Consider the following 261,266-nt stretch of genomic DNA (forward strand, 5'->3'; position numbering starts at 1 on the left):
GAAATACAGAGAGATTATCTGGCAGTGAAAGGCCTAATCAGCGTTGTGTGAACTTATTTGGCAAGGGCTTGAATGTAACAGACATTCATTAATATGTGAAAGTTCCACACTGCAGGTCTATACAAAGTTACCTTTAAGAAGATTACTGGGTACTTTACACTTTGTCTTTCTTCTTAGTTAGAGTTTCTTTTCTGGAACTTACTATGATCTTTTATATCGGCATTTCCACCACGCACGACTGAAAATGTACTCTTGCAGTGTGTGCAGAATGTAGCATTTACGTTGCCAGGTACTTTACGAAGGAAGGAGTAAGACTGCTGGAGGTCTTTAGAAAAGACCGACGCTCTCTTTGGCACAGCTAACCGTTAGCATACTGACAGGTTCTGTCAGAAAGAGCCGCAAGCATCGTTGGCTAGCAGCAGCCTCGACAACGACACATTAATCCATTGACACACATACAGACAAATCAGTGTCAAATTCAGATGCGTGGCACATTGTTTATGTTTTTATATTGGGTTAATTATTATTTTAATATGTGGTGAACACAGGGACAATTTGGTTGTGAATGTTGAAAACCGGCACATTTTGTGTTTTACAGATATGTTGGGACTCGGGACACCCAGCTTGAAACCAGGACAATCCAGGACAAACTAGACTGTCTGGTCACCCTATGTCATGTCCCAACTGAACACACATTTTCAAGTGGAACATTGCGTTCCAAATTAGTGAAGCAATCACTCTAGTGAAATGATATTTCCTTGTGCAGGACAAGAGTTGAACGATAACCTCAGTGTAGGCTTATTTCCATCAGCACTCGTTCATCATCGGGTTCAGGTGACTGCTCTTCATATTGTTACGTCTTACTGTGGTTTGGTCTTTTCTTCTGTCAATTAGGGCGTCATCAGCTGCTCTGGAGGGATTCCCCTGTGGTCAGTGTCTCCGGACCGCCCACCTGTGTTTGTGCCCCAGTCTGCCCCGTCCTCAGCTGGTCTTCCCTCTTTTTTTTTTTACTGGTTCCAGCCACAAATTGCTAGCCTGTCCGATCCAGCACTCAAGACGATAAAAGCCTCTTTGTGAAAATGCCAGGAGCTGCTGTGATTTAACCAGAGCAGTCCGTCTCTGTCTCCCCCTGTTGTAATGTTAACTCTTGTGATACTTAGCTCTGAGGTTAACTTCTTTCGGTGTGTAAAATAACGTTAACTCAATTGAAACGCTAGTTTAGTGGTTTTGGGGTCCGAGCAGTAGGCTTACTTTGTTTGTTTGATTTTCATACAACCATTATTTCGGCACCACACATAGGTAATTAGACTGTCTGGTTGAACACGAGGACTCATGGGTGGCTGCTAGTGTTTTATTTCGACAGGTAAGATAAGTGCAGCCAGTTAGGGTTTTATCGTGTTTCTTTCAGCTGTTTCCAGCTGTGGTGAGTCAGTGGGGATCTGTTGGGTTAGAAAGCACGTTTTGTTTTGTTTGTTTCATGATTTGGTGCTACCTGTAGCCCTTCCCCTTTGTTCCTCACCTCACTTGACTCCAATTTCTGTTGCTTATTCCTACTTAACTGTTGAGCAGAAAGCTTGTACTTTTGTAACTTTTATTATCGGTCCACCGAACAATAAATGGCAGTGCATGCCAGACTATCCCTTATTCGTAGACATCTGCAGGGCTGTAACACGGGCTTGAGAAAAGTCCGACCGACCTCTTTGAGACTGTGGGCCATCGACTGGTGTTTTGTTGTAATCCAATAATTATGCAGCGGCTAATCGCTGTCCATTATCCAGCCTGGGTTCAATTTCCGACTGCAACAAAGACCGTCATCTCCCAGTCACCTCCTCTCCCCATAATACACGGCTAGAGAACACACTCACATACACAGACATGATTATCTAATAGACTGCGGGGAGGATAATTGCATAAACTAATCGATACCACCTCATTAGGAGAACTGTTTGGGATAAAAGGTCAACTTCACCACCCATCAGAGTCATTTCACTGTATATAATAGGAGGAAAACATAATTTTGCTTGAACACCAAAATTGGTTTATCCAAGAACACCTCCGCAGTAAATGCATTTACAGAGAGACAACATGTCCAATTGAAGGACGTTACAGTAAAGTTCGGCTTATGTACTTCCTTGAAATGGCAGAGTAAAGCTGCTCTGATGGCTGTTTTGCTGCTACTGGAAGTCCTTCACATTTGCAATCAACCAGCACAAACCTTGAATAGAGGTACCTGTAGAGAGTTCAGCTACAAACACAATATGAAGATGATTCAAAAATGCGCTTTTCTTGCAATGTTTCAAAGCAAATCTGTGCTTATTTATTTCCTGGGGATGAGCACAGTTAGGTGTGATTCATCCAAATGACTGAAAAAACATATTTTCTCATTTACCTGTAGCGGTATTCAGCCACACAGGTACTTTTGCTTATATTTACTCAGCTTTCATATTTCTCTCACCAGCATAATACAGTGGAGGTGAAAGGAATTTTGAGATTACATTCAAAGCTCTTTCCAGAAACGTCCCTGTTACTCTGTATAATCCACTGAAAAGTCTGTCAACAGTCTTCATTGGCACTACTTTGATACTTTTAATGGAGATATAATACAAAATTCTCAATACCTGGGCAAAAAAAGCCCAAAACTATTTAAATGTCCACATACATCTTGTGGTTTGTGAGAACAGTAAGATTGATCTGGTTGTTAAAATGACTATCCCTGAACCAAAACGTCTCAGATACACAATGTTTTCAGCAACCAACATAAATCCCGAAGAAACGTCTCTCAAGACAACGAAATGTCTCTCCCCTGCACCTCCTGGCTATTTACTCACTCTAGGGTTGCATTCACACCAGGATTGTTTATCGTCTCTTATGTAATAGACTGCAGGGAGTCTATCAGTCAATGCAACTCTGCAGTTAAATTCAAATTTTGTCCTGTAAACACTCCAGAGCTCGGTTTGTTCAGAGTGGGAACAACACTATTCGCTCTGTGGTGGAATCAAATAACAATGGAGTTGGATGTTCCACTTAACCAAAACTCTGTCCAACAACTGAGCTGCTTTTCAGTGCATTTGACTTTCAAAGAGGCCGGCTGCCCAGTTCATAGTTAAGTAAAATCTGTAAGAGCTCTTTTAATTCAAGTCCATTCTATTCAGATAAATTCCTGATGGTTTGTCCCTGGAGTAATGAGACAGCAGAGAGAAGAGACTGTTATGACTAAGAGGCCCTTCATGACGTACTTATCAATTATGCTAATTTGGTTTACTGGAGGCATTGAATAATTCTGTCGTCATACTCACCTTCACATGGATGGTGTTAAAATAAATGTTCAATTACAGTCAGTAGCTCAAAGAAATTAAGATTTGTTCATTAATATAAACAGTTTATGAAGTGAGGTGCTTCAAAATGTGAAGGGATCATCTGATTTATAGGAGGAACATGGAGGTACTTTCTATTAATTCATGTTTGACATTATGTTCACATAGCATTATTATAAACCATGTGCTGTACTGTGACAGAGGACAAACATAAGCAAGATAATTATTGGATGAGTGTCTGTCCCAGAAAATTTGCTGCAGGTTGTACAGAGGGTGGACAAAATAAAAAGAAACACCTGTATAATAATGGAAAGCACTCGGAGAGGGTGTACCTCCACCAAGGCGGCTCAATGTTCAAAATATTATATTTAAATAATAGAAACTGTCTTCAAATGACATGACTGCTTTGTCTACGGTAGAAAAAGCAGTGACACTATAATGACATCCAATTATCTGTTTTTATTGTATCATATTTTTTTCAATATGCCAACTTTTCTACCTGTCAGTCAAGCATATGAACTTTTTTGAGACATTTTGGCTTTTTTCTAATTATCTGATGGTTATTTTGAGGAGAAGTTTTAAATGCACAAATTGAAAATGTGCCCAATAGTTGGGTGCAAACATCTAATGTTCAAGGAATAGTTTGACATCTTGGGAAGTGCTTTGTTTGCCTTATTAGGGGTTATGTCAGAACAGGATTGGCCAATCTACTGCCTGGGAGCCAAATCTGAATACTTACTATGGAGGAACGTATGGTACTGTAATGGCTTTGTGCTGCTCTTGATTGGATGAACTTTTAACTGAAATCTCTTTACAAAACTCAAAGCCTTCAAAAGGGACAGTTTGTCTGAATACATGTGATAAAGCATAAAACTGACTTTTCTGTGGCTTGTTCAAGTACGTGGAGTGTTCTGCCTTTGTTGTCTCACGCTGCTGTGCCAAGCTGTTAGAGGCTCATTGCTGCCCCTCGCGTATTAAAACAATGAGCATTGGCACTTTCTTAAGACTGCAATAGTTGTTTTTTTTCCCCCACTGGACAAACACTTTTTGGACTTTGCCCATTTTTAACTGATCTTTTTATACAACTCAGACAGCAAACAACCCAAAATGTTTTAGTATTCCTTTAAGAATTTTTTTTTTTTTTTTAAAATGCACCAAAAAACAAAAATCTCTTGTTCCTTGGCTGATGACCAAACTTTCCACCACTCCACTGACATGTTTTTGAGACAGCCTGACAGACAAACAAGTGGGACTGAAGACCTAACATCCTCGGTGGAGGTAATGCAATCCAATGTAACACTAACTACACTCACACAATTGACCACAGACTTAAATCAACACTTGGCTTAGCTTCTACAAAAACCGCACATAATAATCTTCAAAAAAAGTTAGTACAGTATAGGGTTATTGTATTGAATTGCAGTCCATTACACAGGAGTATTTTGACACATTCACCAGTGAGACACTTGCATCATATTTTTATTTTATTCCTAGTATAACAGACATACAATGGTATTCTGTGAGACCAAATTCATAGTAATTCAAGAGGCGAAGCCTGGAAATCAAACAGAAAAGAACATAATACTGAATCAATGAGACCCCGCCCAGATAAAATGTATTTACACCAAATCAAATACTGATAGAGCTATTAGAGGCGAGACCGTTCCCTCTCCTATACAATCTGTCACCGGCAGATTAAAAAAAAACAAAACACACTTCCACTCATCAAACACTAGCTGCAACAATTCCTCTTATGACACATTATGGTCATGACCTTAAATCAAGTTGGATGTTTTGTATCTGTTGTTCGAAAGGCTATTTAACGCTCTGCTGCCTGTTAATTCCTAAAATCAACTTTTTTTTTTTTTCCTTTCGACAAACGTGGTCGGCCGTATTTTCCTTCATTTACTGGAGTTTGAGTATGAATAGTAAACTTTTCATTGGGTCAAATGAGCTCTGGGAAATTTCAATCAATAAACACCACTTTTCAGATACAGTAAATAGCGTAGTGCTGTTTACACAAAATTGATCAGGGTTCCAGTCAACCGTGGCCAAAGTGGCTCTGCTGAAAAGTGCAACAGGGAACAGTTTTGAAGGTGTGATATTTCTGAGGCAGAGCCAATTGGCATCACCATCCCTGAGGAAAACCCTCAGCAGGTGTTTGGCGGCGTGACGACCCGGGAACCAGTTCCATGATCGCTTCCCAAGTATCGATCCTAGAGACAATCTCAGCTTGTCGGATCAGAGATCATTGCACTTCTCCGTGTTTCCACACATTTCCTAAACAGAAACGTTATCTCCATTCTACTTTATTTGCTTTCTTTATTGAAGTTGACACCTGGTGACACAGGTAAGTCCAAATCTACAGCAGTAACCATTGTAGAAGTCCAGTTTCACACTTTCTACCCAACAACACATTATGGTGGTGTATTTTTCTCAGCTATTTCTGGTAAATAAGAGCAAGAAAGTATTTGAATATTTATGAACATGAAGACCATATTTGCTGCATCCATCAGTAAAATGTGACTTCTACAATGGCTAGAGGTCTGTAGGTGATAACTAAAGAGGAACTGTGAACTGCTCCTTTAGAAATCCAAAGATATGCTAATGCTACTGCTAAGAGGAAAAAAAAAAAAGAATATGAAGTCAACAATGGCACCCAATGAAACCCAGTGGAAAGTGACATAATACGGAGGCAGTCGAACCTGAATATCTGCAGTCTGTGGCTGTCTACTTGCTTTGCCCAACACTCCCAAAAAAAATCTGCAGGCTCACACTTCTGGGATTAAGAAAAAAAAACAACAAAAAAGACAAATAGAAATGAAGGGTTTCATTCCAAAACACTGTATCCATTCAAAAATAATCTGGTGTTTAATGTTTCTAAAAATTAGATGATAATTTGTAGAAAAAAAAAAAAAAAAAGGCTCAGTATACAAGATATAACAAAAATACTACTCATTAGTGAGTGTTACAATCATACTCGCAGTTATCAATTTATCAGAACAGGTGAGAAAAAATTTAAATGACAAATATCTCATTCTGGAATGAAACTCTTCAAATATACAATAGATACTGTATGACACATACTGACGACCATAGAAAATGAAACACCTACAATATACTGTAGCATAGTAGCCATCTGAGCCCCTTGCATTAACCCCTACCCCCATGTCACACACTATTATTAAATAAGGCACACATTTACACATACAGTTAAAATTTGGCTAGTAATTATTCCTTTATTTACAACCAATAGCCACAAAGTTAATAATTATAATAACTGCAGTCCGTTCTATATTTTATGTTCATTCTCTCAGATGGCATGGCATGTTTGTCTTGTCCTCTTTGGGTCCAAAATATTTTAGTGGATACAGTATTATTTATTTCCATTTCAGAGGATGTTTAGACCCACTACATTTGTAGAGCACCAATCTTATAGAAACATTCTCAAGGAACTTAAATGGACCCGATTAATTCACCTGACATCTGCTGGGACGGGAAATAAAATAAAATACGAGTATAGCTGCTTTGTTGAAGTGTTTCCTTTTTTTTGTCAACACAAATAAATTCTGGTTCATTGTTTTTAGCCAACTGACAATGAGTTGTGTTGATGAAGTGCATGATTTGGTGTCCCTAAGATATTTCCTAGGGTAGGGGATCGTTTAATATGCCCAAAGATGAAAGAGTATAGTAAGGCAAAGACATAACTACTTTCAGGGGAATTTGCTGACTTTTCACCACAGGTTACATATACTGCATATGTATATGTATACATATACGGTGTGGATATAAACACACATATATATACACACACATGCATAATATAAACACATTCGAGGGTGGGGCGGGCAGGGACTGGTTACCAACACTACATCAGAAAAGGTTAAGCAAAAGCATGAATCTAAGCATTGCAGTAGCCTCCGGCTTATAAGTCTTCAAGATGACTGATGTGTAGTTTTTCCAACATCAATGCGTCCAAAAACTTAGTTGCATTGTAAATCCACACTGAGGACATTGGCAGCCTAATATAAGGAGGTGGCGTCACGTCACCCAAGTCAGCGGTTCTATAATAAGCAAGTAGCTGAGCAATACCAATATGGTACAAAGATATTCGTTGGACAAAAAGAAGGGGAAAAAAACAAGTTTGGTTGAGGCTTTTGTCCACAGTGACACTGGCTGCCACATGATTGGTTGTGTTTTCTGGTGAAGGTCTGAAACCTCGAACCAACTGCATTTCTTCAAAGGGAAGTTCCTTTAAGAAGACACAATGAGGGAGACTCCCTCTCTAGTCCAGGAGTTTACCTCCTCAGTAGTTGAACTTTCCCTGTTGGTTAACGGGGGACGTGGCAGGTATGAACAGGGGCTTGGGAGGGACATCGGGTTTGAGAGAGGAGGCCCGGCGAACGATAGCGCCCCTGTGTTGGATCTCCTGCTGCTCTCCATTGTAGCTGTGCTGGCGTGTCAGGTACCCATTGGGGATGAGGGGGTAGTGAACCTCGCAGGCACTTCCCGTTGAGTTCATCCGTGCTAAGAGGGGAGGTGGCTGGTGGGGCCCGCCATTTCGTTGGCTGAAGCTGTGCTGGCGAGGGATCATTCCTCCTCCTCCAACCCCTCCTCCACCTCCATTGGGCATCTTTGTAGCTGCAGCAATCAATGAGTGCCTCTGGGAGGAGTGCCTCCTCTCCAGGGTTGACTGGTGGTGCGGGGGGATATCCGGAGGAACATCCATGCGTCGGGTAAGGCTGTCTCGGGGTAAAGTGGATGAGCTGTAGTAGGGGGCTGATTCTGTTTCAGGTATCTGAGGTTGGATGCGATTGGCAAAGGCTAGCTGGCATCCACCACTAGCCATCAGACCCGACGGACTAATTAACTGGGAGTTCTTGCTGCTGCTTGCCTCGTGGATATGCTTCAGGAGCTCATCCAGTGAGGTTACCTCCATCACCTTCTGTGAGTAACCGGGGTAAGGCTGCTGAGATAACACGCGTTCAACGTTGTGGATTTTGCGTTCCTCTGGATGGAGGTGACTTCCTACTAGAGGCTGCCCGTTGGATAGGCTATGGGAGTAGGGGAAGACTTGCTGGGGAAGCAGTGCAGAACTGGGCCTGGAGCCAATGTTGTGAGACTTTGGCTCCTTAGCATTGTTGCAATTCTGATTCTTCTCCCACTGGTTCTTGAAAGCTTTCATGCTCTTGATAGGCAGTTCCGGGGTTGAGTCTGGTGTAGGCAGACCAGAGAGCTCAGAGGAATGGTGGAGGTGGTGATGGTGAGGATGGACCAGGTCTCCCATGGTCATTCCATGATGGCCGTTTCTCCTTGGTTGGTGATGCTCCTTGCCGTTGGCAAAGAAAGAGTTGTAGATCTTTGGAGATGACACCTCCAGCTTGTCGTCCTTACTTTGGCTGTCCAGGAGACCGTTAAGTTTGGCCAGGCTGCGGAGTGACAGGGCATGTGGGATTGGAGCCTCAGGATCTTTTGTCAACTTCTTGGTCTTGTGACCTGTGTGGTTACAGTAGCAAGAGACCAGGAAGCCAGAAAGGAAGGCGCCAAGGACGAAGGCCACCAAAACACAAGCGATCAGGAGCGTATAATGGACACTGTGATGGGTCTTCTCCAGCTCTGGAGGCCGCCTCACACCTTTAAAACAGAAAAAGATTGAGAAAAGGGTACTCAAGTTAGAGCTTTTCTGACTGAGCCAGAAGAAAAAAAACACTCATTTTCAAGAGCTAATATAGGTCAAGTAGCAGCTGGGACAGACAGGTTGTGTTTACAGGGGCTTCACTATGTGGGGAACAGCATGGGAGAGTTGTTTGAACTAAGCTCTTGGCTTCTTTTCCTTCCACTGTTAATAGATCAATACAGCCTTTCTTTCCAAGACCTGTGCTTTCCCTTCAGACTGGCAGAGGCCAAGAGCTCCCCAGTCAGTGAGAAATCAACTTTGAAATGAGTTGGAGCTTTAAATATTGATGGGAGGACAGCAGCAGGAACCTGATGTCATTTTCACAGACTTTGCTTTCCAATGCGAGGATCAGGGGCAAGAGCACCTGGTATGATGAACGAGCCAAAAATAACAGGTCTATCCAATAGCTCACTGAGTGTAGCGCCTTTGCCAACACAGAGTCAAATGAGATTGTCAAATTCTTTCAAAATGAAGCCGAGGGGACAATCTGTGCAACAGTGCACCAAAAACACAAGGTTATTTAGTTAAGGTAAATCTAGCATGTAAATGTCCTTGGGTTTTGTGACCCTATAACTGTGTTACCCTAATGGCATGAAAGGCAGCGATGATAACAGGAGCGAAACCTGCCACCTCTCGTAATCAGAGCTCATTTGCAAGAGGCTGCTGCCATCTGTGGTGTCAGACCCTTCTCTCCACCCTTAATGACAGTTTCTGTGAAACTGATTAGTTTGCGGAGGGGGATGGCTGAGCTGCACCGAGGAGGGAAAAAAATACAGGTGTTCCAAACAAGCTAAATTCAACAGCTAATTAAAGCTTCGTTGAGGAAGGAAAATGGAAAATGATGTCTAAATCAGGCTTAATGATAGTTCATGAGATGTTCAGAATGATGATGAGGATGGCGACTGGTGGATGAGTAGAAGTGAGACCATTTCAATAATTAGGTCTGCATTAATCTTTCCTCGAAAATAAGTCACCCAGACTTGAGAGAATGAAGGCTCTTTGCTCCAGAAAATTATTCTTGTGAAGAAATTTATAGAAATTCATGAAAATACTCTTCTGGGTGTATATGTTATGTATCTTGGTAGTGATATACAGTATACCCTGATGTGGTAAATTTTCAGGAAATTCAATTGAGATTGTTCAGCGATAATATAACCAGATATAAATGTCTGTTGCAAACCAACATAAGCTACTTCATCACACTGAAGCAAAAAAATCGTATCAATCAAACATTGCCATTAAGCTGTCCTGTTCTTTGATTTGTAATACTGTCCGCATGGCCTCATACAACCAGGAAAAACTGAAGGAAAAGCAAACTCTGGAGACAAAATGTAGAAAAATCTTTATTGTCTAAAGATATGCACAGTATAATCTTATTGTCCTACTCTCCCAGGTGTGTCAAGATTTTTCAGTTAGTGTTGTGATAAAGCTTGAGCACACTCTGAACTCGCCAAAAGTTATGAATTTCTACAGTCCTTTTGAGACTTAAAAGGATCTCATTTTTAGTGGGATGGAAAGGTGAGAATAAATGTGAACCCCTGAGACAGTGATATTAAAGGTAATGTGTGTGTGTTAGGACCAAAAAGGTCTTTCTCACTCTCTGTATGCAATTGGAGATAAATATTAAAATATATATTACAGAGGTAGAAAACCTGATCAAAGACTTGCTAGACTTCATTCAAATCTTATAAGAAATCCACACGAGACAAAAGCACAAATGAGTACAATCTAAACTCATTGTCTTAATCCTCAAAAGGCACCTGACACAATGGTAACTACACGACTCATAATATGGAAAGACAGCTCATTTACCTTATGTCATCATCAACCTTTAATTTGACAGAATTTTGTTACAAATGGGGCAGGCTACGGTAAAATTAGAATCAAACAAGGTTGATCTCCCTTGTCGTGACTGATCTGTATGTACACAGTTTCCGGCCATTCGGTTTTTCAAAAGTGTTTATTATTTAGGTCACGAAGTTGATGTGTGAAACGTGTTTAGTTCTTTTTTGCTCTTCATTATCTGGAGCTAGACTGTTAGCAGGTGTGCTTGTAGAGGTGTATCTCATTGTCATGTATCACTACATTCGTTTTTTTGAGGAGTGCTTTGCATCCGTTTTCCCAACAAAGACAGAGATACTGTGGTGCGCTATAATCTTTCTGGAAATAATGCTTTGAATGGAACTTCCAATTAACAATCCTCAATTTTCAGCCATTTATTCTTGTGATTGCCTTGACTTATGACCACATTAAAAAGTCATAAATCATAATTGCAATCCCAGTGGGAGAGGCAATCAAAAGTGATGCTGCAGTGAGCCTGTTAATACCTCTTCTTTTAATCTTGGGACAGTTTTTTGGTCTCATTACACAGGCCGCCAATCAGCTCTGCAGCATGTTCGTGGTTCCAAGTTTTTCGGTTCTAACCGATCAGTGTCCTGGTGGTGGCGGCGCTGTGCAGTTTTTGTAATGAGTGGCTGTTCTCATCTCACTGTGCTTTCTGCCTCCTGTCACCCCTGTAGCTCCCTGGTACCTGTGAGTCATCTGCTCCCTCTGGACCATGACACCCCCCCCCCCTCCCTCGCTGTGGCTACAGGCCTATTGAGGGGTCCCTCCGGGTTAAGGAGTATGAGTCAAGTGGCACGACGGGAGGTGAAATGTGCAGCTAAGGTAAACAAATCCAGAGCCTACGAATGACCTGTCACAACATGTTTCATGAGCAGGCTGGATGACTCAATCACTGGGTATGCGGGACATATGGTGCCACCGGTCACAGTGAAATTAATACCCTGTGAATCATACCGACAGCCTGGTGAGCAGCTAGGTGGCGCACAGGAGGTGTTGGCCGACTGCACATTCGGGCTTTCTTCGCACAGCTTGGATACTTAAAACTGGGATTTGCATTTACACAAATGTTCACTCTTAATTTAAAAAAAAGGTCTTTTAATGGGGGGAAATTGTCATCTCAAGGAGAGGCGATAATTAACGCTACTTTACACTCGTTTCACAACTTCCCTTCAATGTTTACATACGTAACTTCAGAGTCAGTATTCGTCTCTAACTTGTCACATTATATTTCTGTGTCAACTCAACATGGTCTCAGCTCAGCGGAGGCTTAATATAGAGATGCCCAAGTCTGCCAAAAGGTAAAAAAGACAGATGGGCTGCATGAGAGGAGGCAAGGGAGGGAAGGGAGTGAAGAGGGAGAGAGAGAGATGGTGACAGCCAGGGGGGGAAAAAAAAAAAAAAAAAAGAAGAGGGAGATGAAGGGATGAAATTCAACCTTGCTGACAAACTGGCAATGAAGAGGGGAGTGAATGTGAGGGGACTCAAAGATCCAAGAGAGACAGGGGAACGAGAGCAAAGAAAAAGAGTGGGGATGAAAGCCAGAGAGCAAAAAAAAAAAAAAAGAGGAGATGGAGAGAATGTATGTGCGAGGAGCAGATTTGAAGGAGGAGGAGGAGGAGGAGGATGGGGGAGAGAGGCAGAGTGACAGACAGACGTGATGGGGTGAGTGACAGACCGTCACTCTGCTGGGTTTTGAAGCCTGCGGCAGCTGTGATATCGTTGGAGAACAACCCTCATGCTCCTCCACAGCGCCGTAGGAAGAGAAGCACTCTATGATTGTATCCATATTGTTAAAAATAGACAGCGTGGTAGGTTATGTAAACAGGCAGGTTTTGTACAGCGTTGCCTGTGCCGCGTCATACTAATTGGCGATGGATTTTGCATAAGGGGAAAAAAAAAAAAAAGTAAGCAGGCCCGGCTGTTTTTACGCGCATGAGGTGCTTTTTTTTTTTCCTGCAGGTGATGAAGTCGAGTCTGAAAACAAATTACAATGGAAGTTACAACTTCTCTTAAGCATGTAAGTGATTAAGTAAATGGCTGCTGTCTTTTGCAAGCTCTCGCAGACATCTTAAATCGACTTCATTAACAATACAACACCCATAAGCTTTTCCATGACACCAATTACTGGTAATCTGAACGCTTTGAAGTTTCATACTTGCTCAATTGTATCAGAAATCTACAAAACCGGAATTTAAAATATTGCCAGAAACGACCGGCTACTTTGATTTCAGACAGCGCTTTCAAGGTCAGATACAAATCAATTTAAAACATAGGAGCAACTTTTTCTTTTCTCCGTAACTTTTCCCAGAGTACCCGGCTTTTCTCTAGGGTTTATTTAAATACTATGTAACCTGGAGAACTACTTGTGTACTACTTTTGTGCATCAAGTGAAGACATTCTAAAATAGCCTTAATTAGTTTCTGCTTCTGCAAGCTTACAAGTGCATGTAATTGTTCCCTTAATGGCTACTCCATCCCAATGAGAAGCCAACGAGACGAAATGGCCCCAGGCTTCGTTGGCGAGCATTACCCCTCCCCCCACCTTCCCCTCCACCCCTTAATGCTTAAGATTTACTTCTTCTACACTAAAAATAACAATTTAACTCTTGAAAGACAGCCTGAGGTTAAAGATTGGAACAAATGAATTATTTTCCCCTTTTTAAATGCGGGTAAAAAGCAGAGTAGCTCTGCCCCGTTGCTGCGAGCTTTAGCAATTTGACAGTTTTAATACCTGATGTCTGTGCACTGACAGACATGGTTAGCAAACGGAGCATGATTGTGCGCGTCAGTGTACATGCGCGCACACACACACACACACACACATGTGCACACAGTTTGAGTATATGTGCTGTATGTGTGCACGGTTCTGGCTGTTGACTGAGTGAATTCAATCATGTACACTTGTTATTAGGAATTTGCATAATATTCCACCTCAGTGCTCAGCCAATTGGATGCGGTTTAATATATGCACACGAGCTAAGGTGATATGGTGTAATGTAACAGATCCATTCCAATTGAAAAGTAGTGGTAATGAGCACTGCATTTCATTCCAGGTGTGCTGATGCATACAGAGCAAAGATTTCACTACAGTTTTTGATTGAATACTGGTAAATTAAGCGTGCTGCGGCATCTGGCAATCAGAACCACACTGTCTGCAGGAGTCCTTCAATATTTACACCTGTGCTTTGAAGGGAAAGTCAAGTTTTCAAGTAGTAGTATACATTTTGTTTCAAACACTCAACAAATAGTTGGGTTAAAGGGTCTGCTCAACACAAATTACAAAAAAAAAGCATATTTTCATCTAATTCTCATGCAGATAGTTTTGCTTTATTCGTCCAGATTTTAAAGATATCCATCTTTGAAATTTATGCTGCAACTTGGCAACTCTTTTAATCACATCACAAATCACATGAAAAACTCAAAAGCACTATGTCTATGTCTAGCACTATTGGAAAGACACACTGCAGCTGAATTTTTTGACTAGCAAATACAAATTCTCATTCATCTTGATTTTATTGGATGGAGGCAAAATTTTCAGAGGCAGATATCTCAAAATATCATAAAAATTGAAATAAAATCAAACTACCTGCTAGCAAATATGTTATTGTGTAATTTGGGTGATCGGACCCTTTTAAATGGCTTCTGATTAACTTGTCATGATTCCTTAAACCAGGCAGAGCACATGCATCTGGTTTTTTTATTTGTATTTTTTTTTTTTTTTTTACATGCAATTGCATTAGAAACTTAAAAAAGAAGAAGAGCTGTTTACTAGCCATTCAGTTACTGGTAAAGCAAAATGGTTCCAATGCAAACTTCCAACTGTTGCTGTGATGACGTACGTTTGAAGAAGGAAAGGCAGCACTGGAAGGATCTTGGCTTTTACCAACCAACTTAAAGAGACAGTCCACACCAAAGTCAGTTCTCTCAGATATGGTGACTTTTTACATTTTTTTTTATGTTGGTGCTGTAGCTTAATACATGAAGAACATGCACAGAACAAATAAATAAGGAAACTGCCCCTTAATAACAAAGGCTTTTTGTTCAGACACTGATACTGTTCATAAGTGTAATATGTATTTTCCCCAATAATCTTGTCTTTCTGCTAAGATCCACATCTATCATTGTGTCTTTGGAGTGAACTGCTGCTTTAAGAGATGGAGAAACTGCTCGCAGGCCACTCAAAACACCTGCGCACAGTTTCAAACCATCAGCTGTAAAACCCAGGAAGGCAGATCATAAAAAGACGGTGAAAAGGGTCGGTGAAGAGAGAATTCAACAAAGGAGGCAGGTACAGCTAAAGGGTTAGTCCAACTGAAAATTGAAAATAACAAAGAAAAAGAAAACAGGCAGGTAAAAATGGGAGAAATACTCCCCCAGAGGTCAATGAGACAGATTAAAGGGTAAGGGGTTAGGGCTAATAGCCGGGACAACTGCGTGGGTGGATTTGATCACTGTGGGCCCCGTGATCGCTGTGACGTCCATCCTGACTTTGAGCTGATCTTTAATAGTCATCACGGAATAAAAACCCATTAAAAAAGTGCTGGTTATGGAAAGTGAAGTATTCGGTATGTGTAATCCCTTTCACGTTAGTTTTTACAGCGTACTGCAAAGCGTGTTTTTGTAGCAAAACATGATGTCACCGATAATCGCCGTAAAGTGCTGGTGGGCCGAGTTGAGGGAAAAATGGCCTCGTCCTGTATGACCTTTAATGAGTGCCATTACACCACGACTATGACTCAGGGAGTCTACATTGGCAGTAACATTTCAAAAGCTGAGGTAAATGTGTGTTGTGTGTGTGTGAACATCACGGCCTGACTTGTAATAAATCATGTAAGAGTAGCCTGTCGGGTCAAGACGTTGACGGGTTGAATGGGTTTCCGTTGTCTGCGGTTGTATTTAACTGTCACAAGTTTTGGATACGCAGCTGCAATCTGAACCTTAAAGATCTAAAAAATGTATTCATTATTTTAATGTTCAACTTCACATGCTGTTTGAAAGAAGTGACAGCTGCTCTCACAATTACTGCTGACATGAAAAGCAAAGCTTTGGGAAATGTGGTGAAGGTCATTTTTATCAACACTGCTGAGGACTGGATGGTATTTATTTTTCAACTAGTGAGAGATGAAAATGATTATCTGATGCTGTCACTTTATTGCTTTTCTTTCTTGTTTCTTTGTGGAAACTGTGGTTAAGTGTGATTACTATTATACCCCCCCATGTTTTCATTTTTGTCATGTTATTAAAAAGGTAAAATAACAGATTAAAATATGAATCATAAAAAAAAAAAAAAAAACAGTGATGTGAAATGAGGTCTCTCTGAGAAGCAGATATTGTGACGGTGGTTAAAGGGGACACACAGTCAGAGCTCTATCAGTGACTGGATGATACAGGCGGTGTCTGTTGCCATGGTCTTTAGAACTATAAATAACTCTTTAGAAAACTAGCTGGCGTCGATGTCCCCCCCAGGACGCCAGCCCTTCTTCATGAAAAGGTTCAGCCCGAGTTCACTCTCTGCTCTCCTCCCGTAGTGTTTTAATGAGTTTGAAAACACCCGCTTCACTTGATTCTATTATCGAGCTATCTCCCTGTGCTTGTCAGCTAAATTAGCTGCTAGCCTGGCTTTTTAGTCCATCCCACGCTGGTTGATCTAAAGAGTCAAGGAAAAGGTCAAATCACAATAGAGGGCAGGGACAGGGGGTGAAAACAAAACTAGAGAGGTCTAGAACCAGGAGTCCAGTGCAACATGGTTTTGCTAACACACGGGTTTCTGTGTGTTCACTCACAATGGAGAGGTGGGCGTATTCCCCAGCCAGAAACTGTTCTAGTGGAACCTGACTGCTGGCATTTTTCTAAATAGCAGCAGGTCAACAGGTTCCCGCTCCTGCCTTTTAGTCTTTCCTGGTGTTTATATAATGTAATGTACCAACCCACATCTAAGCGAATATTTCACCTCATGGTTTTTATCTGTCAATAACTGTTACATTAAATATAAAAACAAATGTGGGTAGGATTAACAAGGTTTATGTGTTAAGTGAGAGACTTTGTACTTTTTTATTCACAGCTTATAGCATTTATATCTCGCTTGGCTTTTATAAAGTGGATTTACAGATAGTTTATTTCTACTCATATGTTCTTTAAGAGATGTTTGCCAAAGGAAAAATAACCTTCGGGGGAACTTTTCTGAGCAGCATAGCCGTTTCTAAACCTTTGGAGGCCAAGTTCAAGTCAGGTCTAAACTCTTTTCAAAATATCAGCTGGGCAAACATGAGACGGAAGACTGAAAAAAAACATGGCTGAGAGTGTAGACAGCGTGTAAGTGTTGAGTAAAGTCTCAAGTTCTTTATGGCGAGTCCAAGTCAAATCACAAAGTCTGCATTAGCAAATAGCAAGTCAGAATGCAAGTCTGAATGCTGACTATTAAGACCACACGGCATTTGAACAATTTTCTTTGAAGCTATCAAATGTTTTTAACATGACTGAGAACATTTAAAATGAAATATGCAATGCAAATATGTCACTGAAACTTGTTGATCCAGGTTCTGACCCTAACCTTAACCCTAACGCCCTAACCCTGACGCCCTGATGCCCTGACCCCCTAACCCTAACGCCCTAACCCTGACACCCTAACCCTAACGCCCTAACCCTAATGCCCTGATGCCCTAACCCTAACGCCCTGACGCCTTAACCCTAATGCCCTGACGCCCTAACCCTAACCCCTTAACCCCAACGCCCTGACGCCCTAACCCTAATGCCCTGATGCCCTAACCCCAATGCCCTGACACCCTAACCCTAATGCCCTAACCCTAATGCCCTGACGCCTTAACCCTAATGCCCTGACGCCCTAACCCTAACGCCCTGACGCCCTAACCCCAATGCCCTGACACCCTAACCCTAATGCCCTAACTCTAACGCCCTGACGCCCTAACCCTAATGCCCTGACGCCCTAACCCTAACGCCCTGATGCCCTAACTCTAACGCCCTGACGCCCTAACCCTAATGCCCTGACGCCCTAACCCTAACGCCCTGATGCCCTAACCCTAATGCCCTGACGCCCTAACCCTAACGCCCTGATGCCCTGACGCCCTAACCCAACTTTTCTAAATTTACATTTCTTCAGTGTTTGTTTACATTAACTCTTGTTAGTCTGGTAACTTCGCCTGATGGCTATTTGGTGAGCTAACTCTCTGTAAGTAAGTGCAAAGTAGTGTTTTTTTTTTTTAATTATATGTTTGATGGTGTTAAGGTGCAGAGAGACAGGAAACAGGGGCAGAGGGAAGGGGTATGATGTGGAATGTTTTTGAGTAAAGACTAAGATTAAAGACAAGACAGTTTACCTTCACGCTGACCCATGGAAACATTGCATATATCCAATTTAATTTAGTGTTATTTCAGCCACAGCACAACCTTGCTCAGGTATCTTTGTTTCTGACTTTGCTCTATATTTGGCCGCTAATCTGTGCATTCTTGTCTACCGGCCCACCTGCCCGGTGGCTGCTTGGAGATTTGTGACACAGCTGCAGAGCCTCTACAGAAGGTATAGACAGAAAAGCAGATATCTGGTGAGAAATGGACAGGAAGTGAGAGAGATTGGAGGCCCTCTTGGAACTGTGATGCTGTTAGTTCCAAACCGGCTCCTCTTCTGCCTTATCAACCCGCCCGCCCAGCTCTTCTGATTGAACCAGCAGGGTCACAGTCTCTGGCTGAAATAGATTGCGTTGCTGTTTCTATTATATCCTCCACCACCGCCTCCCTCCCTCCTCTTCTCCCCCCCCCCTGTTGTCTGACTCCCTGGCTCAGGCCCCTGCTGGTTATTTATTTGTTATGGGCTTTTCTCATTTGAGCCTGAGTAGCTCATCATTGCAGCCACAGAGTCTGTCTGCGTGAAAGGAAGCCTCTTTCACTCGCTGAGGATTTATGGACTTCTGACATGGTGCCTGAGCAAGCAAGCAAGCAAGCAAGCAGCATGGAGAGGACAAAAAAACCGCTTCCTGCTGCCTTGTCCTCCTTGAATCACATCCAAATCAACCACATCTTCTTCCTTAACTTTCAGGAATATGCTCTAGTCTTCCAAGTGGGGGGAAAAAACTCAAAACATTCTCTCTCTTACTCTGCAGCTGTTGTTTCTTTCCATCATTTGAGGGTCATAGAGACATTTCCTTGCACTTTCCGCTATGCTTATTTAGCTGTTTGACTTGCATTTCCCTACTCTTGGGTTCATGTTAATAAGTATGAGGGCTGTCAAATTAAAAATGTAAGAAATAATGAGAGTCAAACCTATGAAGATCAAGATCTAATTAAATATTCAAGAACTGGTTGGGATTTTATAGGTCACGCCGTTTATTTGGGCAGCTGGGTGGTGAAGTGTAATTGTTAAAAGAGTCTGTGGTGTCACTGGAAGATTAGAGGTTCGATGCGACGAGTGAATCGAAGGCTAAAGTGAAACCGGAATGTTCAATTCCAGAAGTAAGGATACCTCATTTAAAATCACTTTGATCATTGTAATTACACAAATTATGGAACCTTTAGCACTAAAATGATCAGTCAGTAAATTCATTTTTTTCCAGCAAAATGCAAAAGATTTGATGGTTCCACCTTCTGAAATATGAGAATTTGCTGGGTTTTCTTATCTAATATTATCTTGAATGGAATATGTTTGGTCGGATTAAACTAAATATGTTGTGCGGTTCACTCTTTATGTCTAGACAAGGTAAAAACATAGCTAACATTCAATATTGAGGCTAATTTATTCATGTGTTTAGTGGCCTTTTCCACAAACCCAAGACTGTCCTTGCCATACTGATAGGCCTTTGTTATTTGTTTTTTAGGGAATTCATCCATATTTTTGTATTCTAATAGAAGTTCTGTTGTAATTTATCTTAGAATATAGATCGTAAACCTCAGAAATACATTTATTTGATAACTTGTCATAAGAAGTAATTACAGAATCTAGTGTCCATGTTGGCTGCGCAGGTTAAAAACCTTTGCAGTATTCTCTATAATGAAAATAAAAAATGATAAATGTAAATGAATGAGCTCAGAGAGAGACAGAGATGCTACCTGGCTTGTGCTTTGCATTTTTTCAGTGTGTTGGAAGACATTTAGGGAATATTTGTGTGTGCTGACGAGCTAAATAAAAGATGAGGAAAGGGCTTATGGGAGCATGTGTTGTTTAGACTTAGACAGGTTCTCTACTTGATTTGAGGAGTTAATTAGAGCCAATGCAGTATCTATTTAAGGGATTAAATCTTTCACATTCTTGGCTGCTGTGCTGAGCACATCTAGAGGTATGGCTGAACATAATGGGACGTGGGAGATCCTCTGATGTTCTTCAAGCTCTTTAGACTCGTTCTCTGCCGTATCCAATCCGTGTTTATCTCCGTTTAGTGAATATACACGCTGCGCTTTTCTGTCACTTTGAGTACTTGTGATTCGGGACTCTTCCATCTAAACCACACTGAGCTCTAAGTCAGTGGAACCATTAAGTGAAGCTGCCTGGGATATTACGCATCACGTCATGTAAGGTTGAGTCTAATGGAGTGTATGGATTAAAAAAAAAAAATCAATTAGCAATACTTGCTGCTTTTCACTAAGAGATTGGTTTAACTAGAGAGTTAAGTGTTAGTGAGCTAATGAAAGTGATATTTCACCCTGGATGAACATTGACACACATTAGTATGACACAGGAGTTCTTTACTGGTCAGCCTTTACTGGTCTGGACTCATCTTCTCATCAACTATTTCAATCGGCTATTATCAGAAATAGCAAAGAGACAAATAGATTTTTTTGAGAACTACAATATTGGACAAAGAAGATAAATAATAGAGTTGATTTGAATTTGTCATTACTGTAATTTTTATATTAGCTGTTTGAAATGAGAGCCGTTGCCATAGAAATGCGTGCTGAAAGCGGGAGACTGTTTAACCAGAGTGAAACATCGGTTTTTGTTAGTGGTCAGTCTGGTTAGTGTATACGGTGAGGCGTTCGGGGCCCAACAGTGCAATCCCCTGCAGGTCAAGAGTTCACTGAGGACAGACATCCCTCCCCCTTACCCTCCATCTCCACACTGATTGGCTCCGAGTCAGGTGACCCTTGTTCCCCCACGGAGGGAGGGCCATCAGGACCTGTACCTCTTTCAGGGTCACCTGCCTCCTTTGGGAATGTTGCCCCATGATAGGTTGTGCTGGCGCTTGTGGGTGTGGTCTTCCCTGTGGTTGTAGCGAAGGGGGGGAGGAGGAGGAGGAGGAGGAGGAGGAGGAGGAGGAGGAGGAGGAGGAGGAAGGGGGCAACAGAGTGAGTGATTAGTGAAATGTGAAACTTGAATCAGACTGGAGAATCAACTTCAGAGAAATGAGGGTGAGTCCTGAGTGGGAAGAAAACCGTCACCAGTTAACATAAAAAGACCCCGAGATGATTGTGAGCAACATGATGAGCAAACAAACACAAGTTAATTCATCCATCCTCAATCCTGTCAGCTAAATTCCCCGCAGATATAACAAAGATTTAAAGCTCTGCGGTGTACTTTACCAGCTGCTTAACATCCACATTGAAACTCTCCAGGAAATTGTGATTTTGGGAATCCGACATTTGCGAAGACATATCCGCGACTGTCCAGAATATTTCTTGCTGCGCTTGCTGTCGTCTCACTCAGAAATAGCCGACATAGTTTATAAAAAAATATCTCACAGCACATTTTGTGACTGTTTAAATAACATAACACAGCTATCTGGCAGGTTTTCATCTCAGCTTAGCAGACACTAGACTGATAAGGTATACTAATATTCTTAAATGGTATTTGAATATTTAAAAACCACTGGCTTCCAGTTTTCAGACTTTACAGTTGTGTCTCTGAATCACACAGTCAGCAGGTTTAATCCAGGTTCCTGAGCAGATTTTTATAGAAACACACCCCCTCCCCCCTTTTTTTTTTCTAACATGGCCTTGAACTCTGACCACGGTTAAAACTCCTCTGCGTCCTCTCTGCTAAGTGTTTTCACAGATAAGTGGAAATAGATACCGGTGGTTGGCTAAGTAATGGTTATTTTTCACCACAGCTCTTTTCCACTACCTCACCCAATCTGTTTTAACAGGAAACTCCGTCACCTTGAGGGCAGACCGCAGCAAAACGTTATGATGGCCACGTTTGGAATCATTTCAAACATATGCCAAGAAACGCGCCGGGCGTTTGCTGCCACGGGCCTTGTATTATCAAACATATTTATCTTGATGACACACTCCACATCTTGATTGCATTATTAGCTCTCTGTTGTCCTTGAGGTCATGTGAGCAGCATGCTGCTATTGGCTTGTGCTCCTGCACTAATAAGCCAGCCATAATGTTAGCGTTCTGCAGAGCTCGCACCCAGACTGGAGGAAAAAAAGGGCTTGTTCTCTCTCTCTCACTGTGAGCCAATTGACAGCGTTCACTATGAATGAGGTGCCCCGTCAGTTCACCATCTGCGCTGGGCAAATTAAAACTGTACACCAGGGGGTGTTTGGCCCTGGCACCTTGGACAATAGCTCCAGGACTTCATCATTACTTTCATTTATCACAATTGTGTTTCTTCTGAGTGTGTGCGTAGGATCGTATTGTTTGTCCTCTTTTACTGTTGATAAAGTACAAAAAAAAAAAAAAAAAAAAAAAAAAGGTTATACAACAGAGGAACATTTGATTACCTACGCAGCCAAGCGTTTGTCTCACGCCCTTCCCTCTGCTGGCTGCGATTGTTTGGGTGACAGGGAAGTGGAAGAAAGAAAACGTCCCTGCCTTTGGTGTGCTTTCGAACAGGGAATGGAGCCCCCCGTGTGACAACAGCTTTGTTCGGCATATGGGGTGTTTTATTGTCTAGGAAAGCTGATAATTGATCTTCAGTGCAGAGACTTAAAAGGCTTTTTGTGTGAATCAACTAGAAAAAAACAAAAAAAAAAAAAACTGAAAAACAACAGAGACAGAATCTGACTGCGTGTTGAGAACTTCAAACAGTGCAGTGAAGCATTGGGGTGGTGAGAGCCCCGCAGGATTAAGCAGCAGGGTTGCTCATCAAGTCTTGCTACCAACTGAGTGGTAATTCCTTCAGCAGGGAGGCTTTACAGACTACTGAGGCACCGTGGGACTGTGGAGGTCCAGGGCCGAAGCCTCTGGCAGACAAAGTGGCCTCTGTTCTGAGAAAGAGACTGAGAGAGAGAGAGAGAGAGATGCAGGATGGATCGCTCTGCTGAGTCGTAATGGCCGACATCTTCCAGCGTGATGGGCTCAGCGCTGATACTAATCACTGTGTTGGATCAACCACCGCCATTAACTCCCCCGTGCCCTAATTTGTTCAGTGACAAAAAAGGGATCTGACTTTGTTCAAGTCTTAAAAACTTCTCAAAAAAGTTGAGGCGGGGTCGTGTGTGCGTAAAAAGCGAACGAGGCAGGCCGACGGCTATCTGATTGAAAATGACTAGTTTTGAATGTTGCAGCGTTAGAAAATTGTCCTCACACCACCTCCTCAATCTTATCTGAGAGCGAGCCAGCTTGGCGGCATTTCTATTTCTATTCCGGCCATGCCAGGGGGCTGCGCGGTGTGGCCGGCTGGGGAGTAATGGGACGTGACAGGGATGATGATCCCTCTTGATACAGGGCATTAGGCAGCCTGGCCAGCATAGCTCCTGGTCCATCAAAGGAGTGATGCTTCAGACAATGGCTTCAATGTTTAAGCTGTCAGTCTGGCTGAGAGAGAGAGAGAGAGAGAGAGGGAGAGAGGCGGCGACGGCCATTCGGCTGCCTTAATAAAATATACTGTAGCTTCCCATGTGTGTAGAAACATTTACATTTCAGGCATATAACTGAATAAAACATACAGTTAAAAGGAAAAGGTGAGCGAGTGCTGGAGGTCGAGGCTCAAGGTCGAGGAGATATTTAAAAGAGAAATTCAGTTAATTAGTTTTTTTATGATAGGGGCCTTATTCTTGTGGTTTCGACCATCGTTCCTCCCACGGATGATGATGTTTTACTCACTTTGGCGACAAATAATCAAACAGGGAAGCAATTTGACAGACAAGTTGTGAACAAACAAAGCAAACTATCACCTGATCTGGCTCAGGTAAAGGTCCGGTTTGTTTGAGATTTTACACTTTCTGTTTCAGCTTTACTCTACTGTACTGTTACTGTAGCTGCATGATTTACCTGCACAAGCAGGGGACTATAACACAATCAAATAAGACCCAGACTCCAAAACAAAATCTTCTTATTTCATGTGAATCGTAGCTGTTGACGAACACAAAGCAGCAGCGTTTTTGGTTTCAAGTAGCACTACCTTTCTTTAAAATCCTTCTTATTGTGTTCAGTTTGCTAGCATTTAGCTCGTCAGAGCTCAGTGGTGACCGGTTAAATGAGCTGAGGCAGTTGAATAAAAACATAAAAAGACATGTCCACTGACCATACGCCGAATCTAGCGCCGTGTTTTGCTTGCGAGTGGTCGCCAGGACATCTGGAGATGAGAAATACAAAACAGAATGGTTATTATTTGTTAAGATTACTGTTTTCTGGGTTACAATTCATTTATTTCTAATAGTAGATAAGTATAGTTGTCCTGTTTGTGCTTCTGATCACATCCCAGACTCATGCGAAAGAGCTATAAACAAACCCGCTTTGTCTTACAGAAAAAAAACCCACATCCACCAGCAAACGCTTAATTAACATAGAAAGATTGAGAACAGTATTCCAGCAGGGATTGTGAACGGGGGCGGACAAAACTACACTTCAAGCTCCTTCAACATGAACTGAATTGCTACCCTTGTTGAAATAAATACATCGTAATGTTCTATTATAATTCGTTAGATCCGCAATCACTTGTGCCTGCTGTCGCTCTGCCAAGATCTGATAACAGTCAATAGTTTTTTTTTTTTCTCTTTATTGCTTATGTAAAAAAAAAAAAATCACTGAAAATAAAAATGATGTTTCCATCTCACCGTGGCAGGTATCAGGGTGCTGACGGTAGCCGTTCTCCACGTCCTGATCGAACCCGCCCCTGAAGAGACAAACAAAGACAGACACAAAAACAACAAAGACAAAAGAGAGCCATTAGTAAATTTGCATCCGTCCATTTCACTGATTGTCCGTTTGTAACAAAGCACCTCGGTGATTCTTTTCCAAAAATTGGTTTTATTGAGGAGGACTGCTCGGAAACGGAGAGGATAAGTGCAAGGTAACGAAATTGAATTTGTTTCGTGTCTGGTCGAGGTCGCAGCGTCTGTGTCTCGGATCTGTTGTTGTTGTTGCTGAGACACAATGATGGTGGCCGAACCTGAAGGGAAAATCCACCTTTGGATCTTCTTACAAGGTTGTCTATCATCAATTTTATGGCATTCAGCGGATTTCAGGAGTTTATTTGTGATGAAAAGTTGAAATTGACTTGTGTGTCCTTACTTTCCCTTCTGCCTTCTCTGTTTGAACTGCAGTAAGTAATCCTCCTACATTTTCCAGAGCCGAGGTTTCTTCTTCTTCTCTCCATACATGACATTTTCTGTGGCTCCGCTGTATTTTAGTCTACTGAGGTTACTGCTGGTGAAATTGGTACCTACACTATACCTCCTATACAATGAATGTCCCGCTGTGTGAGTGTTGAATGTCAGTGTGAGAAATAGTCTGGAGGGGAAAGTGTGTTGATTCAGAGCGTCTGACACCGAAACATTCAGTCGTTTACCACTGATATTTTCAAGAAAACATTCCTCGCACACATTGCTGATGGCGTAGGAAATGTCTTGACAACTTTATTTTTCTTTCTGAAGGAATAAGAAAAAAAATAAAGAAATAAAGAAAATGAACCTAGAATTGCAAGTGACATTTTCAAAAGCTGTTTTTTTTTTTTTTTTAATAGAATTATTTTTGAGTAGATTTTCAAGAGGACGAGAAGTGCAGATTGAAGAAAGGAGCGTTAGGTCTTGTTGAAAACACTTTTCACTACTTAACTGTCTCATTGCAAGAGTCTAGTGACTGAAAAGTGAATAATTGTAAACCTTATGTAAGGATGTGCTGCTTGTTTTCTACATCTGTGTAAATGTATGGCCCCAGTGATTAAAACTTATCAACGTGAAAACAGACAGTTTAGCGAAAAGAAAAACAAAAGCTCAATCGTGTCAAATAAATCCTTCAAAAATGTTTTTTTTACTGTGCAGTTTCTCAACATGTTGCTCTGCAATCTTAATCCTCTCAATTCACCTTTTGAACCACTCCTCCAAACTGACAAGAACCCCAATCTGACAATTATTGATTTTCTGCTGCTCTAGTAAAAAATGTGCCTACGATTGATATGCTGTTCTCTCTCTCTCCCTCTCTCTCTCTCTCTCTGATAGACGAATCATCTTTCACCTTCGACTCAACCGGGGGATCGAGGCTCTTCCAGTCGCATCCGTTCGACGGTTGAGTAATGAGATTTAGCCGACGCGCGGTGGAGCGGAAGCCCTTCTAGCCGAGCGGGGCTTTTTGCGTTTCGACGCCAACAATCCTCCCACGCGTTGTAATGAAGCAAATAAAATAGACACGGGTTCATATGCTGCACACGAGCGTAATGATCCGGTATCCACGCACAAGCACTTTGTATAAGCATGCATGCACACCTACTCTATAACAAACTAATTAGTTCCTTATATAACCTAAACACAAAACCTCCATCTCACACAGATTATATGCAAACACACAGACTTTCCAGCCACCGTCTATAATTAGAAAACTCGTCTCACACTCACACGCATAAAAACTTCCATCAAAACACATGATCTTGCATATAAATGATTCGAATTCTTTGTGGAGGGATACGATACGATGCCAAACAAACATGCTTTTCAGCATCTCGGAGAAACAATAGTGCAAATTGGAAGCAGAAGCCGGTGAACAACCGGAGCAAGAACACTGAACTCAGCTGGAAGGAGGAGAAAAAAAAAAAAAAATCAGCTCAAAAGAATTAATCACTTCAATTTCTTCAGTGCGTGTTAAAGCAGAAATTCTGCCGTCGACTGTCAGGTTTAGAAAATGTGTGTCAGTGAAAGCTGTGAGGAGGCTGGTTGGTGCGCAGATACACACCTGGTGCAGTAAATTACACCCTGTGTTACTCCTCTAAAACCCCGGCTCTCTTATAGTGAGTTCCTTTACGTTTCCTGAGGGAGGAGGGATCAGTGTAAGACAGGAGGTGATTATCAAATCAAAAGAAAGTCAGGCTGATGCTCGGTGTTCGTGTGGAGAATGAAGTAGGTCTGGGGGAGAACAGACTTTTAAAAAACAATGTAATTCTATCTTTAGAGGATGTATTTTTACAGCTTGAGCGCTTGACGTCACAAGATAAACGCACCATAAATGGTCTGATCGCATCTACAGTTTGTTTTCTTTGGTACGAATCACTGTGAAAAGTTTTGGGTTTTTACCTTTTTGGCTTGTGACTCCTTAAAGCAATGTTAAGTCTGCTTGCGTCGTCAGAGTCTAAAAGGTTGTGACCGGTTCAAACAAAGAGTGATAATTTCTGTTACGTCCTGTGTGTGTGTGTGTGTGTGTGTGTGTGTGTGTTCTGTGTACCTGCCCTTTGTTAGAGGGAGCTGACACCAATCATTGCTTCTGTCCAATCAGTGGCAGCTGAGCAACCTTCCTCCACATCCTCAGTCCCTGTCTCTCAGCCAGCAGATACTGCAGCAGCAGCTGAGTCTCCTCCACACCACATTATTTGTTGTTTCCTTTGTTTGTGTATTCAATAAACCAACTTTTGTTTATCTGGTTCTGTTTCCCTTCGTTCATGTTATTTCTCAGAGCTGGGTCGTCAAAATTCACTCTTAGATTGTTTCATCTAACACCTTTTAAAGGACCGGAGAGGTCAGGTTGGGTCAGGGGCTTTAGTAGCCAACAATTTTACAGACATCTCTTTTATAACAGAGACGTTTATATAAATATAAAAAGCATTTTACAGAAAGACCGCCTACGAGGAAAATGCTTTTTGGTGCTGCAGGGGATTTTTTTTTTGCTGCAATACGGCGAGTGGCCACTAGGAGAAACTGGAGCGGCGCTGTATCCAGTTCTCTTAATACATCCATGCTTGTTGCACATCACCCTCTTCTCTATCACCATAGCAACTGATGAAAACACAGAGTGGATCAACAAGAGACAAATAGGTGGGAAGCAGCCTTGTTCTGATGTGTCAATCTTACTGGTGCTCAATGAATTATGTCATCTTGTACTCTATAATATATTTGATGGCAAAATGCACCAATTTCCATCTTCAAACTTTTGCTTGAAAAGTAAACAACAATTACCTGAAAAATAACTACTAGTACAATGGGTGACCGGTTCCTTTCAGCTCATCAAACTAGCAAAGCACTGAAAACATGGAGGTTTGTGGCCGAGCATGCTCAGTGACGTCTGCCAGATGTGGAGGGACTCTTAGAATAAAACACACTTGCAGGGTTGATAACAAAGAGGTTATACAACCTAATTCAACAGTTTGTTTCTGGAGCTCTACAGCATGAAGGCATGCCTACATATTTGTTAGCAGGATACAGATTATTGGTTTTAATAAGACACAATAACTCAGATTTATCTTTTAAAGATCACCCCAGACATGTTTTAAGACATTTAAAAATAAGTCCAGAATGTATGATATGAATATACAACTGTTTTTAGTTTCAAAAGTTTAATTGCTGAACACAAAATGTCTTTTATTTCACTGAAAAGTCCAGTCTGTCAGTGTTTGTGCACTGGTGGCTTCAGGTTTCCACATCACACTTGTTCAGGTTGCATATGTCAAGTCACACTCACGTGTCCATGTGTTACACAGAGAAGCTCTCAGCTTTCAGCAGATTAATGTGAAAATACCCTCCTAGTGTCAAACTCTGCACAAACATGCGTGATTGTGCACGGTGAAGGTCAACCGTCCAGGTGAAGGAACAATAAGAGAAACACGTTTCTGAACGGGAGGCGACTTGAAAGTTCACGCCGTGTGTTGGAAGCGAACCAGAGCTTGTAAACAAGAGTTTAGTTAACTAGCGGGATGACAGGTCACCTTTACGTTTGAAAGAGCATGCCAGACTTTTTTCGGCACTCTTCGCCATAATTGACCTTCTCTGTCTTTCTTGCACATGAATAAACACTGAACACGACCATCAGGCCACGATTCATTTTGTTCTGCTCGGCTTTCCAAACACAAGGAGCTGCTGGCTGTCAGATATGAACATCTGTCCGCTTTTACCCATAAACCCTTTCAGTCTGGGTTCATGTCCTGTAGCTGGCTCCGTTACGCTCTCACTCATAAAAAAACATCACAAGATGGTTGGGGATTTAAATTTTTTAGGTGCTGTTATGATGCCATCTGAGTATTAATGACCTTGTTCTCTAACAAACTGGAGTGAATGCAGTCTTTCCCTCCTGGTTTGATAGTTTTGGTGTGATTAGTTGTTATCTTGGCACTGATAATATCAGAGCTTTGTGCTTAGTGGCAATATAGATTTTATTCCACAGATCAGAGGAAAAAAAAAACTTTTTTTTGCTGCTGTGGCCTTAACTTTAACGAACACTGTTGGCTCAACCTTAAATAAAACGACACAAAGAGTCAAGGTGAGTATCTGCACAAACTGATCTGCAGATGAGTCCATAAACACAATAATGATTACATAAGTAGCCTACATGAAAACATGAGCATGAACTGTTTCAAAAATGGGTTTGGGCTTGAGTGCTAGAGATGGACAGGTTTTTATTTTTCCATGGTGTTTGTTGACAATAACAAAAATATTAAAAAAAATCAGCAGCTTAATCCTGAAAAGTGTCGACCGGCACCATGCAGCTAACACACTTTCCCTTCCAGGATCTTTATCCAGCTCTGTCCTTGGCTGTCTTTTCTTTTGGCGTTGTGGTTTTGGCGACAGCGATTATGTCAAATACATTATAGATGACATACAAATTATAACACCCAGAAACGGTATGAAGCTGAGCCTTTTCCGGCCACAATCTTAAGCTCCTTTCACACATTCACTGCAACCTTAAACTTATCCGGACATTACCCGGAGGGGCTGTACTTGAGAATGCAAATGTCCAAATCAGTTGGACCGGACATTAAAACGTACTTAATCCCGCTGGCTCCCGTGTAGAAAGTCTGTGTAATGTCCGATTGAGCTCATGCGTGAATACAGCAGGTCGTTTTCTAGGGGAATTCAGAGTGTAGGCGTGTTGATGACGTTTTCTATCGTGCAACTGGCGTGAAACTAGAAGAATAGACGGGTCATTTACATAAAGACGCCAACAAAAATCTCCCGACTGGATAGATGACGAGATTTGGGAACTTACTGTCTCTTAAGTGCCGGCGCCGAACTCATCAGACAGATTCAAAAGGAATGGCGAGAGACTCGGTTGTTTATGACCAAATTACGGACCGGCTACATGACCGCACATACCAGGCGCCATTCCTCACCTAAACCAATCCAGTTAGTGAGAACACGTCTGACATCCGACGATCTCCTGATGTGTGCCACATGTCTTTAAAAAGGCGGCAACTCCAGACAATGTCCAGACCTGATTGTCTGGACGTTTTCAGGAGTTTTGTATGAGAAAACGGCTTTTCGGTATGAGAGATGAAGAGAGAGAGAGGGCTGTGAATCCTCTCTCCTAACCCTCTCCTATCCTCTGGATCAGCCACAAATCAGTCATTAAAATTTATGCCACCGCTGGTTGAGAAAGGAGAAAAAAAAAAAAGGAGACTGATAGTCCATGAAAAGAGTGATGTGAGAGAGGAGACAGTGAGAAACAGACAGAAAGAGAAGAGGAAGTCCCAGGAGGTGGATGACTTTTGAGCTGCTTCATCTCAAACTCCGGTCAGACTCTTTTCTGCTGCTCGATTAACATCAGTTCATCCATTTTTCTCGTTCCGTCGCTGTCCTTTTTTATCATACACCTTCTTTTCTCCTCTTTCAACATCTATTCATCACCTCTTTTCAATGATCTATATATATATATATACACACATATAAAAAGGTATCACTTAATGCAGGTTTAAAATCTGATGTTACTTCAGAGCCACAGAGAGAGTCTAAGCAGACCGTTTCTTGAAAAGAAGAATCTAAATGAAAAACAGATGTTTTGTACTTTGGAATCAGACTGATAAAAATTCACTCTCCCCGTCCTCCCACTCTTTCTCCTTTCACCCCTTGTTCCTTTTGTCTTTATTTCTCTTCCCTTTAAACAATCTCTCCTCTCTTAAGATTCCTTCTCTCTCTCAGTTTCCATCTTTTTTGATCGTCTCTCTCTCTTTCCTTCTTTCTTCCTCTACTCTTGTTTGCTTTGTTCTTCTGTCCGTACATACTTCTCTCTCCGTCTCTGGCAGGGGCCTGATAGTTGAGTTTGGACAGGATATTTTGGCTGATCTCTCTCTAGGTTCTGTTCCATTGATTTCCAGTGTGTCTTTGTCCTGAATGCTAAACCTCCGGCTCATAAATCAAAGCTCGGCGAAGTGCTCGGAGCACCTCGCCAGCGTTAAGCCACATCGGCACTTCCTCTCTCTCTCTCTCTCTCTCTCTCCATCACTAATAGGTCTAAATGTACTTGTGAGGACGTTTCAGTGACAGCTACTAACTCCTAACCTCAAACCTCAACGGAGGAGGCTCATTCATAGAGGCAGAGGACGAGGCTTTTTGGGAAACAAGAGGGAGATAAAAATAGTTTTTAAAAAAGGAGTAAACCATTACAAAAAAAACCCATTATTGAAATTCTGATTAAAAAGCTTCAACAGCGACACCTGCAGGGCAGGTAAGAGGAAGAGAGGGCAGTCAGAGGAGGCTCCTGCTGGATCTCCTATATCAATTTAATGTGCTTCATTTTCGTCATGCTTATCTATGATTGGCCAAAACACATAAAATGATGCTACTAGTGAGGACGTCCTCTCTAACCAATCAACAACCAGAATACAATATTGACATTGCATTGGTCCAATGATCCATATTTCAATTCCCTATCATTGTATGCGGTAAAGCCATAGATAGCACATTAGAAAAGAGATTATAATGTGTAAATTGCGAACACATCAATAAAAATAACATTTTATTTCGGCCTTTTCAACAGAGTCCAAGTTTCCTGCTTTCATATATACATTTCCCTTTATTTACTTTATTTTTCGAGCAGCAGATAGCTTCTTATGTTAGGCAACACAACAGTTAGCTTAACAGTCTTTAACAGTCCTTCAAGGCTGCTACAACAAGCTAACGGATTTCAGCTGTCTGGGCTGGAAACACGGTGGGTCTACGGTGACGTGCTGCAGCCCGGCATGTTGCTGCTCTGAAGTGAACTCTTCTCAACAACAATACAAAGTTAACAACATAGTTTAAATGAAACAACCAGGAGAGTTAACTTGTTTGTCATTGTTGCTAATGATATCAGACTGGTTAACCAGCAGCCACAAAGTTCTGTTAACTAACAAACAAGATGACCAACAGCCACAAATACAAATGGATGTTATAACATGGATACTTCATCTCCATGATAGAAAGAAGAAGACGTCACTTCTCTCTCTCCGTCTCTTAAGTCGCTAATTTGTTCTTTGATGGTTAAATGTCTCTCTGTGTGGCTGTTGTGTGAATTTATTCTGCACACTGAAGCTGTTGAAGAGTTACAGTGAGCTGTCTGGACTCATTCATTCATGTGGAATTGATCCAGTTTTTAATTGAGTGGTTGTTCAGTCACCTGTTGATGTTGTGTGATTTATGAACCTGTATCAGATTATAAGCTTTGTGGTATTTTTTTTTCTGTATACTAAGAAAATACACAGGAAACACGTGTAAATCATGTGATATGTTGTCTGTTTTTGATGAGAACATAAATCTGTTGTCACAATAGAACAATACTATAAATTTGAAGTTAACTTTGTTGGTAAAATGAAACATCTGAATCACTTCAGGGCTAAAATGAGCACTTCTTTGTTTAGAAACAATATGTAGAAATGTCTTTAAAGGAGCATTTTCACCTCTCAGGGGTTTTTGTTTTTGAAAGCAAATTGTTTTATATGCCATTCAGTGAATATTTGATGCTATAATTCAACAGGTTATGCTATAAATTATGTTGCACCTGCCCCCTAAAGGTCTCTGCACGGTCCTGCATTTGAATATAACAACATAACTTGAACATAATAAAGAAGAGATAAGTAGCCGACTGGTGTAAAATAACATGACGCCGTTCTGTCCTCCTCAATTTTTTGACTCACCAGCCGCCAACTGAACCTCAGATACTGAACCCTAATCTTAATTACAGCTTTCAACCGATCCTAAGACTTAATTGTAATGCTTACCAATTAATCCACTCCTTCAAGTCACAACAAAATTAAAAAAACAACTTTTTCATCTTGCTTGCCAGATTTTTTTTATGCCTTATTACACACACACACACACACACACACACATTTTTAATAAACAAAAACACATTTTCTAACAAAATCTCATTACTTTCACTTGCTTGGAAGCAGTGCATCTTTAATGATTATCTCAGTTGTGTACCAGGAGGCATAAATAAAAGTTCCAACGCAACCATGCTGCCTCTCGCAAATTAAACTCTCTTACTACATGACATCCTGCTTGTTTTTAAATAATTAAATGACCTCTCACTTCACGTTATTCCACCTCAACAGGAAGTAGAGAGAATCAAATCAACCACTTCAACCCTCTATATGCAAAAAACCTTTTTGAAAAGTATCACAGAGCATGTTAAGCACCACTCAGAGGCCGACTCGTGGCATTTCCGGTTAGCTTAGCTTAGCATAAACTAGCTAGCTAGCTTGGCTCCGTGCAGAAGTAACAAAACCTGCATACCAGCACCTCTAAAGCTAATGGATCAACATGTTATATTTTGTTTGAATAATGCACACAAAAGCACAACAAGTTAAACAACAAGTTATGGTTTTATTGAGGTTTTGTGCAGGACTATTTCTTGACCAGGGTGCAGTGACTTCCTGGAATTTTATCATCATTGTGAGGTTGCCGAGAAAAAATACTTCAGGAAGTCACAGCACCTGATTAAGATATAGTCTGATACAAACCTCCCGTAAAACCACTACTAGATGTTTTTTAATTCAGTTTATGTTAAATATGCTGCACTCATATCTACCGTACATACATGAGTGGTATCAATTGTATTCTCGAACTCTCAGCAAGAAAGAAAATAGATTTGTAATATTTCTTTTAAGTAAAAAAACTGACTGTGTTAACTATATTGGTTGAAATTACAATAATCCAAATAGTAGATGCTCTCCAATGCATAAACAGAAGAGGTCACACAGAAACATACATCTAGAAAAAAAAAAAAAACAACATAAAAAAACAAAATCCCTCTGGCCTCTGTCTGTGTGAGGGCAGGGGAAGTAATATGTCTGGGTGACCAAGCAGAGCATATGCAATAATTCCAGGTCGGCACATTTTCAGCCATCAAAATAATCTATTGGAAGCCAGTCAACAGTGGAAGTGGTGCTTTGGGTGTGTGTGTGTGTGTGTGTGTGTGTGTGTGTGTGTGTGAGATGAAGGGGTAAGGTAAGTGTAGTGGGTTGTCAGTCCATAGAAAACTTCCACACACACACACAGTTTACAACCAATGTACATAGAGGTAAGAGAAGGAGAAAAAAAAACCCCAGCAAGGTGATTTAGCAGCAGGTTGTACGTCAACCACACAGGAACGAGCAAAGTCCTTGACTGTCAGGAAGCGCGTAGAATGAGAAAATAGTACTTTTAACTGCCTCTGCTCCTCCTCCTCCTCCTTTACCCTTTACTGCATCCATCTATCTGTCTACCTATTCATCTATCCATCTGTCCATCCATCCAACCACCCATCCGTCTTTCTTCCCCATTTTCCCCAGACAGCGCGGTACACTGCTGCGTGATTGAAACACATGCAGCTGACCATCACTTTTGATTTTATGACACAGGCTTTGAGAGAGTAGGAGGGAGAGAGGGAGGGAGAAAGGTAACTTTAGTGCAAGAACGAATCACAACCAAAGTCCAAATGAAAGGAAATTTCATTATCTTTTTTTTCCTCCTGCTATAACATTCAGATCTGCTCAGTAAAAACAAAAAAAATTCTCTGCTCTGTTTAGAGAAGAAGAAAAACATCAGAGATGCACCGACTGATTGGCCACCAACTGAAATCAGCTGGTTTTCAGCTAATCGGTCATGACTGGTGACCGGCCCGATCAGTCTCATATATCCCATCATATTTTCCTCACGGAGCTGCACTATGGTTCCTGTCGCGCACACAGCTGTTACAGCACAGACGACACACACACACACACACACACACACACACACACACACACACACACACACACACACACACACACACACACACACACACACACACACACACACATGTCACTGGTGTGGAAGTTCTTCAATGTAAATGAAGACACAAAGCCCCAGTGAACATGTCCGATATCAAGAAGAAAAATGTGAGTTATTTAAATAGTAAAATGAACATGCAATTGAATTTTAATATTTCATTAAAGAAAAGTTACAGAAATGTTTGTGTGTGCTGTCAATTATAGTTGTCAGAACTTCTTTCTTATTTAATTCTTATAAAGAAAGAAAATCATCAAAAAATCGGAATCAGCCAAGAAAATTGCAATCAGTGCATCTCTGATCAGCATGCAAAAGGAGGAAATTTACATATTTTATTCTTGGTTTCATGACAGCGCCCCCTGTCTGTGCATTAACCAGTCAGAAAGCTGCTGTTGGGCCGAAAAACAGTTTTCAACCAATAAAATCCTCCCTTCCCTTCTATGTCCCCCCTATTTCACTTTAACACTGTTATACATTGAGATACAGTATGTCAGGACAGCCACTGCAACCTTATCTACCTTCTCTTCTTATCTACAAACATGGACACACATCTCGTGTTGCACCTCTGCTTGTTGAACGAGTGACCGAACAAACCTCCACCAGAAAGAAAGAGCTCTGCTAACATCACTTTACAGACTAGATCACCAATTATCTGGTCAGCTGAACAGCTGAAAATCTCACCTGCAAATGTCAACATCAGCTGATTTGGATGCTAAATGTTGTGGTTCTTTACTCTAACAAAACGCTGGCTGTCTTTAGCTTATAAGCTGTAGTTACCAGCACAAACTGTATCTCTGAGCCGCCTCAGCTGGCGCGTCCGCTCAGAGGCCTGAAGGCTGAAGGAGAACTCCTGATATCTCTGTAAAGTCCTTTTTTTTTTGTGAAAAGGTTGACTTCTGTGACTTCAGTTGGACTTTTACAGTCACAAACATAAATTCTGCTTCTAACACTACGGGGTCGGTGGGTGGGGGGTCGATACCGTACTGTCAAATGGCTCCCTGACAGTTTACAGGAATAGATAAGTAAATTGGGTTCTTAATTTCCTCATCGACTTGTCTCCTCCTCCTCTACTTATCCATGCTCCCCCTCTGACATCCTGCTCTGCACACACACACACACACACACACTCACAGAACCAATAAAATTAGAAGGTACCACTTAACATGTACAGGCCATTTGTGAATAAACAAGATAGATTTAAGTTGTAGGTCTCAAAAGGGACCAGAGAAGTGGTGTTTTAGTAAAAAAACTGCGAGTCAGATATTCATCATGCTGCCGTTGAAACCATGTCTAATTCTAGATTAGTTATTGATTTATCAGGAGTGCATCGCCCCGGTGAGTGTATACAGGTCCGGTTGATCTGCACAGTGCTGAACAATTCACTTGAGAAGAGAGAGAAAGAGAGAGAGAAAGAGAGAGAGAGAGAAAGAGAGAGAGGGGAGATATGAAAATTATTGCTTTTTGCTCCTGCTTGGAAACACATTATTGACTAAGTTACAAATCTGTCCGCTGCGACTGTGAGTTAAGAGAACTAATCAGAGAATTAATTCAGATTGACCAAACACAACAGTGGCTGATCTCACTAATTAGCTGAACTTCATCCAGAGGGGAATGAACAACTGAAACCTCCTGCTGGAGTGTTTGATTAGAAAGCAAATCTGCATACTTTTTGTCCCTCGGTGCTTCATGAATAGAGACTTCTCAGTTAAAGGTTGAATCAACAATGAATCACATTGGGCAGAAAATCACTGCTGCAACCGTTAATGGGACTAAATCTTTTGAAGTATGTTTTACTTTTGGCTACGCCCCGGTCACTGATGTTAAAACGCAAGTGTTTGTTTTTTTTTTCGAGAGCTGAGAGGAGAAATATATGCTGTGATGTCACCGGTTGGAAGCGTGGCCAGATGTGCGAAATGTCAAAAACAAGAGAGCAGAGAGCGGCGACGGCTTTCTGCCCTCTGTGCTCGAGTGTTGATTGACAGTTTGGGATTTGTTACCAGATAATAATCACTTTACACCCGGTTTCTCCCCTCCAATTTTCATCTCAATCATCTTATTCCACCCAGTCTGGACAGGATCACATGTATATTCTCACTGGATTCCTCCGACTCTTCATTGAAACTACACATAGGATGTTTAAGTTCAGTGAAATACTCAAAAACAAAGACACATGGCTGCACCACTCCATCCATAGAACTACTCTAGATGTCTTATAATCTTATAATTTAGCCTGACACATCTGGTATCTTTGGACAGAGTTTGGAACGACTGACCTAACGAGCAAGTCAGCTGGGTTTTAAGAGGTTTATCTCTCCTCACAGTGAAATTTAATCATCTCAAACCACAAGTCTAAACATAATAACCTCTTAACTGTGTTCATAAACTTCACCATCTTCAATTTAGCGCGTCATCGTTCTCTGCACCTGAGGCTTGTCCACCTTCACTCGGAAATGAGTTTATCACTCGCTAAAGACCCGACGATGACCTTGTATAATGCAGAAAGGGTTCGGCGCTGTGACTTAGTGAGGTGGAAATGTAGATACTTAGCTGTCAGACACTAATCTGACTTTATGTGAGCTTTGCTACCTTTCACCGGGCATTAAAACCCGCTAAACACGGTGTGCCGTTTTACTGTCGGTGTGCTGTTAAAAGTGTTGCCCCGCAGAGTGTTTTCATTTTGTAAGATGAGAAGGAGAAGAAGAAGCAGTAAAACATTGTTATTGTTCCCAATATGAAGACAAATAAAACAATAACAACGGTGATGAAATAAACACCAAAGTGCTTACGTCTGTCAGTTTAAAAATGTTTAAAGCCTGTGTGGATTGTTATTCTTTATTCATCACTATTATTCATTATTACATGAAGATTTTTCTCACATCTGGATGAATAAGGACTGGTGATTTTGCAGCATGCAGGAACAGGAAGACAAACCTGAACAACCTGAAGGCTGTAGTGATGTCATTCAGCCTTCCTCAGATCTACACTGGGTAAGAAGAGGATACCCCGACTTATTACCTACTGTGTGTGTGTGTGTGTGTTTGTGTGTGTGTGTGTGACTTACTTGAAGCCAGGTGAGACTGTGGCACAGCTGCCTGACTTCAGCCAAATGCAGTAAGGGTCCCGCGAAGACAAACAGCTCCTGCACGACAAACAGAGAGACAGGAAGACAATCGGTGACGGAGGGAACAGTAGCGAGCACATTGCCACACGCTGAATCGTGTGAAATTTCGGTGCTTCATAAGGTGAAGACAGAGAGGTCAAAGACACCAACAAGCAAGAAAAAAACCCACATTATATCATCAAGTTTTGCGATTAGAGTTATTTATAAGCGTCTCTAATTGACAAAACAAAAGCGGCGTTATTGTGAACTCGCAGCATTAATCTTTACATCTCAACTCCTCATGCGACTCCTATAATCTTGTTTTTATGCAAATAAACTGATTAGTTGACAATATCTGCTGCCACACAGACGCGTGCTGTTTAAATACAGCACAGCTACATCCTTTTATATGACTGAATATCATACACGTGGCATTTTACGACTCACGTCGCCGTTTCTGCCGAGATTCTATATATGAATAAAATATGTAATTACCAATGTTTGCTGACACTGTTTGTGAACGCTGACTAACAAGTATCCCGACACCGCTGCGTTCTTCATAACAGAGATGAATGCAGACAGTTATATAAAGAGACAAAGGCAAGATCACTATTAGATTAGTTTCTGATTACAGATAGGACTGTGGACGTGTTTGGTTTACTTACTTGAACGGATTAAAAAGCGGAGTTCTCTCTCTCTTACAGGCTTTAAAGCATCGATCTATAATTGGTTTGACCATATAAATTACAGATATTTACTCCTACATAATTGAAGAGTTTAACTTGTGGATAAAATGTCTGCATTTTGTGATTCTCAATTGAACAAAACTGAAAAAAATAGACCTGTTTGTCTTTAGAAAACATACTGAAGTAAACAAACCATCAGCCTGAGAAAACAGAAGAATAAACTAAATCCACTTTTTCGAGTTATTAAATTACACGTAAACTCACTTCATCGTACAATCAATTTATTCTGGTCCTTGTCTCGAGTGTTCACTGTATTAACCTGCAGCTGAGATGCAGTCATCACTCCTGTTTGAGAAACATCTGATAAAACTACAGCGCTGAGTTGTATCAGGAATTTACTGAGCCATGAATGCTGCAGATATGGACGTCAGAAAGTACTGAGAGACGTTGGTTTTTGGTCTGTTCATGACATTTATTGATGATAACAAATAGAGCCTGATCCTTTAAAAGATCTGTCAATCAATCAGTGAATCGTAGCAGCTTCCAATCTTCCAATCTCTCTCTACATGTGGACTGTACCTTTAAATGAGGACCATTCTGGCCATCATAGTGCCTTTCTTTGACCTTTCTTTGACCTTTCTTTGAGTTTTGCCACCAGTCTCGTGTCAGCAGACGAGTCAGTCACCTGCTCCTACTAACTATACTCAGAACTGTTTACTTCCTCCCTTTAGGAAATTCAGCATTAACCACAATCAATAGACATTAGTCACGTTCCCTACGGTAGAAATTCCCGGCTGATTCACAGCTTTCGGTACTATGAGACTCAGACATGTCTGTTGTTGATCTGCTGATCGGTGCTTCTGCCTCATGTTTGCTTTTAAATCTGCGGTTTTAAAACGCTGCACTCTGAAATGAGTTGAAAGGATCCTCGTGGCCTTTATCCTGCAACTTTACAGCTGCAAAACAACACCGGTGTCAGTGAGAGAATTACCGTTATTTTTTCTTGCGCTCTGCAGGTCGGCAGCGTTCACCCAGCAGCACCGACATAACGAGCATAAAATACATTAGGAGAAAAGAAAGACTACCGATGCTTACCTGCTGCCTATCTACACTTACATAAGAGATGTTTTAACCTGATCTTTTAAATAACACCATCAGAAATAAAAGTTGCCAGATTGCTGGCAGTACTTCTGGGTGCAGCTCCATGTCAAACCCTTTATGGCAGTCAAGGAATAAATTGTGCTGAGTTTTAATGAGGACTCCTGCGATCTGTTTTTAAATATCTAAAATTATTTACTATCTACAACCTGAGCGCGCAGGTGTTACACCACCTTCACCCTCAGTCTGTAAACATTACAGAGAAATCCCACCGAGAGCAGATCAGTGTGTCACTCTTACAGAACAGAAGGGAAGTCAAAAGGAGCTGTTTGCAATCCTACACCGCCTGCAGCTGGGAACTCATATTAATGCAAAGTATTTATGAATAAAGCTACAGCAGGCAAGATCTCTCTTTTATTTTTACCTCAGTTTTCTACTGCTAATTGGCACTTTACGGAAACCTGTGGATGCAACTGACATATGTAACTAATCCAGACTAATATAAAGGGATGCACAAATCCACCAAAATGACAAAATACTTAAGTTTGTCATTTCCGCTCCTATTGGCAGGATATCGCTTGTCGATCCTTCCATACGCCCCGACCTCCATGTGCAGTTTGAGGCTCTATAATAATGTCTCCAACATCTGCCTTCGCTCCTGACAGACGACTCATAATTCACACACCTTGCCAAATTGTTTTGGACCTTTTCACAAATGAACTGTGCTGTCATTTTCTTGGAAGGACATTCTCTATGATAAAAATAATAATAATAATACAAAAGCCCTTCAATAAATACGCAGTTAGTGAAGCTCGTAAAGTTTATTGTTGAGACTGTCAAAAGGTGCTGATTCGACTTGACAGTAAGAGAAATAACAGGCCTGTAAGTAGGTGTGTTTCGGCCGCTGTTTGGTGAGGATTGTATTCCTGGTGAACAACCACAATATCCTCATTTTCAACAGCATGATCTTTGATTTTCTTGATTGTGAGTAACTTTTCTTATCCCAAAAAGGCAAAACTCATTTGCACCGAGGGCACGACTACAAGAGATGCAAGTCCTAAGCATATCAGAGAGACAGCAAATACATGATGCACCCAAACTGGAGGGAACATAATAAAAAGCGGGAGGGTTCAAGTCATTTCAAGTCAAAAAGGCGCGAGTTATTTGTGTTCGGGTCAAAGCTGCGAGGCTTTTTTTTTTTGAGTCTGTGAAGTTCAGTTTAAAGTTGTCAGATTTGGGACTGGAAGTCTGTAAAATTCAGCAAAAACTCTGTAACGTCTTACAACAATCAATCAAAAACTACTGTGAACTTCACAACACTGGCTTTTGCTGCTGGACTATTGTACCGAATGAAAATCATGAATTGATTTTTTTTCCCCCCCTCTCTCTCAAAGCATTGCAGACTGACAAAGGACCTCTGGGTATTAAGGTCCTAGAATGACTCTTGCCGCCATGTGTGGCTGCCAATATGTGACACTGCATAGTGTAGCTTTAATAAATTATTCATAAATTAGCCATAAGGTATATATGCATCTCTCTCTCTTTCTCTTTCTCTCCAGTCTCCCTCCTCCTCCTCCTCCTCCTCCACGTCACTGCATTCCTCTGCAGTTACAGGACAGGAATGAACCTCAGCACTAAAGCTCTATGGGAAAAGAGCCCAGTCAGGTCCAGCTGTGGTTTGTTTGGTAAGAGACACGTAGCAAAGTCATTTGTTCTGTGTTTGACATTGTTTTCATATGTAGAGTTTATACACGACGTATGTGTCCCTCGTCATTCTTTAACCCTTCAGACTTCTTCTGCCATCTTGCTCTCATTCTGACACGCTATGATGAACACATAGGTGTGTACGTTCGCCTGCAGCTACACTGTGTGAAGAACATCCATTAGCTGCTGAGAGGAGAAGAGATTTATCCATTTTTTGAGACCGATGCTCATAATTTCCAGTTTAGCAAACATCCTGGGAAAAAAAAACACAACACTGACTTACTGGAGATGTTTAAATTGATGCTGGTGAACAACTAAACACCAAGATGCTATTCAAGAAATTAAAATTAATGCAATAGATTCAATTGCAGCAGATGTTTGCTGTTATTTTATCATTAATCTTTTTGTTATTCACATATAAATTAGTAGGTTTCTTCTGTTTTTGTGAGAAACTGGATCTTATTTTCATACTGTTGGCCATCATTCTTATTGGTAATAATACTGTGACACTGAACTCGCCAAGTTAATAAATGAAATCCATGAATGTGGCGACGTTGCTAAAAAGAACACGCATGCAATGAAGCCATCAGACATGTTGAACAAACTCCCGGAGCAGCATGTGTGCACACGTAGCTTCCTGTACAATGACGGATTATTACTGACATTTACCCCAAATAAAGAGGTTGATATAATCCGGTGTTGTTTACAACTTGTTTGATCATCTTGACTGCTTGTGTTTCTTGTCCTGATTTCACCTTCCAAAAATCGCAGCAGTTACTATGACGAGTACAATGTTATCATAAAATGCTAGACAATGTCATAATAAACTGGAATTATCTGTTAAGGCACTGATGATGCACATCTTAAAATGAGCCAGAAATGCTTCATAAAGTAGGTGACAGTCAAAATAATGTAAATGAATTCATCCTAGACACTGAAACTGTTCATATAAAAAAAAAAAAGACATCTCCTCTGGAGTTGAAAATCCCTGGCTCTACAGATTTTCAGAGTTTGAGGTCTCTTCTGCCCTTTCGTTGTTTTTTTTTTTTATTTTTATTAAAATTCCCACTTCATACATTTCCTTGCTGCTGTTCAAAACAGAGTATTTTCTGAAACCTAATATTGGCAGCAGGGCCTCGAGTGAAAAAAGAAACCTGACGATGCAGACTAAAGTGACGGAGAGAGAGAGAGAGAGAGAGAGAGAAGCCAAGAGTGAGAGACACGCGAGGACTGAGAGAAAAGAGGCAGAAAACAGAGAAATGGAGTAAATCTCATCTGGAGTGAGAGACAGATTCATTGGTGTGGTAAAGGAGGATGTGGCGGCTGAAACCTGACCTCCTGGCCAGTGCTGATGAGGCTTACGGGGCCCCTAATCCCAGGATGAGGTGTGCTGTAGCTCTAGTCTCTAAAAAGGATCTGGGGGATGTAGCCGGCCAGTGAGTTTCACAGGCCCTATCCTTTCTCTTCCCCGTTCCTTCTTTTCCTCCTCTCTCTCTCTCTCCTCCGGCTTCAGGAAAAAAAAAAAAAAACAACAGCGGCCACTACTGCTGGCTCTTAGCCAATCAGCTGGATCCAATTTATGACTAAACGATGTTGAGAGCTTCTCCGGGTCTTTGCAATGAGGGTTTAGCATGCTATGGGTGTATATGTATTCCCTGGTGGAGATGAGGAGAAATCCTTCCTATGGGTTGGAGGACTTTTAGAAAAGGGGGGGGGGGGGGGTGCATGGAGCCAGCATTCCTCCCAGCCCCAAAAATAGAATCTGAAGCTGGGGAGCAAGTACATTAGCTGTGGCTAAAACATCGCCTGCAAACAAAAGCCTGTAGACAAAGAGAGATGGTTGAAGGCTCTGCCACGCTCTGCTCATAAACTTGCTTTAAAACATCATGTATGTAAACAAGCAACCTGATTTCACCTCCAAATAAAGAGGTTAATATAATCTGGTGTTGCTTAAAATCTGATTGATCATCTTGACTGGTTGTGTTTCTTGCCCTGTCTGACTATACTGTAGTGATTTCACCAAGTTTCCAAAATCGCAGCAGTTACTTTGATGAGTACAAAGTTATCATAACTGATAGAAATGATGGACAAAGCTGCAAAAATAAGACAATGTCACAATAAACCGGCATTATCCGTTAAGCCATTGATGATGCATATCTTAAAATGAGTTAGAAATGCTTAATAAACTAGATGACAGTCAATATAAATTAATTTATCCTAGACAGGACACAAAATGCTGGTAAAATATGCAAGTAGCTGGTAGATTTGCTTCACTCACAACCCCTCACCCCTCCACCCCCCCAAAGGTAATCTATTGTGGCTGGTAAAATTTGAATGTTCACAAGCCGTTTGGCCGGTGGACAGAAAAGTTAATTTTAAACCCTGATCCTGTTCATATGAAAAAAAAAAAAAAAAGAGAGACATCTCCTCTGGAGTTGAAAATCCTTGGCTCTACAGATTTTTAGAGTTTGGGGTCTCTTCTGCCCTTTTATTGTATTTTTTTTATTAAAACTCCCACTTCATACATTTCCTCGCTGCTGTTCAAAACAGAGTATTTTCTGAAACCTAATATTGGCAGCAGGGCCTCGAGTGAAAAAAGAAACCTGACGATGCAGACTACGGAGAGAGAGAGAGAGAGAAAGAGAGAGAAACAAGCCAAGAGTGAGAGACATGCAAAGACAGAGGAAAATGGAGGCAGAAAACAGAGAGATAGAGTAAATCTCATCTAGAGGGAGACAGATTCATTGGTGTGGTAAAGGAGGATATGGCGGCTGAAACCTGACCTCCTGGCCAGTGCTGATGAGGCTTACGGGGCCCCTAATCCCAGGATGAGGTGTGCTGTAGCTCTAGTCTCTAAAAAGGATCTTGGGATGTAGCCGGTCCGTAAGCTTAGGTAAGACAGACCCTATCCATTTTCTCCCTGTTCCTTCTTTTCCTCCTCTCTCTCTCTCCTCCAGCTTCAGGAAAAAAAAAAAAAAACAACAGCGGCCACTACTGCTGGCTCTTAGCCAATCAGCTGGATCCAATTTATGACTAAACAATGTTGAGAGCTTCTCCAGGCCTTTGCAATGAAGGTTTAGCATGCTATGGGGGTATATATATTCCCTGGTGGAGATGAGGAGAAATCCTTCTTTTGGGTTGAGAGGTTGGAGGACATTTAGAAAAAGGGGGGGTGGGGGGGGGGGTGCATGGAGCCAGCATTCCTCCCAGCCCCAAAAATAGAATCTGAAGCTGGGGAGCAAGTACATTAGCTGTGGCTAAAACATCGCCTGCAAACAAAAGCCTGTAGACAAAGAGAGATGGTTGAAGGCTCTGCCACGCTCTGCTCATAAACTTGCTTTAAAAGCAATTTCAGCCTCTTGACAGCAGTTCTTTCAAGGGTTTATTTTGCATCATTTACATAATTTACACACAACAGTGGTGTTAAGTTGATGATTACACATAATTGTTTTTAGGTCTGCAACTAATGATTATTTTCATAATCGATTAATTACTTTTAAGGGTTTTTTCCAAGTCACTGACTAAGAATTTACTCTATGAAATGTCACGAATTCTCAAAAATTGCATAGTCCATAGCGACATCTTTAAAGTGTTGCTCTGTCCGACCAACAGTTCATAACCAAAGGGTATTAAATTTACAATAAGTGTGTTCATTTGCACTTTATCTGTGTTCACTGGCTTTTGCAGTGACTTAAATGTCATGTAAATGAGCAACTTGGTTTCCCTACTCAGGGTCGAGTATTACTGATTTTCTCAGTTTCTTCTCTCTTGGAGAAAGTATCACTGTGACAGCAGAGTGGGAAAGGAAAGATGAGTAGATGTAGTAATGCATCCTTGTTTTCAAAATAGAGGGAGTGTCTAAACCGCACGGCTTATCTGCAGGGGTTCCTCAACAGTCAGTGCTCGGTCCCCTTCTCTTCTTAATAAACACCACCTCACCTGGTGCAATCATCCACTTCTATGCTGATGATACCCAACTCTTCCTATCATTCCTGCCGAAAGACCTCACAGTCTCAGCATGGGTCTCGTTGTGCCTTGCCGATATGAAGGAACGCCACCTTCAGCTTAACCTCCTCATCGTCCCAACCAAGCCTCTCTATACAAGAACAGATGAATAGCCAGCTCGAATTTGTCCAACACTTGCCCACAAAGTCTGCCTGAAACTTGGGTGTCATGAATGCTGACCAAGTAACTTTAAGGTTCACATGGCCTTGATAGCTTGGTCGTGTTAATTTCCCCAGTACAACGTCAGGAAGATCAGACTCTACCAGTTTGAGCATGCACCACAACTCCTGGTACAGGCTCTCATAATATCACGCATTGGCAGGTCTCTCCACATGCATGTTCATACCTCTGCAGATGATCCAGAACGCAGCAGTGCATCTGGTCTTCAACCAGCCCAAACCAGCATATCACTCCGCTGTTCATATCCCTCCCCTGGCCAAATTCAAAACCCTGACACTCACTTACAGAATAGCAACTAAAACGGCTCCCACCTACCTGAACTCCCTCATTCAGGTCTATGCTTCTTCCCGCTTACTACACTCTGCCAATGAAAGGTGCCTGGTACCACCACCAGAACATGGCCCTAAATTGCTAGCCAGACTTCTCTGTAGTTCCCCAGTGGTAGAACGAGTTACCAAACTCCATTTGATCTGCCGTCCCTCTTGATCTTTAAGAAAGAGCTAAAGACCCAACTCTTCTGCCAACACCTGATGGACTCATTAAAAAATAAATAAATTATCTGCTTCTATGCACTCTATGCATTGCCTGTTGGCACCTACATCCTATTGGACTTGGCACTTACACGCGTTGTTCTCTTCTGACTAGATCCTTGCTTGTGTTGTATTAACTCTCAGGTGTACATCGCTTTGGATAAAAGCGGCTAGCAAATGAAACTGTAACATTGTAACCATTTCGAAATTCACACACATTTGCGCTGTAGGGATACGTCGTGCGCTTTCACTACAGAGCTTGTCCTCTCACTGAGCCGTCAAACCTCCAACACACACAAATGAAAAAATAAATAAATAAATAAAAAAAATTCAGGAGGCAGTGTATTGTATCACTACTAGAGTTGAAGGTGCCCTGAAGAGTTTTCTTGTAAAGAAACAAGTTATGTTGACATTCATTGTTACTCACCAAAACTTTTTGTGCGTGTCCTTGTGATCTACAAATGTGTTGAATACATTTCCTTCCTCATAAAACATTTGCTGAACAAATTTTTTTTTTTAAGTATTTCTGCATTGTTTACATTCATGTTAACTCGCTTGCAGTCTTCTTCTTCTCTGCCTTTGTTGGTGCATAGATGTGTTTCTTGGTGCATTACAGCCATCTTTAGATCAGGGGAATAGTGTGAAATGAATGGTATGACTATGTATTGTGCATACAAAAACAGGGACCCACTCATAAAAAAAACTGCTCCATAGCGACACTAGAGGTCAAAAACTCCACAGGGAACCTCTAAGATAAGTATGTTGTGCTTCCAAATTAAGGCTGGGAGTTGGGGAGAAATCTGTATACTGACTTTCTCTGAGCAACCTGGTTTACTGTAAAAATACTGAATCATATAAAAACAAGAGTACTCCATTACTTACAAACCCGATGAATTCCAGTTTCTTTCTTAGCCCTTCGTACCAGTTAGCATCAGCTGTCATGCCAACTGTAAACCTCAGGGATATTAAACTATTATTCTCAAAATTGCACACTTAAATGCTTTTTATTTCAGCTGTATAAAAACATAGGATCACTTACACTCAAACATGAACTTCAGGCAGAAAACCGATCAGAATTGGCCTATAAAAACGTTCAACCTTGCTTGTAACCACAGCATATCTTACGTGGCAAGCACAGCATACATCCCCAGTGCTCGGTTTCATCTTACTCTCACTTACCTGCCAACACCACAAATAACCTCAGAGTGCTTTTGGGGGGAAAGTGGGCCCAACCAACTCTATGTAACAGGCAGATAACAGCATAACATCTGTTATTTGGTACGGGCCTTTGTCCAAAAGCTTCTGACAGCATCATGAGTGGACACATTTCTTAAATTGGTGGCTGGAGAGGAAATTGAACCAGCCTTAATTGCGTTACCTGGCAGTGAAACCTTTAAACCATGTAGTGTTTTTGGGCCGTCTCACTCTTCAGGCTGGTTTTGAGATGTTCCAATATCTTTGAATTGTTGTGTTTTTCTGACTTTTGACCATTTTCCTTCATCTTTACACATTTTCCAAAAGATTTGTTTTTTTTTTTTCCATTTGTATAATCTTTGCCTATTTCCTCCTAAAGTCTGCTGCAAGAACATCTACACAAACTTCTGATTTGTTTAAATTTCTGACAATGTACACACTCTTAGATGTCCTGAATAGAAATCCATTTGCTCCATTTTTCTAGGTTTCAACAGGGTTTTCATGTTTTTTTTTTGTTTTTTTTCACTCGACTAAATCTGGTCTTGAAATAGAAGACAGGTGTTCGGACAGTAACTTATGATTATTTTCATTGATACATCTATTCAATTTTTCCTATCAATCATTTCATTGTTTAATCTTTTGTCAGAAAATAGAGAAAGTTCCAAAAGCCTGTGTTGATATCTATAAATTGCTGTCCTACCAGCAGTCCAACAGTTTTAAACATATCCATTTTATCTCTCCTTCCATTGTTGGAGGTTTATATTATATGGGTCCGGGTTGCCGAGGCAGCAAGATAAGTAAGTGTCCCTCCAGTGTGTTGTGGGTTTGCCCTGGGGCCTCCAGCATCCAGGAGGCCTCCTGATCAGACACTAAACCGCCTCAACTGACTGAATCTAAATGTGACATAGCGGCGGATGGTTCCACTTGGGACCTCCTTCTATATGTCCAGGCCCTCACTTTGTCTCTAAAAGTGAGCCCAGCCACTGTGCAAAGAGACTCATTACCCAAAGCTCATGAGCATAGTTGACAGTTGGAAAGTCGATCAAAATAAAATAGAAAACTTTACCTCTAAGGCTCAGCCCCCTCTTCACCACAACAGTCCGGTGCAACGTCTGCACCAACGTAACAACTCCAGACAACTTCCAGTTCATCTCTACCCCATTAATGGACAAAACCCTGAGATACTCACGCCCAACCATAAACAATCCACTGTTTTCTACCAGCACCACGGTCACCAGTGTGTACTCACTTCTTGCAGTTGGTGTAGTCGGAGCAGCGGCTGAGCGGCACACGGATCACGCAGCTGGAGAAGGCCACGAACAACGCGTGATGATCCCGATCCAACTCGAGACCCAGCACCCTCCTGTCCTCCCCCCGCACATTGCATCTAGGAACACAGGGGGAAAAACATCAACTGTCACAATCAGACATTTTCAATTTTTTTTTGTTTCATTTTGTTAAAATCATCGCTACAGATGGCTGGCACAGTCTGAAAAATTATACAAAGAGCCGGCTGTGAATCGAACTCTATGCAGATAGACATTTCAAGCTGTGCAGTCAGAAAACAAAAGACGACACTGGGAGAAAAAAAAGAAAGAAAAAAAAAAACATCCCCTCGAGCTGTACAGGGTGATGCAAAGTGTTACAATAGACCAAAGAATGGGTGGGCAGGACAGATCAAGGCAGAACACAGAGAGGAGGAGAAAAAGCAAGAAAGGCGATAAAAGAAAAGATCAGAGGAAAAAAGTGAGAGAAACATACAAAGTAGAGGACAAAGAAAGAAAAAGGGAAACAGACATGAAAAAAAAAAGAAAACGAGAATGAACAAACAAAAGACGAAAAGAAATACAATTAAGGAAAAAAGATAGGGGAGAGCTTAAAACAGATCCGACACAGAAAAAGACAAGACAAGATTGTCTGACTTGTTGGGGTTGTAGACGTCAATGTCCTCCAGGAGTTGGGTGCTGAAGGACGCGTTGGTTCCCTCGGTGCTGGCCAGGATCTTCAACACGTGGCCGTTGTCTGAGCCGAGGAAAACCACCGTGTAGTTCTTGTTGGGCCCCGCCGACGTGTCCACCGCTATCTGGGTCAACTTGAACCTGCGTTATATAAAAAAAACAAAAAGAAATTATAAAACACAACTGTGCTAAAAAATTGATGTTTGTGGAAAAGAAAGAACGGAAACGCCGACTTATAGAATCACATTTCGAGTAAAGAGATCAGCTAAAATGAAGCAGACGGTTCTCTTCAAACTGACGTAACTTAGAGGGGGCTAACAATGTCAACGTGCTGCTTAACATGTTAATATTGCTTTGTTTTATCAAAGTCAATTTCCCATGGTAAACAAAACAAACAGTGGGCGAGTGCTGAGCTGATTGTATAAAGCATCGGCATGCAATCAATCACATCATCTAGCAACCCACCAGTCCCTTCCTCCATCGCCTACATCCTTTAATCCCTTCATCCTATAAATTCATCCATCCACCCACAGCCACTCAATCGATCCATCCTTCTTCTTGTTTATGGGACGAGTATCATGTCATGTTTAAAAATTGGAAGAAAAAAACCTTTGAAAGCTTGAAATTTAATAAAAAAGTTTTGAAGGCTTGCATAATGTTTTGATAGGATGAAAATAAATTTAAAATCTCTGCAAATGTTATTTTGTATTTGAGTTTTTCCTTCTTCACAAATGCTGCGTTACTTTTTAGGAGTGTTTCTCCAACACTAGTTTGTTTTCCAGGTTTGAAACTTTGTAAACGGTGATCTGAAAACTGCTGCTCGTATGTTGGGAAGAAAGTTTTGAAATGTTGAGACTTGAGTTTTTGAAAGGGCGAAGTTTTATTTTGAAACTTTTATGGATGTAGATATGCACCCGATGTACAGCCTATCAAAACATTATGCAAGCCTTCAAAACTTAAGTTTCAATCTTGGAAAACCTTTTTTATTAGATTTCAAGTTTTCAAAGCTTTTTTTTTTTTTCCAGTTTTGAAATATGACATGATAATCATCCGATAGTTCATCTTCGACTGCTGTCTCTTTGATCTCTTTCACGTTTTCTAGTTTTTGTATGTAATGATATCCAGTGAACTGCTGCTTCATTTTCAGCACCATCCTGCTTCATATTCATCCGACTCCACAGTCACACCCGGGAGCTTCCCAGTATCACCACAGTTGTCTCCTGCTGGCTCCACTGGAGCAGCCGTGGATTAAGAGCCGTGTTGAAGGGCACCTTGAGTCCGGCGGTTGTTGACAGAGGGATAAGCTTTACTTATTCATTTCCTCCGTCTGCAACTCTGGCCCCGGGATTCAAACAAACAAACTAACTCTAACAAACCCGGCATGTTTCTGGCGTCACGTTCCTTCTATAAAGGACGCCGGCAGAGACTCCTGTGCCCTCACTTTTCTCCCGCGGTCCCCTCCGTGTCGTTCCCATAGAAGCTGGTGTGTTTACCCACATGGGCTCGACCGGCACGTCGCCGCACAGGCTCGGTAGTATTGCGTGATGCACTTCTGGTTAGATTTCATTTATCTAGCTCCTCTCTGGGGAAAGACGAGGCAGATGTGATGTTTTTGGCGCCAGATGTGTAGCGGCGCATGTTTCCCCAGTGTGGAGCCACTGCAGTGTCTAGCTGGCTGTCAGCCTGGCTCTGCTTCAGGAGGCACGGAGGAGGCTCCAGTATACTGTGTGTGTGTGTGTGTGTGTGTGTGTGTGTGTGTGTGTGTGTGTCTCTCTAAGGCTGAATCTGTGATGTGTATCAGCTGTGTGTGTGTATATCCATGTCTGAGCTTTATGCATTACTGTCTGAAACACTTGTGACACTTATCACTGATGCAACATTCAACCCATCATCATCCCATATCAGTAGATTCTCAAATGTCACAACACACACACACACACACACGCACACACGCACACACAAACCGGTGACTTCTTCACTTCTATGCAAGCTGTAGAGGAACATCTGCAGGTCGAGTCAGCGCTCAAGGAAGATCCCATCCCTATGCGGCTTGTCTTTGATGTGGGCCGAGAGATCGACCGTTGGAAAAAAAAAAAAAAAAAAAAAATCCGATGGGTTTTAATGAGGGACAAGGTTGTGTGTTCCACCTGAGCTCACTCTTCGATACCAATCACAGCTCAGAGTGTGGAAACACTGCCGGTACATTATGTTGCTACAGAAAATAGAAAACAATACCTGCATACCAACCGTAAAAAAAAGGAAAAAAGACCCTGGTCTTTCCTGGTAATGGTCTGTTTCATAGCTGCAGCCAGCCTCTGAGGTTTAACAAAAGCATAAAATGCTTCCCCCTCACACCCATTTTTAAACATTTCTGTCCACCTCTTGTAATGTGAGCTGGGACTGGGACTAGTGTACATGAACTAAGTTTAGTCCCTGGTGTTCCAGTCGAATAGCAGGTTAAATTGAGGGCTTGTGTTCCTGTGGTGGAAATGCTCTATAAATAAAGTTTACCTGATGAAGCTTCTCAGTCAAAAGCTTTTGATTCAGTAAGGATTTTAAAGATTCGGCGAAACGTATCTGATAATTTCATCGTTAAATAAACCCCCGTACCTGCTGGTGGTGCGGGTGAAGTAGGGTCTGTCGTTGACCGAGGGGACGGACTCGTCCATGAGCGGGTAGGACTTGATGAAAGTCAGCGTGTCGTCGGGGAAGGTGGTGGACGACTTGTAGGCAGCTGCTGAGCCCTCGCCAGCGCAGCAGCCCGGCCTGTACGACAACAGCAGCAGTTAGAACAAACAAACAAAAAAACATCAGGATTGAATCCAGTTCCATGGGCACAGATGTAAAAACACTGGCAGCTGTTTGTTTTTGGGGATGATCAAGAGGGAAAAAACAGGTGTCTTGTGTGTGGCTGCTGTTTTTTTTTTTTTTGTTTGGAGATGTCTGTGCAGAACAATATCAGCAAGCAGCTGCAAAAAAAACTCCACTGTCAAAGTTAGAAAAAAAACATGTTCTTGGAAAGTGACAGTTTGCTATTTAAAGATGTGTCTCTTACCTCGGTTTTGGGACCTGCTCCTCTGGAACAGGTGTCCACGCCGACTCGCTGTTCCTCTGCTCTTTGAATTTGCCACTGAAGGCCTTCTCTATGTCGTCCATATAGAAAGCACAGACTGCTGAGCCGGTGATGCTGTTGGAGCGGCCGCAAAAAGAAGACGACGTTACAAAGAGCAAGACAAAGGTTTGAAATCCAGAACCTCGTCTCCAAGCCTGGAACAACCAGGCGATTCAGGAAACCCATATGTGGTCACATGTACATTAAATATTGCTTTTTTGTTCTTGTTCCTGTAATTTTCTTTTTATTAGTTTTGTTATCATTGTTAATGTGCTATTAGTGAAGTTTTATTGTGAAGGAGTGGAGTGTAGAGTAACCAGGACTCACTATAGATTATTTAAACTACTGTGTATGAAGGCTGGACTTTATCTTTATGTGTATGTAGGTTTTTTTTTTTCTTTCTCACAACTTGTTTCAGCTTGAATGAGTGTTTCATCGAGGTTACTGCCCACATAACACACTTGGTGGTCATCCACATTTCCTAGAACCATAGTTAAATACCAACTCTTATTGTAACATCTACATCAGCTGCCTGATAGCTGCGGTTTCACTTGTGTGTGACTCCGAGCGTCTTTTTTTACCGTTAAACATTGACTCAAAAACCGAGGTACATTCCTGACTCCACCTCAGCTTCACTTCAGAAACAAATAATACAAACCTGACACCCGTCTGTCCTTACTGACCTGTTCGCCTGTGTGGTGAAGACGCCGAGGACGGCCGGCCTGTGGTTGATCTGCAGCACGTTGGTCAGCGACTGCAGTACGTCAAAGTAGAAGAAGGAGTCGCCGGGGACGGAGCAGTTCAGCCGGGCTTTGAGGAACGACGTCCAGTAACGTTCTAGCACCCTCGGGGAACCGCCGTTGTCGTTCTTACAAACGCGTGCGACTCTGGAGAAAACCACCTGAGGGGGACAGGAAGTCCGAAATCTCTTACAGGTGACACAACTCATAGATCACGCTGTTTACCACAACACGCTCAGGCAGAGCTGATGTGGAACACTGACGCAGTTAAACATCTTGTAGGCGTGCGGTTTGCAGGGCAGGCTAGGGCTGTCCCGAATACCTTTTTTTAGGCTTCAAAGCTTTGGTCGCAATATTCAAATCTATTGGATATGAATAAAGCTTTGTGGAGGGGGGTGGAGAGAGAGAAGGAGAGACGACGGAGGCAGCAGGGGAGTATCACGGTGCAGGTACCTCCTCCTCCTCGGTGTCGCTCGTGCTGCTGGTGTTTTGTCGGTCTGCGTCCAGGAGGTACCTGCACCATGACTTGCTCTTCCCTAGTACCTCTATCTCTCTCTTTCTATTCACCCACCCCTCTTCCTTTCAAAAACCGGGGGGGGAGGCTTCAAAACATTCGCTACATCCCTAACGGCGACTAATGTTCTACTTCAATCCTCTCAGTGACCAAACACTCACCGAACCGCAAGCCTGACGAGCTTCTGGTCTGGTAAAGAAAGAAAGACTAAGAATCTCTCACCTTGCCAAGAGTGGTGTACTCCACTGCGATCTCGCTGAAGAAAAAGTACACGTAATTCCCGTACTCGATAGCGTGGAGGAAATGGGGCTCTGTGGGAGACAAGAAGAAAAGATGTGTGACAAACACACTGGCACTGATGCCTTATTTTCCTACATGACAGTGTATTGTGAGGAGGCAGGGAGTGGAGACGGGTAAACACAGATGCTCAATTTGGAAAATGGGTCCAAGGGAATGCAGGACGACTGTGTTCTAAATTTGCAAATTTGAATATTACTGTAGGATGGAAAACATTCTTACAGCCACAGAGATAATGCTCAGTTTTTTTTTTTTGAAATAGCAGAACTAGCGCCGCATCAGTGCTGATAAAAGCATCATCAGCTGAAGGCAGAATTCATACAGCTGAGGTTTTTATATCGTTGAATGCATTTTGGTTTAGATTTGAACATTTGTAAGTTACTAAAGTTATAAAACTTAAAAGACATAATTAAGAAGGTTGAAGCACTGCAGCTCAGAGTGTGACGTCGCCCCGCTTACACCTTATTTGTCGTGACCTACTTCCTCCGAATATACTGCCATGTCCTGATTCTGAACCATTAAACTGATATGCTTAAATGACTGATATGATATGGTTGAGCGTACGGCTGATGTGTGTGTGTGTGTGTGTGTGTGTGTGTGTGATTGCAACTACTGAAAATGAGGTGACACGATCAGATTGTTTTCCCCTCTCGCAATTACAGACGGGTGTTAGAGAGTGATGAGTCTTTCTCTAACAAATTATCTTTGGCCGAGTTCAGACACCAGCTTACAGAAAGCACAGTGAATAAATATTAGCCAAATTATATTGTGGACTTTGGGGAAGTTACTCATGGAATAAACTTTAGATCTGCTACGGCTAGGGCTAGCTAAACATGAGAAACCTGCTACCTCAATATTTTGCACATTGCTCTTTGCTGATAAAAACAAGAGAAAGGACAAATAAAAGATCTGATAAGAGATTAATTAGCATAAAAGTTTGGCAAATCTGGGTGTTTTGCACACCTAGAACCACCGTCACTGAGATGTGACGCTGTTGTCCATGAAGACTTCCCTGTTGGCCGTACCACGTGCCAAACTAAAAACCAAAGGCGACTGTGCTTTCTTTGCCGTGGCAACCAGACTTTTTTTTAGAATAGCTGTGTCTGTATGTGTTCTTGAATGTGTCTTTCATGGTTTTTGTGTCCTACTTTGTCCCAACGTCACTGTAAAGCACTTTGTAACCTGTGTTAAAAAAAAGGTGCTATATAAATAAAGTTTTACTTTTAACCACCTCACAATGTGCCACATGTAAGTTAATTAGTTAAGATGCCTGATTCTCACCTCGCAGCCATTTAGAGTCATACTTGACTGTACGTAGAACAGGGCTACTCTCTCCCAGGCTGCGATAAATCACTGCATCGCTCGCCAAGAAGTCAGTCATGGTGGCTGAGTAGAAATCTCCACCTGAGAGAAAAAAAAAAAAGAGTAATTGGATTTATATTCAAGGATCACAATTCCAAAGAACAACCAACTTCTCTTAAGTGTCTATTTTGGTCACAGGTGACTTTTATTGCCCTTTAGTAAAAAAAAAAAAAAGAGGCAAAAGGAGAACAGATGTAGGAGAACGTTTCAACTCTTAATATCAACCCCCGTGTGAACTTTGCATAAATGTCAGTGGAAAGCTGGCAGGATTGAGTGCAGGTTTGGCTCTCCCTTCACTCTTCCATGAACTTGACCCAAACGTGTTCGCAAAGTATCGGCTTCCTTCGCCGCTATGATTAGTAAGGAAGCTGTGAAATTTAACCTCAAATCTGAATCCATCAAGGGGGCAGATTGAGATTACACCCTGTGTTGATTTACATCATTTACAGAGAGACGTATGGTTAGTAAACATCTACAGCAATTTAGTCTGTTATTAGATTCTCATTTTTACGTGATATTTTTAAAAAAATCTTTTATCCGCATGTGTGAGATAAAGCAAACTGAACTACATCGCTGGCAGTGTGTTCCCTAAAGGATCATACCAGTTGTTTTTTGCATGTTTAAGCACATTCACTACAATTTATGTGTATTTAACATCATAGCAAATGATCTTGACAACCATGCTGCTGTGTTTTAGAAAGTTTGTTTTCCATTTCAGGCATCCATCCATTTCTATTCATTTCTATTCATTCCCATCCAGCAAGAAAATCAAAACAGGCTCTTGAAACTTTATTTATACTGTAATGGATTACACAACTTGAGCAAGTCTTGTTTGTCAAAAGTTACATTGTCATTATTATGAAATAATGTCAGAGCTTTCGAATCAATCTGCATTTAAACAGCATTACTGCTTAATAATGTAACATTGACTGAAACTGAATGCAGACTTGATGGGTCACTGTGATGGATCACAACGGTCTGCTGATTGCTTTTCACAACATATGAAAATTAATGATTTATTGTCCTGTCTGACACTGGTAATGGTGCTTTGATGTCCAGGAGGTTGCTGACCTTAATGAGATTTTACTTGGTTAAATAAAAAATAAAATAAAAGGAAACCAAATACTTAAACTGTATAAGCATGCATTTGAAAATGCTCAGCATGAAATATGGCATAAAAGTAATTTGTATTCAACGAGCTAAATCCTGCTAAAAACACTAGTAAACTACCAAACGTTCCACTGAGAGACACAGAAGGTCGTTTCTGCTGGCGGCCGTCGACTCTCTGCTGCAGAACGTCATATGATTTCCCTCTTCACACAAATAACTGATAACTGGTTAACAACTGTAATACGTAATTATTATTATAGTTCTGCACAATCTATAATAATAACAATGTTTCTATGGCACACCTTTTAATAATTATAAATCTATTCTTAATTTTATTTTTTTTATCATATTTCATTATATACTATGTATAAAATCATTGCATGATGGATAATAACTATTTTTATCTGTCTCACAACTATCATTTTATTATATACTACATATATAATTACTGCACAATGTATAATAACCTTTTGTATTTAACTATTTATTTTATTTTGTGATTTTTGCTGGATGATGTGACACTTCGATTCCCCTCAGGATTAATAAAGTATTTCTTATTTTTATTCATATTCAAAAAGTCCTTTACTTATAATCATACAGTATATGATTGATGATGTGTAATATACACACATTTTATTCTGTCCTTAATTCAAGACTGACTGTATTTTCAAACAATTACACAAGACTGCATGACCTGATGCATCACCTGTAGAGACTGAAAAGGTAAATTAGCTTCATTTGACTTAGAAAAGGTGTTTATGGTCCAGTATAATGATCCAGTTTGCTTTTACTGGTGAGAAACACCAGTTTAATTTTCAAACCAATATAAAGTGTGAACTGCGGTGAATTCTGAATCTAAATTATAGAAAGTGAATAATGCTGAAACTTTACGATCAGCCCCAGTAGGAGTTGAACCTGTAATGTTTGTTTTGTCGTTCTGCTTTATTCACCTGCAAAAAGTCCGACGTTGGACTGGCGGGACTCGAAGGGGCAGCGAGCCTGTCCCACCACCTCCTCCCCTTCCTGCTCCAGTGTCGACATCTGAAAAAAAAACAAAAACAACCTTCATGAGACCGACTGTAACGCTAACCCAACAGAAAAATTGGGACATAAAAGACAGAGTTACGACTGTAAACACAACAACAACAACAACAGCTTTACGGTTTACACCTGTAAACCCACAAGGTCGCCGCCTCTCCGACTGCAAAAAAAAAAAAAAAATCAATCTGCCTCAAACCTACAAAAGTCTTAAATATAATAAGTATTGCGGTTGAATGCGAAGGATGCACACACCGAATCAGTGATAATGAAAAGCAAACACATGCATTATAAAGATTAGTTTCTTATTTGATGTATTGTATGTGTGTCAGCTCCATAAAAGATGTGTGTGAAGTTGGGAGTCCTGCTGTCAGGACCAGAGAAGACAGTTTATCTCTCAGCCGCAGATATTTAGCTGCTATTTTCCGACCTGCTGTTAACAAGGTTGTAAACCTCAGATACAACAATAAACAAATCCCAGCGGTGTGTATACGTATGTGTGTGTGTGTGTGTGTGTGTGTGTGTGTGTGTGTGTAGGGACTGGAGGTCGAATGCATGCAGAGCAGCTTCAACGCGCTGTATCAACAAGGACACACACACACACACACACACACACACACACACACACACACACAATGTTAAGTCTATTAACACACGGCTCGGTTTATGTGATGCTGTGTCTTCTGACACGTGTTTGTTATTCTGTCAGAAAACTCATTCTGTACCTTCACTGCAAACCCCCTAATCAGGGCTGCAGCGGTAAATTAAAAAAATAATAATATTGCATAGAGTTAATTATTTCAAATGAGGATTATCACTAATCTTGTTATTACTGTTGGCAGTTTGTACATGTTGGTCATAATATTGTGTCTGTCCTGTCCTGTTTATTTAGCTGCAATATGAGATGAGAATCTCCAAATGTCAGCCGTAAACATGAGATGATTGGACTTTTTTAACAAACTTGTGAACACGTCTGAACAGAAGATCACAAGACGGGTTTTTAATTGGGGGGGAAATTTTGTACGAACGTCTTTATTTTGTATGTTTTTCAGTGCAAATTGTTCTCTATGTGTAAGGAAAGAAAGCAAATCTAAATCACATGCGTAGCCTTGCAGATGTTTATTTGTTGAACCTAAGAGAGGAGACAAAGTTCTTTGTTTGCAATGTAATGTTTTATGTAACAAGTCATGTTGTTTCACCCGCTGCACCAGTACCGCTGGTGTCATTAAGTCCATGTGGGCTGGAAACAACAATTACTAATACAACATGAAATGTCAATTGGATCTCCCGAAGGACTCATAATACCGTCATCTGCTCCCATTAAAATTTCTTACTTTATTAACAGAATACATCAATGCATCATCATCCCTTACACACGCACACAAAAAAAAAGATCTAAATTTCTTCTTCATAGGGTTCATGAAGTTCACTATTTCACTAAATCAAGTAGAGTTTAACTACAGAGCTCAAAACCGCTAGTTTGTCTCATAAACTAAAGTGTGTAAAACAAAAAGCAGCTGTTTTCATTATATTTGGTTGAGATTTAACAACAGTGGTCGCAAACTTTAGTAGCAAACGAGAAGTGATGTTCGGCTGATTAGTATTCTGATGCCGCATGTTTTAAATGCCGTCTGATCTGATGTGTGTCCTGTCCGACCACCGCTGTTTCTACCTCCGTGTGTCCCGCAGGAGGGACGAGTCAATTTTTTTTTGTGTGACAATGTCGGTGCAGCCGGGGATTCGTTTGTTTTCGTTTCAACCTTGCCCAAGTGGGTGGTTGGTTAATGGTCGCTCTGTGTGCTTATGACAATACGATGTTCCTGTGGAGGAGAAAATAATTCAATTCCAAACCTTACAATAGGACTTTGGCACATAAACTCTGCATAAATTCTCTGAGGGATTTGTAGAAAAAACATGTCAGATTTTTGCAAAGAGTTGGGGGGGACATGTTTACTCTCCACTACACCCCTTGAACCTGATGCAATCTTACTCAACAGCTCTGTCCTAAATATCACCACTCTGAGGTTTTAAGAGTTCACTTATTGTTCAGATGCTTGTTTGTGTTGTTGTAGAAATAATTTCAAATATGTGGAGCAATTGTGTGTTGTTGTTTTTTTTATTGTTTCCACTTCTTGTTATGAGCTTTGGTCAGATTTAGTGGAAAAAAAAATACTTTTCACACACACACACACACAAAAAATGGATAAGTTCAGGAAGTGGCAATGACTAAGTGCTTTTCCAGGTTTGCTTTTTACCACATGAAGCAGATACATGAGGAGAAGCAAAATATGAAACATGTCCAAAAGAAGAAGAAGAAACATGTGACCAAGAGAACACATGACAGCAGGGTATTCACTCAGATTTTAGTCCCACATGTACATTTTATTATATCAATGGGACATCCACCAATTCAGATTCTTTTTTATTGTGGTAGTTGCAAAAAGGGTAAGAAGTAATATTTTTTCCATATACATGTATTCTGCTAACCAGAGAGCTTGTTTGTTAAGTATTCTTGTACCTAGAAAAGTCATGTAGCTTTAAGTGACAAGTGAGAACACATAATATAATCAAGGTTGTGTCCACAGAAACAGAAATAAACACGGTTACGAAAAAAACCCATTCAGTCTCTAATCAGTAATCACAAGATGTGTGTTCTTCAAATAAAATTAAATTCTGTTTCTAATCTGATTAGAAAATCGACAATATTGAGCAAACTTCTTTTCCTTGCGGAGTGACATGATTTGAAGTGAAACAGCAGTCTGTTAATCGCAGAAACAGACCTCAGATGTCGGAGAGAGAGAGAGAGAAGTGAAGGATTCAACAAAGCTGGTGCCGGTGACTGCGGGATCGTTACCCCAGTGGGCAGATGAAGACAGATGGATTTGACGCTTCAAGGTTTTGTTGTATCGCAAACGAGTGTTGAAGACAGCCCTCTCTGTTGTCTACAGACCAGCTGTCTCAGCAGTCTGGTCAGTGAAGCTGCGTGTTCATGGCTGGGCATCTATTCATGTCTTAGACTAACACACACACACACACACACACACACACACACACACACACGCCTCTCACTCAATCCCCTCTTGTCCTCCACAGATTTTTTTTGTGGAGTCCCAGAGACAGATTCCTTGATATGATTTACACTTCCTCCCTCTCTCCCCAGCTGTCTGGATAGTCATCTCTTGTACTTTTTTTTTCCAGACAGGGGAGAGAGAGACGAGGGAGACGAGGGAGACGAGGTGGTGGGGAGGGAGGAGGGGAGGGAAGAGGGGAGGGGAGGGTGGGTCACAGCTGGGGGGCTACAGAGAGAAAAAATGTGTAGATGTGTATTTTTCGATGAAAGAGTAAATCAGCTGCTCTCTAGCAAAGGGAGTGGATGACGTGTGCATTTAGGTCAGTATGCAGTTCTTCTAAACAATTTACACGAACCTCACTCTGTGTATGAACTCTCAGACACACTGTGTAGATGATTAATGATACTGTATACGTCCGTTACGACACCCGAGAAAATGATTTGACCCTAAAAAGTAATAATTTAAGGCAGTGAGTTTGTTATTTAACAAAATTCTGTCACTTGAATTGAATAGTTCAACATTCGAGGAAATAAATCTATTTGTTTTCTTGCTGTGAGTTAGATATCACAGCGTCTTGATATCACTCATGTCACATTGTATGAAGCTGGAGTCAGGAGGCCGTTAGCTTAGCTTAGCTTAGCTTAGCTTAGCTTAGCATAAAGGCAGGAAGCAGGCAGAAACAGCTAGCCTGCTTCTGTCTCAAGTTCAAAAATACACCAACTTGCACCTCTAAAGCTCAATTAAAAAGGTTACATATCATGCAAAATGCACTTTTTCATGTCTTTTCAACATCCATACAATCAGACTTCTTTTTTGGAGCCGGTGGAGTCGCCTCCTGCTGGTTATTAGAGAGAATGCAGGTTTAATTCACTTCTGCGTTGGTTTCAGACCCGGAGCTACCTGCTTCGTTGACGACCATCAGTACAGAACTTTTATTTTTCCTATCCATAGTGGGAACCATGCTTGTGTTAATACATCCTCTCACTGTCTAAACCTTTAAATGATTTCCTAATTTCGCTCTGTACTTGACAGACTACAGTCCTCGCCTATCCTGACCTCCTTGATACTGACCAGAGAATAAATTTATAGGTCTGTAAGCTTGAAAAAAAAAAAAAAATCCACTGAAATGTAAAATCTGGAGTTATTCAGCTTCCCTTTGGGCTTCAGTCTCCCCCCACGCTGTTAGATTTACAGTCTGTGCTGTAGGCCCTGAACTCCATCCTCCCCTAATAGCCTGCTGTGAATCACAGTCCGAACCTGTGATGTCACCTGTGAGGCTCCATCACGACGTCATGACGGGTTTTATTCGACAGACTTCAAACTTTGGGAGCTTCTCCCTATCTGTGCGGTATCCGTGTGTTTCTAGAGTATAATGTTTTCACTTAGCAGGCGTCTCTCCCCCCGTGCGCTGTTATTTATGACGAGAGTGATGGAATAACCATGAAGATGAGGTACAGCTGAGAGCCTGCTCTACCGCTGTTGTTTCGTCTCTTGACTCTGTTGTCTATTCCCCATCGTCTTCACGCCTCTCACTCCCTTCCTCTCGTTCCGTCTCCTCCCTCTGTTTGTTTCAGAAGTGTGAAAGAAGCTGTTGTATTGTTTGCTTTCATTGGCGTATCACGTGTCCCTGTCACCAGATTGCTTCCTCTGTCTTGTTGAGCCGACGTGTTATTCCACCAGCATTAAAGCATTTGAAGTCAACTGGCCATGCGAAAAAAAACCAAATATGACAAACAATCACAGAGAAACAGGTCAGCTGCTGATATGTGATTGTATGGATGGTTGCCTGATGTCTAGTCAAGGATTTAACACATCAGATTCCATATATGTCAATAAGTATATTATACCGCACATTAGAGTTTCAGCAGCTCCTCTTTGTATATAGTTTTTTCTGAATTCTGCAAATATTCTCATGACTGTTTAGTCTGTCTCCTTTAATGCATTTTAAAAGTTTTTTTTTTTTTTTACATGTGCACCTGCAGTTTGAGCTCAGAGAGCTTTAGTCGTCATCATTGAAAACACAAACAGAAGTGCTGCCTGCCAGACTCCTTTTATAGCTGACAAATGCTGCATTCGACCCGGTATGACCCCTTCTTTGCAGCAGAGTTTGTGTAGGTGGTTTTTTTTCATAGTAGATGTCCTTTTTCCCCCCCCAAGTGCTGTTAACATTATGTCGTCTATTGTTCGGGCTCTTGTAACCGATCACATGTATGCTCCATCTCTATCGGTGTACTGGCAGTATTGAGAGTATTGAGACTGCGACATGAAGTTTCTAACCTTTTTTTTTTTTTGCCTTATTCAAGATATATTTACTGGTCAAAACTGACCTTTTAAATGTTATTGTTCAATTGTAACACTGTAAAATATTCAGCACAACCCTTATCAAACAACTTAAAGGGCATATTCGCTGCAAAACACCGATATCGGCCTCAAAATTCAGATATCACTCAGGCTCCGCCGCCTACACCCCTGCAGGTTTGCACGTCTCGCGGTGCATCTGGCCCAGACTGAAAGTGTAAAACTGTGACTTCATGCTACATTTCGCCCGTTTTTTCGCTGATGTATAAAACATCTGTTCCGCGTCGGCGTCTGTGACCTGTGTTTATGTGTGCGTTTATGACATGATATCCCCTGTAACGGCGCTTTCACTTTCAAATAAAGCCGGCGTGGTGTTAATATGATACGAGTTTCGTCTGCGGTTTGTCATTTCCATTAGCGACTTAAATAATGGGGTACAACTGGCTGAACGTATCTCATAACAGCTGTAATATGGATACAGATGATAGGGAAACTGATAATATCCCTTATCTGTAATTGAGGCCAGGAGGCATAAAAAAAAAAAAAAACAGCAGCGCGGTATCTTACCTTATAGTTACGGCAGGTGGGGTTGAAGGCGTTGGTGCCGCAGGCGAACAGAGTCTCGTCATTGCGTGGCACCAGCACTTTGATGTAGTTGTAACATTCGTCCTGTCAGGAGGAAAAACAGCTTGATGTTATATTGTACATCAGGGACAAGGTCCGTGTTGGCTCCTGGCACGCCAGCGACAGAATCAAAGCAGGGATACAATATGTTTTACCAGCTGAATCACAGACACACACATTTTCTCTGTTTTACACTCATTATCGTAATCCCCAGGCTGATTCTTGTGGTTTCGACGTAGCTCTGGGGGAGGAAAATGTGTTGCAAAAAAAAAGCCACATTTTGTCCCCCGACGGCCGTGGCACTGATTCTGATAAGCAACTTTTGCACACACCACCTTCGCTTATTGCAAAAAAACTTCACTGTGCAGGAAACGAAGGAAGAGAGAGAGAGGGGAAAGAGAAATAAAACCGAGAGCAAAAAAAAAAAAAACAGAAAAAGAGGGAGGTGTGTTAGTGTCTGGAAAATAATACTCACGCTGTTTTTCCCTCTCACAGTGCACTTCTCCACATCCTTCGTCTTCCAAGTCAGTTTCTGAAAAAAAAAAACGAACAGACAGCAAACTGTCAGCTCAAAGACAAGCTGTTTCTCACCATCCCAAAGCTTTTCTTGCTCCAAATCGGTCAAGTACTATTACGAGACAGCTGTGATGAAAATCTCATTAACTTCAATAAACTGTCGTGGAGAAAAACAAACAGATAGAGAAATATCAGGAATGCCTGCGGCGGAGGGCAGCTAAAGATTGTGGTTCCTCAGTGATAAAAATCACTGCGAGATAAGTCTGGATCTGAGAACACACACACACACACACACACACACACACAGGAATCAAAGAACCATAAATGATATTTGCATCGCTTCCTTGTCTATATGAGGAGCACTTAATTAGCCTCAACTAACCTACTGGGCAAAAGCTGTGCAGTCATCCTGCACGCACACACAATCAAGTGTCCAGTGGGCCGTTACAGAACAAGACAAGGTCAAAACCTAATATACGGCTGGACCGTGTATGAAACGCTAGAGGGCTTTTAATTTGAAACGACGGATACAGGAAGTGGCGACCGAGCCCCCAAGGAACTGCGCCGGGCTTTGAAGCCAACTTGACACGGAGTCTTTTCTCAATACCAAGCACGCCAAGTTCAGACTACTTGCTACTTCGCATTTGGCAAGTTGGACTCGGTAGTATAAACATCCGAAGATGAGAGGACGCAGCACGATTGTTCTGCAATTAGAATAAAATAATCTCAACTCAAAGCTCCACTAACACTCTTTTCTAACAAAAAAAAACAACCTAATTGACAGAGAGGTGAAGTAAATTATGTTATTCAGTCTGTAATGTAGCTGAAACAGATGTTGACCGGCTGATCATCTCAGGAATCGAGCTGCTAGCAGCTGAGATGACCGGCCGGTCTCGTCCTCACATCTATGAAAATGTCACAGCAGATTTATTGGTGTTACTGGTATATAATGGTTACTTTCTCACTTGAAAAAATGTTGAAACTTAATAAAAGTGACATATTAACAGTCCTACGGAGAAAACTACAGCAGCTTTTAGCCTGGCTCAAAATCTGCGTCATTGCTGCTAGTTGGTGTGAAATGCATTCTGGGATACTTCCCAAGCTTCATCCGACCAATGGTGTAATTTCACCACTCAGTCAGTGACTCAGGGACAGACATTTGTGTTTATAGGGCCGGTCCCTGCAGTCCAGCCAAAAAAGATCCATCAATTTGTTAACAAGCTCTGCAGTTGAAGGCTTAATGCGCTCCCATCCGCGGTCGGATAATTTACTGACCCCCAATTTTCTCAGAGCTCATCAATACCACTGAGGACGTTCCTCTACAGTCCCTGTTTCAGTTCGAACCCGTTCAGAAGATCCCCTTTTGTCCGCGGCTCCCGACAGTATGTGACTAGACTCGCTCCTGTAGCAATGCAGCAGCAGCAGCAGCAGCAGCAGCAGCCTTATCTGGTCTTTGTCTTTTTGTCTGTAGTCTGACCTGGAGGTAACTCTTCTGATGTTTCAGGCTCATCGTGTTTTAACATGAATGCGGCTCAGACACGTCCTGGTTTCAGACACTTTTGAAAGTTGATTCCAGTTTCTCCTGTAAAGCTAAAGAGTTTCAAATATATACCTCAAGGCTTTTTTTCCCCCAGACAGTCTACATTTGTTTTTTTTTTCTGTTTCTCATTTTAAATGCATAGAAGGTAAATGTTATGTATATTTTTATTCATTTTCAGGACACTGAGTCCATATTTGTGTTGACACTTGACGGGGATAAAGAGACCAAGATATTTGCATTTGTAAATAATGAGATATTTAATTATATAGAGTACTGTACCTTCTCTGTATGAATACTTTCAAATGTCCTTTATTTTTCATGTCCTTCTATCTCCATCGAATGAAAGAAATGAAAACAATGTCACAAAATAGAAAAAAAAATAAGTCAAAGTCTTGTGCCTCGGATGCTGAAAAGTATTATACAAAGCTGGAGGCAGGTTGTGAATTTGACTCAAGATGTTCTTAGCTGCAGGCTCACAATAAGCCGCCCCGTGGTGTGATACATTTTGATGCCTCATTAGAGTCGAGGGGTCAGTCCTGTTGGGCCATAGGTCCCCGAAACACAATTTGTCCAACAGGCCCCCAAGTGCTCCCGTCTTCTGCTGGCTTTCCAATTTCTCGGATGGCTTTAAATCTAGCAGTTAAATCTGAGACAGGTGAATCCACTCTACCTGGTAAATGAGGAAACTGGCAGTATTCCTGCTGAAGAAGAGGAACTTAATTGTGGAGGGCTTGTTGCTTTATATATAGAAACATAGTAAACCAACATTATTTGGTTTCCACTGCCTATAATGAACACATTAAAGAATATGGTTGGTGTTATTCTGTATTTTTCTTGTCCCATGAAAGGAAATTAGTTCATTTCTCGAACCATTCTGACTTCCTTCACTTGTCTTTGGCTCTTAGCCTCAAGGTGGCCAATGGTTCCTACTGAGAACATACGACCTCTATGGAACAAGCTACACATGCAACACTTGTTAGATTTGTCACTTCCTTGTTTTTATCCTTTTAATAGGATTTATTGACAATAAGAAACAGAATATTGTTTTATCCTTTAATGGGAGGCCTTGGTTTTACACATCCTCCGTCTATTTGATGGTCATATTATTATGTAACACATAAGATCTACAAATATTACAATCAATAAGCGTCTTCTGAGTGATTAGGAAGAATGTATCAATCATTTTCTGAGCAGTCTGTGACACCCTCCTTGTCGTCTCTGATTTTAAAGCCTGCACTCTTCCCTCCAGGGTCCATTCGCGTAGAACATCTCCGGCACGACTTTGTGAAGATCTGACATGATTCAGCAGGAGTCAGCATTATGGTAATAGTGCTCTGCCTTGTCCACGCTCAATTTGGTTTACTAATAATTACTTATGGCCACCCAAGCCCGGGGAGATCAGTGAAGGGGAGAATGTGAATGATCGCCCCGGTGTGAGAAATGAAGCCGGTTTAAAAACGAGTCAGGAGTGAAGGAATGGATCTGTGATGATGAGGACGCTCAACGCCATTTTCCTGGTGATACGAGGCGGTCGCACGTTAACGATCGAGCTCAGATGGATAACGGGGGGATAGGGGGGGGAGCGAGAATGTCACGGCGGAATATGGGGTAGAGTCTTCAATAATTTTCCACTCGGTTCCTCGCTGTCACGCTGGAGGCGGCGGAGTTTCGGGTGAATGGTTAAAAAAATGCATCGCACACAAACATTCAATATCTAAGTTCTCATAGAACATAACTGGAAAAGATGGACTAACATTGTAGTGCTCAGAAGTTCCCCCATTTCTTCTGCACCGCACTCTACCCAAATCAATAGTTTAGATCTCTTCGACATGGAGCGGTGGCCTTATCAGAATGAATATCCCTGTTTGCTGCTAATCTAAATACAAACAAACAAAAAGTCCAGGCCCCCGAGGGCTGTTATTTAAGTGCAATCATGTTTGACAAATGAGATTCAGATAGGAGGGAGCATGGCACTTCAAAAGCCACAAGAGCCCCCCCCCCCTTCCCCCCCCCGCTCCACTTGTATTGGATATATGACAGAAGAGAGATTGCTTAATCCTTGAATGGAAAGACAGGCAAAGGCTAGAAAGGAAAATAATGAGATAGAAACATTTTCTGTAAAACCAGGCGGTGTGGGGTTTTAAAAAAAAAAAAAGAAAAACAGAACAGAATTGCCATCTAAAGTCTAGAGAGCACTGCCTTGCATTTAACCCCTCTTTAGAACAGGTACAGGTCTACTACTACTAGTGATATATTATCCAGAATATCACTGTTGACATGCAAAACCCCCACCCCACCCCCCCCCCCAGTTACGTGAAAGATTTTGATCATATTCTCCTATCGTATATATTTAATGACCACCGAATCCTAGAGCCTTAAAACCTTAATCACAGAGAAATGTCAAGGCTGGGTAATTTAAAATCCCTGCTGGTAACTTACAGATTATTGGTATTGATTTCAAAAAGGATCAAGGAGGATCAAAAACTCCCTAAATGCCAGACTCTTAGAATAAGAATTCATCCTGGATGTGTGAGTTTTTTTGCATTTTTTTTGCAGAGGAAATCAACAGACTACGGTGCGGTGGTGAAAGCAGATGGCAGGTACAAGCTACACATGTAGAAAGAAAGGTTATACGTTGGACCGACATACAACATTTTGATACTATGTAGAGATTTTTCAGTGGAAACCGGACAGACTTTCCTACCTGCTGTGGGATTATCTGCTGAGACGAAGAGGCGAGATTGATGGCAAACACATGGTCCCTGCAAGAGATGAAGAGTCAAGACACCATTAGTGGGGCCTCATCTCTCTCTTTTTTTTTCCCCAGCCTTCAAGTTTTTTGTAAATTCAAAGCTCCACAAGGGATCTGATTGAACCATTTCACCAAAACATGCTTTCCAAAAAGATACTTCTATTTGGCTCGATAGGATTGATTGAAGCCGAGTGTATAAGGTGGATTTACCAGGCAAAAGTTTATTGGCTTTTTAAACTTCAGAAAAAAAAAAAACAACTTTCCAACACCGAGAGTTTTTCCCAAGTATCGACACAACCCGTATGAATCACTTTGTGAAGCGAGGCGTGCACTTTTGTTGTATGCAGCTGTGGAAAAATATAAGTCCATTTAGGTACATTAAGATTTTCCATACCTTTTTGGATGGGGCTTCTTGGCAGTGAGAGTACTGCAGTTTGGGACGGAGCCAAAAAAACTGTAGCAGAATTTATTTTGTACAATGAAAAACCGGCAGAGGAGGAACAACCTCGTACTATTTAGATAATTAACCTACGACATCTTGATCAAGAGTGGAGCAACGTGTAATTAGGCTGAGAGATGCGCTAGAAAAAAAAACATGGAGGAACGCTGCTGCCAAAACTGTGAACATGAAAGCGGCTCGGTGTGGAGGTTCTGCCTGAGATGCCTTACACAGTCATAAAACTTTAACTCTGGGTAGATTCAGGTGTGAATTGCTCACAACAATAATAAAAAAGGGATTTCTACTGAGCCTCTGGAAGGTTTAGATTCCCAAATGACTCACTTCAAAGCTCCATCACTTACACAAACATTCCTCAGTTAAAGTATTAATTCCTTTATTAACGCTTTCACGTGTTTTTATTACAGTCTCTTCTTCTTGCTTGTGGTGTTTTTTTATGATCTCTGTTGACATTGTGTTTACTGTTGTCTTTTGCTGACTGTCTGACTCGCAATTTTTAATTCACCTTATGCTTAGTTGGCCTTACTTTAAAATAAAAGGTGAAACAAAAGGCTGCGTGCATTCTTTCATCCGATTAAAGTGATTCTGGGTTTTTATTGGCTGCTGATCAAGCTATGCAAAAGGCTCCATGGATAAAAGTCTGAGCTATAGCATCCTGTGTGCTTTTTGAATTTCAATTACAACAATTAACTGAGGAAATTATTGAAATATGAATCAATAATAAAAGAGTTCGAGGAGAGCTGCATCAGATCCTGTGTAAACTATCAGGTGGGTGGGAACGACTGACCGAGCAGCGATGTAGAGCATGTGGTTGATCCTCAGCATCCTCTGGAAGTCCAGGCCGAGACGGACGGTGTCGTTGTCCGACATGAGTCCCTGGAAGCTGGGGTAGAGGTAGGAGGCTGTGTGGAGGAATGACAGAGAGAGAGAACATGTTCATGTACTCGTGATACCAGAAGATACCAGCTACAGCCTTCATATGACAGATATCCCTTTGAGGTCCTGGTCATGACATTTTTTTTCCAAACCAAGGAATAAAACTTCAAGCTTACATGCTTATTTCTGCAGGTTTGTAAGAACTTTCAACTTTCTAAAACTAAGCTGAAATGAGTTCAGTGAGAAATAATAAACTTCCAGCAGGTTTCCAGTAAATATAATTCATTTTGAGTTGTCAATATGTCAAACAGCTCAGTTGTCAGTTTACCATTTGTCAAGAGAAAGTAGGGCAACAGGGCTAAACATTTATTCCCAACAAACAAAGTAGCTTAAAAAAACCTTTACAGTTTAAGAAACACTAACCCGAGTTTCTAATGTGGCCTATTATGCTGAGAACTAAGAGTATATACACTGTATGCTAATTCAGACTTATGGGAGGTGGATGTGCAGGAGAAAAAAAATAGCATCTAAAGTTGCAAATGAGATGGTTGTGTCATAGAAGTCACACTCATTTAAATAAAAGGCTTCTGGTGAGCATTTTTTTTTTTTTTTTTTTTTTTTAAACAGACACGTCTGGAGACGGTGCCGAGTGAGGACAAGGAGACACATCAAAACCAACTGCTTGTTAAGTCTGTCTTGTCTGGTCAACAGATTCAAATGGCATTCACCTGTCTCACAAGTCACAGAAGACGAGGTTTGCATTGTCACGAGTGTCTTTCAAGTGCCTGCAACTGGCAAAACTGCCCTTTTAGATTAGACAATGATATCACGTGGTTTAAAAAAAGACAAAAATAAAGAATCTCTGTGACTGCAGGCGTTATACATACGAGTATACAATCCAATGCAAATCAGGTGTATTCACGCATAATAAAAGATGAGTTTGTGCAGCATGAAATGGCACAAAAAAACTGCAAGATAAGATGAACTGAGAGAAGTGGTGCAAAGAGAAAAGAGCGTGATATATTATCAACCTTTTCTGCATTTTAATTGCATTTTTTTTTTTCTCTTCTGCAACTCAAACAGTGTGACTGAGTCACTGGAGAAATACCTTAATTTAAACAATGGGAGGTGGTGTCCAGTATATTAAATAAGAGAGTGACAGCCAGTCAGCAGATGGACATGCCCTGCAAGCGCTTGATTAAAAAAAAAAAAAAAAAAAAAAAAAAAAGGGATGCTCAAGGCAGACATAAAATTAGCCTGCTCAATACTGACTCCAGACTGTTTTCCACATCACAGAGACTTCCCAGGCCGTTTCCTCTCTTTTTTTTTTTTTTTTTTTTTTTTTTTTTTTAAAGATTCAGCTCAAGGCCACGGCACTCTGGATCCGTAAAGTAGTGTATTAAGTGCCCTCCAGCCTCCCATCTGACCTGGGCTGCTGCTGAATTAGCAATCCCCGCTAGAAATACACCACAATCTGAAATTAGTCTCTCTACGGGGAGCCGTGCGTCCCCCCCCCCACCCCCCCCCCCCCTCACCCTTAACTGCTCGTCTGGAATCGACTGTTTAAAGATTTAAACGCCTAATGTCTGGCTCAGCTCTGGACCTTGCTGTGCTGTCTGGTGAAGAGACTCCCGGTGGCTCAAAAGCCCACCCCTACTATCCTCCTCCCCCCTGGCGAATGAGGATTTCTAATTACTCTTCAGCACTTTCACATCCTATAAAAGGTGGAGGAGGGGAGATCTCTGCCTCTAGAAGCACATCTAACGCTGACTGAGGACTGAATCAAACCTCAAGCTGAAGTAACATCAGCACTACGTCATAAAAAAATCGAGCCTCTTCATTTATTTTAATTGGACCACTGAACTGACACACTGAGTGAGTGCTCCGGCCAAAAAAACTCAAAATTTTTTACCTATCTCAACATTTGATGCATAATAAAAATAAATGCAAAGTCATGTCGCAACGTGCTTCGTCGGCTAATATATGCAAGTGCATATTGTAAAGTGAACGGCCAAGTCCTACATCTCCACATGAAGATGAAATGAAGCCGTCTTTATAAGCTTCTAGAGTTGTAAACTCCTGTCTCAGAGTATTATTATAAATTGTTGTATAGTGCTCTGGCATCTCATAAAACTGTAAAAAAAAAAAAAAATCATGGATGTATTACTCAAAACTGGACCTTCTGGATTGTATTTCATCTTTTCACCCAAAACTTGTAGCAAAAAACCAATTTAACCCCTTACCTACGTGCTACAGTTGAAGCGATATCCTGATTTACATTAGAAGCTACATAAGAAACCGTCTGTAAAGGGACAAAGTCAAACTGCCTTTTATATATTTATTATGACATGGTTCCAAAAACTGCATTTCTTTATTTATTTTTATTACTGCAGAGTAAATGACAAGGCTTATGGTGCTTTTAATGCATCCCGACTCATTAAAGAATTTCATGAGTATCGCTGTCATTGGAAAGTTAGTGTGGCGTCTAATGTGTCGTTTAAATCAAAAGTTCATGTTGAGTGAAATTGTCTGATACAGTCTTTGGGTTTTGATGAAAACTGTTTGATAGCAATCACCGGAAAATAATTTATGAAGCATATGAATCCTGCTAAGAATCCAATTCTAGGGGGGGGGGAAAGACTGAATACTTAAAGTTTCTATATGTAAGTTTCAGAAATTTCTTCTCATTAGTTACACTGGTGGCTGTTGAGTGAGCTGCGTTCAGCGTCCTGTTGCTCGTGCGTGTGCTCACGTACACTACATATAATTACATAAAAGAATCAAGAAATACAAGAAAGCATCTCTCAATCCCAATCAGTCAGCCCCTCCCCACTGCTGTACTGTACAAACACACACACACACACACACACACACACACACACACACACACACACACACACTCCTGCTGCACACCGGCCAGTAGTGATGCACGGGTCAGGCTTTTTTTTTTTAATACTCGCACCCACTGGACCCCGTTATCAGATCTAATACGCATCACCCAACCTGCAAAAATATGCATTAATCAACCACCTGAACCGTCAACTTTGTTTACCGACCGTGTTTACGCGCTGCGGCCGGGGGGGGGGAGCGATGCGCTGGGGCTGCATGATTGTGAAATGGGCGGTGGTCGACGGAGGCCTTCTCAACCTCACCGAAAAAACAAGAGACACCGTAGCCAGAAACGGAGATAGCTGGCACGGTTAGGCGGCTAGCTACCACAGCCAACCTGGTGGGAAACAGAGCTGGAGAGCCAATATCTGCTGGGTGTTTCTGGTCAGATCGCACCTTTTTTTTTTTTTTGTGGTGGTGGGGGCCGGTCGAAATCACTCCACAGGCTGTTATAAGAAACTGAGAAAGTCGGGAAAGGTCTCACTTTTAAAGAAACATTACAATCCGTTCAATCATTGGCAATAAAAAATGATTAATACATGTAAATTGCTTCACACTTCTCACACATAGCCCCTTTAATACATTAGACAGCTCTGTGCATTAGCAGCTTGAATATGAAAATGTTTTTACTGGCTCTCGAAACCTAAAATCGGTCAAACCTTCCACAAACTTTTCCAAAAAAAGACAAGATGCTGAGGCGAGTTTTCTTCCCACTTTCCTTCAAAAAAAAAAAAAAAAAAAAAAAGTAGTTCCTCTGGTAGGATCTCATTGACTTCAGCCCTGACAAAGTATTAAGATTCATAACGGACGTCGCGCAGAGCCGTGCAGGACCTTCTGCCATGCTGTCACCTGCTGGAGCCAGAGGTGACAAATTGCTCTCATTACACCTGGGACGGAGCTCCACATATAGCACTATTAGCGCAGCTATTTCTGCTAATGGTTGCGTTACACTGTTCCAGATAGATCAATTACAGTGTGTGTGGGCCATGGTCTCAGCCACCTCTTAAATTAATTACGGGCCATTACGTTTAGCGGACAGGACCTCTTCTGGAGACCTCCCCGGTGATTGGGTGCCGTAGATGGGTCCCTTTGGGTGGTCTGATGAAGAAGTGTCTTGAGAGTGTCACAGATGTTGAGGAAGCTCCTCAGTCAAAATCTAATCTTAACAGCTGGTGCTTGAATCTGGGGTTTTTTTTACTTTTTCATGCTGCGGTCACATGAAGAACTGGGTGATAATTTAAAATGATTGACTATCACCAGAATTGTATCTTTTTACTGAATTCTTTTGTTCGAATGAATTATTCCATGCGAATTGTAATCAAAAGCTTATTAAAATAGTTATTGACATTTTTGTTTTACATTTCGTGGTATAAATCAATATCTGATGACTCTTTCACACCTGGTAATCAGTTCAGTTGGGCCACACCAAGGAAAAAAAAAATGATGCAATGATCAATTATTGCGCTTTTAGTTCTGGTTCATGTCACGTTCACGACTTGTTGCAAACAAACCAAGAGGAGTGTTCACATGATGTCATACGAACGCACGGTTAACTCGTTCCTGACGGTTTTTGGTGACTCATCTTTTATCATCGGCATTAGATGCAACCGCAGAGGAAAATAAAATACTGGTGACTGTTTGGCCCGCAGCAGGATTTGATTGACAGCTTTCACAACTTAAACAAAGCCGGAAAAAAAAAAAAAAAAAAAGAAAAGGGCACCAGAGTTGGTTTGAACTGAACCAAAATGGATTATATTGAGTCACATGTGCTGTTTGTTTTCTTTGGTCTGAACTAATGTGAAAAGATTTCCTGTATACTTTGGCTTTAGTGAGTTTAAGTTCACAATGATCACTGTAGATGAAAGTGAAAGATATGTTGAAAAGGTTATAGCAAAAGGATTACATGGTTCCGTATTATACTCTCATTTTTCTAACAATCCACACCCTCGGGTCTGAATCAGCCGTGTGTTTTCAGGCATGTTTGTGCAATTCCTTCCTGAGTTGAAACAGCTTTTTTTTTTTTTTTTTTTTTTCACACCAAGTCAACAAACAGAACTAAAGGAATAAATATTCCAGCAGCACAATAAAACCTCTACAAATTTGCTTGCTGTGAACATGCCCTTAAACACACCCACCTCACTAAGCTGCGTTCCCTTGCAATGAGATATAATACCTTAGTGACCCCTCGCTTTACTTTCTTTTTTTTTTTTTTGTTACATCTACTCTTGCAACAAAAGATCACCATGGCAACGCAACAGATTTTGAGACTTACATTCTCTGCCCACGACGCTGATCGGTTCCAAGTCTTGGGGGAACGGCGTGGCTCCTGAGGACAGCTGAGGTAAGAAGGCGGTTAAGGTGAGAGCCAGGAAGGCTGGCAGGACGGGTCGAGGCGAGCCGGGCGTCAGCCTCATTTTGGCAGAAGATGAGACCTCACCAGATACGCATGGCCCACGGCGGATTCACCTCCCACCTGAAATGAGACGAGTTTTCAGGATTAGGAGGGTTAGCGTATCAGTCTCAAGTTTTAACAATACTACTGTGAGCAGACGATGCTAGAAGTACTACTGAAAAGTTTGAGTACATCACAGTACTCCGATGCCTATAAATAACAATATTCAGTAGATACATCAAGCAGCTAAGTTCTTATTAGCATGCAATACCTTATGTCAATGCAGCAATGTGATGGAGTGAGCATTAAACATGTGTCTCTCTGCACACTTGCAGACAGACGTATAAAAACAAGGTAGATGGAGCCAGAGAGAGAGAACAAGACACACACAAGGAGGAAACAAGGAGGGGAGGAGGGGGGGGGGGGGGCTCATTTACTGCCAGCCGCCTTTCACAAGTGACTTAGCATAATTAACCTTCGCCTACACCAAGGACGACGCCACTCTCCACCTGTACCGACACCGGGCATTACCTTTAACCAGCATCTTTTCTTTCAAACTTCCAAGTTCATCCGAAAGAATTTGACAAAAATAATCAAAAAAGGTGAAAAAGTGGCTGGTTAGCACTTTCACCACACAGCAAGAAGGCACACTAGGTTTAAATTCACTGGTTAGCTGAGGGCTTTCTAGTTGGAGTTTCCCTCCATAAGCTCAAAGACACGCAAGTCAAGTGAACTGGAAACTTCAAATTATCCAGAGGAATGTGGTATTCTGTCCATTTGTGTTAGCTGTGTGATAAACAGGGAATGAAGAAGAAAAGTACACAAATGGAAAAAAAAGTAAAATAAAAGGCAATATACTTCCACCAAGGCTGCTATTATTAGAAAAAAGTTTATATTTCTTTATCTGCATCTGAATATGCATCAAAATACAGCAAAGATTCCTGATATGCAGATCCTTTTCATTCAAGCAAGTGCGGTAGTTCACTGATTAAAAAAAACAAAACAAAACAAAACAAACTTATTTGTTGCACCACAGCCAGACTTTCAATTATTGAAAATGAAATGAGCGCCAACTATCAAACAAACCAACAAAACAGGATGAAAAACAATTACTCTCCCTCATGGTAAGCATGAAAGTAAGGTATATATATATATATATTAATAATATGAAAACACACACTTTCACACTTTATTATACCAATTATATTTGCTGCATTTGTTGTTCTAGACACCCGCTGCCAAATACATAGATGTACACGCCGTATACTTTCAGAAAAAGGTTGGCTGGTAAACAGGAAGTGATTCATTCATTTTGTTGTTCCTCAACAAGAGAGAAGAAGAATAATTACAGGAGCTACTCAGTAGGTAAAACACAAAGGCCAGTGCCAATAAAAACATACTTTTGTCAACAGGAAAGTCAAAAAAAATAAAAGATGTTACAAGAGCCCAGACTGTATTTGACAAGCACAGAAAAAACAGAACAAAACAAGCAAATAAAACAATGACAGCTTTATAACACAAGGATGTCGCAAGCTCACCTACATGAAGTCACCGGTTACTACTTACAATAAACTGTTTGACAAAAGAAACCAGAAAGTTATGATAAAAAGTTGGAGGAGTGGAGTGTGGGAAGAAATAACAGCTCCGGTCGTTGTGCAGCAGCCTGCAGAAATGTTAATTTTCACATCTGTCTGATATCTGAGAGAAGAGACAGCGACAGATGGATGGCAGAGGGATTGTCTAAACAAACTTCAAACTGCGATGACCTGTGCTGAACGCCAGCTTATTAAGGACAATGTGTCCTCCGCAGGGGTTCTTACAAGCCCTTCCCGAGTTTATGCAATGCACCGTTTTGGCAATGGAGACTTGTGCCACATGGTTTTAAGTGGGAGCAGAAAATTAAGTCAACAGAGACATGAACTGTCATCAATATTGATAATAGTCTGCTTCATTTAAATGCAGGGGAGAGAGCTGCATTTAGCAATGAGGCCAAGCGATGATCATAATGCCATAAATCGAGGGGAGTGGGCGGGTGTCTGCTTGTGTTTACTTTGTGAATTACAACAGCTTGTGTGGCCAGCCTTAGGCAATATACAAGGACAATATACCTGATGGATTAGCCTCATATGCCATGATTTGGCAGTTTTTTTTTTTTTTTTGCCTTGCCGAGAAGGACAGCCATTTGAATGAACAAATGATGCTATAGTGATATTGCTCCCAGAGACAAATCCATAAGAAAAATCCCTAAAATGTCAAAAACATTCAAGGCAACCAAGAAGGTTTGAATGAATCTGGGTCATTTAAAGTCTTATATTACCCACAAAACAGTTGTTAAACACAATGCGAAGAGTCTCAATTACCAAACAATTCACGTAACTTTTGGCTTTTTTTTTTTGGTGATGAATATGCACAGACAGTCGCACATAAACATAAGCAGCCGTGGAGGGAACGTTATATCCTTGAGAGGAAGGAAAGCATCATTTATTGACAACCTACGGGGTACTTAGCCAAAGGAAGGCAGCCAGCAGAGTGTGATAATGATGCATGCAAAACAAGACAACCATAGTACAAGAGTGTATGAAAGATCAGTCATATGCACAGAAACTCAAGCTAACACTTCCACTAAAAGCCAGGCAGTCACTTGATGACTTTATCATTATCCAGAGCTGCTGCTGCTGCTGAGACGTTTTTGAAAGCTTTACCACATTTAATGGTGAAAGTAAAAGCACTTCAGCCACGAGGAACTGCGCGATGACGAGAGGAGAGGACGGGGTTTTGCCTCTAGGCCGTATCAAATTCAGGATTAAAGAATTGATTTTCATAGATTACAACACTTAAGAGAACTGTGTCAAGTAGGCAGCACACTAAACACATACGGACAGAAAGTACACACCATCACTGAGGCAATGCTGTAAAAAAAACTACCTCCCCTGGTTGCCTGTTGCACTAGTACTGGTTAGTCTGAACTGTCATGGCCTTTAGCAACTTTCCAGATGGGTAAAAGGGGAAGTTGGCTAAATAGGAGTAAAGGTCTGTGAGTAAAGGCCTCCGGTCAATTCCTTTAACGGTGAGGAGAAATACTCTATCAGGATCAGATCCTTCCTTGTTGTCCACCTACTTCTAAAAGGGCCCAAATATTTACATGGTTACAAAAAAAATACAGTTTACAGAAATGAATCTCTATTCATAAACTGTTTGAGGGTTAAGAGTACTGAATGAGACTCCAAAAAAGGCTGACTTGAGTCATGGAGATGGCTGACCAACAAAAAAATATGTTAATCTTACATCTGAAATACACTGCATGCATATATTCTGTTTAATATGTCATTTGTTTAGTGTGCTACATATGAAATGTCTGCCTTTGCCTATGTTTAAGCTGTGCTGTCATTTATGTAGGTATTACTAATAGGGGACATGAAGTAAGTATGTCAGGCCAAGTGGTGTCCCAGGTGCAACATCAGTTCTGTTCTCATTTTAGACCTGCTGATAAACACTTATTAAACACAGTCTTGACATTTTAATTAGGCTCAAATATGCAATAAACAGATTATTTGACAAAACCTTAACAACACACATTAAAAAAGGTAAGACTAATTTGGTTCTGTTCCAGCTCTGGCGTCGTCCTGGGAGTACAACTGGAGTAAAATGGCTACGTGACCTATTTGACCTTCTCGGTACAAATGGATGCAGCAGAAACACAGATGCTGTCGCTGAGCTGCCATATTTACCTCCCATGTTAATGTGTCAACAATGCGAACTCCCCTGTTGAATTCTTTCTTAATTTAACCTCACACAAACAGTCTAATCGGTTAATGATTTTCTCTGACGTCTGACGAGAGATCGGACGGCTGATGAGCTGACAGGTGTCGACCGCTTATCCCGTCCCATGTTTGCTCTCTGTGTTCTAAGGGGTTTGGACGGGAGGGCTTAGAGATCATTTTGTTTTTAATGAACTGGACTCGTTAAGCCATCTGGGAGACATTGGCAGTTGGCCCTCTTTGGGTGATAGGGGTTTCTGGGACACTGGAGCGCTCCATTGATTATCTGACATTCATTTGGATTAAGTAATAGCGCCACATCTGTGAAGACGTATCCTCATAGGATTTTGGAGTCCCGAGGCCTTTTTACTGGGTTAATGCAGAAATGAAACTTAAATAAGAATAAGAGTATCTCGGCCTTTATTGGTTGGCACGGATGGAGGCAGCGGAGTCATTTAAATTCATACATAAACTCTCGCAAGTAAATTTTTAGGTTTCACAGTCCCCGTTTGGCCGGGGATAATGGCCTCATAAAGTCACACTTAAAATCTAAATTTTATCCTCAATCAACTGCATTGCACTGTATGCACCTGTCCACTCTAGGGACGTCTATTTTCTGCCAACACCTGCTGCAACACGACTAAACCGCAAGAGCAAAAGCCTAATGCAGAAATCACCCTCTAATATTCCCAGACCTCCACCAGTGCTTCAGTGGCAGTGAGGCTAATCCACTCGTTTTTTTTTTTTGATAGTCACAGAATAGAGCACACTTCTCATACCTCCCACCTCTGTGCACTTGGATATCTCAGAGCCTCTTGGCTGTGGACATTTTTAAGCCCCGCCATACTCGACTCTTGACATGTTTGTGGTACACACTGGCCTGCATAATGAGTGAGTGTATCTCCCCTCGGTCTCCCTCCATCATTTCAGACACAATTAGCTACATTAGCCCTTGCTCTCTGCAGACCATTGCAAAAACAGATTCCTATGTTGGACGGCATCATTACACTATAATGATGACGACCAGATAATAAGGTAGGTTGAGGACACAATGGTGAAGTTTTCTATGACTGTATTAAAGCAACAGAGATCATTGAATGAGACAAACATGGGTTGTAGAATAAACCAAGAAGGTAATAATGTTATAGAATTCCTAATAATCAACATATGAAGTACTATGGTGGTGGTTATGGAGCTTATAAATACATTAGTTGACATTAACGTCAACTAATGATCCGCTTCATACTTCAAACGACTTGCTTCAATGACACATACTCTTCCTAAGTGTGTTGTAAAGATATCTTTACAGAAGCTCGTACCTTTAAAGTGGCCGTGTATAACGCCACATATCGCAAAAATGAAATAATGTGAGAATTCTGACGACTAAAAATTAATTTTCCATTAGCATTAGGAAATAACAGGGTGTCAAGTTGTCAAGCTTTTCTTTGCTTTGCCAGGCCAGTATAAAAACCTGTCTGATGATTTGTTTGTTTTTGTCAAAACAACCTCATGGGAATTTTAATGTGACAGGAGGCAAAACAACACATGATATGAATAGTGCGTGGTGAGACAAACGTTTCGTTGTTAAGGCCTGAGCCAACATATTGTCCCCCCCCACCCCACCCCCCTCCCCCGAACTCCTTTTGGAAGGTTCATCAGACCACCGATCTCATTGCAGTCCCATGACACGAATCACACAGCACATCGCCGTCTGCACAGAGCTCGTTTCTCTTCCCAGAGTTCACTGCACAAACACTCATAGTTGACATTCTCACATAGAAGATGATGTAAGAAATAACATTTCTTGAGGGAGGTAAATATACTAGTTACATCAATATTGTTTCCACAAAAAAAAAAAAAAAAAAAAATCAGCTTAAGACACTTTTGTCTCTTTGCTGAAATTCTTCCCCCCCTTTTTTACCCGGCAGTTATTTCAACTCTGCACTCAACCCTCTCAGACAGGAGAAACTTTGCTAATTAGATTTCCAATGGCTAACCACGTAGACGTCGCCGCGGCAAATTGGAATTGGGATCAAGGAGCATTGGGCAATAATTGAGAGAACAACCCCCACAGGACACAGAGGTGGATGCTGTGGGCTAGTTTTCAGACGGGTGTTACAAGTGGCGCAAATGAGTTCATTCTAGTGTAGTTACAACCAAGCTCCAATTAAGAATGCCTTTAAAAAGATCACTACAGTTTATCAAGATCTGTAGACTTTAGAGCTGCCTGTGGCGCTTTTGGGGTTTTTTTTTTTTTTAATCCAGAGTATGCTGAAATGATAAGGGTTCAACATTTAGATCAAGAAGTTAATTTTACATTTCTACCTTGATGAGCTTCTAATAAAAATGCTCATTAAATGTTCTTTCAAAACATTGTGTCAGACCTTTTCTATGACAGTGTTTCTTTTCTATACTAAAGATATGGTTTAAAAAAAAAAATCATTGCTTGTTTGTATGGAAATGGTTTGATGATATGAGTACAGTACACCTGTAAACCCACATGCATAAACAGTGTGAGTAGCTTTCTAACATTATTTGGCGCCTTCCTTTCATCCTTAAATCAGACGTAGAGTTTAGACTTCTAGCGTTACCTGTCGCCTGACCGGGCAGACGCTGTGTATTAACACTTGACACAGCTGAGACATCGAAACTGGGCTGTTGAATACAAACATGTCAGATGAAGGAGCTCGGGGGATTTCGGTATACTTCAAAAGGCCCTGCAGTTGCAAAAAAAAAAAAAAACAGAATGGCTCAGGGGGATCCTGCAGCAACATTTTAAAAAGTCCATTAGCATCTCTAGTCAAAGTGGAGTGATGGCTGGCTTCTTGCCTTTTACCAAGAATAGAAAATCAATGGTCCCCACAGTCTTTTAGCTCTTGAATTAGTATGTCGGCAAAATGTAGTCTCATCCTCATAGTGTCTGCATTGTGGCATGGCAGGGAGAGGGCAAGATGGCATCCAAGATGAGATCTGTCTGTCAGAGGAGGTTGGGACCTCCTTGCCATCAATGCCACTCAGCTTGCTCCCAGAGGAACGCCGCCTTAACCTCAGCGCCCACAGAGTTAAGACAAGTGACGGGTTGTCCTGTCGCGGAGGCCATCGATTGTCACCCCGTGTCAGACTACTCTACTCTGTCCTCATCAAAGAATCCCCACAGATTAGAGCTCGGGTTTATACTTGAGCTTCCGTGAACGATCTTTAGAGGATTGATGTCAAAGTAAAACCAAACTGACAGCGAGAGCACACAAAAGTTGTGGAAATTAGAAATTCAGCCCTGAACTGATATGACACACGCTATCAGTTGTGAGAGCGAGGATACAGATATCGGTGTCTCAGTGTACACCTAGAATTCAGTGGAAATCGTTGGCTAACACCCACTGATTTGTGGGTAGCACTCTCGGAAAAATAAAGCACCACTGCCTCCAGTCGGGCCTACTCTCAGGACTTCTTTCTACAGAGGGCGAGTTGGCCAGACTTCAGAGGGATCTATGCAGGACTCAGACAGTGAGACAGCTCTCTGATCGATCTGAAAAACCGCTGCAGGCATCATCCATCGTCTTCATGTCTATTTGCAATGGGTGAAAAAAAAAAAAAAAGCCCAGAGGGCTATCAGTGGAAGAAGGATCAGGCTTGCACCAGTGGAACACTCTTCATCCGTCTGCCTGCTGTTAATTATTTAGATTCATCTTCAGAGAGGCCTATAATTCCCTGACTATTCTGTGCTCCCCTGTCAGTCAGGATCCACCTTCAATCTTCTGGGGTCCTTATGACATTTTCAAACGAGTCGCACCTCAGGTCACCTAATCAAACAGATCAGTTTAAAATATGCTGGCCGGCATTTCTGCGAACCCATCTGCCTCATCTCTCCTTCTCTTCTTCATACATAAAAATGAATGTTAACTACCCCCCCCCCCCCCACCCCCCCCTTCTCCTCTCAATCTCTCTGTCATCAATAATTCACAATGTTATTGAGAAACACTACCTGAACCCTGTATTGACAGAAATCCAAGCACTGTCATTCTCTCAAGGGCGTCATAATTGGATACCCCCAGAGGCTACTGCTGCGAAATGCAGAGCAAGAGGGGAAAGCAGGCTGAGTGTTGTTGTTGTTTTCTGTATTTTTGTGTGTTTCCATTTTTACCTCTCTATTTCAGGGATTCCAAATCTGACCCGACAGTCGGAGTCAGCCAACTTATCGACTCGAGCGCAGTCCCTCGGTTACGTTTAGGAGGGTGGGTGGGAGAGAAAATGTGAGTGTCCTAACTTTAACTGTAACAGGAATGACTAAGCGAAGGGCAAGTGTGTTATTTCATTACTTGGCATCTACTTGATAAAACTATATGAAATTTAAAAAAAATCAACATCACATAATCACATGTCATGCAGCTCTAATCCCCGAGAAAAATGAGACACAGCAGCCAAATTTTCTGTGGAATTAAATACGTCAGCGAGGATGATATTTACAAAGCGATGAATAATATATAGTGAAAAAGGTATTTCCAAGACACAGTTTCCGAAAATAAAACCCCCTGTATAGTGATAATCTGTATGCACGACATAGACATACAGCACTCTGATGCTGCACGCTGACAGTAAAACAATGGAGGAAGTGGCTGATATAAAACAGCAAAGAGCAGATATAATCTCCTGTCACGGCACACTTTACACACTATTGTGCTGCCTGGGCCTGTCATGATTCCTGCAGAACTGCTGACCCCTACAAGGGCAGAAAGAGAGGAACAAGCAAGCAGGATGTAGCAGATATTCAAGAGTCCAAAAAAAAAAACCCCTAAAAATAAAGTGTTTTAATATACTGAGTGTGGAAAGATAGGTGAGAGGAAAAGTGGATCTTTCTTGTTGCCAGGAGATGGATATTAAAACCGAACCAAAGCTAAGAGACCGCTGTCGGTTTAGGCTCTGAGTCAAAGCAAAGCAGGTGGTTAAAGGCTTTGGAGATGTTTGTTAGTCTCCTGCATCCCCCCCGGGTGTAGATACAAACCCAAGGGAAGGAAGGAGCACAGAGCCAAGTGGTTTCCTTCCTTTTGATCAGATTTGGTTTTGTATGAGTGCCTATACGTGTATGTGCTACTTACCGATATACCTAATTAATACTCTGATCAGGCAATGTGGAAAAAGGTTTTCTAGATGCGTTGCTTGGCAAGCCCTCATTGTGCTGTCAATACAAAAGCCAGAAACCACTCAAAATAAATCCTGGGCAAAAAAAACAAAAAAAAAAAACAGCTCCTCACACATCAGCAGAGCTGTGCCAGACTGGCCACAATGACAACAACTATTAGATGTGATGTATAGTTGTCTAAAAGCCAACTGACCTTATAACTAACCTTGAAGTGCGAGTGGGAAGCTTATCGTGCTTTTGACGCTGTTACCTGCGCCTCAGCTTGACTGCCAAAATAAAGTAACAGTATGGAGTGTAGGAGGGCTTTTACACAGATAATATCATCATACAACAGGAACAGGCGACATATCAAATAAGAAAGCAGAGCAGTGAAGACTCCCAAAAGGGAAGGGAGCTTGATCTTGTAATACACTGTGGCTGATCAGATATACAGTACAAACAGTATTGAATCAGCCAGGCCGATATATCAGCTGTTAATAGCTTATTGAAGATGTATCATGTTGGTGTATGTCGGCTAGTGGATAACACGAATTTGCAGTATAGAAATGCCAACTGTGTTTGGTGTAACAGTGTCGTCATTACATCGTTTGTCCACCAGAGGGCACTAACAAGTTGATTTTTCAGTAAAATATCCTGCCTGGTATGTGTCTTGGTCTTAATTAAAAGAAAAAAAAGAAACAAACAAAAAACCTAAGGGATCTGTATCAAGATTGTTGTTTATGTTTTGTGCTTATGTTTTTAGAAATGACTATTGGCTGATAGATCGTCATCAGAAACTCCCAAATATCAGCATCTACGTCCTATCGGGCCCAAACTTAAGCTTTATGGCACGTACTCGTGTAGTTGTCTCCTGACTAGATCCTTGCTTGTGTTGTATCAGTCTCATATGTACGTCGCTTTGGATAAAAGCGTCTGCTAAATGAAAAATGTAAATGTAAATATCGAAATCAGCGTTGGCCTCAAAAAAATCCAGTATCGGCCGTGTAAGTGCTGTAAGTGCACAGAAAGCTTTAAAAGGGTCAAAGCGAAAGCTCTCTGACAAAAGATGTAAAAAAAAAAACTAGAAAAGACCTCGCCGAGCACCTCTTCATAGCTTCCATTTACATTTGACTCAATCCGAGCCAATTAATACAAACCCTGCACAGGTGATACAATGAGTGGAAACACATGTAACTTTCTCTTTGCGGTTACCTCGGATGCTTCGGCTGAGGACCGCCACTTTGAGGACTTCATGGTGGCTTTGTGTCCATTCACTCAGCGGCACACACACACAAAAAAAAAGAAAGAAGTGAGACTTCTCTATTAACACAGAGGCTCTTTGATCTCTATCTCCCCTGTGGTACCAATTAGCTTGCTGCACCGTTTGCATTTCAAAACTCTGCGCTTCCTATTTTGAAAGATGTCCTGCATGAATTATCAATCTACCGGAACTTTTATTCCCTCTCGACGGAAAAGCGAATCATGAGTGACATATCTGTAAAGTTTGGCGCATTCAAAACGAGGGAACTTTATGAACGCTGAAGGGATGAGATACCTGGTTTTCCCCCCCTGTACTGATCGCTGCTGCCTTCACGCTGTGTGAAAATCTTTCATTTCGCTATGATGCAATGAGGAGGCCTCCTACTTAATTCTGTTAGTCTCGACAAAAGAAGAGGTCCCAGTTTCGAGAGTGCCAAACCAGAGCTTTCTACTAAAAAGATAAACACACAAAGGCAAGAGTAGTTGAGAATTGATCAAAGGGAGATAAATAGCTGTGAAGATTCTTCCACTGCCTTTATCCCTTGTTAGCAGAGGCAATCACACAGCCGTCACCCAGAAGATCCATCCCTGTCACATTACCACAATGAGATTATAAAAAAAAAGAGAGGGAGGGAGGGGAAGAAAAGCTACCAAGGGAACGTGTGACAAAAAGTACATTCGGTGAATTTCAGTTGAACAAGAACAAAAGCAGTGAGCCCTGCTTTTATAAATGAATGATTTTTGCAATCTGAGTGGTCGATGCTCATGAAGGGAAATATAAATCAAGGGTAAGAGTGAAGCTTCGCAAGGAGAGAGCCTCGCAAAGATAATGGCATCATCATGCCTGTGTGGTTCGCTGTTCCTGGTAAGATTAAACACTTCATCATTGTCTTTGGGACAAACAGTCTCTGCACGCCGAGCATGCATCCAATTATTAGACGCCTTTTCCACTCAAACCCAACATCCACGCGTCAGCTTCATCACACACACCAGAAGCTCTAAGAGGAGAGATGAAAAGAGACAGCGGTCTTATCAGGACACAGCTACCTTTCAGGGTAGTAGCCCACAGTGGCAGCTGACCTCACTTTTATTACCGCTGTCTCACACTGATGATATCATCTAAACACATACTGAAAGACCTGGGAGCTTTCAAGCTCAGTTTATCTCATTTTATGGCTCTAACAACTCTGTCTCTCCCAAGAAAAGTCAATGGCCACAGGCGATCGTAGCACGACGAGGAGAGCGGTGTGGCTCTTCTTACCTCATTCAAAGGCGACGCCGTGTCATGAGACGTGGCGAGGGAGGCGGTAGGAGCGGGGCCCATGAAACGGGAGGGACGGGACATGAAGGGTGACAGTAGGGAAGACAGTAAATCTAAATGAGGTAGAGGATGGGGAGGTGGTGGTGGTGGTGGGGGGGGTGACGGCGTCTCACAGCTCACTGGTCTGGAATCAGTCAGACAATCAATTCCACCACTCAGTTTCAGACTGGCACGTCCTGCTTCGACAGCACGGAGCGTCACAAGCGTCAACAGTGCTGAATTACTTTCATGATGAGCCAAAGTAGTCAAATGAGACAAATATATGATGATCCATGAAACACACTGCTCTTAAACTAACCCTTGTGTTAGGAAAGCCTGTATTTAGCTATCAGGAAACTGCCAAATTGTAGGGCTGGTCGATACATCAGTATCCGTATTTGTCAGCTGGCAGAAATGTCAAAAATATGTTAAAAGCAGAGAAGAAAAATGGCGGCATGATAGTCTGTCTACTAGTGAGTCATGAGTTTTAAGGGTTTTTTTCCCAGACTATAAAATATCCAGCTAAACATATGTGTTAGTCACAATTCATTGGATATATGTTAACATAAATAATAAAGATTTCCCACTATTGTTAGCAGATGTTTTCAAATTCTCAAATATCTGTTGCTATGGACAACTTTCCTAACAACAAACTGAGCATTACAGAGCATCCTCCAGTTGTTCAGACAGGACGTCAGAATGCAACGAAGCAGAATCATCTGTTGGATCGAACTCTGTTTTCTTTCATGAAATGATCCGTTGCTCTGCAGTTAGTATTAATCCCACGGTGAAACTTATTCAGGGTGTAGTACATACTGTTTATCCAGATAATATCTGACTAATGTCCCTCTGCACTTTGGGTAGTCTCACTTGTGTAAATACATATAAACACACAAAGTTAAAGTATTTCATGTGAAGCGCTGACACTACCTGTGTGTGTTTCTTTTCAAGTTACTTAGCGAGAGACGACCGGCGGAGGCGAGCAGATGGGTTCTTTTTGATAGGATTAGCCAATGTTTTCTGGAGAGCTGAGCAGTGTGTGGTGACTGCAACCTAAATATTAAACTGAATGATTTAACGGAAAATATATGTGTTTACATGAAAGTGTCGTCTTTGAGTCTTTGCTACAGCGTTGGATTTTAACCTGGCATTGCTTACGCTTCACAACTTCTCAGGTTGTTCAAACTATCTCGATACAACAAGCCCATAGACATTTATGCTTGTACTTACGCTGGGAGAGTTCTGGTTCGGCTGTGAATGAAGCGTCAAGGTAAAGAGACAGTTGTGAATTATTTTCTATAGAGGCAGTTAAATCTAAAGCAACACGACTCCCGAGTTGACAAAGCAAACGACTGTTAGATGAACCATCCGGAAGAGACCTAAATGATATCTGACAGATATAATCCAATTTAATTTCCTCGGCGGCGTCAGGGTGCAGTAGTCATTGTTGTCCATTGTTATTCTGCGAACGTTGCACCTTTTACCCTCTCGGCAGCACTGAAGTGTTGCTAAGTCAATGTTGGCTGCTTGTGTTCTTGCTTCTTTCCATCTAATGTGTCCGAGTTGTGTGTTAAAGCACAGCCCGGATCTCGGTTTAGATAATGTTGCCTTTCCAGCACTTAAGAAGGATAATCTCTTACGTCTGTCTAAATCCCCAACAGTCATTAGAGGCGGCAGGGCCTGCTTAGAAGTCCATCTAATTAGGGCTCAAATCGTCCTTCCCTTTCTTACGATATGAAGATCATTGCGTTGGAGTATTTGGGTTACTTCTACCTTGACTTGAGCAACTGCTGAACTCGTCTTTATTAAAAGCTTGAGATTGTGATTTAGGATTATAAAAAAGTAGATATCACATAAGAAGCTCGCCTTAATAGATCAATGTTTCCCTCTGAACCGTTAAATATAAGCAATACGCTGTCTAATCATTTGAAAATCCATGTTTCCTTGTCAGATTCTTCTTTTTAAGTTTCTTAAAATGCACGAGTCCTTGTGCAAAGCTCCGTGTCACCCCGCAAATAAAAAAAACAAAACTTCATAGAGGAAGATCAAAGCGGCGCATGTAGTATTTTTTCTGACGACTGCAGTCATCGTTCCTGAGCCGAAGCGTTCCACTCATCTGCATTTTAGGTTTTTTTTTTTTTAAAGAGATGAGTGACGCAGACACAAAGAGAATAAAAGAAGTTGTGAATAGAACCGATTCACGCTGGGAGGGCTGGGAAAAAAAAAAAGATGGACAGGAAGAAATAAGACAGAAGAAGAAAAACAAAAGCTCTCTTTTTGCCAGCAGACTTACCGCCGACTCTGATTCTATTCTTCTGCGCCTCCTCCTCCTCTACTCGGCCTTCATCTTTCCAATAGGTTTGACCGAGCGGCTATAATAATAGGAAAGCGAGGGGACAAACGGGGGCCATCTATAATGGGGCTACATACTGGCGTGAGCATGCTGTTGAGCCTGGGTGGCGGTGTCATTAAGTGTGAGTGCGTGATAAATGCACTCTGCTTGTCGGATTTGAGATTCTCATTAGTCTGTGTTCAGGAGGAGACCTGGGGCCATTACTCTTGTGGCTGCCTTGACAAGAGGCTGAATGTGTCTGTGTATAAGAGCGAGAGAAAGCGTGTTGCTGCTGTTGGGATGCTTGCATACAGAGAGGCGTTTTAGAGGCACCCTCTGACAGTTTTTAGCTCTTATGCAACAGCTGGTTGTATTGATAACATGACTCGGCAGTCTGGATAGCATGCAGTAGTCATGATTTGTATATGTGATGTATGTGAATGGGAAATTCCCAATTAATGTGTCTGAATTTTGTATTTATGCAATATGAGCTTGTTGGTGGCCATTGCTGCCTTGGTATGAATATCAGAATTTGTATATTCTGCTTTTTGACAGGTTTTGTCAAGTTAGAAGAAGAAAACTGAAGGTTGAATGAAATATAACAGAAGTATTTGCATGCAGAAGTTCATTGGTCTCCAGTTGTTTCCATTTGAATTGGACACCCAAGCGTTTCCTGTCTCTGAGGCGTCATGACGACAAATGAAAACATAAAAAAAAAAAAACCTTACATGCAGCAGTAAATGTTTCATCACGTTAGTGCCTGAAATTATTACTGTGCAGTGATAAAAAATGTTGCCGCTGCTGTCTTTTGTTAAGTTCAGGAATAGCTGCTGTTCGCCATATTGTAAGCACTATAAATGTAAACAGCAGCACATGTAAAACCGTCACCTTCAAGAGGAAGTGGAAACCATGTTTTTCTTAATGGATCCAGAAGTCTAATATGTTTAGAAATTATTCATATCAGCATTCTAGGACTTACTATTTAATAACCCCGACTCTCTTGGAGCTGTGCTTTGAGACCGCAGCCGACAACAAACCACCGCTTTGCTATGTCACGCTAATCATACCTCTTACTTTATTCCTTCCTAGCAACCTTAACTGAAATGACACCCACACCACAACAATCCTTTCAGCCTCCCTGCCAAGTTCTTACGCAGTTAGCCATTATTTATGTACAGCTTTCCCAGTGAACTGTGGCTGCCAAGAGGTTTGTGACACAAAGCCTCTACGGGGGGAAAAAAAAAAACAAGGAAACAAGCTGTGCAACATAAGCGCTGTGTGAAAATGTATATTTAAGCTGTCTGTGTGTCTGACTGACACAATGGGACTCGCTATCTTTTTTAAATGTGTGATAGCTGTATGTACACAGGAAACTTATTCCTTTGTCCACAGGCGCTATGTGACAGTGTCACAGATTTTCACCACTGTTCCTTTCAGCTGCAGCGGTAGTAGGTAGCCCACATGCCGGCCCGGCCCGCTCCGCCCGCCTCCCCCCGTGTCAGCGGCGGTTACAGTCGTCTGGACGTCTGGCCGGATCGATACTCAGAGACAAGCATCTGCCTCGGTCTCCTGTTACCGCGCCTCTGTCCTCGTGGCCTTCTCAAGACCGTGCCGCAGACAGCCATGTGCTGCTGGCTCATATCAGCGTCGGGGCTTATCACAGAACAGCACAGGAAATGTGATGCCACGTAGGGCGGCCACTGACACTTTAATTTGTCACTGGTGATAGGGTTTGTCAAACTATTCCTGGAGTTCATCAGCCACCTGGCCTTATTTTGCTCACTCGGCGGATGACTCTTTCAGCCCTCTTGAGAAATACTCCACCAGAATGACCTTGATGCTCAATCGCTGCATATTTTTCATTATGTCCAAGCCTCTGCGGAGCGGGTGCCATGTTGTTTTTTCCCCCAATTCAAGACTACGTGGTGGTTACTGATGAACCTGTGTGAGAAACGCTTTCAATAATTGTCTCTAAAAAGACGGGTGATGAGATCATACAAAGGTGTAAAAACTAGAAAGATGAAAAGCCCGCAACCTCAAAAGCCAAACTGAGAAGGGGGATACAAGCTTTCAGGTAATTCCACATAGACTGGAGAGAAAAACAAACAGAGAAAAAGAAAGAGAGAGAGAGAGAGAGAGAGAGAGAGAGGCAGACAGGAGGAACTCTTGGTGGTTGAAGGACTCCTGTGACTGTAAAATTTTGGAGAAATTTGCACATGGTAATTCAAGCAAAACAAAACAAAAAAAAAACAGTTGTGTATCCAAAGGGACTATGAGAGGGTTGCAGGTTATAATACATTTGCATTGTTTGTGAAGCATTAGTGCTCACATACAGTATTTACACTATGTTTTCTATGATGCCATAGTTTGTTAGGAGTATCTATTTCTGATACAAGACATATTTATCAGTAGTAGACATGATCTTCAAGGTTATTTATGCATGTACATGCAAAAATCTTTATATTCTATACCGTTTATAACCACTGCTAACATAAAAGAAGATTTTGGTGTTTAATATCGTCCATCAAGCTGATAAAAGCCAGATTTTATTGAGAGTTAAGATGCTGTTCTTTGTTAACTTGCTGCAATAGCGCCTTGAAATAAATCAGAAAGTTTAACGCAGAAGCAAGAAAGCAATAAAAAAAAAAGAAGTCCTGCCTGGACTCTGTGCGTGAGGAAGAACATTTGCAATTTATCGGTTTAATGTTTGCTTATGTAAGTGTTTGACAAAGTATCGTATATCATAGCACACACCCAGGACTCATAAACACTTACTCTCTTCAGTGTACACTGTTAAACTGTGTGGAGCTCTTTTGGTGCCCTGAATTTTTAAACTTTGTGGCCTGTGGTTTGGCTGCCATCCAAATCAAAACAATGTGGGTTTTTTTTTTTTCAGCATTTTCTTCTTCCAGCAGAAATAAAGAAAAACAAGAGACTTTAAAAAAAAAAAGAAGAAGATGCTGTAAATATCCGTACCATTTATAGCAACACCTGGGCACGATAACAGACGCTCGGCTTCTCCAAACAGGTGCTGGCGTATTTACAACCAGAAGAAGAACACAAATCTGTTACCGACTTGCTCATTTGTTACCTTGTAGGGTGTTTTTAAATACATTTACAAATTAATCTAACACTATGATTAAAAGTGTATGCTCAAACATTTGACTAATAACATGAATAACTATTTGAATGCAAGTGCTGGTATTCGCAAACATTTCTCCACAAGAACAATGAGCCAGATTTCCCCCTTTTTTTTTTAATCTGTGTGATTTCATTTCCTTGCTTCTGCCTCAGTAATTTGGAACTGCAGATGTCTTCTCTCTATGCTTAAGCCCTTCGGCCATATGCCACCGCCACCCTGACCGTGACACACTGGGTTGTTTTTTTTTTTTTTAATCAGTCTTCTCGATGACGGAGCACATTCTGTCATTTAAACACAAGCCTTTGAGGCTTGCTAGAAGCCTCTCTCGCCTCCCAGTCTTCTTTTTTTTTTTTTTTTTTTGGCTGCTGATCGCTACATGGCTTATGACGGCTACATCTACTGCTGCATTGGGGAAAAAAAACAAACAATACTCACTGTTAGGATAAAGAAAAGACCCTGAAGTCTATCATTTGATGAAATTGTCCCCCCTTTAGTTGCACTTAATTTGTTTCTGGACCTCGTTGCAGACAAAGATAACACTTGTAAAGCTGTTGATGCTACAAACGAGCTATAGCCACTAATCTAAAGCTAACTGGTGACTGGAAGCATTGGAGACCAGACTGGAATCTACCTGATTTGGCACAAAAAACAAACAAAAAAAAGAAAATCCCAGTTTCACTTAGGCAAGCACGTGCAGTGAGACAATGTCATGCTGACAAGTGCAAACAGCCAAAAGCTAAAAAACAGATCCTTTTTTTTTTTTTTTTTCAACTCAAGCAGCTATTTTGGATCCCGGCCAAGTGTCCAAATAGATCAATTTTAATGTGCGCAGGAGTTATCTGAAGGGTGAAACTGACAGAACTTTAACAGGCAAATATATGAACTTTATTATAATTGAATTAATTGGGTTTTGCCCTCAAAGTAAACATTATTCAATAGCGTAGAACATTACCATAAATTAAGCTTAATTCCAACCAATTCTAAAATAAGATTCGCTATCTTTTGACCTTTTTACGTGTCGTTTAAGACAAAAAATGTATTAAACTGTTGACCCTTTGGCTCATTTGAATTGTAATTATAAACAGCCTTGAGTCGGCTTTGGAGGGCTTCCTGACTTTCACCTCAACTTCCTAGTGATCCCCCCCCCCCCGTCCTCATTATCCAAATTTACTAAACGTTTCAGAAGTGCACGCGGGGATGAAATTGCCTAGGGGAAGACGGATTTAAGGTTAAAGTAAAGCACACATCCGCGGCGGCTGAATCTTGTTCCTGACACAAAAGTTTAGGGTGAGTGGCGTGCAATAGGTGCTGCAGCCATGTTTGCTGACATTGTAGAAGCAGTTATGCTCTTTTTTTTTCTCTTCCCATTACGGAGGAGATGATTTATTTAAACTCGGCTGCAGATTTGTTTTTGCACTCCATGTTCTGGGAGCTTTTTTTTTTTTTTTTTTTGTTTCTCTATGAATATGGCAAAATGTGAACACTTGTCCTGGTTATGGGGAGTTAAGGCCTGCAGATTGTTTGTGCTGACAGTGAAAGAGCTGTTATCACAAAACGGAGGGCTGTTTTTCTCCTCACAGCTTGCTGTCTCTCTCTCTCTCTCTCTCTCTCTCGCTGCTCGAGCGCAGACACGCAAATGCATTTATGTGTGTCCTTGTAACAAACTGGCTGCTGTCCAGCATCTCGGAGAGTCTGATAGCGTGTGGACATCTCATAAAACACTGCATGCTGTGCGAGAGGTTTGTACTTTTTTTTTTTTTTTTTTGCTAAGCAGGCTAGTTTAACGAGCGCCGAGAAGTTGCATCACTTAAGCTTTCCCACGTGAGGGTAATTAGCCGTTGATAAGCATGAAAGTCAGCAACAAAGTTTCGTTTGAAGTCCGAATGTTAGTCTGAAAGGCACGTTTCAGAGGAAAGTCGATTTGCTTCTCTCTGTAGTTATAAAGCTCATCAGATCGCTGCTGAATATCAGCTCGAATGGTGATCAATAACAAAATTATTCTCTTCATTGCTTGAGAGGAAAAAAATCCTCAAAAAGAGGAGGGAGGGGAGGGGGAGGGGGGGTTAAGCATCTGAGAACTTTGCTCTAATGTTTTCCCAGTTTTCTCCCATGTATCTTTTATGTTTGCTGTGGCAGCCTGAGGGAGGTGAAGGAAGCATCACAACTCCCACTCGGATGACTCCGCAGATGCCTGTTAGGAAGGCAGGGAATATATATCACACATCTGCTGATCGATATCCCCCTGCTTAGGACTCGCAGGTTGGCTGAATATTAAGCAACCGTGGGAAAGTTATCCTGTCACGTTCCAGGTGGGGAGAGATAAAGCCGGCAATTATTTCATCCTTCCGCCCACAGAGCTAATGCAGGTTTTTAATGAAAAGAGAATCTAATCAATTAAAACCCCCCCCCCCCCCCCACCCCTCCCCCTTCATTTGAAAACCTGTACTTTTATAGTTAAGTCAATTTGGAGCCATAATCGACTAGCAGACTGGTTTCACTGAAAGAGCTGGTGATGTTCATTTATGAGTATAATTTGTTGTTAACATGGCTCAGTATTCAAAACATATCAGTTACCCGAGACTGATGCGGAAACCTAAAACCTTTTAGTTGCAGATGTTGGCTTCCTGCCTGCGGATTGTCACTTTTGGTGAGCTACGGGAGGGTTTTTCACGCTATGAGTAAGACAGATCCACATGTGCACAACTATAACTATTCACCACTGTTCCCAGGAGCTGCACTGGTGGTCCAGTGAGACATGAAATACAAGAGAAAGTCCAGCTTGAGTAACAGATCCATGAGCCTGAAGGCTTACCAGAAGAGTTTATAATAGTCTATTCAGTAGTAATCTACCAGGAATGCACACTTGAATGAATGAGTTTGATTGGCCAATGAAGCGTCTTGTGGGATGATGCTGACTTGCGTTTTGGCTTAAGTTGAGCAATGTCCACTGTTACCGGACAGGAAATAAAGCAAACTGACATTCATCAATCGGACATGCTGCTTACTCTAAAGGGTCAAGAGAGTCGACATCAACAAGTGCTTTTGTTTTTTGCCCTTTAACAAAGTTTGTCTCTTCATGTTTCATCCAGAATCAGCTTTATTCTGTCCTTGAGTCCTTGTACGTTTACACATACAAGGACTCTGACTCTGGTTTCAGGTGACTCTCAATGTTCTTCTAACCTGACGCACCAGATGGTTTATTACACAGAACCATCTGAGAAGTCGTCCATGGAAACCGGTTGGAAAAGGGCGAGCGCTTTACTAACCAACTACTTAGAAGGTGATTGGATGAACCATCTGTCTATTCCTGTTTTACCTTGAGAGGCAGCTGGATTTGCGACGCCGATTGGTCCGAACCACCGGCGGTTCAGACACCATTGCATAACTTGAGGCCTGCGCAACATAAATGTTCTTCCACACCGTTGAAAGAACAATGTTTAGGGAGATACACATGAACATACAGCCAAAACAAGGAGTAAACACTGACATATCACTATTACATAAACAGGGATACAATGGTGAACATTTTTTCCCTTTCAATGAGATGTTCCCTCTCGAAGCTCCACATGATTTAACCTAAAACTGGTGTATTTTTAAAGATCCAGCTGTAAAGGAAATGCAATTAGGGAACATTTTCACATCCCAGGGACACAGCCTAATGAGCAACGCAAGTCCTATCAGACAAACTATGATCTTACCAGAAGTCATGTTACACTGAAAAACACCCATGGGGATTTTTTTAGTCAAGCTGTAGCAAAAACCTCATGGGTAAACATTGTGAAGACAGCGAGCTCTGTAAATAGAACCACCGCCCGGCTGACATGTACAGTACGTCAGCGATGGCATGCGTGTCTATAGTAGGCCATGTGTTATGGCTGGTGAGTCCCACCAGCCTACCATTAGTCTGAGTCTCTGTCTCTCTGTCAAAATCCCTCAGCATCCCTTCACCTCTCCAAGCGGAGCCAAGCAGTGAGCCTCTTGACAGTCTCGCGAGCGCCTCCGCTGCACACATCATTGATACTAATGGGGACGGAAAGGCTGGTGTAGGGTGGCATGTATGTCAGAGTTTGCTGGTGTACTGTATGTGTGTTTGCATGTATGTGTGTGTGTGGGGGGGGGGGGGGTAACCAAAGTCAGGATTACAACAAATGGAGCATGTGTGGTTGCTCTCTTGCAGCACTGAGATCGGTCCGTGTCACTGCAGCAAATGGCATGACAACCGGTCTCCTCCCCGTCACCATCTGCCTCCTGTGTGCCAATTTGTCACAGCACATCCAAGTGTGGCCATGCCCTCATTTAACATTGAGCAAGAGCACAACTCAGGGAGGAGGAAGAACAGGAGGAAGGAAAAAAAAAAAAAAAAAAAAAAAAAAGGAAAGAAGGAGAAAATAAGGGCACCGACAAAGACTGCAGCCCTCGGGGCGAACAGCGAGAGAGGTCAACCGGAGTTTATCAGAGGGCAAAGACAAGAAATATACGCAGGGGTGCGGTGGGAAGGGGGGGGGGGTTGGGGGGGGCTTCCTGGTGACTCAGCTGGCTCATGTGCAAAACCACATACCTGCAAAAACCCTCAGGTTCAAATCTGGACCAGGACCTTTGTCGCATGTCTCTCTGCCAATCTTTCCTTGTGTGAGCTCTTACAAAAAAAAAAGGTAGAAATGCCAAAAGACTTTATCTAAAATTAATCATTAAAAAAAAAAAAAAAAAAATATGGAGACAGCTGCATTCTCAGTGTGGCACTGCTTTGAAGGAATGTTTTTTTTTTTTTTTTTTTTAATTGGGTAGCTAAAAAGACAGGTGCTAAAACTAGATTCCTGTAGAGAGGTGATGGGGTGTAGAGCAATAAAAAAAATAATACATGAGATTGGTAAAATATACGACTGAGTGTCAATCAATCTCATTATGCAGGAACGAGAGTTTAGCTTGTATTCTTGGAAATCTGAGCAAACTTTTGGTTTCGTATACAAAGATTTTCCTTGTTTTGTTTTTTTTTTCTCTGTAAAGCATGTGGGCCGCCAGCGCACAATCATACATCCGAACTATGCATAAATCTATAGCGACACAGTGGCAGCATTGTCGAGAGAGTGGGTGACGAGATATGAAAGTTATGCCACTCCGTCTCTCTTTCTGCCTCCGTCCTCTCTCTCTCTCTCTCTCTCTCTCTCGCTCGCTCACATTTTTTGGCGTGATAATACCTCCATTCAACTCGGCGGTCTGATCATGTTTCACGCCTGTGCACCGGCATTGACTGCCGTTCTGTCCCGTTTCACCCCCGTCGATACGGCTTTGTGTCATCGATAATGACAGGCAGGAAACGGCTGTCCACGTTGGGTGGGGGGGGGTGGGGGGACCCTGATGCCACCGCCGTGCCAGCCCAACATCTCCTTCCTATATAGTCAACCTTCACACCAAACCATCGTGTGCTGTTTCCCCCGCTGCTGTCAGTGGAGAGCGGTGTGAGAGCGGTGGGCTTCTATTCACTTTGACTGACACTCGGTGGTCCACAATGGCCCCCGCGTCGCATGTATACACGGGCAGCCAAAAGGGGGGATCACAGCACAATAGTGGCGCTTTGAAAAGGTGTGGGGGGGGGGGGGGGGGGGTAGAATAGAGAGATGATCCGGTGTGAGCCTTCGTACTGTCAAATTGTTACAAATAAGAGCTGCTGGGGACAAAAGCTCGCCGCTAGCCCCGCAAAAACAATGTGTTTGTGTAATATAAAGCCTTTCAACGTGTTTATTTGACTACCTGGCTGTGTGTGTGTGTGTGTGTGTGTGTGTGTGTGTGTGTGTGTGTGTGAGGCAGAGCTGTGATTGAAAGCTCTCGAGAGTCTTTTCGCCACTTTGGAAGAACACTTCAAAACGCTCCGGCTTATACAATCAGGTATGGGTGTAATAGGGGGGGAGGGGGGGGGGGTGGGGGGGGGGGGAGGCCATTAACTGGCAGACGGTTTTCTCTCCATTACTGTGGACAATCTGAGCCTTGCAGGGTGTGAACTTGAAATTATAGAGCGCACAAATATGTCATTATTTCCTACATCTTAACAAGCTGTGTGGAATTTTTACCATTTTATTGTGCGAATGTGTATATAAAATGAGCACACACACACACACACACACACATATACACACATATACACTGAGGAGGAATGTTAGAATGAACATTAAACACTAAAAGCTTTGGTCAAGATATTGTGATAGCAGCTACATTGTGTTAGTAAGTTAACGGTAACATGAAAGGCAAAAAAGATCGAAACATGAAGAGGCTGTTTAATGCAGGCAAGTTGCCGTCAATATGAGATAAATCATTTTTGAAATGGAGTAAAAGAGATTCAACAAACACTATGAAATGCTATTATGCCTCTTGAAAATCAATTAGAGAGATTTCTGTGTTTGTGTGTTTGTCTGTGCTCTTCTCACTGGTTTGAAGTGGTCTGTGCTGGAAAAAGGTGATGCCATGAGTCTGATTGTTGGTTTGCTTGCTAATGTTGGTGAGAAACTGTCGCTGTCGATCAAATCTGACCAAACAAATTAGATTATTATAGAGAAATAGGTCGAAATGACACCAAGTTCAGGCTTTAAACCAGCATGTGATGTTGTTCTCACTGGTTTTTTGTGTGTGTCGAGTGTTTTTGCTTTCCCACAAGGAGGGAAATACTACAGAACAGTCAGAGCTGGGAGCATTTAAAGTGCAAAAGGAGGAAACAGGAGTAAAAACAGAACTTACAGTCAGGGTTTTTGTTACGTGCAATGATCCACAGCTCCCTCCAACTTCTCTTACGCAATGACCTCAGCCGGAGGGGATGTAGGAGGCGGGGTTTTTGAAGATGATGAGGGGGCGGCGGTCGGTGGGGCAACAGGGGTGAAAACCCCCCCTGTGAGGTTGAACCCTCTCGAAACGTTCAGTCTTCAACAAACTTCCTGTGAGAGCGAAATACAGAAAACAAAAACAATGAGAAGGGACAACAAGACGAGAGGGACAGCTGCGCTCTAAACAGGAAAAAAAAAAAAAAAAAACCTTCAGGGGTTTGTCTCTTTTGCTTAAAACAGGGGCCGCTGACCTACGGAGGCCCCCCGTGGAGAGGGGCTCTATGTCCTCTTAGTGTAATCTCCTCAGTCACTCTGCTGTCATAACATCACTGCTAACACAAGCAGAGAGGCCGTAAATAGAGCCAGATGTGCTGGGTTACAGTTGCAACGTGGCGACGATAAGAAAAAAAAAAAAGAGCCAAAGAGCTTTATGAATGTTGAAGAAACTTTTACTCCATCAATACTATGAAAATATGCTGAAATATATACAGAAATGATATCAAAGTGTGTGTTAAAGTCTCTCAGCAAATACAGACGAGCAATGAGTTTATGATTATTCAGCTCTCGTGTCCAAACCTCCACCCACAATCTTTCTGTAAAAATACACCAGGTGTCGGCTATTTTACTGCCGACCGAACACACCATGTGGTTTAACAAACCCACGCTGATGATAAAAGTGTGGGCTTTTCACCCTAAACTTGTTTTCATAACCGACAATATGGAAGAAATATTGTGCAGAATAGCAGAACTGATGTACCTGTTATGAAGCAAAAAACAATGCAGATTCCTCAAAAAAACAAAAAAAAAGAGCAAATAAAGTGAGCTAGAAAGCTGCTCACTTAAGTTTCTGACACATCTTAACCAACAACTTCTTTTAAAGCTACCTCCGTTCCCCCCCCCGCTTCACCCATGTCAACAGTTTTCCTCAAAGGCTTCTCAGGAGCTTATCATTCATCAGGTTTTTTTTTTTTTTTTCTCACACAACATATTTTTGGACTTTTCAGGACTTAAAAACTTTCTTCGTTCGCCTGAAGCTTGTCTCCGCTCTCAAGAGACTCATTCATGCGGCACAGCTGGGGTTTAAACCAGCTCCGCTAGCTCGTCGTTAGCTCCCCTCACTGACTGTACTGTCATCCTTTACCCCCGGCCTCCCCGTAGAAAAAAAAAAAAAAAAACCACAATCACACTGAAGAGAATTCATGACTGATGAACTTCCTGTAAATCTATTCTTGAGAGTTCAGTAACCCCCCCCCCCCAGAAACGCACAGATTGCCCCTGATGACCAGTGCTGACTAATGGTGACTGGTCCACGAAGATTACATCCCATTAAATGGATACAGACTTTTTTCCACCTACACACATACTCCTGCAATGGCAATCTAATGAGAAGAGGAGGGGAGGAGGAGGAGGGAGGTTGTGGCCACAGAGTGATGCCTCACATCCTCAGCCATAGATCCAGTTCACTGACTCACTCGCACAGCCGCAGCAGATGAGCCGCGTCCCTCCTGAATGGAGGGGGGGGGGCAGCTGCCTGTGAGCTCGACACCGCCGCTGACTCCCCGTCGTGGCTTCACGAAGCCGCGGAAAGGTCTGTAAAACACTTAACAACCCCGGCTTTGTGCAAATTAAGCAGAGCAGTGTGAGTGTGAGAGCCCTGGCACGGTGGCATATGGTGACTTAACCTGTGTGTGTGTGTGTGTGTGTGTGTGGTGTAAAGACAGGGAGCGGCGTTAAAGTCGGAATGCGTGGCCGGTTTGTGGAAAAAGGTTATGGTTGTTGTGTAAATTGACACCGGGTCTTAGTTATGGGAAATGGCCTGGTGGAGTAAAAAGAGAGTGATGTCACCTCTGAGAATGTTTTTTTTTTTTTTTTAAAGGCCACTAGGCTCCATTTACACACAACCTCTGACCGCTCATTTCCACCTTCTCACACACACACACACACACACACACACACACATACCGGACTCGCTGGTCACATTGTGGGCTTGTCAAAAATCATCACAGCCAACAGGGCTGGGCGATGTGGTTGAATGAATGTTACAAGGTTACAACAAATGTTTGTTTTTCCCTCAATACAACAAGTAAAAACCAACATAGAGTTTCTTAGTGAGTCATCATGAGCTTCCAGATCAGTTTTGGCGCTCTTAGCATATTAGCATATAGCTTTAGCATATATTCTCCAAGTCTGTAGAAAGGTTGAACATCATTTCTCCACAAGATATTCCTTAATTTGGTGTTTTGATGTTGGTGGTCGCCTCACTGAGTTGAGATATGGTGAATGTGAAGGCTGTAGCATAACGTAGCCTCTCACATAACTTTGATGACCATGGCCGACATGGAAACATTCGCCATTGTTGAATTTCTTCACTAAGTTCTTCAGGTTTTTTCTTAAATGCGTCTATACAATAAATTCTGAATTTTAAAATGCTACGATATGATCATATTATCACAATTAGATTCCGCTGAAAGCTAATACGCAATAATATTGAATTATTGCCCGAGCCTTAATCACCAAAAGTTTTGACAGCGTGTCCTCAAAAACAACATGTAAGCTGGATAACAACATGATTAACAGCCGTTGGCACAGAGGTTAGATAAATTAGGGTCAGAAGATTGAGTTACAGAGCACACACACACAGCATGACTGTCTGCTCGCTGGTAGCTGTTGCTGCCTTCCACATCTGACAGACAGACAGACAGACAGACAGTTTGTGTTGTTTTGTTCTGTTGTCTTTATTTTTTCTCCCCTTGCCTGCACAGAGTAGGTTGCAATATCGATTTTAGCCAATGAGATCAGCTGGTGTGAATGTTATCAAGCTCTTAAATTCAGCTGCTGGGGCTATTAGACCGGGTGCTCATATAACGCATGGGAGATGAAGTGTAATGTCGCCGTGATTGTTTCATTGCCACGCTGCCATCGTTGTGCCCCACCGTTAGTGGCGTCCTATAATTTTTAATCTCATTTTCTAGAAATTGTCCCGCAGGGATCCTCCCCCCTATCCTGCCATAATAGTTTGGAGGTGAGCCCCATTAACCAAATGAGCTTTTTCGGAGCACAACATTCCCATTAACACCACTGGTACAATCCCTCATCTCCTCCAAAACGTGCACCGTGGACTTCCCTGCAGACCCTAAATGCACCACCGAGTCGACGTCTCTCTTTTAGGATTCTTGCACGCTCACACTCAACCTCCCCTGAGCTAGTTTGGCATATTCCTTCCCCCCAAATTACCCTAAAGCCCCCTAAACAGATTCATCCCACACAGACTGACACAGTATATTCCCCATCTCCATTCCCACTATTTTATATTTCTCACTAGGCCTCGCAGTGCTCACTGGGTTGTGGTAGTGATCAATGGCCCCTGGCTGCGGGCGTCAGGGGGGCCCAGGGCTCCAGGAATGGAGGTATTAATAATGTAAGGTCCAGGCCTGCCATATCCTCCATTAGCACAGAGGAGGCAGGAGGCCCAACGGCTGATTGATTACTAATTAGATTAATTGCCGTCTTTTAGAGAAGGAGGAGAATGAAATAGACTGGAGGGGCCTGACAAGTACGAGGGTAGAGCCACTATATTCACTGAGGTTGTTTAAAAAAAAGGACTTTTCAGATTAGGAATGCATGTTTCTCCTCTGAGATGAGTGTACAATTCAGGGCAGGATAGCCTGAGTCTGTGTAATAAACAAGAATTCAATCAAAGTCTAACCGACTACCTATTACTTTAAAAAATGTCTAATAAATTGCTCAATTCTCTGCAGGCTTTCCTCTACAATGCATCTGCGTAAGCTAAAAGAAAACAACTCAGCTGCACACTGACCACGCCGCTAACTGAAGACGACACCGGTGTTATTCTCTGTTCTCATTTGAGACAATTCCCCCCCCCCCCCCCCCCCCCCCCCCCCCCTCCTCCCATTCCCACATTTGTGTCTTGTTAGCTATCACTATCTGGGAAACATGACATGATAAGGCCCACTACTCTCCAGTTTTTTCGTGTAATGTGTGTAATGATAGTGTTGCTGAACACAGTCATTTGCTAAAGGGTGCAGAGGTTTGTGGAGATGGAGTTCCACTTAATCTCCCTGCTGTCCTTTGGAGATAAAACTAATAAAACACACATCAAAGCCGTGCCACGCACACACTCTCACATATATTTGAGTCTAGGGGAGGGGAGGGGGGGAGAAGAACTTGTAAAAAGGTAGAGCTGCTGAATCAAATTCACATCATGTGTTAAAGTCAAAATGTTTAAGACACTAATTATTGTTCTAATTCAGAAATTGGTTTGGCCATATTTTAGATTTTGATTAAGAGTCAATTACTGGCCACTTAGTGTCATTGTAAAACCTCCAACATGATGAATGTGATGCATTTTTGTTTGAGGACATATTAATTGCAAAAAATGGATCAGGAGTAAACTTATGAATACATTTCTCTGTGAGAAGCACTTCAATTATCTTTCTTTATCAATGGACAATTCAATCGTCAAAAACTTTTTTTAGAGAAATTAAATCCAGATATCTAAATGATCAGAAAACACTAAGCACATGTTTTTTTCAAGAATATCAAAATCAGGTTTCAAAAATCCGAATCATTCGAGCTCAGTAACGACATCGCTGCTATATTTATTTCTGTCAAAATCACATCTTAATTCCCAACAAGTGGCGAGGCAGGCATGCATATGAGTTTCTGAGTAGGAGACTAATTGGCACATTGGTATGGCCACACTCATTACACACGCCCACACTCAACATAAATAGCCTCACACTTCTGAGGGGATAATGCCTTCCAAATAGGGAGCTGCATTATTTGTCTCAGCCTGCCTCTGCACCAGCAGACCATGGAGAGTTGTATCCTCCTCTGCTGGCTCCTGCCAACCTTGGAGGAGAAGAATCCCAGCATGCATTAATATATTTAGTGCAATAACTGTGCTGGGTTTTTTTTTTTTGACTTCTGGGTTAAAAAAAAAATTTCCATGAAGCATGTAGAGAACATGCGATTGGCTGCACTGCGAGGAAAACCTATTACTGTATGCCGCAATGCAGTCCGTCGTCCATCTCACAGTTCTGACACAGTTGTGTCATCTGTGAACCGGACAGTTGATGATGTGCTCTTATCTCATGTCATGAATCATAAGTAGACTGGTCTTCATCAGTAGAATGAGACGGGTCTTTATGTTTTCTTGTCACAAAGGCGCACTTGAGGGGTTGTCAGGATGACACAGAACATCAGACCAAGCGGAAACCTCCGGGGCTGAAAAATGAAACCAATGAGCAAGTGCCAAAAAACTGCGGTTCCTTCAATGGTCACATGAGGCTCCCCCCATGATAAAATGCCCAACTTTACAGCAGAAATAAACATGGTCTCTGTAGCTAAATTCCCCGTTCATGACATCTGTCCGGGGGTGAATTTCACCTGTTTAAATCTTTTTAAGGCTTAATTATGCATTATTAAGAGCGTGGCCACTTTGAGTGACAGTGGGTGCCATCACAGGCAAGTCGTTACCACGGCGGTGTTGGGAAATGTAACCATGGTACTAGCAAAGGCGTAGTCATAGCTGTCACTATTTCAGTGTGTTTTCAGTTCATGACAGTTCATTGTAACATCTTGTTCAGCCTTTGGTTGTACTAAAAGACCCTCTAAAGGAGTCAGATGTTCAGTTTTTTCCCGGTAAGTACATTTTATTTTAATGGTTTTAAGCCTGTTTTTCACGAGCTAAAATTAGCATTAGCATTATCCAAGTTAACTGCAGACTGTAAATGCACAGTGCTAACCTAGCTAGCAGCTAGCGTCGGGGTCAGCTCCACTCTCTCATCCAAATATGATCTTTCTGGCTCCAAAAATCCAAGATGGAGATGGTCAAAACGCAAACCAGTCCACAAACCAATGGGTGACATCATAGTGGCTACCTCTATTACTTCTTACAGTCTATGTATTAGACCCGTTAATTATTCCACTCTTCCATCCTGCTGGGAGGCACTTCTGAGTTCATCTCTGCCAGACTCCACTGCTATAGCAACAAAAGTCTAAAGATGGAGCTTTGTTGCGCTGCCATTACTGGAATATGTTCGCACATCATCCCGAAGGACAATATAGCAAACACACTCATCGGGTATTCAGAAACTGTCAAGAGTTGCTGTTGACCTTTAGATGCCTTTAGGAAACACAAAAAGGCTGAGAAGAAAGTAAAATAGCATCTAACTTCAGAGAATTGGGCCAAAATCATGAAAATCTGGAAAAAAAAAAATAAAAAAAAAGTCTTTGAAAGACGGCGGGTGTGACTAACCAGCTCCAACACAGACATCATCCACCTCAGCTTTCAGTGGGTCAATACTTCAGATTTGGCAACAGGCCAAAATATCTGATTTCCACATGTCACACAAGCAGCTTCTAAGCAAGAAAAATACATATATTATCACAATTTTTGTCTCAATTTGCACAATGCAAGATCTTACTCATCAATTGTGTAAAACAAACATGCATTTGTCTTTCTGCCTTCAGTTCTGTCTTCAGTCTTTCTTTCTTTCTCCTTCTCCAAGCTCACGGCTGCCCCCCCCCCCCCCCCCAACTCCTCAACTCCTCCTCTCAGCCCCTGTGGCTCACTGCAGTGACGACATGCTGTGCTAATTGAAAGCGACCCTGACTCGTCCTTTTTCCAAACCGCTCTGTCTGATGCCCCGTTGTTTTTCCCTCCGCCGGCGGTTGACAACTGGCCTTTTCGGGCTGCGGCGCTCCGCGGTGTGAACTCTGGCCTCGCTGTGTCGGCCTCTCGCCGTTCCTCCTCAGCAAACGCGAGACCGGGTCCAAAGTCACACAGAGCGAGAAGAAGAAAAATGCAGACTTGCACCTTTTTTTTTTTTTTTTTCCCCTTTTCTGCAGCGGTGGTTCCAAATTGTTCTGGAGAGAATTGTTCCAGAATAAATGGAAGCTGTCCTCAAGAGGTTAAAAACTTTTTCTTTTTTGGCTGCTTCATGCAAGTATAACTGATGCATAATACAGCGATGTTTATACAATAAAAGAGGGGTTTACGGTTTGAAATTCAATGAAAGATGAAAACAATGCAGAGCCATCTTTCCCCTTGAACATGCTCTGCAAACTCTGAAGGACAAAAAGCACAAACGCTAACTTAATAGATGAGCTACAGCTGCAGCACAAACAACATGATTAGATTATCCTCATACTTAATTCCTTTATCAAAAAGCAGTGATATTCCACTAAAACAAAACGCTTGTACCTGCAGTGTTTCAATAGAGGTGGGCTGTTCTTATCACTCTCACTGAATAGGACTGGGGCCCTTAATGTAATAGCTTAGCAGGGCACTCATAAATCACCTGAAGAGGCTGTATGCCACATGCACTGACACTCCCAATCTGCCAACCTGTGTCTTTATTAAACAGCACCCCCCCCCTCTCCCCTACAGTCACCCTGCTATAAAAACCTCAAATCATATATTTATGCAAACACGACGATACAAATACTTTCCTCTGCAGGCAAAAATTCATTTCTGTGAGCTTTTTCTATACAGAATGAGTGTGTGTGTGTGTGCGTGTGTGTGTGAGACACACAGACGTCGTCATTGTTTCTACATCTTGTCACCCTTCTTCACAATTACAGCAATTGTCTCCCTCCCGCTGTGAGTGACGCACCGATTTGGATGTATGAATATCTATTCATATCTGATTCGCCTTAGTAAATCTCTCAGATGTTATTGGCCAAATAGCGTTTACAATGGAAGTGTGTGTGTGTGCTGCTTTGTTGATGAGTTGTTTTTTTTTATTTTTTTTTATTTGTCCTTCCAGTAACTTTGACAGCTAAATTGGAAAATGTCAAAACCGAACGTCATGTGAGGTGACAAAGGAATAACGTCGAGGCGAGACGTGGCGTTGGTATCGAACCTATATGACGACAGAGATGAAACATTCGGTCCTTCAATTTGTTCAAATCGAGACTTCAGCGCTCAATCAGTTTCACAGAAGGTACGTTTCTGTGAAGCTTATGGTGGCTTTTGAAGAAGATCTCCGGCCTGATTAGCACCCTGTGAAGTGAAAATCTTTTAATAAACCTTTACTCTATTATCATAACCTTCATTTAAACAGGGAGCGCCATAGAGAGCGAGACGCCCTGATTACAGTAAATATAAAATGTAAATTCCCTTTATTATCAGATAGTGCATAGAGAAATAAAATGATGATACAGCATTTTGAATAACAGTGTTGTTATTGCCAATCAGAGGATGATTTAGTTGTTTGTAACTTTCTTTCATGCAACGTTTTCCTGTTTTTGACTCTGAATTTCATAAAATTTACATACCTGTCTGCACTGGAATTAAATGTTTTCATAAAATAATCTAGTTTGGATGAGGAATTGTCATGATAAACCCACTGTAGTACAAATCAAAACGAAAAAAAGCTTGCTCAGAAGTGTTTATAATTCCTTTTGACAGTGATACAAGGTTTGGGTCTTTGTAATTTCGTGTCACGGATGCATGCCGGTGGACAGTCGTCACTGAGGTCGGGGAGGAAAAACACCACTAGATTTATAATTGGTTGAGGTCTGTTGGTTTAAGATAATATCTAGAAGTGTGGCCTTTCCTGCATTTTTTGGGATCCGGCCCAGCAGGGGAACAAATAGGCTGTGTGAGACTGAATTCATTGCATAGATTTTTTTAGATGATCAGAAGCGTTAGATAAGCAGTTAATGTTCCTATCACCCGGGATAAGAACTCCTGAATTTTCATAGCTGGGTATCAAATCAAATAAAACATCTATCACACCCGCAGGTGCGGAGGCTGAACGATAAGACCCAATGACTAGTACCTTTCCAGGATTATTTTTCCCCCCTCAGACAAACACTTGCAGACCAGAGTTCAAACTATTTTGTTTTAGACACAGAGGAAACGACAGGGACAGATTAACAACTCTTTACAAAAAAAGGCGACACCTCCTCTTTTAGTTGGCCGATCACATCGAAAAACAGTTATCAAGGCAAATATCAGCATTTTTAACTTTGTTTGACAACCGTGATTCAGAAAACAAAAATGTCAGGGTCAGTTTGTTGCACCCACACTTAAATATAATCCATTTTGGATACAATAATATGCACGTTCATATGAACTATTCTCATGCCCTTGTGTTGCAAGAAGCTTTGCAGGCTAAAAATCAACATTTTGAGTTTCCTCCACATTTGAGTCACAACCTCCAGAGATGCTTTTAATAAGCTGAGAACATAGTAACGGATTATGTTCTCAATTCGGGTTCATGACCCTTTGATTTACTTCCTTCTGTGGAAAGTAGGGGTGTGTCCGAATACAAATACCTTATTCGGCAAAGCACAAATAGTGGGTTTTTTACGAATATTTGTTTCATACAAATATTTTTAGAATTATTTGTTTTTGGGAAGAAAGAAACAAAACATGTCAAATAGCAGCGAGCAGGTCAGTTATAGTCGCTATCTCAGTGTCTCTCCTCTGCTCTGCTGTTACGTCTATCAGCAGGTCTCAATGAGGGGAGTCACATCCACCCGCTACATGACGCACATTTCTTAATTAGGACATCAATTTAATTTTCATCTTTAATTTTCTAAAATTACAAGAGTAATAAAAAACAAAAACAGGATTTTTAAGCCTCTTTCCACTTTTATTCGAATACAAATACAAATAATTTTGCTGCCTCGACAAATACAAATACAAATACTGGGTCCTCTGCACATCCCTGGTGGAAAGCAAACTGTCTGAATCATGATCAAGTTAAGACAGGAGGCTGTGAGTGCCTGAAGAACATTTGTTTGCTGTAATCTTTTTTTTTATTATTATTCCCTCAAGTCTCAAAAACTACTGTGGAGGGGCTCTTGAGCAAGGCAGTGAAAGAGCAAATGGCCTACTGTTAAAAATAAATAAATAAATAAATTTAAAAAAGGGGAATTTGATGTTTGTGTGTAGATTCAGCTAACGCCACATAGATGATTATGGTTAACAGAAAAAAAAAAATCATATATTTGGAATAACACCACAAATAAAATAAAACCTGTAGTACAGCCCTGTGTGTGTGTGTGTTTTTGTCCCGTCTTTGAAGCCTTGAAGCCTGCTTACATTGGACTTGGACTGAATTAATTTCTTGCTTTCAGTACTGCCTGTGATGTTGTTTCTGTAGCATGGCTCTGGTCATTTGTTAAAAACTAAGAACCTTTATGTTCAGCTTCTACAGGATTACAACACTCAAACAAACAAAAAAAAAACTGCTATAGGCTTTGGAAATTAGATTATCAAGAAAAAAAAAAGCTTTAATCTGAATGCAGCTGAGCTTTATATGACGAATCAGAAAGACTTCAGATATTTTACGGCTAAATGTCATGTTTCATTTTCTCTGTTGGGTCTTTGAAATTACAAGGTCAATCTTTACATGTTTTGCTCCCATTAGATTGAATGAATGGTTTTCAGTGTTACTGTCAGTGTACTATTATTCTACTCAGCCTGAAGAACGCTGCTCATCAACTTCTGCAAAGGTTTTTTGTGCATGTCAAAAGATTTGACATGCACATATGATATATATACGAGTGACAAACAAGCCTTCTTGAAGGAATCCGAGATATCAAATCTCTGCCTGCTCTCGGAGCTATCCAGCTGTGTGTGTGCCAAGTAAATGCGACTACAAAATTCTGCAGGCTGCCGCTGTGCTTCCAACCGAAATCATGCAAATGATGAACAGGAAAAACACTAAATCCCTTTTCTCCCACTCAGTTCTCGCAAACACAAAACATACCCCTCAGTAAACACCTGCAGCAGAACACATCCTGCAGTGTTTTACGTTATATACGTTTTGCATAATGTCCTGCAGTCGCAATTACACGACTCTGCGGCGCCGTCTGCTTCACTGCAACTCACAGCGATCGGTCGTCTGCTCTCTCTTTCTGCTTTAAGGATGAGCGACTGGAACGGTGACAGGATGTCAATCACTCGCAAAGTCATGACAACCAAATAAACAACAGTGCTAGTACAGCATTTTTCTCCTCAGTCAGTGAGACAAACAAGGCTGAGGATAGGATGACGTTACCCGAAAACAAGAAAAAAGGTAAATTTAACTAGCTAACGTTAAGTTAGACAGATTTTACAGTTTGTATAAACATTTGTAATGTATTCTCCATTGATGTTTATGGCCAACTAATTATTATTAATATTAATAATATATCTTGGAATAATGTTCCAGCTAGCATTAGCGAACTGAGATTGGTAACATTACTGCAATAAACGGTAAAATGCTTGCTAACGATGTTTATATAAGCTACAAGCTACATGGTTTTGTTTACCCTGTTTATAATACTGTATATGACATTATTCTAATAATATATTTATTGTTCATTGTCTTTAACTGCTTTGTCTTGATGATATCTAAGTCCATGGAAGACGTTGTACAACACATGAGTTCTATCACACTTTGTCTACAGGATGGCGGCAAAAAATTAATAATAATTAAATAATAGCCTGTAATTAGCCTCCATCCTGAACGAACTGGACAGCCCAACTATGGAATGGGGAAACCTACAATATGCACTCTTGGGAAAATATTAACTCTATTCCACAATTGTATTATTTGGTATCCAACAAATTATTTGACAGCAAATATACACATTCAAATTGGAGACATGTTGTTAATAGCAATTCACACTGTAAACACTGAAGTCTGGCTCTGCCTACAAACCACATAATCTATTCAAGATATACAGATTAGATTAGCGTACTACGCCGGCGGCACGCACGAACCACCCAGGTACAACGAAACCCTTTTCCCCCTCCGCTGCTGGAAAAAAAAAAAAATCCTAAAGGAAACACTGAGGAAAACCTCACCGCTGAGAGACACAAATGTTAACAACTCACAAAAGCACTGTAGTTGTTACTCTATAAATACAATGTTAAGGATAGGGATTGAACAAGAGTGAGAATCAGGGCCTGTTCGTTGGAGCTTTTTCTTCTCCAAACTCTTGTGGCTGTAATCTGACCAGTGGCAGCAGTCCAAGCCAATCTCTGAGGACCGTCCTCACCCACAGAGCTGCTGATGTAGATCTCTCTGACCATGTGCACACGCTGAGACTGAAATATGTTCAAGTTTTCTCTCCATAATTTACTTGAAACTGATGTTTTCTGATCAGTAACTGCAAAAAGCTACACAGATGACAGTTTTCAATTCAAATAGCACCACATGGACCGCATTAATAAATGGAACCAAATTGGATTTTGGGGTAAGCAACCTCCAAACGACATACTGTACTTATTGACTGCTCAAGATGGAATTTAATAAAGTTGATATAAACAATATAGAAAAGGACACTGCGATATAATAAAGAGCTTCCTCAGGTCTACTTCACTTAACATTTGTTAAACTGAGGTCATCAAGTCCTGGTTCTATGTTTCTCTTTGTCTTCAGGTCTCTCTTGAAAGTCAATGGGACAACCTATTTCAATAAACTATTCAGGGGTTCTCTAGACTGGTACGGTGCATGAAAAGAGGTGAAAACAGAAGTAAACTCCAGCACACACAACTGGTCTGCAGATAAAAGTCTGGCTTTTTCAACGGATCCACATTAGCTGTGTTTATCTGGGACAGTTGACCAAATTCCTATGTATGCAGAATATGTAAATACCTGTCTGAACAAGCTATGTTAAATGACTGTCTACATAAATAGCGATGATCTGCTTGTTCAATAAAATGTTCTAGTGTTTGCGGGACCTTCTCTCATCCTTTTCTTCTTCTTGAGTGGTTTACAGATACACCTGCTCCCAAATATTTTCATACAGGTGTGCAGAAGATCAACTTTTGTTAAATGCTTTAACGCTGAAATGTGAAACAGTTGTGGCATCTTTTACGCATATCTCCTTTACGTGACTAGAAGAAGATAACTGCAGCAGATCAGGGTTGCATCTTTGAGTGCAGCAGATAAGATCAGGACGTAAACAAAAATCAGATATGATTAGTAATATGATATGGGCCGTGACTGGAGCAACACGTTCTTTCCGTCTACCAAAGTTGCCTCAGTCTAGCCTGTCCCAGCTATTTCAGGCTCCCTTTAAAGAAAACTGGACAGGAGAGGATGAGCGGAGGGAGGGTGAGATATCTGGGCTCCCGCTGCACATATTTTGTATCTTGACAATACAGATCAAACACAGTCTCGCAGCGGTTGAGGCTGAGTCGCTGTTTGTTATCTTGTCTGATGTGGAACGTGCGACACGCAGACACACGGCGAAGGAGAGCGAAGGCAGACAGGTAATCCAGGATTACAGCGCCGACATGTCATTTCCGTGGACGTGTTATTCCTTCTCAATCGTCTTTTGTGTGAAACGTAGGGTGCAACCCCATCTGTCTGCTCCAAACTCTCCTCTGGCACCCATCAATGGAGCACCGTGGACCAGCATAGACAACGAGATAATGAGCTCCTGTTGCCTTGTCAACGCCGTCCCCCTTTTTTTTTTTTTTTTTTTTTTTTTCCTTTTCGACAGCCACACTCTTAAGCTCCCGTTTTCCAGTTTCCTGGTGTGCAAAGCTCTTCAGTAAACACGGCATCTAGATGGTAGATGAAATTTCATATTGTCTTCAAATCCCTCCAATAGTCAACCACAGATGGACAATCCAGCCACAAGTAGTTTGTTGTTTTTGTTGGGTTTGAGTTGGGGAGATTTAACTGCTTATGAAGTACTTTTTTTTTTTTTTTTAACACCAAGACAATAAAAACATATTTCAAAGTTATTAAAAAGTAGAGGTCAAGGTTCACACTATATCTGAATCCAAGGGGCTGGTGATGTCCTTTGAGTTCAAAAGCACCAAACAGTGGTTGCACTAGTTCACTAAAGTCATTTAATGCTAGAAAAGGTTATTCTAAAAATGAGTCCTTAAGTGTACAACTCCACCAGCTTGTTATTAACTACAAAAACAGCCTGAAATTACAGACACTAGTCATCTTAAAAGGCTTTTAAAGGACAGAAATGGGCGAATGGACCCATTAAAAGTCACTTTACTCTTCGTGGAATCAGTGTGCTGTTAGTATAGTTCAGTATATGACTTTTACATTCTCCCCATCTTTTTCTGTTTAATATATGGTTCAATTCCTCTTTAGGTTTTACCTCTTAAATTTACCCCCCCCCCCTTCCTTTTCTTCACTTCTCGTCCATTAGCGCACAGAGTCTGTGTTCATTTGTGTAACAAATGTGCTGCCACTTTTTAGCCAGGACTCCATCACAGAAAGGATATTTCAATGTCAAAAGACCGTCCTGGTTAAATAAGGGTCAAATGGAAAACTTACAAGTTTAACAAATCTACTCCCAGAAAAATATAAGTTTCAGACTCAACCAGTGGTATGTATATTACATTCTTGCTAATGACTTCAGTGTAGTAACTGTTTGACTGAGGTTGTTGTTGAAAAATCTCTTTTTTGTTAACAGAACTAACTTCAAAGAAAAGATATTTACATTAATACGTCCCAAAACTTTATGTCTGAGAGATCAAGGTGGCAACTATCAATATATATTTTAATTTGCCCTGGTATTGATGGTGACATGGTTACATTTATTTACTCTATTATTTTTAAGGCTGCAACTAATTATTATTTTCATTATTGATTTATCTGCCAATTATTTTCTTGATTAATCGATTGTTTGGTGTATACGAATTCAGAAAACAGTGAAAAATGTCCATCACATTTTTCCATCATCAAACGCCTTGTTTTGTCCGACCAATAATCCAAAAGCCAAAGATATTCCATTTACAATCATTTAAAAACAGAGAAAAACATCACAGAGGAGATGCTGGAACTACTTTTTGCTTAGAAAATGACTGAAACGATTATTAGATTATCAGAATAGTGACTGATTAATCAACTAATTGACTAACTGTTGCATTCAAACTGTTGAATAGTTTTAAGCAACTACTGAATATTTACCTGATTGTGCTTCTTTGTTAATTTGTATAATTATTTTCTTTTTTTTATTGAATTGTATCTTGCTGTTTCTGGGCAACAAGTGCTGCTGTCCAGTTTATTTTTATGTTGGTATATTTCCATGAAGAGTCATCTCACTGTGGAAAGAACAACAGTCTAAAGTTCAAGGTTATAATTTGAGTCCCTGATTTAAAAAACTAGAAAATCACATTTCCCTTGTGTTCACGGTACACAATCATCTATAATGAGAGTTAAAAGCCTGCGACTTCAAGTAACGGCAAAGGTTAAATTGCTCATAAGCTCATACACAGCTATAGACTAAGTGCTCTAAAAACAGAGAAGACAGACATGATAAATAATTACTTACGCTTCTTTTTGGTGTTTTGAGCTTGTTTCAAGTCACAGAGGAAACACGTTTTATTCCACATGACGCTGTTACGGTTTAAAGCGCCTCACTATCGCTCATCAACAAACTCGGGTAGTTCGAGGAAGAGTCGGGCGACATTCCTCGCTCTATATCTACATGGGAATCGTGACATTTCCTGTAAAGTCGCATTCTCTCTCTCTCTCTCTCTCTACCTCTACCTGTGTGTCACTGGGGGTGTCAATCAACAAGAGTGTGAAATTCCAAAAATACACATCCACACTCACACTCACACTCACGCTCTGTCTGCAGCGATGAGGCAACTACTTTCAAAACACGACATCACACACTTCAGTTTCTGTTTTGTTTACCGGCTATAATCATGCACTGAAATGACGCCAATTTTCTCTTCCGTCTATAGCAGAAAAAAATTTCACTCCACCAGTCGATTCTGCACCCAGACTACCCCCCCCCCTCCCCCCCACCACCCCCCCGCCCTCTACCAGCATTTAAGAGCAGTGTTGTTGTGCTGTGAACCTAATCTTCAAACTATCAGCGCCGATGCTTTTCCAACCAACCGCCTTGTTAATAAAATGTAAACTCTCCCTCTCTCTCTCTCTCTCTCCATCAATATTTACACTGCATCAATCCAGATTCATCTTCGCTCAAAATGTCATTTTGGAGACAAAGTTGCGAAAATCAAAACATGATTTCCGAGACATCCTTGTAAACATCTCCTTGGTATATTCAGTGTTATTTTACAGTAACTGTTGCTGTAGAGTTCTGGCACATCATTTAGAGAAGCTAATGTTTCTCCCTCCTCCCTCCTCCCTCCTCCCTCCTCCTCCTCCTCCTCCTCCTCCTCCTCCTCTCTCCGTACTGACTCTTTATTTCTGTTTGAAAAAAAACAAAAAAAAAACGATATTTCCTTTGCAAAAGCAGCTGCTAAAACAAAAGACACAAAAGAAAAACACTGCACTTGCTGATGCCTACCAAACTCAGTCAAAAGGCAGTAAAAGCTAACCTCTCACCTTGTTTTATCAGAGAGAAGCTCAGAAAAAAAAAAAAACCTGTTCTGAGCCGGTCCATGCCGTGAAAGTATGATTCTAAATCAAAATTATTCCAAACTGGCAGATGTCCAGTAAGAGAAGGATAGTCGGAAGATGGATATGAGTGCAACAACTGCTTCACATGTGTTTTTAATTTAGCATGTGCATGTGAAGAGGGGGCCCTTATTCCAAAAAAACTTTACTTTGTCCAGATTTCAGTATTAATTATGACATCAGTCTTAAACTGTAAACACTGGGCGGTAAATAATAACATAATGCCATTCAAAGCGCATATTTTTAACTCCCGCAGAGCCCCTTCGCCAATTGCATGAGTCATGACGGTTAAAAGAAAAAGACGACCTCGACCCCCTTCTTGTTTCTTCGTAGGGTTTGTTCGTTAATGACTGGGGCTCGGCCTTATGTCGACACGCCGGGCCGGTATGGCGGCGAAGGCCAGAAAAGGACGTGAGGTGGTGCTAACACCTGCCGTCATGTCGCGGCCTGGCAACGGGCCTTTTGTTTTGGAACGGAGGCTCATGGAAATCAGTGGGGTTTGGCCCTGCTTCAGTCCTGCCTCTGTCTAGCTAATGGGTTTCCAAGTTTGGGGCTTGCCATTTGTCAGCTTGACTGATGTCCACGCCGCGATGATCAATCTCTTTCCATAATCCATCTCTTCACCATCAGAGGGAAAGTACAATACGCCGGCGTGTTGGGCCAGAGCGGAGCGGATGTGCTCACTGTAATCAAACTCCCCCCAAAAATGAAAAAAAAAAAAAACACTTGAGCTTCAAACTTGCAGGTAGAGCTGAGTATTGTGAGGATGAAGGAATTTTTTTTTTTACTGCAGCGACTGAAGTGAAGAAAAAGAGGAAACAAAAAAGAAACTTGGCATTCTCATTTTGTACATAATGCAAGAGCATCAGACATGGCCAAAAACCACAGAAAAGCAAGACGGGGCTGTTGAGATAGGCTGTTCCTATTCCTGGAACATTTTCAGTGGTCCATCTCTTCTTCTTCTTCTTCTCTCACTACATTAAGTGATTCTTATTGAAGCCTTTGCAAACCGGATCCAAACAGGAATCATTAACTCTCTGGAGGAAAGAGAGAGAGAGAGAGAGAAAGTAAAGAGATTCTGCCTACGTGAGAGAGTGAAAAGAGCAAGCGAATGAGGTGTGGCGAGCGAATATATAAAAAGCGGAGATGGAAAAAGAATAAAACATAGTCGGGGAGCAAACAGTGCGAAGGGAACAGCTGAAAGAGGTTGCGCCCCCGGGTTAGCCCTGCGGTGGGTCATTTCACAACCCTGTAGGCTGACTAACACTGACAGGTCAGGTGGAAGACTCGCTTGCCAAGAGAAACCCTCAACAGGAAGAACAGGGCACAGGGGCTGCACCTCAACTCTCTCTCTCTGTCATGCAAACACACATACCTTCCCCCCGTGCCTGCACCACAAAATCATTTCCTTTTCAATCTGCCACACAATAAACCGAGCCGCTGTTCATTGACCTTTACCGCTTTTTCACCAGGCGATCGCTTCTTTGGCTAGAGGCGCCGGAATAAAGCCCTGCGACTGTAAATCCGACGTTGTACCGCCAGCTTTCATACGTTCACAGCTCAGCATCCGCGTCGAGATGTGTGGCAGGCAACCCGGGGGGGAGGAGGGGGGGCGGTGATTGGATCATCAAAGAGACAACTTGATGTTATAACCGTCATTAGTGCGGTAACAAATCAATTAAAGAGAATCACAGCGCTAAAGGTTTGTGTAGACACACGAGTGCCCTGAGAGGAAGCCTGTACTCACAAAAACAACGTTAAACGGTCACAGTCTCTTCCAGACTGGAATCTGGCTGCTGCCGTCTAATTTCACAGCTGTAAATTATCTGAACTACAGATAATGACAATGAAGTAAACCGAAGAAGCAGGTCAAACTGGCCCTTCCTGAACAATCACAGGCTGCTTCAGTGACACACGTTAAGAGAATTACTGGTTTGTTACTGGTCTTCTTGTTACCACCTTTCTCTTCAGACTCCATACAGAGTCTGAAGAGAAAGCTTGTGTGTTTGATACCACTTATAGGTTTGAATGAAACTCAGAAATCTTTAAAAAAAGCATTAAAAGCATCATATCTGAGAATTGAAAGTTGCTTAACAACTAAAACGATTCATTAATTATCAAAATAGCTTGTTAATTTTCTGTTGATCGATCAATTGACCAGTTATTGCAGCTCTAGTTGTCAATTTTCTATCAATTTTTTACTAGAACAAGAATTACCCTGACCTCCAGACACTATACCAGCAAAATCTGGTTTGTTTGGTTTTTTTTTTGGAAAAAAAAAGGTGAAATGAAAATAAATTAAACATTTTGTCATTTCAAAAACAGACTGACAAGGAGCAATTTTACCACTCAATGGTTTGATTCTTTGGAGACTTCTACATTTGCTGTTTGTTTCTAGGAGATTTGGATGCTCTCCATCCTTCCCAGGGATGAGAATTAGAAGCGGTGAGGCAGCGGCGGCGGCGGCGGCGGCAGCAGCGGCGGATCCGTCGAGGTGGCAACCTTCCGCCGCCGTGGAGTGAATACCGGTGACAGCGCGAGTCCTATTTGGCTGATGAGCAGCAGGGAAGCAGGTGGGCAGGCTGAGGCTTATCTGCCAAAACAGCCGGGGTTACACCACACCTCCCGCCGCAAGAACTGCCACGACTCAGCGACCGCACGCAGAGAGAATGAGAGGGTAGCAACAGGAAGGGAGAGAGGAGAGAACACAGAGGTGGAGATATATAGCAGGTTTTTTGAGGAAGAGATCAGAAACCCACACAGAAAAAGAGAATGATTAGATCCTTTGAGGTGCTAAAAGAAGGTGCTGTTTGTAGAAAAAGACAGAAAATACAGGTGGAAGGAAGGTATAATAAGACAGAGGGAGGTGGGGAGGTGTGTTTGAAGATGAGGTGGACTATATTACTATAATCTATCATGGTATATGAAACTTTATATCACAGTAGTATTACAATAATACTCATGAGGATTAGGGTTGGGTATTGTTTTTCCCTTACGGGTGCAAATGTGATACATGAGTTTCTGTGTTGATACATTGATTTGAGGAATATCTAAATGTTTTTTCTACACAACCCTTTTTTTTTTTACATTGAACAAAATGTGCCAAACTTCTTTTTTCTTCAGTTTTTAACGGTGTTTTATTGTCAAGCAGCCATACGAGAACTTTACCTGCAACAAAAACACTGTTTAAAACTTTCTTGATATCCTGAGGATATGTCAGGATACATCTGATCAAATAATAAAAGACTGAAGAAGAATCTGATGAGACTTTCAATACTGACACGTTTCCATAGGTACGCAGTAAGCGCTCAGGTTTGATTCTTGGCTCTATTTGTTTAAAAAAAAAAACAACAATATTTCATTGAATTTCGTTTTCGTTCAATTGAAAACGTTTCTCAATTGAATTATCAGAAAAGGTATAATATTCTGTGGCAATTTGCTGCTGAGGATTTAGGAAACGCTTCATAAAAGAACACTCAAATAAGCTGAGAAAATTCAACTGTAACGGATCCTTAATGAGCTACTCCTGACAACAAGCAAGAGAGAGAGAGAGAGAGAGAGAGGAACACCACAGCCAGAGAAGAAAACAGGAAAAACTTCTTAGTCCTGTTCTGCTTTCTGTACCTGTCACCTGGGGAATGACACCGGCCTTGCTCACCTGTATTTGCCCCGTGAACCCCTCCGCTGCTCCAACACACACACACCGTCACTCAAACCGAGGGCGTCGTACCGAGCCAAACTCTTCTTTCGGGGTTTGTCCTGGCTCCCTGGCTCACCGTCAGGGAGCTCTGGTCTCTCGGTTTTTGTGACTAAGTGTGAATGCGAGATCCCCCCGGTGTCACTTTAATTGAGACCTTGATATTGCCGTCTGAGCAAAACAAGAAAATTGTAGGGCGGATATGCGGAAGTGGGGGGGGGGGAACTCTGAATGAAGCTCAAAATAAGAACTTTATCCAACTAAACGTTGCACTGATGCACTCTCCCAAGTCACGTTCCTCATCCCACATGGAGAGAAGCATTATCCAAACAGCTTAAAAAGAGAAAAAAGGGGGTCTGTCTGCTGCATATAAACAGAGGCTCCTCATTCTGCAGTGTAACAACATTACAGCAGTCCTTCCTCCACCCCCCCCCCCCCCCCCCCCCACGCCCCCACTCCTCTTCTGATTGATGAAAGTGCCATGTCTGCAAGCGCCTCTTTTACATAGCGGAGAGCCTCCACTGCAGCCCGCAATTCATCATCTGACAGTAGGACGGCTGCATTCATCTTAATGCATTACAGACCCAAACGGGTTTGAGGTCACACACTGCTGCCACGAATCCTTCTGTCTGATTCTAAAAAGGGAGGAGAGATCGCCATTTTTTTTGGGGGGGGAGGTAGGGGGAAGAGGGGTGCAGAGAGATATGCAATAACTTCAGTTTAATGTTTGTATCATCTCACCTGCTTCAGGACAGGTCATCGATACAGGCTGGTCTGAAAGGTTGGAATGTTTTATCAACATTTAAAAGGATGAATCCACCCTAAAAAAAAAACACTTTTATATTGTGACAAACTACCAGCATCAGCTTTCTAGTCATAAGGAACACTCCACAGCCTGCGAAATGTGTTGTGTAACTTCTTCTGTGGCCCCGATGATCCTGATGACGTCATTAATGATCTCGGATTAGGCTTGGAGGCTACAGCTACATATCAGAAAGCCTGTGTAAAAAAAAAAAAAGCCTGGGGTTGTGTGGAGTTGTGGAAAGACATTTAACAAGGCAGGGGAAGTTCTGATGAACGGTGTTTTTGTTTTCATTGTGGGAAAACATGTAAGATCGAGTGTGTTTTTGATGCTCGAGGTGAAACAAGTCAGGATCTCTTGGCATCTTTCAGAGACTGATTTTTTAAAAAAAAAGAGTATTGTTAAAAATCAAAGCATCAAAAACCTCAAACTTTATTGAAGTGCGGTACTAAAAATCACTGGAGGAAAGCTTTCATGTTCCAAGCAGATGAATGGGCGACATGGCATCACGCTGCCGGTTTTTCCAGCACGCCGTTAGAGATTACAGAGATGAAGGTGGCGGAAAAACATGGACGAGCAGATTTGCAGTGTTTTTTTTTTTTTGTCACTGCTGCTGTGGTCAAAATTTGCAGCTGGATACAGATGTGACTGTGTAGTGAGAACTGTACAGATCAGTGGCAGCTGCTGTGTTGGCCTTCCCATTTACCAGACCAGTAAAACACTCAAGTGCACAGTCATGATTGTACATATCTTACAACATAACAAGCTATTCATATTTACTCACCATATTCTCTGGAATTGTTGCACCACAAGAGTAAATTACTACCCTACAGCACAAACTAAGGGACTGACTGTACATGCTCTCTCCATTTTTAAAAAAAAACATACAACCAGGTGAGTCCAGGTGCAAGTTATTGGCTTCAACTGCTATAACAAAACCTGTCAAGAAAAGGTTTGAAAAAATGGGAGGTAAAGGAGAGTTCAAAGCCTCAGGGGGGAAGACGATGGAAGCAGATTATTGTTCAGTAATTCCTCAAAGTGTGTGAAAGCAGTATATAGCTCACAATATCCTAAAAACAAACAATTCTTTGCTGCCATGTGGATTTTCAATTCAGGATGTTTTCCCAACGCTTAACTTCTCATCATTATACAAAACCTGTGCGAAGCTTAACAGTCTATAGAAAATTAAAAATGGAAGACGTGATGAGAAAATATCTGGAGTGAAATTAATTCAACCCCTAAAAAGTCACTCTTGACATTCTTTCCATTTAGTTTTTTTTTTTTTTTTTTTCTCCCCATGGCTCTGCGGAGCGCGTACGAGGTAAACACTGTGCAGCGAGCTAAATAGTTTTAAGATAGATCTGAAGCTTATACTAGAAAAACAGAATAAATTGTCAAGATGTCCGAGATGTGGTGAATCATGCAGAAACTTCTGTTAACAATCTTAACAGCGAAGCAAAATGACCATGACGAGTTTAATTAAATGAATCTAGGGGTCGTCCGTAGAATATCACACGGCGTGACTATCCCCCCGCTACCTATGGCACTGAATAAGAACAACACTAAAGGCTAAAGTGTTTGCCTCAGCAAGTGAGCAAATACTTTCTTTATTTTCTTGCTTTGCCTGCTCTTCTTGGCAGGTTGGTGGGGGTAATTGGCATGCAAGCTCCGGCAGCGCGGTTAGACGAGCCAGGTCCCGAGCTCGGGCACAAAGCACAACGGCTCTGCTGTGCCCACAAAATTAGTTTAAAGCTGTGATTCAGCAACAGGCTGAGACCTGTACAGTGCCACTGATGCCATCCATCACTGCAAATCCATTTCTCTGGCAGAACAACTGAGCCACACTATCACTCCCACCTCCCACACACACACACACACACACATGGCACAGCAGGCAGGTAGACTAGAGATTCGACGAGAGCAGGTTCTGCAGATACAGGTTTTTTCCATATTGAAGCAGATTTTTTTTTTGGGGGCGGAGAAAATTGTTCAGAATCTTTAAATTTAACAATCTTCATGCCAGGATTTGTATTCGCAATATTAATTTATCGTTATCAAGGTGAAAACCTTCTACGACAGAATTTAGATTAAAACAGGACGCTGTTATACCTACTTGTTATCTTCTGATAATTTTGGGTACTGGCCGATTTAAAATTTGTATTTCAGAGTTTTAGAGTGAAGGTGGCGCCTGAAACAACAACAACCACCAACGCTACAACAAAAAACTAGTTCACTTTTATGTAATTTAACATTAATCTTAAAGGAAAAGGGCAGAGGAACTATTTCACACAGCAAATGCCTTATATTTGATAGGTTTAACAATGGTTTAGGTTGTCTTCAACTGATCACATGACAAGATGCATCAGGATCAGGTGGCTTAAAACTTCTTACAAAACCTTTTTAGAGGTTATTAGGTTTATGGAATTGTATTTTATTAAGTGTTATAATGAAATGGCCTAAGAAACGGTATTTAATGTGGATCAGCCACATCTGTTCAATATCTATTGTAATGTTGGAGCTGTTTACACTGGATTGGTGGATGATTAACTGAAACTCAGACAGATAAATCATTGAGTGCAGAGTGACCTCACTAAGATAACTTCTCAGACTAGATCAATGTGGTTGTATTCAGATAGAAACTTCCATGGAAGATGACTGGGGTTCAGGGCGGGAATGGAGATCAGGAGCCACTGTCCAACTATGTGAATGAGTCAAAATAGAAGTGGGAGGAAGACAATGGCAAGGTGAAGAGGATGGAGTCCAGGAAGGTGGGTGGAGGGGTGGTGGTGGTGGGGGGGAGGGGGGGGAAGCCAGCTGATCGAATCTTCTCATTAAGTTTGCCCAGGCCTGGGGAGAGGTAGAAAGAGGAGGAGGATGGAGGGAGGAGGAGGGAGGGAGGATTGGTTTAATGAAGACTCCTGCCGCGAGGGTTCGTCTCGCCTACTGTGCAGCCCTGTGAATAAACCTGGCAGACAGATGGGCTGAGGAATTGATCAGTGGAGACAGTCCACAGAGACTTGCGCGGGCTGAGAGACAGTGTTTTAGTTGAGGTGGAGTACACAATCAAGGATATCAAAGACGATGAAATGTCACCGGAATGCGCTACCAGTGGGAGAGAACTCCACCTACAGTAAGGAGCGCAAACTAACAGACGCACGCGGTCGAAATTAGAGTTTCATTTGAACTGACAGGAAGGGAGGGGTCCCAAAATATCAAAACCAAAAAAACCACTCATGCTTATTATTTATCAGGCTTGGATACTGAAACAGAGAGCGGGCTGCTGAACCAGTGCTTCAAAAGATCTGCTCAGGCCGCTGACTCTGAAGCTGTGGACATCTAGAGATAAACAGTATTTGGTATCTTGTCCCCTTGTCTCTCTGTTGTCCTTCTGAGAGCTGTCCCACTTTCCAGCCCGGGCTCTGTGTGGCATCCATCTTTCACACAAGTGACAACGCCCCCCCCCCCCACCCCCCCCCCAACCCTGCGCTGCCACTCTCATTTTCATCGTCTATTGTTCCAGGCTCAGAGATTCAGCCCAGCACAGCCAGCCCTGCAATTCTGTCATCTCCACAAGCTCAATACTTGCCTGCACTGCTGATAAGCAGCCAAACACTGAGGTGATGAATAAATCACAATACAGCACACACACACACACACACACACACACACACACACTTACTGACACCAGGAGACGGCCTATTTATCTGGTGTATTTTTGGTTATTCTGCAAAAATTCTGAATCAAATCTGGTGTAGTTTCATGCTGTATCATTTGGATAAGGTTCAAAGATCACTGCTAGTCGTAACAATGTGTGTATCACTCTTATTAAATGCTGCCCACACAGAAAGCAAGATAGCAAGCAAATATATTTCAACATTCTTATAAAATGATATCACTTTATATCATTTATTATGTGAAGGGTGAAAGAAAGGGACTTTTTCCACATGAAGTTCATAACAAATTTGGAATTTCTGCAAATTAACAGCTGGAAAAGTGAACCCTCCTCTTGAGCTCTGAACAGGGACGGGAACTCTACAGCTTTCATTTCGATTCTTCTGTTCCATCCTGCTGCCTGCCCACTTTCTGTATCATGTACTTCTTTTTTTTTTAATGCATGTATCACAGAAGGTTATCTGAATGCTTTTAACCTGTCCTGCAAAAAAAAGGCTGAGATGACATTTTTAGCTTCTAAGTAGCACACGTGTATAATGCTGCGCTCTACACAGCCGCCGTCCGTGTTCCCTTTTGTTGTCTGTAAATTTTTTTTTGACATGCCTTTTCTTTCAGTTTTGTACTCGTTGTCCTGTTTGTTACACAACTCTTGTGTTCAGGCGCTAAAATTATCAGCTGCTTGTGGACGGCAATGGTGTAAGTGAATGCAGATTTTTTTTTTTTTTTTTTTTTATTGGTTTAACAGATGTTTGATACAAACAAGGCAGAAATCAAACAGGCTCCGAATAAAAAAAACATAAAGCGCCTATGCCAGTTCTGGCCTGTGTGAAATATGCAAAAATGTTCATGTTTTTGTGCAGAAATTTGGTGTGAAAGAGTCTTTAGGTCTTCAAAATTGGTTTTGTGGTGATGTCAGCTGTGCAGAAAATAGCAGTAGGCATGTAATTAAATGCTCCTGTAGATGCACATATGGCAATAGTGAGTCAACCTGTAGCTAGTTCACGTTCAAGATTTTAATTTTACTGCTCTAAACATCTACATGGTCATTTCTGAGAGAGATTCTCTGGTGCGCTTCTTCTCAGATGCAGCGACAGCTTGAGATAAACAGTTACATGTGAATGATTAGCATGAGCGGCAATGATAATCGTGGCAGAACTAAAAAGAGAGCACCGCCTACGGTGTGACTACCTGTCAAAATTCATCAACAGAGTGAGGCAGGCTGTCACGCTACAACCTGCAGAATTCGACAGATCTCTGGGAAGTACAGTGTGATAAAGACATCAAATCACTGTCCGTTTATGAACAAAAGATGGCACTAAATTGATAAAAGAAAGGTTTCCATATGTGCTATACAAATGGAAAGTCATATCAGAGCTCTTAGGCTGCTGTGTTGAAGTACGGTTGAGGGCCTTGTGACACATTTCTTTGACTTTTGTCAGAGGACTGTAACCGACCTGGCAAAGTAAGTGTATCGAGCCCGACAGATTCTTGTAGTTAGATCTGTGGTGCCCCGGGGGCTCTAAGACCTCCAACAATTCAGGCCTAACACCGTCACCATGGTTACCACTGCCTGACACCTCTGGCAATGGCAAATAGAGTGACCACAGTGGAACATTTGAGACGACACTGACAGAGCCTGTGTGCGTCGTCACAAAATAAAGACCTCGGGGCGTGAGGGAACCTTCACCGAGGAGCCGCTTACATTTAGAGGAAGTAAAGAACTTCATGGACAAACACGTCCGATGGATGGAAAAAAAGGAAAGAAAGGGGACAGCGCTGGCAGGGTGTCCATCTCCAGCTGGCATATCGTGGAATGTTAATTAGGCCTGCGAAGACAAGACACCTCCGTCTTAAATGTCACATCCTCGTGAGAGCCGGGGGAACGGCGGTCGGGCTTCGTTGACTTCTGTCGACCGAAGGGTTGCTGTGGTTTGTTTGCTTTTCCAGTGGCAATTTTCTTTTCTGTTCTCTTTACCCCGAGCATTTTCTCTTAACATTCTCCTGCTCTTTTCTCTCGGCCCTTCTGTTATGCTGTTTACTCTGTGATGAATGGCTCTATTTCAAGTTGAGCTTTTTTTTTTTTTTTTTTTTTTTTTTCCCCTTTTAGCTGGAATAGATTACAATCTGTGCAATTGTGCGGAAACAAGATTGATCTAGCTAAGAAACATTGAGGAAGGGGGGGGTGAGGTGGGGGGGGGGGGGGCAGCAGAGGAAGGAAAACAGACTGTAACTGCACTTCACTCTAATGTAGAAATTTTCAGACCCATTTCTTTGATGAAGGCTTTTTAGACCGCTACGGTCCTTGCAGAAACAGGTCTTGATAAGAGAGCGGGAGAGGAGTGTAAACAAATTTCGCGGTGGTTTGTAATGAGACATGACACGGTGAGAATACTGTTGCCTTTTAAACGGCGGGCGTCGTTATCGGCCTGGGCGGGTTTCAAAGTCTCGGAGGGGCCGGAGATTCGGATAATGGGGCATCGTTAATGAAGGGTTGGACGGGAGACCCGCTGAAACTTAATATGAAAGGTTTGCTCGACCAATGAGTTAATGTTACAGAGAGACTGTACACAGTGTGCGGTTTTTACCACCTACATGAATCACAAGAGGTTCCATTCTGAGAAATACTTTTCTTAATCAGGTTTCTGGCTGTGCGTGTTCCAGCCTTGCTATTTTTCATGATTTATAGTTAATGTCTATAGAATGGCCTAGGGTAACCACTGAATATTAAGCAATACCTAAAATGACTTGAAATAATAATTGCCTCCCTTACAATTCACCCAAAATTAATCACACAGGGCAAGTGGATTGGAAAATGAATCCCTTCTGCTAAGGTGGAAAAAAAAAAAAACTTGATGTTCAGCAGGGATCCAGGGCAGTTTTGGTCGTGACAGTTAATAAGAAAACTAAAAGGAGAGGTTTTTTAAGTTTTTTTTTAATAATCTTTGTAGAGGCATGAGCGGAAAAATGAGTTTTTGTGCAACCTTTAATTGAATTACTTACTTAAATGAAGGAAAAGTACGAAGTAAAAAGAGGAAGGCGGGAGGGATAGTGGTAGTAGGCGTTGTCGGTGCAATAACTCACAAACCTTCAGGTTGCCTCTTCTTGAAGTAAAAGAGAAATGCTTTTACATTCTCCAGCTGGATGCCAGGGGGAGAGTGAAAGGAGAGGGGAATGAATCTTATGGAACTGTGAAAAAAAAAAAAAAAACTGTCCAAGGTCTGAGGAGTTGAATGGTTTACACGCTGGCTGCCAGCTTACGTTTCGTCTTAGTGTCACAATTTGTTGGGGAGCATCATGGGCGCTCTAAAAAGAGCGGGCTCTCTTCCCAAAGCCTCCCCGGCGGCTGAAGAGTTGCTAAACGTCACTCACAATCATTCAACCACCAGGGAGAGTGAAGAGAGTAAACAGAAGAGAGAGAGAGAGAAAAAAAAGGACAAAATGAAAGAAAGAAATGGAAAGACAGTGACAGAAAGTGACAAAGAGTGGTAGGATGGAGAGGGGAGTTATGGTGGAATAATAAAAAAGAAAGTAGACAAGGGAGTAAAAAAAGTTAAAAAATACTCATGCATGCTAATCCTTCTCTCCTGCGGCGCTCTCTTTCTACTGGTGAGAAAAAGGGCTAGTGAGCTGCAAAAGCTTGGAACCATCAAGGGATTGGACACGTTTGCCATCCGAGCGGGGAACACAAACAACAACAACAACAACAACAACAACAGGCCGTCCTGGAGTCTAGCAGTTTATGGACATCTTACAGCAGCGCCCAGGTTTCGCTGCCGTGTTCACGGTCGGAAACAAAGAAAAGAAAAATAACTTTGGGTTCTGTCAAACTGATGCCGTCTACAACAGCCGTGCCAATTTTTTTTTTTATCTCTCCTCCCCCAAGGTAGCAAAGAGCGTGGGAACTGCTTTCAGAGCGTTGAGCGGAGGCAGAAAACTGACCCTGACTTATCGACCGCTGCTCGCAACAGCACATCTTCATGGCTAATGTGGCCACCTGCCAAATACAGCAGTCCGTTTAAAAATGGAAACTATTGATTTGAATAAACTTATATACGTTTTCCCACCAGTATTGACACTTTAAGAACAAAAGTGATGTTTACACAACACAATGTATGCTTAAATTAGAACACAGATATCAGCAGATATTCAATATTGAAGAGCTTATATTCACTGTATGTCTCAGTCAGGCATGTGATTTATCATTATTTTCAGTATGAATATGGCTACTCAGATATTTATCATTTGGATTATCAGTGGTACTATTCATGAACTGTGAAATTTTTGCATTTTTTTTTTAAATGAGAAAAAGTTTTATGTAATAGAAATTGCATAAAACACATTAAAGACTTGTATATGTCTGCAAAGAGGAGCGTTCCAGGTATATATGAACCATTGAAAACCACAAATGGGACTTTTTGAACATTAGTTCTGTCCAAAAAGTGTCTTTTTTCCCCATTTGGAATAACTGTGGTACAAGTTTTAGCATTAAAGCTCCCATCATGCTGTCAGTGATCCAAACAGGAAGTGTCAAGGTCGCCATGGAGTCACTGAGTGAACTTGAGTGTTATTGTTTGCCTACATTTGTTTACATTTTTATGATTTTGAACTATATTTCGCCCCCTTAACATATGGTTAATGGGGTGGACAAAATATTAGGAACATTTCTCACTGTAACGCACTCCAGCCCACCACCACCATCCACTACAACAACATCACCAAAAACTGAAAATGTATACACTTCATAAAAGTAGAACTTATGCCATTTATTTTATATTTATATTTATATATTTATTTATATTTATAGACATGTATCTTAACAGACATCAGAGAAACTTCTATCTTGAAGGAGTAAGTCGGGTTGATTTCAGCGGTGAACGTTCCACTTTGCCTGTTCTATGAAACTCAGTATTAAGGGTGCAATTTGAGGACAAATGCATCAATCAGAGCAAAAAGTCAATACCCGCTGTGTCTAGGTGGTTGCAATTTAGCTTGATTCAGCCCAAATGTTCCCTCCAATCAGTCTTTAGGTTTGTGCTTCCAGAGGTGGCCTTGTGAACCAACACAGCTTGCCGGAGTTTTCCCTTCAGTCAGAGAGCAAAAGCAACATGTTAAACATGGCATCAATATTGAGATGCTTCTCTTGTAGCATCAGCCGCGGTGAATGACAGCGAGGCACTGAAGAGGCCCCTTTCTCTGAGCTGACACCGCTGATTTGAATATCAAAACATGATGTAAAATGGTGATTAAAAGCCAATTACAGCTTGCGTCAATGAGAAGTCAATTAAGTGTTTCAGGGGCTGTGAACGGGCTTTTACCAAGGTGATGACAGAGAGAGAGAGAGAGAGAGAGAGAGCAGACAACAGACAGGAAAGGGAGGGATACAAAAAGGAGAGAAAGGGAAGTTAAGAGGCTGAGAGCAAACACAGCCGAGCTGAGGCGGGAGCAGGAGCCAACATGAATATAACGTCGCACAGTCAAGACGTGCAAACATCATCTGCTATAGAGAGACAGGATTTCTTCCATTCCCGTCACCATGCGCTCACTCATGAATTATGAACAATTTGCTTAAAGGCAGCAGCCAATTAAGAGTGAAATCCACTGGGAGCATGAGTGGGAATGTTTTCTGACAAAACCTCAAAAAAAAAAACAAAAAAAAAAACAAAAGCTACTCACCCTCTTATTCAAATGTCTCCATTATAAAGTCCCAGAGCCTCCCTCCTGGCCAAGTTTCAGCTGATTGATCCTGCATTACTTATTTATACACCAGTATTGAACGATAAATATGAAAAAAAGAAGAAAAAAAAACAGGGGGAAAAAATTATTCAGGCACGGTGCGGTTGCCAGGTTTTTGATCACCCGCCTGGAGCCTGCTGGATCAGCCGTGTTTGCCGTGTTGAATCGCAGCGGCGGTGACACGCTGCTGCTGCTGCTGCTGCTGCTGCAGCCGTGACGCCCTGGGAGATGAAGCTGAGGTTGAACACGCTGCTGCCATACCTTCATACAATGAACCAATGTTTGGTCCCAACGGGCTCAACCGACAGGAAAAAATAAAGCTCTTAGAGGCGAGCTAGTGCTGCTTAACCCTTCGCTTTAATTATTGAGAAATGCCTGAAATTGCCAGAACGCACAGCGCTCTCAACTCGAGAGGCTTGTTAGAGTAATGAAGAGGTTTGGAACGAGAGGGGATCATTTTAGAGAGGTGCCAACCTGGGGAAGATCTCTGTTGAGAGGATCCGTGTTGTAGTGTTTTGTATCTTTTCTTGCTATTGTGCTGCGACTGACTTGTTTGAAAAAAGGCCCCAAAGAAAAGATGAGTAATGTAAAAAGCTTCGGTCCGGTCTTGAAATACAGTGTTACTCTACTCAACTTGGCAGTCAACGATTCCACTCTCTGACTCGATTTCCTGTGTCGCTGTATCCCTCCCCTCACTAATTCACACAAATCACCACCAATCAACTCGTGCACACAATCAGCAAGAGCCCATTCCACTCACACACGCACACACACACACATAAGTATGCGACTGTAATCAAGCACGCAACCCAGTGTTTACAACAGAGCGTTTTTTTTTCTTCGTCCAAGATCTGAGGCTCAGAGAAGGGTTTGGCAGTAAAGACTCGAGTTATTTAAAGGAAAAATTCGACAGCGTATCAGTTGGGGTCAGTGACACAGCGAGGGCCAGATGGTCATCTAGTCTGGCTTGTCCTCTCTCTCCCTCTCTCTCTCTCTCTCTTTCTCTCAACAGCTTCTGCCTCTGTACCCAATTTGTTCAGCGTTATTTCCAGGAATAAGAGCTGGATTGTTGTTCCATGCATTTCCTCTTCATGAACTCTTGGCTATGTTGCCCTCTCTCCCACCCCGAGTACAAGTAAATAAATTAGGAGTTTCATCACAAAATGCCTCGATATGATGTTCACCACTTTGTATCATTTCGTTAGGCGCTTCAACTGATTGACAGGTAATCGATTATGAACAGATACACGGTATTTGAATAAGCTTGGTGATCGGCCAAGTGCTGCTTTAACCGCTGGCACGCGAAACGTGTCTACGCTTGTTATTTATGCTCGACTAGAACTGAATACGAGCCCTTCGATTTCAATGTTTAATAGAGCGGACCCACACCTTCATAAACTGGTCCGGCTGGTTTCAAAAATCAATCCTGCCAAGATTATGTCAAGATAAGAGAGACAGACATCACTTTCTTTTGCTGACCGGTGTTGTTTGTGTTTTGTAATTGTAGTTCTTTGCCATTTAAACATTTAATAAAAACTGGAATATACAGTATATGTAGCCAAAACGCTGCCCTATGAATTTGTTTCCCTATATATGGTAAGAGTTGAATGCATCAGATAGAAGCCAAAGCCTTTATTGCCTTATTGAAAACCATCATGCACCTGGAAGTAATTTGAAACCTGAACTATCAAGTGCACACAAACATTTAACAACTGACTGAACCCTAACCCTAACCCTAACCCTGGCCCTAACCCAAAGCTATGATTTAGGAATTAAAGGATAGCTTCACAGTCCATTTATTTCTTTGTTCTGTGAGAAAATGCTTTCAAAAATATAGCCAAAGCTAAAATAAAAATAAAAAAAATTAAAAATCAAGTGGATACCTTCCAAGGTTACATTCTTTTTAGTATGAAATTCCTTTTTGTGTTTCTCTTGGCAGGGTTTCTGTGTTTAGTTGCAGTAGTGGGATAGTGACACAAAAAGGGAGTTTTGTTCTGCAACTATGGAAGATATTCACTTGATTTGTCTAACTCAGACTGCTGAAGCATCGCATTAGCTTCATCTGAACTTCAGGATGTGTTTTTCTACAGAGAGACTGAGGATTTTGTCCCCCCGCCCCCATCACTTACACTAAAAATCGCTTCAGGCAGGAATCTCTTCATGTCCAGTATGGAGAGTAGAACCAATTACAGCAACCTAAAAGTACAGCTATGTACACATAGGCATGTGACCTGAAAACATGTCAGCCTGTCCTCTGCCTAACATGAAACAGGAAGTTGTTGTACCTTGACTTCACATTGTCCAATCTGCCCCGAATTTCTCATGTTTGATAAAGAGTCCAGGCCTGAACTCATCTACATGTCAATACTGAGACATAGTCAAAGCACCAGCTACTGGCAAAAGGCAGTCAGCCTTATGTGACAAACATAATACGATTTACATGAAATTCAGTATACACAATATACAGAAACATGACGTATAATTAGTGGGTGTTCTCTCGCGCCACATAGTGGAAACAGGAAGTAATATTTTACCCATTCACACAGTGTCCGATAATCCTGAAAATTCAGAAGCTCCAGTAGCGATACCACAGCTGTTGCTCCCTCCAACAAATGCGTCGAACAAAACTTATGAGTTAGTTTTTGGGTATCACTTACCGTTTGTCTGTAATTAGTTACTTTTGAACGCGGGCCATAACTCTTCAATGCTAAATTGGATTGCAAACCAATTTGGGAATGTTGTACATACAGCCACACAGCACAAGTGTGTAATATTTGATACAATTCTACCCACAGGGAGTGCTACTATAATATTATAACATGATAACAGCATGGCACCAATAGCCCCACCTTGTGGCCATTAGTGTGTGTGTGTGTGTGTGTACCAGGTATTCCTCATGCTGTGGGAAAGTAAATCTGTTTACATAGTCATGTTGTGGGGTCTCACCTCCCTTATGAGGACAAAAAGCAAGTCCCCATAACATTAAACAATCATTTTAGGGTGAAGACTTGGTTTAAAGTTAAGGTAAGTTTAGGGTCATGTTAAGGTGAGGTTAAGGGTTGGGGTTAGACGTGTGGTGGTCATGGTTAAGGTTAGGATAAATCTCCAGGAAATGAATGCAAGTCAATGCAATGTCCTCTGAAGCAATGGAAACATGACTCTGTGTATGTTAGTGTGTATGAGAGACTGAGTGAGAGAATACCAACAACAACAACAACAATACATTTGCTGTTACCTTGTTTACAGAGTGGGTGTGCAGCAGGCAAACCCAGTGATGCTACTGGTCCCTTGACACAAACACTCCAGCAAGCATTTCAAAGACACGCTGCTTGTGTACCCAAATCACAAATGCTCAAGACCTCACTGCAGCCCTTTCATATTACATCACAAAGGACATGATGCCATTTCAAATCATTAGAGGCCTGGCTTTGTGAGTCTGACGAAGGTTGCCGAGCCTCGCTACAAAAGGTTCCATCATAAAGACTGTTTTCCAAGACCTGAAATCCCAAACCTGAACAACCAGGTTAAAGCTGATGTTGGAACCTCTAGATGTTGACCTCTAGACCAGTGAAAGCCGGACTGGTCAACGTTACATCTACTTCACTATCCGTTACCTCCCCCCAGACTGGCAACAGACTTTTCTGAGCATATGCTGGAAGAGTGGGTGATCAACAAGAAAGACCTGGTCTGCATAAGCACAAACAACGCAACAAACATGACAAACAAGGCTTTTGAAGACATCTGTGACTTGGGTGCTTTGGCCATAATTTGAACCTGGCCACCTCAAAGGCTGTGAAAATTCAGAGAGTTGACACAGCAGTCGAGGCCTGTCGTCATCCATGCAAGACTTCTCACGGAGCTGGAGGAGAAGGAGAGAATAGAGAAAAGCAGCTGCCCTCAACATGCCACAGAAGGTTCTGATCAATGATGTGGTGACGTGATGGGGATCTCCACAAAAGATGCTTGAACGATTCCTCAGCCGACAGCAGCCAATCTGTGCGACAATGGCTGGAGAGAGAGGAACGCGTCATCTGATGCTCGAGGATACAGATAAGTGTCATGAAGCAACTATGCCAGTTGAAGCTCTGAGCAAGTTTACAGATGCATTTGCCTCAGAAACATGAGTGACACTGTCAGCCATCAAGCCTGTCCTGGTCCACGTCACCTGTGATGTTCTGGTGGAAAAGGATAAGGAGAGATATATCCAGAGAAGGCAAAGAGAGTCATACACATGGCTTGTTTCATTGACCCACATTTCAAAACAAGCTTTTTAAATGAGCCTGAGGCTACAACAGTTGACAGCTGAGTCCAGAAGGCTTTGAAGCTGGCACCTGCACAAGTCAGAGAAGAACCACAAAGCACCAGCAGCACCTCCACCACCACCACCACCACCACCACCCCCCACAGCGACATCAGAGGGGAAAAGCCTGGCTGGGTTGCTGAGAAAGATTACCTCAACAAGGCAGCGGAGAGGTGAACAGGGTCAGATTCCGACTACCCCAGAAGACAGAGTGAAAGAAGAGATCAAGGTCTAGATGTCTCTGCCGTCCATTCCAGCAAAAGAGGATCCACTAGTGTGTTGGAGGGGTCACGCATCAGAGCTGCCTCTCCTTTGCCAGGGTTGCTAGGAAGCTTTTGTGCATCCCGGCAACCAGCATGCCATCAGAGAGAGAGTTCAGTGCCAGCGGGCACATTGTCTCCCCTCACACATCACTACTTGAAGTGGACAAAGTAAATATGCTGACATTTTATGTTTCAATCTCAAGTGAACAAAGATGCAAATACATACAGGATGTTAGGTCAGCAGCGCCTTATTTCTTTATGAAGGAGAGAACAGACATACAAGCAGTGCTGTTCATTTGATTTATTTACATATGTTTGTGTTGGTCTTACAGGCACATTGCTTTGTTTATAATGGTTATGTTGTTTTTATATGCACATTTAATTTGCTTACTTAAGGTTTTGTTCATTAGAACTTACACTGAACAAAGATGTATGTTGAGATGGACTGATTGCAATTTCCTGGCTGATTCTGACCTGCCGATTCTGATTTTCTTTCTTTATAAGAATTTAATAAGAAAGACAGATTTAACTTTCTTTATATATTAGCTTTCTTTCTAAGAACTTGACAGCATACAAACGTTTTTGTGACTCAATTGTCTGTTCATTAACTATTTAAATAACTTACATTTGTCTTCTTGACATCGGGCATGTTCACTGGGGAGACGGTTTTTTAAGTGTCTGATTAAGTCAGTTGTTCCAAATGTTTCCAAGGTTGTTCCTTCACTGCTTATTATGGACTTAAAGGTATTAGAAATTGCAAGCTTTGTGTCTTCTTCACTCACCCTGAAGAACTTCCACACCAGTGACTGTGTGTGCGTGTGTGGCTGTACTGTCTGTGCCGCAGCCGCCGCTGTGTGCTCAATGTGCATGTTGTGTGTGTGTGTGTGTGTGTGTGGGTGTGTGTGTGTGTGTGTGGGTACACTGTCTGTGCCACAGCTGCTGCTGTGTGCATGACGTGAACCACAGTGCGGCTATGTGCGGAAAATATGACCAGCAAAATATCAGCTATATGAGACTGATCGGGGCCGGTCAGCAGTCGTGGGCGATCAGCTGAAAACCAGCTGATTTTAATTAGTAGCGAATCAATCAGTGCATCTTTAGATGTATACGTGCAGGATGTTAGGCCAGGAACGGAAAAACAACCATTAAAAGAAATATTATTAGTCTATGTGTTATATACTGTGGTTTTCAATAAATAGAACCTGCAAGTATTTTCTTTCCTGTTTTTCTTGCAACAAGGTTAAAAGGTGCAGCATGGAGGATTTAGTGGCATTGGTGGTGATAAACCCTCTCTAGAGCCAGTGTTTGGTTTGTCCGTTATGGGCTACTGTAGAAACATGGCGGTGCAACATGGCAATTAAAACATACTTATGAATATTATATTCCATTTCTGCCAAGTCTGTTCTGCTAGATGCCACTAAAATCTACGTACTGCACCTTTAACAGATCACTGCCAGTTTTAAAAGCACTGCTGCATCTGTTAGAACTCAGCCTGGAAAAATATTACCTATTTATTATCTGGCAGCTGTACTGACAGCTGATGGTTTTGGGATGAACGGGCGAGGGAGTACTTAACAGAAGATAGTTGCATGCAAAATTATGATTCTTCTTCTCTCTGAAGTTGTGATCGTGTGCACGCTGTCCACAAACCAAACACATCCAGACAGCAGACACGCAGGAGCTCAGCTTTTGATCGTTATTGTCTGTTTCTTTGGCTAAACAAGCTTTGAGAAGAGAGATGGTGAAACAACCGATGATGTGAGCTGTTTATGTTACACAAGAGGCAAATTTGAATCGATTCACTTTGTCATAGTTTGGACGGTTGTCAGTGCGCTAGCATGCAAGCCAAGCAACAATCCCCACATACCATCAGTGGTTTTTGTCAGGCATTAAAGTGGGGAGGTGGGGGTATATAGAGGGCACAGAAACTGGATTTTGTTCCATTATGCATGATAACAATAGCCAGAGACCCGTGGTGTATTGCGGTAAGCTGCTGAGACTGTGGCCAAAATGATTCGGCCACAAGGAAAAATTCTCTGTGCCTGCTGGGCCAAACCTTAAAAACTCTGCATGACCATCCATAAATTCTCTTCTGAGAAGAGAGAGTTCACTTCTGGCTGAAGAGCTCCAGCATGGTTCAGTCCCATTACCATTTGAAAAGGGAGGAGATGAGTGTTGTAGAAAGAGGAGGGGGGTGGGTGTGGGGGATAGAGCAGTGTGCAGAGAGAAAGGCTGAAGGGAGCGCGGTGAGGGAAGTGTGGCTGACTTGTTGAACTTGGCTCACGGATGAGCTTCATTCGTCAACAGAGCACTAGAGCTACTCCCTATTCAGGTTTTTGCCCTTGAGACAACATCGGGCCTGGTCTAAGTCAGTATTATGCAGTTGGAGAGTACATCCAAGCTCATGCAAGGAACTGAGAAGAGACAGTAACAACCTTGGGAAAAAATAATCCTCCTACTGCATCAAACTCATAAAAAAAAAAAACTCCCATGCTGCACTTTTACATACTTCTACCCAACTGTAATATGACACAAAAAATTGGAATTTTAAATGATATCTTTATTGCTCCTGTGTCCGTTTTTCTGAATTATGCATGCAACCTTTGGGTAGGAGTAAAGTGATGGCTCATTTATGAGTTTATGGCTTAGTAGATTGCCAGAGATGTTAAAACTGGTAGCAGGGCCCGAAGGAATCAGTAGCAGCAAACAGGTCTGTGTGGAGGGAGGTTACAGTGCAGTCAGAAAGTATTAGGACGCTGATATGTTCTTCATTGCTTAAGCTCTGTATTCCAGCATACAATGAGGTTAAAGTGCTGAGTTTTAGCTTCAGTTTGAGCGTGTAGGTGAACAGCGTAGAGCCTTTAAAACATAGTGTCCCAATTTTTTTCAGGACAACGCTCCCAAACATGCAGACAAGGAATCCAAAGAGTTTTTATGGTCAAAACAGTGGCATGTTCTTCACTGGCCGAGTCTTTCACATGATCCCAATCAAACCGATCATGTGTTTCGCTGCTAAAAGATCAGACTTGAGGGAAAAAAAAAAAAGCTCCCAAAACAAGCAAGAAGTAAAGCTTTGAAGATACCGAGCGTCTGTTTATGTCCGATGGTTTTCAGAGAAATATATCAAATAGAAACTATGATGAGTTGTATTTATGTGCGGTTAACGTTTCCAGTTGCTTTCTGCTCCCTAATATTGTGTGATTATGTGTTAAAAGGAGCTATAATGTGGATATAAACACGCTCCAATTAAAGCTGAGGGTCAGCTTTAACACTCAGAAAAAAAAAAAGGAGGGAACCTGTCAGATGCAAAAACTAAGAGTAAGAGAATTTAATATGCTCAATATGTGCATGGATGCAGGCGCTGAATAGCATGAAGAACACAGAAAAGACTTGGATCAGCAGCTACACTGGATGGTTTCAAGCTTGGCGCTCTACCTCAGGCAGCATTCGGAGCTTTAACTCATAGTCACTGTTTAATTTCAAGTTTTCATTCCAACATGCGTGAGGAGAGAAGCCAATACAACAAACTAGAAACACCACCTCATGGTTGAATGCCTCCGCCAACCAGTCAAGTAGCAGTTTACATGCGTGTCTGTCCAGACTCATGTGATATTAGTGAAGACTTTGAAGGGTTTTAATAAAAAGTGTATTAAGTGTATTTTTTCCTCGTGTGTGTTCACACGCTCGGCCAATAAGACTTGGCGACAGACGATGCTTCAGATATGGATGTTGCTGCGAAGATGCTACAAATTCTAAAAACGTGGATGATTCACGCACATCTTCAACCCGGCGGCACAGATCTGTACTATCACAGTTTCCTGGTGGGCACCCGAGATCAGTATCCAACCAAATATGAAATATGATCACAATCACTTGTCAGACATTTGTGTTAAACTTTGTCATAATTAGCATCTGGATTCTTGAGTTATGGCCAAAAAACATGTTGTGACCTTGACCTTTGACCACCAACATCTAAAATCAGTTCATCCTTGAGTCCAAGTGGACGTTTGTGCCAAATTTGAAGAAATTCCCTCGAGGCCTTACTGAGATATCGCGTTCATGAGAACGGAACATAATGCCTCCGGCCAAGGCTGTCGCCAGCGCAGAGGCATCACGTGACGCTCTCTGACTTCATGTGCAGTATATATGTGTATATGAGATACACTATAGTCCGTATAATAAGTAGATGACAATGTTATGGATCAACTTTGGGGACAAATAAAGAATACACGCATATACACAGTTATGGTGAGTTTTCTGCAAGTGTCATTTCTATTCAAGCTGCTATTCAATGACAGAGTAAGTATCTACCCATTTTTTGATATTTCCTTAATACTAAATCTCAGGTATAACTGCAGTCAAAGTACCAGCAGAGGAACAAAATGAGGGGTCATTACCGAATCACCATCTATGACAACTGTGCTGAAACTGCAAGGTTCTGCAGTTTGAAATAGATTTTTACACTTTTATGAAGGAGAAATGAGCAAAAAAAAAAAAAAAGTGTCCTTTAAAGAAGCTTAAAGAAACTTCTCCAAGCTGGGAGGGGGGGGTTGGAAAAAGTAAAAAAAAAAAAGGTGAACTCCCTTGTGTTGCCATGTCTGTGTCTTGTTTTCTCAAGAACCAGTTTGTTTCCAGCTTGGGGGCAGGTGCTTGCAGCCAGGCAGGTAGGTAATGAAACCTGTTTCTACCTGCTGGGTCGAAGTTGCTCCCTGCCAGCAGTTTCCTCCCTTCTCCCTTTTTAGCACAGTCCCACGTCTGTTTGGAACCGGATGGAGCTACACATCACACATACACACACACACACACACATACAAAATCTCACACCAACAAGCCTGCAAATGTAGCCAAGCTATTTCATGGAACGCTGAAGCACAAACACTGGGCACAGAAGGTAGAGTATATGCTGCAGAAAGACTGGTGATAACAGTTGGTCAGTCTACAGCAGAGAAAATTTACTGAGCCTTTGGGTTACTACTACAGATTGATAGCCATTATGCTAACATTTAGGGATTCGTTTCAATGCCAGAAATAAATTCATAGTTTTCCTCAGAATGACAGAAAAGCCTATTTTTTTTTTTTTTTTTTAAAGGCATTCTGACCACAAACGGGCCCCCAGATTTACATTATCAGACTTAGCAGCTCTTTAAAGTACGATGACTCACTCTCTCTTTTCAACTGTACTGAAATAATACAGTGATATGAGAAGCCTTTTTTTTTTTTTTTTTTTTTTTTTTTTAAAAGAGACCCCCTGCAGACATGTTTTAAACCATAAAAAAAAAATCTTCTTTGACTTATAATTTGTGTTTAATACAGTTTTTCCCACCAAAAAGCTCAATTTAAAAAATTCTTAGAGGCACATCTACTCTTTCTCTCTTGCTCTCATTTAAAAATCCAATCTATGAATATGCAAATAAGTTTAACTACTGGTCACAAGATGTCTCCATTCTCAGATTTTAAGTTTCTACATCACACTGGACCACAGCTGGCTTCCAAACTAGTCGTGATGGATGTCATGCTCTTAAGTCCACTTTTTAAAAAGGATGTCAAACTCTGCACAGACCTCATTCTGCACAGTGAAGGTCAAAACTACTGAATGAAGTAACAATAAAGGAAAACAAATATTTGAGTGGAGGATGTAAATATTTAATTAGGGCCTTAGTTTCCGTCCTCCTGCACGCAAAGGTGCCGCTTCCAGGAGCTGATTTGTGACTGACAGCTGAAAAAAAAAAAAAAAAAAAACATGTTTTAGCATGAAGAAGCTGCGAGCGGATCCAAGGACTCCTTGAGAAAAAGCTAAATGACTCGTGACACCTCCTCAGCTTAAAAAGGCCTCATGTGTTGACGACTTGATCTGAAGGGCATGAACAATCTTTAGCCTTTAGTGTTGACAGGAGGCTGGGAGCCAAGCATTCGGACACCGCCTTGGTAAAAAAATGTGCCTGACAGGGCGGCGTGAGTGTAATAGATTTGAAGTTCTACACTTTCAGCTATAGAGAGAGAGAGAGAGAGAGTGTCAAATCACCATGGAGACCGAGATAGCTGTTTGGCAGGTTTGAGCGGCTTTTTGGTTTTGAAACACTTTTGCTGTTAGAGGGCTTCAGTTACGGCGCTACTCCTCTCGCACTTATATGAAAAACCTCCAATTGCACGCCACTCTCTTTCTCTGATCATCCTCTTTTTCTTTTTTTTTCTTCCGTCTTCCTCCCCCCAGCTCAGTAAAGCAATCATCACAGCCCCGCGGTGCGAGAGAGAGAGAGAGAGAGAGAGAGAGCGTCTTAGCTATGGCAGATAAAGGCTGGGAGATTGTCAGTAATGACGGGTCCACCAGCGCTGAAACTTCCCAGAGCTGCTTGTTTCAGCAGTAATTACGATGGAGGGGAGGGTGGGGGGGGGGGGGGGGGGGAACGGTGCACCGTGACTGGCTCTAAAAAGCTTACCAAGCCTTTTGCTTGTGATGCCATGTCAACTTTTTTTTTTTTTTTTTTTTTAACGGTAGGCAAGTCAGTCGGATAAGTAGGAAAAAAGGGGACTTAAAAGCTAAACAAAATGTGTGAAACAAAGAGGTAAAAAAAGCAGATGAGGCAGGCGAGGTAGAGAGTGATGTGGAGGCTGGGTGGGGGGGGGTGGGGGGAAGGGTGTGGGGGGGGGAGGGGAGGGGGGAAGGAGAGGGAAAGAAGTGCTCTGAAGTCTATGAATAGGGATGAGATTGGATCATTGGCGCTCAGTGTCATCCAATCACAGCTCCTGTTGAAGGTGGGGAGTGAAGTGATAAGACAGGTGAAAGGGAACACAAGTGAGAGGACAGAACAAATAATAGGGGAGGATGATGGGCTCCGAGAGGAAGGATGAGGAGTGATTAAAAATGACCGCAAACAGGAAGAAAAAAGGACTGATAAGTGTTTGTGCATGTCTGTGTCTGAAAAGGTTCTGTTGTACCACAAAGAAAGAAAAAAATCTATCATCTCTGCCACTTTCTCTGAAGCCGGCCCTCAGTAATCACCTTCTTCACCCTCTCGACGGCTTCATCCTCGCCTTCTGTTCTCGTCCCGTCCTCCCACTCTCATCCCCCTGATCTCTGAGCCACACAGGTGCTTATGGAGGAGAACGCTTAACCCTACCCCTCTCTCTCTCTCTCTCTCCATGGATCAGCCCCCGCCATAGGGTGTGTGTGTGCTGATGTGTAGAGAGAATCCAGAGAGAGGATGTGTACGGCTTCTTCATCCCGCAATTGGGCAGAAATTGGATAGTGAGTGCAGGGGCGAGGCCCGCTGAGAAGGGATGAATGAAGATGAACTAATTTGAAACTCCCACACACATGCAGTACGTGTAGGGGTATGAGATGGTCGATATTATGGAGAATAGTGGGAGTTAGAGAGGGGGGGGGGGGGGGGGGGGTCTTGGGACAGAGGGAGATTTAGTGGACGTGTCCACCTGTGTCGGCTAACATAGAGAAGTCATCTATCATGGGTCAGTCGCACCGTGCAGAGGGTAGTCATGATAAAAGGGCCGCTTTTTTTTTTTTTTTTTTTTCCTTTTTTCTTTTTTTACGTCCGACTGCTCTGCAGAAAAAAAGGCATCAAGATAATTGCATTGATTGCAAGAGCAGAAGTGCAAAACTAGGTAGTTATTTATAGGTTTACATGGATATAAATATACACTTTTACAGGAGTAAAAGCCCCACGAGACTCGGAATGTTTTTCCATACATTTAAATCCCATTAATAGGAGTTGATGGCATGTTTTACTGTGGAACTATGAGAAAAACAATTTAAATAGCAGAATACACACATGACCAAAGACAGAATCTGTGATAAAACACTGAGGCGACTCATTGACTACTTGTTCATGGTGCTCGGTGATACAGCCCAAAATCATATCTTTCAGGCTCAGTGACAATTCACAATTTTAAAATCAAATTTTTCCTGCAAAACGCAGAAAGACTAAAACTAAAACTTTATGTATTCATGAGCAAGTTAAGCATAGTTAAGCAAGAATTATAAAACATATGGTTATGCATATTCAATAAATACATGTTATCCTATACAGCTACTGACTGTCAGCACCAGATAGGTCAACTAAGTAGACCGACATCCACTTCAACTATGAGTTTCAGCACAGATAGTATTTCTCAACACCACGTCAGTCTGATATCTGCAGACATCTGTTAGCTACCGTTGGCTACCTGGCAGGTACATGAACTCCCACAGCTTCGCCTCTTATAACCACATAATGCTTCGTTACACTTTTCAAACAAACAAAATCAACATCGCCAGAGTTAGCTAGCCACCTGCAGTCAGGAGACACTGAACTCTCAACAGTCCTGAGCGCTGTTCTGACTCAAGATAATTAATAAAACCAGGCAATGTAAACATGTTAAACATGGTGCAAAGACAACGATTTGAATAAATTTTATACATTGCAGAGCCCTAATTAATCACTAGGAATGTAATATTTTCATAATAGATTAAATGTTTTAACAAGCAAGAACACCAAACAGCTTTTCAGATGTTGGATTTGCTGCATCTCTCTGTTAGTATCATTGTAAACACCGTTGTTGAATATCTTTGGTCAGACAAATCGAGCAATTTAAAGATGCCACCTTGTCGTCTCTGAACTAGTAATGAGCATTTTTCCATATTTACAGTAATCTCATATTTTAAATGAATTAATACATAGATTAAGTGAGAATTAGATTTCACCCCTGTGCTGTTTATTACTAGTATTAGTGTTCAACCTTTAATACGTCTCTTAAAAGATGTGGTTGGATAAATCCATGTAACTGGATTACCTGCAACAATGGGGGAAAAAAACGACACATCGAGTCCTTAAAAGCAGAGGGCATCACTTTAAGCGTCTTAATTTATCAGCAATAAACAAACTATTAAACCCAAGCTGAGCACATTAACATTCCAGCAAACAGCTTGCAATTACCCGTTTAGATGGTATACATTGGCAATTAATACAGCCTTAATGCCCCACCTTGGGAATTTGTAAACATCAATCATAAGAAATAGAAGAGCCTCTCAGATAAACAGCTCCATGCTCTGCAGCAGTCACAGCGTGATACTGGCAGTAAAAAAAAAAAAAAAAAAAAAAAAATTAAAAAATATCTAACTGGAAGCTAATGTGTTACATCTCCAAAATCAACCACCTCCACCAAATCATTTTCAGAGTGGGAGAAATTGTGGTGGTAGGTGTGAAAACTACCTGAACCTTTGCAACTAAATCAGCCTGGCGCTTTCTGACCAACAGATGGGTGGGGGGAAAAAAACCAAAAAAAACTGTCTTTAAGTAGGTAAAGAAATGACCCAGCTCTACTGCTCTGCTGCCAATAAGACTAATCAGACTAGTCCATCCACATGCAAACAGCTTCCGGTCAATAACCCACATTCAGCATCAACTGTGCCCATAAACCAGCGGCTTTATGGTCGATACTGTCACTCTTCAACGTCGTCCTGACCGCCCAGCGGAAGATGAGACTAGTGGATTGGAAGCCCGGATGAGAAAGACTCAATAATCTCTTAGAGGGCTTTCACGATTGATGGATCTGTCGATGACTTTATCCATCAATTGTTTTGTCTATAAAATGCCCCCCGAAAAAATGTCCGCTATAACTTCCTAGAGCGCAAGGTTAAGTACTGACTGGTTTACTATCATATATGATGAATAAAAGCATGAAATTCTTACATTTGAGAAGCTGGAAAGCAAATGTTTGGTATTTTTGCTTTAAAAATAGCGTAAAAAGTGACGTAAGACAATTAATTGATTATCAGAATTATTCACAATCGATTCATTGTTGAGATTTTTTTTTTATTTGTTGTATTTTTTCAAAAAATTTTTACAGTCAGCTGATTGTGTTTTCAGGTGTCAAAGACTAAACTGAACTAATCAATTAAATGACTTATACTTGTGTTACTTGTAGTCTATTGGCATCGATTGATGAGTAAAGCAATTCTAATGTGCTGAAACAAATGTGCAATTAATTCATTAGCTGACTGACAAATTTTTGATTTTACCATCAATTTTTTTGGAAAAGTGAGGGTTTTCTGCTTTTCTTTGTTTTATAAATCACTGCATCTTCACTACCTTTGCTCTGTTTGTCGAACAAAAACAAGTAATTTAAAGATGTCACCTTGGGCTCTGGGAAACTGTAATGGGAATTTCTTATAATTAACAGACTAAATTAATAATCCATTTATTGAAAAAATAATCAAGAGATTAATGAAAATCATGATTAGTTGCAGTCTCAACTCTAATAAAAAATGAAAAATAAATGGAAAAAGCACATAAAAGCTCATTTCTGTGATTGCGCTTAAAGGAAAGTTTGTAACGTTTGTTTACAACTGGTTGGTCACTGCTATTTGGGCTCCGAGTGGCTAAATGAACCGTACAACAAAAACAGAAAATGAAGTAAAAGTTTTCGTCTACGGTTCAGACTTGAGTAAACAAACTGAAACTCTAATTGCACCCCGAGCATATACTGATATCATCTGAAATCCATTTTAAGTAAGCGCTACTAATGACATAAGTTGAATGGAATAAGATAAAACTCCATCACAGCTGCTACTAAGGAAGCCATAGTTAATGACATAATCCTCCTTGTTGAGCTAAAGCTAACTAACCTTTACGAGGGGTTACCCCAGGGTGAAGATTTAAATGGCTTATTGACATCTTGCGCTTAAACGATGTGTGTGTATGTGTGTGTGTGCATTAAGGTCTGACTGAGTCACCGTATATATCTACTGCACACTTTTCCGAACATCAAAAAGGGAATTATGTATAATCCTTTACCCTTGGAGTCCGCTTAATTTAATTCAACAGATATACGTCTACATGTGCAACACATAAATGAAGCGAGGTGATGAATTCCTAGATCCGAGAACGTTGCAATCATGCTTCATTGTGATCGAGGCCTTAAATGAGTTGAACCTTTTGAATTGTTAAAGCAATTAAGACACTTGATTAGCTGTATTCAACGGCGAGACAATAAAAAGAGAAACACTGGGCGAAAGGGGTCGACGGGCTCTTAACGAGGAAAAGAATGCAGACGACCGTTTAATTTAGAAAACAAAAAGTGTTGGATGAAACTTCGAGTCACAGCAAATCGTCTTGTGTTTTAATTTCTGATACAATAAATAAGCCCTTAATGCAAATTATGTTCCCAATTCAGTTGCTAGTGTCAGAACATGCTCAGTACTTTTACACAAGGCGCCAAGAAATCCACCAGAACAAAACTCCATTATTATGCGCAAAAAATATATAATAATCAGAGAATTTTCCTCATCTGGCATGAATTGCTCTACTCATGCTCAGTGTTATCTGGAATTTAACAGGATCAACATCTTGTGAAATTTCCATCAAATTAGAGAGATTTGTGAAGGAAAAAAAAAAAAAACAATTGGGCCCAAAAATACTGGACTGAAACTTTCTGGCTGAATCTCTAACAAAAGAGCCCGAAATCTCAGACATCCAGACATCCTCTGAATCGAGCAGAATAATATTCAATTGATGAGACCTTGATAAGATTAGTCCCAGACAAAAAGGATGAGGTCAAGGAGGAGAGAGTTCAGAATCCGCTGAACTCTTTCAAAGTGAATTAACTTTCTGAACAATGGGAAGAAATTTGTCAGATTAATTTGGAGTAATTGACTCTTTCTTGCACTGTATATTATGACAGAAGCCAAAGTCTCTTGGAGTTTATAGAAGACGTAACACCGACTGCAGACCTGTCGGTGTTTTAACATTGTAGAGGGGAAAGAAAAAAATATGGAAAAAAGTTGTTGTTTCCTGTGTCATGCTTCGATGTTATAAATAGTATCTTGATGGTGTTTCACGCTGTATAGAGATATTTTTGTCTTAGGGTTAGGGTTAGGGCATCAGGGCATTAGGGTTAGGGCGTCGGGGCGTTAGGGTCAGGGCGTCAGGGCGTTAGGGTTCGGGCATCAAGGTTAGGGTTAGAGTTAGGGCGTCAGGGCATTAGGGTTAGGGCATCAGGGCATTAGGGTTAGGGCGTCGGGGCGTTAGGGTTAGGGCATCAGGGCGTTAGGGTTAGGGCATCAAGGTTAAGGTTAGAGCGTCAGGGCATTAGGGTTAGGACATCAGGGCATTAGGGTTAGGGCGTCAGGGCGTTAGGGTTAGGGCGTCAGGGAATTAGGGTTAGGGCGTCAGGGCGTTAGGGTTAGGGCATCAGGGCATTAGGGTTAGGGCGTCGGGGCGTTAGGGTTAGGGCATCAGGGCGTTAGGGTTAGGGCATCAAGGTTAAGGTTAGAGCGTCAGGGCATTAGGGTTAGGGCATCAGGGCATTAGGGTTAGGGCATCAAGGTTAAGGTTAGAGCGTCAGGGCATTAGGGTTAGGGCATCAGGGCATTAGGGTCAGGGTTAGGGTTAGGGCGTCAGGGAATTAGGGTTCGGGTAAGGGTTAGGGCGTCAGGGCGTTAGGGTTAGGGCGTCAGGGCATTAGGGTTAGGGTTGCGTTTCCATATCCAATATTGAATCTGTGTCACTTGTTTTGGACAAGTGTTTTTGGTTATTTTACTGTATATTGCTTTTGACATCATTAAAAACTAAACCAAAGTGAATTCATAGCTGGACCCAAAAGCTCAACACACATCACCACCACCACCACCTTCAGATCTTAAGAGACTGTTAATGGCCTTGTCTTTCCGATCAACAAAGTCTTTCCCTTCAGACCTCGAATTTCTCAGTGTCACCTCAGGAATGGCACAAGAAAAAAAAAAAAAAAGCTGAGGTGAACCCTTTGCAGTCTTTGCTTGCGGTGGACCTCATTTTCTCCCCACCTCTTCAAGTCCCTGTATCCCTGTAGCTTTGAAGTCCAGCCAGCAAAGGGCTTTGAAAAAGCCTGCAATCTCCCCCACCATGACCAGGCAGAGGATTAGCCAAGCCCTGCAGGACAGAGTGGAAAGAGGACGGAAGAGGGTTGGAGGAGGAGTAGCGCCATTTCCACAAGGGCTGTGTATGTGCGAGCGGCTCTCCCTCCGGCCGGAGCTGTGGGGGATTAACAAGCTACTAAGAAAGCAGAGAACAGAACTCCAGCCTCCCCTTTTTTTTTTTCATGAGTTCCACAGAAACCAATTTATAGCTGAGAACTGAGGGGAGGCCGCTAATTCTTCCCCACAACTCGCCTCCTACTTCCAATTCCAAAATCTTTGTTGTGTCACTCACAAAAATCTGATTTTCAGGATGTCCGAGTCAAGGAAGCGCGCATCAACGAAAAGCTTCAATTATTGATTACAGGAACTTCACTGACTCAAAAGTAACATTTCAATTTCCACAGAGCGGGGGGGGGGGGGGGGGAAATGAGCACTTAAGCTCCTAATCTCACCATCAAGACTGAGATACGATCAGTCACGGGGGGGGGAAGTCACCCTGGAAAGTTTGTTTTCCCTTGTGAGCCAAAACAAGAGAGATTATTCCTCTTTTATCCGTTCTGAGCTTCAATATTTGCCTACAATTTGAGCTGTAAATATTTCATAAATGTTCTGCTCTCGATACATTTCCAAGGCGTGCGTTTGCTGGCTCCCAACCAGAATATTATGTGCGTATCAAGTGTATGCTGTCTAAATTTGTCACTAGAATGGATAATGCAAAAATCTGTAACATCTTAAGGAAACAGGAGGAATATCTTCTTTTACGAAGAGTAAATGAATTCAACGACATTATCAACCAGTCAGCAGCTATGGTAAATATGTTACATTGTTGCTGGTGTGTCTCATTCAAGTGCAAATGAGTCAAAATCTCTCCAACATCTCAGGATACTGAAGGACTATCAATAAGCACTAGCAACTTTAGATTACCAGTCAGAAGCTGAACAATAGGCCTTGATTCCAAAACAGGCAGCTCCATACACTGCTGCTTCCCCATCAGTGCTTTTCAAGTAATGGGGTCTTTTGTCTTATCTGTGACTGAAAGGAGCTTGAGGACTTTGCCCTTCATCCCTTTGTTGTTACAGAGTCTCTTGTGGAAATGGAAGATTGGCCCATAGGCGTGGGTGTGTGCAAGGAAGAGCTAGGCGACCGTGCAAGCACATCAGACTTGAGCAGTCTTAATAAAGCTTCCCTCTATCCACCCCAGAGATCTCCTCACCCCAATTATACGCCTGACACCTCTACCCTCCTCCACCTCCTCTCATTTCTCACAGCCCCCCCTCCCACCCCCCCCACCCCCCCCCACCATCTCACCATCCAGTTCCCAGCTCTGATCATGGCTCTCCCTTTGCTGTGCTCTGAGCCCCCGGAGAGGCTGAAGAATATCAGGCTGCGGGTGGCGACTGCTTCCCAGTCTGCTGCCTGAGTTACTACGGGAGGGAGTGCATCTCTTCTAGTATTGACAAAAGATCACTACTGTTCAGCCGTGTGACCGTGTAAACTTCACTAAGTCAACAACTTCATTTGATGAGCAGAGTGAGTCTGGCTTCAGTGATTTCTTTAGTAATTCGTTTTGCAACATTTGTATGATTTTACATCTTTGCACGCGAACTGTCAGTTTAATCTAATCCGATAAATAAACATAACACCCTGCAGTAAGGTGCAAAGGCCTGCAGAGGCATGCCTTAATGTCTCTGAAACACTTTGAAATAATCAGAAGATCAGGTCTGACAACTCTTCTTCCATTATTGTCAAATCAAACCGCTTGTTCACATCGTTCATGTACACTGAAATGTTTAGTCACTAGCTTGTCTTGTTGTGGCTGCTGAAAACGAGAGTTAAAACAATAAGTGATTAACTGATTGACAGACAAACAGCGACAAGTCATCATATAAACAAAAATACAAAAAATTCACAGTTTCCAGCTTGTCAGATATTATAGTCCTCTGTGATATGAATCTGGTCTGTTGGTTGAACAAAACAAACAACTTGCATGTTTCAACTTGGGCTTTTGTAGATTACAATGGTCATTTTTCTGAAACTAATTCTAACTGATTAACTGAGAAAATGATTGTCAGATTAACTTTTAACAAAAATAATGGTGAATTTTCTCAGAAGTGCTTCATTTCTAAGAGACAATGTCAATGTTTTCTTAAAAAGTATTGTGTGTTCTCTTGTTTTATTGAAATCTTGAATCCTATTTAAATATGTATCTTTGAAACGTTGTTGAAAGGTGCTGAACAAACACACTTACCTTGCCTAAAGAACAAGGTTCACTGCAAGCAACAGCGGGAAAAGGTTTTTATGGATATAAGGAGGTGGCTCCTGACATCTGATAGTTACCAGTTCCTCATGCTTGGAGAGCCAAACATAACATAATGAAGCAAAGATGAAGCACACACGCTCAAATAATATTTATATTCAGCTGCAATTTCATCATGTGCTGTTAACTGGTACTGCATGAATACCAGAAAAGGTAAACTTTGGAAACAAGCTTAGATCATCATTCTGACTGCAACCTGAATAATTTGACCTCCTTGCGACACCGAATTCTCAACCGTTGCTGGATGAAAGGTTAGCAGAACCATTTCCAATTAGTAAAAGCTTTGTGAGTCCATTAATCTGTTGTTTACAAGCCATGGTTCACTTGCAGCTGAATGGTGTGAACCAAAACAAACCGAATTACAACATGCCGAAAAAATGTTAACTTCTCTTATGAGAAGGTGCACACCAAAGAAAATTAACTGTATGCATGATCACACCTTAATGCGACACAACAACAACAACTACCAGCATAACAAGAAGTTTATAATCAGAATAGCTCAAGAGAAACACACAGCAAAGCACAGAACTGCCACTCCTGATGTCCGTCGTCACTTGTTTTTGAGACATTTTTTTGCTGGTTTTACCTTCGGATGCTTTCAAGGTCACAGCAGGCCTGCATCTGGCCAGCCATCTGTTCCCAGCCTTCCCATGAGGCATCCTGTCATCGGCGCTCCTTGGCCCTGTCCTCTACTGTCCACATTCAAACTCGCTGGGGAAATGCCCCTACAGACACAATCGCTTCTCAGTGATTCTACAAGTTTCTGATGCTTTTCTGCTGTTGTTTCCTCGTCTAATACCCGACAACGTCACAAGGGCGCCCACCTCGCCGGAGAACCTCAACCTTTATACGCTTCATTACTATGCAGCGTACACACCAATCAATCAATGTTGTAAGTAGATTCTTCAATCTGCAGCGCAGAAAAAGCAACTGCAGAGGTATCGCTGTTACAGGACAGACGTAGTGCGTACAACAAATATAGAGAGTGAACAGATGTAGCAGTGGTTGAATTACAATGTGGGAAAACAAACAATATATACAGCACAACAAAAATACAAACTATTAGGAATGCAGAATAATAGAAGTATAATTTATAACCAATAACTGCACAGAAACAGAGCTGCATAGTAGCATATTTACAATATATCCACCAATAACTTCATAAAATAACCAAATTTACAATTTTGTAATGCAATTTTATGGAAAGATTTACACATCATCATACTTCTATGCAATCATGATAATACTTGTGTGATGCATGTATCATCACTTAGCTCTCGTCTCATAATAAAAACTGAGCTGAAAGCTTAACTGAAAGGAAAACTTTGGTTCAAATCATCATCTTCATCAAAAAAAAAGAATTTATTAATAACACTTAACTAATCTGTTTCATTAGGACTGTGTGTGTGGATGGATGAAATCTGATCAGGTTAGCGAGAAAACAACCCCACAACTGTCATCAAATTCTCATCCAAATGTTGCTAAACTCCAACTGGTACAGGGAAATATGTGACATCACCTTTTTTTCCGACCGAGCTTTGCCAACATCAAACCAGCGAGAAGAGCTGAGACAAACACTCGAATACAGAGATCTCTCGTGTGAAATAACCAAAACCGTTCCAACTTTGGCAGAAAAATAAGTGTGCTCATGCGGGACCTTATTGCACATAGTAAAAAAAAAAAAAAATGATTGAAGAAACACGTTTTCACAGCCTTTAAAGTGGTACTCCTCAAACTAATTCATGGCACTGCATATGTAGTCCTGATGTATAAGACGACCTTTTTTTGACCTTGGATTGACCAAAAAAAACTCTTCACAAAAAAAAAATCTGCCAAATATTTAAAAGCTAAATCCCTGACATTTGATTAAAAAAAGAGCAGATAAGTAATTGAGTAGATGATATTTAATTTAAAAAAGCTGCTTCAGTAGCAGTGTTTCCACAAAGCATCCATTAATTAAATGCTCTCTGTAGATTTCTCCTGTAAGTAGACCTTACTCTGTCACATTACATCCAATTCATTCTAAATACTGCAGTTGAAAGCTCAGAGACTCCGAGCTTCCCTCAAATCAAATCTTATTCAATTATTAATTACACAGGATCCACTTCAGAAAGAAACTGCATTGGTACCGTACCTTCGCTTCCAAAAACAGTCTGACTGCAACGATCCACCAAGGAGGTAAAGTATAGCAGGTCTGGTTCAGACAGCAGCTGTCATCTGTGTGTATCTGTGAAGGGAAATTAAGAGATCACTATAACATCTGTGTACGTCTGAGACATAATGCAGGACAGCTTACGGTGATGCAACCTAAAGCCTCTATGAGCAGTCGTGTTGTATTTTCCTTCAAAAGGACTCCAAAAGTCCAAACTATTGGTAACAGTGACAGACCATTAATGCTGGATATACTATTCACTTTCATCAGGAAAAAGCCAAAATCCTAACATCATAAAATGTGAAGATACTTTCAACCGTGTTGGGGGGGGGGGGGGGGAGATACTCAGTTGGAGAGGGTTTTGCATGACAACAGGTTGCCTTTCCAGTAAGTGAACAAAATCTTTTGACAAATCCGAAAGCTGGAACTCGCCAAATCTGATGATGGCATCTCAGTACACAATCTGCTCTTCCAATCTGCTCCCAGTAAAACATCTTCACCTTGCCAGTGCACAACGCTTAACAGAGCTTCATATGATATTACAAAAAAAAAAAAACAAAGTCATCTGCAAGCTGATATGGAACAATACCAGCAAAGTGATATTTTTTTTAAATAATTGACGACCTCACAGAGTCTGATAAGCAATTTTCTCCACTTTCGAAGAAGCTGACTCCTGGACGTATAGTAAATGTATTTCATTTCCTGCTCCACACGGCCACTGCTGATTAGTTTTCAATTGAACATAGAGCATAAAAAAAAGCCATCAGAGGTTTAATCTCATGCGTAACCTCAGAGGGATTTAAGTGCCAAATTCAAATTGAGAATGACGTCACAATAAGTACTTTTTTTGTGTAATTTGAGGAATTCATTAACCTGGCTGTTGCACTGTGAAAGCCTTGAGTTAGTAACCAATAATTGAAGACATGTTAGTTGGGCCATCATCATGCATTAAGCCCTTTTTTGGGTGGATGCTGTTAAAAGTAATGACCTAGTTGGATCCTGACCAGCACAAAGACTAATTCTGACAAATGGTGATGATGGAGGTTTTGACCTCGAGCCCAGCACATTTCCAAGTAGCAGAGCCCGGGAAGACTTGCAGAGGCAGCATCCTCTGGATTAGCGAGCACACCAGCTGGCAGCCACATGCTGATGACGGTTCAGTTAAGGTTAAGGCAAAGCCAGCTCGCCAGCATATTTTTTCTCCTCCTCACTATAAGTTCTGTATCAATCACTGCCTCTACCACGTTGCTCGATGCCATTGGGTATGTGGTCGTTATTTATTGTTTCACTGGTATATAAAATGAAACGCTGATCGACCAGGACTTGTGTGTACCATGTGTAGTAACTCTGAATAGATCAGCCCTGAACTTGACTGGACTGCCTGGGAAACAACCCAAAACATCAAAAAAAAAGGAAGATAAGGGCCTTGTGTGCAGTGAAAAGCAAATTCCAGTGCAGGCACAATGGACGTTCCAGATTATCTCTGAGGCTCTAAAAGTTCCCAGACCACAAATTGCCCCTAAACGCGTTGAGATTAATTTAGCAGAGTGTGTTTGTGCTTTATAGCAGAACCAAGAAGGGCTCCGGTAATGTGGATCAGCTGGCAATCAGCTAGAATCATGTCATCCATTTTTGATCTGTGTAATTTAGCATGTAGGGGGGCCACAGAATAAGGGACTGTTTAACTCTTGGGAAAGTCTTGATTTTGCAAGACTCAGAAGTCAGCACCATTGTGTAACCATTGGTGCCAACATTTCAAATCAAAATACATCTCGTTTTATGAAGTCTGTTCTCTGAGCTGCCACCAGAGGAGTTACGTTTGTAATTATAATTAAAAGAACAAAAACAGTACTAAAAGGGAAGCTTGCATGTTACGATGTTGGGTTAATCTGATCTGACCAAGAATGAGACATACTCCAGTCCAGCCCGGGCTCCGCTCTGACGAAATACATAAACACCATCCTTCAATGTGAACAATTTCAAAAACCACAAGTTGGAACCACAACTGAGAGCGTAATCAAATCAATGCTTAGCCTCTGGACCGGATGTTTGTTTCGCTTATTTGTTTTGCTTGGGCTACCTCGGGGGTTTTTAACCTAACGTAATCTGCAGAAATCGATTATGGATGCATTGACTCTTCAAAAACCTCGCACTTTGTGGAATGACTCGTATTGATTCGGTAAATGGATGCAAGCCGGTGGGACAAGAGAGGTTACCACAACCTCTCTGGTTATGCCAGCTTCCATTAATGGCTCAAAAAAAACCAAACAAAAAAAACACACACAACATGTATTCAGAGGAATGCAGGAAAGAATGATTAACTCCGTGTCAAGCAGCACTTGTTCACAACTGTTTATTTGAATATATTTAAAGTACCAGTTGGAGGTTTGCATGGGGAATAGAGCGCTAGAGGGAGAGATCCTCAAAAAAAAAAAAAAAGCTCCCCCTGCGCTACCCTACCCTATTAATACTACCCTGGCAGCAGTTTGATTAATCAACTGAGCCCAATGTAGGAAGATTTAGACGCTCATCATCCTGGATCAAAACTCCAGGGTGCCGATCTGGTCCGTGGATCAGCGTTAGAAGCTTCTTCGGATCATCCACAGCTCAAGACTGGTACACTATTACTGATCAGCCACTCTGTAAAGACTTCTTCCTTTCTTTTCAGCCCTTATTTCTTCTTTGTCTTTCTTAAAAAAAAACATTAATTAAACCATTCTGTGTCCACATGAATATTACCTCCCTGCTTTTGGATCCCTTTGCTCCTGGTTTCTTGTGATGTAGGAATTGAAAGAGGTTTTAATTTAAATCTAAGTTTGTACTTTTTCTTGAGTTTTTTTAATAGATATTCATGTCTTTTATCCATCTACAAACAAGACAAAGCACAAGGAACGGTCCAAAATACATTGCGTCAGAAAGAATGGTTTTGCTTTTGATCGATACTTTAAAATCAACCAACCAAAACCATAAAATTTTGGATATTTTGTGGACTGATTACAAGTCGGTCTGGATTATATCTTAATTTAACAATGGGGTTTTAAATGTCCTCATTAATCTGGGGTTCAGTGAAAGGACACGATGATGCCTCTAAAGTTTGGTGCTTCTTCAAGCAGAGAAAAGTTGAAATATCACAGCCACCCTGAAATTCAAGGTTTGAAGGTGACGGTTGAGTTCTCTGTTTCAGTCTTATTTGTGACCTTTTCTATTTCACTTGAGGAGATGGGAGACATTTAAATGGCATTGTGCCATCGCCGATTAACTTTTTTATTCATAATTATGGCTGTCCTCTGGAAAGGCATCAAAATTAGCCACATGTGAGCCCTACATCGCTGCTCAAATATCATGATATATATCAACGGCTCTGGAAAAAAAAAAAAAAAGTCAAACCTCTGAGAACTGCTGGGAAAACACAATCTGTTATACTTTAGTGGCTTCGTGTCTGACAGTGAAACAATCACCCTGACAGAAGACGATTAAGATTAAGTTCAATGCTGTGTACAATTTTCTGGGTAGAAATGAATAGCAATAAAATAAAACTACAAAGGGTAAAAAACAGTGACTCACTGCTGTCTTTTCTCTTTTTTTTTATTTTTCTATCATTTTAAATCACAGTTTAACTCTGTATCTCCGTACATTAGTCTTCCATTTCACTGTCTACGTGTATATTTTTACAGTCTTAATTAGTTTAAAAAGGAAACTCCCGGTTTATCGTTGTTTTGGCCATCATTTCTGTTGGTTATGATAACATGATACTCACCAACATAAATCACTTAGGCCTGGGAACTTTGAGACCGGTTGTAAGAAAGCCAACAGTTGAGTTTGCAGGCAAGTTGTTGCATCTGAAATGTGTAATAATCACTATAATTGCACTGAAATAACGTACTGTATGGCTGTTCACAAAAGAGTTAATAATTTCACTGATGTTTTCTTATTATTATTACTGATAGGAATGATGACCATGGTCAGTAACCCGTAAAGCTCTTTGAACTGCACTAATTGCGTGATTGATATAACTGACAGAGGCCACCATGGTTGTGCATTTTTTTGAACAACAAGTAATAAATCCAGCAGAGGGACTGGGGGAGTGTGGCCTCTTCTGTCTTCTACCAAATGCCAACAACCCAGTGATCATCTGGCAAACAGAGCACACTCCTGCCCTTTCTCCGCTCAGCTGTCTATTAAAAGGAAAACATGTGGTCTAGTGTCTTGTTTCAGGGAAAGTGAAAACACACACCCGCTGAGGTACACAGTCGAGCAGAAGAGCCGGGCGTGTTGTTACTCCCAGCGTCTTTCCCTTTGCTTTGTACCTCGTTCCCTCACTCCACATCACCACAAGGGGTAAGGGGGTGGGGGGGGGGGCTTGAAAGTGGCTTGACCCCTCCCTGCTATCACCATGCAAAAGGCCCCCGCTTCCTTGACACCCACTCAAGAAAAATCAATCAGTATTCAGGTCATGCCACAGGGAAACCCCTCCCCTTCCCACCCCCCCTTTAACACATGACCCCTGACCTGAGCAGCGTTCACCGCGGAGAGCGTGACAGGGATTTGTCTGTGCTGCCAGTGTCTGCTCCATGTCCGACGCTAACAAAGTCCTCGTGTTGAGGGGAGGAGCGTGGCCTGACCCTGTCCACCTCCGACACAATAAATCCAGCTGAGGAGTTCAAGGTGGCCTGACCTGTATCCGACCCCGTCCCTGGAGACGGGGCAACGAGCTCCAGCTGAGCCTTTCCCCTCCTCTTCCCCCCTCAATCCCCCACAGCTGAAGGGTAAAACAGAGGATGTGCTTGAGTTTAATGGGCACCACTGGTACGCAAACCAACACATTTCCTCACTCTCATTTCATTTTATCCAACTCTGTGACATCCAAACAGTTGGGAAACTTGTTCCTGTCATGGGAGGCGCATGGTTGGGGGTGTGGGGGGGGAGGAGGGGTGGCAGAATTAGCATAGCGTAATTACGCTGGGGAAAGATCTAGACTCCAAGGAGCAAGACATAACCCATAATTTGCCATTGTGCTCCCTACGCAATTGACAGTCGGTCTATGATATTGGAGATAAATGTCGGAATTCAGGATGTTAGTTTAACCGGTGGTGCATTCAGTATGATAATAACCACAGTCTTGCACAGAGTGAATCTGATGAGCAGTCCCGCAAAAGCTCTTCACCACTTTCCCTCCCCTCCATGAGGTATTATCATGCTAATCTAAAAGAGAAGAAGAAGGAGGAGGAGGAGGAAAAAAAAAAAAAAATACATTTTCAGTGAATGAGGGAATATAATGGAAAGCAGGGACCTCTGGAACCGAGGGTAGACAAAAGAGGGTATATTCACCCTGCTCTGCCTGAGCAAAGCAGGGGTGACAAATGGACACAGACATTATGCTGGCTGGTTAATTAAAAGAACATAGCCTAATTAAAAAGATCTTCCCGGTAAATGGACCGCTTCGACGCAGTAACTGACCTGTGTCTCCTGCACATGTTGGGCGCAAGAGCAGTTGGTCTCTTTTTCTATGCATTTAATTTTCACATCAGAGGGGCTCTGACTGACTGACTGACAAACACCGACGAGGACTGCACTGCAGGAAGTGTGGCCAGATCGTGGTGGGGGGGCTGTTGCTTGTTAAATGAGTCATGATTTCCATTAGGACAGTGAATGAAACTTGCACAAGAGATTTGATTATATGCAATGTCGTTTCTATTCGCAGAAAACCTTTCTTAGAAATGGTTTTTCCATCCAAGTACAGTTGTGGTATTTGTTCGGTTCAGGATTCATAAGCTTGGATATGCAGAACATTAGACTCTGATGATACCTTGAATTGTAAATACTGTATTTTAATTCATTCTGTGATGTCGACAAAGCAGATATTTTAATTTAATTGAGTGACAGATTGATTCTTTTAAGTTTGTGAAAGCTTGATAAGACAAAGAATTTACTGTTGGGTGAAAATTAGCTTGTTGTCTACCTTATTAAGATAGGAAAGAGTTTGTGTTTTAACAATGTTTGACTCATGAGATATTGATCCAGGAAGTCCAAATATGTGAATATATTTCCAACTTTACTGAGGTGCTGTTTGGCGTCCCCTCCGGCACTTGTACACACGCACGTAGCGGCGGCGCTGCATTTAAAAATGGATTTGTTTTTTGTCCGTTTATATTTGGCAGTTTAAATATATAATAATATATAAAGTATTGACATGATTTTTGCTCCTGTTGCAACATCGTACACTACATTGGCTGAGCAAATTCATGCAAAGATCCTACCCAGGTGAATTCTTTGTAGCATTGTGCTCATTTTACAGTTAACCTTGCAGGAGAAAATTATTGCAACAATCCTGCCTCAAAGAAGTATTAACTCTGCAATGTCTTTGTGCCAGATAGCCTTCAAACTGGACTTCTTGGCATTTCATCCTCTTGGTACCTGTAGCAACAAGCCCCCCCACACTAATGCACAGTGTGTGTGTGTGTGTGTGTGTGTGTTTTGCTGGAGGGCTGCTGTCAGCCTCAGACGTGGCCTAAGACTGAAAGTATGGGAGTGTGTGTGTGTGTTGCCCCCCCCCTCGCTCCTTTCACCCAGCCACCTGTCACTGAGCTGTGACATTAAAGCAATAACATGGTTTGGTGGTGGGTGCTTTGTTTACCCCCCAGTTGGTTTTCATGCCATCAGTCAGCAGAAACTGCCCCTCGGGGGAGAGAGAGAGAGAGAGAGAGAGAGAGAGAGACGGCGGACGCAGGGAGGAAACGCAGGGAACCAATGAAGAGAGATCAAACAGCAGAGGAGGCTTCATTCTCTGGACCGAGGAAGTGGCTTGTGTGACTGAGTGGGAGGTGTTTTGTTGTGTTTGTGTCTCTCTGGGGTGGAAATAAGTTTACAGCCTGAGAGTAAATTAATGAACATGTTTTTTTTTTTAAGGCTCCGAGCAGCTATCCAGGGCAGCACAATTATGGCAAAAAAAATTATAATCAGTGATTACTCTGAGATTGTGCCTGTGTTTGGAGGATCCCTGTTTGACAATGATCCAATTTCCTGACAAAACAAGTTGACCCTCTCCATCTACAAGCAGATATTAAACAAACAATAACATCCTTCAAAAGCCGCTAACACTGATAATATCAGATGTGGAAACTATCACAACGCACAGATGGAGATATAAACTCATACATGCGCTCGAGCTTGGAGCGTGAGTCATGTTTCGTTTCTGTATGCTTTCTTCATGTATGACCTCATTCGCAATAACAATCATCAATATCAAGAGAAAGGTCAGATGAATTTACTGCGATTATCGTTTTATCGAATGTGTAACAACTGGCAGGTTGAGGTTTGTTAACAACATGCTTCGTTGCCCGCGAGGTGTTTGACATGTGTTAGCAATTAGTCAGTAGACTAAAAAAATGTGTCATTTATCAAGCAAAAATGACAAACATTCCCTGCTTTGCTCTGCTTTACATCATTGTAAACAGAAAATGAATTATCTACTTTGATAATTGATTCATGGTTTGTGTAATTTTTCAAGGAAAAATACCAAACATTTCAATGTTCTGGCTTCTCAAGAGTCATTTTTCTCATTTATTAAGCAAAAATGCCAAAACAGCTTCTCAAATTTAATGCTTTAAGCAGTGCAGTGTGTAGAATTTTAATGCATCTAGTGGAAGAGACTTGGCAGAAATGGAAAGTAATATTTATAAGTATGTTTTAATTAGTGTCTAAGTCAACTGAAAATAACTCGTTACCTTAGAATGAGCCCTTTACATCTACATAAGGAACTAGTCCTCATCCATTGAGCCCGCCATGTTGCACCGCCATGTTTCTACAGTAGCTCAGAATGGACAAACCAAACACTGGCGCTAGAGAGAGCCTTTCGCGTTTTTTTGCGAGTTTTGCGGCCACCGTAGGTTCTCCTACACACTTGGAAGAGGAGGGATGGGGGTGTGTTCAGTTTGTTGCAATCTGCAACCTCACCACTAAATGCCACTAAATCCTTCACACTGGTCCTTTAATACATGATACTAATGGTGTAATGATCGTTTTTCCACAATTTTACATCTTATAGACCAAACGATTAATCGAAAAAAAACTGTCAGATAAATTGATAATAAAAAATATCATTAATTGCAGCCCATAATTACAGCATAGGACTGTAAGTTGGGCAAAACGTACAATTTAAAGTTTGACCTTGAATATTTTTCAAAATTGACATTGTAGATTAAACAATTAATTGAAAAAATAAGGTAGATTAATGAATAAAATAGTAATTACATTAATCACCCTAGCTCTAGTCATCTTAAAGTTATACAAGGTAAACATATTGTATTATTTGAATCTACAATCTCAAGCTGTTTATGTTATTAGTGAACTTTAACAACGTGGGAATACATCTGTGCTGTCCAAACACTTCAATTTAAAATAACTTTTATTTATTTAAGTGATATCTAAAAAAAAAAAAAAAATCTGATCAAGACTTATATGTGTATCAATGCTGAATTGCTCAGGAGAGACTCATGATGCGTCTACAAAGAATCAATAAGCTGCTTCTCCTCCGATCTCACACACACAGACACACAGCTGCAGGGGTGAGTCAACACATAACTTGTGTTATGTGAAGAGTTCATGGCACTGGAAGGGGGGGGGAGGAGGAGGAGGTGTGTTTTACTCACCCTGGACCGTTGCCTGGTTTGGATTCATATGACACTAACTAAAACCCTCCCCAGATAAACAACCTCCCCCACCTCACCCTCCCCTCCTCTCCTCTCCTCCCCCCTCCTCCTCCTGCAAAGACCAGTTTAAAAATAGCCTTGATTCGATGGAAACAAGCCCGGAGTTCTGAGAAAATGGAGGAAATTGACCAAGCTAAGTGTAGGCGAGCAGACTTATCTTACACCGTGTTTGAGCCAAATATTCACTGCACATATGGTGGCCGCTAATATATATACACAAATAATAGCGTGAGAGCTAAAGTATAGATTAAAAAAAACAGCCAGCATCCACCCCCAAATGCCTGCAAACAGGTGACACTACAAGCACACACACACACATTCAGAGTTAAATCTTAAAAGATGCATGGCACAGTCTAAATTTAACACATTCCAGATTTAAGCACAAGGGTACGCTGAGTGTTGTTTTTTTTTTTTGCGGAAAATCAGCCACAATTCCTATCTTCAGAGCGCAGAGTGCATGCATAAGAAATCGGATAAAAAGATCCTGAGGGGTGGAGGAGAGTTTGGAATTCGATCAAGAGTTTTTATAAACCCCATCAATAAACCTTTCACCCCGAGAAATTAGGGCTCGCAGAGTTTAACTCCGTTCACAGAGAGTGTACAGTTGCAGGAAGGTGCGACGGGACTTGGCCAACTTTTAGAACAAGGAACAAGGTCGAACCTGCTCTCGCTATTTTTGGAAAGTTTGGAAATTAGATGCAGTCGGAGCTCTCATTGAAGGTACGCATGTCACATTACACTGCTTAGAGTCAATTTTCAAAAAAATTGACACACACAGAAAAACAAATTTTCTCTGAACGCTTAAATAAATTAAATATGTGAATACCTGTCACCTTGTGAGTGTGTGTGTGTAAAGCAGGGATGGGATATGATGGGGCATTACTGTGTGAAGGCAGCAGCTTTGGGATGAAGAGGACAGAAAAAAAAAAAAAAAAAAAAAAGAGCTTATCTTAGGTTTTTAATTTCCTGCTTCATTTCACGTTTCAGGACCATAAAAATTCTCATTTCGAAAAACTGCAATAAGCAACAATGAGACATGATCATAACTCTGAATTACTTCTATAGTAACTAAGCAGCAGATCCCCCCCTCCACCCCCCACCCCCCACCACCACCTCCTTCCTCATCCTCATGCAGTCAGCCTAATTGCTTTAGCCAAGATGTGACAAGCCAGACAATCGCTGTGCAACGGATTATCAAAAGAGAAGCCTTAAAAAAAAAAAAAAAAAGATATCAGATAGGCTATTCAATGGCTGCTTAGTCTCACTCTGCCAAAAACTCTTAACCGTCATTGCTTTGCATCACCGGTTTTGTTCTGGGCCTCAGGAATGGGGACTACTTCTCCAACAACAACAACACTTTGCACACTTCCTTACACGTCTTCGTTCAGTTCAGTGGATTTCTGCTGACTTTCACTCCAAGATGTAAAACATCACCAAAAATAGTGATTCTTACTACAAATATTTGGCTAAATAATCAGTTATCACTGCCAAACCTCTCAAGAAAAAGTGAGGATTTGCTTGTTTTTTTCCCCCCTATTTTTATACATTGGAATAGTTTTGAGTTTTTTTGACCACTGGTCAAAACAGGACTGGAATTAAGGATTATTTTCCATTATCAAATAAACTGCAGATTGTTTTATTAAATCATCAGCTGATCATTTGGTCTCCATAATGTCATGTGAGGACATGAACTCCTCAGTCTTGTAGAGTCGACTGATACCGGATTTTTGGGGCCGATACTGATATTAGGAAGTAAAAAAAAAATTCCAATATCGATATATCGGCCGATAATTAGAATGCAGAATATATACATAAACACATATTTTTCACCGTGATCCCTCAAATGTGGTTATCAAACACTTGTGATAAAGATATGTAATAGAAGCAGGATATTTTATTGTATAAAATGACGTCAGTGCACTTAAACAGTAAACTACACTGGGATTTAATAATTATAAATAACTATAAATAAGAAAAACATTTATATATCAAACTTGAATTAACAAAAGGATTAAATACACATAAAATGCTGCTTATATAATTTAAAAAAATTTAAAAATTACAAAATATATACATGGGTTGACTGATATTATCGGCCGATATTCTGACATTGGATTATTGGATATGTTGTCCAAAATGCGCCAATATTTCTTTTTAAATTATATAGTCAGCATTTTATGTATATTTTTTTATTTATTTAGTAAGTTATTTATAATTATTAAACTCCCAGTGAAGTTTCAGTGTCTCGGTGCACTGATGTCATTTTTTACAATAAAGTTTGTTGAAGTGTAAAACATCCCGCCTCCATTATCATCTTTATCACAAGTGTTGTGTTTGAGGGTTAACTGCAAAAACATGTGCATGTATGTATATATTCTGTATATAAAAGACTATCAACTGATATATTGATATGAGAATTTTTTTAACTCCCTAATATCGGTCCAAAAAAATCCAGTATCAGTCTACTTGTAACAAAGAAAAGCAGCGATTCCTCACAATTAAGAAACTGGAACTTGGTATTTTTTTTGCTATTGTTGTTAATAAAACGCAGATGAATAACTGATGATTAAATCGTTGCTGTTTCATGTATAGCTCAAACAACGGTTTGTTTGAGATCATTTTAGACAGTAATTAGGGTTCTGGAAACTTGTGACAATTGTCATCATTCATATTTGACGTTTCGTAGAGTAAACAATGCATCAAAAAGTAACTGACAGATGAATTAATAAGGAAAAATAAAAATGACTAGGAGATCTAACTCTAATGTAAATTTCAGCAGATCTTTCAGTGTCACAACTTGGCTGCTGTTCATTCAAACTCGCCTCTATCGAGCTGCCTTCACCAGATTACCTGCATTACCGCTACATTAGAAAAAGTTTTCTTATCTTAAAATTGCACAAAGCGGGAGCTTAGGCATGCAGCTGACTCCTAAATAAACCCAAAAATCTTAACAGTCTGGCAGAGAAGTTTGTCCAACTCATTTCAGTTTAAACAACAGACTAACGAATAGTCTAAAAACAAAATTGTGCCAAAACAGACATGGCTGACAGCAGATTCTCAGGCGTTGTCAGCCAACTTAAATGAAGCCAACCTGTTTTCTCCATCGAGCCTGAATCAACCTTGTTTTCTCTCAATTTCATCATTCCATCAGCTGGGAGATTTCACTCTGTGTCACCCAAAAGCAGGATGTGTGTTGTTTTACTAATGATGAGCCAAGAATGTCACTTCAGGACAAAGTATTCTGTTTTTTTTTTTTAAAAAAAAGGACCATTTCAACAGAAGAGAGATATGTTCTTATTCAAGGCAACATGTGTCAGTAACGAACATCTTGTGCTGAAAAGGAAGACGAATGTCTGCTGCGCCGAACCCTTCTTTTTAAGAGTTTACATCGAATCGAGAGAGGTGGTGAGAGGCCCTGGGTGTCTGGTAGGTCTTTCCAGGGAAATAACCTCTGGCACAAAGATGGATGGTTACATTTCCTGCAGCAACAACAGCCGTTTGTTTGGAGGAAATAGGAGAGTAACTAGGCTGTTAGTACAAGCTGTGATAGCCATCATGGCTGAACAGGCAAAGAAAATAACTCCACTAACGGAAACGAAAACTTCACAAATTGAAAAATCCGAGGAAGAGAACTGTTATCGTGCAGCCCTGCGCCGTTTGATTGAGAGCTGATCTCTGGGAAACGAAGCACAGAAAAACACTTAGCAATGAAGACGAAGATGAGGGAAGAGATGATGGGAAACATGAATAAAACTTACTACATTACCAATATATATGTATGTGATATAGTACATATTATGGAAACTGAATCCATGAACTGTTAATTGTGGAATAAAAGAACCAAATGGATAAAACCTGAAAAATAAAGTCCTGTGAATCCAACAAAACCACTGTCCACAACCTTCTAATACAACCTTTAGTGGTTATTTTGTCATAATCAAAATCCACCTTAGGAGTGATATTTACACAGGTCAGAGTTCACTGTCTGGATAAGATGTGTCAAACTCAAGTTCATCCCGGGACACGTCAGCATCACGGCTGCCCTCAGAGTGCCGGTTGTAAATGTGAGACTGTATAAATGTATCTACTTGTTATCATATTACATTCCAGCCTCTGCATTTGATGTTGGTTTTAGTAATAACTTAATAATAACGAGCTCTGAAAGCAGAATTCTAGGAATAATAATAGCGAGCAGACCTTAAAGTGAACAACTATTAGAGCATTTATTGAAAAAAATGAAATAGGATACCAGTAAGTAATGAAGTCATCCTTTTATGTGTGTTTTTCACTGTGAAACTCTTTTTCTTATCTTATCAAGCGGAGCTCCTACATTCCTCAACAACCTGCTAACCGTGGCGACTAGAGTGGCGGCTGAATGATGACAGCTGAGGTCACGTGACAGCCGTGTGTCTCTCAAAGGTGGTCCGGGTCCAGGTTGTGGTTGTCAATTTTGTTCCAAGTCTGGATTAAACTGTTATTCATCCGGATCCGGACCAGAGTCCATCTATGAAGTATGTATGATATAAACATTCTCACAGAGTTTGAACTCAGAATCACCTGAGACGACCTTTACCTTCACATTTATACACCTACACACCAACACATGTCACGGACCACATGTAATGAGGTGCTGGGCTGGATTCGGTCCACAAGCCTTGAGTTTGACACATGTTGTCTTGATGTATCTGCGTTTCTCTTATGGTTTAGTTGGCAAAACCAAGAACAAAGAAATCATGGCTGCCTTTTCTTGCTGTGGTCAAAAAACAAAAACAAGAAAACTCTCTCCAAGATGAAGCCCGTCGGTCCGATATCTGCCAATAGAAATAAACCTGGAGGTGCTCGTAGTGCTACAGAACTCACAAAAAAAATGAATCAAATACTCCAAACAAATAATAAATCACCAGAACTGGAGATAAGGGCTTTGTGCTGACCAATAAACCTGTAATAATGGATGATGACTCTGACTGTTTGGGAGAGAACAGAAAACATTTAGACATTTGTTTGCTAGAACAGAGAATAGAAATAACCTTCACATGTCTTGCAACTATAAAAAAATACTTTTGAATAACACTTTTATGCCTCCTTGTTTTTCAATTCATGTGCATTTGATGTCATGCGGAGGCTTTAGCTGATGCATATGTAATAACCTGCTGCGTCTATGTGCGTTTTTTTTCCTCCTCCGTGCACTCGTCATGTTGACACGGTCATGTTTCAGGTGAAATTGCTTTTGTGCCGCTAACTATTTTCTTGTCAGCGTTTACCTTCATCTTCTCCTCTATCATGTTTATTGAAGCCCCAAAAAAAAAAAAAAGGATCTTCCTCAGTGTAACAAAGCTTCCTCATCTCATCTCACGTCATCTTCCTCATCTCTGTCTATGTGAGTGAAGCAGCGTCAAGGCGTTCATCTACCAAACACACCAATGGGTGAGTTCATTTTTGGTTTATTGCAGAGGCCCAACCAGATCATCTACAGTATAAAACACTACAGCAAAACTTATTTGGTCTCATTGATAAAACTCACACGGTGCCTTCACTTCCAGCGGGAAGGTCAGGACTTGGGGAAGTCGGGGCGGCTTCGCTCCACTTTCAGCCTGGCTGGCTGGCTGATCAATGATTCAGGAGGTCTGCCCTCATTATGAAGTGATTAAGAGATCATTTGGAGCAACAAACCAATGCACCTTTGCATCCCCACCCCCCCCCCCTCCCCTCCTCCCCTCCCCACTCTGCCCACCCGACTAAGAGTTCAACGATCAATATCTGGTATGTATGGCCGGAGGCTGCTTACAGAGACACTTCCTTTTATAAAAAAGCACACACAGAAGTGAGGAGAATGGTTTGTGTAGTCTCTCCGTGGTGGCGAGAGGGGTGTCTGTTCTATCTTAATCTGTAGGGAGTTCATATTATGCTACTGAGAGTTTTTTTTTTTTAAATGAACTGGATTGTGGGTATTTCGGGTGACGCAGCTGAATGGGAGTATTTGGAGGATCTTCGCGCTTAGTCATCAGCTAATACGCTAATCCTTTAAAACAATGAAAATCCATGCACATATGAAGCCGCATTAGCTACTTCTACACATAAAATATGCATGAAATATGACAAGGATTCTTTTTTTTTTTTTTGGATGATTCATTTTCCTTTCAAGAGAGATCCCTTTTTTTTTTTTTTTTTTTTTTTTTGTTGTTGTTGTGCATGCTGCTTCCACGCTGCCCTGTGGGTAGCGCGAGCATCCTCGTTCGAATCAAAGCGTGCGTGTGCCTATGCTATGTGTAGGTACCCTTTTCTTTCATGTGAAGGGAAACTGATACGGTGGAAAAGAGAGGGAGAGAGAGAGAGAGGCAGAGAGAGAGAGAGAGCCAAAATACATAAATCTACAAGTATTATGAATCTAGACGGCAGCGTTTTAAAAAACAAAACCACAAACAAAACACAGAAACCTCAGTGCATGACTTAACACAGACATTTAACAAAAAGGAGAATAAGCCTTTTTAAAAAAAAAAAAAAAAAAGAAAAGAAAAAGACAGCTGAGGTTTCAAATTTTAAAGATTCTCTCATGTGCCATAAGACCTTCTCTGGTCTAAAAATATCAATCTGAGGCGGTTTGCTGACATTGCCAGCCACAGGTTAAATTTTCCCCCTGTAATTGCTGGACTCCAGCCACTGTGCTTCATGAAGCGGAACAGACAATCATCCAGTGTTCCTGCTGCGCTGCTTGTGGCTGTGGCGCGGGGTTTGGCGAGCGGAGCCCCCCCCCCCCCCGGCCCCCCCGTGTTCGACAAGGGGTTAACGTTTCTGAAGAACAGCTCGACATAAACCGCAGGAAGACAGCCAGTCTGGATGGCCGGACCCGAGGTCTGTCGCTTGTCCAGTTTGTGGTCTGCCGCCGCCGCCGCCTCCTGCCCCGGCTTTTTTCTTCTTCTTCTTCTTCTTCTTCTTCTTCTGCCTCTAGCCTTTCGCTGAACTCAAAAGCTTTTCCTCCCCGAAAATTTACGCACTCATCAGCTCGGCTGTAATTTCCAGTCCTGCGCTAAACCGCACCAGGGCCGCGGCGGGGGAAGCCGCTGCACGCCTGTTTTTGGAATCAGAAGTAATTACGAGCTTGCCAAGGATTCGAATCTAATAGCGGATGATTGGACTGGTGGGACAAAAAAAAAGGTAGTCAGCGGTGAAAACACCCACCTTTACTTCCAGGAGCCTGCAATAACAGGCAAACAGATACATTGGCAGTACATATCATGTCTATAAATGAACTTTAAAAACCATGCAGGCCGCTATACCTGAGAGATACAGTGCACTGAATCAGCAAAACTGATTTTTTTTTTCCAGGCACTGTAACAGAGTTGTTTCTGCTCAGTTGGAAAAGTGGCTGAAAACCATTTGAGAAAAAAAAAAGAAGAAGAAGAAGAAGAAAAAAAAAAAAGTCACATCCAGTCAGAACAGTGATTGAGGATCCACTTCATCCACGCTGCGAAAAGGCACGAGACGAGTCTGCCGGCTATTCTTAACCCTCCCATTTGTAACGCTTGATGCAACATGTTAATGTGATTTCTTACCAGCTGTGGCCAAACGGGGCCAAAACCTGGAGGCCAAGGCCCGGTGGTCTCGGCAGATAGCCTAGACTGGCCTGTGCTGTGTCAGCCCTGGATTATGGATGGAGGGGAGCCTGTGGGGCTGACAGGTAATAATTCACTCCCCAGGGGTCCCACACCCTTCACTGGACACAACACAACCAGCCAGGAAGCGGTGGAGGGGGGGGGGGGGGGGGGGGGGGGGGGGAGTGTGGAGGGCCTTGGAGCTCACACCTTCACAGCCAACACTCTTCCCCCCCTTTTTTTTTTCCACCCACACACCATCCCCTTCAAGACGCGGGGCTCTCATTGGCTGCCCCGTTGCCACGGGTAACCAACCGTTATCGAAATGAAATATGAGGTGTCACGGACCGGGTGCCTCTCTCAGGTGCAGGGCCAAACAAAGTCCCATATGTCGCGGATGAGGAGCTGAGATTAACTGTTGCTTCCTGAAGCACGGCGCCGCGCCCCGGCCCGTTCCTTTTAGACCTCGGCGGTTGCAAGACGCCGCCGCCGTGTGCTTGAAGTCTGAGACGCCTCAGACAAATCGCTGTTGTCGAGTTGCCACAACAATAGTCCAAAAAAACATCATCCGACGCTCTCAAGTTCTGCTGAGTTTCAAATGGGGGGGAAAATGAGCACGAGCGCAGCAATTCAGCGACTGCAAGTTCGGCTGAGCGTTTAATGTAACGTGTCTTCGTGTGTCCCAGTGATGTTTCCCTTTTTTTTCCCCCCTCCGGCCAATCCAAACTGCAGAGCAACTGTGTGTGTGTGTGTGTTTGTGTATGAGTGTTATATGTAGCTATGTTCAGATATTGAGCACTTTATCTCAGTGATGAAAATGGAAATGGGCCTGCTGAACCTCCCCCCCCCCCCCCCCCCAGGGCCACAGTCCTCAGTCCTGGTTAGGAGCCTATTTCAAACATCATTACCCTGAGGACCATTAGGAAGATGCCATCTGCACACGCGGGGGCCCCCCTCCATCGGGGCCTCTTGTCATTTCAAACTAAAAGCAAGCGCCGAAATGGAAATCGGAAATAAAATTACACACTGGGCTAAATGCACCATTAACCATGCTAACTGAGCGATGAACCTATCAGGGCCTGAAAATGAGAGCTGGACGAAGAGCGAGCAATTTTCAGCGGTGACGAGGAAACGAATGCCACCGCTGGTACTTTGCTCAAATTTTTTTGACTGTAACTCATCCATCAGCAGAATGTGACTTTCCAAATGGTTGCTGTGTGAAAAAAAAGAGGAAAAAAAAAAAAAAAAACAGAGGAGTTGATTGTGAGCGTGGGAGACTGCCACAAACGAGGGTTGAATGCAGATTTGTATGCACTATGTATAGTATAAGAGGGAGTGCAGGGAAATATGCCGGCTTATGACACAAGGCTCCAGCAGCACCTCTCCTTGTCAGCACAACAGCAACATGTCAAATAAAATAACCTGAAACCACATTGCAACGTCCTCCGAGCAGCACAGAGTGCTAAGTCACTGTACAACTGCGGTGGGGAACCGCAAGCCATCAGTGGCCTCTCTCCATCCTGTGATATCACTGCAGCAGCTGAGAGGAGCAAGGGGTGGGGGGGGGGGGGACAAAGCAAAGAAAATCACAAGATCCAACCACACTGTCTCCATTTAAACATCTGACTGGTTGGAGCAGGAAGTGCATTATGTTGCCCTCTTTCTAAAACAGCCACAAAAAAACAAGAGGAAGCACATTGTGAATGGGCAGAAGTTACCTCTGCAGTTCAATCAAGGCAATGTAACCCTTAAGCTAAGCATCAATTTTTAAAATGCCTGCAAAACTTTTGCAAACCCAAGGATGGATCAGAGAAAAACAACAGGACCAAAACGCCTTTGAGTCAAGCAGGAAGGTGCAGGTTACCTTGCAACAGGCCAACATTGAAAAAAAAGTAGTGGCGTAGTCTATCTCTGTTTTGTTTGCACAGAAGAGATTTATTTATTGTTGAAATGTTCTTAGCCTCAACTGAAACTGAACACCCACTGAGGGAGATGAGAGGGGCTAATGCACAACAGGCTGAGACAAATCATACTCCCATTTCTGCAGAGGATGCCTCAAGAGCAGCTCCGAGCATCTATTTCAACATAAATAACCACCAGCGGCTCCTGGGAACGTAATGAGAGAAAAACACAGGTTTCTAATCTCTTTGTGCATTGCTGGCAATACCGAAGTCCAATACTGACTGCTGCTGGAGCCCTGCGTGCAAAAAAAAAAAAAAAAAAAAAAAAAAAAAGCAGAAACCTGTTAGAACAATGAGCTCATCGTTTTTTTCCCCTCCTTTCCCGAGTTTGGCATTAAGATAGAACTGCAGCTGAAGTAAGCACGTTTATTAAGCAGGTAAAATCTATGCAAATTGAAAGGGAAATCTGTGGTTTCAATTTAATCGAACAGTCACGCAACCACTGTGTGTTTTTTCCTCTCCCCCCCCCCCCCCTCCTCAGGCACTCGAAAGCTCAAATTAATTTGTTAATGTTATCTGCTAGTGGAAAAAAAAAACAGAGCAAATTCCCCACTAGATGCTTATTTTCTTCGCACAAACTGATCCTGAGTAAACAGATTTAGTGTCTTTCCGTTGTAAAATAAACCAGAGTATCCCAATTCAATTAGTGTCATGGGCAAGATGCCACTCAAGAGATCCGTATCAGCTGTTAATTCGTGATAAGTTGCTGAGGACTATAACAACAATCGATGTAAAGAGAAAACATCATTTCACTGTTGCGGGTTTTGATATAATGAGACATTTAGTTGCAGCCGAGACAAAGCATATATGTATATAAATCTGCGACTGGGTGTCAAAACCCGACCACAGCGCGGTTAAAGAGGTCTACAAAATGTATTTAATAGCTCGCAAAAAAAAAAAATCAGTGTAACGTTAGCTGATACAAGCTTGTAATTACTGCTATTCATCCGCAGTGTGAAAATGTCCAACACCACCACCCCCCCTTCCCAAAAAAAAAAAAAAAAAAAAAAAAACAGCCGAGAAAAAGAGAGACAGTGAGGCTTTTCTGGAGCCCAAATTCAACTTGCAGAGAGTGAAGGAAGAGTTTGAGCTAAAAAGACGTGTCAGATATGGTGCGTTTACGTGACTGAAATGTATGTGGAGGTTTAAAAGGGCTGCACACAGTTAAATAACCTCTGCCGTGGCAAACTTGAAGCATAAGACTCTTAATGAGCAAAGTAAGCGCAGCTGCAGCAGCAGCATCGTAAAGTCTCCCAACTAGCAAGCACTTCTTACCTTTATTGTTTCCTTCGTAGCTCCAGTGTGTGTGGGGGGAAAAATATATATTCGTCGTCTGTCTGAGAATAGACGAAGATGTATAGTCGCGGTGGAAAAATAAAAAGACAAAGAGTATGTTAGTTAAAGCTAGTTTTCTTCGCCAAACGGTTAGTATTCCCAGAGCGCCAGAGCAACGAAAAGGCGCCCCTCACTACTGTGACAAGACTGAAGCCAGACTGAAATCACAACACTTCGGCAGCCGCTTAGGCCACGCCCCCGCGGCATACTTTGACAGGCGTACCGACCAATCACAGGTGAGCATAGGGTTTCATCTCGTGTCTGATTGGTCAAGAGAATTAGCTTTTGTTTAGCGCCCCGCCCAGCCCGGCTCACTTTTCTCCCAGATGTTGAATGCTTGAATAACAAGGCCCCGTGTAAACCCAGCCCGCCAATCACAGCGCAGGATAGGGGATTTAAACACACACATTAGTGTCACTTTATGGGAGGAGTTAAAGCTATTTAAATAAATGTAAAAAAAAAAAAAAAAATCCCACATTATTCTCCTGTAAATTATATTGTATTACACCACAGTGGCAAATGTGTGGTATTATAATTATTTCTATACTAAGACATTAATCAGTTGTCATAATTTCACAGTTTTCAGTTCATGTGTTATACTATAAATTATAATAGCAATTATTATTTATTATAGTCACAAGTAATTTCTAAATGTGACGAATGTGCTGATTCATGAGAATATAATAACACAGTTTGTACAGTTGTATGAAGTCTACAGGAGCAATTATTATAATTAAGTTATTTTCGTCACTGATTAATCAGTCAATCCTTATTGTTTTGGCTAATCAGTCTATTGTATTGTATTACAGGCTAATTTTGTCTATGAAATGTCCTAAATTAGTAACATAATACCCACCACAAGATGTAAGAGCTCAAGGTGACGTCTCCAAATTGTTTGTTTCATCCACACAAAAAACTGTCCAAAATGCAAATATATTCAGTTTACAATGATTAAAAAAAACAGAGGAAAAACTGTAAAAATCCTTGGCATTTTTTCTTGACAAGTGACTTCAACTATTCATTTAGCAGAAATGATCATCAACTTTCTGTCAATTGACTAATTAATTAATCAGCTTTGATTCAGCACTACTACTATACAGTGTTTAGTCCACTCCAAACCTATCATCATGACATACTGCATAAATAAACATATATAATGCATGTACACAGTGACTGTCTCTTTCAAACACATCGTGTTCCTATAGGTTTACTTTGTAGATGAGACACAAATACAAACTGCACGTTCTCTGCATGTACTATTGTTTACAGAATGAAAGCTGAATATAATTTGAAAGCTGAGGACAAAGTGAACCAACAACAGCTAATTAGTCGGTGATGGTGATGCGTTGTACATTCCCAGAAACACTAATAAGACACCTGCGCAAGAGATGGCAGTGCTGAGACATTTGATCTGACTCTGCCTCAGCACTTGATGATAATCTAATAGATGGACACGGTCTCACTGATTCATTCATCTCTAGTCTTCATCTATTCCATTTCAATTTCAGTCAGTCTTTCTTGTCAAAATGTTCCTATGTTATAAAAAAAAAGGAGTACAGTACAAGTGGCTTCTGCAAGCGATTGTCCACAGTAGTTATGATATATATACTGTTAGCCACTTGGTAGTCAGATAAATAAAATGGCCTCCTTTCAGGTCATGCTTGTTCATTACATTCCTCTTTGGCCTCAAGCCGCAGAAAAATGGTTGTGTGTTTTTGGTTAGCTCTGACTCAACCCTGATAGATTTGCTCCAGTCATTTCTCTTGGCAGTGTGATGCTGCCTGTTGTGGTGAGATTCTTTTGAGGGAAGGGAAAGGACAAGAGCTCAGAGGGCCATGATTTGCGTGGACACACTAAATCTCTGGCCACCCTCAGTCCACCATAACACTCTGCCAGTAATAGTTTTGGCAGAACAAAGTGTTGATATATTATATTAACAAGCTGTTTTTGTTTAGAATTTTCTTTCTTTTCTTCAGACTAACATTAGAGTGGCTGCATCTCTGAGCACTGGATGCAAACACCTTTAAAGCCTGGGGGCCTGCTGCTTGTCCATTGTAGACCTCTTCATGTGCGCACAAAGCTATTCTGACAAAATGATTGCTGGGTTGATTGTTATTGGTATTATTAAAGAACCAGTTCAATGTTGTGAACAGTATGCTTTATTTGCTCTTTTGCTGAGAGCTAAATGAGAAGTTTGATACCACTCTCAGATGAGAGTGGTATCAAACTTCTCATTCAGTCTTGCCAACAAAGCACATTTCCAAAACGGTTCCTTTAACAATGATGCCCTTTCTTATAAACCTTTTTTTTTTTGATAATTGAGCTTTCAGTTTGTGGGTCCAGGAGTTATTTTGTGATGGCATTTTGTAACTTACTCCCTCACCCTGGCTCGTCAACTTCATTTCGTGACTTTCAGTATACAATGGGGACTGAACTCTTTGCCTCTTTCATTCTTATCTCGCAAAACCACACCTACAGCTAAAACAACAGAGGAGTTGAAAAATTTGAACACAATAATTGGTTAGAAAAGGGCAGCAATGCTGTGGGCTGTCATCATCATTCAAACTGGTGCTCACTTGTTTGTATAGGACCAACAAGGAAGTTGCTACAGTAGCTCAGCAAAACTTGTGTCAAGGCACAAACAACACAAGTGGATATGGGCATATGTTTGGCAAACCAGATGTACATTTTAGTTACTTTTTCCTAGTTTTATCTTTGTTTACCCCAACAATTTTAGGTGTAATAGCAGCGTGATAATCAGACTGAATTGCCTTCTTGCTCTGGTCGTGAATCAGGCTAGGTTTATGTGTAACAGGTGCATTAAAAAATGCAGCGGCTGGCACAGTAGTTTGTGAAGACTGGGCAATGTGTTATTTTCATTTTGGAATGCACTGAGAAATACAGAACCTGTTCCATTGTTCGGGCATTTTTTGCCATGTTAGCAGCATGAAATGTTTCAACAGCTACTGGATGGATTGTCACAGAGGATGAATCTCACAGACTTTGGAGATCCCCTGACTTTTCCTCTGGCACTTCAGAAGGTCAAGGGTTTCCTGTATCCTGTTACATATCTCAACATCCACAGGAAGGATTGGCACATAATTTGGTGGAGATATTCATGGTTCCCAGACAATGTATCCTAATGACTTTGGTGATCCTTTGACTTTTCCTCTAGCACCACCACGAGGTTGGTGGTTGTGGTTTTTCATGAAATGTTTTTTGAAATTTTGAATTGATTGCCATAAATTTAAATTCATGTCCACCTCAGGATTAAATGTCATAACTTTAGTGATTCTCTGACTTTTCAGAGGATCAGTTTGTCCAATACTTTGATTTATGACCAAATATCTGCCAAACTAATGACATTTCCATCAGCCCCAGCTGTCCTTTTTGTTTTGTGCTAACTAGCAAATGTGAGCATGCTAATGTGCTAAAGTAAAATGGTGAGCATGGTAAACATTAACATCAGCATTTTAGCATTGTCACTGTGAGTAGATTAGCACGCCGACGTTAGCATCTAGCACAAAGAACCTCTGTGCCTGAGTTCAACCACACAAAAATGCGAGCATGGCTCTAGACACTCAGTCTTGTTATCATACACAAGAACAAGAAAAAAAACACCATCAAATAATAAAAGAAGTGCAGAAATGTCAGTGAAGTTGAAGTTTTCCTTCAGATTTTATTTAAAAGAATATCACATGCACCATTAATTATATGACCTCATGTGAGTATTTATTTTCTCATTGCCTCATTGCCTCTCATTACCTGCCCATAAAGCACTTACTAAAGCACTAAAGCACAACGTAAATAAAGGTTTTTTTATCATTATATCTTCAGTGTATTTTGTGCAATGCTCACAGCAACACTCTTGCAATGGTCTAATAGCACCGGGCCTGTAACCCAAATACCAAACATGCTAACAAACACAAGATGTTCTTGTGACCATGAGAGGAGTCTTGAAAACTGGTTCTGCAACCTATAGATTGTAAGTAAGGACTGACAATCATCCCGCAGTCCGTCAACAAATGCCTGCATTGAGGGTGAAGCATGTGAGCACAATGGCTGAATTCAAGCCGCTTGTTTTGGAGTCCACTGGAACGACTCGAAGACTCGCGTCACCTCAGAGCCAATTATGAGAAACACACACACAAGCTATATATTTCATGTTTTGGTCCCATGGGTCTCTTTGAGGAAGCAAAAGCACTGAAAGCTGATCAGAACAGAAAGGGAGAAGTGTGGAGTATGAATCCAGCATAATGATGACAATGTTCCACAAGGCTTTACTGTCTCATCCTCTCACAGGACTGCAAAGACAGTCTGTAAACCAGAGAGAATATCTACCTCTGTTTACCAGGGAGCTGGGAATATCCTGCTTGTCAGTAATCATTAATATGTAAATGTATTAGTACCACTCCTTTGGGAGAATACAATAGGAACTAACTTGGATTAATAGTGTGAGCACACAGGCTAAAATAATGTGCAATTAGTCGTTTTAAACTCTGGATTTACTGAATGTGTGTATGTGATTGAATGGTGTGCATAATATAATATGGTAATGTTTAGGTTTGTGTCTTTGTGAATGTATTCAACTTGAATTGACATTGAGTGACATTGTTATTCTGTTATGGTACAATGTGGTGAATCTTATCATGTAAGGAGTTTTAAGCTCAGTATTTTAAAACATAGCCCAGTATGAACTTGTCAGTATATGCTGCGTTTGAAACATGACATACATAGCGAACAATGCGCTCCGTAAATGACAGGAAACATTTTTCGCTGTTGGCTCTGAACATTTGCATATTCAATTTAAAATGAAACAAATTCAACTGTCATCTTTAATTTTACATCTTCACCAGTTGAGCTGAACTGCTGTAAATTAAAGGCGTTTATATACTGTGCATAGTCATTCAATTTTGGGGGGGACCAACGTCTACTGGGAACAATTTAAGATTAAGAATCCCTTCCAGTAGTGTTTCAAGGCATATCAAAATACTTTACTTTGGCTAATTATTTGTGTCTGATTTTCCACAAAAAAGTTGAATTACCCAGTTAAAAACTATTACAGTTACAGATGAATTCTTCTCCCTCATTGGAAAATCAAAAAGTCTATGAATATACATATTTTGTAAGTTGCATACTGGACCATGATTGATAGTTGTGATGTCACAAATCATGCTTGTAGGTACATGCCTTAAAATATCTAATTCAAGGCGAGCACAGGAAACTACCCCTTTGGTAGATGAATGTTAGAGCAGCTTTCTAGTGTCAAACTCTGCACAGTGAAGCTCAGACAAGTGAAGAAACAGTAAGAAAACACATTTTTAAGTGGAAGGGAACTTAAATAAATATATGTCTGACCCACAGACATCAATGTACAGATGGTATCTTCCCTGGTGATGCTTCAGTCTGGTCTCAACCATGATGCCATGCAGCAAGAATGTTGCCAATGTTTTAAAGAAGATATAGATCTGTGGATTAAGTTTGGTTACAGTTAGATAAGTAAAACACTTGGTAAAGGTTGGAACAAAATCTTGGTTGGTGTAAAAAAAAACCAAAAAAACACCCCTTAAAAAGCAGTGTCCCACCAAGCATTATTTAAACCCACTGAACTTTATTTTAAATCTAGTTGAGATTGCATACCAGATATGTCTACAAACTCAAATTGAAGCTGTATAGTCATTTCAAATCAAATTAAATGTGCTGGAAAACAATTTAAACATGACACTATACAGACTGCACCATCTAATGTACAGTCATAATCACATCAGGCAGCGCTGATGTAAAGTGTACAGTTCCACGTACTATAGAGTGAAAGCAAAACATACTGATGGCGTCTTCCTACATCTGATCTAAATGTTAATATATTGACCGCTCAGCTAAGTGATGACTTATTAACACGAGCAGCCATAAGGGGAGACTGGAAACATAGCCATTTGGCTGCATTAGCGATACGCTGTGTGTATCTGGTGTCTGTGTGATCTTAATCCAATACTGGGAATCATAATCCCCACCAGGTTTCTCAACTAAACAAAGATTAAGAGAGATTTGGTTGTTTGTTTATCATCTGAATTAATGTCAGAGGTCAGCTTCAGGACAAATAGAAGCAAAACAAACGGAGCTCTATTTCTTCCTCTCTCTCACACACTCGCCTTCCGTCTCTGCCAAAAGACACTGAGCCTCGGACAGAAATCTAATGCTGTCACAAAATGTCCACTTGATGTACTTCACCGACTCACACACAGATGTAAACACGTACACATGATACCCCTCCGGTGCATGCAGCGTTGCATGCCAATGATTTTGTGTTAAGCCATCAAACAGCATATGGTTGAAAGAGACGGCCGTTAAGCTCCTTCTGTTTAAACAGCATTTCTACTGCTACTACTAGTAATAATAATAATAATAATAATAATAATACATTTAAGTTGTACTGCAATTTACATTCATAGTGAAACTCAAAGTGCTGCAGTATTAATAACATAGAACATAAAGAAAATAGTAGTAAGAGTTATGATATATCCTGAATAGAAAGGTTTTTAGGCCTTTATTTTTAAGGGTCTAGGGTCTGTGCTGTCCTCAGATGGTTAGGAAGGCTGTTCAACAAGCGTGATGCAGCAGAGCAGAAGGCTGGATCCCCCACGGTGCGGAGCTTAGTACTGGGGGCCCTGGAGGAGCAAGCTACTGGCAGATCTGAGGGTGAGGGGTGAAGGTTTTGTGATGTGATCAGTTCCTGTAGGTAGGGAAGATCCGTTGATGGATTTGTGAGTATCAGGACTCTGTATTTTGCATTCCTGAAGGAGACGGGGAGTCAGTGCAATGAAAAGAGAATTGGTGTCATATGCTCGTGTTAATAAAATGGTAATATCATCAATAAGCTGGAAAACATATTTATCCCCTGAGCACAGAAGCTAGGAGCATCCGCAGCTCCTCAGATCCATTATGTGGAGGTTATGACTCACTTATCTCGTCATCTCAAGACATAAAGCCATTACCTCATCATCATGACTGGATTATTTCATTATCTCCAGATAACACTGGTGCTCATGTTTATATTTCTAAGCTCAGTATCTCAATATAACAATACAATCATGATTGGTATTTCAAGGTATCAGATATTGTTGTATTGTGGTCACATTTTAAAAATGTCTAATTATTTCAGGATAATGGATTTATATTCTTCATTTATAGCTTATCCAAGTCATCATAGAGTCATTCCTCCCAGCTGTGAAAGAGAAAGACGCCCCAGAGGAGAAAAGTGACAGATGAAAATGTAAGAATCCTACACATAGATATGATAATGATAATTAAATTTGCAATATTTCAACCAAAAGCTAAATACCTACAGGAAGGAATTGAAGCATATATATAGAAAAATGACCAGTGACATCATCTAATCACATTAATATGTGTCATATGTGTATCCTTATCAAAGGGGTATAAAAACATTAATATGAACAGACATTTAAGTATGATTTAAGGGAGTCTTGCTCAAATTTACAAATGATACAATAATAATAGAAATATCAAACTTAAGTAATAAGATGGGGGCAGAGGATGACAAGACACTAGGAGGCAAGAAGAGTCATTAAAAATAATGTGTCAAATATTCAGTTCATATGAATATGAATAGACTAGATAGAATTGAAGAGGGATATCACATGCCATGTGTGGATATACAGTAGAGGAAATCAGAAGAAAAAAAAATACTTTGGTGTGTATTATATGTGTCAGAAGCACTAGAAACACTAGAAACAGTATAATTAAATCATTATCACTAGACAACAGTCTTGTAAAATAAATATAAGCATCGCAAACACTCATCAAAAAATCTTTTAGTTCAGTCCTCAACCTCGCTGTTGTGGTTCAGTCTTTCTGCTCTCATCAGGCTCGTTTCCAGCTGCAGCAAGCAGCTGTTTACAGTGAAAAACCTGCCCAGCACCAAACATCACACACACTTCATCCGGATATTTACTCAAGAGTTGGTGAACAAAACAGAACTAAAAGAGAGTGAATATTTGACTTAAGTTTGTCAGGTTGCCAGAAACACCAATCTAAATGAATGTTAACGTTACTCCATGTCTGCTGTATAAGTAAATAGGCAACTGTTAGCTGACAACTTTATATTTAATGTCATCCAAATGTATCTTGATTTATGAATGTGAACTGATGCATCCATAATAATGCAAACCGCAGCATAACTGTCATTTTGTTCACATATATCCAATCAACACATTATTCATTCAATCTCATATTTGAGTATTTAATCCCAGTGTGCTTCATACTTGTAGATCTTCTCTGTCTGACACACAAGAACACTACAGGAAGGTGGAGACTTGCTGACGCTGCAGTTTGAACTCCGGTCGTCTGGTTTAAGGACACGCTGTGTGACCTCAAACCCACTAGTCTACCCATCATCCTCTGTGGCTAAAACACCACATCCATGTGAGTGAACACGAGGGATCTCATGACATTCAGCGAGGTGCTGGCCCGATGCACGAGGTAAATGTTTTTCTTTTGTCTTTTTGGCATAATAAAAACACATCAGAGAGCAGCACAGACCCAAAAACCTTTCTACTCAGGAAGGCTTTTTTTTGTCTTAACTCATATTACATTATTATTAAATGTATTATTATTATTTATCCTTCTATGTATCTGAACACTATAAAATCACCTAATTCGGAGCCATATGGTTTTCAGAGAACTGTGACAAAGCTACTTGATGGAGAAAGCAGGAGCCAATTAGAATGATATATATACAGCGTCGACTTGATTCAATTAGTTCAATCTCTTTATTCTGTTAAAAGGAATACGCCGCACATCCGTCATCCTAAAGTGCTCCAGCTTTTTGCATCAGTTACATTGCTGCAAGGTTTCACCTAATAAAATACTATATGGTATATATTTCCCCTTGAGGCTTTTCTTTCTTTCTTTCTTTTTTTTCAATCATCCATTTTCATTTACAGTGAAGGCCTTTAGCTGACATATTCCAGCGAACCCAGCAGTAGAATGAACCTCACTTCCCAGATCACCATCATTACAAGAAACCAATACTAAGAAGGTCAGAGGTTAGGGCCACAGCGCCCTCACAACTGTGCGGTGACAGAATAATGAAAGGTCGAGGCAACAGACGGTAAATAGGAGCTAAGTGGAGAAGAAGAGTGGTTCCTGATGAGGACGTATGAGAGCGTAGAGAGAAGAAAGATGTGGAGAAGGGATATGACTCAATGTTTTTTTTTGGAGGAGGCACTTCTTGAAGAGATGAGTTTCCAGTCTTGCGTAGGGAGCGACTCCTCTATTATGACTAGAACAGGAAGGTCATTCCACTGTTAGGGAGTCGACCCGAGGCGGATCGATGACCAGACAGGTGAAGGAAGGAACTAAGTGAGAGGAAGAATACAGAAAACGGATCGGCATATTGAATTGTACTATAAACTGAAAGGTTAGAGTGCATCGAGTAACAATTTGTACACCCAAATTAGCAATTCATACCCCTGAAATAATGATTTGTGTGCACAAATTAGATGAACATTAATCTGTTAACCTGTATACATTTATAACCCAACGCTGTGTGGTGTATCTGCCAAAGCCTTAAGTAAAGTCACGTATCTCAGTCCAAAATCTGCATTAAATCCTGTCAGCCTGCTGAGATTGTCCATGATCTGACCACGTTCACTGTTTAATTTGCACTGCATTAACAACAGCATGTGTGCGCCTTGAACAGCAGCCAAAGTTGGCACAGACTAAACAAGGAGTGCCAGAATGACGTCCAATGTAGCATCAAAATGGAATGAGAATAAAAGTGTTGAGGCGAGTAAAGTACAACATGCTCTAGTTGTTTAAATTCCTTGACTTAACCTTAAACTTTAAAGATTTGCTCTTTCTCAGGAGGAACCCTGCAGGAACCAGAGATCGAGCCAGTGACCTTCCAGTTAGAAGCTTCAGGCCGTCTGACATAATGTAGCATCTGTGCGTTTATCCGTCGATCTGTTGGGTTTTCTGCTCTGTTGTCTGGAGAACTGAGTTTCAGCATTGAGACTGAAGCTTCTTTTGGATAAAAAGAAGCTGGAAGTTATTTGGAGGCAACCTTAGAGGAAGTGAATCTTAAAGAAATAGTTTGACATTTTTGGAAAATGAGCATATTTGTTTTCTTGCCAAGAGTTTGATGAGAATATGTGTAATTGCCAAAATATTGAAATATTCCTATCTGAACTTTTGCAGTGGCTTCAACACTCAATATGCACAAGTGCTATATGAAGAAGGATGATGATGATGATGATGACTAGGGATGGACTCTGATCTTATTTTTATAGCCTGATACCATTTGTTCTGGGTTATGCAGCTGTCAACGCTGATATTTCAAAATGTTTGCTCTGTGTTTAGATTTAAAAGAATAATTTATGGACAGTTTTCATTTTTATGACAAAAACAGACTCTACCTTAATAAAAAAAAAAACAAACAAAAAAACAAAACAACAACAGACAAAACCACAAATGAGAAAAATGAAAACACTAAACAGGACAAAGAAACAGAAACACTAAAAACAAACAAGCCTTTCATAAACTTACAAACAAAACTAATCAGTTTCTCGAGATGTTATCACAATATGCATTCACAGTTTTCATACAGTGATTCTGTTCTCAATCAAATTTTCTTTTCGCACGCTCAACGTGACATTGAAAATATTGCACAACAAGCTGTTGCACAACTCAGATGAAGTCTTATTATTTTCAAATCTATAGATCAAAGATCCCCTTCTTCTTGCCTTCTTCAGGATGAAGAACCTTTGATTAATAAAACTGAATATAAAAAGATTGCATCAGAATCAGGAGTGTGCAGCTTTCTCTGCTTTTATTTGATGTTGGACTATCTTCACATTAGAATATATATGTTTTACTTCAGTACTTTAAGATAATATTAGACCAAGCGGTGCATCAAAATATTTACGGTTGCTAGCCTCTTACAGCTGCCACCCATGAGCAGGTTTAGTGCGATTATATCATCATATTCTCAGTATACAATATAAAGATTGTTTCCCAACTCCTTCCTCACCCTTTTGTCCCCATTTGAAGCATCAAAAGACAATCTGACCTGAAGGCATGCTGATTATTATGAGCAACCATAATCCTCCAAAGAGCCACCTCATGCAGTGCCCCTAACTTTGTTGACAATTCTTGGCAGACTTTCCATTTCGAAAAGCGAAAACACACAAAGTGGATTTCAGAGAAAAAAACCCCCCCAAAACTGTTCTGCTATAACAAGATCACAATCTTTTCTGTAAAAAAGCAATACACAAAACAGAAAAATGACAACATGAAAGTGGCTGAAATGGGGGATGAGATGGGAAACGAGTGGGGTAATCTGTGGGAGAGTGTTTCTCAAAGGCACTTCAGAAAAACCATCGTCTTGGCAGGCGAAGGGCCCAATTTACAGAGGAAAGGATTACAACACAGATTATCTCAGCAGAGTTATCAAGGCTGCCCTCCCAAATAGCATCATTACCCATTTGAAAGAAATCGAGCGTGGATGGGGAGATGGAAGAAGAAGAAGAAGAAGAGGAGCAGCTATCTTCACATCCCCTCTGTTATTGTGCGCTGGTGGATCTGCCTGATGGTTTTCAGGATTTCGGGGATTATTACTCAGAGAGTTGGGCGAGAGTTCACAGTAGTTTACAGCTGATCTTGTACACGAACACATCACCTGCATACACAGCAGAAAGTTTCAATGTATTGTGTGCTCACAAACTAAAATAAGAGCAGAGCAGAGTGCTGAACTGTGACTGAAATCCAAGTTCCAACTCAATACCTAAATTGGAGCAAGTGATTTTAAGTGTTACATTTGTGTGTGAGAGGAGAAGAAGTCCAGTTGAATCAAGTCAACTTTATGTATTTAGCTTAATAAGGATGTGCAGAGGGCCCAGTATTTGTATCTGTATTTGTTGAGGCAGCAAAATTACTTGTATTTGTATTCGAATAAAAGTGGAAAGAGGCTTAAAAATCCTGTTTTTGTTTTCATTAAACTTTTAATTTTAGAAAATTAAAGTGTCACAATAAGTGTTCATGATGCTTGTTCATGTGTCAGTAGCTCAGCTTTATCTCTGGGGAACAATCCCAACTCCGGGAGTGTGATGTCCAAATTAGGAAATACGCGTCACGTTGTAGGTGGATGTGACTCTCCTCGTTAATACCTGCTGATAGATGTAACAGCGAAGCAGAGGAGAGAGACTGAGATAGAGATGTAACCAACCTGCATGCTGGTAGTTGACATGGTTTAATTTTCTTCCCGAAAAATATTTGTATGAAACAAATATTTGTAAAAAAAACCCCCACCGTTTGTGCTTTGCCGAATAATGTATTTGTATTTGGGCACACCCCTATAGCTTAATATCACATGTAATGTCTTTATGGACTTTACAAACAACAGCAAGTGTTTCTGACCTACGGTAGGCATCAGCTTCCTAACAACATAAGGAAATGGAGATTGAAAGTTAAACCTTTCAGCAGTCTCACCAAAAGGCCCATTTAGTAGCTGCTTTCTGGAGCTTTTGATGGTATATTCTTCAGCAGATGAAGCAGTTGGAATTGCACACGGTATTGTAGATGTTCAGATTTCCATTTTAAGGACTTCTCACACAAGTTGACTTTAAACTGGAGAATGAAAGTTTATTCTTGACCTTTTTAAACAGGAGTTGGAAAAGCAGTCTCTCCAGAACAGCTACTGAGTGGACCCTGTGGTGAGACTGTTTGGCCATATGCTGTCTCTAAGGTCAGAATAAACTCTGCTCTGAATGCTTTGTTTGCAATGTTACCTCTATTTTCTCCTTGAGATGACATCAGATTGTTGCCTTAGTTGCCTTTGTTGCTGGGGTTGTTTGTTCCTTGGGTCGTTCACGTTGTCCACTTTCGGATCGGATTCAGGCTCAAACATGTAGGGATGTATTTGAGAAGTTTCCATTTTGAGTAAAGAACAAGAAAAATAAGTGAAATCCTACTACTACTGTTTGTTAATGTAGCCTCATGAACCGCCTGAAGTCTGCAGAGGAGCAGCGTCTGAGAGAGGCCTTAAAGAGACAGGAGGCAGAGTCTGAACTGCATAAATAAGAGCTTTTTTGAACTATAAATCATGCTCATAAAGATATTCTAGTAGAGCCCCAGAATAAAAATATAGACTTTGAAATGTCAATGATACACCCCCTTTAACAATGACTATAAAGTGATTATTTTCTCCTTACATTACAACTTTCTAGCGATATGAAATCACACCCAGTTTCTTGATTAATTCTCATCGCTTTAAGTCATTTTTCAACTCTCTTTTCTGAAAAGCTGAGTGATGATAATGTTTTTTTTTCTCTGGGTTTGTATTCTAAGATAAATTAATATCTATTGCACTGGACGGTTAAATGTGAAAACCTCATTATTCAAAAATGGATAAAATGCTTCCATTATTTTAAATGGCAACACAAACGACATGTAGTGTTGTTATTTGATGCCTGAAGCATACATCAGACCATCCGTACAGTTAAAAGTAGGAAGTAGACAGAGAAAGTAGTCGAGCACAGAAGGTGTGATGTGCCGATCTGGGGACCGGATGTAATAAAACTGCTGTTTTTCTGGAGCGTTGACTCTAAATAAGACAGTGACGTATGGAAATGCAACTGGTGTGTAGGCTCAGACAGAAAACAATAGACCTGACACACATTGTACTTCACCACTGTGCGTTGCCCTTTCAACACTTTGAACAAAGCATTGTCAAAACCTCACAGGAGCTGTCCAGAGCGAGGGCTTGGGAATATCTCCGGAAGTCTCATCAGCCAATATCTCAAAATCCGGGGTAAGAAATCATAAATCGTCTGGTCAGATACCACTAGGGGTTAGTGGGAAAATAGATCTTTGTTTGTAATTTGGGTGAACTGTCAAAATGAGCTTCGTATTTGTATTTCTTCCAGCTTACATCAAGGGCCTGAGACTTGACTCAGATACTACATTAGTGACTTGCGGTTAGGACTCCACCCTTGATGATCTCCGGCCCTGGGCTTTCCTGTTCCCTCATCATAATCACTTTTTGTTTGGTACAAAGAGGAAACAGAACTCGCGGCAGTGTTTTCTCTCATGTAACAAAACAAAGGTTTTCATTCGTGTTGCCTGTCAATAAAGAAACACGTCTAGACGTTGTTTTCCAGCGAACCCGTCATGTGTTCGTCATCAGGGCTTTGTCTTAACTGTTTACATCGCTCGGCCGTGCAAAAAGAGTCGGCCGCATGAGAAGCCGCTGTGGGCTCGCCGCGACGGTCGGTTTGTCACAAGGATTACAGCGTCATATCCATCAAACGCAGCTAAACAATTGCAAGAAACAGCACATGGTGAGACAGCTGTGGACCTCTCTGAGGTTCGTCAGTGACACATGATGCATCTCACTTCGCAAGGTCACCGAGGGAAAAAAAAAAAAGTGTCTGTTTGATACTGGAAGCACTTTTGCTCTGTGTGTAAAAAGTTCTGAAATTTATGATCAAAGGTGAAGCGAGGTCCCTCAAACAGAAGCATTAACACATGCTCATCCACCCACCAGCTCCACAGTGAGATAGGTGTTAGAGACACAGAGAGGCTGGCATGGATGTCGATAGGCAGGCACTGGGCCCTTAAGGGCATGTGAATAAAAAATGAGAATGATTTTTTAGTGGGAGTTAGGAGGTTGGTGGGAGATTCGGCTGGCTCACAGCCCCGTCCTCATCTGCCGGGCTGCGCCTGGTGGGCTGCGGGTCGAGGCTGGGTAAAGGGGGCCTCTTACACCTCTCCCCCGGGATGTTTACCAGCCAGGCTCGGCAGCTCACATTGGGTTGACCTTCCACTGCCTGCTGGCTCCCTAACTCCCTCTCTCTCCATCACTAGTGGGCAGTTAAACAGCGAGTCGCGTTACAAAACGAGCCAGAGAAGCCCTCTTGCCCTGGGCGGATCAAGGGCGGTATTTTAAACAGATCAGATCGCACCATTTGCAGCCTTCTACAGTGCGGGGTGAATAAATCTCTGAGCTTTTAAACAGCGGTGATTAAATGTTTTACTGCGTCCGTCTGCCATGCCTCTGGAGTGGGAACTGGTCCGAGAGCAATTTTTTTTTTTTTTTGTTCACCATTTGTTTAATGACTAGCAATAGGCTATTGATGTTTTTTCGCACTGCAGAGAGTGACTAGAGTCAAATATCGGCCTTGTTATTAAAAAGCCTAATCTTCCCAGCCCTCAATATCAGTTTTCCCACGGAAAAGGTTAGCCAGACGCTCCAATCTGTGGAGGGTGAAAGGTGCAGATGAGCAGAACGTAGTAGTTTGTCAAGATAATGTCAAGATATTAATATCAAGAAAATGTCAAGATAATATCAAAGCCGATAAAACATGAATGGTTGGCTCTTTGAATTATTATTCCTGAATGAGCGGTTTTTGTTCAGGAACTTTATTAACCTACACAGAGAAACTGGATGAATGCCAGAACAGATGTTGGAATTCATTATTGATAAACTGGAGATATTGATTCGGATTGAGGTGAAACTTGAATGAATGAGATCTTTTCTAGAGACAGAATATGCCGATAAGAAAGATTAGATCATAAGCAATTATACCACGGACATACAGAGTACTTTAAAACTGATAAATGAACACGCTGACCAGTAAATCTGTCAATCAATGAGTCATTAGGATCTGAATTATGTGACATCTGCTTGGATCTGTGCACTGAACAGTAAAGGCTGATCTAAGACTGTGTTTTATTTCTGCTTCCTTACTTGAGGAAATGTTGAGACAGACTTTTAATTTAGATTTAGTTTGGCCAACAAAACAAACAAAAAGAAATTCTGATCAGAAAAAAATCACTTACTTTGTACAAGTACAAAGTCAATCTGCACTTTGATTCCTATTTTCTGCTCATAAGAAAATTAAAGAAAGATTTTGCTATATAAAATGTAAAGGCAATTACTTTCATAGAGTATGTGCAAACATGAGATGTGATAAATGTAAGTTTGTTTTGTTATCAAATGTTTTCCGTCTATACCACACACGACTAAAAAGTGCATAAAAACTTTACTTTAATTACTGTTTCAATGTGGTAACTTCCTATAGTGGAAAACCAAACGGTTTCTTACTATTCTGGACTTTTCAAAGTCTTTTTCTATCTTTGAACGTCTCCTATCTAAAATTCCAACATCATACAACCTCACAGCAGGAAATTACAATAAACATCCTTGTTTCTGAGTCGTCACAAGCAAAAATTACATCTCAAAATTGTTTGTACAGGTCTTTAGATGTAGTGGAAACACACACAAATGGGCTAAATAGCCTTTTGTAACTCTTTTTGATCACCGGAACTTTTTAGGGAGCTTGGGAACCTTTTGTTTGTGTTTCAAACGGAGGAACCAGGTTCTAAATTTAGTTTATGGGCTGTGATGTCGTCCCTCCTGGTCGATTAAAAGCTAACAGTGTTCATTCACACAGTCAGCAAGAACACATAGCCGATAACATTTTTAAAAAATGTTTATTGATGTTAAAAAAAGTTGCAAAAAAACAGTTCAGCTCTGTGGACACATTCGAAATAACTAAAAAAAAAAAAAAAAAAAAAAGGTCACTAAATTAGAGTGCTGGCGGTGGAGTGGCTCACTGGAGGATCCAGCAGCCTGCAGAGGCCCCGGCTGGTGATTCAGTGTTTATTAAATGACAGCGGTGGTGGAGCAGTTCCAGGGGTGATGTGGAGGGTGAGGGGGGGGGGGAGGTTGGGGGGGTCGGGGGGGGGGGGGGGAGAGTGAGAGTAGAACATGGTGCTGATTAGCAGCAGAGAAGGCGTTGATGACCCATAACTCATCAGGGCATTTTTCATCCGCCCCCATCCCCACCCTCTTGTAAAGACCTCTGTCCTTCATGGCCCTGCGTACCTGTTTACGACCCCGCCGAACACACACATGCACAAATACATACACAAACACACACACACACACACACACACACAGAGGCGTGTTTGCTACTCAGAAAGACTAATTAGACTGTCAGAAAAAAAAAGAAAAAAGAGGGGAAGGGGGCTTAATGTAACACTACCCCCCTTCCCGTGGTGAAGTGACACCAATTAATGTGCAGTATTGCATGTTACTGTGACTGCCCCCCCCCCCCCCATCCCTCTCCCCCACACCCCTCCACCTCGAGGTGACACGTCACATCACACACACATCACTGTAGCCTGACTCTTTCTTCAGGCTGTTGTGGAGGGAGAAAAAAAAAAAAAAAACAGCAAACAAACAAGGAAGAAAAAACTTGTAGAGGAAGAGAAGTGGCAGCAGTGTGATGATGTGGGTGAAACATATTGCGTGTCCTCGACCGCTCCGTTTTTTTTTAACCTTTATTCAGGCAGGCAGGTTTTGGCACACTGAGATCAGCAGCCTTCACACTGATGAGAATGGATGTGTTGGAAATGAGAATCCTTTATGAAGAGGTAATCCGTGACATACTGCTTTATTTCTTTTTTTTCTTTTTTTTTCCCCTTTTTCATTTTGTCTCCATCTTTGTTGCTAAGCGCTCATCGCCGTGGTGTTCCTGTGCTCAGATTTTCCCCTCAGATCAACTGTCAATCAAACATAGCGGGCAACATGTGAAGGATTCTTCCTCCTTGTGATTTTCTACTGATGCAAGTTGTGATTCTGCAAGGTGGCGCTATTCTCTTCATCTGTTTAGACGTGGTGTTCATCACCACTCTTGACCACACGGTTCTTCTTCTGGTTATTCCAAACATGACAATATGAAAAAGGATCAGTTCTTGTGCACAAATATACCTTGAAACACTCATTGTGCATATTTAGGTCGTGATTATGAAGACTTTCTTGAACCGGATCACTTTGCTCTGTATCAGCTGCAGTTAAAATGTACAAAAATGTACATTATATTATATTAAAATGTCACAAATTGAATATTTCACCCATGTTTTAGGCTTGGGATTTCTGCACACTGGAAATTGTGAGCACTCACTGGTGACCACATTGAAAAAAATATTTACTTTACCTGTATCCATTTGTATATTTAGCTTTCTCGGTGTCTTCTGAAAGTTCCCGACAAGTTTCGACTTCTCTCACTTGTTTCATACTTACTGAATTGACAGCAGTAAGAAATGATGTCAATGGAAACCAAAGATCATGGCAAAAAATGTATCAACGTCTATTAAAAACATCCGTAGAAACATTTGTCCTGCAGGATAATCCACTTCTCCAGTGTTGTCCCTTATGTTCAATTTGTTTCAAACACTCAGACAGAGCTAAATAACTTCTGTCGTGCTTTATCACCTCCTGGAAGCTTAAACACTCCAACAGAAGTACTTTGCCATTTATTAGTGGAAGAATGATTGTTTGCAAAAAAATCTGAATGAATCAACAGCAGAGAACTGGATTAAGCAGTAGGGGGTTTGAGAAGTTTCAATGGGTGTGTTGATGTATAGTATAACACTTTTTTTTCCCTAGGTCTCCGTTGGAATCCATTGTAACTGGATCAAAACTCACTAAGTTGCAAAGCTAGACACTTTTCAGAGCCACGTTCCTGCGGACTACAAACGGTTAAGGATTTCATACTCAAAAGATGTATAATTCATGTTCGTATATGCTCAAACGCTGAACATAACATTTGATATGAAGGGAAATGCTGACCAAAAGTTGGCAAAATTTAGTAGGAGCTGTTGTACTTAACATCCGAGAATTTATTAAACCTTTAACTCTAACACCAGCAGAGACTAGAGAGATAAACCCTTTACATTTTGGCATCCTATTTTATTCGCAGCTTTTTTTTTTTTTATCTCTTCTTCCCCTTTTTGCTGGTGAAACAGCTATTTTATATCTGACCTTTATTTGAACACGTACCCATAATTCTCTCTTTGCTGTCTAACAACGCACCATCAAACCTACACCCCCAAAAACCACCACATAAGCCTTTGAAAGGCAGAGGAGGGTTAGTAGCCTATCAGCAAATCAGGGTCAAGGTTCAGACATACCAAAGCACAGACAGCCTCCATATGAAGTCCTTCACAGTGTGATGCCACCCGGTAGGAAGTGATTTTATGCGTCTAACAGAACAGAGTTTCCCTGCAGAAACAGTTTTTGGCTGGTGGGAGAGACCCATAAAACAGCATAGACCATGAGTCACTATAAATTTCACTGAACCCAACACCAATGTCATTCTTTTAGGTAGAGTGCCAAGTCCTCATAAAGAGAGGTCGTTTTCAGCACATGCTCTGGAACATATATATTTATTTTACTTAGTAAGCATACAGTGTATAAGCATAAGTGTTTAATTACTATATATTAAGAAAACGCTTTAACCCCAGATGACTCTTTTCTCATAATCAGCTGTTTTGACACCAAAGATTAAACCACCAACTTGGCTGCGCTGTGTGGTGTTTTAAACCAAAGGAAACATGTCTGAGTCCATCTTTCTCTGGACAGAGGGCACGTTCACTACAAATAAGGCAAATCCACTTTGTCTTCTTTAGTAAGGACGAGATGCTCTTTTTAGTCATTCAGACAGATAAGACGACCACATCTGTAGGTTGAAAATCTTCTTCTTGCAGCTTTAACGTGACCAGAAGTCTCAATGAAATATGATTTGAGAGAATTCTGATTCTTGTTTAAACAGGATGTTGGATTGGATTTAACAAAGGGAGAAAACATTTAAAATGTGAACTGAAGAGATAACTTTTTAAGGTATTTGAAGGGAGATTCAACTGTATTGGGTTGTTCAAAAATCTATGATGGTTTTATTAGTTGAAGCTACGTTTCCATCGATCTGTTAAACCTGAGTGAGAACAGTGGAAATGTGGGGAAAAAAGGCGAAATATCAAAAACCTTTTTTACGCTTTGCTCAGAGAGAAAAGTTGATGTATTAATAAAATGAAAATGGAAACACAGTTAGCATGTGAAGCACGTGACTTAAACATCACTCAAGCTTCTGCTCGACTATCGGATCTGTGTGGAGCGATGAGGAGACAGTAACGCTTGATGTGGAAATTTTCTTCAGAAAGAAGCACATAAAGAAACATTAATACTTGTTGAAGCAGTTGTAGACACTGCACAATCCATCACACCATCAGTAACAATTATATAAATGTCCAAACACAAACAAAAATACAATCATCTTGTATTTTTGGAGAGAAAGTATGTTGTTCAGCTGACCCTTTCTCTAAAGATTGTGAACCCAAACTAGACAGTCTGGTCTCTAAATGGACACTTCCACAAACCTTCTTACAAACAAGTATGGTCACACGATCTAACAGACCTCATGGTCAATCAATAACTTCAAACATGGACATCCTTCAACCTTAGCTTGTCTAGGTACCTCATGATCCACACAGTCTCTGAAACAGTAGGTTTAAGACAAAGATATCTCTAACTAACCCCAGAGGTCGGCAAGCAATCCTCAGATAGAAACAGGTTCAAGAGTTCAACTGGACCAGGAGCAGGATTTCCTCACCAACATGTATCCGCAAAATGACAATGACATTACATCACAGTCATTGACCCCTTAGTTTGAAAACATTTGTAACATATGTACAAAAGATTTAAATTTTCTTTCACACGCTCCTCAAACGGATACATGAATCACACAGAAATCCCATATTTCATCATGTTTTCAACACGGTTTTCCATCGTTTGAGGTCTGACTCCTGCTGACTTACTCTTTAATGAAGTCATCTCGTTGCGTCCTCTCCTTCTGCAACAGCTTAATGACACCAGACCGGAGAATTAGTGCAACCGACTCATTATCTTGATACTCTTTATATTCACATAACGGTAGCGGATAGAAACAGACATTAATTCACTTTTTTTTTTTTTTTGCAGATGAAAGGAAACTCTGTTAAAATTTGCTTTACATTTGGATGGTAAACTTGACAACTGACTTCAAAAGGAAAGGACGGAATTGGACCTTAATATGAAAGTATAACGAAATATGTTTTTTAAAATGTACTGATAACTAGGTTTATATTATGTAACAGAAAAAAATTATCAGCAAGGTGTAGAATTCCTTTTCATTTCAGTCATCATTTGCCTTTAAAGCTGTAGATATGCCAGTTCACTCCATGGTTGCTAAACGGCTGAGGAAGCATTTCTAACCTTTATTTATTTTTTTTCTTTTCAGTCACTTCACAGTTATACATTCTCACATATCTATAGTTCAAGGTAGTTCAAACTAGGACACTGTCACCGTGGCATTTGACAATCATAAATTACAATAATGTGACTGTCAGCAGTAAAGCGGCAGTAAAATACATCAGTAATCACTTCTGACCTTCTTGTAAAACTTACATGACTTTGTTTTGCAAAGTTTTAAAAACCCCCTTACTCTTGTCAGAAAATGTGATTCTTATATAACAAAACAAAACGGAAAAATTCGATTTATTTTGATTTAGGCTGATTTATTTTCACTTTTCTTCTGTATCTGACTTCTATAGATGGATCGCTTGAAACGGCGATAAGAGCTTGATTTGGGAATACATATGAAATTTAGTGAGGTGCTGTTTTTGGGCGTTTTGATGATATCTAAATAATATAGATCAAAGTATTTTCCATTTTTTAATAAACCGACTTCGCTGTTTTGCCGCAGATCTATTTGACATTTTAAAATCCATAACAGCTGATTAGTTTTTGTCACACCATTTCTTTTGTCAGGACTCGAGGGTGACTGAGTAAAAAAAAAATGCAAATGTCGGTTATAAGAATTACATTATTTAGTAGAATGGAGGAGTATCCTTATCCCCTTTGTGTTTGTATTCATTTTGTGCTTTGAGTTGTGGGGAAAAGAAGTCTGGATGCCAGAGGTGACAGCATCTCTCTTTCAGCTGCTGATGTTGAAGGATGACACTCGTGAGCTTTTTGGATGAGTGTTTATTAGAGCAGACAGCAGATATCTGTGATTTCACACACCACATAAATGGTCAACTGACTGAAAATGTTTCTTTCATCGACTCCTTTCTACTGTTGCCCTCTGCGGTGACTCCTCTGCTCGGAGCTCATTTTAAGGCAGGGCACGTAGCCGCAGACCCTGTTGTACATATTCTCTCATATAATACTTCAACAGCCATAATACAGCCTTTTGCCCTGTGTACCGTATATATCTGCATAGAAATACGGTGACTGTTTTATTGCTGTGTAATTTTCCACAAATCCCAGGCCTGAGCTGCAGCGCGGGGGTTCAATATACCTTTGATAATTGCCGTCCTTGTATGTTACCTTGATCAAATGAGGGTCAGTTAACTTAAGATGGAGGAGCTAAAGAGAGCATGAAATAGACTAAAGAGGGGTGGAAAGATTTTAAAATGTAGAGATTAAAAAGAAAAAGAAAGGAAAAAGAAACAGCCTGAACAATCATGGAGGCTGTCAGTTATACATAAATAACAGCTGCGTATACATCAGCGGGTTTAGATATTGGAGATATTCACCTGCATCAAGCAATATTTTTAATATTAGCATACAATCAAATTACTGTGTAATGTGGAAGAGTTGTGTGTTCTCTGCTCTGCAGGTCTGTGCAGCTTTTAATCCCTTTAAAGTCATTCATGCTGCATTCACACCATGTTGGCAGAAGGGGAAACGTGTCATTGCTACACCTTGGTAGTGTTGCTCTATTATTGCTAACAGCTACATCCGGCGCATGTAGTTACACCAGACGGAAATTCAGCCTAAATGAGCTAATTAGCTTTTTTTTTTATCAAGTTACAAATTAGTAGTAATTCGTTAATTGGTTGGCATTAATATTAGAGCTTCATACTTAGACTTGTGTCAGACTTAAGTCACAAACTAAGAACTGAAGGCTCGACTCCCTAAAAAAAACTGACTTGAGACTTGAAACAACAACATTTTCAGCAGGACTCACTTAACAACATGTGTTGAATATTTATATTTTTGGCTTGAATTTAAAGGACACAGTGTCAGACATGTACAAAACAAAGCAAAAACAAAACGCCATCAATACTGTTTAATGCTGTGTCATTTTAATAGTCGGAGAAGTTGATGTACAATATGCTTGTAAAGATTTGTGGTATTTCTTAGACTTGCCTGCTGACTCCTACTTGTTATTATGACTCGGAGGCTGATAGGAACAGATTTCTCTCAGCTTCTATTTATACTCTGTATGATATGATGTGAACGAATGATAAACAATAGACTTTATGGTGTAATCTTATGGCTCTCATCAACCCTGCATATAAAACAGTAGGGAGCTGTTTCGAGCAAATAAGCTCAGACAGACAAGAGTGTTTGCTGCCTGCCCAGCATGGCAGAGAGCTGTTTGATGAAGACAGCCCAGAATCTAGCAGCAAAAGACTTTTTTTTTCTTTCTCTGAGTTGGTGGAGAGCAAAACACATCTAAAAGGAGTGAATATTGGACTTACACTCATCATGTTGTTCTGTGCCGGCTGAATGTATAAGTAAGCAACTATTTGCTACGCTTAGTCATATGAAGCTTTATGGATAATTAGCTTTTCACAGCCATTGTTCATACGTATATACACATAGATATGGTTGCATTAGGGCGCCAAAACCGACACAAGGGATAATTTCGTGGGCGAATGGTTATTTCACATTTCACACTCTACTGTCACCAGCATGTTGAATTTAATATACTGTTATCACTATAAGAAATGTTAAGTGGCGTTTCATTTTGCAAGCAGGATTGTGTTAGTCTATTGCAAATTTGAGTGAAGTGAATTTGTAGCTTCCATTTATTATTATTATTATTATTATTATTATTATTATTATTATTATTATTATTATTATTATTATTATTATTATTATTGTAGCCCGTGGATTTAGATGCCACACAGGACACAGTTACTTCCAGGTTTCTTGTAGCTTTAATTTTTTTGTTGACCACATTTACAACAGGTCATTTTAACAGAGTGTTTAAGCTACTGAGTCCTTTTAGGGAGCAGCTCATGTGCTTTCACAGCTTGTGGCAGAGTTAACACACAAAAAAAAAATGATTTAAAAGAAAAATAACAAAAACAAAATACGGCAGTGGGCTATGACTATCAACAGAAAACATAAAATAGACAGATAACAGATAAGTACATATTTAACAGCCATAAACCTACAAAAAGTAGCCTGGCAATGTACAAGGTATACTTGCAAAATACACTTACATTTTTCACAACATGAATGTAACACCCGTACATTTTCTCTAGTAACAAAATACAATAGCACGGTGTGGCTTTATGCACACTAACGTTACCTCGACGTCTGGCGCCAAAATCCCAGGACATCAACTCCAAGAGCGTCTAAATCAAACCATCTCGTTAAAATGTCGACAGATAACGTCCTTTAGGTATTTGTACAGGGATACTTTACAAGATATGTGTATATTTACCTGCTACTTTACATGGTGGAGTCACAGCACCCACCGCTCTGCAAATCTCCAAGTTGTTGTTCACGTGAACAGGGAAAAAGACCAAGATGCGCTTGGCGGAGCGACAATAATATTGCTCAACACTTATTATTATTATTTTTATTATTATTATATTTCTGGACAGAAAACCTGGATACTAGGGATGTGCAGAGATCCCAGTATTTGTATTTGTATCTGTATTTGTTGAGGCAGCAAAATTATTTGTATTTGTATTCGAATAAAAGTGGAAAGAGGCTTAAAAATCCTGTTTTTTGTTTTTATTACACTTTTAATTTTAGAAAATTAAAGTGTTACAATAAGTGTTCATGAATAAACAACCTAACGAAGGAGGTCCACACATCGGGTCTCTAACTGGAGTCTCCCAGATCATAGACGACTGCGCTCACTACTGAGCTAAAACTTTACTCATCGCCTCATTGCAGATAGACTTTTCATTTATTGCCTATTTTTTACAACCTAACTTTGTGGAAAGGAGACGGGGAACAACAGGTTATGGAGAGTCCCTCGGGAGCACTTTGCGTGTGTCAGTAGCTCAGCTTTATCTCTGGGGAACACCCCCAACTTCAGGAGTGATGTCCAAATAAGGAAATGTGCGTCATGTAGCAGGTGGATGTGACTCCCCTCATTGAGACCTGCTGATAGACGTAACAGCGGAGCAGAGGAGATAGAAATGTAACCAACCTGCATGCTGGTATTTGAAATGTTTTTTTTTTCTTCCCCAAAACAAATAATTCTTAAAATATTTGTATGAAACAAATATTCATATAAAACCCACTATTTGTGCTTTGCCGAATAATGTATTTGTATTCGGGCACACCCTACTGGATACAGCCACATGGGAGTCAACCTCAAAGAACGATCTCCCTCAAAGAATAAACAATGTTTTCACGTTGGCTAAACTTTAAACATTGGCTAAATTTATATTGATCATATCTACACACAAACATGCACAAATCATTTTCCAGCTACTTTTGGTTTTGTCTTTACAAAACACTTGAGCAGAGCGTGAAACTGTTACACTGGAACTGATGATGTAATTTACTGTATGAATAATTTATGCAAATAGTGTGGGTAATGTAGTGTGTGTGAAAAGATGAGTATCATTAGAGCAGAAGTGTGAACAATGCTGACATGCATTAACATAGTTATTACTGTTAGAAAAACGTGTTGAGTTTTTATCCTTTAGTTTTTAACATCGCAATATAAACCCAGAATATACTACTAAAATAATTACAAAACATAGGCTCAACTTTAATTTATTGCAGTAATATTAGTCGACTGTTACTTTGCATTAGACAGAAGTCTTTTTAGTATAAAAACCATAATTTCTGATGAACAAAGTATTCTGTATTACACATATATGTTGTAGATTTTGTGACAATCCAAATTGTTGGATAATTGATTGATGATGCAGTGAGTTATGTTAGCTGTATGAGCACAATATACCTGTTTGCATTCTGGGGGGGTGACTAGATTGGACCAATATGGCAGCTGCGTTGACACATAGATTTAATAACTTGCAACGCCCGACATGGTATCTATCTGTACATATCTATTGGAATGCAAGCCATAGACGTCCAATATGGCCTCCGGAGGATGTATTACATTACCTAAAACCTGCTGTAACTCATCTTTTCATCACAGCCAATCCAATATCTTTTGAAATCCCATTACTGCATAAAAGACATCATGAACTTTACATACAGACAGGTTTCATTTCAGCTGCTTTTCCGTGCCGTCGCCTCATACCGAATCCACGCCCGTGATATCTCGCCGCGGCCCCCGCATACCTCATAACATGCCACTTCCTGCCGAGTCATAATTCAATAAGGTTGACACGGCAAACACACCACAGCTGGCCGGTCACTCAATCTCATCCCTACCCATTCTCCTCATTGGCAGATAAGAGACAGTGATTGCACTCTGTCACTTTTATTCCATCAGTCTGTGAAAGAGAGATGGGGTGGTGAGAAGCGAGGGGGGTTGGAGGTGTGTGTGTGTGGGGGGGGAGCGAACTGTAGCCGCCTGCTGCTTGATCAAATCAGCCCTACCGCAATATCCCCCGACACCAGCTCCCCCCCTCGACTCCTGTGTGCCTGCTGGCTTTTGAAATGTGAATCTCTCGAGCAGCAGTGGAGAAAAGTGAGAAGGCAGTCGGTGTCAAAATGGTGGCATTTATTGTGCTGCGATGTCTTTCTTTTCTCCCCTTCAGAAGTCATTTTTACATTTTCTTTTATACTATTTTGACTGATGCATTGTCGTTTTTTTTTCCACTGCAAGAGCTGCCGTCGATGCACACACGTAAGCTTTTTGGAGGAACTTGAACTCACGACCGTCCGGTTACAGACAAATAAGAGCAGGGTCAGTCTCTCATACACCGGTGATACCTTGAGCCATTACCTTTTAACCTTTTGCTCCACAGAGACACAAAACGGGACAGGAGCCAAGCCTCGAGTCAGCTAACGAGCTGGCGTATGTGTGTGTCTATGTATGCACAGCTGGGAGTTTGTGGATGTGGTAAACAGGTATAGGAGGTGGTGGGCACAGAGGTGGAGGAAAAATATTCAGTTATGAGTTGTGTCTGTCTGTGTATTTTTGTAACTCTATATCCAGTTATATAGTATAGTTACCAGTTTGAGTAAGGATATTTTTGGTAAGTGAAGACAGTTCCTCCAGTCCTCACTTCTTTAAAGGACTGATTGATGGTTACAGGATAGTTGAAATTTATTACAACTTGTATTTTGTAGTTAGTTCTATTTATTATAATAATATTCACTAGCAAGGACCACACCATCAACAAGATGCATTTGGATGATTTATTAAGGAAAACAATAGATATGCATAGTTCTTCTGGTTGCTGGCTGCATTGTACGGACCACCTCAGGACCCCACGAAGGAGAGGAGAATCATGAAGAAACAGGGAGAGAGAAATAGGGTGGGGGGTGGAGGGGTGCAAAATACAAGAGCAGAAGAAGAGGAGAGGGTTAGGTGGTATTTATAGGAATGCTGGAAGTGGCGTGGTTGAGGTGCGGTCCTGCTCCTGAAACTTCGCTGAATAGCTTTAATTATGGATTTGATGTCTGGTTGCTCGTGTTTCTTGCCCCGTCTGACTTCTTTTTAGTGATGTTTTGGTGTTTCTAGATCTCAGCAATGAAGTTGGTGAGTACAATCATATTACCAAAGGAAATGATGGCCAAATCTACAAAAAATACACCTGAAACTGCAACTGAAATGGAGCTTTTGAGACTTAAACCTGCATTAGTTTATTTTTTTGGCTAATTGGGGGCGTCATCACATGCGGCGAACACAACATTGACATATTATCACCTTATAAAATTGATATTTTGAACTTGTTAGCAAACAGCTGTCTATTTACACATCCAGCACATACACAGCAACATCAGCATTCATATGGAGTCGTGTTTCTGTCCACCTGGTGAATGTCAATCTGGTTTTGGTTTCCTGTGGGATACATCTTGCTATTTATCTGCTAAATCATCCACTATGTTCACGAGTTAGTTACTAACTTTGTCTGTCTACTGTTTGGTGCTGTGAATATAGTGTGAAGTGGGTTTTTAGGGATTTTTTTTTTGGCTGAAAACAGCTACCTGCCACTGCTGGAAACTGGGTTGATGAGATTGGTGAAGATGAAAGATGTTAAAAACAATCTGATTCACTGATGGGAACTGCAGAGTTGGGTGATAGTTCTCTGTAGGTCACTATGAGTGTTTGTGTGTGCATGAAAGTTACCCTGCATATCCTGTGTTACTGTGGCATGTTGGTTATGTATGTTTTTTTGTGCAATATTAAAGCTATAAAATGCAATTAAGCACATGAATGTTGGTGGAACTATATCAGTACATTACGTGAAGCTATAAGCAGACTCTGAATAAATTACAATAATGACAGAAAGGTCTTCCTATTTATTAACCTCTGTGAGTGTTATGTTGTTCAAAAATTGGGTCTTTTCAAGAAAATATACTGCTGGATCAGGTCCTGATCTGCTGCCTGGTGGATATACTTCTCAGTCCTCCAGGTACAAACAAAGTATGGAGGCGAGTATGTGAACAATGCTGCTTGTGCTGCAGCTGCTTTGCCTACACATATGGTAGGTGTAAAAAGTAATCAGCAACCAAATCAACATGCAAAATGGCAATTTTCACTTCTATCACGGATGAAACATTGCATTGTGGGATTTTTAGCAGTCCATGTATATTCAGTTTAGTGTTTTTGAGTCTTTGAGATATAGTATGTATATGTAGTGCAGGGAATGATTTCAGACTGGTTTCAGGGTTCAGGTTAGATTTGTGTAAAGGGTCAATTCACTCAGCTTTTAAAAAGAATGGAAGTATGTCCTCACTTGTACCCGCTGGGACCGGGCCACGCAGACAATCTGAAACTGAAACTACTTTTGCCGGAGAAATACCGAGGTCTGTGAACTATCCTTTGATCGCCACACCTATGAAATGCCATTCACCTCCACTGTATTGAGGTGACAGGTGAAAGGCCCGAATCACAAAGCCTTAACTTTGTTGTTGCAATTTTAGGTGAACTGACCCTTTAAATGTCGTGTTAGTGGCTAGGGAACGCATTACGTCACGGAGGTGTCCTCACAAGTGTGTGTGATGAACAGCTACACGGGGAGTTTGGTAGACAGAGGACGTCAGCCAGGTCACTGCTAGAGGAAAAAAAAAAACATCCTGCCGAGTTACACGTGTGTGTTTGGATGTGCGTGTGTAGTCTGCACTGTGTGTGTGTGTGTGTGTGTGTGTGTGGATAGAGAGGACACATCACTGCTGCCCTGAAATCCTCCAAAGACAACCTGAGAACAAGATAATGACCTGCTGGCCTCGGCCCAAAAAAATACGGCTGTCTGTCTCACGCTGTGGGTTATAGAGGAAAAATCAACCCTCCCCTGAACAGATACAGGCGCTTCACCCGGCGAGGAACCTCAATAAGATTCCTACACAATTTCAAAGATGAAATAGCATGTCATGTCGAGGGGAGTGAAATCTCAAAAACCTCATTTAAGGTAAAATGTAGAGACTTATCTTCAAACAAAACAGACGTAATGATGACCAGTTTAATGTCAAACCACAGAGCTCCAGATCAGCCTTCCAGTCACGTAGAATATGTGAAACAAGGAAGTGGCACACGGTGCATTCGATTATGGGCTTCTGACTGACCTTTACCTCTTCTGTGTGGAGAAATGAGAATCTATTTCCCATTGTCTCTCTTTCTGCCTCCTTTCCACCCCCCCACACACACACAACCCCCCCTTTCTGTGGAGCGTGCAACTGTGGCCAGACCGCCAGTGTTCAACACATTACTCATATTCATATTCATAAAGTCTTGCGTGTCAGCCACCTGTTCGTCATTGATCAGCATTTATTGCGGAAAGACTCACAGATGTACAGAGATTTGGTGTTTGAGCAGCTCCGCCGTGCCCCGGCGGAGCTCGGAGAGGAAGACGTCTCACCTCAGTGTTCACATGTCTAAAGGTGACATTGCGGGAGTTACAGAAGTTTATGATGATGTTATGTTTTATCCTGTGTTTGCCTACATTTCCCAGAATGATTTGCCTCAGCCTGAAGGGGAACAGGTGTGAACTTGTGCTGCATTTACATGCTCCTCAGATGGTCCCGTTTCCCGAGGTGGGAAGTTGTTCTTCCGACTTTGGTGTGTTTATTGAGGCTTTTAAGTCGTAATGTGGAAACAACATGGATGCTACAAAAAAGATGGGTTGTATTTTGTCCAAGACTTGTTGCTGCACCAGTACATTCCCTAAAAACACTAAAATATAACTTTACCTGACTTGTTATCAGGGTTAATGCCAATAAATTACTTTTCTAATTGATCTCTGCATGGAAAGAAGGTAGAGGTGTAGGTGCAGGTGTTGACTACAAGTTGGTCTTTGTGTCTCTTACATGTTGTTCTTCCTGTATGACTGGTGAATATCACTATTTGTTTATAAAGGAGTGGTTTAAAGATTCCATGAAATGGCATTTGTAAATGAGACTGCCCTCCAAAGGTTTGGTTTGAAGGTTTTACAATTATTTCTTTCCAAGAATATAGCTCTCTTTTCTTGGGAAAACTATAAATTCTCACTGTAAATGAAGTTTGAGCACTTAATCTACGGCTAATTAATCATAAAGTGGCATTTACTCTTATTCTCTGATGTTTCTGATCATTTCATATACATGTGTTAGATAAAGACTGTCCTCCCAAGAAACATGACTCATTTCATCAAATGCCCTAAAATTACATATGTTTACATTCCAGTGACAAAGACCCATAGATTCTGGAGGAATTATGATTCTTGTTTGTTTGGAGCAAAGGAGGAAATGGTGCGACTTTGTTGTAGAGCTAAACGGCTCCAGACGGGGTTACGGATAGGTGAACAGAACATCAGACTATGATACAACAGACCAGTGCTCCCTTCCTGTTTTCTACAAACAGTCAAAATTGGTTTCTTGTAACCAGGACCACAGTCATTCTCTAACCTTAACAAAGAAGTATTTTTAAACCAAACCTTTCTTTAATGCTAACCATCTGCCTAGAGCCACTCAAACCTTAACCCTTTCATGCACAGCGGTCACTACAGTGGACAGCTATTCAAAAGCTGTTTTCTTATATATGCATGGGTTTTTGATGGTATATTTGCCATTACAGTGGACGCTAGTGTGTCATCCCATACGCTGCCATCCATTAGTCAGCCTTTGTAAGTGCAACACATATTTCTCAAAACCAAGATGGCCGCCAGCTGGCTGGAAACGCACAGCAGCTCGGGAATATCTTGCCAATCTGTCTATGGTAGAAGACCCTTGCAGGTAAATAAAATTTTGTAACATCAAGTAACAACCAAGGAGTAATACAATTGTTAAACTTTCCAAGTATTATTTTATGTTGGGAGAAAATGACGATTAATCATCTGTCCACTAAGTTGGACATCATGCATCGCTGACTGTATTACAACTACAATTATACTATTACCGCGGCTTTGTTGTTCTTGAAAATACTTCATCTGCAGTAACTTTTTTGGCTGTAAATTAATTGATTTATGTTATTAGAATGTAACTTGCAGTTTTGAGGGGGCTGAGGTTACTGAGGGAGCTGAGGATGCTGAGGTTGCTGAGGAGGATAAGGATGTTGAGGGAGCTGAGGATGCTAAGGGGGCTGAGGGGGTTGAGGGGGCTGAGGAGGCTGAGGGGGTTGAGGATTCTGAGGATGCTGAGGAGGATATGTATGCTGAGGGAGCTGAGGATGCTGAGTGAATGCCTGGCACCTCAAAAGAATGTCTGGATTAGAAAAGAAGGATCTTCTGCATTTCAAGTCATCTGTAGCTAATGTGCTAATAAATGCAGTAAGACAGAGGGAAGAGGCTGAGGAGTCAGGAACAAGGTTCAGTGTTTTTCATTGCACCGAACAGTATTAGGATATGTTAAAATATGTTAAAACATTAGTTTAACAACTTTGAAAATATATATTATTTTATAGTTTTCAAATAATGTATAATTTTATTCATTGGTTTGTTAAATACATATGTCTTCAGTTGAAAACTGAAATGCATGCTGTCCACCTGAGTGGACATGTTTTAATATTTTTTTTTCATGCCTAAAGAGGAATAAAAACTTACACTTTGGAAAAAAATCCTGACTGATGTTATCATAATTCATGCATGAAAGGGTTAAAGACATACTATGCAGGATTTTCCTAAAAAAACAATGTATAAACTCATACAAATATAATCCCTCTCAATCATCACTTAGAGACTGTGTTCAGGATGCTTCTGGACATCAACCTTTGGGCAGTGGGTGTGTATCCCTCAGCTAATAACAGCATGCAGGTGTGACGTTGGGACTCATAGTGTAGCAACCAGGTCACATGTCTGTCTCCGTCTCTCTCTCTCTCTGCTCTCTGTTTCTATGTCATGGATGTATAAAGAGCTGCAGCTCTGTGTGTCTGCTGAGCTACACACACTTGAAAACATAAAACTCACTATTAGTATTCAGGGAATACAAACCCAACTTCAGCAATTTAGCAACTATGTATTTGGCAATTGTTAAGACCACTTTAGTGATTCTGTGTTTTATTTTTATTTTGGGAAGTCATTAGCTACTTTTAGTGAAGAAAATCTCTGTCACATTTGCCTTTAGTATAATGAAATTACTACACTCTTAGCACCAAGAAAGAATGTGATTTCATGAGCCCAATGAAGAAGTAATAGGCAATCAAGACGTAACATAAGCAGAAATCACTGATTACAAACAGTCACTGAAAAAGCTGGAAGTCTGGTAGTGTGGGCTGGTATTGCACAAAAATGAAGTATGGGGCACTAAAAGAATAATCATGACTCTATTTTTACATTTTAAGATGCCTCAAGACAGCTTTGTTTGTACTGGCCGACAGTATTAAGGCGACTGCAGAGTATAGACTCCATTCATAGTTCATAAAACTAGCCATGCCTAGTCTTGTTGGCAAAAAAAACCCCCTTCCAACCTTGTAAAGCCAGCTTAAATCTTGCAAGCTCAGTTTTCTCTGTGTAATTTGAGTCTGAAAAACATCCAGTTAGAATCAGTTTGCCAGCTGACAGCCGGTCCAGTCAGCTCACTATGTAAAGAGAGAGAGGGGTTTTGGATGATGATGTGACTCTCTGAGTCTTGAAATTCTCAAATTTGAGGATAACCATTTAAACCAGGCTGTTTAGATTTAAAATGAGGAATTATTCTGCAAGTGCATGGCCTATTTGCAGCCACAAATGTATTCAGAAACCAATTCTGGTGAATAATTTAGGAGAAATATGATAAAAAATCTCTCTAAAACATCCACTGTATTCTTCCAGTGTGAAAATTGGAAGCAAAACCACAATTACTGAGGGACAGTTGCTACATTGAAGTTGTTAGGTCAAACTAACATATTAATAAAATCATACCCACAATAACTTTATTGCTACATTAGTATTACTACCATAAATTAGATGAGTTTTACTGCAGATGACACAAAAAATACCAGGGATAGAAGGGAGCAGCAGCATATTTTACCACATTTTATGAAAGATCTGTAATTGTGACAAAAAGAAAATGCTTCGTGTTACAAATGTTAACACCCTTCTGTTGCCCTTTTTGTCTGTGTATTCTTTGTGACTTACTATCTTTTTTTTTTCTTTCTTAGATATAGAAAACCTAGATATAGAAATTGCACTTTTCACACTTTTCAGAAACATGTCTGCTTGCTGATTCTTAGTGCAGTTAATGCTGGAGGCGTCTCTGGAGGCTCGAGAATACATCAAGCTGAAAACAAGAGTTACTATCCTCGACGCTGAGATTCTCCTTAAACGCTCACGAAACGACAATCTTCATTTACATCATACTGTTCATTTGAAGATGATGATGTTTGTTTCCTTATGTTTTACTTATGCATGAAAAGAAATAGCACTGTTGTTGCCATTATTATTTCTGATGTAATGTGATGTAATGTCTGACATGGAAAGATCATTTTAACGTTGTAGTTGGTCAAGGTATAGCTAAGTTTGAATAATAACTACAAACTACCAACCAAATTTTATAAATCAATCGTATGTTTTGTATATTATATCCTTATCTGTAATCTGTAACTGTAACTACGGTCTTCAGCTTTCAAATAAATTAACTGAAATAAAAAGTACAAATTACCTCCTTAAAATACTCAAGTAAACTACAAGTTGCTCAAACTGTACAGTATTTAAGTGATTGTACTTATACTGATACTGTATATACTGAAAATTTATGAGGTAATAAGCTATGAATTCATTAATGTACAGATTAGGCTTTACTGTGATTTTATGATTATTACTTTCTATAAATATACAACTTTTTACTTCACTCTTCAGTACACAAACACACAGGCACACAGGTATTTTTCAGAGGAAAAAAAAAAAAAAGTATTTTGTTAATGGATAGCCAGAAAGCAGTTTGTCTGAATACCAAAGAGGTGCAGCCGAAAGACGTATTTGATAAGAGTCTAATAAGTAATCATAATAAATGAGGAGACAGCTGAAAGAGAGAAATTGAAAATAATCACTGGAGGGAAAAACACCCCTTGGAGCGGCAATTTCTTTCTTATGACTCAGCTTACTTGATTAATTTTCCGACATTAACAGTTGAAAACTGTAAATCACTTTTGCTGAGCAGTAGCTGAGATGTTACATAACGGTTGATCAACATCAGCCGAATTCTGCCTGCAAAGAAGTTGCGCCGGCCTTCAGCGAAAATCTCGCTGAGCAGCACTCTCGAGTTTAACCTCCTGTCAGAGAGTGACAAGTTTCCGCTCCCAGATGTAGGAGTGATCAGAGGAAACTAGCCCTCCTCAAACATTACTGGCTTCAAAGAGGATGTGAGCGGAAGAGAGGAGACCAAAGCTCCTCCAGGAGAGAAAAGGGACTCATATTTAATTCAGCAGCGCAGAAACTCACCCACGGGTGCATGCTTAACAAGAGTTCATCTTTGTTTTTGTGTTAAACAAGAGGATTTTATGGATCCATATCATCTTGAACTAACTCTGCGGTTGCCGCACAGAGAGACCACTGAATATTACTGCATAACCTACTTTTCAAACGTTAATGTAAATTTCAAGGAGGAGGAAAAACTGCCAGACTATGAAAGGCTTATTTGTTCCCCCGTAGTTTTTTTTTAAAAACTTTTCTAAATATCACATTCTCTTTTGAAAACTTCATGATGATCAAAAAGCTGAAGAAAAAAAAAATAAAACCAGTGATGATGCAGGAACCCGAATACATCGTGTCTCCACAGCTCCTCCAGAGAGTTCCCCGCTGCTTTCTTTGTCGTCTATTTATGGAGATCAATCTGATTCATCGCTTTATTCTTATATGTTTACACTGTGAGTGACTATTTGCATTGTGATTGACTTTGGCCAGCGTGAGAAAACGGTATGGTATTGTCTTACTTCTTAAAAACCTGGGTGGCACGGTGACTCAGTGTTTAGGACTGTTTACCCACAGCAAGGAAGTGGTGAGTTTAAAACCCTGCTAACTCTGAATTTTCCACTTTCTTCCCACAGACTAAAAACACGTGAACTGAAGACCCCAAACCACCCACAGAAAGGTGTGTATGTTAAGAATAACCCAGGAGGGGAACCACAAGTTATATTTATTGTCATTTTTTTGAACCACTAGAAGTTTAAATAAGTTGGTTTCCTAACTTGAACAAGAAGACTGTTAGTTAAATTTATTAAGTTTTTTTTTAAACATCAAAATGAGAGTGAAACTGTATTTGACCAAGTGTAAATGGTACAGACATCTGCATGCAGAGAGCATATAAACCAGACAACAACTAAAGGACACTTCACACAATGAGATTTTGAGCTGTCTGAAGTGAAAGTTACCAATCATGAGGAAATGTGGTAAAATCTTTGGTCATCAATCCAAAACAGTGTCTTAACCGATTTGGAGCTTTGGTGATAAAAAACATCCTGATGCAAAATTCAAGAAAAAATTCCAGACAGTGTGACTGCTGCTATGAGCCCACGTCTACAAACAAACCAATCAGAACGCGACATGAAATGACACAGAACACACTGTCCGATGTGCAGAGGTCTCCTTCTCTCCAAAACAAACGGACCCGGTGATTACAGGTAAAAACACTGAATAAAGCATTTTCACCAAAAAAAATCAGTGTTTCTCCGACGATGTTCGGCGAGCACCAGACGTCCGGCACGGGCTGTTAACTGAGCTGCTACCAACATTTGTTTGGTTTATTTCTCTGATAACTTAAAATCCAGACGTCCGACAACTAAAATCCTTCATCCGGCTAAAAGATATAGTTAAAAACAACCTAAATTTATCACGAAAATGTGACTTAAAACTGAATAAAAGTCAATTTATAACAGTTTCTGTTGAACAACCACAACGCCGATGTATTATCTTGTATATGTGTAAGTTACTCTTTAGTAGACGCCATTGTAGCCGACAAACACAACGCTGAGGCATGAATCTTGTGTGTGTTTACTCTTTGGTAGAGGAGGTATGACGCCATTGACAGGCGACCAAATGAAACGGTTCGTTACTTTGATTAAAATTAGAGATTTCTCTGGATTTGAAAAATGTTGGAAACATTTGGGATAATGTAAGTACACAACTCAACAATATGTATAACATCGGTCTAGTTGTTTTTAGACATTTTAATGTGGAATAATTTCATATCACACCTTTAAGAGGTAGTTTATAATTCGGCCAACTCACAGAATTGAGGTTAACTATTTACAGCTGATGAATACGGCAACAGAAGATATTTTTACTGTAATTAACCATCACAAACTATACTTTAAGTTTTTCACAGCTTGTCAACTATGGAATTAAAACCTCTTGTGATTGGAAAATTGCACTCTTTCACACTGCGACTCGTTATAGTTCAGAGGGGTCTTTTTGTACATTTTGAGAACTGGCGATGCTAATGAGTGTTATTGTGATGTGTAAGTGAATGTACAAACTAATGACCAGTAAAATAAACTGAACTGAATTGAAAGTTTCTTTTGTTTTTTTTTTTTAGCAAATTAGCACAAATATTGTCACATACTTGTATTGTGGAACCACAGAATCATGTCGCTCTCTTTTGTATACAGAAACCAGAAAAAAAACCAAAAAGCAGCATCTGTCATACTATTGAATTATGATGTTTTTACTCCAGAATAAGTGGTTGCCTTCGGTAACAAAACACATTAACCGCTACAACTCAAGGTCATATTTATACCATTTGTGTGATGAATACTTTGGTGGTTTGACATCATTGTATAAATTTCACTGTCTCTATCATAGAAAAACATCCATTTGGTAACAAATGTCACTGATTTACTGGGGCACTGATATACTAAAATACATTAAAGGTCTTCTGTGTTTATGCTATATGGATGTGGTAACCTTTCTCGCCCACACACAGGCTGCATTCTCACAAATAATGTCCTCACTCGGCAACACTGTTTATCTTACTAACCTGCCGCTTCTGCCAGACTCAAGGGTCTCTGTTTATGGGAGGAAAACAATGTACAGCCTGCTTTAAAAAAAAAAAAAGAGCATTGAGCCTTTTATTTTCATATGACACTGTATGTGATGATACAGTTGGCATAAAGTTGCACAGACTCATGAAAGAAGGAGAGAAAGAAGGAAAGAATAAGAGACAAATACAGCGTGGTGAGCGTGTTTTTCATGAGCAAGACAACGAGGAAGAGATGTGCTGAGATGAAGCAAGAGGTCTGAGAGAACAGAGCGAGAACCGAAAAGAGAAGAATAACACAGCAGAGGACACACCAATGACTTTTTTGTTAGGAATATTTCCCTGATCTTAAAGTCTGTGGTGGAAAAATATTGCTTCCTTATTATAAACAGACTGTTTTGTTTCCTGTTTTGGTGCCATTTCTCATTTCTTTTAATGGTCAGAAGTTATTTTAGGGAAAGATGGTGTTACTTTACAAAATGAAAAAAAACAAGACTGCATTAAAAGTATTTCCCTTAGTGTCTCAAATGACTGATAGCTCAGACTATTCAGTAATCAATGATATGTCTCCAGAATGGAAAGGATATGGGCTGTAAAATGTCCTGGGAGATCTTTCCCTCACTCTCTGTGTGTTTAAGATTTAAGCTTCGGGGCTCAATTTCATAATTTAATTTTCGAAATTACTTTAGAAGATTCTTCCTGGGATTTTCCCCAGATAGATGGTTCACAAAAGCCATTCAGGTCGATATTTTGCAACAGCACAAAGCTGCATCTTTGTTAATAACAAAAAAGACCATTTATCTTTAATAATGGTAACATCATTTCTTAAAATGATCTTGGCAAGCGACAAAGTATACACTTCCGTCTATAACATCACCAGGCAACCGTTATCTAGCCAACAACGACTGGCCAACAACATTTTAAGTTAACTAGCATGTTGTCATCGCTGGCAGCACGCAGTCTAATCCATCAACTCTGTCTCCTTTTTCATTACGTTCATTATTACTGAATCGCAACGGCAAACGTGTTTAGCTATAAACGTAATGCTGGCTAAATTCCCTCTCAACATAATGAGAAAATGTTGTTGATTAAAATAGTTGTCAAGTTGCAGAAATTTTGATATTGAATATATGAGCAAAATGTTCAGTGACAGTTTTTTTTCTTTTCTTTTTTCCACCACAATATCTGATGTTGCAGTGCAATATCTGCTAATATAACAGCAGCAATATTAAACTTTTTATATTTATGTTATGGCACTGGAGGAACTTTGTTAAGGTTAGAGAAAGATCATGGTCGTTGTTTAATACAGGAAAAAGTCCACAGTGAGCACAACATGTTTATTATCCTTTATTAAGCAAAACTTCAATCTTTCACTAACCTCAAACAAAGTGCTATTGTTGCTTAAACCTAACCACACCTCAGCCCACCACGCCTCACCACAACAAAGTAGCACAGGAGGTCAGGAAACGGTCAAGCCAATCAGAGACCTCCGTACAGTCTGCACTACATGATGCAGTCCGGACTACGCTCCAGGACACCACCGTCCACGTCACTGATGACATCAATGGATTCACTGAGTCTGTGGTGGATTTGATTTGTGAAACAACAGAAGCAACTGTATCCAAAACTACAGTTAAATCATTACACAACCAGAAACCATGGATTACCAGAACCATGCAGGAAGCCATAAACACACACACACACACACACGCACACACACTGCAGCCTGAAGACATGAACAACAATTATAAAGCAGCAGCCTACAATGTGAGAATGTGGAACTACATTTCCAGGAGGGTAATCCCAGAAGCATGTGGCAAAGAGTAAGAACCATGACAAATAGTATGGTTTAAACCATACTTCTATCATATTCCCCCCGCCCCTCCCTCCCCACAAGGTTGTCTTTTCTATGTCCATCTATATGTTCCATGTTTCTTTAACAGGGAACCATGTCTTTGTCAAAAATGTTCCTGTCTTTGTAAGGTCTGTGTATTTCCTACAATATCTATGTACGTCTAATAGTCAATAGTCTATTATATGTTACATGTTATGTGTATTACACTGTTTTTGAAATGTGGGGGTTGTTAATACATGTATATATCACCTATTGCAAATAAAGAAAAGAACTATGACAGATATGATACATATGATTGCCATCATATAGCGATATGATCTCTGTGCCAAACTGACTGGCAGCCTTGGTAATATTTGCCACGCGCTGCCACTGCTTAACGATAGTTTGTCATCTGCTGGCTGCATTTAAACTTCCACTGATTGTTCTGTTGTCTTACAGAATTAAGCAAAAGTCATCTTATTGATGTTTCTTTTCTCCTGTCTTTATTTGCATATTTTGGTATTGAAGTAACCCAAAAGTAACGGAGAGTAATCAAGTTACATTACTTTAATATTGTGATACTTGGATTAAGTTACTGATCACATTTTAAAAGTAACCCTTCCCACCCTGCTGACGGGGAACATCACCGCCTGGTATGGAAACAGTTCCGAACAGGACCGCCAGGCCCTGCAAAGAGTGGTTTGTTTGACTGAACATACAACAGGCGGTGCTTTAACCGGCCTAAAGGATATTTACACCAGGCTTAGGGTTAAGAATCATTAACCCTCATCCTACCAACATATTTAACATAAAAGGACTACAGACTGGAATCCCCAAGACTCTCCAAACATTATTAGTCATGCAATTAATGTCATCTGGAAAAAAGAAATTATTATTATTTTAGGAAAGTTATAGTTAATTTGAACATTGTGTACAATAAACCTTTCTTTAATACAAATTGCAGCTTTTATCCCAAGTACAATCTTTCCACAAAGCCTTCAAAATGACTGACAGAGTGCCTCTAACCCCCTCCCGATAGTGTGTGATACTTTAAATTAGGACCCATGGCAAACATGAACTCAATAAATAGTTCCATTATTAAAACTGCATAGGCGAAATTGGGTGCTTTTGACTGGGGTCCCTCAGGACCCCAATAAATTGGTATTTTTAAAAAGCACTAATTAAAACAGGAACAGAAAACAATGATATGAAGTCATTAGGAACAAATTGATTGACAGAGTCATGAAAAATTGGAATGACAGAATAAAGCACCTGCGGGTATCCCAGTTGGTATAGGATTAAGGTTAAGGATCCCAACCACCTGGATAACGCTCTTTTCTCCCAGCTGCAGTCGGGAAAAAGACACCAGATACACCGGACCAGCACCCTCAGGCCACTAGGATCCTAAACATATATTTATTACTATTCCTGTTCTATTTAAACTCTTTTTAATGCACAAATTGAAAGAACTGGTGGGATTACATTTCACTGTGATTGTACCTTACATGATTAAATGTGACAAATAAACTGGATTGATTGACTGATCTTTTGTTTGTTGTGAGTATGTGAGAGCCTCAATTTCCTGTGTGCACTGCGTCGTAGGATGAGACGTGTATATCGAGTGCACACTCAAAAAAAAAATCACTGTTTTTCAATCTGCATAATGACATTTTACTACATACTCAAAAACCTGCTGAGAGTCACTATGGGATTGGGACACAACTCAAGTCTGTGTGATGAAGGCCATGTTGGAAAAGTGCCCAAAGCTTGATGCGTGCATGTAACTGCTTGTCATATAAACCAGTGGTTTAATAAATAATAACAGTAATGAATAATAAATAAAGCAAAACATACACAGTAGAAACTTATTTTTGACCAGTTGGCAGCTTAGAAATTAGTGTTTATGTGCACATAACAGACGCTGACATAATATTTGACCCATTAAACATGAATGTCGTGAATATAGTCATAAAAAAATAACATGTTGTTCCCCAGTCTGAGGCTATTCTGCCTGTAACGGAAGCTGAAATGACAGATCCGTGCTTCCCCACCTTCACTGCACCACTTCTTCCTCTTATATTGCTGCTATACCCTTTTTGCTGCAATGTCCTAGTTGGAAAACACGTAGACCCACATATGAAATCTTTCATCTGCTGCCACTGGTAACTGATGGGAGTTTTTGTTTCAACAGTGAGTTCCAGCCAGAAAGTTATAGCCAGAAATCCCAGCAACAGCGAGCGCAGGCCAGAAAGTTAAAGCCAGAAATCCCAGCAGCTTGGCCCAGCGATCATCGATTCCCTGGAATTAATCAAAAACCCATCAAGCCGGTGCAGATATATGATCATTCTGTGTTGGAGGGCAGTAAAATCATACTAACTGCTCATTTAAATAAAAAAAAAACAAAAAAAACAAAAGAGACAAATGAGACAAACAAACCAGAAGGCAAACAATCAGTAGTATCATAACAATACAGAAGTAAAGGCCAGAAATACGTCACGTGGGAGGGAAAATGCAAAGCAACATATGGGTCCAAGGCCGGTGTGCAGCGGTAGCCTGAGGTTTTTGTAATGATTTAAACACACTGAGAAACTGTGGGGAAAGAACAAAGCCAAAGGCCAGAATAGAATATTTTGACATTTCCACACATATCACCAGCTTGAATGCAAAGTGGTTATATTCACTGGAATATTTTAATAAATCTTGCGGGCTTAAAGCTAGAGATTACTGTACTAGCTGTGTAATTCAGCAAGCCGCGACGCTGAACTAAGCCAGTCTGATCTGGTGTCAGAGACATGAGGACAATTAACACACACAGCAGCGCAGACAGAAAAAGATGGCCTTTATTCTATGTATAGCTCATTAAACAACACTTAAGATGGGCTTATTAGTAGTTTGCACTTGGCACACATGAGAGGAGCACACTAATTGAGCTATGGCTTAAACATAAAGACTCAAATAGGAGGAGAACGCAAACGGACCTACAGCTGTTCCCTGCATGCAAAAAAAAAACAAAAAAACAAAGCTTGTATGTTGGAGTTGTTAGAACATGAACAGTGTCCCCAAATCCTTAAATATTAATTTGAAGAGAAGCTGGAGCCCACACAGTGTTGAATAAGGCAATTAACAAGTCCTTATTGTAAACTCCAGTTCTGTGTTTTAAGTCAGTGATTCCCAACCTGGGGGGGGTCAGGACCCCTTCAGAGGAGCATACAATGATTAATGGGATTAGAAAGAAGAGAAAACATTGAGCTGCACAAATTTGTCTTCATTTTTTTCTGATTTTTCTTCATTATTTGCCTTTTTTTCTGTGAATTAATAGATAGTTTTACCACTTAAGATATTTAAGAGTTATTAAAAGGAACAATGACAGAAGTTTTATAGTAAATATCTGCAACATGTAATGAGCAGTCGCACGTAAACACTGCGTCAGGCTCATGATATATTTGCTGTTTACCAATCTGTATGTGTCATGTGACAAGGGACCATTCAGATAAGTGTACTTAAATTTACCTGGATGATTAAAAAATAGTAGTAGTAGCAGTAGAAAGCTTTATTTATACAGCACATTTACAGACACATACACATGCAAAATTGAAACAAATAGATTAATAAAATACAAACAGAGAGAAATCAACCAAACTGAAATAAAACAGGACATCTACTAGGTGAGAGATCAGGGCTAAATCGTCCTTGGCTGACACTTTTGAGAGCTTTTAATTTTGCCCAGTCTTGACATATGTAAACATGGCCACATGTGAACCGATGTTAATGTTGAGATCATGACAGAAAATGCAGTAATGAGTCTATTAGTTGAAATTTCACCCATTGCTGTGGCTTGTTCAGGTTCTGCTGCTGCTTATTGCAGAACAACTACCTTTTTCACATGTGCATACTGGGCTCAGGTGCATTTTTTTGATCTATCATAAGTAGGTACAAGGTTGTTTATAATTCTTTAAAGTACATAAAAGGTACAAGGTTACTAAACAAGGTAAAAGGTAGCGCATATACATTTTTCTCCACATCTCTCCAGGTAAAAAAAAAAAAAGTTCATCTCTTGGCAGCGCTGCTTCTGTTACATTCTCCTATACTTCACTTTTTTACTGACATTGAACAGCTGCACAGAGCATGCTATTCTGGTAAATGGAAATTCTAAGAATACTGAGTCAGTCATGATGAACACATCTTTATGTATGTACCACACTGCAGGGTACGGGAAGCGCTGGTAAGACATTCCCATAGTATCTCTAGTTAAAAGTCAAACTCTTCACCCCATTAAAGAAATGACCCGAAGCCTCCCCCCTGAAACTTCAGAGCATTTCGGTGCCGTGTGCACAACAGCCAAGAATTTTAAACAGATGCTTTGTGATTGAAGCAGTTTTTCATCAGATATGAAGATTTTTGGAAAGATAAATTGTGGAATACTTAATATTAAGATGTGAGTATGAGCAATCACTGGGATATTGGGGAGTGACGCTGACAAAATTTCCTCTATTCATGGGAAAGTGGTTGATTTGTGGAGTCTTGGCTGCATGACAGTTAAATTTGATTTTAAATGACTTTTAGAATATTTTTTTATGAGAAGCAGATTTGTATGTCCCTTCACATGAAAAGGCTGTTGTGTTGTGCTGGTATTAAAAAGTAAATAACAAACTGGGACCAAATATAAATGATTTGATTTTTACCCAAACTTTTAATGTTAAAAAACATATAAACATAAATCCTTTTGTTTTACAAATACAAAAGAACTGGAAATAATAAGCCATTGATATTTATTGTAGAGAGTAGAGTAAGTTATGTATCTGTTTAGCACCACAACATCAGTTGTTTGTCTGAACTGGCCTGCAGGTTTCACTCCATTTAATCTATAATTGTTTCTTTTTCAAATGTTTTATTGAAATGTTTTTAATTATATTGTCCAAAAAGAACCCCCGGGTTTGCATAAAGAAATACCATAATTGTCTCAATAGATTCAAACTCAATTTATCCTGTGTGTTGCTGTTGATTCATCCTGGCAGCCAGCAGCAGTCGATGCCACACTTCCTCTAAAAATGATGTTATTGTCGGTTCGATAGTGTAAAGTGAAGTTTCTCTCTGACTCAATCTTTATCACATTTCGGGATGAATGATGGATGTGAGAAGCTAGAAAATTACTTTCACTAAACTCCTTTCGTTCTGCTTATGTAAATGCAAGCCTGGATGCATTTCAGACATATGACTTTGTATCTATGATGCATCCTTTGCTGGTTTAGCGGCTCCTGAACAAAGCAGGACTATGTTTTCCACCTGAACAAGGACTTTAGAATTGTTAGTGCTTATCGTATTGTCACTCTTTGCAGTCAGGGAACAGAATACCACACTAATAATAACACCATACACATAATTCAGTGATATTAATATCTCCCAGTGTCTCAAACCAACAGAGATACCACACTGAGACCACGAGGACTGTGATTGGTCAGCTTGGGCTGCTTTCTGATGTCTCCAACATGTTTCTGATGCCTCTGGTTTTTGTTAATAGTAAAGACAACATGGAGCGAGTTGGAAAAAAGCTCGGTAATCTTCTCCTATTTAGAGTCCAATGAGTTTTTTTGTGATTGAGCAAGAGTTTTTCTAGTGCAAACTTTATCCTCGCTGTGATCATGGCTATCACAATGCACAGAACAGAGATAAATATGACTATGTAAAAATGATTGCACATGATGAATGGTTTTGTGTTTCAGTGACGGTTTCATCTTTTGCTAAACTATGTATCAAATCCTATAAATTGAGACTTTTAATACCTGTTGTCCTGTTTGATTTCGGTGAGTGGAGCGCTCAAAACACATCAGATTCCAGTAACTTCAACCTTGTCTTTGACTTTACAAAAATTCACCTTGAATGATGTTTATACTAGCCAAGAACAACATGAATATGAGAATCCTTTGGGATTTAGTTTTTGGGGCTTTAAGTTTTTCAAACATGCCTAAGTGTTGGCTATCAGATATCACCATCTGCATCCCTGTAGTGTTATGTGTTTTGGCACCACTTCCTGTAGCTGGTTTGGATCAGATTCTCACAAAAAACACTGAAGTTTACTTGGAAGACTACATTTTCAGGCATTTCAGTGTCACCCTTCTGTTATTTTTCTCACTTGCTTGAACAAACCAAAGAAGGAAACTCCAAACATGCCCCAAAGTACACATGAAAGAGCTGCTGATGCAGCTTCAAGTCTTCTCTCTGCTGTTCTACTGTACACACTGAAGGAAACCAGCGACTACATGGAAGAGTTAATGAGGTTCAGAAGCTCTTTGCTGTCTCATCAAACTCTGCAGGAAGTCGTTCTTTGCATCCTGACCAGCAGCCGGCCTCGGTTTACTCACAACACATCAAGTTGGTTGATAATGACTGCTTCCTAATTAGAACCCATGAAGCTCGTTATATGTGGAGAATGGTATTAAAAATTCCAGAGTTAGGGTCATAAGTGATTCCTGCTGGGACCACCATGGTACCGTGAATCACTTAAGAGAGCTTTCAGGTGGCGCAGCTACTTCCTGTGATGGCCATATTGGAGGTTCTTGTTTGTAATTATTCTGAGTATCGCTATATAGTATACTATGTAGCTGTTTGTTTACTCTTTGTACATTTTGGGGCTGTACTTTTCTGGTGGTGTTGTATTGGCTAGCAGTATATTGAAAAGTGTTTCTAATATTTTGCCCACCTCATTGGGAGGTGGGCAAAAAAATCAGAAAGCATATGACTGTATAATACAGTCCAGTGCAACAACAGCACAAACTACATTAAAGCCTCAAAAATTACCTCACAGATGAAACAGCACAGTGTAAACAAAACCACCTTTAAGTGATTTTGAGTCACCCAGCTGCTGTAAACACCTCAATATACCAAATGTGTATTAATCCGCTGCTGAAAATAGTGCCCACCAAATGCAGCATTTACTCCTGTATGAGAAATATTTGCTAAAACTACAGTGCCTAGCTTTTTTTTTTTTTTAGGAAATGACTGAGCCTTTCATTAAATATAATTGTGACCACTTTTTGGTTTGAATATTTACGTCTTCAGTAGGAACCAATGGGCTTGGCACTGACTGCCACAGACAGTGGAGGGAATTCAGAAAATATTGAGAGACTTATATATCAATAAGAGAAATATCATATAACACTGGTCTTATCCTTTAAACAGAGCAAAAGAACAATCCAATAAATAATATTTAATGATCCACAGTCCACCTCTAAATCAACAGTTCTTTTGTGAGGGCAGCAGACAGACTTCTGTTATATTATTCTGTTTCAGAATTTGACACAATCGCTGTTAGACAGTACAGTCAGACTGATCAGTTCGGCTAAAACTTTCTGCACCTCATTGCACTCAAGGAGCTTATTCCCTGCTGGAAGGCAACCACAGAATCTGCTCTCTAATAACAGCAGTGGTGACGCAGCACACGGGCTTGATTCCTGACCGGCAAATCAGCGTGACAGCTACTTTAAGCTGCACATCACCGCTTCAGGCCAGGCCCCCCTCTGTCATCGCCGGTGCCGTCCCATGTCACTGAGAGAGAATGTGGCATGAATTAAGATTCCTCAAACTGCTGTGTTATACGACATGACTGAACCACCCAGTATGACTGAGAGCTAGGGGAGACGGTCGTGGGACTGTTGGCGTGAATCCATGAATTTGCAATAGTCGCTAGAAACACTGTCAGATTAGATGAAACTTTAATGGCTACAGCCGCAAAATTGGGTCATTGCTGTGGGTAGAGATAACAATATTACAAACAGAAAAGATCAGAAAATAAAAAACAACTTTACACAGCATATCAATGAAGCTCATTTGTTTACCAATAATAAAAAAGCATACTGAGAAAAAATCATGTAAGGACACTGTTTTCAATTACAATATTGTAGTGAATTGATACATTTTCAATTGGCACAATAATGTGAAGGAAATGTACTGTAGATTACCAGACAATGACTGATATATTGCCAGGGCTGATATTAACACCTGAAATTAGATTATTACAAATCTGAGGTATCATCATTTATAATAAATGAAAGATATAATATTAATACGATTTCAAAAGAAAAATGTATGTAAAGATATTTTATGTAAATAATCAAATAAATGCATATTCATAGTGTAATTACAAGCAACTCTACAGAATTTACATTAGATTTCAACTTTATTGTCATTGCACAAAATACCGATACAACAAAATGCAGTTTGGCATCTAACCAAAAGTGCAAAATAGGGCAAAACAACTGCAACAGTTACAAACATCATGTACAAAATGCATCTATGTTATTATATGTTGGCAGTTATGCAAAAACTATTGTAACAGCAATTGCAGTGCAGTTTTAAATTTTAACAATAAATGTTATTAGGCTGCATTTTAATTTATATTTATATTCAACCATTTATGTAATTATTATTCCTATAAATTAAACTCTTTGTGAAATATACTAAATTTACTCTTATCTTATATTTCCTGTTACTATGATCTTGAAATGTATTGTTGTGGGACATGGAAGCGTTTCAAACCAACTTCATTATACGAGCCATGAATGATGTCCTGCCATCTCCCAAGAACCTCAGCCAAAGGTACGACGAACACCCTACTCTCCATCCTCTGTCCATCTCCAGCAAACCTGAGGCACATTCTTGTCAGCTGCAAGACAAGCTTCACACAAGGCCGTTACACCTGGCAAAGTGTCTAGCAGCTATGCTGGAGAGCAGACGGACAACCATCAACCATCCTCTGATATCCCATCCTGCATCTGCAAGAGAGTTTGTCTGTGAAGGTGTCAAGCAACCCAAGGCCTGTGCTTCAGAACCAGAAGCCGGGCAGCTGGGAGCGGCACAGGACTAGAAGTTACTGGAACAGATGCTCTGCTTCCCATCTGAGATCACCATGACAACAACAACAACCCCAGACTGGATCTCGTGCTTTGGTTCTCCTCACTTCGCACCATCTACATCATAGAGCTTACAGTGCCCTGGGAGGATTCTGTGGGCAAGGCCTGCAAATGTAAGAGGCTAAAGTACGCTGAGCTGGCAGCCACCGCTGAACAACATGGATGGAAAGGTTCTCCCTGTTGAAGTTGGCTGAGGAGGCTTCAGGTCAGATACCAGGCTGCTTAAGGACACGAGATTCCAAGACCAGGCCCAATGTCAATCCATCAAAGCCCTCTCTGGCGCTTCTGAAAGGGCAAACCAGTGGCTCTGGATTAAGAGGAGAGACAACACCTGGGCTCCGAAATAACACCAAGAATGAGATGACGTCAAAGGTGAGTCTGGGACACATCAGGCCTCATCACTGAACCGTCTGGAGGTGTAGCGGGCTCATCAATGAAACACTGAGGAGTGAGGGCTCCCACTTGAAAACCCTGAGATTCCCACTCACAACAGCAAGGTCTGAAGGTATGTGCAAACAAACAACCTAGTCCTAAATAGAGCCTCAGCTGTAAAATATCATGCCCCACATATATCTTGATCTTTAGACTTTTTAACAACATTTCTTCATTCCATGGTGACCCTACAAGGAGGTTTATGGTGATAGTTACAAATAAAAAAAACAAAACAAACAGAAAAATAAAGTAAGTGGACAGCAGCACTTGTTGCCCAATGATGTAAAAATACATCTTAACTTTGTAATAACCAAAATAGAAGTATATATATATATATATATATATATATATATATATATATATATATATATATATATATATATATATGTGATATATCACTGTCAGAGTTTCTTCAAATTTGATATCACTATCAATCTTAAAAATGAAGTATTGTCAAGTTATATAGTTGCATGACAGGAGTTGTTATACTGGCTTCACTGGACACCTTTAGCATGTTTTTCAGTTTTCTTTCCATCCATTTTATCTACATAAGCCACCAAACAGTGTATCACACATGCAATAGTAACCTAAAGTGTTGTCTAATTTTTCTTGTGTTATGTGCATAAATATACTGTATATTATTGTGTTTTGGGCAGTAAGCTTTGTGTACATAGTGCTATGACTGAACAGATCCAGACTAGCAACTGATGGAAAACTGCAGCTGCTGCTGACGTACTCCTTTCATGTGGACGTTGTAGATGAGATGTTACATCTAATGTTGGAATCATCAAGTTTTATGAGTCCAGATTACATCTTATAAGCTAATTACTCAACCAGATACAGACCAACTGGTGAACTATTAAGAGTCAGATGATGACGCGACCCACTGCCTCTTGAGGCGTCAGAACCTCATTAACAACCAGATAAATGTTGAAGATATAAAATGAAGCATGATTCTGCAACTAAATGGCTTGTTTCTCACCTCAAATGTATTCAGAAAGTGGGTTTTATTGCATGAGTATGGAAAAATGTGAAGTTTCCAGGAGAGCTGACTTGTTTTTCCAGTTTGAAAATGAAAAGCAAAGACCAAAACCAAGTTTGGAGAGAGGTGTGATTATACTAATGGACAAATCATTCATCATCAATCATCTATTGTCCAGCCAACTCGAAATAACATCTCTCTCAAGCAAATCCATCCAACCACAACACAAAGAAAGATAGTCTCTCTTCTTGGCCTCTGTATTTTTGAGGTTTTTTGTTACAATTACCTCATAAACACTGATACTGATACTCTAAAACATAACGTTGGTGTTATCCTCTTATGCTAAGATAGGCCAAGTCAAGCTATTCTGTAACAAGAACACAAAAATATGAAATAAATAAAAGCCATTCTTATTTTTTTTAAACATTCATCATCTACAGCTACACTAGCATGCTGTTAAAACAACAGTCAGGTGCCCAAATGAATACTGAACTTGTTTTTTCTTGCTGTAATCATTCCTCCTGTTCATACTGGCCACTAGAAGATCCCTCCATAATGCACTTATGATGTAAGTGATGAGGGACAAAATCCACAGTCCTCCCTCGTTGCAAAAGTGTATTAAAAAACTTAATCTAAAGCTAATATGAAGCTTCAGCCGTCCAAATGAGTGGACACACTGTGTATTTTGGCCCCCATCACGTACATTGAAAACGCATGTGTACTTATATTTTTATTTTGAAATTAAATAAGTCCTGTTCTCAGAAAAAATCTAAAGTTTAGCCCTCCTATGAGTCCCCATTTCTCAGAAATATTAAGTCATTCAGCCGAGGTTAGGATGGTTCAAGTAGACTATGTTAGTGTAATAAAATGTTATCTTTATCTTGATCACCTGCAGAACCAGACCTGATTAGAACAAAGTAGGCTAACATAATTAATACTAATCCCATCCCTTCTACTTGCAGCTCTAATACTGATGATGATTGTTATCAACGGGAGGCGGCACGCTGGAGATGACACATCTTTAATCACGAGTCTGCGTCAGGCTCCAAAGTTCTGGGGGTTTTGGGTACAGCGGAGAGAGGTAATTAAACTAAAGGCTGACAGAGTAAAAACACTTTAGTTTGACCTCTTGACCGCAAACCGACTGGAAGTAACAACACCCTAGTCCCAGTGGAGACTTCCTGGGGAAAAAAAAAAAGGTAGAGTCACTAAAGTAAATACATAAAAACCAGCAGCTCTCTGTTTAACAGGCACCTCCTGCCACCAGGCTGAAAACTATACAGTAAGAGTCCCAAAACACTATACCTGATACTTTTACTGCACACACATATACACACACACAGAGAGCACACACATGAAAACACACACACGGTATCCATGTGTACTGTCGGTACGTCTATACATTCTCACATGCAGATACATGTGTCAACACAGACACGATCGCACAGACAGAACACACATGTGCTTTTAATTTACTATAGTAGGAAGGACATCCATCGTAATTATACATTCCAAAGACCCTAACCTCAACCACAAAGAGTAATTCCAGTAAAGTTTATTTTTATTGCTTTATCCATAATTTCTATCAGTTATGATAACATTGTACTCACAGAGTTAATTGCTGACTTCTGGGAACACAGTAAAATTCAACAACACAGTGCGACTGGGCAGGTAAGTACACAAGAGGGTCAAAGCTGAAGTCGGTCTGTAAACTGTGATGGATGTTAGAGACAACCAAGCGACAACTATCACAGCTTGAGGCTGAAGCCGATGTGCTTAATTAATCCTCTTTGTCCCTGGGCTTCGACAATGTGCCTCCATCTAAACTTGTCTTGTGCTGCATGCTGTGTTATGTCCATCTCCTTTAACTCAGCTGTCACAGTTCGCCACCAAGTTGTTTTGGGCCGTCTTTGCTTCCTTTTTCCCCTGACGGAGTCCATCTTAGTGCAACATTAGGGATTCAGTCCTGGGCCGTTCTGAAGACATGCCATCGAATTTGGCAGCGTGTCATCTGCAGAACCACACTGTTGCACTAAGTCATCCTGTATAGCTGTTCATTTGAGATCTTCTCCGACCAGAGGATGTGGCAGATTTTCCATGAGGCATCCATTGTGGAAGGCATTGTTCTGTTTCACTCGCCACACAACAGCGCTGATTTGACGTTGCTGTTACTTTGTTCTGTACTGCTTTGACCTCCAGATAGGCTGGAACGTAGCAAAAGCACTGCGACCCTTCCCCAAACCTTACTCTGACGTCCCTTTGTGCTGCGTTGTCTTTACTGGTTACTCTTTAACATGTTCTACCCTTAAAGAGTCAGTTTGCCTAACTTTCAAAAAGACATATTTTCTCTCTTACTTCTAGTGAAATCTGGCCATGCAGATAGTTTTGGTTTTATTTGTCCAGGTTTCCAAATATTAGTCTCTGAGACTTCTGTCTCCACCCCGATGTAGTGGAGTTGAATTTAAATTAATTCGTTGTGCTCACAGAATATTAAAAAATTCTCAACAAAATTCTAGAGCAGAGTCTCGGTAGAAACAATGTCCTGCTTATCATGAATAATCCAAACACCACTGTACACAGATTTCTTTATAATTATACCAGAGATGTATGTCTTAAAACATCAAAGTGAGAAAATATATAAGTATATGTTTTGCAATTTGGTTGAACTGAGCCTTTAATCCTAAAAAACAAAGTTGGAACCCTCAAACAGCATTTCAAAGGGAAGCGAGAACCAGCCAACATTTTCTCGGTTTCCCAAAATATCACGCTCAAGGTGTGAAACTCAAATTGGTCCTCACAAAGATAGAATTAAAAAAGCACACACACACACACGTTTCCATCACTTCAGAGGACATTACACTGACTTATATTCATTTCCTGGAGGCTTATTCTAACCTTAACCACAACCACCACATGTCTAACCCCGACCCTTAACTTTAAACCAAGTCTTCACCCTAAAATTAATGATTTACAATAAGGGGACTTGCTTTTTGTCTCCATAAGGGAGGCGAGTCCCCACAACATAAGGAATGCCTGGACCACACACACACACACACACACACACACACACACAGTGTCCCATTAGAGAAAAGGGGGAGCAGGAGGTAAGTGAACAGCCTCAGGCTTGCTAGCAAGTGGCTCGATATAATGAAGAACATGTGGTTCAGTTAGAGGTGTTTGTGTGTGTGTGTGTGTGCGTGCATGCATGTGTGTGAACCTAGGGGCGGTGCTTGCTCAGTAGTTGATCTGAAAGTCTGAGAGTTAGTATTTGGGGGAGGCAGAGCACCCGCGGGGATGAATGTTTAAATAGCAGTGTGGGAGTGAAACTGGTGAGAAGTTTTCCCCGATACAAGATGGCCCCTTATGTGCTGACACGCAGCGAGGGAACCTAAATTAGCCTCATGTTCAAAATAATGGCCCTCAATTCTTAATTGGAAAGGGAAGAGTGAGTCCTCCCAGGCACCATTTTGACATTAGATAGAAGTTGATGTGACGGCCCACACCAGCGGCGAAAACCTGTGCAAATCTAGCATCTATGTTCATAGTCATTAACAGCTGCAGACTGAATGACTCTGTGAAACTTTTACCTAAATTAAATTTGATATGATTTCAGAACTCTAATTTTTCATGTTGTCATATGAAAAATTCATGCTGTAGAACTTTTTTTTGCATTTATCTTCGGTTAAAAGTCGGACACGGTTTGCATGTTGCAGTCGATAAAATGCTCGTTAGGTTTCTAAGTTACTTTGAATGTCAACAAAGTCAGTTACACATTATAAACATGTAAATCCTTGGTGCATTAAAGGGTCAGTTCACCAAAATCACGAGGCCACACATTTTCTCATTCATCACTAGTGGTTTTTTGAGATTTTTGCGATTGTGATGAAAATATAATATAGTGCTACTTTTATACTTTGTTGTATTTTATTGCTATTTCTATCCTACAATATTTGACTATTTGTCTATACATTTGCAGTGTGTGTAGCAGGAGACTGCACTTCATTGTGCAACCTGGTATTGTATATTGCAATAAAGTTGAACCTTCAACCTTGATTTCTGAGTTATACATTTCATAGATTGCTATCTCAAATCCTCTGAACATACAGTAAAACCAAAATTATACCCATGGATCAGTTCCACTGGCGCTGCCTGATACTCAGACTGAATTCTCACCTTGTTTGGCTTCATTCATTTAGCCTTACATTGTGCTCATGGTAGCAGATTTTGTAATATAGTTGTGAAGTAGGAGGATCTTTTTTGGAGCCCCTGGTTCTGGAAGTAAAAATCCTGTTAATTTTTCCCATAGACAGTGTTATGTTACTCACTTCTAAGGCTTTGATCGGCATGAAAGTCTCCCGGTTAAATCACCAATACAAAAGATGAACAACTGTGTTAGAAAATATCTGGTTATTTGATAAAAAGTTGAAGGTACGAGATTTCAGGCTTCTTCTCCATAGTAATGGCAACCGAGGCTCATGGGTATTGTAGTATTCTTATTATTACTATTGTGGAACTGTAGTGAAGAGTTCAAAACAAATTTTCCCATGGGGACAAAAAAAGTATATCTTGTATCTTATCTTATCCATCTCACATGCCAAAATCACAGAAAAAAAGTGATTTCTAAGACATTGAGTTGAAATAATTGAAACCTATAGATTGTTACGTTATCCAGGAGAGTCCTGAGTTGTGTTCAGTAGCACTGAGGAGACTGTTTAAAGAAAAAACAATGAAATAGGAATACAGAATGAGGAAAAACATTTCCAGAGCCAGTGGCCTTTCCAACTTCGCAAATGTATTTCAGTTTACACAGAGGCTGTGGTAGCTAATATAACATGTTTTCACATCATGAATAACATGATCATAGAAATACTGATTAAAGGAGTTGTTATTGCCACTTTTCTGTTGCTATTTTTCATAAACGTAGTTAGCATTCCATTCCTACTTCCAATGAACCGCGATTGGTCAATTTTTTAACTAACGAGGGGGGGGGGAACAGCCGTCAATAAACACAACATCAGATTTATTTGAAATGTTGAACAGATCTGAGATGTGGGCGGCCATTCTGAGGTCGGGAACCAAGCTACTAGTAGTGATAAGTGAGAAAATATGTGTTTTTGTAATTTAACTGAATTAAACTGACCCTTTAAAAGACCCAGAACTTTAAAGTGGTCAGTCTGTCTGAGTCACCCTCATATCGTGCAGAGTGGTTTTCATACATTTAAACATGCTAAAGAAAAGTCCGTGTCTTGAAACAATTAGCATACCACAACAATATAGCCATCGTCATCATAATTTCTCAGTACGGGGAAATCACGCATCAAAGACAGATGGGGGAAAAACAGAGCTCTGGATTCATTAGATCCTGACGGTAAACAAACATTCTGTAGATTCCAGCCCTTTAAAGAAAAAACAAAAGCGCTGCCAGATACTATATGTGACTGTCACACAGATGTGGGCTGTAATTTGAACTTGCGGTAGGACTTATACATTCAAATCAAGTCTTCAGACAGAGGAGCTCTGAGCACAGAGAGAACGTGACAACGGATGTGAATCGAGACTGAAGAGTTTTTTATTTGCCCTCCTGAGACGTGACACCAGTGACGCTTTGACTCCAGGACGTCTGTGAATGTTTGTTGGGGGGATTTTGCTGTCTATTTATATGATGACTTATGTTTGTATTATTTTATGTGTCATCGCTGCCCAGTGAAAACCATCAGTGATTGTCAGATTTACTGAAGTATCTTCCTTTATGGGTTGGGAAATTCTCTCATGGCACAAATAAACCACTTAAGAACCTCTATGGATTATCTGATAAATGCGTTGTCGCAGTGAAAACAGGGTGTTTTTACTTCATGAGACCTTTTAGAGATACATGGTCTCCACAGGACTGCAATGATATGAGTTTTAAATATTTATCACAATATTAATTCACTTATTTTTAAGATAAAATTCACTAACCGAGACCAAGCCAACAAAAATATGGATTTGAAATAGTTTAATTGAGAATAATGAATGAAAGAGAGCTGAGATGTTGAATGATGGATGGGTTGGGGGGCCGGAGGAAGGGATTAGGGACGGAGGGATGAAGGGGTGAGGGTCGATGAGGTCGATGAGGGTTCTGATGTTGTCCAGGTCATGGTGAATAAAGGTTAGGTAATGTTGTTGTCTGGGATTCCTTGTCTTGAAGTGGTGGAAGCAGCTCTGATGCTGAAAGAACTGGTCAGGGGGTATATACCGGATCTGATGAGTACTTGGCGCATGTGGTGGTGACACCAGAAGCGTGTTACTACTTTGCCCGTCTCTGTGATGAACAGAAAGTCTTGGGAGGGGAGGCTGGACTGGTATGGTATAATTTTTCCAAGACTTATGATGTGCTGAAGGGAACAAATGGCAACGCAAAGTGATGATTATCAATATGTTAAGTTTTAAGCATAAGTATGGTCTATTGTTATTAATATGAAGCACTGTCAATCATAATGTATGTACACGTCACAGAATAATCAATGAAAAGGGCACATAATATGTTAAAGATAATCACACCCAGGACACTGATGAAATTGTAAGCATGTTTTTATTAAACTTTAGAAATAATGGTGTAAAATAAACCTGAACAAAGCCATGTCTGAACAAAGAAAACATGCCCAGACATGTCCAGGCCCACCTACAACCTATTTTTAGGACTTTGGGTCTGCAACAGGTGATGTAAAGAGATTATAATGGTGTAATTGGTTAAATATGAAGAGGTTGGACAATAGGTGTGCCCTAGACAAGTCAAAAAGGTATAAAAACTGAGGCGCTGACCCTAGCAGGGCAGAGCGTCTGGTGGACCTTGTGACCACTGTAACTGCTCTCCTTTTCTGCCGGCATTAAAGAACATTTCGCTGCTCAGAACTCTGACTCCTGTTGATCCTTTTTTTGAATCCAAAAAGAAGTTTGTCCTTGAGCTGATCTGAAACTTTTTCTCAACTGAGATCCAAAGATTTATTCCGACACTGGCTAATCTTGTGTTAACGAATTCATGTATGGGTTTGAGGTTGACCGGATTTGTTGATCTCGCTGCGTCTGAGGTGGTAAATGAGAGTGTCGGCAGAATGGACGGAGAGATCGGACAATGTAGCACATCGAGAGGGATTGAAGACGTTGGAAGAAGCGGTGAAAGCTGAAAACTTTGTCGATGTAGGGAGTAGGGGTGTGCCCAAATACAAATACATTATTTGGCAAAGCACAAATAGTGGGTTTTATATGAATATTTGTTTCATACAAATATTTAAAAGATTATTTGTTGGGGGTGTTCCCCAGAGATAAAGCTGAGCTACTGACACAAGCAAAGTGCTCCCAGTGGACTCTCCATAACCTGTTGTTCCCCTTCTCCTTTCCACAAAGTTAGGTTGTAAAAAATAGGCAATAAATGAAAAGTACAAAGCAATAATCGCCTTTGAAGTTCCTCCCTACACATTACATGGTGTGCTGTCTCTGTGTTATGGGTGTATAAATAGGTAGAGGTCTGTCTGCATGAGGTGATGAGTAAAGTTTTAGCTCAGTAATCAGCGCAGACGTCTATGATCTGGGAGACTCCAGTTCAAGACCCGATGTGTGGACCTCCTTCGTAAGGTAGTTTATTCATGAACACTTATTGTAACACTTTAATTTTCTAAAAGTAAAAGTGTCATAAAAACAAAAACAGGATTTTTAAGCCTCTTTCCACTTTTATTCGAATACAAATACAAAAATTTTGCTGCCTCAACAAATACAGATACAAATACAAATACTGGGATCTCTGCAAATCCCTAGTAGGGAGACAGGAAGCCTGTGCGGAGAACGCTTATGCAACAGGCCAAAAGGTCTGAAGTTAGGGGTGAGCGTTTTGGCGTGGGATGTGGTTCGGCTTTACAGAGACCATTGTCATCATTTGTCTGATTTGTTATCATGTTATTTACCTTTATTGTTGTTTTAAAATGTACAGTATATGAACTAATTTTACATTTATTAGATAGTAGAGAGGACAGGAAATGATGAGAGAGAGAGATGGGGGATGAAATGCAGCAAAGATCCCTGGCCAGACCTAAACCAGGATCATAGTGATTACATGGTCAGTGTCCTAAACCCCTGGGCCATCAGAATATTTGATTACTGGTTGTTTATTTATTTAACAGCTGCAGGACTTTCAACAGATAAATATCCAGAAAGTTTGCTCAGTAAAATCAGATGTTAATTGGACCAAAAAGAATTAATCAAAAATCCTTATTGACAAGGTTGTCTGGTACACCAGGGCTAGACCCAACAACAGCTCCAAAAACAAAATCTTTTAATTGCAGGTTCGGTACACGGGCAGGCAGTCAGCGAAGGCAACAAGACCAAAAGGGCTAGGCAGAGGCAGAGTCAAAAAACACTAGAGACTATAACAGAGAGAAGATAATGCTGGAACGCTTGCTACAAAGGGCTAAGACGAACTGGCACAGGGAGCAGGGATCACACAGACTAAATACACAAGAGGAGTGAGGGTAATGAGACACAGGTGGAGGATATAAGGGGATGATGATGAGGACAGGAGCGGGAAACACACACAAGGGCAGGAAGTGGATCTGAAACGAGAGGAGAGTTAGCAACCAAAATGGGAAAGAAAAAACAAAACATAACCTAAAGACAAGATGAGTCATGACACATATCCTTTTATTCCAGGTTGAACCAGCTCATTTGATAATATGCATGATTTCTTGACGTTACCTCACAGTATTTCTGGGTATTGAAGTCTCAACATCATTATTTGCGGCATTTTTGCGCCACCAACTTGGAGAATTTACATTCCTTCCTCTTGTCTTCTGATCTCTCCTCATTCTCTTTTATTCATATACAGTTGAGAGAAATGTGGTTAATTTGAACACAAACAAATTTCACAGAATGCACAAAACTTCTCACAAAACTGTATGTCTGTTTTCATGAAAAAGCATGAATATTGGTAGAGCTGTCTGCATTAATCAATAAATTAACGTGATTTTTACAGTATCTGCTGTATGAAAACCTTCTTCTTCAGTTCATTAAACCTCTGCAGCCACCTGAAAGCAACAGAATATATATATATATGTTTATATCTCTGCAGCCTCCCATTCGAGAAATGCCATTACTGCACAGTGTGTAGCGCCACTATGTTTACCTTAAATCACATTCAAATGACAGCGAAATGACAACACGCACCTCGGCACATCATTTTCGATTATAACTCCGTATTCTGTTCTGATTATGTGCAAGACGTCTGATTCATCGGCTCATAAATCCCGTACTTTCTTTTACGCAAAAGTGAAATCTCATATTTTATTCTAGAAACTCACGACATTGAAGACACTGCAGTCACATCAATTATGACGACACTAACATTTACAACATGAGCAGCGGTAGAATGATTGCTGAAATACCGCTGGATTGATGCAATCGTATAAACAGATTCACCGACATTATTATTATTTATTTCTAACATTATTGTACTAATGAACTCTCTGGCTGCAAATGTGTGGTGCTGTGTGTTCACATCACATCTCTCTGCACCATCCAACAACATTCAATTCCTGAGGAGGCGTCCTTCTATTTGTTGAGCTAAATGTCATGCTGCACTGAGTGTATTTATTGATCACGACGCCCTCCAATCTACAGTATGTTCCACTTTACCTTCACTTTCACACATGCGGTACATGAACCAAAATTGCAGGTGCATGTGAAGACGCCTACGCTTGCGGTTTGGACTCGCAGGATTAAAATAGGGCCGTACAGCCATGCTAGAGGCTCTGTGTTCTTACAGTGCTTTGTCAAAATGAGAACATTTAAATTTAATGTGTCTCAGTGTCTACTTAGTGTATCCTTCTGCTTTTGTATCTTACGTTTTCATGCTGCGTCTCCTCCTCCGCTTCCCCCACCAATCCGATTCTCCAATGTGACTTTGGTTTCATGCTGTTGTGTTTTCCATCTGTTGAAGATCGATGAAAAAAAAAAAAAAAAAAAAAAGTATCTTGAAAGTCATACACGCAGCGGTACAGAATGTGTTGTATAATGGAGAGCAAATTTTTAAGAAATCTTTTTCAGGTGTTATCGCTCCGTGCTGCCAGACCAAGGTCAATGGGAGTGCACGATCTTGTCTCTTCATTTTCTGAAAGCTTAATAAATCTCCTCATAGACCTCTACCCTTCTTCTGTGGCCTTTTTTTATTGCCCCAACACACCTAAGGCTTTTTCCAATGCATACACGATAAGCCAGTTTTTGTGCAAGCGTCAAAGATAAAGAGTCTTTTTTTTTTTTTTTTTTCTTTTTCTAAAACTTCTGGGGAGAAACAGTCACACATGGGGGTGGAAGATATTACAAATCAAAGGCTGTGGGATATGAAGATTGTAAGGGTGGTGTGTATTTGTATGTGTGCCCTTTCTCTTTGTTATTGGTTTTTTGTGTATGTATGTATGTATGTGTGTTTGTTTGTGATAAGGGCTCTGATCTGTCACTTGCTTTACTGCAAGTATAATAGCATTTGTTGAGTAAAATCTACAGACAAGAACATGTCACTGAAAATAATCACACCGGGTTTGTCAGCAGACTCAGGACAGTCCAATTTAAACAGAGGGGGTATTACAGTAATGAGAACAAGAATTGTCTAGTCTTAGGCTGGATTTCACAGTCAAAGATAAGTACTGCTGAATTTGGCTGTCCTCGTTGCTTCACCAACAACTTTTAGTAAAAAAAAAAAAAAAAAAAAAAAGCATTCCCTCTTTAACCTTAAACCTGGTCTGCAATCTAATTTATTTCTTAAATCTGATGGTTCTGACTGATCGTCCACACTTAATCTTAAAGTATTAGCATGTGATCAGGTTCTTTAAATGTTGCTTAAATCTTTAAATCTTTTTCCATGTTGCTGACCTTCCCAGCAGTGAGAAGGCGCTGAAAAGGTGCACTATAGAGCAGTTTTATTTATTATCTAAGTCTGAACAATGTTTTATTTTGAAAAATGACCGGATTCTCTCGATTACATCTGTCCATGACATAGACGGATGTGATGGACGGTCCCTTCTAGGCCCTAGATGGGCTCCCACTGATTCAGTGTTATGTCGAGTTGTATTTTTCATGCACTTTATATTTGTTTTTGTGGTGTATCTTATTTTGAAGGCATGTTTAAACATTACCATAGTGACCAGAGAGTGTTAGGGAGGCAGAGAGGATGTTACTCATGTTATGTTGTTGGCGCAATGTTACGAGGATGCTGCTAATAAAGTTGCATACGAGTACACAGTGGATTTAGGTTTATTATTATATTTAGAAAATACCACAGTTTTTATGGCGGTCGTATCATTTTAGTTTGTTGTATTTATCCGCCGCACCTCAAAGGCCGGTCTGTGAAAATACATTAAACCGGTTTGGGGACCTCTGCTCTAGAGCATTGGTTCTCAATGTTTTGGCTTAAAGCAATTAAGCAATGTTATAGAAGACCCCTTATCATAGGTTGGACATGTCTGTGTGTTGTTGTATTTTTAGATCCAAATAATTTGTGGGAGTCCCGAAGAGGTGTATCCTGTTAGTCATCTTGTGATGGTTCCAACCTATGTAGGTTGGAAAACAACTGAATTGAAAAGGTGACTTTACTGTTTTTATGCTGTTGACCCCATTAATGTTCATGCTGCATAATCTGAAGCCAACATTTCAAGACCGATTATGTCATATTCATACTTGTTATGATGCATTAGCATATCAAAGCATTGGTGGCTTTCATATGTTCTCCATTGCTGTTTAACAACCCATAACCCAGAGCTTCCCATCTCAACCTTTGAGAACTTGTAGGGAAAAGGTGGCAGGATCGGACATACAATTTGAAATTTTTTGTTTCTAACGTAATGGTTGTTCTTCTTAGCAGACTTTATTGGAAACCAGTCCCACCCAGAACAAGCGCAACTTGACAAACATAATCAGACTTTAATTTCCACCGTCCAGATTTGATAAAAGCTGGATCCTCCAAATATTGGATATTGGCTGCCAGTCTGCTCAGGAGATTACAGTTTTCCTTCCTTTATTGTCTGGGTGTGTGTGTGAAAGCTAAGGTGAATGTGTGTATGAAGTCGGATTTCGACCAATACTACAAAGAATAAGTATTTGTAACCACTGCCACTTTATACCGCAGCACAAAATGACCATGCATCTGCAGGAGGTTGATAAGGTTGCTTATCAGTTCCAATGACTAAATGATTAAACTATTTGGTATTCAAAACTCTTTTCTGGAGCTAAAATTTACCAAAAGCTAAAGTTCTGTCAACTGCCCAACACTAAACTCACATTAACAGCCTACACGACTCACATTTTAATGCATCTGTGATCTTCTGTGATGTGAAAATGTCAGATTTCAACAGTCAGAGAATTAAAAAATGTTTTATGGTCATAGCTGATGCATAGTGTGATGTAGAGGTCTTCACGGGTCCACCGGTCAGACTAGGTCCAAATTCTACTAACCCTAACCCTTAACTGCTGCGGGTCTCAGGTCTGTATGTCAATAGGCTGATGTCCAATTCCAATGGATCCGAATGGTCCCGAGCATACACGGTATCGGCTCTGATCATGTGGTATGTCATAATCACTGAAACCAGAGAAACTGGTGTGTTTTGAGTGAGAGGAAGAATGTAAACTGTGAAGTGAATCGACGTGAAGAACAAATAAAAGGAAAAGGAGGAAACAAGGAGGAAAAAGCAACTGGAACATCAACTGTTTAATCCTGTTTTATGCAAATAGTCGGCAAAGATGAGAAAAAGGTTCTGACAAGGAAACTGAAGTTATATTATAAAAATCAATCGTCTACAACATTTATGCTGTTAAATTAATTTTGGAATTTGATTCACGGGTATTACATTTATTATTCACTTATATTAAATAAAATAAAGAGTGTTGTTGTTTTTGTTTGTTTGTTTCATAAGGTTTTATTGATGGTACAGGGGGTTGAATGGGATTTTAAGTTATTATATTATATGTGATCTGTGTGTAAACAAATTATTTTAGTTTCTATGACTTTGCATTCGTTCTTAGGGTTTTATTATTATAAAAGCCTGTTGCTGCTCTTTCCCACCGCGGCTGCTTGTTAATTGATGGGATTAATCGATAGTGCATCAGGCTGCTCTTGGTGTTTGTGTTTTCTCTCTGTTCAGGTCGACCGCATTTGGGATCAGGTCTGTTATGTTCGGGTCTATTCTGGTCTATTCGGGTTTATTTGGGTCAGGTCTGGCTGTGCTTAGGTCCCCCTTGGGTCAGATCTTTCTTTTTTGAAAATTACTTCATGCACATAAGGGTTCAGATAGGTTTTTCATGGGTTGGATCCAACATTTTGAAACATCTGAATGTATCAGGTTCCCACAGTCTGTGAATTAATTAGTGTGTATTCAGCAAAGAAAAAAAAAATCCAAGTGTAGCCTGATCGTGCACAGCTGCTGACAGAGCTGTCGGATGAAGCATCAATCATACAGGAAACAGTGGAGGAGGTTGTAGCAACGTCTGATTCAAAAGTAGTTTAGTCGACTTTGCTGCATTCATACGGAAGAAGATTAGCGCCAAATGTGAAAAAATTATTTGAGTTCTGAGTTTAAAGTCTAAATTTTTCACATGTGGCCCTAATCCTCTTCCATACATTCAGCACCAGAACTGAGAGTGTCACTGCAGCAAACAGAAATGAGTCCTGATGAGATAAAACATAGACTTAAAAATGAACAAAAATAATTAAAACTTCAGTAAAAGGTAGTTTATGTAGGAGGCGATTGTTAATACAATCATTTCTAAGATTGTCCTAAGTTCTGGTGCTTTTAGGAGACATGTCTTAAGTTTAAGAAGGTTTATAAGTTGGATTCATCATTTTAGCCTTGAGATGCTTTTGGGAAACGCGGCCCTGGTTTGTTGAGGTTTGTTTTCTTTTGATATAATTTCACCTGGGCTCAGAATAGCGCTACTGAATTGGAATATTTATGTAGGAAATGATTTAGTATAATTTAGAAGTACTCTTTATTGCTCTCACAAGTAATAAAAGGGCAGGTTTTTTAAGGTTTACACATACAGATGTAACGTATTTCTCAGGATAAGTATCATTGTTGAAATATCCTGTGATACCTTTGTTATCCATTCTGACTTCATATACCACAGCGCTGCTGGTTTTCTGCCCTATCAGGTAGTTAGTTGCACTTTAATTGCATTCACCTGGCACCCCAGGTGTAAATCTGCTCCCCAATTAAATGGCTAAAATTACAAAACCAGCAGGACTCTGAATGTTAAAGAGCAGCAGTAGGAACCACTGCTCTGACACCTGTTCTAAATGAAAATGCATGAAATGTACAAAATAAATCAATGCACCACAGCGGTACTACACTCTAATCAATGCTGTGAAAACACTGCACACTGTGCATGCACGCTACCTTGAGAAAGCGAAAACCTTGAACTGTAAGAATGTAAATTTATGTATTATCTCTGAGTCTGATTTGACAAGGTTTGGTCTGAATTAAGACAGACAAAGAAGAAGAGGATTAATCCAACTTCATATTGAATAGTGAGTGTGTGTGTGTATATATAGGTGTGTATTGGATAGCACAGTGACAGAACAAAAGAAAATTCATGCCACACACATGCAAGATCTGGGCTGCAAACAGAGTCGGTCTCTGTTTATCGAGTGGTCTGACAGCAGAGCGACTGGAGGGTTTTGTGATGCTGAGAGTAAATAAAAACTGACTGGAAGAAATGACAGGCCTGTGATGGAAAATTATGACAAGTGGATTTGGAACTGTATCCTGTATTTGTGGTCAAAGCCTCTGTGTAGGGAGTAAGAGGGTTTTAATGCTTAGACTAAGTAGGACCAGTTTTCTCCTTAAATTTGCCCAAAGTTTGATACGTTTGGTGAAGTGTGGAAGCTGTAGTACAGTTCAGAAATGTGCTGGCGTTGGCTCTCAGTGAGCGTGTCACACCGGATGTGAACGCCAACTGTCGACTGCATGTTTTACAATGTCATAACATGCAGGACAAATTGTGTAAGCACTGTATCTGTATAAGCTTAAAATGTGACATTGAGGCTTACAAGTGTTGGAATGGATGAACGCTGCCCATTTAATCCATCATTTGAAAGGATTCTTGTGTGTGTGAAAGAAAAAAACCTATAAAGCCTGTTTGAACTCAAGTATTTGATCCAATCCCACCATAAAACTAATTCCTGTCGTCTCACAAATCACATTCATATATTAACAGTTGCAAATACATTTTGAAGGAAACATATTGCCATCTGAGTTAAATTTTTTGTTTTTCTGCATGATGAGGAAATGTTTCTACTGAACAGAATCTGTAAGCTGTTCATTCACACTGAATGTACATTTACTGCCAATGTGTTTCATTTTGTATTTGTTTCAATATCTCCTGGCAACTAAAGCAGGATTTATGTTTTTAGGGATGGTGATGTTGGCTGGCTGGTCCAAACTGAAACACCTCAACAACTATGGGATGGATTGCCATGTAATTCATGTCCCCAGAGGATGACGGCTATCTTAATGACTTTGATGATCCCCTGGCTTTCTAGTGCCACCATAAGATCCACATTTCTGCCTTTGAGTGAAATGTCTAATCAACTATTGGATCCATTTATGCCCCCCCCCCCTCAAAATTTTACTTTGTACAATATTTCAGTTAAAAGATACTGTAGATACCAGCAAAAGTAATGACATTTCAATCATTCCCATTTTTGTTTAATATTGAAAATATCAACGCTGACTCATGAGACGAGTTTGGATGCATTGACCTTTTCATGTGGGACGCAGGACGCAAACCAAGTCTTTGGTTTCAAACTCTTGTTAATTTGTATGTCCAACCATCCACCCTGACATCCTCCCTAAGACTTCAGTGCAATAAAAGAATATAATACTTCATGGACTGGAGAAAAGTTTAAAGGGGACATATCATAGTTTAAGTGATTCATATACATTATGATGCTTGATGTTTCTGTTAAACGTGGTCAAAGATCAAAAACTTGAGGTGAACATATGTATAAATGCTCCCTCAGGGCTTCAGCCAGCTCTGATACCTCTACTTCCATCTCGTGATGGTGTCAGATTGTTTGCCCACAAAGGCGATCCATTTCATAGTCTTTGTTGCTAAGGTTGTTCTACGGGTTGTTCATGTTGTCCACTTGCAAATTTTGGATCGGATTCGGGTTCAAACATGCACGGATGTCTTTGAGAAGCTTCCATTTCAAGTAATAGAATGAGAAAAAGAAGTGAACTCAAACTACTGCTACTGTTTCTTTACGTAACCTCCCGAGTCTGCCGGAAGTCAGCTGAGACACAGCTTTCCAGAAGCAGGTCAATTGGAAGGGGGAACTGACTAAAACAGTCAGTATAAGATAAATAAAGAGTTTTTTTGAACCATAAATCAAAGATTCTCCAGTCGAGCCCCAGAATATCAATAAAGACACGGAAATATGTATGAGATGCCCCCTTTAACAGTGAACGTCAAGGATGATGTGCAGTTGTTTGTTAAGGAGTAACACATGAAGCTGCTACAGCTGACATGAAGCAACTTTTTGTTGTTTTTCATACGTCTGTCAGGTAAACAATTGAAATGTAAATCTAAAAGATGGCACACCTTTTTAAAAGTGTTCATATTCACCCCCGATAATCAGACAACAACTGAGCACTACCTCTGCAGTCACGAACTCACACCATTATTAAAGGCACCTTTTAGACCAGGTCTGCTTTGCTTTTGGCTTTCATTTTATTTTTTTTTCTTTCTTTTTAAGAAATGCAAAGCTACAGCTCCACAATAATGTGCCTCTCACTCAGTTTTACAATCATCATTAATGTGTTCCTGTGATCGGTGGAGGAGGCTTTTAGGGAGCCACTTTTCATGTCCTGAAATTACCAAGTATATATTTTTAAACCCAGCGAAGATTGTTAATGTCCCATAAAGCAAAAAGCTATTCAATGCACATACAATCTATATTTCACCATTGCCCTTTTACAACTCTGTTTTTTATCCAGACATAAGACTAAGTGCCTTGTCTCTGTCCTTGAGAAACGCCACCAAATAAGAGTTCTTGATTCTTTCAGTCAAGGGCTCTTCTCTTAAGCTGAAAAGGACCTTTGATTGGGTCACTAAAAGAGGCTTCTAAGATCCTTTGATTACACTGAAAACAGGAACAATCGATGGAGTGTCGAGCTTGAGCCTGATATATGTTAAGAGCATCTTACAGTGTATGTGTGAAACAGGAAAAAAGACATACAGAGTAAACAAAGTGACATATTCCAGCGTTCTGTCCTCTTACTCTCATGTCTTGCGCTTTGTGTTGTGAATACTAAATGGAAAAAAACTTTTGATTTTAAGTGCTTGATGTGGCAACAGCAAAACCGTCTGTGGGAGCTTTTTTTTTTCACACTTTATCTTAAGTTGTGCAACTTTGTCAACACTGACGGGAAACCATCACCGTCATCTTCCAGTATGACAGACATGAACAATGCATTTGAACACGTATTTCAGGAAAAGAGAGTGTTGCGTTTCGCTGATTCATCCCTTCCAGTACTTCCACGCTTTTAGATGAAGAGGAAAAAGTAATAACATTTGCGGTGTCATAGAAGGACAGAAACTCGTGTTGTCTGAGAACTGTTTCTTCCTCGGGGCAAACACAACCTGAGTGAACCAAACTTACAGCCAAAATACGGAGGCAACTTCAATCAGACGGTTTTGTGTGGGTGTGTGGGTGTGTGTGTGTGGAGAACAACAACTCCTCTTATTTTAGATTTTAAATGTTAAATTGATGGAAGCGGACGTCATCCAGTGAGAGAAAGTGGATGATTGTTTGGGCCAACAGTCGCACATTTTCTCTTATTATACTACACCGTGTTCTACAATTGAATTGTTTTGTAAATTCTGTTTTGTTGTTACTATCTTTGCTATTTAATGCTTTTAATGTGAAGCATTTTGCACAACACTGTGTCCTCGAGTTTTCCCAATTACGCTGAATTGGCAAATGCAATTGCTGCCTGGATTATCTTCACAGGCAATGTTTTTTTTTCAAATGAATTAAGCACTACAGCTATATGTCGCTCTAGGGTTGTGGGGAGGAGGTCGGGGTGGATGTACGAGTCGTACAAGACGAGTATTTTTTGGTGTAAAACAAAAAGAATGTTGTCACCGAACATTTCACACATACGTTAAGTATCAACATATTTACAACTTGCCAAATATGTTAATTGACAATATATTCTAATTATGTTGGGAGGAAATGTAATTCAGCCAGCGTTACGTTTCTAGAAGAACGTATTTGCTGTTGCAATTTAGTAACATATGAATGTTTTTTTTTGTTTTTAAAGTTTATGGTGTGCAGGTTTCTTGAAACTTTTGTTGTTTCTGCTTTTGTGTTTAGTTTTTTTTTAACGTTTTTGTAAAAAAGGAGCAGACATCCTCTACCCACCTTAAATTTTACAAGTTTAAGCTTTACAATCAGATCTGAAATAAACAATGACAATGCTAACATGCTAACATGCTAACATGCTACATTTAGGTATAACGTTTACCATTGTCACCATCTCAATATAGCATATTAAGCTAACATGCTACATTTAGGTATAACGTTTACCATTGTCACCATCTTTATATAGCGTATTAAACATTTGCTAATTAGCATTAAACACAAATATACACAATAATAGAGACAATCTCAAACAACAAACAGAGGTGATAAACTGCATCATTTACATATAAACTTAAAAAAAGTGACTCATTCATTAATTTATATGTATAACAGCAATTATATGTCACTGCAACTGCATTTAGTCTGCAATGTATTTATCAGGTTTAATGTTTTTATATTTCTTAAGAACTTCATTTTATTTTTTAGTTAAGCGAGTTAAACAAATGTTGATATTCAACCAGAGAAAAACCACATAAGTTCTGATCTTGATTGTTAAAAGTTATAGCACAACAGTGCATCCTTTCCCTAAGAAAATAAGAAAGGGGGGGGGGGGGGGCTGTTGCTGAAAAAGGAGGATCCTGATGGACTCGGTGCCTCAGGGAACGTCGCCTCCCTGCCCCCAATCCCTCATCACATCTTCCTGGATGACAGGAGCCATTACAAACCCGGAGAGAAAGATCAGCGGAGAGGGCGAGGAAGAGATTAAGGGGACAGGAAAGTGAAGAAGACAGGGAGAGAAGAAGAGCAAAAGGAGGACCAGGCGTTGACAGGAGGAGAATGGGGGGGCAGGGAGAGGGGGAGTGACACAAAATAGCAGAAACTGATGACGGAGAACAAAAACTGATGATGGGGGACAAGACTAAAGGTTTTGTATATTTAGGTCTCTTTCAGAAATTAATACATTTTGGTTTTAGATATATGCACAGATGAACACTTTGACATGAAGAGGTAGCTTCTGTTGTAGCTAGCGAGGTTAGCAGGTGATGTTTCTAGACCAACGTGGGCAAAATATAGCTGCTTATAACAAAGTTAGTTTAATCAAATTCTTCTTAAATATTTGTTTGGAACATATTGTGTATAAAGATCAACATCAGAGAAATGTATTAATTTGCAGAAGTGGTTTGAAAAGCTTCTCTGGGAGTTTTGACATGTTTTTATTCAATTTCATTGTGATTGTTGTGGAATACTGCAGTAAACTTCCTCCATTAAAGGAATATAGTTCAACATTTTGGGAAATAAGTTACTTATCAATAATGTTAATCAGTAAGCTTTGGAAGTGCTGGTAGGTTGATTATTTCTTGCCTTTAGATCATGGATGTATTAAGGAGAACTGGACACTGCATCCATTCATTCCTATGAAAGTTGCTCAGTCGTGCATTAAGCCAAAAAAAGTTTTCTTCCTCACGCGTCTGCATTTTGGGCCAATAGAACATTTGCACTACAGTCCTTCTCAGCTCATCCGATACTTCTGCCGGCTGCGCTAGCTCACTTCCTGTTGGCTCCTTGTTCACTTAAATGGGGATAAAATAACTTAATTATGCGGCTCTTTTAGACTTTATAAATGCTATTGGACTGAGTAGATCAAATTCTGATAATAAAACACATCATTTCACAGGGGTTATGGCACTCAGAAAAATGTATTCACCATTTTATAGCTGCTCATTTTCCACTGATTGTTTATGGGGAAAAAAATATTTTTTGGGCCAGTGTGCATCATGTGATGGACCTGGAAATTGTAATTACATGGTTTTGACACTATGTCAAATTGGCTTCACAGCCTGGCGTTGTTCCTGGGGTCTTGCTTTAGACAGAGCCAGACTAGCCTCTTGCTAAGCTAAGCTAAACAGCTGCTAGTAGTAGCCGTAGCTTCTTGTTTACTGTATGTATCATAGTGTGATGAATAAAAATGTGTAACTTGTCTGCTTTAAATTCTATATTGATGTAGAATCAGAGGTAGAAACAGGCCTGCTTGTTGCTTTTTTGTTTGTGAGAGTGAGGACTTTTGCAGTTTGCGTGGTGAAACAAAGGGATGAGGGTGTGTGATCCTCTACTCAGTATTGAACCTGAGCAGCTGTAGCCGCTAGTGTCCTTCAATAGCTCTAACTCAATTATTTGCCCCACCTAATACAATTTTTCTGCTCTTTCATTTGATTAGCAGAACTGAGCGAGTAATCCCTCTTCATCCCGTGCAGCCACTGATCATTCACTTCTGTTTCTGTCTGTGTGGAATGTGTCTTGAAAGGTCACCGTGCCATTGTGAAGGATAGAGCGGCGCTGCAGAAGCTGCTTGTGTGTTTGTACACTGATCTTTATCTTGTGCAAGTATGTGTTTGTGTGGAATTATGTGTGTGTTTTAATTGCCTTTGTTTGCACCTGTGCATGCGCTGCGTCAGTGTTTGTATCGCTGTAATCTCATCTTCCAGGGTCACCGCCGGTGTGTGTGTGTCTGTATGTGTTTGTGTGTGTCTTTGTGTTATCTGTGGTAAAAATAGCCTGGCGTGCTCTGGATCGTCAGTGAGTGGACAAGCCTTCATGTGCTTCACCTGCCTTTTTCTTCCTCTAATCACAGCTTATTGATCACATGTCTGCTGGATCAATATTTGTTATGCATGGCATTTTCCATCCTCAGTCAACATCTCAAGTCATCGGAAATGATTCCACCAGGGACACGTGCACCAGGAAAAGGATTATTTGTCCAAACAGCAGGTGACATTGGCAGAGTAAATTTGTATTAGGAATCATCCTCCTCTGCAACTCAGGCAATATGTCTGCCTCGAGGCTGACTTCTTAATATCTGCAGCAACAGTCAAATGTGGTTATAAAAATATCAGCAATGATTTTATGACATTATTCAACAGTAATGTGAAGCTGTATTAACATTCTGGTGGCGGTGTGTGTGCTCTGTCACGGCCGAGGCCACAGTCTGTGACGCAGACAGCCATCTGAGAGGCAGAGAGAGAGGAATAAAGTCAGAGACTTTATTTGGCGAAAGCAGCAAACACAGATGAACAGGGAGGAAATGTATGAGTGAGGATTGTTGAAACACTGTCCTGGGGGAAAGTCATTTAAGTTTGTTCTCTGCCATGATTTCATTCCAGTGTATTTCTCTATGGGCGTACAAGAGGAAATAATTAGTTCATAAACCTTTACATACTGCAGCTTTTTGGCCGCAATTCAGAATTATTCATTTCCAATTATTGAATCTAAATGGCTGCATGATGTGACTAAAGTACTAATTATATAGATATAGCGTGAATGATGCATAAGTCTACAGCAGGAATGCATGCACACACACATGGGACTTGTATGTAACACACATGTATTATTCTTCAGAAATAATTATCATCAGTTTGTGAAATACAAATATATTCATCGCAGTAACAGTGATTTGGTGATTTAAAAGACATTAAACATTCAGCAGCATTCAGATCACTTTCAGAGTAATTTTGGAAGAATGAAACATTGGATGAATGCTGCGTTTTGTTCCCAACGGCAATTTCCTATTTTGCTGCAGCTCTGATTTGCATTTTAGCCGTGGTGGCAGAGATTCTTGGGTATTGTAGTATTTTGAGCAATTTGTCAGGCCAATCTGAACCCTTCAATAACATGATACCTCTCAAAAACAAAGTTGAAATAATTAAGACGGATAGTTTCATTAAAGTATACAGAAAACATGTCATTTCATGTTCTATGTTAAAGAAAGCTTTAAACAGGGATTGCTTTATGGTGGTAAAAACCCTGCAGCTCTTTGCACTTTCTGGTTTCTGGTTCACGTCACAAAAGGAAGTCTTTAATTACAGTTCAACAGTCATATGTAAGCCAGACATAAGCTAGACTTTTCAACCACATATAGCCCAGTTTTACTAAGATGCAAACATGTGTTTTTACCAGCAAATTAGTAAATTAATGGCTACTTATTCAATCCTTTGTACTTTATACCAAATGAATTTGCTAACCAGTCAGTGTTGTGAACTGTGCTCCTTTGCTTGTATTGACATATGTTATGGCATGTTTTGCCTATAAGTCTGGCTGTTTGGGATTCTGGGTTTGGTAAGCAAGATTATATTAGGGAGAATACTCTTTGTTTCCCAGCTGTTCTGTTTCTTAATAATGACTCTGTTTTTAATTTAATGTAGTCTCACAAAGACTTTCTGTCTGCAGCTAAATAAGTTGCCAGCTGTCTACTGGAAGTCCCCACATATGTTACCTCAGAGACAGCGGTTACTCCCACAGTGTAATATTTATTCAGAGCAAAAAAGTAGCCAGAAAATACAAACCAGAGGCTGAAAATATTGAAATATAGTCTGGAGAAGCAGGAAAAGTGAAGCTTTTGCTTGGTTAAATTTATCCTCCTTTTTTTTAGCCTATTTTGTAACTCGGTTTGGGATCAGGACGGGAACTGTGATGTCTAATTATTTGAGACTTTCTTCCCAAGAAAAATGACACAATAGCTCATAACGTCAGTCGCCCAAAAATGACATGTAGTTACGTTTGAGTGACAGCTGCCATCTAGCGGACGTAGTAATTATGACCCGCAGCGGTGGCGCAGGTCAGATGACGCAGCTACAGATTGCCTCATTCAGAAGAGGAAGGCATTAACCCACCAGTGGACTTGACCACAGGAAACTGCTGTTCGTCTCCGGTTTCCAACCGCGAGTCAGCTACGATTGTCCCCTGACCTTAAACCTGTGGTTATTATTGTAGCCGTGACAACAAGGGTTGCCTAACATTAAGGAAGTAGTAAATTTAACCCACATCACAAGTTTCTCTAACCTTAACAAAGTGATAATTTTAACCCAAACCATGATCTTGAACTTAACAAAATATTTTTTGTGCCTAAACTTAACCAGACCTGAACCACAGTGTTGTCACTTCATAAAACAGTGATTTGTAACAGTTCTGCAAAGCAGACAAATGATGTTGTCCTGCCAATTACTGCTGATAGGGGATTGGAAAAGGCTCTTACATGTTGTTCTGCAGTCACATGGATAAACGATGTATCTGGTTGTTTAATTTGGAGGACTGGTTGGATTATATCAGTGTGTTGTGTGTGGTCTGTGGGATGAGAAAAACCCCTCTAAACCTGTAATACCTCTGTTAATGAACCCCAGTGTCTGGGTCATTAACCTCTGCACCTTATCAGAAAACAAACAAACAGACGGAAAACAATAAGAAAAAAACCCCCCAACTCCCCCTACCTGACTTGTTTCATCATCACACACACTGCTTTTGTCTTTCCCAATGAAAAAAATAAAACAAAAACAATTTCCGCTCTAATCTTCCTCTTGGGTAAGCCTTCATAAGAGTCAACAACAACAACCAAATCCTTAATGATGAGTAATTGCATCAAAAACTCATATCGGTTTCCTCCCAAATGAGTCAACAAAGCAAATCTCCTGAATAACAAATGGCGACATGCCAGTAATGGTTAAGCTATTATAAGCGGATGGGCTAATTACTGTACATCTGCAGAGAGCAGGGGAGGTTGCCATTATTGCAGCAGATTTCCCACTGCTGTCAGTCTAGCTAATGGGAACCTGCGCCACAGGCTCACAACTTTGCTACTCATTTAATCTCCTGATTAAGTGCTGCTTGACCTGCACTTTAAAAAGTATGATAGGAAACATAACTTTTTGTCATCTTTATCTTGTTGTTGCTCCTCATTTTGAACCCTTGTAAAAGCGGAATAACTCACAAGTGTCACGCAGTGCGGTAAGTGAGAAGCTCATCAGTAATCCATACAGCCTTCGGATGACATACATTTACACTGTAAACACGCAGCTGATGATTTTATTCAGTGTCTCAAAATAAATGAGCAGGAAGGACGATCCCTGAACGACAGCTTCCCTGCTGTGGCATCACATAACGTCTCACTTGCAAGTAATTTAAAGATTCATGATATGCAGGCTCATGTGTCAATATGATACAACACAAGACATTAAAGGGTTTGTGACACATTTGTAACCAAGCTAAAAAAAAAAGCCCTCTGTAATCATTTATTGCAATTTTAGTTTTGTTAAACTGTTGGATTACTTAAAGAGGACATCTCCAGGTCTATTTTTATTTTCTGGGAGTCTACTGGAATATCTTTGAATGATTTACAGTTTAAAAAAATCCTTATTTATCTTATACTGTCTCTTTAAGGCTCTCATGATGAGCTCAATCAATCTTCAAGACGCTGCGGCCGACCTCCGGAGGCTACATGAACAAACAAACAGTAGTGTTTCACTTCTTTTACTTGTTCTTTACTCAAAATGGAAACTTCTCAAATACTGTATCTGTATTATATCTGTACATATTGAGCCCAAATCTGAATATGTGAATGGAAATGTGAACAACCCACGGAAGAACCTTAGCAACAAAATTAGCAACAAAGCCTACAGAACAGGCGGCCGTTTGTGCGAACAATCTGACGAAGAGGAAGTAGAGGTAATTTTGCAGACGAAGTGTTCAGAGCAGGCTGAAGCTTTTGACTTTCAGGGTGCATTTCTACATACGTTCACCTCAAGTTTTGCACATTTCATCATGTTTAACACAGACATCCAACATCATAACATAGTATATAAATAACAGAAAATCACAAAAAGCAAAGAGTTGACCACCTTTTCTGCGCTGTTTCGTCATAATTTCTTCGGCTTTCAGTCTTGTTTGATTTGGCGACACCTGCGGGGTAATTATAGAATGCAGATATATTAAATACCTGTTGCTAAATATGATATGATAATGTTTGATATGATAAAAATCTTAAGGATTATGATTTAAACACTGGAGGAAAATCCGCACAGTAGCTGAGACAATATAAGCTGAGCAGAGAGCTCAGCAATGAGTCGGAGGATAGCAACTCAGCTGATGAACACGTCTGAATTTTGCCCTCAATAATCCAGTTTCTGTTGAGGAACTTTTTTTTTTTATAAGATAAGATATAAGATATAAGATAAGACTAACTGACATGATTGAAGTGGCAGAAATATCCAACTGAATCCAGTAGCACAGTTTCTAAAGCCAGCCACTGAAAATAACGATCTGAGGAAGATACTGTTCTTAATATTTTTTTTATGGAGGTTTAAGCACAAAAACTATGCACGGGGGCAGACATTGTGAAGACAATAAGAACCTATTATATAACTTAGAGGTCAGAGAGAACACCAAGGATATGAACTTTGAAGCTTCTTCTGTTGTTGACAATACAGAGAGTTTGATAAACTGAGATAATCCAGGATAATTCAGCAGCATGTTCGGCCTGGAAAAAAAAAAAAATGCTTTTAGTTTGTGCACAAAATACTTTGCTCACTTTTTCACACTTCAAGTTGGGAATTGTTCATCTCTAAGCAGAAAAACATCTTACATTACCACTGCCTTTTCTCTATGGTCTGTCACATGAACTGACCATAGAGTTCAAATATCTGTACAGCGATAACCTCGGGGCGAGGAGGCACACACATGGACATATGTACTCAACAAATTGTGAGATTTTACAAGCAGTTACACAAAATCCAGTAGAGTACCAAATCAGAAACGAATTGTTGATTTATGAACAGGCAACAATTGGTCATTGTTGTGGTTTTGAAAGTCTTGACAAAGTCCAGAGGAGCAAAACTTTGATGTTTATCTACCATAAAAGAATCTGCTCGCTGACGTTAGTGTCAGATCTGCTACAAAGACATTCACATTAGACAAAAAGTTAGCGTCCCGCTGACTGTGTATATCTCCAACTTTCAAAGGGTTCAGGTTCTTGATAACTGACGTGACTCATAATAGAGTAAGTCTGATAAGAGAGATTAAGACAACTGTGACAGTAAACCGTCTTATCTTGATGCTCATATCATATGTGAGGAACAGAAGAAGAAGCTTCCCGTTTGACAAAAATGACACTAGATTAATAATATTATGTTGGCTTCAGTTGACATATTCATGAGTCTTCAGGTGCTTCTTTGTTATTTGTCACCTTACTGAGATACTGAGATATATGAGATATATATCCTAATAATTACCATTTGGGTGCTGATGCAAATGGTGTTTAATAATTGGAGGTATAGTTAAAGGTGTCTTGTGAAGCTTTCTTGTAACTAACAAAAGTTATTTTTATAATCAGTGTTTCTTACCAAAATGTGTTGTTTGTGTCCTTGAGGCCTAAAAAAAATGCTCATTGAAACATTTGCAAATGTGATTTTTTCAAAAACATTTGTTTGTTTACATCAATGATCGCTTGCTTGCAGTTTTCTTCTTCACTGCCTTTAGTGGCGCATCGTTCATGCTTCTTGCAGCAGGAATGTATTTTGCGAGCACATGCTCATACATGTGTGTCCTCCTGCACATGACGATACAAACAAAACAGGGACCTACTCATAAAAAACATTCCTCCATACGTTACTAAGGGGTCAGAAACTCTACAGGGTACCAATAAGCTGCACAAACTGTTAGCTGGCTAACTAGCTAACTGTAGCTAAGAGGCACATTTAGCAAAATAAGTTGGTTTATGTAATGGTTTCAATGTGCATCTCTTTTTTGTCATTAACTTTGTGCAACGCATCTATTTTTGTGGGCCCCGATGTTTAATTGAAGGATAGAATTGAATTTTCTGAGGGAAACGCTTTTACGATACAATATTTATCCACAAAAAAATCCTCCTCCTCTCCTGCAAGGACAAGACGATATATTCTAAGTGGTATTATTGTTTTATAGTATAAAAACTAGTCTAAAGGAGTTCCTCCAATACCAATTATGACAATACCAAGAACTGAAAACAAGTACAAAACTGCCGAATGTGGCTTGAGAAAACCACAAGATGGTGAACAGCTCATGCTGTGTAACCACAGGTTGTTTTATTTGGTCCTTTGTGTCACTGTGATACTTACTGCACATACTAATTAAGTTTTCAGTGGATATTTCACCTTAAGCATGTTAACGTTAAAATGCAAGTGCTGCCCACAAGTAGCAAGTCCAAAAGATGTCTAACTTTATTCAGTATCATATATATCAGATGTACTGGTCAGACAAATCACTGAAATGCAATGCATAGTTGTATATACGACAACACAATGAGCTGTCTGCTGCTGCTGTTGAACTGTGGGACCTCCAGTATGGCTGCCAGAGGGTGTATTACATAACCCCTCTGTAATATATCACATTATTATCATATTATTCAAACAAATGGATCATTCAGTCTGCTAAATGTCATGAGTTATTATCATGTGAATGCGCTTATGGGAGCAAGTGTTACAAAGAGTTACATAATGCGACTAGTGTGCTTTCCTGTAACAAAAGAGCAAAGAAATCTTTAGCATAATTGTAGGAGAAAATTCAGTGATGGCTAGTTACATTCCAGCACCTTATGGCATTGTAAAGTACAGCTACTCCATTAGTTCAGTAGTTCAGTATAAATGGATAAAAGCATCAAGCCTCTTTAAGATGCTTTACAGAGAAGTACTTTGAGAAAAATATCAGACTCTACAAAAGAAAAAGAGAAGATGAGGTGAATCAGTCCACAAGGACTTCTCTGTGTTTGTGACAATCACCTCTCTCACCTCCTTCTCATCACAAAATCGATTAGTCCTTCATGTCTTTCAAAAAAGATGCAAAAGTACAGATTCACAGTCTGCACTTTGCAGTGCTTATCCGCATGACTAACAGACAACAGTTGGGAAAGAGTAACACAAAGTGACATCATGCAGTTGGTGTGAACGTGCGGTTCAGCCTTGGAAAGTACAATGTTGTAAACCTCCTTCTACTGTCAGGCAAACGTCCAGGCTTCCAGCTAAGGCTATGATTTAAGAGTAATGTAGATTACAGCGCTGTAATTGGTCTATTCAAGAAAATGTCGGATCTGCACTTTGCTGTGACCGTTTCATTGTGAGAGGTGCCACTATGACACATGTTGAACATCAGAACTTCAGGAAAAAAAGGACTATGCTTTTTTAAAAGTCTGCCATTTAAGCGCCCTTAAATTACAGCCAATTTAGGAAGGATTATAACTTTCTGCAAGTGAGTGCAAAAAAAAGAAAAAAGAACACATGCTCTGTTCTTTGAGGAAAGCACATTGTGCTCAGCTATCGGCCACTTTCTGTAGATAACACCGAGTAAAAACGCATGAAGGAGCTGACACAGAGGAAGATGTGATTTGACGCACTGATCAGTCATCCCTGCTCACACTCCTTCAATCACTGTCTGACTCTTCAGCCTCATTGTCTCCGCATCACCAGGCATGACTTTGCATTTGTATGCTCGACCCAACACACACGCATTTTGCATTTCCATACTTTCATTACAGTCATTCTCTAAACCCTGACATCTACCTGGTTATAGGGATTTTAAGGTAGGATAGGGTACCTTGACAGTGACATACTAATGTTTTATTTGTTTTTTTCTGATGGTAAATACATTTAAACATACACCGGATCACTTCATGTAGTGAGGCAGCAGAGTTCATCTGTGTGTCTTCACAAATTAAGTGGTGCTTGGAAACTTGGTGGTGTAGCCTAAATTATCTCGTTTTTTCTCGAGGGTTCATTGATAAACTAGCTGGTGAGCTGTGAATATGCTAGCACTGGTCAGTTCACTAGCTCTCCAAACTTACTATTTTCTCTGTATTGGGCATAGACTGTATAAAAATATAGACGTAGTTACCGTGACGTCACCCGTTGGTTTCTGAAGAGCAGTTTTGAACCTCAAAGCAAGCCACTACGGCAGTCACAATCTTGGCAGTGCGTGACTCTGCCTAACTCCCAGCCAATCAAAAATGGGCAAAGAGGCGGGCCAAATGGCTGAAACAAGCCACCCAGCGGCTGGCGGACCTGTTACTCAAAGCAGCCATGTCCTTCATTATGGATAACCTTACAGCTTAATAAAACTTAAATGGGTGAGTTATAAAAAAATCCACCCCGCATACAGTTGTCATGAAAGAGGAAATTAGCTACAGAGACCAAAACCGTTGTTTGTACCAGGCTGTAAACATGTTTATTTCTGCTGTAAAGTTGGGCATTTTAACATGGGGGTCTATGGGGAATGACTCACTTTTGGAGCCTCAAGTGGTCATTCAAGGCACTTCCGCATTGGCTTCATTTTTCAGCCCCAGAAGTTGCTGCTTGGTATTGGGCCATTTACTCTGCCCAGCCATCTTGTTCTCAGGATTGCACATCATTTCATTCAATAAAGTTATTGGAGAGGGGAAAAAATCTCCAAACTAGGGCTGAAACTAAGGATTATTGTCATTATTGATTAATGTGCAGATTACTTTCTTGATTAATTGTTTAGGATATAAACTGTCAGGAAATAATGAAAAATGCCTGTTATAATTTCCAAAAGTCGAAGCTGACGTCCAACAGTCCAAAACCAAAAGATATTCAGTTTACAGTCATGTATGACAATGAAAAACATCATCCTTTCATTTAAGAGCCCACAACCAGCAAATCGTTGGCATTTTTGTTTAAAAAAAAAAATTACAATTGACAAGTTGGCAATTGATTTACTGTCGATTGATTAATTGTTGCAGCTCTACTTCACACTATATGCATATTTTTGGCCAAAGCTAGGCTAGCTGTTTTTGCTACCTTCCAGACATTACGTTAAGCTAAACATGACGCCTCTGCGCTCTATTGCTCCAGACTTAGCGCATAGACATGAGAGTGGTAATGATGAAAGAAAAAAAGTGTATTTCCCAAAATGTCAAACTATTCTTTTACACTGGAAAAACAAAAATGAATCAACTTTGAAGTGGATTTGGTCCTTATCTGATCCATCTTTACATGGCTAAATCAAAAGGTTGAAGTACAAGGACAAAATTACACATGCAAACATACACACCGAAAAATCTGGAGATAAACCTCCACAGGGCTTTACATTAGAAGTGTTGCAAGAATGAAAAGGGAGCCATATGCTCTCTGAATTATGTGTGTGCATGCATGTATGGTGAGTGCGTGTCTTTGTGTTTATGAGTGTGTTCGTGTATGTTTGCGTGTCTTTGGCTCATCTGCCGCCTGTGTGTGCGATGCCAGTGACAGGGGCCATAACCCTGAGCCCCAGACCGTTACCAGCAGCCGAGGCAGTGCCAGGGGGAGGGAGGCGCCAGCTGGAGGGAGAGGATGGGAGAAATACCCTTCAAAGTTGGAGTGATGATACAGCCACGCAAAGCCTCTCAACACTTTGTCTCCGCACTTCTCATTATGTCTCAACTATCAGCCGTGCAGATGGGAGGATATGCGGCGAGCATCACTCACTCCAAAAGCGAACAAGTGTGGATTTCCACACTGCCTATCAGATGGTTGGTCTCTAAGTGTTCTTTGAAAGTCTTTGATTTTTGGAGTCACTTTTCACTGAGCTATCGAAAGGCTCGCTGCGAGGGATGCATTTGAAAAAGCACACAGATCTCCTCTGTATCCCGCTTACTTTTATCACAAAGGTCCAGGTTGTGCTGGTCTATAGCCGTCTGGGCAAACAATAGAACAAGATGGAGAATCCTCTTTGTCTGAAAAAGTTTAGTTGTCGGAAAGCAAGCCGCAAAAGACGAATGATGTTGCACTGCTTGTTTACAAGGCTGTATTTATAGTCATGACGGAAAATCCTGGTAGCTACAAGAGACTAACGTCAAAACACCCTGCAGTTTGTGCTACCAACTGCTCTATTTACCCATCGAAACATTTGGGTAACAAACACTTATAGTAATTTCCAATGTCACAGGAGGAGATGGATAAAGAGAGTTTACCTGGTGTTCTAAAGCACATTATCACGCTCTCACTGCTGATCAACACTTCCTGTTGTTTTTTAAGGAAAAATGGCAAAAGTTTGCTGATCGCAGCTTCTCAAATGTGAGAATTTTAAGCTTTGATGCGTCATATATGATAGTAAACTGAATGTGACCGTTGATTGGACAAAACATGACATTTCACGACATCACCTTAGGCTCTAACAAATTATAACGACATTTTTTTACTATTTTCTGACATTTCATAGATAGAGTGATTGAGAAAATAATCATCGTTGCAGCCCTTGCGATGACATCGCACTTAGCAAAGTAATTGTTGAGATATCGGAAGATGGTAACATTGCTAAAAAATGGGTCCAACATGACAATAAACACAAACAGTCAGACGATCACCGATGTTGTAAACATGTCAACAGCTCAGCCAAAGATCAAATGTGAGCACATCCATGATGTCACTAAGAATCACTCATTGCACAGGAAAAGCTGTCAGTAACTATATGAAGTACTGTGGATCAAAGTTGAACCAAGAGACTTGCGAGGTAAAGGTCATGTGACCAACAGGGGTTGCCAAACTGGCACTATCACTAGTGGGCTAAGCAAATGTTTACTGCTGGCTGACCGGTACTGGCTGCGCAAGACTGGGTTTGATAATGTTTTTCATGAGGTTTTATTTGAAAGAGATGGTGCAAAGGACACGTTTTAATAGGAATTATTAATGAAACATATGAAATGTATTAAAATGGCATGAGAGAAACTGGTCAACCATCAAATATTTTGCTATTCCAATTTTTACAAATCAATAAGGAGCACTCCTTTATGGTAATGTTGGATTTTACAGTATTTTGGCCTCAATGTGATGTAGACCTTGAGTTGTCAGGTAATAAATTTGCTTAAACTGCCAAAAATAAACATTTCTATCTGCTTATTTTATCTGTAGATGATTTTCTTGTTGTAATTTCCACAACTCACAATATATATATGTATATTTATATTGCAGTATAAAATTACATTATACCACAGCAGATTGGAAGATTTTTATCCATATTGCTTATCCCTACTTCACTGAAACAGAACGTTATGATCTTTTTGCTGCCGTTTAGCTTGCCAGTTATGATGATGATATTTTACTGTGATGAGACGCTACTATAATCAGCGATTCTTTCCATTTTTCAACACAATACTCTCCAGAACAACCTTGTTCCTTTTGTTTGATCCTGAGAATTGCGCAGGTCAAATGTCAACAAAGGTGAACTTTGACTGAATCTACCAGAGCTGAAGGTCACACCGAAACTGGAGATGCATTCTTGAATTTGTCAGCTGAAATTGTTTGAGCCCTGAGACGTGAATATTCACAGTCTGGAGAAAGTCTGACAAAGCTATGAGTCAAAAGGGGGGGATTGTGCAGACAGAAGGTAGGAAGATACTCATTAGATTCAAAGCTGAATTAGGAGTAACAGCCAGGGGAGTCTGAACAACAGATAGGCAGCGTGCGTCTGCCCGGTCACTAGGCTTCGACGCCTGAACAGTTGTTGACTCTCTCACACGATACCAATCGATTAGCCGGTGCTGACACAGAGTGCAGTGGCTGCCAAAGGTCGGTGTATGTGTTCACTCTGTTCCCCTGCCTCGAAAATTGGATTTGCATTTTGGGGAGACAAGGGTTTCCTGCGTGTGTGAGGTGTGTGTAATGTATTAGATCAGACTGCGAGCTCTGTTGCCTGAGTAACTGCCTGGTTCCACAGTATCACAGTATCGTCCCGCTGGAATGTTATAGGAAGACGCTGCACGCCTGTTTTCTTTGCATTCACACTTCACCTGACTGTAAAGGTACTTTAATGTCACTCCATTGAAGTGAACTATACATGCAGAAAATATGTGTCACTAGGAATTGAATTTGAATCATTTATATTTGATGTTGAATTGCTCAACTTGAATAATTGCATTAAAAACTGAATTTGAATCACATAATTTTAATTTGTAATGTTTAACTTGAATAATTGCATTGAAAAAAAACTGACAGACTGAGATATGACTGCACGAAGGATGAAGTAGAGGACCAGGAGGCGACCAAACAGATGTCCTCCACTGAGACACCCTTGAAAAGTACCGTAGAGGATGCAACGCCCCTGGCGGCCTGCTGCCTCATGACTCTGCTCACGTGGAAGCGCGAGGCAGGGAGGCGGGGCTGCAGTGGACGCAGGACTCAGGTCTCAGCCCGATGCTGCCGATCCAGGCAGAGAAAGCAGGACTCATGAGAGTCTGCTGGCGGCACAGGAGAAGCAGGACTTGCTAGCAGACATGATGAATGAAGGTGAAATCTTCTGGTGAACAAAGTTTGCAGGTGATGATCCGTTCTCAAAGGCGGCCGAATGAAAAAGGGAGATGAGCGATGCTAGCGCTGGGGCTTTATAGGGGGGGGAGGGTGCTGTGCGGATGCTACCCCCGATGGGACGATGACTGCAAAGATTTTTTTTTCTCAGGTGTGGAGCCTCGTAAGGTAAACCGATAGCAAAACCCGTTAGAGGGCAGAGCATGTACGACACAGAAGTAAGATGAAGTGATGCAAAAAAAAAAAAAAAAAGTCCCTGAAAACCTTCTCACTCATCAAGAAATCTTATCAAAACTGTGGAATGAGATTACACCTGAGATAAGAAGATCTATGCAATTATACAGGATATGCTGTCTCTTTTAGGCTGTTGACCAAATCCCTTATGTGTGACTTAGCGGTTGCTTAGTGAACATAATCCATGATTACTCTGCACCTGGGAGGTGGTGTTTGATATATTTCTGTGGATTAAAAATGGAAATTCAAGTCGACATGAGATACACTGCTGAGGAGCATTTCTTTAAGCTGTAAACAGTCATGGGGAAAGAATAAGAATTAGGAGTGAGAGTATTTCTGAAGGTTAGAGGAGCTCAGAGACATGCTGCACCTGCTGAGAAGATTTCAGTGTGAAAACAAAAAAAGTAATGACATTGTTTGAAGGGCACTTGGCCATCATTTTTATAGTTTATTGTAACATTTTACTCACATGGTTGACTGCTGCGATCTGGTCGAAAACAAGTCTAACAGGACAAGTAAACTGAGCAGTCAGACGAACAGGCAGGTTGTTAACAAACCTCCATTTCAGTCATATTATCAAAACCACTTATTTGATGGTTAAACCACCCGAAATGACAATTATAAAACATTAATCGCACAGAAGAAAAATGTGTGCTGATGTTGTTAATAAACTGATTTTTTTTTTAAAGCTGCACAAAGCATTTTTGAGTAATGGCAGCTTCAAATGGCAGTAAAATAACAACTTCAGCAGCATTTAATGGCAGTAAACTGAGTGAAGCTCAATCATACAGTGGCAGAGAGAGAGAGAGAGAGAGAGAGAGAGAGAGAGCTCAATGCACCGCAACTTAAAGCTACAGTATGTGTGTTTTTTCTTATATTTTTTTTAGTTGAAATATGCTCCAAAGCTTATCTTAAGGTTGAGGAGTTGTCCAAGATGTCTGTGACTCAGGCTCACTGAACAGCCTGGTAGCAGTAAAGAGATATACCCTTGTCAAGTTTTTAAGTGAACCTCACCCTTCTAACCAATCAGAGACCAAAATCAGGTGTTGGATGTCACAGCTGTCAATCAATGAGTGAACAAACTCTGTGGCTTTCTTACTCCTCTCCTACTGAGCCTCCAAGCTAGCATTAGCTGCTGGAAGATGTCACTATGTCTGATTCATAGGCTTGCAAGCTCCTGATACCTGCATTAGTCAAATAAAAACCTGTTAGTCACAGGAAGGAATCATTACATCATATAATGAGGATGCAGGTGAAGGGGTGGGCGAGGTGGAATGATTTGCCCTTGAGTCTCCTGCTAGCGCTAGCTTGATTTGCAGAACTTGCTTATTGTAGCTTTGTCTCCTGCTAGCGTTAGCTTGATTTGCAGAACTTGCGTATTGTAGCTTTAAATGAAGAGCAGATCTTCACCACTTTAACACAAGCAAAAAAACATTATCACTAATTTGACAAAGCATACTTGGTTTAAAATAAAAAAGAGGCCACATTCTGATTGAGTGATTACGATATTATCGGCTATACAAATTACTCTAGCATCAGTTTTTAGTGTCACCCAGAAACTTCTATGATGTCATTACATGTACAACTTACAATGTTTCTATATTTTGGTTTTGATTTCTGTATTTGCATGTTTTTATGCCATAAACTGATAAATGTATAAATTGTTGGCAAATTGATGAGTGTGTTTCTTAATTTGCTTGTGTATATTTTGCTTTTGCTTTTATTTATTTGCAACATTTTTTTTTCTAAACGGGATATATTTGTTGTCAAAGTGGGGAAAATGTTCTGTCATTTTCCTTGTGTTGTGTTGCATATTTGTTTTTCCCCAAGATTACAGTGCACTGAGCTTTATCAGCCACTGCACAGTCATGTCTTTCGATATAGCCGGTTGAGGAAGCTTGTAACAACAAAGATACCGAGGGAATAAGAATATTTTGATATGAGGTACCCCCATACTTTTGGGGTTAAGATGTCCCCGCTTCAAGTACAGCTGCAGGGACCTCTGTTGCATCTCTCTCTCTCTTTACTGTCTTCAATAAAGGCTTAAAATGCCCCCCCAAAAATACTTACAAACAAAGAATACTTTGATGTTAGGTTTTGGTTTGTTATTTCTTGTGAGTGTCCACACCCGGCAGAAGTCTTATTAATTTGAGCAAATTCACAGCTTCTCAATTCTTCAAAGTTCTTCAGATTTGCACAGCCATTGTGGAACTAAAGAACTAAAAGAAAGCAAAAAGACTTATAGTACATTGTAAAAGCTCTTGCTCTCGGGTTCATACTTATTTTTCATGCACACAGACACACACTAATGCTGGCAACAAGTAAAGATAGATAGCCATCTGGATATTTCTGTGTCCTCAGTACTCATTCATTTCATATGCCTCTTCTTCCTTTCTTCTTTCCTTTTTTTTTTCTTTCTCAGTTGCTACAGACAGAAAATAGAAAAAAAAAAAACAGACAAAGCTGCAGATAAGAGGGGAAAAGAGCAAAAAAAAAAAAAAAAAGAAATATAAAGAGCCTAAGGACAGTAGAGGATCACTTTGGCTGCTGACAGAGACCCCATGACGAAATGAATCATTTTCTGAGACTCTGAACCTAAATTCATGGAGGAAAGTTGATTGTGTCTACAGCATGGTGAGAGACAGAGGGAGGGGGAGATTAGGAAAATTGAAGTAGCAGAGTAGGTGTGGTTTTTCTATTTTGTAAGGAAAAGTGCATTATAATCAAGATGTGCAGATGCAAAGTCTTCACAAAATATGTGGAAAATGCAATTTCCTCTCCATTTGAATATGTATGTCTTGGCAAATCATCCTCCCTAAAATTTCATGTCACCAGCAACCGCTTCGATTTAAAACATCACAACGGTAAAGAGGTGTAGCACGTTTGTTTCTCTGGCAGTCGAAGGAAATTATAGGTAATTTTATATCTGAGACGGCTGGAAAGTTCATAACCAGCATTAAGTATCGGTACAGCTAGCGTGTAAGATCTGACAGTCATTTCAGCTGAAACCACAATTCCATCAACGGTGGCCTAAAGCCCCCTAACCCAATTCCAATGAAAAGCACTGCTTTCACCACTAATATAAGACAGGATTTTGTACTTCCCCAGACCCTGTACTTCACTCTGATGCAGTATGGGTAATTACAGAAATTATATCAAGATGATGGTGAGTATTTAAAAAAAAAAAAGAAATAGAAATAATGTTATGGTGACACCCTCACGTTTTGAGGCCCAGCTGTGGCTGACTGGGATTTGTATTCAAAACTCTGGAAATCATTTCAATCTGGTCTAGAGGCTCCATAATGATATAACGGAGCTCTAGAGTGCAAGCTGACATGCAAAGGAATTAAACTGCAGCAATGCGGTTAGAGGCTAATCGAGTGTCAAAATCGAGTCAAATGCAACTCTCAAATTGTTATCATAGAGTTTTTTGTTTGTATGTCCAGAATTATAAGATTGATAGTGCAACATAAAAAAAAAATGTTTTAAATAAATGCATTTGGTCTTGCTTTGGGAGATGTAAACAGGAAGTAAAACATTGTCATGGATTGGGTGAGTATGAGGGCTACAACAGCCTGTGTCTGTTTAAATTTGGGCAAATTGGCACCAAGCATGCCGATAAGGCTATTTTCAATTCCTTTTTGCAATGTACCCATAAATAACCCACAACTATCACAGAATTACTTTGAAACTGAACAAAAACATAAAAACATAATGATTCTCAAGCAAGAGTTACTGGAAGCGTCTTTTTTAATTATTTCTAAGCGTATTTATGGATGTTTTATTTGTGATGCACATTAGAGATTGTGATATCGTCAGGTCATGTGTAAGTCACACTGAATATAAAGATATGTGTATCACGTCTGCGTGTTCAGATTTGTGTTTTGACTATAAGAAGTGTACATTTTGACATAAATTGCAGTTCATGTTTCTCATTAGTCCACAAAAGCTAATTTTGTCAATAACAGATTTAACTCAAAGCAGCTCCAAACACCTGCTGTCTGGTAGGTGGAATAACTTAAACTAACTTGATTAGAGTGAAATGCACTCATAATTGCTCTTTCTACGTGCACATACAGATATAAAGTAAAGACCTGTCAGAAAAGGACATAAACTCAGCAGTAGCATAATCATAATTGCATACACACTGCTACCAAAGTGGTTCATATTGAGTCAAATGCAGTGTGGCAGCGTTTGCCAATCAGCATTTAGTTTTAAAAGCGACATGAGATGACTAACACAGCCCTTGTTCTACTGATGTAAAAATACAGCAGCAAAATGTAGTTACAGTATTGCATTAAAGTAGTGGTTTGGTCCTTCTGACTGATGTTATTATATATGACATCATTAGATTATTAATAGTGAAGCATCAGTGTTAGAGCAGCATGTTACTGTTGTAGCTGCTGGAGGTGGAGCTAGTTTCAACTACTTTATATACAGTTAGCTAGTTTAGTCCAGTGGTTCCCAAGCCAGGGGTCAGGGCCCCTCCAAAGGGTCACCAGATAAAGCTGAGGGGTCGTGAGATGATTAATGGGAGAGGAAAGAAGAAAAAACAAAGTTCGGAAATGAAAGCATGTGAGAAGTTTAGAGGGAAAAATCACTATTTGGTGGAGCTGTTAACAACTCATAGACATGTGAAATGTGACCCCGACTACACACTGCTTTTTGTAAGACGTCCAAAGCTAAAAAGGTTGGAAACCACTGGTTTCCTCTGTAACAATGTGTTGTAAAAGCTTGTTATATTATCCATTGTGTCAAATCTTCATCTGAAAAGTAACTCAAGCTGTCAAATAAATATAGTGGAGTAGACAGTGCAATATTTCTCTCTGAAATGTAGTGGAGTGGCAGTATAAAGTAGCATCAAATGGAAATACTCAAGTAAAGTTCAAGTATTATTTAATATGTTTTTATATACTTATGGGCTTAAACTATCCAACTAATGGGTACATGAGTACATAGAGGGGCTGACAAGAGCTGCTAATGGCAGAAGTTCATGGACAGTTTGACCTCATGTTAACTTTCAGTCCTCCATCGTCCCAGAGGGCACAGCCTCCAGTGCCATGAAAAGATGCTTGTTGACTGTGACTTGACTGTGACCTGCTTTTTTTTTTATCAACAATGCTCTGGTGCAGGCTAGCCTGCCACAGCTTACAGAAAGCAGAGAAACAACAGCTACATGTACATGCACACTAATATCCCATTATTACTCCAAATATGACAATATTCTGAATTAGGCCTTATTCTGAATGTAGCATTTTCCGATTAAGATGTGTGGGATATGCAGGAGCATTCTTTGGACATGTATACAGCGCTTTATTGGGGTTTTTTAACTGCAACACACAGCCTCCTGCCTGTTTACTCCTGTGCAGGCAAAATGACTTATAATGGAGCAGGAAGGCAGACAGAAGAGAGGAATGAGAAGAGAGGGGAGAGTTGTTCAGGGCAGGCTGGAAAAACAGAGTGCGCCTTCTCCACGACAGGTACGGAGGGGATTGATTATCCTGACTGACAGTGACGACTCGTTGTGATGCACCAAAAACACCCGGCAGTGTAGTAAACATCATGGGACAACTGAGGTACTGGATGTGCCTGTAACTAATGAATTTATCATATCAGTCATATCAATATCACTTATAAATATCAGGCAGCAGCGCACTAATGTTTTTGACCTTGCTGGTTTCTTGAGATTTTGTGATTCCCATTAACCCTGAAAACCCTGAAAACCCTCTGCATGTAAATGGGAATATTGGTGGAATATTCATTTTCATTAATCATGTAAACAGCTTAGTAGGAATATTGTCTTTATTGGAATAAGGGCAAAAACTGGAATATGTTGTGCACGTTTCACCAACAGTAATAAAGTTGTTTAATTAAACAACATATTTGAGTAATAATCACAAACACCTCACACCTGAAATTTAAATATAATATCAATTGACTGATGTTAGTTTTGTCAAATTAAGTTGTTTTCAATTCTGTGACATCTGAAAAGTGGAAACTATAAATATTAACCCCTTCACATTCACCACAGCTAGTAGCAGCTTGCAGCTAGTCGTCAAACAGCTTGAGGTTGAGGGTTGCCAGATCATCAGGTCAGGTATCCCCCATATCCTGCTATTTCACTTTTTATCATAATAACCCACATTTTGCAGAAAACACACAAACCTGGCGACTCAGCATAGGCCTAGATCTTACTGTTAACATTATGTAGAGTTAAAATGTAGAGATTGTTTGAGCTCTATAAAAATATTGGTGAGGATAATTCAGCAGCACCTTAACATTGGTAGGAAGTAGGGACATGTCCTGACCGTCCCTACCCAAATCTATGTCCATGCGTGTCACTCATTGAATTGAATGGGAAGCCAGTTCTCTTAAAGGAGAAGTCCACATTTTTTCAGCTCTATCTGAAAAAATGCCTCCCATTGAGGGAAAGGGTATTGGTTGCTGTATTCCTCCTGTCCATACTGCCCATATAAAGATCCCTTCTTGATGCAATTTCCATATTAGTGATGGGTGAAAAAAATCTACAGAATTAGATCAATCAAGTATATGTCTCCCAAAGTTACACTGTTTTAGTACAAATTTCCCTCTTTATGTTACTGTCTCACTGATGCAGCTCAACTAACACTGTTTGTGGAAGCAGAAAGAGGGGATTTCATACCAAACTCTGGAAGATAATCACTTGATTTGACAACTCAACTCAGACTGCTGAAACCTTGTATTATTTTCAGATGAACTTAAGAAGAAGGCATTCCATGAATCCCTCACATACATTTAAACCGCTTTAAGGAAGTTATCTTTTCACAGTCAATATGTTCATCAACTTATTTAATGTACATATGGGTATGTGAGTACTCTTTAATACATGCACATACCTGGTGAAAAAAACGAATAGAGTGATGCATTGAGAAGCTGAAAATCTCTAGCAAGCTAGTTAGCCTGAGAGCTGACTTATGTTTTGTATACATTTATCTTTGGACAAGTTCCAGCTCGTTATCAGTAGTCTCGGCTTTTCAACATATGCTGCTATCGCTCTAGTTCCACAGCTGTATGCTGTTCAGTGAGAACAGAATCAGACATGTACCCGTTGCAGCTCAAAGGATTTGTGTCTTGGGAGGAAGCAACGGTATAAATACTGCCACTTTCTCCGAAATAACAAGAGTGGACGATGATGTACAGGAAATCCAACGTCCAAGTGACCCGGCTTTGTTGCAATGTCGTCTATGTTGATTTGTTTGCTTCAAAGTATTTTTCAAGTTATTAATTACACATTCAGACATCCTGCATGCAGTATAAGACGTTCTGTGAGTTCTAGGAAGTTGA

At 40.7% G+C, this 261,266-nt stretch overlaps 1 protein-coding gene and 1 long non-coding RNA gene across 6 annotated transcripts; one reads left to right on the plus strand and one right to left on the minus strand.

Annotated features, from left to right (window-relative positions):
• Window positions 1-4,775: 4,775 nt before the first annotated feature.
• sema6e (sema domain, transmembrane domain (TM), and cytoplasmic domain, (semaphorin) 6E) lies at window positions 4,776-170,887 on the minus strand. 5 transcript variants are annotated; one of them, XM_044358192.1, is made up of 21 exons: window positions 170,647-170,885; window positions 151,096-151,188; window positions 98,827-99,020; window positions 75,073-75,273; window positions 69,823-69,937; window positions 68,531-68,588; window positions 64,246-64,302; window positions 63,714-63,815; window positions 57,690-57,780; window positions 55,549-55,671; window positions 54,193-54,281; window positions 53,400-53,617; window positions 52,660-52,791; window positions 52,215-52,370; window positions 49,569-49,745; window positions 48,896-49,033; window positions 38,211-38,288; window positions 24,785-24,843; window positions 24,253-24,303; window positions 20,963-21,040; window positions 4,776-8,948 (listed from the first exon to the last, which is right to left on the minus strand). In XM_044358192.1, the coding sequence occupies exons 4-21, from the start codon at window positions 75,212-75,214 to the stop codon at window positions 7,621-7,623; spliced, it is 3,192 nt and encodes a 1,063-aa protein (XP_044214127.1). In that variant the 5' UTR covers window positions 75,215-75,273; window positions 98,827-99,020; window positions 151,096-151,188; window positions 170,647-170,885; the 3' UTR covers window positions 4,776-7,620. The 5 variants fall into 5 exon arrangements, with proteins under 5 accessions (XP_044214127.1, XP_044214124.1, XP_044214125.1 ...); XM_044358189.1 differs by having other exon boundaries at window positions 20,885-21,040; XM_044358190.1 differs by lacking the exon at window positions 98,827-99,020 and having other exon boundaries at window positions 20,885-21,040.
• Window positions 8,968-27,571, plus strand: LOC122986801. The gene is made up of 2 exons (XR_006404389.1): window positions 8,968-11,658; window positions 26,168-27,571. It is a non-coding gene; the product is annotated as an uncharacterized LOC122986801 (long non-coding RNA).
• Window positions 170,888-261,266: the final 90,379 nt, after the last annotated feature.

Source organism: Thunnus albacares, chromosome 8, assembly GCF_914725855.1.
Source record: "Thunnus albacares chromosome 8, fThuAlb1.1, whole genome shotgun sequence".
NCBI classification, from domain to species: domain Eukaryota; kingdom Metazoa; phylum Chordata; class Actinopteri; order Scombriformes; family Scombridae; genus Thunnus; species Thunnus albacares.

Bases quoted from the DNA above. Each gene is read 5' to 3' on its own strand.
- sema6e (XM_044358190.1), bottom strand. From the start codon at position 75,214: ATGAGGCTGACGCCCGGCTCGCCTCGACCCGTCCTGCCAGCCTTCCTG. The intron at 38,289-48,895 runs GTGAGTACACAC...TTTGTCGTGCAG, and splicing joins GACTACACCAACTGCAAGAA to GAGCTGTTTGTCTTCGCGGG. The intron at 24,844-38,210 runs GTAAGTCACACA...TTGTCTCTTCAG, and splicing joins ACAGTCTCACCTGGCTTCAA to GGGCGGGTTCGATCAGGACG.